Source organism: Serinus canaria, chromosome 3 (genome assembly GCF_022539315.1).
Source record: "Serinus canaria isolate serCan28SL12 chromosome 3, serCan2020, whole genome shotgun sequence".
Classification (NCBI taxonomy): Eukaryota; Metazoa; Chordata; class Aves; order Passeriformes; family Fringillidae; genus Serinus; species Serinus canaria.
This window is the reverse complement of record NC_066316.1, coordinates 44,483,461-44,731,569: the sequence shown is the minus strand read 5'-3', so window position 1 is coordinate 44,731,569 and position 248,109 is coordinate 44,483,461. Positions and strand designations below refer to the sequence as shown.

The following is a 248,109-nucleotide window of genomic DNA, read 5'->3' as shown; positions in this document are numbered from 1 at the left end:
CAATGCTTTGAGAACTGCTAGTTAGGAGATTTTAGGGGGTGCATTTCCTTTCTTGACTTTTTGACAGCTTCCAACCTTTTTGTCATGTCACATAACAGTGAAAATTTCCTCTGGCAGCAATGCAGGTTACAAAGCTCACTGTCTACACAGTTGCTTTGTGGCGACAGATCTTTGTACCACAGCTCAGCACATCCTTGCATGTGCTGATGCAGTTGTTTGTGTAACTGCTGCAAAGTAGGTCAGTGGGGAAAAAAAAAAAAAGCTGCAGATTTGAAGGTGCTTTTGAAAAGGATCGTTTCACATATCCCAGTTCCTTTGCAGTTTCGCAATCAAATTAAACCAGTTTGACTGATGCTGTGAAAGGTTAGTCCCAAATTCCACCCTGTGCCATCCTCCTGTTCCCATCCTTTCCCTTGTGTGAGTGCTAGCCCTTGAACACAGTTCTTCTGTAAAAGTCAGTTATCAGCGGTAACAGGTCTCTGATCAATTCATCTGCAGCAGAATGATCTCTAGGGCTGATGTAGGAACAGCAGCAGGAAGAGAGGGCAACAACCCTCCAGCCTCAGACTGTGTTCAATCTGCTTGAGAAACTGGAATTGTACAAACAACCGAAGGAGCACAACTGAAGCAGGATACACTTCAGAGGATGAAGGGAAGAGGAATGTTTGGATGAGTGGTAAAGGTAGCATTCATCCAACAAGAAGTAACAACACTAAACTTCAGCCTTAATGTGTTTTGCAGGGTTAGAGAATCTCAGGTCCCTTTTCTTGGTTCTGTTTCAATGCTGACAGTATTGCGCAGTGCTGGGAGTCCTGATGTGCGTTCCTATCCCAAGGCAATTACCTGGGATAGGATACATACCTGCTATTACCAAGATTTTTGAGCTGTTTCTTTGAGACACTCTAACACATGCTGTGTTTGGAGGGAACATTCAAGGATTTGCAGTGAATATGCCCTTAATCTTGAAATGTGTTTGTTTTTTTGGTTTTTTTTGTCTTACAGAACATTGCTCTTATTTTCCTGAATTAGCCTGTCAAAATACTGTTCCATTTAATTCATTCCCTTTAATACTAGGAACAGCTTAGAGTTGCAGAGCAGTGAGTAAAGCAGGGGAGAACACAAAGGTAGCATCATTCCTTTGTGAGAGAAACCTGACCTTAGCACTGTGGGGAATTAGCCCTATTTAAACATCAGGTGCAGACATGGAGTCACACATCATGGTGAGAATCCTGGTTTCTGATGGGTGGTTTAGTGAAGCTGGCATCTTCCTAATTGCAGCAAGACTAAATCCAAATTAATATCCTTAGCAAAATAAACAAAAAAAGACTCATTTAGATCGAGTTCTGGTGTTTATTCCAAGTATATTTGAGTGTGTTTTCAAACCACTGTTTCCCCACACACAGAGATAAACTCTCATGAAAAGATCTTTTAAAACCAGGCAGTGTTTGAAGCAAACAAAGCCATCCTCATATTTTGATTATTTTTCCAGTGCCAAGGATGTGTTCACCAGCTTGTTACTCTACTTGCACACCTACACATTCAAATAACACTCACCTTACATGCGTGTAAGATCAAACACAAGTATTTAGCCCACTTTTAGCTTTTGGAGTTGTGTTTTAAATACCTCCTCAATATTAATTACAAAAATACACCTCTCCCATATTATCTGCCTTTATTTCTGAGGATGCAGTTCCTAATGGGTTTTTCCCATAAGTAATCCTTATTTAAATGAGAACAGTAGAATTAGTCATGTTACTATCAAACAGTTGCATTTCAGAGAAATATATCCAAGCGAAGCATTCACAACTCCATGCAGAAGTCTGAAGGGGAAAGCAGATTAATTTGATTTCAGAGTACAGGTCTTGGCACTCTCTTCTGTGAAGTTACCATTTGTGCTGTTTTGCTGCAGCTGGATTCTAGCCCTATTTTGGATTACTAAGTTGCACTACTTGTTTCATATTTTGAGAATTTTCTCTGAACTTAAGAATTACTATTTATTTTTAATAATTTTGTAGACCCACAACTTAGAGGGTGATTTTTTTTGTGATCCAGATACAAATTATCTGTTCTGTATAAGTCAAATTATGATCTTAACATTTTTCTTCCAGGATCAAAATCTTACCTGAAGGCAAAAGAAAGCTGAGTTCTCTGAGATAAATTCTAAGCACACTCCAAATGTCAGAATTGCCTATTAAAGATATTAAACCAACAACTTTATTCTACCTATTTACCAAAGATTTTGGACTTCACTGCTTAAAAAAAAGCCCAAAGTCTTCATGACAGTAAAATCAAACACACTAGAGGGAACTGAGTATAACCTTTTGCATCACTTTAGAGAATCTTTGTGGATGAAAGAGTGTATAAATGCCTGGAAGAACTAAAATGCAGGCATGAGAGGAGAGGGAATTCATTAGGAGGTGTTGTCTTAGAGCTTATTCATGCTGCTGGCAAATTGTGTCAGCTGCTTTCAGCTAGTTACAGATTTGTGCCTGTAAATATTTTATATTTATTTCATTATAAAATTTTGCAGCATTTTTTAAACTCTAAGTATGCACCTTTCAAGCATTCACATCAAAATCATAGAAGAGAGGCTGGTGGTGTTCTCTGGGCCATACCAGTCAATAGATAAGCTCAGAGATACAGACTCCAGGAGCTGAAGGGAACTGTCAGAGCACAAGCCCTAGGCAGACTTTTGCTGCCTGTGCACTGTAAATGGGATTACACTTCTCCTGACAAGCACATCGCTTTCTGATTGATACAGCTTGAGATCTCTGAAAATGTGGTGACTGAGGAGGATTATAGAAAGGTTTGAGCAGCTTTGAATGCTGGACAATGAGAAAACAAAGCCAAGCAGCCCAACCATCTGCATCCTGGTAGTACAAGCACAGCACAATGAGGCAGAGAAAAGGGACATGCACAGGTTCCTTTTGTGTGATATTGAGTGGCACTGAAGAGTGTCCAGCAGTGCATCTGACTGACAGGCATGGTTCCATCCCTGGGAGAGAGCAGCCTCAATTCTGTCAATTTCTTTCATCAAAAAGCAAACCTTGTGAGATTTTGTTAAAAGGGCAGAGGGAATCTTTCTGTGTAAAATACCTTGAAAAACCACTTCTCTATTTGGCTTTCTCTAACTTACACAGAGAAATGGTCCAGTATGTTGTCAACAATCTCTTAAAAATCATGTTTTGTAGGCAGTTCTCTTCTCATTAAAGGACTTTGAAACCACATGGTTCATTCAGTTTGGTTTAAAGTCTAACATGTTAGGTTTCAAAACTTTGTGGAAGCTGCCTATAAGCACGGACCTAACAGTGACATATTTCCTACCCTTTCATTCTAGAAGAGAAAAAACAGAGAAGGGAGAAGGAAGCTGATGAGGTCAGGAGCAAGGAAACAGCAGCATGGATTAAAGTCCCAGACATGAAGTAGGAATCAAGTTTAAGGAACCTCTTCCAGAAATACAAACACTTCTAGAAAGTTTCTTTTGCTGGAGATACTATAACTAAAGAAAATTGGTTTTAAATCAACATATTAAATGAAAGAAAAATGCGAGTGGTTCAACAATATAGAAAATATCAGACAAAAAAAGAACCTTAATGCTGAAAGTCTTGTGTATGAATGAAGAAATGAAGAAACATGAAAAAATACTCAGAGGTGATGTTGGTTCTAAATCTTGCCTGAGCTTCAGAAATAAAATTGTGAGGGAGAAGCAGTCTCACACCAGCAACAACATGGGCAAGAGACACTGACAGGGAATGCTTCCAGGGCAGAGTCTTTCTTTAGTTATCAGTGATATACATTTACATTTTAAAAAATACCCAGAGTGTACTTTGTCATCCCAAAGGGCCAAGTATTTCCACCCTGTTGGTTACTGGTACCTGTCAGGTCTTACTCTTTGGCAAGTTCTCAACATAGAAATGGAACGGTTTTGTTGGTTTTTTTTTTTGTTAGCCTGTGGTCTACAATAATTCTGTTTGAATTTTCCTTTGGTATCTCTTTTTTTGCCTTGTCAAACTAAAGGACTTTGCTTTGGGCCTTAACACTTGTTAATCCTAAAATGTATTAAGCAATCTAAGAGCTGCTGACAAGTCCTCAGAAGTCTCTATTAGTGTTGCTACATCGTGTTAGCATTTTCATTGTATATTTTCCAGGATCAGAAAAGTGGTCTTTGTACAACCCCTCATGTAGTAGAGTCACTGCCAGTGACTTGAGCTTGGAGGCAACATAAGACAGCTGCAAGAGAAAGTAGATCCAAGTCTCCTTGTATGTTCTTGCACATGCAAATACTGTGTATTATGCTTCCCTTCTCTCCCATTTGCTCTCCCACGTGCAGATAGGACAGGTACATTGGGAGCTGGCAAAGCCTCCAGAAGGGTATGAAGAGGGTAGAGGCTGGGGTGTTGGTTAATCACACTTAAGTCTCCCGTCCCCTCTTTACTGTGTAGAGCAAAACTCACTGCAAGCACATAGATTTTGATGCCACCAGGTGCTGGTGGAATAATCTGTAGTTTATATCTTAAATTTTCAAGTGGTACACAAACATCTTTCCATATAGAGCTGATGACTGAAGAGCATACTATCATTCCTGTCTATTGGCGGGTCTGATAAATACTTCAGGAGTAGCAGGAAAAGCTAAAGATATTAAATAAAAACAAAGGGAAGAACACTAAATTGCCTTAGTACAAATCAAGAATAACTGCATTCTGATCAAGCAGAAATAAAGTGTCTCCCTTTAAAATCCAGTTCAAGGGAGCCTTGAAATCATTAAACTAGATTTGAGTCAACATCTCCAGTCAGAAACATTCAAGCTCTAAGGGACAGTTGTTAAAAGCAGGAAGAGGGCAGTGGCAGACAGAGGCTGGTGTCTGAGTTGGAAGGGAAAGTGATCTGCCAAGAGACAGTAATGCTGGCAGGAAGGGCGGTGCCTCCTCAGAAAAGGCAAATTAATGACCAGGATTGCTGAAGGCAATCCTGTCTGCAAAGCAGCACTTCAGTTTAAGGCCACCACTGCAAGAAGGGGTAATCACCCTGATCAGGATGTTGCCTCATTCCAAACACTATTCCAAAAGGCAGAATGTTCATTTCACTATAGCTGTTCCAGTTGTCCCTTGCAAATAAGGCCAGCCAGGCCATCTGGGTTCAGGGTCTGGCTTGAAGTAACAATGAGTCTTACAGAAAATCTGCTTAAGTTCCCAGAAGAGCGAGAGCATTAGGGCAGTCAGGTGGTGTCATAATTGAATGGTTTCAGTTTTTCATGCTGAAGGAAAATGAAAAAGCTAGTTATTAATTTTTGATGGATGGAAGGTGTTTGCACAACCAGAATCAAAACATTTCGTTTGTAGTGCTGTTGGGACAAGTCTTCTTAAGTTTAGGCGGCTAATATAAATGTATTGTTTGTTGAGAAAAATGAAAAATGTTTAAAAATGTATTGTCTTTTTTTATATAAAGTTTAAATTTTTCTTTTTGCTACAAGCATAATTTTCATTTCTTACAACCGCAAATGCAGCTATACTAAGATGAAAAATGGGGAAAAATTAAATGTAATTCAGTGGCTTATGAAGTGACCCACAAGTCACTTATAATGAGATAATGAGAGTTATTATTTCCAAGTGGCAAAATTGTTTGCAGGACAGTATGGGTGTTTGCCAGCTTGCTGTGGCAAATCAGGCTTTGTCATCTTCTACTGGCAAATAATGAAGGTTAAAGTTAGGGCTGCCATGGAGTGTTGTCCCAAGACACTGCACAAATCACAGCAAGACCACCCAATGTTAGATCCTGTGCCTTTGGTTTAATGACAGCAGCAATAGATAAGATGACAGGGATGTGGTGTTCGACTATATCACGTCTGCCATACATGTTCAACACACTCACCTGGGTACCCCCCAAACGTTACTGGATGTCTGATTTTCATTTAGATAGGTTTGACAAAGAGTTTGTCACAACAGTTACTGGGTTTTTTTCCTGGGAGGTAACATTTCCTCTCTCCTGGGCTGTCTGCGTTTTGCAAACATTTAGTCAGAAAGCTGGAATCATGTCCATATTAATTCTGGTAAGTTACCAGAAGATAAAGAGATAACCAGAGCAAGCAAAAAGAATTTGAGAAACAGCTTGAAAAAGATAAAGGAATTAAAAGTAAATCTTTTTTTCAAGCATATCCAGTAGGCTAGTGGAGGGTTTATAGGTGCAGTAGGTCCAACTGAAAGGACTACAGAAGGAGCTCTCAAAGCAGATATATTACTTGGGCAGAAAAACAGATTAAATTTTTAGTATCAGTGTGCAGAGTTCTACAAGTTTGTGATCCACAAATTACTGTCAGCTTGGAGACTCTTTTGGTCGCACATGACCACTTACCATCTCCTTTTCAGACTTTTCTATTATTCCTCCAGTTCATAATGGTCAGAGCTAGGATACAAGTCTGAACAAGATGTTTGATACAGCCGTTCTTTGCTTTTCTGTGGTGCCTTTTTTTTTAATTCTAAGAATTTGCTGTGCCTCTACTGACAGTTGCATTCAAATCAAGGCCAGACCTGCTGGCAACTTGTGCAAACATTTCTTCTCTTTCACTCTTATCAGCAGACCAGCTAATCCTGAAACAGGACCTTCAGTGTCTGAGCCAGAGGAGCTGTTCTATACCTGGGCTTCTGCCATAAGTATCCCTTATGCAGCTGGAAGGCTCCAGCTCAGGAGAGCACACAGGATAACCACTCCTCCCAAGGACAGCGCTCAAGGTCGTTTTTCACTCAAAGGATTAAAAGGAATCCTGAAAGGAAGAAAGTTGCCATGTGTGGAAACTTTGGGGGCCAAATAAAAGAGCCAGGTTTTGAAACAAAACAGCGAGGTGCAAGTAGGTGAGGGATGGATGGGTGTTAAAATAGCCTCAGGACATTTATTGTCTCAGGACATTCATCCAATATATTTGATTTCCAAGTAATTAAAGCAATATGCTGATAAACAAATTTGTGAAAGGCAGTAGTACAAATGCTAATGAAATTTCCCAAAACCTAGAAAATTAGCAGAGGAATTTAATTCGAGGATTAGAATTTGAAATCCTAGTCGAGGTCATATATGGAAAAGACTTGGCTTACTGTTTAATATAGTGGCCTTAATTAATGAGGGAAATGAGTGGCACTCCTAGTACTGACTCAAGGTTTGTTGTCTGCACATAAATGTTCTTTTGTTGGAAATAATAAAGGACTTTCAGTGAAAGTAGGTGGCTGGGTCCCTAATTCCACAGTTATACAATCACTTTAAGGTAATGTAAATACAGGCTGCTGCTCCAGGGGATAATCTACAGTTCTAAGCACTCTAGATATGTATTCCTAGCCAGCATGGCAACCAGACCAGGGAACTGTTCTATTTATAAATTAATGGGATCATGGAAAAAGCAGAGATAGACTTGTCCTTTGTGGTGGCAGCCCACACCTTGGGTTAAAATTAGAAAGGAATGACACATTTTAAAAAGAGACTAATGTGCAATAAAATCCAGCTTAGAATAGTCAGTTTTCTTATATAAAAATATTTGATCTAAAACAAGTAGAATCTTACCAGAACATGCTAACAACTGTCTATAGTCCAGGCTTAATGCTGCTGAAGTGGCTCCCAAATAAAATACTCTCTGAACACAAGCAGAAGGTAGACTTATGCACAAGCAAATAAGTGCACCGGTTGTTAACCACGAGACTTGGGGAAGAGTGGCACAGGTAATGAATAGGTATTATTTTCTCATTAAGTATTACTGGAACTATTTTTAGAAGCCTACCAAAAATATTGATACCATTACAGTGAGGAAAGCATGTTCATTTACTAATGATGATCAAACAATTACTTCCTTACAGAATTAGTCTCCGCCACAAACTATTTCAGTCAAGAAAAGAAACTGCTTACCATCCAAATCCAGCTGCTAACATGAACTATATTCCTCCTTCAGTGAGACCACTTGTGTCTGGGATAACTTTTACAGACACCAGGAACAACCTGAATAAAAGAACACGATCTCCAGGAATTCAGAAACTGAACAACAGGATGTTCTGATGAAAATACAAGCCTCCAGGAGTGGCTCTGACCCAAGCCTTTTGTGGTCAGTGGATAAAAAAACAGTAATGGAAACTGTACAAAGAAGTGAGGTGTGAAGGTAGCATAGAGCTGACAGCAGTTTTCTACCTGTATCAGCACCTTTTAAAATTCAGTGTCTGAAAATTATTACTATGAAATCAAAATTATCTTAACAGGAAGTTTTTCAAAGAACTGTTGTATTCATGTAAAGTCACAGAAGACATCTGTATTACAGTCATTTAAGCAAGTTAAAATCTTACCAACTTTAGTGAATTGTAATTTATTCTACAACCTTCATTCACATGATCATCAAAATAATGCTGTACCTCCAGCTACTAAACCTTGATTTGGCCCCTGTGATTGATACATTTATTACCCTTGACTCAGCTACTGTACTTTTTTCGTAGTAAAACTAGTTTGCTGCCAGAATTATGTGGACAGAAAACATTGCTGTGTTCATTCCCGGTGGGAAAAGTGATCCTGCAGAAATATACAAATACCATCTACTAAAAACAGAGCCTTAGAGGAAAAGAAAATCTCTGTAAAACCCACAGCCCCTGAATGTGATCACAGAACATTTAAAAGGACTTTGAGGATTACCCTCTCTAGGGTAAAATAACACAGTTTACTTATATTGATCCTGGGAGAAAACATTTTATGATATATCTTCATTTTACACAAAAGACATGTTAAAGTAATAATTATGGTATAACATTTTTAGGCAAGTGTGAATGGATAATTAATCCCTGCAGTTCTCAGCTACTGGTTCTGTTCATTCTGCTTTAGAAATTAGAAAACGGATAGAAGATGGGAAAAATTACTTTGCAAAAATTTTTTCTCTTGCTGCTGATAACATTACCTCTCACATGCTTTTATCAACAGAACACAGCTAAAGAAGGAGCTTAAAAGTCCCTTCCATACTATCAGAAACAAAAATAATATCACAATATAAAAATTAATGGATAGAGAACATGACCCTGACAGAGGTGTCAGATATAAACTTTGTGCCTTTTTTTTTTGCATAATCCTGCCTGTAGCACGGACATTTTGCTTTTGTGCCACATTCAGAAGTGCAATGTTTTATTCTTCCAGTTTCATTAAACCATGACAATGAGAGATACATAGGATTCAGCTTGACCAGCAGTCATTTAGCTGGAGATGGCTTTGCTTTAAGGCAGAGCTTCCTGACTTAACTTGTACAGGCACTGTGATCACAGCAGGGGATGGCACTGCACCATGTCATTACCAGCAGTGGCAGTAGCAGCTTCTGGCTGTGTGCAAGGCTCCACGTGCACTGTAGGAGATGAGATCCTAGCCCTACAAGTCCTCTGCTGGCCTTGGTACACAAGGAAGAAGGAAGAAGTATTTGGTCATTGTCTGTCTCCTCCGGGATTGTTTTAAAATGCTCCCACTCCACCCACCTTAACCTGCAGGGTGCCTGTTTTAGGATTGAAATCACACACAGATTTTTAATGCCATCCATAAATTTCCAAATAATGGCCAGCAAAAGCACCATTGCATACTTAACATCTGCTTTTTGCACATGAGGAAAAAGTGACATACAGAAAAGTTAAGGCCAATGTCCTCAAAAGCAGTAAGTGCCTAAGTGCCCCTGAAATCAATCTAAGCTTGGAGTCTTAACAAGTTATGGACATCTGTTCTCAGGTGACCTAAATGGAAACTCTCCAACTCATTCTGAGCTCCATCTCTCTTCATGAAACCAGACCTGTCCCTCCAGCACACAGAGACTGTTTTTCATGCAGACACAATGTATGTTCAATGAAATGTGTGACAGACTTTGAAATTTTTGCATCTGAAAACTCCTTAGATGTTCAGAAATGTTTCCAGTTCATAGACGGAGCCACTAGGTTAATTGCCAACGACTGAGTCTCATAAGGTTTTGAAAAGCAGACTTTATTTAATAGGCACATCATTGCTTTATTAGCACTGGGCTGCACAGCTTGCTTCACCATTTGTAAATGGTTTTGTTTGATTACATTGCATTTCCTCAGTGTCAGTAGGATTCAAGTAAAAAAGTTACTGCTTTTATTCTCTGTCATTTCTCAAGATGGAAAAAAACAGTAAACGTCTAGCACAGGAGCAGGGTACAGACAGAACTGCCTGCAACGCAGCAGAACTCAAGACAAACTGAATTTTGAGCACTGAACAGTTAAAGCTGAAAGACAACCATACTACATTTGCTCAGATGGGAGTTTGCTTTATGCAGGATAGAGATGGATGTTGCCCACTAATACATACAATAATGCATTCTTATACTGAGAAACAAAGACTGTCCATCAAAGACAAGAATGAGGGTTTCATAACAAAACAGTTCACATGAAATTAGCTTCCTTATTATTTCTGATTATAAAAGTTGTATTCCCTCAGCTGTAAAAGTTAAAGGCCTAAAAGAAAAGAACTGCTTACAGAACTCTAAAACTGCACTTTAATCGGCTTTTCCCCCTTATATTACAACTCTTTGAGACAGAAGCATAGCATTCTGGATTCTTTCTGTAATTAAGTAGTTTATGTGGTTGTTATATTTCTTCCCTGAAAATCTGCATTTTAGTATTTTATTAAATTCTACAAATAGAAGCATACAAAATCAGAAATCATGAGAGGAAAGTAATATTGCTCTGTGAAAGAAAATAGCATGACTTCTAACACAGTTTTCTGAACATCATAAAAGAAGCACATATGGCATTGAAACATCTTGAAAATGGAGAAATATTTTGCGAGTTTCAACATTTTTAGGTTTTACATTCTGTTTTCTGAATGTATATTTCCAAAATTAATATCTTTCAATTTTTAATAGATTTTCTAGCATTGCATAGGACAGACAACCTAAAACCAACAAGGCAGGTATCTAGCGTGCTGCACACTTTAATATACACTAGTTACTTCAGTTACTAGCATTTTACACTGACAGTACCTACTGTATTTGTAAAATTTGTTTTTAAATCAGCTTGTCAAAGCTTTTGAGAAGCAATCTGGGCAATAAGGTGGGTATTTTAGTGTCTACCATGAATACAGCCAATTACTGAATCAGAGGTCGCTCTCTCCATACAGTGCTGATGAAAAAGAGGTGTAATCCAGAGCCCCAGGAACAGAGCCCGGGCCGGTGTACGGAGGCATTCTCTTGATGCAGTACTGAGCCTGCTCAGGAGGCAGCTCTCGACGCAGCTCATCTGCCAGGATATAGGGCTGGAAGGGGGAAAAGAATTTTAAAATTCAGTACTGGTTCTTCAAAATCACCAAATATATTTATTTTCTGTTGCTAATAAATTTTGGCATCTTGCCCATTTTTCTAAGACCAAATATTTTCCTCTGTAAATTCTGTCACAAATTATGAGTTTAAGGGGGCAAATCCACCAACAAACTGATTAGGTCAAAATGCAGTGTCAGGATATGTGACTGTGTATGTTAGCTACCAGGACTGTGCAGCCATGGGCAGACTGCTAGAGATACAGCTGATTCCTAGATAGTCAGTATCTCTGCAGTGCACTACTGCCCCTTCTGCAGTGACAGGACAGATGCAGGTAGTTCCTGTTAGTTTCAAGGTTCCAATCTATGTGTTAAGAAAGATGCATTATTTTTCTTAATGGTTTGCATTTATGACATGAGGGATACCCTCTGTTAACAGACTTGACATTGCTTAAAATAGCAATCTAATTAAACCACTTTTTCCTGAGACCATCTTCCACATGAATTGCTACTGAGAACATGTCTGGAATTTAAAATGTGGTTCACATTAGCTGAGATCACAAAATCAATACAAGCAGCTGGAATGAGAAAATCAATAGAGTGAGCTTGGGCAAATAGACCCGTATTGCTGTGATCTCTCCTTTCTCCAAAGCACAGGATTGGTTTTGTGGCAGCACTGTTTATGGCCCTGACTCCTCCAGAAGCTCTTGTGTTGCCATTATACTCCCTTATATCTTCAAACACCACTCAGTCACAAGTGCATCTGGCAGTGGGGATGAAAGTATGCTAAATTCAGGAGCTTTCCCTACAAACCCAGTAACTACTGGAGGCCTCCTCCTGCTGTTCCTTCTAGGATATGGATACACCACATTGCATCATCCTGTTGAGTGAGCTGTCCAGTCACAGCATGGCTCACAACCAGGTGTAGCCTTGTGCACCTGACCTAGGCTATGTTCCAGAGGGCCAAACTGCATTGAAACATCCAGACAACAGCATAAAAGGCAGAATGAGTTCCCCACTAATCAAAGCTGTGGTGTGGAAATAAGCTGATGTACAGTATATCCATTATACAGATCAACCATCTAAATCTTGTCTAAGATGCCTAATTTTATGTTGGCTCTATGATATGAGGGTACACAGACCAAGCCTTGTATTCTGCACCCATTTCAGGTAAGAGCCTTGGTTCCAAATAAGAAGAAAACACAGATGCTTTCTCTGAAGTCTGACAAACTGCAAACAAAGCTTCACTATTACTAAAAGGCTTGAAACAAGAAGGGCTAAACAGGAGAGCAACTGAATCCTTGCAGCAGCAGCATGGTGACTGACCTTATCTGAAGCCAGGATTCTGAAGGAAGCTATCACTTGCTCAGCCGTGTCGGTGTCTGCCGTTTCTCTGGTCATGAAGTCAATGAAGGACTGGAAAGTGACAGTTCCTTGCCCATTGGGGTCAACCAGAGACATGATTCGAGCAAACTCAGCTTCACCCTTTCACAAAATCCAAACAAAGAAAATGGTCACCATAATACTGATCTCCAACAGCCCGAGCCTCTCATGAACCAGTAAGAAGCACTGGCTATAGAGCTTGTAAACTATCTTCCTGACTCGGGAACATCAACAATCAGAGCCAATTAGATCTGGACCTTAAATGCCCACTCCACTTCTGTAAAAAGGACTGCGCTTTTGGAAAGTGTATCCTTTGTCTTAAATACATAACATGTACCTTTCAATTAAATGTCACCATCTTCTCTCCCTCCCACCATCCCACAATACCTGTTTAGCTTGTTCGAACTTAACATTTCATTTTCCATCTCATCCTAAAACCATTGTAATTTAGGTACCATGCAGAGAAGTGAAACAATAGCCCAACAAGCAGGGTAGTCACACATAGACCCACAGAACTAAGAAGGGAAACAATTCTGAAAATTTCATGCCAAATACAGGACAGCTTAACTAAGGATAATCTCTTTCTTTTCCATAAAAAGGGTGAATTTCAGGGGAAATTTTTAGAATAAATCACTGAAGCGAGGAAAATTTAACCCCCAAGGCAAGTTTACAAAAATTAAACAGTATCAAACTCATTCTTCATCATGCAGGTAGAAAAGGAGAAATTTACAAAAACATCAGTTTAATCACTGTTAATTTCAGTTTTTAAAGTTTCATTAATTGAAAGAGCAATGCAGTGCACCACAGAATATGGGTTGTGAGTGTCTTGTTTTACTTTTAACTTCCCTTTTAACCATTTGAAAACAAAAAGCAAAGAAAGTGCTATCTCTAGTGTGAATGACATTAGTATCCTCTCTATTTAGATAAGCTTTAGTATTGCTGTGGTTAATGTTTTAGCTGCGAGCAGAATCAGTTGACATTTTTTCTTAAAGCTCGTACCAAATCATAACCCATTGAAATTAAGCAAGCTCTGAAATCATCATGGTCCATCAATCCATTCTTCCTCTATTGACCAAAACAACGTAAGGAATATAGAAGGGAGGGTTTGAAGAATCCAAGGTAATTTCCAGAGAGATGACGAGTTTGGACCATTGGCATATTGGATCCAGTGCATGAACAGTATTCATTGATGTTGCCCAGTCAGGTCACCAGAACCATCATCAGTTTTAAAAAAAGAGGAAGAAGTAACTAACATATTACACACAGGAAAGAGACATTTTCACCACAAAAAAAGTAACATCAGGAAAGGTCAGGGGAGAGATAAGGGAGGAGATGAATGGGACAAGAATACAGAGAACACAACCAGAGAAGACAAAGAGAAGAGCAAGGAGAAAAATTTGTTACTAAATTAGTCAAACTCAGTAGATGCTCCAGCTGCCTCCCTGATTACGAAATATCTTTGAAATGTTCTGTGTGGAATCTCTAGCAGCCAAAAGTAAAGTGAAAAACAATGAAATACTTCATTCCAAGGCCAAAGTAAACACATTATGAGAGCAGTCTGCTGATATATGGGAAATAAATACGGAGATTTTCCTTCTGACTGCAGGCTGTCAAGACCCTGAATACAGCAGAGATGTGCATACTGGCTTAAAGGATGAGACCTGCAAGACTTAGAAGGAGATCAGTTGAAGACCTTGTATGAAATGAGGTTGCTCATTTTCCTGGCAATAATATATCTGCAACATTCTAGACTTGAGGCTGAGTAAACACAAAATGGCATGAAAGTAAGAAGGCAAATAAATCTTTCCTTTGTGCTGAGATAGATTGCAGTGGCTTGGAGAGAACTGTGTCATCCTGTATTAGGAGAGAGTTTAAGAGAACTTGTATTGAGTCTGAGGAGAGGAAAATTGACAAAAGTCTGAGTGCAAGAAGCATAAGAGCTCTCCTAGTTATCTAGTAGTGTCCAAATAAAATATCTCAAACCAAGTAAAACAAACTGAAAAATCTTTGAAAAATGAAAAAATACAGCTCAAAGTGATGCTGACAGTCCATCTAAACCAGTTGTCCTCCCAGAGGCAGAATCTTTTCAAAGCATTATGACCAACAGACTGGAGTTTAAACATGCAATTTTTTTGGCTATTGTTACATCTGAAAATAGAATTATTTTAGTTTCCTCTACCTGCAAGTCATTTCCAACCTGTCCTAGACTGATGAGGCAGGCTTTAAATTCATCAGACTGTAGATTGTCAGATTCGTCCTAGCATCACATCACAGGCCATGCATTGGGGAAGGGGAAAGGAAAGAAAAGTCACAGATCAGGTTAGTTGGTTAGCAAAGAACCTTCCATTCACAAATTAATAATCACATTCTTCCAGATTTTCATGGAAATGTAATGTCAACATATGCAATGAATTACCAAAAAAGTGTGCAGTTTTTGCAGTTTCATACTTTAGACTTTTTCTTAGTAGAAGAGAGTCCTCACTTCAACTACAGAGTTAAAACTCTGCTTCCTTCCATCTTTTTTTTTAAATACCTTTACTGACAAGGCAGGTTTCATTCTATGAACTTCCATTTGCTTCCTTCCTTTTCTGTTGTCATACTGGAATGGCCTGCCTGGGGAGGTGGTGGAGTCACCATCCCTGGATGTGTTTAAAAAAAAACTGGATGTGGCATTTGGTGCCATGGTTTAATTGAGGTGTCAGGGAATGGGTTGGACTCAATGATACTGAAGGTCTCTTCCAACCCAGTAATTCTGTGATTCTGTGATTCAGTGTATGTGAGATGCAATGAAAATATCACTGAACCTAGGCAAAACATGTTTTCCCCTCTCAATTATTGTTACTTCATTCTTGATCTGGTAATACTACTTAATATAATATGCATATCTCAAAGAAGATAAGTACAAAATAAATTTATAATTGACAACTTTTTTTCAGTTATGTGTCTTCTTTAACAATATATATAGTCAGGTTTTGCTTTGAAAACTGACTTAAAAAGCGCCATTGAATTCTGGGTTAAATGGTTCCTAGTAAAACCACATCAAACTGGAACATGGTTTTGAACCAATATATTTTTCTATTTTGCAGGTGAAGAAAGTCACACTAACTTCTTAAAAACAGACTGGCTTGTCTTTTGCTTCTGTTCATACAAAATGCGTCCTGTCAGAGGGGTACTTTAGAGTGAGTTAACATAAATACAATTAAGGAGATATTCCAAGATGAAAAATTATTACCCTTATTGATTTTACAGACAGTTTGGAGAAGATCCAAGGTTTTCTGTCTGCGTACTTGCTTGCTAGATGAATAATTTATTTTTGAACATTTCTATATAGCTATGCATAGGTAAAATTATACAAGTTTAACAAATGCACTGGGCTTATTTAATATACTAATAGGATGAAGTGGTGCTTTAGTAAGTTAATAACACCATGCATTTTTAAAATATCATGCTGTTATTGACTCCCTCTGCATCAACATCCACCAGCCCCGTAAAAGAAAGATGAAAAATTACAGTGGGAAGTCAATGAAGAGGAAAAAAAGCAAAGTTACAAATCTGGAGCAGCATTTAGTTAAAAGCCATAATCTCAGTAGTTTCTAGCTTTTAATATTTCCATTTTATATGATTCCTATAAAGCTACGATGATGCTATAAAGCATTCAAAATGGCTTATTTTATTATTCTCACAATGTTAATCTAGGCTGGTTTGAAACTTTCAAAAGCTGTCCTGAATACAGGCTATGGCAGGTCCCACCAGGGGTGAAGTTATTCATTTTACCTCATTTCTAAAGCTGAAGATACTTCTGTGTGACTCCAAACAAAATGATACAAAAATGGGAGCTAAGAGCAAAATCCTGCCCCTCCATCTCCTCTAGGAGGAGGATCTTTAGCTACCACCCCATCCACGGGGGGTGGGTGGGCTGTGTGTGCAGGAGCTGCCCAGCCAGGCACACACAGCAGCAGGAGCTGAGGCAGTGAGGGGCTGGCACAAGCTCCAAGATCCCTTTTTCTTCAAGAGAGAAGTGCAGTGGTTGTGCTGCAGCTCAGAACAGTCATATGGTTAAGTGGGACTCCCTAGTGAAGGTCCAAGTAGTGATGCCAAATGCTATAGCAGGTTTTCACATTCTTGTAGTGAAATTTTCAAATGTTCATCATATGTTGCCTAAAAAAGCATCTTTGAAGTATATCAGAGTTTCGTGGAATTCAATGGCATTTTGCAATTAAGGCATAGATCAAGCCCATGTGAAAGCTTTCTCAGTTAGAAATGGTTCTTGACATTTACTTTTATTGTTTGCAGACCAACATTAGGAGCTGAAATTAATCTTTTAACAAATATAAATAACTTTGCCTTGTTTATCTTTTCCTTCCAATACAAAGAAAAACACTGAAATCTCCTTCATGTTTCATTATTAGTCCCCAGAAACCCTTTCCCTTCTTCTTGTGATTTATATGTGACCTTATAAAACAAGTAAACTTCTGAGTCAAACTAATCCATTCTTAAATATGTCCTTAATTTTTCTGAATGCTAATCGACCTGCATAAGCCTGAACATATGATTCCTTTAATAGAGAGCTGTTGTTTTTCTGTTAGCAAAATATAGGGTGGCATGATGCTATTTTTCTGCATGCAGAGCTCCTACTTGAAATCTGTGGTTTGCAGAAAAATCAATAGTAGAATGTATTAGCAGCCGTTAAAATAGTACAGGCAGAGCAGCTGCAGATATTTCATCACGTACTTTGCAATCTTATTTAGAATTTACTAAATATACTGAATCTGAAAAAGGAATCCCTGCATAAAGAGATGTTAAAACCAGTGACTGACAGCCTATCTGTGTGGTATCCTGAATTGGCACATACCATTATTCAGCTATGCACCATTTTGAACGCTTCTAAACTGCTTCTGTGATTCAGACATTGTGTCCCACTTTCTCTTTTTTTCTCCATGCAGTCACATTAAGAAATGAAATATAGCAGCAATGCTAAAGATTTGTATTTATAACTACAACTAGACTGTGCCTTCAGGCACAATTTCTAGCAAGGAGTGGGGCAGCAGTGGTAAGCAGGGGTAAGCATCAGCACCCTCAGGAATAACCTCTGGGGCACCAGCATATGTACATCTCTGCTGGTAACACAAGAGCCAAGAGGGCTCTCACCCCCATGAGCCAGGGGAGAGAGCCTGTTTGCCACTTGCCTTTTCAAGGATGACTTGTAAACTCTCTGTGCCAGCACATCTCTGCTGGGGATGCACTGAAAGAAGCATGACTCTTCCTGCCCTTGTAATTCTCACATGCACTGTGAGAATTTTTTTAATATATTCTTCCCAGGGAGAAAGACAGGGGTTCCTTTCTCAGATTCACAAATAAAGAGAGCTGTTTCTAGAAGCACCCTAAAAAAAGTTTTTAGATTTATGTATACCAAAATACATACTTTAAAATGGGGAAAGGAATTGCATATTAGTACTTTGCTGACATCCTCAACACACACTGTCAGACATTAAGAAATGTCTTAAATGTGAGAAACGCCACACAAGTCAGAGCTATACCATGCATAAATTATTCTGTTGTACTTAGATATTTAAAGCCTTCTTGTCAGTGACAGTATTAATTTTTGGGATCCTTTCTGGCTATTCGTCATGGTGAACAGCAATCCAATCCTTCAAGTGTGTTTTTAAACTATATCAGGCATTCAGAAATGCTGCTAAGTGGCACAAAATTTTTATATATATTGTTAATTCTATCTGACATGAAGAAGACAGTATTTTTCATGCTAATGCTTATGTTCAGATAATCCAGTTTTATCTTCATTCCTATTTAAGGAAATCAAAACACTAAAATAATCCATTACTTCTTTCTCTAGCTAAAGATGAACAAATATAAAGTCTTCATTATTTTATGTACACTGAAGTAACTCTGAAGCACCCTGAGTTGCCTTCATTCACCAACACTAAATATTCAAATGTGCAACAACACAGGAAAGAGAAAAATGGAAAACAAGCCTGTCTTTCTCCAACATGTTTGTTCAAAGTCTCCTAGCCTGTGCAGATTGAGTTGCATCTGTCCATTAAGTAACAGTGTAATTTAATCCTTATGAACTTCTCTTTTATCAGTGTTTCTACTATCTGTTCCCTGCATAAACCCTGGCTTGATGGTTGAGTCATTTTAGATCTTACCTTCTTCCTTTCTTTAAATTGCATTATGCTACAGAGAAAATAGCTCTGTCAGTGCAAAAGTCCACCTAGAGCAGTTTCCCATGTTTGATTCTGAGGGATGGGGTATGCTAAATTTGTGAAACAGTGCTTTCCTTATGTCATCCTTCCAGACCTGTCTTCTTAAGCCATTGGATTATATCTGTCATGGGGAAAGGCAGGGTCTACAGCTAAACCTGCAGACCAGGCCCAGGTTGCTGAGGCCGCAGAAACAGATGAGGATGTATGACAGATAAAATATCTGTCTCCTTCTGCTTCTGACCTGGCCATTCAAGCTTCCTGCAGCAGGAGCCAGGACAGAAGGGACGCAGCCTAAAGCCATAACCCATTATAGCCTGAGGAAGGAGACAGTCAGGGGCAGGTAAGAATCTAAGAGCTAGGAAGCAATTTTGTGTTACACATTAGTGTTGTAGCCCCTCTCCAGTGTGCTAGCAGCTGTGTGACACAACCACCTTCTTCCAGGTTATACAGCCTTTCCTAAGGCCTTGATCTGTGTTATGCTTTGGTATTTCACTGTCTTGCTGCATCTGCAAAGCCTGAAAATCCATAACAGTAGGGCTGGTTGGTATAGGATTCAGCTTCTGCCTTCAAGCAGCCTGAGGCACCAAGTGCTGACTGCGATATTTCCTCAGCTGCTGAGCCAGCCTTGCTGCAAGCGGGACAGGGAACTCACCTATGAACTACAAAGGTACAGGGATGCTAGAAATGGCCATCCAGTGTAAAACAGACTTGGAGTCAGTCACTTTGCCTCCTTATCTTTAGGGAACTGTCAAATCTTTGTGCAAAGACCTTGGTTTCCCTCAGAGAAGTTGCTCAAGTACAGGCATGTAATTTATCCAGGCCTGGTACTTTGTCTGCTTTTAATAGCTCTAATTGCCCAATTATCTGCTCCAGTGCATTGGGAAAACCATTTGGTATGCTACTTCCTTCCACCCCAGGAAAACTGTCTCTGCTTTTGTGATGTTATTTTCTGCTTCCTTAGAAAATACAAAAAGGAATTATGCTGTACTAGAATCACATTAAGATTTTTTCATAAAATCCGTTTCTAGTTCTGTGTAGCTACATTTTCCTATGCTTGTGTGTTTCTTCAGCAGGCAGAGGTTTGATTATTCTGGTCTTCTTCCTAAACAGTTTGGGGTATTATAAAGAAGTTTTAGTAAACTGACTATCAGCATCCATTCCATATCAAATGAAAGTGCACACATGGGCGACCAGTTTGAGTCGAGCTGGACAAACAGGATCCAGTGAAAAGAAAGTGGCATTTTGCTCTACCCTGAAATGATTTGAAGGACTAACTTGACAGACTGGTGCTGCATTATAAGTTTTTTTCAGTATTTGAACGTGAATTTTGTTTTAAAGGTGGGTTCGTGTGAGCACAGAGCCATCAGAACTAACTCATGTTCAGATTGTTCTCCAACTGCAAATGTCAGATCCCCATCTGCATATATTTTGCTATTGTGTATTAATAGTTATCTTGATAACACTCTGTCTGTGAATACTGCATAACTCACAGAAGTGAGTTAAGTTTCTTCACAGCACTGTTTTCCTTCCTACTTTTTTATTCATCCATATTTAGATAACTAAAAAAAGTAACAGCCTCTTATTTCCCACATACAGCCAGAAAAATAAAGGATATTCCTGGACAGCTGTAAGTGTCCCAACTATACAAATACATCTCTAGGGAGACAAGTTGTGATTCAAAGAGAAAAAAAAAAAAACCTCTGTGATATAGATTACAGCTAAATTTAATGTGATGGAAACAACATCAAGTACTTAGAACACGCTGTACAGTCTTAAAATAAAAGGGTCCTCGTATTTTCCAAAACACATGGATTTATGCAGTTCTGCTTATTATTTGAACAAATATTAAATCATATTAGCAGAGCTATAATTCTGCATTACATTTGTGGGGAGCCCTGGGCAACAGGATCTAGTGGATGGAATCCCTGCCCAAGGTGGGGAGAGTGGACCTAGATGTTCTTTGAAGTCCCTTCCAACCCAAGCCATCCTGTGACTTCATAAGGGTATAAATTCTCTCTTAACTGATCCTTTTTTCTCTTTTAAAAAGAGCCCATTGCTAGTACATTTTCAGGTTTTTTAAAAGGCTTACGTTTGGGATGCCAAGAAATTCGCTTTTGGGAAGAATAAATATTGCTAGTTGAGAAAAAGCAGGAGTACTGTACCCTGTCAAAGTGATTGAATGATGCTCTGAAGTCATTCATCTGTTCCTGGGTGATACCCTTGGCATCTCTTGTGAGGATCTGAGTCTCAACCTCATTGATAGTGCGAGCAATGGTGGTAAGCAGGAGCTCCCATCCAACACGGATGTGCTATGAGAGAGAAAATTGTGAGTTATTACAGAAGCAAATATATTCTTTTAAGAGTATAAAAAGTACAATAAGAAATAAATCACCTCTAAATATTTATGTGATACTTTTTCCATACCACTAACTCTGTATTGTGACCAAAGATAACTAAAAATAAAATGGCCTTCAGAAAAATATGAAACTGGTTTCTAAATGGATACTCCTTCACTAAAAAATGAAAAAATAAATGAAAATAAAATAAGTCTTATGAGATTATCAGAAAGCCTGCCAAATTCTGTCTGCTGTGGCAGTCCCTTTAAATCAGGGAAGGTAGTTACACAGCACAAGAAGACAGAATGAACTAATAAATACAAAAGGGAGTAAATGGCTACCTCCATGGTATAGTTGGTGTGCTTGTTGTCAAACACCAGGGCTTCTTGTATAAGCTGATGATCTCCTTCCAGTTTGTCAATATTGTGTTTATAATTAATGATATTGTGCTCATATTGCTTCAGCTGATTCATCTGGTCCTCCAAAGGCCCTGTCATTTCAATAGAACTGCGGGCAATTTCCTGTCAGGAAAAAAAAAAAGAAAAGACACCCCCCCAGTCCCACAAAATTTAAGCTTCAGATGTGCTAATTTGACCAATGTTCACATAAATATGTTTTCTTTTTATACTAAGAAGCCACAGTAATAACACCTTCATACAGCAGAGATGAGAAACTTTACTGTAGAAAACACATTTCAAAAGAAATGTGTCACATTTATATCTGGAATTAGTGTTGAGACCCAGTGAACCTGGAATCTTTTCTACAAAAAGCAGAAGCTAAACAATAATTGGTTAGTGACTGATATTTCAAAGCTGAATCTTCTGGTCCACGATCAGGGTACCACTTGTACAAAGTTCCACAAAGTTTTAAGAATAATCTTAACAGTGCTAAACAGTTTAGGCTCAAACAGCTGACAAACTGTCATTGACTTTGCTGTTGCCCTGTATATAAAGTAAAGATGAAAAAACTAAAAATCGCTTTGCTCATCAGCTTCTGCATGAGGGTCTGGCACTCACCTCCATCTTGGTCTGGATCCATGGCCCGATGACATTGGCCTGAGCAGCAAACTGGCGGCGCAGGCGCTCGTTGGCGTGCTGGCGGGCTAATTCCTCCTGCAAGGATTGATCCCTCTGAGGCACCAGCTGCTTCACCTGTTACAGTGGGAAGGCACTAAAGGTGAGTAGGCACAATTGGATAGTTTAAAAACAAATGGAACAAGTAAGTCTACAGCTACTAATTTTCATTATTGGTCTGAAGGTCGGTATCAGAAGAACAAGCCAGAATGATCACTATTTTATTTACAAATTCTGTGCTAACATGAGAAATTTGTAACATGGTCTTAGGCAGCCTGACCAGAGAGACTGACATACAGAAAGAAGAAATTTTCACCTCTGGCTGGATTCAAGTTTGAGACAATATCACTTTAACTGCTCTTAGAGCATTTACTTTGTTTTTCTTTTGAAAAATGAAGGTGATTTTTCAATCTCTAAGTAATTTTTCTAAGAAGAGTCAGTGCAAAACATTTTATTTGAGCACCTCCATTAGAATAGTATAACATGAGACATGTTCTGTCTGTCATGCACATCTGGAGGTCTCTTAATTCATTGCAAATGCTTTTGTTTGGCTTACCCATCTGAATTGCCTAGGGACAGTCTAACCTTAATCCTTACTGCTTGATTTTTTTATTACCCATTGAGGGTGTGTTCTTGTCCATGTACGTACACAATCATTTACCTGCAGCATTTTTTCTGTCTTGGCTCCTAATGAAATTAAATTGATGTGATTGCTCTCTTTAATTCCTTCCCAGTACTTTTCAGTTGCTAATGCCAATTTTAATCTAATTGGACAGAAACATTAATGGTTCCAAAGATGCTGATTTTATACAACATATTTTGAAAAGCAGCATCTGAGTAGAAGAAACACAAAAATTACTCTTTATATTAAGACAAAGAATACAATAGTTTCCTGTTCTTTTTACAGCACCTCTAGCCAGGCACCAGCTCTGCACTAGCCTCAACACATGCTTCTCTTGTCCTGGCAGAAAGCCAAAGAGGACATAGGTAATATTGCGTGACAGAAGCTAAGGATATTGTGAAGTGAGCTGGGCAAGCATAAGGGAGAACATAAGGTACTGTAGAAACTCATTCTGGCATCTGATGATCTAGAATAATTTAGAGATTTATTGTAAAGTTCTCTGAATATTCTCAGGAATTCTCAACTGGAAAAATGTGCTACAATGTCCTTTCTGTATTTAGCAATTTAGCATACATTACCTTTTCCCACTTGCTACGAATCTCTTCGACTGTAACAGTGCTGTAAGGATTGGTGGCACTTATTCTCATGCTGTAACTCTGGATGACTTTTTCAACTTCATTCTGGATTGACAGTATGGCCTGTCGTTCACCATCTGCCTCTGGCAAAGTAGCTTTAAATTGATCGTGTGCAGAGATTAAACTCTAAAATCAGAAACAGAGAGGGAAAGTATGAAAACTCTAACATTTCTTCCAGCATCTGGAAGACCTGATGTAAATAAGCACAGCACCTCTCTCAGGTTCTCAAACATTCTGACTGCTGGGTGTAGATACAGGAAATAATAGAATTACCTGAATTTCCTCTATGCTATGAACAATAAACATGTCCTGTAGGTCTTCCATAGCACCTTCCATCCAGTTGTTGAAAGGAGCAGCTCTTTTGGCAAACTCCAGGTGAAGCTGATCAATTGTTTCAAGCAGTTTCTCCGTCCTCTGTACAGGTTGGGAAAAAGTGCATTCTTTTGTTACAGGGGCAAGATCTAGCTCCACACATACCACATACCCACCCAGAAACAAAGTCATGCCTCCTTTTTTGAAATGCATTTGATTGCATTGACTGATTTCACCACCTGCTTTAAGGATTCCCACTCAAGGCAATAGGACTAATTGCAGTAGAAGTACTCTCATATTCAACACATTAAAAGGGGTGGCTGTATGCCTGTGAAGTATAATACTAATATTTTAAGTATTTTTATATACATATATGTTAAGTATTTTTGTTGTTTGGATCTATCTGCAAGTGAATTAAAATCTGCTATTTTTGATTTACTTATTTCTTTTAAGTACAAAAAGGAAGAATTACACATTTCCCACCTTGGCATTTATGTGTGTGACTTCCTCTTTTCCAAAAGAACAAGGTTTTGCAAAGTATCTCAGTGCTTTGAAATACTCACTACCAAAAATTTACCTACTGCTGGACAGAAAGGTATGCAAGACTACAAACTCAGACTGGTATGAAAAGGTAACCAACCAAGAGCTTTTTTAGCCTTGCTGGACATCAGATTCCCACAGAGGGGTGCTACAAACCACAGGCCATTTGTTGCTGCATTACAACTGTCTGTGGCAGCTCAGTTCTGTCAAGTCTACTCTGAGTAATTCAGTCCATTTGCAAGAGTAACCACACCAAAATTAAATGAAGATCTGAGGAAGGGGTTTTTTGCTATTTGGACTCCAAAGTGGATGCTCAAAGGCACCATTTCCAGATCTGAAATAAATGGTTCATTTCCCTCTCCCTTCCTCAGCTGAGCTGCTGGTCCTTATTTTAGGGTTTACCTCCAGTGCCTCTCTCCTTTTCTGAGTGAGTGTTCCCAGACTGTCCCATTGGTCACATATCTTTTGACATCTATCATTGACACTTGCAGCATCGTGGTAGTCCAGTTCACTAGGAAAGAGCAAAGGCAAAACTCTGTGTGACTTTTTGAAAGACAGGAGCAGTGTCCACACATCCACTGGCCTTCAACAGTTCTTCCCCTCTTCTTTGCAATATTTTTTCCTAAGGTAAGCAAGTGTTGCAGTACAGACATTGTGTTTAGGTATTCAGCATTTCAAGAAGCACAGCACAGGAACAGGAACAGGGTCAATCCCCTCTGTTCTGAGAAAAATCAAGGGACATGCAGGTATTAATCACAATTAAGGTGTCCAAGCATCTTTGTCACAGCTATTCCTGTGACACAAGCAATTTGATCCCCTGATGGTCAGAATGCTTCAGTCTTGGTCTTTAACAAGTTTGCAAAGATTGGTACGTTTTTAAATTAATTGGCCTGAAACATCCACTTTGTTTTAAATAATCCAAAGATCCTTTCCTTACATGCTTTGAAATTATTTAACTGAGAAACACAAATGAGGTTGCATTCAAACCATAATCTCTCACAAGCCTGGCAATACTAATAGGGGCTCCCAAGATCTGGGGAGCAGAGAACAATTTTCATCTTCCTCTCCAGGATCTCCTCACAGATCTACATCCCAGAACTGGCTGCTTCAGAGAACAGGGGTCTCCAGACCCACATATGCCACCAGGATGAATGAGTGCATTCACAAAGGACAGCAGTTACCATTGCTTTTTCACCTGCTTAATAGGCTTGTATCAACCTGAAGAAAGCAACTTACTATTCAGCCTGAGACTGGAATAAATTTTTGAGGTTATGTCCTGAGATTCTGGACTGACTCTGCTTCAAACTGAACTTTTCATCTCAGTGGCAAATGAAAATCATCCATAATACACGTGTTCAACACTTTGGAAACTCCCTTTTATTGGTGCATCACCATCCATTGAATTTAGCTCTTGGCTTTGCCTTGAGAACACTCTGCCCAGTACTAAACGTTACAGAGACTGCAAATATGTGACACATGGCAATAATGAATCTAAGGTTTACTTGAGGCTTGAACAAGACAGCAAATGCTGATAGAATTTGTTCCCTTTTTGTCTGAGCATTCTTCTCTAGGCAGTTGGCAAGAGGAATGAGCAGATCACAGTGCCAGTAATACAGAGAATCACAGAGGACAAAATGAGAACAGAGGCAGCTTTCCTCTGTGAAGCCAGAGGCCAGAAGCCAGCAGCTCTGTAGGCCAGGGGCAGTGTTTATGCTTCCTCTTCTGAGCCCAGTCAGAACAATCTGGTTTGGGAAAAACCTGACAAGTATGAGAAGCATTCTGTTTAAAAGAAGCTTCAGATGTGCTGCAATCAATTGACTGTTGAAAGTCAAGAATGGTAAAACAGGTAAAAATGATACCATAACAGAATCACAGAGTTACAAAATCACAGAGTGGGTCAGGTTGGAAGGAACCAGAGTGGGTCATCCTAGGGCATATGTTACAGGATTGAGGCCAGGCAATTCTTAAATATCTCCAGACTCCACAACCTCTCCCGACAACCTGTTCCAGTGCTTCACTCTGACAATGAAGTTCTTCCTCATATTCAGATGGAATTTCTTGTGCATCAGTTTCTGCCTGTTGCCTCTTGTCCTATTGCTCAGCTCCACTGAGAAGACCCTGGCTCCATCCTCTTGACACCTTCCCTTTAGATACTGATAGACGTGGATGAGGTCCCTTCTCAGTCATCTCTGCTCGAGGCTGAACAGGCCCAGCTCCCTCAGCCTTTCCTCATAAGAGAGATGTTCTAGTCCCTTCTTCATGTCTGTATCCCTCCACTGGCCTACTCCATGTCTGTCTTGTACTGAGAATCCCAGAACTGGACCCAGCATTCCAGATGTGGCCTCACCAGGGTTGAGTAGAGGGGCGGGATCACCTCCCTCGACCTGCTGTCAATGCTGTTCCTAATCCATCCCAGGACACCATTGGCCTTCTTGGCCACAGGGGCACTGCTGGCTCTTGGACAGCTTTTGTCCACCAGGACCCCCAGGTCCTTTTCCACAGAGCTGCTTTCCAGCAGCTCAGCCCCCACCCTGTGCTGGTGCAGGGGCTTTTCCTCCCCAGGTGCAGCACCCTGCTGGTGCCTTTGATAAATTTCAGTCAGTTCTTCTCTGCCCAGCTCCCCACCCTGCCGATGCAGCCCATCAGAGCCCATAGACTTGTAAGATGTCAAGTTTGCCTAGGTATTCTCTAATCCAATCCTCTGAACAATTTTAAAAAATAACAAAAACAATCCAGAATTGTAAAAGTAAACTCTCATATGTGAAGAGAAAACTGCCAGCAAGTCACACTGTACAAGGGCTCCTTAACTGGAAAACTCAATTCCTTCTTTGGAAGCCTTTTCATTAGCCTTCAAGGGGTACAACAAAAGCCACCTATCTGCTAAGAAATTTTAAGTCAGAAGAGTAGAGTCTTGGATAAAAACGGCTGAGATTGATTTTGCTGTCAGGAGCTTTTGGCTGAAAGTTGGGGGTTTTTTTTCATTATAGCATATTAAGTTTATTAGATTATGTTCCTGAGTGAGCAAACTTTATTTTTGCTTCAATGGATCACTTATCTCCTTTTGTCAATTAAGGGTAAGGGCAGGTGTCCTTCCGTGAAAGTGAGGGACTGATTGTACCAGCTGTGGTCAAAGGTGATACGCCACCTTCCTCCACAAGCTCTGCCAGGGAGATTCATTCAGTCATTCCCCGTAAGATCTCTACTATCCTGTTCCTTCCAGGGATATGTGCTGTGGACAAATAGGTAGGAGAATAATATCAAAACAATTTTAAAAAGGGCACCCATGGTGCTAACCAACTAAATCCTAAGTTAGTTTACCAAGTGGCATTAAGCAGTGTAGCTCCACTACCTTTCTGGGCCTGCTGTCATTTACTTCAAGTAAATATATTGTAGGTATTCAAAGAACATTTTTTCTGCTCAAAGCTCATCAGAGATTAATTCGTTGGAAATAAAATACAGGCTTACATTCCCTGTCCTATTAATTTTTGTATCTTTTTCAACGCTGAAGAGACTAGATTTACATTTTGTAAAAGTTTTTACTTTGCAGTGTGTGAAGTACTGCTTCTCATGTGTTACAGACCTTCTAAGAGAACAGTCTTTCTATTTGTCTGGCCATTTGAAACCTACAGCCTTGGGAATTTAAAAGTCATTAGTTTACCACTACTGATCTTACAAGTAACTCAATCTTATCTGTCAAAAAATAAAAATTCAGTCAAATTTTGACCTGATCCAGAGAAGCACTTAAGTGTGAGCTCACTTTGGGAACGGTGATAGTGCCACAAAAATAACCTGCTGAGCAACATGTTTTAGCAGCGCTTCAGAACAAGGCTCATGTTAACCATGCACGTAAGCACAATTTGAGCCCAGGTCTCCAGAATCAAAATGACTCCAAAATCAGTCTTACAGATAATGGTCTGCTTGGCTGAAAATCAGTCACTATACTACAAGTGATGGATATACAAGAAACTACATTCCAAAATTTTTGTCTTGATGATTGAAAACATTGAAATGAGCACATAAGATCATAAATTAATATGGCTTTTTATAGCACAGCTCACTCAAATGAGCATTTACTATGTCATAAATGGCAAATCTCATTTTAGAAATGCCTGTCCCCTTCAGCTTTGTATAAAACCCTCTCCAAGCCCTGTCATGCCTCTTTGCCAAGGAATATCTAAGTTTATATAGGCTGGGAACACAACAATCTTATAGCAGCATTCTGTCTGGAATTGCCTATTTGCATAGACACATAAATTCTCTATCCAAATAGCATTGATCAACAAGCTTTAGCAACTTTAACCTTAAGCACACAGTGGACTGAGCTGTAGCTGAAAATACCCAGACAGGAAACTGTGACTAGTAGAGTTCAAGGTCATACAGAAATAATTCTCCTTTGAATTGCAACATTAGGCACCCAAGAGATTGATTAAAACAAAACATGGAGGTGTACTGACTTGGAATTTAGACACAGACGATGATGCTTTCTGTAAGGGCCTGCTCCAGTGATGAGGAAAAAAAAACCCAACCCACCAACCAAGCAAACAAAAATCAATAAATAAATACCCACACTGACTTAACAGGCTTTATCAGATGCCAATGCACATTTCTTAGCATTCAGACATTAGCCCTTCTTGAAAAATATGGATTAAGAAAGAAATTAGCATTTTCCTCCATAATTTTATTGTGGGAGGAATTATGTATAAATAATTAAAATCACTATTTACACTGAAGCTGCCCATTTGCATGCAGCCAATGATAAAACCTGACCTTTATGACCTTTCATTCAGTGTTCCCCATGGGCATTAAGCCTAATTGAGTTACAGAGTCACAGTGAAAAATCAGGCACTGATAGCACTATTGTATGGAGAAGCAGAGGAGTCAAATTAGAGCATCTCTAAATGCAATCAGCTTTCAGCACCTTTGCAGCCCAGGCCACAAATAACTTGTTTTACTTCACGCAGCAAATTACTGAAACAACTGAGAAGAGACAATCCCAAAATAGACAGGATACAGTGCTCACTGGCGTCACCAGAGGTAAAGGACAGAGGGTTCATAACACTGGTAAGCAGATGCTGTGCTATCTATGCTACATTCCCAAAGTTTCTCATAATCCATAAAGCTGAAGCTGAATTAGCAATGATTAGGTGCTACAGAAACTTTCTTTAGTATAAAGAGAAACAAATCTCAGGGCAATCCCAAGCACAAATAGAGGCTGGGTAGAGAATGGATTGAGAGCAGCCCTGGGAGGAAGGACTTGGGGATGTTGATTGACAAGAAGCTAAATATGACCCAGCCATGGGCACTCCCAGCCCAGAAACCAAATGTGTCCTGGGCTGCATCCAAAGCAGTGTGGGCAGTAGGGCCAGAGAGGGGATTCTGCCCCTCTGCTCTGCTCTGGTGAGACCCCACCTGAAACCCTGCATCCGACTCCGGGATCCCCAGAGAAGACATGGACCTCTTGGAGCAGGTCCAGAGAAGGGACACAAAGATGATCAGAGGGGTGGAGCATCTGTCCTAAGAAGACAGGCTGAGAGAGTTGGGGCTGTCCAGCCTGTAGGCAAGGAGGTTTTGGGGATACCTTATAGCAGCCTTCCAGTGCCTAAATGGGACTTACCGGGGAGCTGGAGAGATATTTTTAACGAGGACAATGGGGAATGGTGTTAAACAGCAAGAGGGCAGGTTTGGACGGGATATTAGGAAGAAATTCTTTACTGTGAGGGTGGTGAGGCCCTGGAACAGGTTGCCTGGAGAAGCTGTGGATGTCCCATACCCAGAGGTGTTCAAGGCGAGGTTGTATGGGTCTTTGAACAACGTGATCTAGTGGCAGATGTCCCCATCCATGATAGGGGTCTTGGAACTAAATGATCATTAAGATCCCTTCCAACCCAAGCCATCCTATGAAATAACCTCACAACAGAGATCAAGGTATGCCAGAAAGTGTTTCATAATCTCACACATTCAGGGCAATCTCCATCCTCTGTGTTTTTTTCTGATTTCTTTCACATTAACCAAAGCACATACTTCGTCTGCCCACTATGCTTAATTTTTCTTCCTTTAAATAATCCTGAAGATGGGATTTTTCTTTTAAATCCATTTGAATTACACAATTACTGTAAGTGCTGCTGCTATCAGATATGAACTACATTTTTAGACAAGTATCTGATTTTTAATTGTTAATGAAGATGGAGCTGTTTGTGAGTCATGGTCCTTCAGTGAAAAAAGGGCATGTTTCTAAGATTTCATTTCTGAGTAGTAACTGTTCTGCCTGTTCAAGGTGAGAAATTGAAACTTGGAGAGCTGAAGCCAAGGGCAGGAATCTGAGAGAAAATTATTTCGTTTCCAGTGTCCCTTCTGTAAAAAATGTAAAATGGAGACAATGGCACTTCCAAATATAATACCAAGAGATTGCGAAAATAAGCATATTAGAGACAGTTAAATCTCCAGGGATGTGAAGCCTTTTGAAAGGACCAATATTCTTGTGAAGATACCTGATTTGTAATTTGTGTAAGTGAAATTATTTTCTAGGTTAAGCAACTCATAGCCTATACCACTCAGCAGACCATATGAACTGAGAAATAAACACCTCCAGGATTCACATCAACCCACAATGGACTCATGGGTAGAGCTAATCTAAAATATTACTGTGAAGTCGAGTTGAAAATGTTTCTTTTCAAATAGCTTTGTTCAGTTGAATATCTATATTTGGTAGGGGGTAAGGGGGAGATGAGGGAAAGGTCTCAGTGACCAGCTCAGATAATATACTTATGAAGCTATGCCTGGAATGCCTACGTTGGTACCTATGACACTATCAAATTCATTGGAAAGAGTTTATCGCAAAGTTAAATGTCAGCAGCTGCAAGCCTTTAAATGGAACATACTTCAGCTCCTGGGCAATGGCAGCGATCTGTTCCACCCTGTCCTGGTGAGCAGCCAAATCGCTCTCAAAAGCTTCATGTTTCCTTAACATGGCACGGACTTCTGTCAGAGAGGCAGACTCATAATCCTTCTGAAGCAAGGTCTGCTCTTTGCCTGAAAGAGGAAATGAAAATATTACTCCTTTTTTAGCAATTTATTTGTTAGGAAAATTGTACATTTAATCAACTTTTTAGTTCAGGCATGGTGAAAATCATATCTATGAAATTAAATCCCGCCCCCACTGAAATCAGCAGCAAATTGTCAGCACATGTTAATTAGAAACATATATTTTTAAAGCTCTCACAGTAATTTCCTGGTTTTTGCATAGGCTACTTATACAGGTCTAAAATAGTGAGTACTACATTGCTGGAGAGACTGGCATTAAAATGGTATATTAGCAAAAACTGTGTCTCTAAACCACTGTGATAATTTTTTATAGCATAGACTTAAATAACCAGAAATTACACTGCTATGCTCAGCTTCACTCTTACTAATGATCTGTTATTCTTTTTTATGTTCTGCCTTCAATTCATTAGTCATTTCAGCACTTAAAAAAAAAAATAAACCTGAGATGTGTGACTGCCTTTTGTGTCGAACTCTGAATTTTAAGTGGAAAATGCCAACTCATCTACAAAAGGCTAGAGAAACAAAGATTAAGTAGAAACTGAAATACTACTGCTGAGTAGCTCCTGTGTTGGACAACTGAATCCACACAGACAGGCCCTGCAGCTGCACTCACCACATGGCATTTGCAGCTCTGTGAATCCTAGAGCCAGAAGCAACTATTGTTCCACTTGCTGTGTACCAGCTTATGTGAAGTTTTCCCTACACAACAGCTATGACTTTTCACTGTGAGTAGTTTATGCTCAGAAAATCAGCTCTCAGGGCTGATCAACACTGTAGTTTCCCTTCTAGTATTTGTTTGGCAACCATTTACAGCCTTGCATGCTTCCAGCAACTGTTAGAGGATGGTCTCTGATTTATTTTCACAGTGTCAAAAGAATCTAGCTGGGAAAAGCCGGAAGCATGGCAGAAACAGGAAGACAGTCGTCAGGATGATAGAGCAGACCTATGTTTAATAGACCCCAACAATACTGAATGTTACTGCAAGGTCCTACAGGTATCATAACTACAGGTAACATTAGGTTACCATTAGAAGCCAGAACTATAGATGGCTTGTAATTCAGGGTTTGGAGCAAAGCAGACGCAAGTCCACTATCATGTAGTTTATCTGGACTATTCAGAACATCATAATGACCAAATAATAATAAACTCAGAATACTTCTGTTAAAAATTTCACACTCAGCCAGTGGTATGACTGCATTCTTGGTGAACAACTGTGTAGGAATACATTAGCAGTAATGGCCTCTATTAAAATGCAGAATATTCCCATTAAGTTTGACTCACTGCCTCAAATATGATTTTTACAGTTACATCTCATTAGCAACATGCCAACAAGTTAGGACCGTGACTATAGTCAACAAAACCTGACATTTTATCTGTTATTATTTTAGATTGTCTGAAATTGTCCAAACTACTTATGAGTGAGTTTGTAGTTGACAAATACTCAGCACTGACAGTTCAACTTCAAACATTAAAATACTAAAAATGTTAAAAGCCATCTCTCCTCACCATATGCCCACTGTTCATGAGTGGAAGCCTTCTGCCTAAATTTCTCAGCCAAGTGTTCAAGTCTCTCCAGTCGTCGTATTTCATTCAGCAGCCACTCTTCATAGCCTTTCTCAGCTTGTTCAAGTCTCTGCCAAGCGCCGGCAATATCCTGTGAAGAGAATCCATGCGAGAGATGGATAAAACAATAATCTCTTTTTATCTGACTTTACAGATTTTTGATTCATTCACAATTTGGCTTCAAAAAGAGAAGTTTTTATGTGCAGATTTTGTAAAATCACAGAATCATACAAAATGTTGTCAGGCAATCGTGTTTTAGTGCAGACACCTGCTCCTCATAGCGCGTTGTGTTTAGGTGGGTTCATGAAAAGAGCCCCTATAGGGGCTCCTATTGGACCAAGCATGGCTACAGGTCCAATATATTGCTTTTACCTCCCATTTTACAATGTGTGTGTGTTTCTGTTATAATACATCTATCTGTTATCAAAATGAAAGTGCTTTGCTTTCACAAGTGGACAATAGCATGGTAATTAGTATCAAGAGGATTTGGTGCATGTTTTACCTGGAACACAAATTCATTTCACTTTCTGTGGTACACAAAGTTTTGTGAGCTCCTTGCAAACTCAAAGACATGAGTGGGAAGCTAAAGTAACAGGGCCCTTATTTTCTGCATATGGAGGGTGGACAATAACCCTTTCCAGACAGAGCAATTTTTTTTGTTTATGAAAAACAAAACACAATGATAGAATAGACTACAGAAACAGGTTTACTGTATTCCACAGGAAATGTTTTGACCCAGTCAAGTCACAGTACTTATCAGCAGATAAGAATTCTTGGTACAGACTATTCTTATCTTCATAGACATAAAAGAAAAAGCAGAATAGAAAAAATGTAGAAGCATGTATTGAGCAATGTTCTCTTTGTTTGATGACTAAAGTGTCAGTGAAACCACTGAGTTTTGCTTAAATAAGCAATCATTTGCTCAATGATACAGGAGTATTGATAACACTGCCAAAGGAAGCTCTATATTGTCTTGCATCTCCAGATAATTTGCTTTTGGGAAGGCCTTCAAAAAGGCAGGAGCATGCTTATTAGAAAGCAAGATTCTGGGACAAAAGGGAATCTGTAAAAGGAGTGTGGTATTGAAAAAGCACAACAAACTGATCTTTCTGAGAATGACTTAGAATGGCTTTTCAGTCCTTCACATTGGGATTTTTGGGAGATCACTGATAAAACAAACAGAATATTAAAGCCTCCTTTACTTACTGAAACCATTTTCCCCTCTGATGGCATGAAAGCTGGCCGATTGCTGATTCTCAGTTTTGTCTGCAGGGTGTTGAAATTGATCTCCAGCTGACATTTCTCCTGGACTTTGGGAGGTTTGTGCTTGCGGCGGTAGTCCCGGAAGTCCTCTAATTTCTTCTGCATAGCCTGCATTGTTTTTTCTGGGGTCCTGTTTTCCAGCCAAGGAATTGTCCGGCGAATCCATTCCAAAAGCTTTCAAGCCAACAAAACAAGTCAAATAGAGGCAATGGAAAAAACAACCAAAAAAAGATTATATGGAACATACAAATCTCATTTAAGTTCGTGCCATTTTAATATTTTTGACTTCAGTTTGTACTGATGACTTAATGGTGAGTAAGGAGAAGATATTCAAAGCTAAACAATACTTTTATATTGAGTTGCTTCATACAAATAGCAAATTTGCCCAGATATTCCAGGTATTTCTAGAAATAACCTGATTTTCAGAAAGATTAACACACACCTAAAGTGTCTCTAATTACTCAAAATCTGAGTTACCCAGTATCAATTGCCACTTTCAAAACTATTGGTCTTGGTGTTTCAGGTAGTCATAGTTATGAGATCGGGACAGAAACCAGCCTCAGGTCATATAAAAATCTTCACTCAGAAGGCCATTAGTGCAAATTTAGATACAGAAAGTAGTGCTGTGATCTCAGTATGTTTTTGCAGGTTAAGCAATAAAAGATAAGAGAGCTCTCATTTGTGCACTCTACATCTGTAGTTCTGCTCAGCAGATTTGCCATTAAACAAGAAAGGACAGGAGGAGCACGTTCATCTGTACATTCATCTGCTGTCTTTGCTCACAGATTGTGAGCAACCTGACAGACCCTCTCCAGGTGTGCTCTGCCTTACACAAAGCGGAGGGGCTTGCTTGATCTGGTGTGTTCCACATGTGTTCAAGGATGGCTGTCTTTGAAGATTAGAGAAACAGGAGGCCTGGTCTTGGAGCAGATGGATGGCAATCCTCAAGACACCCTTTTGGGCATGTTAACAAGACTGACTGACTGACTTGGGCACTTTAACTCAGTGACTGACTTCCTGTGCAACCTTCAGTCACTCAGGAAGTCAGTGGCCAATGATTCACCCAAAACTCCCTATCTTGGGCAGCTGGGCTTTGTAACCTGCCACAGTGTCTCCACTTTTCTGTCTTGAAGAGAGTGCACAAATCTTTCAGCTTTCAATATTTCATGAACATTGTTGTCACCACATTACAGGCAGAGCATCCTTACCTCACTTGCTAGTCTCTCATACTCTTCCATCAACCTCTCATTTTCCTGATTCACAGCAAGCACCTTACAGATCCGGTTAGCTGCAGTCTCAGCCTGTAACACACAGCAAATAAACAGAACATATTCATAAACACATTCTGAGAAAGGTTGGAGAAAGAGAGAGAATGTGGCTGCTGCAAATAAAACATCACTTTTTTTTTTTTTATAATTGGTGATTTATGCTCCTATGGCTGCTTAGATACTCATCTTCCCTCCTTCTGCAGCCATAGATTCTAATGGCTTGAATGAGGCACAGATCTGCACAGAGGTCCCCTTGTTGTACAATGAAGCCTTATTGTATAGTTGTCCAATAAATCTTTTCGTTTTAAAAACAACTTAGGCCATTCATAAAGATATCCTATTAGGATATTTTTTAAAGTCATATCCAAAAAGTATTAGATTTGTTAGTCACACTGGATAGACAGCACATGTGATGCAGGAGTCTCAGACCACTCTATATCTGCATATCATATGTACAACCCTTGAGAAAAAGTGCAGCTCATCCACTAACAGAAAATCTTTTCATGCCTCCTAACAAATCTATATGTGAAGGCTGTGTGTAGCTCTGTCATATTTTAAATTTACTAGTTTGATACCACAAAGCAGTACTTTCATTAAAATACGACTCTGGAATATATCTAATCAAATAAATATCCATGTAGACTCCTGTGTTACAGAGTATTTGGAATTCCCCTTTTGCATGAATAGCAAAACCCTCCTACCCAGGAATGAGAGAGTGCAACAGCATAGCTGTGCTGTGTAAGGTATGGGGGACCTAGCAGATAGGATGGGAAATTCAGTCCTGAGGATGAAGGGAAAATATCAGCTACTTTAAAGGTTTGTTGCTTTTTTTGTAACATAAGCTGGATTATGCCCATTTGTAGGCTAGAAATGTATGAAAGAGAAGAGTGGGAAGTGCCACATTATAAATGAATATCCCATTAATGGTATAAATATCTGCTGCTGATGTTCATGCCTTTTATACTCGTACTTTCATCCACAAATAATTCTGTTGACTTCAGTGGGAACCAGGCACAAAAACTGTGTTGGATGTCTTCTGTGCCTTTCTGTCTCTTTGGGCATCTTTGAAAATCTAGCCCTAAATTACTACTCAGCATGAGTAAGTCTCAGTCTCCAAAAGTCAAACATTCTGTTAGGTAGTAAACACATAAGAAGTTGTAGCAGCAAGCAACAACTCCACTTAATATCTTCAAATCAGCATTTTTTGAAACAGTCCTTAAAATTATCAAATAAAGACCCAAAATTAGAAACAGAATGTCTATTTGAATTAAAGAAGTTAACTTGTTACACAACATTTAACTAAAACAAGTTGAGAGTTGGTTAAAACAAATATTAGTGCTCAAGTAATACTTGCAAATGTTAATTTATACCACATAGTAATAAATTAGTTGAGATAGGTTTTTTTTTAATAAACTAGTGGAAATGTGAAATAACCAGTCAAAACCACAGCAACCTGAAGAGACAGTTGATGAATACCTGCTCTGCTCCAGCAAAAGCATGGTAGAAGCAGGACACATATGTCATGATAGCTCTCTCATCAGGTTTGGGAGTGTTCACAATATCTACAAGAGGGGGAAGAAATTAAAATAAAACAAGAAAAAAGGAATCTAGGAGTAGAAAATAAGGATGAATAAATAAAAGCATCACTTCATGTCCTTCTTACTGTTTTCTTGTCCTTAGCTCTATATCCGAGAAATTCTACAAAGCTGTAAAAAATTTACTGTTAGATTGAGGGGTGCTGATGGAATAAAAAGTACACTAAAAATGCAGTGTAAGCTCATATAAAGAGGAGTATTTTTTTTCATTAAGCTCGATCCAGCAGTATTGTCATAGGGAGGGTGACCCTGATTTTACTAGGACTGTCTGCTTAAGAACTGGCACACATATGTCTGGTGACTTAAATTGTGGGGGTTTTGACTAAGACACAGGAAAGGCAGACTACATTTCAGTCTGGGGAGATGTTCTCTGGAAGTTGCACATTAGCATTTTTAGCATCAGTATTTTTCATATTACCAATTCCTGAAGTATACCCAACTCCAAACTCCTTACTTTTTAGAACTTTCCTTCTTTTCTTTAGGACATGATTCCAGAGCTTGTCTGAGATGTCTATACATGTTTCTGTTTTGCTTAGTAGCATCATTTGATGTTGCTGCTTGTACTTACCATTAAGCATTTAACATTTTAAAAACAATCCTGAAAGCATAAGAAAATTGTTTATTTTCTGAGCATGTTATGATGATTGTGACATCTGTAGCAGAAATAATATCCAGCAGAGAGAAGAAAGATGGAATTCTACAATTGTTTTTCCATCTGAGCTTATTTTCATCTTACATTTTTAATGGTGCATCAAAAAAATGCCCACAAAATTCATTTTAAGGGGAACATCATCCTCTCCCATTCAGTAACTAGCTGTCAAAAAACTACTGGATATTATTAGTAAATATGCAGAAAGATGAGACAGGAAAGTTTGTTTCTATGGAACAAATGGATAGACTACTACTGGCTCTACCAAAACAGCAGCTCGCAGAGAAAAGAGGCGACAGGAAATGAGCTCAGCTCTAAGATGTTGTTCTAGTAACTAGTGAGGAAAAGATCAGAAAAGGAAAAATTGCTGAAAAAAACAAGACAGAAGGTGAAGGATGAGATCTGATCCATCTACAATCTCACCTTCTGAGCACCAGCAAATGCATGGTAGTAACAGGAAACATAAGTCATAATGGCTCTTTCATCAGGTCTGGCAGTGTTTACTACATCTGTGTGGAGAGAAGAGGGTTAACTGCTCAGAAATTCTCACAAGGTACTTTCATCTGATTATGCTAATGGTGCCACCTCAGTGCTGTAAGGATACCAAATAAATACACAATTATTCAGGTTGCTGAATCTGTTTACTGATATGAGTGCAAAGCCACATAAGCTTTAGGAATCAGCAAACACAAAAGATACAACTCTCCCTGAAATGGCGAAACATCTGAAGGCTGAGACAGTACAGAAGGGTATTGCTACCTTCTGGTTTGTGGAAACTTCCAAGCAGATGGCATGGCTGGCAGATCTGCTGGGTTCAGCTTCACTGCCGCTCCAAAGCAACTTCATCTGAATCACTGCAATTACTGCAGAGCTAAACGCAGCCACTGACAGTCACAAACCAGAACTGCACTCAGTGTGTATCAGCACAGGGTCCCTGGGGCTGACAGGGTACTGGCATATACTGGGAACCTGTACAACTCCTGCAGTCCAGAAATACACTTTGTGCTAAGAAAAGTTGGACAGTAGCAGCTCTGCAATCCCTGTGCCAGCCCATCTTTTTTGTTAATAGCATAAATCACAGGAGGGTTTGGCTTGGCTGGCTAATAGCTTTGTCCCTACCATGGCAGGAGAGTGAAAATATAAAGTGGCTGCAATCAAGGTATGCATCCATGGGTAAAAATGGACCTTTTCAATACTTAACAGAGAAAGGCAGGAAAAAGTGTTTTTACAGCAGTTATGGCTGAGTAATGAATGATTCTGGTGCAAACTGCATGGATTCCTGTCAATGAAAGGAGTGGGAAGATACTGACTTGAAAAGACCCTGGAATGAGTGAAAATTTCTAATGTTAACAGTGAGATTTCCAAGTTCAGGATCAATATATTTACTGATTTTGCATCTACTTTATAGCTGTGAAATTTTGCAAAGTTTCCATGGAGAGCACAGTGGAAATAAAGATGGAAAAAAGTGACCATGAATACTTAAAGGAATATAATTTCATTACCTCCTCCCCTGTCAAGAGGAGAACAGTAAGATAAGGAATAGAAAGTGCAGAAAATTTGGTGAGGAAAATAAAAGGTTTCTTATATTGATTATGAAGAGAAGAGGAAAAAATGTAGAAAGCTGCTCAATGGCAAGAAGACAACACTTCTCTGTTTATTCCTTGCACAGTATTTCAGAACAAAATATTTAAGTGGTGTTGTTGAAAGGGGAATTGCAGTTCAAAAGATGAAAACAATTTGTTTTAAAGCATGAACGTGAAACTACTCTTCAATGAAGAGATTACAGCCTGGATTTTCCAAATCATCCTGCCTAACTTTCCAAATGAAGATTTTAAGAGGAGCAGGTGGTCAGTTTGAATGCTCTGGATGATTCCCATCCAGAGCACTCAGACTGACTACATCTTATCACTGCTTTACTGAGAAGCCACCAGAGCTCAGTCTCCATTCTTGGGGAAGAATGCTTTGAGCTAATGCAGGAATATTCCAGTAGTTTGGCAGTATTTTTTAGCCCAGAGTATGATTCTCAAGATAATTGGAGACACATGAATTATTTGTTAAAACTATCACTGCAAAAACTTTACAACTAAAACAAACAAAAAAAAAATCCTTCCCTCAACCTAGCTCTCTTTCTTAGGAGGTGAGGCATGTGTCAGTATATATTTTGAAGGCTTTGAAAGTACTTCTACTATTTCTATTTTTGGCTTTGCTTAAATGTTTAAAAAACTGAATATGCTTTAGGTTGCTAACAGTTATATTTCCCTTTATTAAATCTGAATTATTAAAAGCAAGTATTAACTTTTGATCCTGCATTTTACCTCAACACAGTGGGACCATGTGCTGAGGTTAGGGTCCAAAGCACTAGAATAAATGCAAACATTAACAAACAATAAATAATAAAGCGAAAAGTGAGTGAAATTATCCAACGCATGCCAGAAAGGAATGAAAATATTTTTTTGAAAATGAAGCAAGTTGCTACATTATGATTCATATGGAAGGAATACTGAAATCTGTTAGGAAAAAAAAAAAACCAGAAAAAGAAATTTTACTGTGTCCTGCTTTCAAACAACACAAACTTCAGTAAGGTATAACTCTCACCTTCTGCATCCAACATCTTTGGGATATCCAAATGCTTTTCAGCAATTTCCATGGCAAGGTTGATATTCCCTATGGGGTCATCCTGCATTAAAGAAAAAAATACAATGAGTCAAAGATAGAATTTTTTCTTTGAAGCAAGACTAGAGTAGGTACACTAAAACTTAGCTTCTATTTTTACAAACTGTAAACTGGAGTCACAAGTATTCTTCAAAAAACAGAGTCTAGGTATATAAACTTTTGGTCCATCTGCTGCTATGTTTTCCAAAGAAAATTTAATAAGCTCTTCTCTACAGCTAGAACTCTGCTGAAAAAGCATTCTGGAGGTGAACACAGATAACAGTGCACCCTCAGTTCTGAGGTATTTCTGAATGAAGTACAGCAGCAACACAGGCACTAAATGCCACTGGACCAGCAGGCTAAATGAGACTGTTCAACACAGAGTTAGCCCTGCCTGTTTTATACCCACAGTACCTCACAGGGATATGACTTCCACTGAGATCTCTGCTGGTTAGGTGCATGCATGAGAAGAAGCAAGCACAGGCAGAATTGTTCTCCATAAGGAGAACAAGGAAATCTGTCAGTTTGGGCTTGGAAATAAAAATCTGTAATGCCTCTATAAAAAGAATTTTAGGGCTGTGGAAATTCAAGCACTTCCTCTGGTATTGAGATTTTGGTTTTTGAAGGAAAGAGAAAGCAAGCAGCGAGCACAGCTCAGATAGAGAGCACAGATTTTGTAGAAGAAAAGTCAAAAAGACAGTTAATCTAAGTGAAACCTATTGACTAGGTTAAAGCACTTTGCCTATGAATGAGTGATGAGCACCTCCTGTTTGTGTGCTTGGTACTAAGTGCATGAGTAAATAGTGCTCCACTGGTAAAGGGTTGCTTTAAAATCATAGCAGCTTCTGAAAAATTGGAGATTCCCATCACCCATCCTTTTAAACAGAACTACAAGCCACAGTAACTAAAAATCTCTGCTACAGCTAAAGAAATACCTCATCTAACTTGGCATAGTCAAGGAGATCAGGCCTGTGTCTATGGATAATGGCGTTGAAAGCAAGGCCATCTTTCCAGCTACAAGTTCACACAAAACATATTGGTGAGAAAAGGAAAGGACAGCATGCAGGTGGTAAGAAACAAGACACCAAGACAGCTGTTAATGTAACCAAAATGAAGAGTCAATCAAACACAGCCAGGCCAGAAAAGCAAGATCTATTTTAGGATTTTTTTTTTCTGCATGTGCTTTATGTGCAACAGCTCAGCCTCAATTTGAAACCTGACCTGTTCTTATTTTGGAAACCTCTAAGAGGAAAATAGTAGCATTGAAGCAGACCTGCTTATGTTCTGTTCCCTTTTCTCAGCACTCATCTATGGGATGGTTAACTGTGATGTTCTTCAGCACCACGTACCACTTTTCAAAGCACAGATTCAATCAAACTCACTTCTGTTCATGCATAATAAGCACGTATGCACAGAGACAGGTAGCTCAGTCATTCCATTACTCTGTTTATCTGTAGGAAAGGCTGCATATAGAATTGGAGAACAAGCTGGTATTGATGGCTAATATTTTGCCCATTGGTTCAGATATGAAGGTATCTTAACAGCTGCCTAAATTAAAGTCTAATGTGTTCAGTACTAAGTTCATTTAATTTTCATCAATGCACATTTCAGGAATTCTGGCATAAATTGAACATTTAAACATATAAAGCAGACTAAGTTTTAAAATAGTTTCAGTTAATTAATTTATCTATTCTTCACCAAGGACTTTCTAATAACAGTTGATTCCTAGAAAACCAATTTGCAATGAAAGGGCATGGAATGGAAAAATACAGTTGATATTTTACCACTGTCTCTCATCAATGCAAAGTTGCACACAAGAGATTAAAACCATGACTGATGTTTCTGTTGCACTGGGGTTTACATGAAACTGGTGTTTACATTCATTCCAGAGAGGAGAAAACATCATGTATGTATTGAGAGCTAATGTGAAACAACATTCTACTTCTTTCTAGGTTTTTTTTCTCCTTCAGTAATGATACCAAGAAATTTGGACATGACTGCTCATTCCTCATTTCTCCCTCTCAAACCAAAGTATCTTTTTAGAAAACATGGATTTCGCCATAAGTAGCACACTGCAATAAAATAGTTTTTAATCCCCATGAGGTACTACTTAAGGAGGTTAGCTTATGCTTCCACTGCAGTTTTGCTTCAACTTCCACTGGAAGTTCTGGTAGAAGAGTAGATCTGAGAATCAGTGAATACTTCCTGAATATGTAAGACTAGTAATTTACTGTGTATTCCTAACTAGCAAGAGCAGTGTTTTTTCTAAGGAATTTTAGGATTAATTGTCATGTCATTGTTTACTGGTCTGCTAATTCCAGTCATTTACACCAGATAAAAACAGGATGGACAATACTATCAGTGGTAAATGGATAATTCCAATGTTATTTGATTTAACATCCATATTGAGCAGTGTAAAGACTTCATCACCTGCCAGAATCTGAGGGCCAGATTATTGGCAATTAAATGCTGAAGTCATTGTAATGGGAAGGAAAGGACACAGGACAGTCAGGAGGTCCTCTCCCTTGTGTCATTGAGGGTTTTTGGGAATGACTTTAGAAAGTCAGTCAGAATTAGTATGCACTCTTCAGCCTGTCTTTTAGAAAACATGCTAAGCAAACCAGAAGCCAGCCAAATCACTGCAGGACAGCATGCTGTACCACCCAGGCTGATGACCTTATTTAGCTTGGAGTAGTCAATAAGATCAGGTCGGTGTCTGTGGATAAGTGCACATAATCCAAGGCCATCTTTCCAGCTTTCCAGCAAAAAATAAAATGGAAAAAAAATTAGTTAATAAAGTCACGGCATTTTACAGTTTGATCCTTGCTCAAGGCTTAAATTAAAGCAGGAATTCTGTCAAATCCTGAACTTACATCCTGTCAACTCTCTCTGAGCTGCTCTGTTACTGTACTCCTTTTTCTATAGTACGTATCTTACTCTGCAGTCCATACACACTTAAGGTATACTCCATAAGCTCCACGTAGACTTCAAATACTTTCTAGGCAATGTAGATTTTGTGTGCAACAGTCCCTGATTTCAATTGCTTAATTCATGCAGTGTTCTAGGACAGCTCAAGTACACATTCATCCATGAAAGTGCATCATCTCCCATTACACTCACAGCGTATTTGTGAAAAATAAAAGGAGAGCAAACCTGCAATTACTTGAATTTGCTGAAGCAATTGGCTTTTCCTCTGTCATTTCTGAGAATTTTACTGGCACAGCCAAGTGCTTAGAGAAGTAAGAAATCATCAATCAGCTCAGTTTATTTAAAACACTTCACACATATGACAGCTTTGATCTGAGTTCTTACACTTCAGCCTGACTTCAGACCTGCTACCTTTTGTGGCAAGAACGGGAAATGAGTGGAGCTACAAATAACATATTTTTGGAAAGATTATGAGAGGTTTCTTTCAGCCAGAAGCAATTATTCTGAAAGATACTTTATGTAAAGACTTTAAGCAATCACAGGGACTGAGGGTTTGAGGTCTTGTCCTGTGCAGTAATTGTGTGAGCCTAAGCATGTTAACACTGTTAAAATCCCTACTACTGAGATGTCTGGGTAGGTCCTTCAAATAATAGAACCATCTCCAAAAAAAAAAAAAAGTAACAAAATCAAGCAGAATAGCTGAATATACCTACTTTGTATAATATAAAATCATCTAGAATGTAAAACCAAATCAAACTGAGCACCAAACAATTTCTTTTTCTTTTCCCAAAAGATGCAAAATGTAATGATCTGGATAGCCCACTGCAAAGTAGCACTGTAAGAGCCAATCCACACAAACATAAATAATCCACACAAACATAAATCAAGGTACTTCCATTCAAGATGTTTTCCCCATATCATGTATCAGACCAGTGTATGTACATAAATACACTAAGATTCTGACACTGTATCTTACAGTATACCATCAATCCATAAAAAGTTCTATTAAAATATCTTTGCATATTCTAGGAAACTAACACATAACAAATCCTCTGAAAGGCAGTACAGGGACTGTAAATCAGACAAATTTTTCTCATCTTGTAACATATGTATGCACTGTATCTTCTCTGTCACTAAATGTGCTTTAGGTACTACACATTAAGAATCAATTCAAAACACTAATATAGAGCTCTTGTTTTAAATATAGAAGGCTCTTAGGGAAGGGAAGATCACCTGGGTAAACAGTGCACATGGTAAGTCATGTACTTCAGAGAGGTAGGCCAGTGGCACAGATTCAGGAACTAGCCAAATCCCCAAACCAGGCAGACTGTGTAGGGCCTGGAATTCCCATTCTAACTCTTAATGAAAACACAGAAACACAAGGCTGAAGCTTTCACTAAATTTTCTAGCTTAGGTCATGAGCCTGATTCCGTAAACAAATGTGTTTACAGTGCTCAGTGCATTTTATGCTCCTTATAGTAATGTACACTGCAAAACAATACAGACTGATTCATCATAATCATGAGATATTCACATGCTCAACACACTGGTCTTTTTGCCAGAAGAACTTCTGTGTGGCTCTCATTTGAAAGCAGTAATTTGCCACTAAGCTACAGTATTCAGGAATTACTACATAATACAAAGGACCTCTAAAGATGTAATATGGTAATGCTAAATGTAGCAGCATCTTTTTCTTTTAAATAGTAACTCTGGAAGTCATAGTAAATAATGCTAAAGGTTAACCAAAATAACACTCTGAAGACAGAGGAGGAGATTTTGAAAAAGGTCTAGGGAAGAGAAAAATTCTCTGATCAAATATGTACCTACAAAACTGTGGGGAAAATTTGACGTAACATTTTTGAGATTGCTTCTGTCTCTCGAAATAATGGAAGATTACCTAAGATGGAAGTTCTGAATGTTCACATTTCTGTAAGGAGCAGTTTTCCTTTGACACCACAGCAGCAGCCCTTCTTTGGCAGAGGTCTCTGTAAAAGACACAAGGAAGTAAAAAAAAAAAAGAAAAATTTTAAAAGTGCTCAAGTAATGAATGTCTTGTCATCTTGAATGTGGTTGGCCATCTGAAACTGAATGGCAGAAACCAGCATTTAATCCTATAAATTGTTCATATAAATGGACTACTGGCATTTCATTAAAATGCAGAGATCAGGTAAGATTAGAGTCTCAGCCTGTACAGAATGTTCTGGGATGTCAGAAATTAGAGGAATTGTATTTTTTTGGACAGTAGACTGTACACTGGAGAAAGATATCCAATAAAAATATAATGCAAACAGACATAAAAATTGTGTTGGTGCCTGCATGAAATATGCTCATAGTCTCAGTTCATTTGCTTATGGGGAGGTTTAAGTGCCAAAAAAACACATTTATTATCTGAACCCTATGGGCATCTGAGTGCATAAGTAAAGGTCAGAAATTATTAAATAAACCATTAGGTCCACAATTAATATCCCAATTATGTGTTCAGGACAACATGCAGAGCTTGAAACAATTCTACTTTTGCTGAAAATTGAGATTAGTTTCTAGAATTCTAGACTTTCAAAGCATAGACTTGATTTAAAGAGTTCTGTAACAACATGCTTTTTGGAGCCAGTTACCAAGTGGAAGTTAAGAAAAAAAATCTGAAACAGTGAGGGGGGAAAATGATAGATAGAAAAAAGGGGGATATAATCAGATCATATTTATTTGCAAAGAATGTGACAAATGGATAGGACAAAAAAAAATCTATGTTGGAAATAGAACCAAACACAAAGGCTACAGCTCAGAAGCTCAGAAACACAGTCATGTTTCTGTCTCTGTAGCTGAGAGACATGACCATAACTTCTGCAGTTAGAAAGCTGGCTCAAGGTCTCTGTCAAGATAAGGAGTAAATAATTTTCTCTCCAGAAATTCATTTTCTCACCAGGCAGAGAACTTACAGTATCATTTTCTGTGAAAAAAATTATTTTTAAAACACAACTTATTCACAACTCATTTTAAAATCCTTTAAACACATTTCTTAATTATTTAAAATCATTTTATTACTCTTACCTTCCACTGAAATATCCTGAATAGCAAAACGAAGGATGATAGTCCAGATCATACCTAGTGTCATTTTCACATTGCCGTCCACGATTTCTAAGGTGAAAAATAGATATAGTAGTAGTATTTAAAATGTATTTTTTTAATTTCATCTTATTTAATCACACATTTCTATAAATAACACATTGTAACTAATAAATTAATTATACTTTTACTATAATTTTTTATGCACACAGAGTTCTCCTGGGTTCATTTTTTAACAAACTCAAACTCATGCTTGTGCTACTCTGTCAATAGAAATGAAGGTTACTGAGGTCAAGGTCACTTCAGTCCTTCCATGCTGAAAGGCTTCTCTCAGGGTAGCTGTAACAGTTTTAAATCTTTACCTATTAGGGTGATGTTTTAGAGAGAACATGAAGGGAAATATTGAAAGTTTGAACAGTATCAGTATTAACAGTTTTCAAATACAACAAAGCCAAAAAACATTGGGGTCTTACCCCAGTTTTTAAGAAACGACAGGACATTAACAGTATTGGTTTTTAATAAAATGCTACTCAGATTTTCCCCTGTACTATTCCCCTGTACAAACTAGATATGTTTGGGAATTTACCTCTAGTGCCAGCCCAGACAAGACATGAAGAGCAGCTCAGGAGACACAGCACCTCCTGAGCTGCACTGAGCTGCACAGCTTCCTGCCAAGTTGCTCAGAACCACGGCCACGAGGCTGTAATGCCTCACACCTCTGAAGCATACACACATTTAAGTATCTTTCATATAAATGTTGGGTTTGTTTTTTTTTTTTTTACCTCTGGGGTTTCAATTTGTTCCAAGACTGCTTGAGAATACCTATAACACAGGGAATTTGGGAATCCCTGCCACAAGCTGGCTCAGAATCACTTGTAATTAAGTGATACCACCTAATTTCTCAACACCAAAATGTACTGCCAGATCACTTCAGTGTGGTGGTAATGTTAAATCACTCTCAAAAGTGAGTCAAGAGACTCAGAAAAACATAGTGAGACTATAAGGAGAGTGCAGCCCTGGGAAGGAAGGAGATGAGACTGCAGACTGACTTTCCAGTCACCTCTCACCGAAGGAGCAATGGAGCAGGGAAGGCACCAGCTGCTCCCCTACTTAAAAGTCACCTCCAGCCTTTCTCCAAAGCAGCTGTGTCTGCCTGGGGGCCCACGGGTGTTCTAGGCAAGGAGCAGGAGGAACTTGCAGCAGGAGGAATTTCCTCAATTTAACATCAAATGCCAGTTGAGGTGCCAGCAGAAAATGGAGTCACTCTGCTACTTAAAATTGCCTGAATCCAGGGGGAACTTTTACAGAACAAGAGCAGCTGCTGTCTCTGAGACTAGAGATGCATGTTAAATTGGAGTAGGACGTGACTCAAGATGTCATTTGAACCTATAGAATTAACAAATGTGATAGGAAATATGTAACCAAACACTACCCTATACTTATTTTGTTAGTGTCATAATTCAAGTTTATATATAAGTGGCTAAATTCTCACTTTCCCCTTCAGATCTTGCACTAATTTTCCAGATTTCTTATACTACACTGCCTGCCTTCCATGCATCCTGCCTTATTGGCTCTGGAAGAATGCAAATCTCAAAACAAAACCCTTCCAGACAAAAAAAAAAAAAAAAAAAAAAAAAAACCACAAAAAAAACCAAAACAAATGGCAAGTAGAGCATGTAGCTACTTCTCTTTCTTCCCTCCTCCTGGGTGAAGCCAAGTCACTTCACTATTTTGATCAGCTGTCTGATATGTATATACAGTAAAGACAAATTTCTTCAAATGTAAAATAAATGTATATAAATACTCAGGAGGCATTGTTGATTCTCAGGCAATCAATAAATAGATTTGCATAATCACTACATCGTTGTTTAGATTTACATATCTGTATGTACACACATACAGAATGAAAAAGCAAGAGAGGGAATTTTCTGTGTTGTGCCCTGGGAGGATTTTCAAGTGATTTTCCAGCTTTGCTTTCTCACAAAACTGCTAGCATAAAACAACAACAACAAAAATGATTCCTATACAAGACAAGGAAGAAAAACAAAGTTGCTAAAATATTGAAAAGTATCAGTGACAAAAAGGCATTGATTCATTCCTATAATTTTCTTCCACAGGTCAACAGAAGACTTCAGTAATTTTTTTACACTGCCTGCTGGCTCTGGGTGGAATATAGCTTCTACCCCTCAGATGCACATAGCTACAGCTTTCTGGGGATGAGGGCAGAAAAGAAGAGAAAATGAAGCAGAAACAATAAAAACTGTCTAGTGAAAAGGTAAAGCAAAGCAATTTCTCAAAGGTTTTAGTCCAATTTTCTTTATTCTGCTTTGGTTTTATATGTTAATTTATTTTTTTATTCTAACTTTCTTGTAGCAGATTCACAGATCATATGGTCTAACATTTTTTCCATTTCCCAGAAAAGCAATACAGAAGTATTTCCCAATACTATTAACAGGAAACTTCTCTTTTGGGGTTCTCCATATCTAGTTGATTTCATTCAGGATGCAAGTACCTTCCAAATGGAGTTACTGCACTTTTTTAAAACTTAAGAGAAAAATTTCTAAGTCCTGGACTTTTAATGGTCCATAAGGGCTACTTTCACAGTTTTTAATTTTAGCTTCTTGACTCTGCAGTCTCATTTCATGACCAGTGGAGAGAGAGAGACTCTTTGACAAGACAGGTCAGAGTAAATAAATTTGGCTCCTGCTCAGCATCACAATTAAAAGTGATCAGCTCTCTCTACTCCACAGACAGCCCAGAGAAGTCAGGCTCAGAACAATAATGATGACTTCAAAGAATATGCCTGGACCCTTAAAAATACTAATTTTATTTTTGTACTGGTGTCCCACAAGAATCACTGTTTGGAGGCCCCATTTTAAATGCCAGTTGTTCCCCTTGGGCCTACGTGCTCTTCACCATTCAGTATGTTCATAATGGAACATGATCCACAGCAAATTTAGATACAAAACTTTCATGCTTTGGAAATTAAAAAGTATTCCAGGCATCCATGTAACTCAGAGAATGCCCAAACAGATGGGTGAGGGCAAGCCCACAAACCCCATGCTCACCCACAGGGGCAGAGAGTTAAGGGACTGTAGACTTTGATAAGGAAATAAACTTTAGGAGACTCTCCTCCTTTCTGGCATTCACTCCAACCTACTATAATGACTGCCCAGTCAACAATGCTGAAAAATGCAACAAAAGGGGGAAAAAAAAAGTGAAGTGTGCTTTAAAAACAGATCAGATTGCTGATCCAGTCTCCAGCAGAGCTACAGCAACAGTTGTCAGCCCAAGTGAGAGGGCAGGGCTGTGAAGTGTGGGAGCAGGAATGCAGTTCCAGGGGGCACAGGGACTCTTTAAACACCCACTGGTGCCAGAGGTCCCACAGTGTGAAACCATACCCAGTCAGATGTGTTACTGTTTTGCTGCATCAGCACAATGCTGTGCTTTAGGTAGCAAATTTAGAGAGGGGATGCAGTAAACTTAACAGGGCACTAAGCATGTCTGTGCCAGAGCTGGCTTTGTGCTCAGCCTCTTCAGAGTGGGAGGGAAGGCACGTGAATCCATCTGCTCCTGCCCCCATGGATGTAATCTAATGTGGGCACCAGGCCACCCTCGACATAGCCTGTCTTAGCATGACAGGTTCCTCTCTGCTCCTAGGCTATCACAGTGGCTGGGAATTTTTCTCCCATGCTTCCATCTAAGAATTTAGGGGTTTTTTTAATGATAATTAATTCAGTTTTGCTTTCAATACATCCATTTTACAGATTGAGAATTCCAGAAATAGGGAATAGCTAAAACCAACACCTTTATCTCTTGGGTTACTAGGTATGGCCTGCTGTTACATGCATGAATAAATACTGGATGCATGGACAAGTGCCTGAAAAGCTGAAAGGGGTTACTGCCCCTTTTCCTGCCACCTTCCAAAGGCAATTATCACAGAGCACCCCTAATCACAGAGCATTTGAACTCATGCCAGTGGCTGCTAAGGAGAACAGCAGGGTTAGTTTAGATGTTATCAATGTCTCATCTGAGCTATCCCAGATGCTTTGCCTTCAGGAAGTGCTCAAGTGCTGTTCCCCAGCCTAAGTACCCTGGCAGTAGTGACCAGCAATAAACAGGGCAAAATAAGGGAGATGGGAGTGCAGAGGGCTGGCTTGCTCTGTTCAGGAGCAGATATGAGCTGATGTATTTTGGTTTAAATACTCCAGCCTTGTGCTGTGATCAGCAAGAACAGCCACTCTGTCCCACAAGATATGCCTTTTGCTATGCTCTGGTTTTGGTTAGGAAGCCTCAGAGTCTCCTGCCTGACCTGACAGAAACTACATTTCATATGCTCCGTGCTCTGTAATCTCAGCATTTCTTCACCAGCTATCAACCATGCATCTGTATTCCTAATTTTCATTTCCACACATAAATTGTCTCTTCAGTACCCTCTGCTGTCCATTCAATGCCATGTCACTCTCAGAAGAGCCTTACTGCAGAGGTTTAAGGTAGAAGCATATTTTTCCATCCTACTTCATTTAACTGAGCAAAGGACACAGGTGCCCCAGCAGTCTGTACAAGTGATGGAGGGAGCCAGGCACCTCTGAAATGCAGAAGAGATCTGAAGTGCCTGTAAGAATTACCCCTTTCTCCTCACTGATGATATATTCCCCAAAAAATGTCTCAACTATGTGCCTAAAGACAGACAGTATGAATTTGGACATTCAGGTGACTCACCCTGTTCAGTCTCAAATAAATAAACAGGGAGTTCAAACAAACTCTCTGCCCATGGAACACATTCCTTGGGATTTTTGAGTTCTAGATCTAGAAACTGAACACACTTGGTGAACAATCCTTGAGGAACCAAGTGGGCTAGGTCAAACCATAGTAAAAACAACATATGCTGCCAGATCTCTCCATTATTTCTACAGATACCCTTATCCCACATAATGAATCTCCTGTTCCATCCACAATTACAGTAAGCTCCCTGGGATCAAGGCTTGGAAGCCAAAATAAGGATTCATATAATCCTGAAGGAATCTGGAAACAGGAAGAAGAGGCTCATAAATCAATCTAAAAAGGCCAAAAATGTCACAGAATATAGGAGTGATTATCATCATAATGTGGTTACAACCAAAATTTTGCTCTAAGGACATGTAAGAGTGGGGGAAAAAAGCACAGAAAGCACAACATTCAGGCTATGGAATCAAAAATAGTTGGATATCATGCTAGCCACATCATTCTTGGTATGGTAGTGGCTATGGAAACCAGTCTGCAAATATCTGCATGAGCAACAAGTTCTACATAACCTTTGTAATTTTTAAACAATAAATTGAATCTCCTAGGGAGGCATAGGTTCAGTCACAGTGAGAGACTGCCTTCTTTAGCTGAGTTTACATCCATCAGAATCTAGCTAGCCAACCACACATTGGTACTTAGCTACCTGAACAGCAGAACAATAAAAAAGCAATTACTTTAGTAAATAGCATCCCACTCCACTTTCTTCATATGTTCAATCTCTCCCCAGCTACCAGTTTCTTTTGATCACTCCCTTAACTCTACATCTGAATTTTAGAAACACAGCTGCAGAAAATCTCTATGCCAGACCGCATAGAGCACACCCCAGAATCCAACCTGGTTTCTAAATGAGTTCCTATTTTTAATAATCTATAGGAAACCACAATGTTCTGTAAGAAAAAAAATAAATCATTATCTGAACACCTACTGAAACACAGACAATTCAATTTAACCTTAGAGACAAGTAAGCGTAGTGTTCATTTATACCCCTATCCCTCTCTAGCAGTCCAAAAATTTCAACCTCTTGTCCTTTCACAGATAAAGTCCAGGAATCAACATTAAGGGACGTTTGAGGCACCCATATGTGGAGAACATAATGTGGCCAAGGGTCTCTACCAGACTGCTCTGTAATGTGGCTAAGTAAGGTGACTGTCAAGATCTGTCACATACCTTCTGCACCAATTGACACAAGTTTCACTCCTTTGCTGGCGATGTAATCCAGAGCTTTGTTGACATTAGCAATTTTATGGAAGCGCATCTTTCCTCTGTCTGGTTTCGGTAGCCTTTCCCCTGCAGAACAACAAATTTAATGTGATCATTCTTAAATACACCTTGCTACAGACATAAAAGCGATTAGAAATCAAGAGTGGATGTTCCCTAACACTACCTAAAAGTCAGCAATTATTTTAATAGGTATTTTTCTGAAAAAATCCCAAAGAGGTTTGAATCAAACCCTGAAAAGAAAATTCAAATGTTGAAGCATTTGATTTTGATCTCTGATATAGCAGTAAAACCACAATAAAATTTTTGTTTGTCCTAAACATTTGGAAGATATGTGTACTTTCTCCTGCTCCTCTTCTGGTTTATGGCTACTGTCTGTTACAGTAGCTGAATATTAAGAAGGCAGAATGTTCTCAGAGCTCATCATCCTTATCTGCCAGACCATAAAGAGAGGCTGGATTCTATCCAGCAGATCAGCCATAGCATCCTTGCACATCTAACCCAGAAGAATGACTTTTAACAACCTCGTCCAGCACAGCAGAGAGCTCATTTCAGGGCTGATGTGCTTGAACAAATTTATCTTTTCAAATGATCACAAAGAATAATCATTTCAAAACAGATTCTCCATTTCATGAGGAATGATCATTTCAAAAATTTCTTTCCACACTGAAATCTCCAGCAAAAATCTAAACTGTCTTGTGTATTTGTTGCTTGAGCTATTCCCTTCCCATTAAGGGGCATTCTGATCTTACCTTGAAGACTGCCCCACTAAATAATGCATAACAAAAGGGACATAGTGAGTTTACATCAGTTAGCAGAAGTTCTTGGATGCTCCACTCTTTTGAAAAATGAGACCTTTTATTTGTGACTAAATACTGATCTAGGTGTGCTTTAGGCACTCACTTTTGAAAGCGTTGGTACATCCAATAAAGCCATTAAAAGCAAAGCAAAATGTTTATGCTAAAAGCAGAATAAAATGAATTTGTAACCTATGTGTAAAGGCTTTTTAAGTGTTAGGGGCTAAGACAAGGTCCTCAATGTTTTTGGTTTGTTCAGCAATACTGTGATGTCAATGGTACCCTGATACATTGTGATATCCTGGAACACAAGCACAAACCAGAAAATTCTGGAGACAAGCAAAAAGCAGAGCTTCTTTTCTCCTCCTTTTTGCCTTTCAGTGTGTTACATCTCTCACTTTTCAGTCTACTTAGAGTTTGTGTTCACTGTTTTGAATTGTTAATAATTTTTATTCCTTTAAGAGTGTTTCAGTTAATGTAAATACACAGAAAAGTTTATTTTGGCTAACCTGAGATAACTTCCAAGAGAAGCATCAGTTTGAGGCCATTTCTGAAGTCCTCCTCAATGTTCTCAATCTGTGTGCCTGCTTTCCTGAGGTGGGAATTGCACCAGGCTGTAAACGTCTGTAATAGCAATTAAAAAAATACTTATCAACAACTTATCAATACTTATTTCCAAACAACTGCTAAGCCATCTGAGTAAATACTGCATCTGAGATTTGGATGTCCAGCTCCCATTCATTCTAAACATATTGCCAAGTACAAAATTCTTATCTCAGATGTTCTTGAATAGAAGAACTTCTTGAATATAAACAATTTTGTGCTAGATTCTGCTTGCAGATGCATCTCCAGACAGATAAAGGCAATAGACACATAAAGGCAAAACTTGGACAGAAAAGCAGATACTTAAGTTTGTGGGGGAAGAAACAACCACAAAAGCAACCAGGAATATTTTTGTGTCCACAGAGAGTAACCAAGTCTGCTTTTGCTTGCAGAGGTGAAGAGCAGAACTAATTCCATTGCAGAGATCATACACATGCTACCTTTTGTATGAATGAAGTCAAAATACAGGCTACTATAAAACTTAGTAGTTAAATTAGTCTGGTTTTAAATATCCATTAGTTCTCTCAGCCTTCTGACAAATGGTCCTTGCTTTTCAGTGTATTTTAAGATTTATAAAGGTATTTTAGAAGGTGTTTACCTCTAGTTATATTACAAAATCATTGTTATGAAACATTTTGAGTAAATTAGACTTCAGCTTGTTAAAATTGTCAGATATTTGGAATTCCTCTTCTTTTGCTACATCAAATTTCCAGTTTTAAAAACATTTAATTCAAATAATTAAAAAGAAATGAGATATATTCCAGTTATAAATAAGAAATTCCCTTTGGCCTCCTTTATTCTTGCCTGTTCTCTTTAGAATATTTAATTTCTGATCTCTCAGAAATTAATAAGGAAGGCCAGTAGATTAAGGTAAAGATCTTCCCTGGAACCAATTTCTACAAATTCTAGACAGATTTGATACCTTAATAAAACACGGACTGAACTTTGCCAAATGGTTTAATCTTATCTTAAAAAAGCAACTTTCTGTTAAAGAATAACATTGTGACTTATTGTTGGGCTTGACTCAACAAGTTTATGTGAAGAATTGATGGGCAGCTTACTGGGCTCTTTTCTCAGTGCTCCTACACTGACAAGGAACAGCTTCCTTTTATCATCTTCTCCTGTTGAATCAAAAGGAAGCAAAAAGTGCTATGGGTATGGCAGAGCTGTGCAGTGAAATCCCTAATTCTAGGTACCCAGAAAAAAGAGGAGAGAGAAGAAAATATTGGAGGTGTTCCTGGGGAAGAGGTCTGTGTTGATTTGCAGAGTATGATTTGTAGATAGGAATGTGAGTTGTTCTGTGTGCACATAAGGCTAAGTAAGCTTGCAGCCGAAGCATATCTGCAAACACATTTTAATAAAAGGATGTTAGCTCCCATTCAGGAAGGCAGAATGTTCCTCATTTTAAGGTAAATAGCTTTACAGAGTTCATGAGAGACCTGAGCATACCAGTCCTCACAGCGCAGATTGTAGGCACCTCCAGCATCAGGGCATGACATGATGGAGTGTTAGGATGGCATTTCTTTTGGATCATTATAGGGTTAGGATCCAGTTTACAAGACTAATTTTTCTGCCTCAAGCAGTATCTTGTTTTGGTGGTATGTATCTCAAAAGGCTTAGCACCACATTAAGTCATTTGCAAACATTAAAAATTATTACAAGCTTCTTGGAAGGAATAATACTATGGAAATCCAGAAAAAAAAAAAGCTGAAAGCACTCAAGGGTAAATGCACATAAACCTTGTATGGCAATTTGGCAATAAATATTAGAAATCTGAACCTTTAAATAAATGAGCCTTTCGTGAATTAGGCTTAAGTGATGGACATGTGCTTATTTGCAGATACCATTGCAGTTTGTAGAACTGTTCCAAGCAAACCATAATAAACTCAGAGACGAAGTTGGAGAAAAACCCCAGCCATTCCCATCTCTTCTTTTAGATATTTATGGTAAATTTCATCTTGTACCACTCAAGTAAATGAGTTTTCATCATTTTTCATTTAATTAAGTGTTTAATGGCAACAACCCCACTGGTTGAGAAGTCTTAAAATATGAATCTGGATGCCTACTGTGAAGAAGATTACTTCTCAGTTTCTTAAGAAGAAAAGGATCATGGCATTTCTTAGCTCATATACATGCATACGTATATTTATATATATGAATTAACTTACTCAATGCTGCACTGATAGATACTAAACAAGTTTGATCCTAAGATCACAAAGTTTTCAAATAATTTAAATAATTTCTCTTGAAAATGGACATTTTTATGGCACTGAATTTCCTGAGAGACAAATGGTTTTCTAGTGTTATTCTTTCTATGCAGACAATAATCAGCCTATGTTGCTGTGATATAGACAAGGAAAAGATGCTGCTACTGCTGAGTCAAACTGTTTTCAAGAAATAGTTTGATGACAGAGTGGTTTTTCTGATCTGCTTTTCTATATTTGTAGGTTATTTAAGATTCTTTCCAGTTGCATTGCATTTGCAGAATTTTGAAAGATAAATTTGGAATTACCACAAAGCCTCCATCAATGAGATAAGAAGTTCTGCTGAAGAACTCTACTGTGATTGGAGTCTTTATTTAGACCATCTGTATCTAGATAGTTTTGATTACCTTCTCTATCTAGAATAAGAGAGCTACATCTTTTATTTAAACTACAGTTGATCAGTTTTCTGTTTTATCAGTGACCCAAGCCATGCCTTGGTGCTGTCTGTCCACTTCCAACAATTGTCCTGTGCCTCATGGAAATGCCACTGCGCTTCACAGCAGACTCCTGTTGTGTGGCTTCTGAAGCCTGGTGCCTTCCAAACTAGCTTGTTTCTCCCAGGACTAAACATGGTTATAGAAATGATACTTAGGGAAGTGTTAGCTTTGTTTCAGTGATGGAATTCATTAATGACTGCATGAAGGCTACTGCACAATTTAACTTCCAGATTTTAACAGTTTCCTCAATCCACATTTTATTTAACCCTCATCCCTGTGATACCACTTGTTCTCACTGCTTTGGCTTTAACAAACAATTCTATTCATAGTTATTGAGAAACAATTCAAAGCACGTTCAAGTCCTAGAGATCAAGATACAGCCTGCATACAGTATCCTGGAAATTTGTAATCCATTGGGATTTAAAAGCTATTAAATGACTTAGACAAAGCAAATTCCTTTTTCTGCTGAGCTGTACAGAACATTTCAGAGTATCAGATTGCTCAGAGAAACAAAGCAGGACTTAAGGCACCAAGCTGAATACCAGGAAGAACACAAATAAATGTCTACAAAGCTAGACATTTCTTTTTCGGATTTATTTACCCTACACGACTCTACAAATTGAAAATATAAATAAATAAAATTTTCTCCAAGTTTGTTATTGCAAAAGAAAGTTTGCTAACGTTCTGTAGGAGAGACCCCAGAAAAGAGGATGCAGGGCAGGAAGCCAAAGAACTTGCAGTCCCACAGGTAAATGTTCTCTTAATGCACCATTAATTGTCTACTGCTGTCACCGGTCTATTTTGGAAACAGTAACTCCAGGAAAGAGAATGCAGTTTATGTTCTATGCCCACTTAGCCTCCTTGTGAACACTGCCAAGAGCATATTCTCCACAATTCACAGATCTGGGATGGCAAAGTGTATACCTACGGGGGAAAAAGCCCTTACCTGGTAATTTACTCGGGCCACTTAATTTCACAATTCTCTGACAAATAAAATTGCAACCCAGGAGCAGCAAAAAGAGATATCCCTAATTAATTATCAATCAATAATTAATGCCATAAAAAGAATAAGGTATGCCCAATTTGTACTAATATTTTTTACACAGACACAATGAAAGACCCACTTTGCAGGGAAAAATGGTGCCTTTGAGATCTGAGTTGTCCTACAGCTCTGGGAATGCCCACGTGTCCTTCTAATGTGAGTGTAACAATAACTTGCTTTTGATGGTGGCTCAAAGCCAGAAAACAAGATGCTATGATAACAAGTTTCACATGTGCATGTAATAATACCGATAAAGACAACTGAGAAAGCAACAGTCACCACACCCTCCAACACTGGTGAGTCAAGACAACTTGTTCCACCTCCTGCAGATGTAAAATAAATTTCTAGTTTGGTGCTGACAGTGAGTCTATAATGAAAATCGCTAAAGCAGCAGCATAACTTGTGTGCACAGGGGAGACACTTGGCACTCAGCATTGAAATTCAGAAGTGGATCCAGCCTAATGAAGCACAGGGGACCTGTATCCTATTTGGTACATATATCTCTTATCAAGACTAACTCTGCCTTTCACTCACCCCAACTCAAATCAATTTCTGTCTGCTAAAGTATTCAAAATTAATATTTATTTCAAAAGCCATGAGTCTGCTTGTCTGTACCCCTATCAGTAGCCCAAGAAAGGCTCCTTGCTCCAAGAGAATCATTTGATTTTACTTCAATTGGAAATTTAATATTTTCTGGTTTCTAGGGAAAACAGAAGCACAATTTGTTTTTCGTAGACCTTAAATTCTAATAACTAGAGCAGGAGAACTCACCTGACTAAAATTAACTTCAAATAAAAACATATAACACATTTGTTTACATACATATTATCCCAAATTATTTCAGTCTGATAGAGCTGTTTCTTTAAACTGCTTTACAGCCCTTCTTCTAAGGGGCTTTTCCTCTCTCTTTGTGTTGGCTGAGGGTCTCCATTACTTCTAGGCTAAATGGGATGCAGTGATTCACTCTGCAATTATACAGAACATTACTGGGCTCTGAGTGCATGACAAGGGTGTTACAGAAGGAGCTCTGCCAGAACATTCCCAGTAGGCCAGACTGAGGTTTCCCCTTGAAGAATTTCCCATCTGACTGTTATCCATGTTTTAAAATATAAGTTGTGAACTTGGAACATGATATCCTAGCTCCTGTGTCCACAGCATGTCCTGATGGCTGTGGAATCAGGGGTTTTCTCTGGACTTATGATACAGTCTGTGTTGGCCCTCGTTCTCTTGACTGTTTATTCTGTTCCCAAAAGAGGCTGGAAGGTGAAATGCAGCAGAAAATTTTTAAAACAGCACTTTTAAACTAGCTTGATGTAAACCAATAACTACACATGGTATCTTCAGCTGTTCCTAGAGCATCTAGAGCAGCTATACTTGCATACATGCATGAGTATATTTTTATGAATTGAAAAGAAATAAAATCTTCTATTTTAGCTGTTGACTTAAATTACTATTAACTGTTCCCTTGCTGTGCTTTTCCCTTGCAGTGGAAACCTAAATACACTGACATATGTAGAATAACAGCAGAGATGCTTCACCAGTATCATGTCAGAACATCAGGAATCAACATTAGATTTTAACACCAAATGTACCAGAGTACAGCAACAACTCAAGTGAAGCAGAGGGAAAATACTGCAAAGGATGGTGTGAAGGTTGAGGTAGGGGAAATGTTTAGCATATTCCAAAATGGTATTAAAAGAAAACCCTCAAATCACAGGCACTATGTCAAAGCCAAATTCCTGGGAATGCCAGAAAGGATAAGGGCAGAACCACCTCACAATGGAAGCAAACAGAAGCTCCATCACAAGTACCCCAAATCCAAAGCTGGGGTAAGCCCTTCCTGCTCCAGCACATCCATCCATATAGCTGAACAGATGGTGTCAGATATGATATGCTGGCACATTCTGCACTGACAGCAGATCTGCTCTACTAACTCAGGGAACTTCCTTCCAGTTCCTTAGTTTTATCACTCACAGGAGAAGTCACCAAAGGGATGCATTCATCACACAGGACTTTGCACACGTCTTATTGGCACTCTGCATTTTGCTTGCATGGAAGAGCCTGGGGAGACCTCAGTCCTTGCAAAGCAGGTGGCCTAATCCCGTGAGTCTAGGGTTTCCTGTAAAACATGCAACTCCCTCCAGTGCTGAATGACTGCACGTCTGTTTTACAGTGCTCACGATTTCCAAAAAAATACCCAGAGCATGTAAATAGCCCTTGAAGAATAATTTGGCAAGGTTGAACCCCAAGCAATGTCAAGATTATTAAGTCTTTTGTTACAAAGTGAGTGACATTAGTTCTTTCTTTCAGAGGAGAAAACAGAGAAAGTTTGTGTTTTCCCAGTGGTCTAAACTAGATAAAAAACCTCAGGTGGTAGCAAGTTGCATGGAAAATTTAGCATGGATCACTGAATGCACTATCTTCACCTCAGCCTTTTTTTCTTAAGGAAAGAACAGGAAGGAAAGGAAGAAAGCTGAGAGGTTTCACAAGGTATTTGAAGAGGCTAAAACAGTTAAAAAATTGCAAAGTTTATTAGTAGCAGGCAGATATCTTTATTGAATCACCTGAGATAGCTGGAAAAGGCAGAGAAGTTACAGGCACATAAGCCCATCTTTACATGCAAGAAAGCCTCAAGCTTGAATGGGAAAATTTAGGCAAGTGTTCAGACAACACAGAGCTTTGATGGACCATCGATATAATGCTCCAACTGCTCTGTTCTCTGAAGGAAGCCCCTTCCTTCTTCAGTACTGCTGGTGACACCCATTAAGAAAGGATCTATAAAATCCAACTATGTGACTTCTCAAAATACATGCAGTACCATAGGGTTGCCTGCTGGAGTACTTTTTCAATTTAAAATTATTCTCCCTATTCAAAAATGTATTTTCAAACAAAAAATTTGATATTTCAGAAGTGAGAACATATGCAATATTATAAATCCCATTTGAAACTAAAAGGTACTTAGGATCCACAGGAAAATGCTGATCTAAATCTACTTTCAGAATTTCAAGCATCATGCGTGTAAGAGATGTCTACTCAGAAAAATAACATAGAAATAAAAGATGTAGGGATCCTATGAAAATATTTAATAAAATCATGGGTATGGTTTTATCTTGCATTATAAAAATAGTAAGATTTTTTACTTATCTTTACAACAATAGCAAGCTATCCAATTTGTTAAGGTGAAGGAATTAGAAAGACAAAGGAACTATCAGGGGGAAAGAAACCCCACTCCTGCCTGCTTCTGATGTGTTCTCTGAATTCTGAATATTTTTTGACACACTCCTATGACCTAAGCAGACCAGAACGGTCTGTGAAAAAATTTACATATGGCAATTGGAACAAAAAAGGGAGAAACACAGTCTTACAAAAGGTCTGGCATATTTTGTTTACATGAAAGTGGGAAACTAGGTAAATAAGCATCAGCTTCTGCTAAATCCAATCTTATATTGAAAATTAAACTTCCAAGGACAAGTAAGCAAAAGCTTATATTGTACTACAGTTCTAAGCCTCCATTTCCTGAATTTATGTATACACACATCCTCTGTTCACGACTTTATCTAGAATTTAGCCATTAGTCCTAGTTGCACTGGTTAAGCCAAAGTATTTTAAAGCTCCTCCACCCAGACTCTACAGAAGCAGATCTCTTTTATTTCTTGTACCTAAGTTGGTTGCAATAGCAGCCAGCTATTTATCAGAGGGGAAAAGGAAACACAGAACCATAGTGGGGAAAAAAAAAACCTGTGTTTAGCAAGACAGAGAGTTTATTCCTACTAATGGTGAGTAGAGGCCCACTCTAAGTGGAAGAGCTTATTAAACAGACTTCTGTAGGAATCTGCCCTGAAGCATTTCCTATACTACCCTTTACTTACTCATATGGATAACAGAACAGGGTGCATGCTCATCACATTTGAGTAAGACAAGAAAACTATGTGTCTGCAAGCATGTTTCACGTCAGAGCTACAATTCAAACTAATCTCAACAAATCAGTGAAATTACTGAATCTGAAAGCCAGATTCAGATAAGCAAGAAGTCTCAATTCTTCCAATTGTACTTTCTATGATCTTCATGGAAGATTTATACCCTAACAGACATCTACACTGCAGCACTGAAAAGGGAGAGTATCAAGAAGACTGTTTTTCCTGTCAGACTGTGTCCTGCCAGATGAGTGATCCAAAGACTACAAAATAAGAAGACACTCAGCGGAAAACAACACCCTTGTAGGAATCCAAGCACTTGGCAAGCAAAAGGTAGCTGTAAATTTTGTTTCTGTCAGGTTGTACTTTAAGTGGTGATCCCCATTTCCATCCTCTATTTTCATATGACCCTCTAATTTCCCTTAGCAAAAAGAAATCTAATATTGGAGACTTGTCAGTGATATTAGAGAAAAAGAAAAGATGGTGAAAACAGAGAACATAATGAAACAAAGCTGAAGAAATGGAGGGTAGAGGGAGAGTCAAAGTCAATAGGCAGAAGAGTGTTTATGGGAAACTAAACAAACCAAAATAAAATGAAAGTGGATTCCATGATCTGTTTTATGGGGACCTTTTCCCGAGGTCTGTATTATCATCCTTGAGAAGAGACCCTGACACTTGTGTGTTCTCCCCAGCTTTGCAACAGCTTTTAAGGCACCTAAGACAGGAATTTTTAAAATGTTTTACTGTCTTAAATGCTGAGCAAATTATGACCCATGATTCCTCACAAGGACTATAATCCTTTTCACAACAATAGGAAGAAATGTTAGCCATAGCTGAGTACTTTTCAGCATCCCACTTCTGTATTCAAGGATAATAATAGACCCTCCATATTCCACAGCACTATTTTATGGGGAAATTAATCATTGTTTTTGAGATGCTCATACACTACCCTGAAAAAAAGCCCAATACAGAAAGATTAGCAAGAGAGATTAGAAAGGTGACAAAACCATAAATGTCTTGTAAATACAGAACTGTGAAAAAATGAATCAAAACTAGAACCTACTCTGAACAGACAGAAAACAATACATAACAACTACCAACATCTTCAGTATCTGTTCACTGTCATCCAACGTTAATTCTGCATTTAAAAAACAAATCGAGCTTTTTAGTATAAACCAGTTACCCACTACTGTAAATCTAGTTACATGCTAGTTATTCTTCTCTCCTTAAACTCTTTAGTGAATGTGCCAGCCCCTCCAGCATGGAGAAAGAAGTAGCTCAGGGAACTGTTAAGAATAGCAATGACTGTGAGTAACCCCACAGATGCAATCTGAGAAAGCTTTTTCACATACAGCCATTTTTTTAGCTTTCACCTCTAGGATGAAAAGTCACTGTCCCTACCTCTCACTAATAAGGTCAGTTTTGGGCACCTCCAATGAAGCTGCCATTTCTGGTGGTTTAAGTGATAGGGACACCTGTCCCTCTGAGAGCTAAACTGAGCATACAACTCACCTCATAGATATTACCAAACAGTCTGCATGTGTTAGCAACCTTGTCACTTACTCACCTGGCCTGGGTTCAAAACACTGACCTAAAAGTGAAAGGTTCCCATCAGCCACACATTCCCAACCAATAAATTAAAAGTCCATCTTCAGCACAAGGTTATCTTTCATCATGAGCTGGGGTGTGGGAGTTATCAGAATATTCCACTAGGAAGGCTTTGCAATACTGAGACTTTTAATTAATAATGTCACCACCTTGCTAAACAGTACAAGTCAGCTTTCTCTTGGATGTGAGTGACTATTTTTGCAGTGCAGTTTGTTCATTCACATCATATGCATGAATCCCTGGAAAAAGATGGTCCCAACAGCAATACTCTATGAGAATCCTTTGTCCAAATGCACAAGTCCAGTTGTATTATGTCAGCCCTGGATAACTCACAGTAGCCAGATGGAGTGGTGGGGAGCAATCCCTTGCTGTTTATAATGATCTTACCTCTTCATTTCCCCTTCTACTTCAGTAACAATATGTGTGACATCATTTACAGTTACACAAGAGTTTTTTGATGACTCTGCTCTCTTTGTCTTTTATGTAAACCAACAGGTATGTTAATACCTCATCATAACAGAATTAATACCTCTGGATTTTGGTTTACATGCCATTATTCAATGCACATTCTCAATGTGGAAGATTAGCTTTAGAGAATGGTAAATAATTGTGTAGTCCATGAAGTAAACAAAGTTCTCAAATTACCAACAAATTTCCAAGTTATAATAGCCCCCATATTAAATTGCATTCTCCAATGAGAGTGAAAAGACAGCTTGTGAGTAATGACTCAGTGTTTGAGTTCCTGCTCTTCCACAGCTTTCTGTACAAGTTCCTTCAAGTTATAAAACCGCTGCACATGTCCAAAACCTCTATCCCACAGCAGAGGTGAAATATAAATACATTCCATGGATGGAAACCTCTAAATGCAGGATGAGACAGGCTCTGGTAATCTTTACAATGGAGTGTATTTCACGGTCTCATTTATATTTTGAAAACATAAAATGCTGTAGAAAGTGAAAGAAATTGTATTTCATAATCCTCAAAAAACAAATGTTGGTGAAAAAATTATCTGTGAATCAAATATATTCAGAACACAGTTCTTAAATGGCAGTAAAGCTTTAAAACAAAACCAAACACAAACCAAAAAAAAGGAATCAACGGAACAACACAAATGAATAATCCATTTTTGGTCAATGGCTTTTTTATCTTTTCTTTTTAGATGATGATTTTGTATTTCCCTCAAAGGAAAAGTTTATGAACATGCTGTTCTCTTTAAATTTGCCGTATTATTTCTAGCATTTATTAATTCAACAATTAACAATCATGGGAGACTTTCTTTTTACATGCAGCACTGCCAAATTTTGCCCTTCAAAATGCCTCCTACTGAAATCTGCAGAAATAGAGATGCATCCCCCACAAGGACCTGTGCCTTTCTGACAGAACCAGGGCACTCCTACACGGCACAGCAGGGAGTTCACAGCATCCAGCCTGAACCTCTGAGGACTGCCAGCTATTTGTATGGCACAACAGTATTTCCCTCTAACAGGGTAAGCTAACTTTAGAGCGCCCTAACCAAATATTCTCTGCTCTGATACACTGCACTTTGCAAAGCTTGCATGTACACTCTATAAACAAGCAAGCCTGACATTAGAACCTGCAGTAGTATGGCTACTCACATCTTACACAGCACTCCCAATCAGTTTATGCCACAGAACCTCACAGTGCATGCCTAGAAATAAATTAGTTCTTGCCCAGTTTTCAGGGCATTAAAATAGATTTGCCACTACACTGCACAAAATTGAGTGTCACAAAGAAATGTACACACTTTAATAACAGTTTTAATGGACTCTGTCATCCATGCAATAAAGACTGCATCTTTGCATTTGTACAGAGGTACATATTCATATCTCATAAAGTGCTGTCCAAACACCCTTCTCCAACCAGTCAGGCAGAGCACTAGGGACCCAAGCAGAGAGCTTGCAGAGCATGAAGCATGTAGGTTCTGTCAGAAACCCCAAAGTACTGATGCACACTCCCCAATATCTCTTTTCCATGCACCCTCTCTCTTGCTCTTTACAAGACTTTTAGATATAGATCTTGGGTGAACAAAATTAAGACAACTCCTGATAATTTTGAAGGCATGCTCAGACAATGGAGCAGAGACCTATTTGCATTTTGGTGCTTTCTGGATCACTTTTGAGCTAAGTGACATTTGGGAAGTCTCACTTGAAATGCTAGTTAGACAAAGGATCTAAATATTGAAAAACTGACCAAAAAAAAGCATAGGAAAAGGTATTTCATGTGTCATGGGACCAAAATATACAACAAAAAGTTGAAATGTCATAGGGTCAAAAGACCTATTTCTACTTGGCTCAGAATGAGTTAATTTTGGAGCACCAGCTTTCCTGTATTTCTGCTTTACAAGAGTATCAGCAAACTATAAGGCCTCCTCAGGAAAAGATTTGCATTAAAAAAGCCAATAGGTTTGAAGGGAACTGTTTCAGCAATGATAAAATATTTGAGAGCAGCCATTTTACTGTTTTCTCTCTCCCTCTATATTCTTTTCCAATTGTCCACTTCTTCACTATTACAGAAGAAAAGAACAATCTCTGTTTCATTTGCCTCTCCCTGTGGGGAGTTGAAAATGAAGTACAGGTAATCCCAAAAAGGATCCTGTGGTGGATCTTCCAAGAGAGAAATCTGCAGGTGTGTTTCAAAGGGGAAGTCAATGCCCCTCATACTGTCAGGGGTTTTCTCTCAAGTGTATTAAACAAGGAGCATGCATTGTCACTACCCTGTCATTGCCAAATGAACCTTCTTAGTAAAGACATAGGATCTCCTATTGTTTCCATTCTTAGGTCCTTCTTCCACCAGCTGTACCTTACAGTGCTCCTCCTCCTGGTTTCCCAAAAGCTCATAAACTATCCCAGATAGCATGGCTAACAGTTTTGTTTCAGCAGATTCATATTTTAATGGCCAAATACTATTTAGGATGAGATGAAAGTATTCACACATTACATATAGTATGGAAGGAACTAAAGGTATGTTCTCTGGAAATAGAAGGATTAATTAAAGTAGGCTAATGCAGGATTTAGTTGACTGGATTTCTAAATGTCTTTCCTTTGCTTTCTCTGTTGATTTTCTTCATCATGCTATCTTTATCCAGTAATTATACACTACATTGCCAAGTGAGTAAGTAAATACATTATAAATTTGTCAATACAGTCAGAGAGGGATAAAACTATGTTCCTATTCAATTTAGCAGCATTCTTAAAAGCACTTCCATAATCATAAAAGCAGGTTGTGACAGATACTGAAAGTTTTTTCAATTTTACAATTACCAAAACACACATCCTTAAGTCTCTGAAACCAATAAATGATAGGAAGACGTGTCAATAGTCAGATCCCAAAACATTTACACAATAATGTTGTCTTTGCATTCTATTATGTAGCACATTTGGAGACAAGCAAATCTAGTTTCACTTGTAATCTAAACTAAGGTTTCAGTTGATACCCTTACAGAGAAAGGAAAACCTCATACATTAATTCTCAATTAGGCAACAAAAGGCTCTTCTCTAGCATATATACCATGTTACTCAATGAAATATTTCTCAATACACAAAGCACATAATCTGTCCATGTGAATTACTTCACTATTGTAACTGATTAATGAAAAAAGATTCAGCTTTTATTTCACACTTGGTTTAAGAAACTGATTTTTAAGGAATTTAGTTATTTCTGTGGTTAAAGATACCACTTAAACATACTGGGTTAATTTGTTTATGCTTTTTTTTTTTTTTTTAATGAGGCATAGTCTATAGAATACCATTTTCTAAAACATTTAAAATATCCTGTAAAACAGCAGACCTTTGGACAAATTTCAGAGTTTCTAAATAGCATTTAGTGAGGCTCCTAAATTACTTACATTTTCTTTAAACCAGAATAAATAGCAAAACATTACTTGGGATCTTTGGATGACTTGATTATATAAGAATAAGAAATTTAACTAAGTAACCAGTTCTCAAGCACTTAACTAAGAATGGATGGGTAAATAAACAATGATGACTGCAACTACAGAAGGCATAAACAACAGTTTTAGCCTGTGATAAGCAAACTGCTTTATCAATTAAATAAACAATTATTTGTTTATAGCATCTCTCTTCTCAACAGGAGCCATTCTGGGACCTGTGCTCCATCATGGAAATGAGGGCCTTAGACAAAAGAAAAGAAAACCAACTTCAGCCTCATGTCTGGTGTTTTGCTTGTCTTTTACTATAATGCCAGATGGGTGACAAGTGCATTGTACATAATATGTGCTTGCACAGATACAGCTGCTTGTGGGGCTGCGCTGCAAACCATGTTACTGAAATTATTTAGGATTAAGAGGTATTAAGAAGAGGGAGGGTTGCCTCAAATTTCTTCCATGATCTGGTATATAACAGATCATTGTACCAGCAAATGAAGGGGACTGGAAGCCTATGGATAGCAGTAGAGTCAAAGATGATCAGCTACTGTGCCAAAGAAAACTTGTAGTGGAACTACTCTCCAGAACCGAGCTGGAGATGAGCTTGGACTATAGAGGTTTTCATAACTCAAAGGAACTCCTCTAGGTGAAATAATACCCCAGAGCTACACAATCATTTATAGTTGGGTGTTTGGGATTTTTGCTTTTTTTAAATTTGAATTCAATACAGCTGTGTACCAGTTTTCTTCACATTAAAGAGTGCAATGTCTTAAGTCTTGCAGCAGTGAAAAGCTACACTGGTGCCAAGATTAAATATAAAACAGAGTTTAAAAAAAATCACTTAATGCTAGATAGTTAAGTCTTTCTGTGACTGCCAAAATAGCAGGCTGATTTTCAAAGGTGCAAAATAGACAGAAGTTCCTCCTGACGTCAGTGGAAATGCCTGGGTGTTCAACACCTATAAAAAAAATGAGTTTCCTTAGATGCTTAAGGAATAATCATGGATGCTAAATTTAGCCTGGGGTAGTCACTTTCCACAGACTCCTGCTATGGTAGTGGGGGTGAGCAAGGCTTTTCAGAGGGGCAGTTAAGATTAGAATCTGTCTGCTCTAAATTAGGTTCTTCAAGTTATCAAAAAAATGGATGGCTGGACTTCTTTAGTTTACAAGTTTTTTGAAGAGAAATAAAAACAAACATCAGATCTCAAGTTGAAGGAATTCTGGCAGTTCAGAGCAGTTGGGAAGAAGCATTTGAAGTAAATGGAAAATCTTACTCATATCAAGTACAGTAAACACTTATCACTGCCATCTGCCAAGCCAGCACATAGATATTACAACCAATCTTCTGGAGATGAAGACATGGACAAAGCAATGTGTCCTTATAACTCAAAAGTGAGTAAAACCAGGACCACACACAGGAGCAGCAGTGCCCCTTCTTGCACTTAGGACAGAAATTTAGGATTTATTTTCTCCCCTTTGTGCACATTCAAATTTTAGGTCCAATTTTAGAAACTAACTAAAAATCACCCAGACAGCTGTCACCTTCTGCTTCCCTCTGGACAGGCCTTCAAAAGTATGAAGTGTATTTCTACAAGCTACCATTTCAAGTAGAAGGCACTTTCATAAAAGGAGATCATTGCATTTCAAAGCTTTCTGCCTTGGTCTCTTCCTGCAGAACAGTAACACCTGCCCTGTAAGCCTTTCACACCAGCAGTTTGAGGATTACTGAGACCACACTGCCTTGATCTGTACTGAAGTGTTCCTTGTACTGCCAGCAGGAAGAGCTACTACAGGTTCTGTACAGAAACAGGCACAGAAGGTGATCATAACACTGTGTTTGCTGTTAAATGATGCAAAAAGAGGAACCGTCTATCTTTAAATACCTGACAAATTTTATGGTGTGGAAATAGAGCATTGTATAGGACCTGTATGGTTATGATAACATTTATGCATCAACTCTCTCAGCCTGAGGCATATTTCAAACCAAAAAATCCAGTGATCTAAAAACAAACATCACACACTCTTATCACAGCATTTCATGAAATGGTGTTCCCCAAACACCACTGAAGAGGAGAAAATTACCCCAAACAACAAGGAATGAAATTTAATTAAGGATGGAATTGAGTGTGAATACACTCTCCTTCTGGTATCAGCTGAGAGTAAAAAATGCATGGCCATAAAGGAGATACTCACTCAGAGTCAGCAACTTCTCATTGCTCACAGTGGAGAAATACCACATCAGCTACACATTGTTTATCCCAACAATTATGGCTCAGAAGAAGTTATGCTTGGCAGTAAAGCCATTGAAACCAACTCAACTTTGCCCACTGTGTAAAAACTTTAATATTTGTTTATTTGTAAGGACATAAAATAACACACAAGAGGGACACTTTTTTGACTTGGGACAAAGCAAGGCAGCACAAATTCCCATCTAATTCTCTTTCACTGATATGTTTCTTCCTGTATCACATCTACCTGCATTTCAGCTGCAAATCCAATGCATTCTTCTGTAAGCAGGGTCTGAAGTACAATTTCGAAAATACTACTAATATCTGCTTATTAATCACTATCTGCAACTAAAGAAAAGCTTAATGCTCAGTCCTTTTGAAATTAATCAGTAGAACTGTACGGTGCAATTCAGAAATCACTAGCTAAATTAAAAGTCATTAAATAGATCAGAATTTATGCAAAAGTGATCAATTCATGTGAGGCATTTGTTGGCACCTGATTTTTCCATTATAATGATGTCTTTTGTCTTGTGAGAGGAAAGACAGGTTTTAATGAAAGGTTTTGACCTGGCCTCATTGGCCAAAAGCAGTCAAAATTAATTTTGTAAAGCTGTTTTAGTTTAATTTGGAAACTGATGGTGGTATCATGATATTCTCTCACTGATATTCATTAGTTTACAGAATTCAGTGTAAAAGCCCTGCTTTTGTTTGCACAGGGCTAGAAACTGTATAAGCATGGATTCATTTTTACTGTGGTCGCAGGGCTGAAAACCCTCAGAGGTCTTCCAAGCAGACACATTCCATGCCTCTCTCTTCAGCTCTCCAGTGACCCAAACAGAGATTCAGGCAAGAAGCAGACATCCCACCCCCAAGAGATTATTGCAAAGTCCACTGCTTAACACACAGCTTTTCTCTAGCTCTTAAGCACATTGGTTGCAGCTTATGGAAACCCACTTAGAAGCATACTTTCTTCCAATCCTTATTGTTTGACTAATTGGATCAGCATATCTACAGACAGACATTTTACTATACAAATTTCAGGGGAGGTTGTGATGTGTATCTATGAGTAAGGGAAGCAGGTAGCCTTTGCTTCCCATTATAAAATGGTTCTGATAATTTCTTTTCATAATCTGTTGCTGGCAGATATTTGGGTGTCAATGGAAATTAGCAGCTAAACTGAGACTATAGGAATTACCAATTTGACAACACTTAAAAGCATACAGAGCCTGGAATGGGTCAACATTGAGAGGTTCATTTGAGGTTAAATAGAAAACATAATATTGAGTAATATATTGATTTCTCTCACTTAGTACTGGTAAGGAAAACCTTCCTATTCAAACAAAGTACTACAAAATCATTTCTAGTAAAGTGAATTTCAGAATAGTTTTCTTTGATTTTTCCTTTATATACCAGCACCACAGTATTCAGGGCTGCACACCTTATTGACAGCTTCCAAGACAAAATATGACCATTCCACTACCCTTTCAGCATGCTCCTCTCAAGCACCATTCCATGCAAGTAACATCAGCAAGAGGAATTTAACATGTTGCTATTTTAAAAAGCACTAATCTCTAAGAGGCAAATTGTACAGAACAGGCCATAAACACATTCCCTATTTCTACAGAGACTCCTGCTCTCATGGCAACTCTTCATAGGATAAAAGAAATTGCCACTTCATGGCTTTCTGTTGCATCAGTGTCTAATACTTTGGACAGTTACAGTATATGTTGAGAAATCAAGACATGCTGTTGTAGGAAAAGAATATGTTTGTCTATTGACTACAAAGTTCTCAGCAGACCTTCCATGGGGCCATCTCCCACCAAGAACACACATAAAATTTAAAAGACAACAAGAGATGTTCTTTGTGTGTTCTTAATGCTAGAGCTTTTGGCATCCACTGTTTGAAAAAAAAAAATTTATGCACCTGAAAGAGGAGCATTTGGCCTTGGAATGCTGAAACCTATGTTTCATAAGGTGCACTCTGCATTTACAGTAACATGTATCATTTGGCAAGACATTGCTATTCTAGAAAGGACAGCCAAATACTTCCTGAACACCAGGGGGAAAAAAAAGTCTAAAGAACATGGAATTGTTGGCACTTTTTAATTATTATACTAATAGAAAATCCTGCATTTCAGCCAACAGAATTCCCAATTTACCTTCATAATCCTAATTACCTGCATAAAAGGTAAGGGAGGGAAAGAACTGCAGTGTAGGACTCAGCATATGAAATAGCATATGCTACCGTGGCACATGGTTTTTTCCATTATCATTCTGCTTTTGACTCTGGATTATTTTCCTCCTGGCATATTCAATCCCCTCCTGAAAATAGTTCTAAAGCTACTCAACTCTTCATAAGAAATATGCAACTGTTAACAGGTTAGTACTAGGAATAGATAATGAGAAGTTTTCATAGTCTCTTCAAAAGGAGAGGAGCCTCTGCTTCCTCACACCTCCTGCATTCATGTCCAGACCCTGCTCAGGTTGCTCGCTTGCAGAGGGGAATCCATGCCTTCTCAACAATCCCACTGGTATTCCAAGTGGGTAAAAAGTGCCACCTCAGTAAAAACCCTCTAGTGGTAGTTTCTGTGTCTGCCATATGAGCCTAACCCCAAGGCTCATTATTCAAGGAAAGAATTTTACATGACTTCAAACAAACAAACAAAACAAAACAAAACCCAAGCCAATTTTACTTTCAGATAATCTCAGTAAAAGACGAAGACCTAGGCTGGAATGCTCTCTACACATTGAAAATGTTTTATCATTGAAAATGTATTCTTCACAACTATTTCAATCTGGAGCCTGTAAGTCCATGAGAAGTGGTTCTGTAGAACCTAATTTTCTTGGAGGCATCCAGCCTCTCCTGCCAACCCTTTTCTGCCTTACATTTATGTTTCATTTGTTCATCCTTTCTTATTTTTTTGCCCAGTGAAGAATGAAGTTGTTTCTTTTAGCTACATCTGCCTTGTCAGTCACCAGTAGAATTCTCACAGGAAGAGGTTTCTGATAAGAAAGCAACTTAAATTCCATCCATAGAAGACCAAGCAAACTGAAGAGTAAATCCGGGATACTGACTGTAACTCTATTTATAGACTCTGAAGTCAGACTGAACACAAGGTCAATTTCTCTTTCAGGCTGCAATGAATTTCTCAAACCTGCTGAACTTAATAAAGCTGCAACAAAATAAAAATAAAAACATTGTCCATAATCCACAGTTCTGATAGTTCCTGCCAAATAATTTGCCATACACATGACTTTGAAATGTTTTTTTGGGGTGGGTTATTTTTTTTTTCCTTGCAAGGACAACAGGAGTTATATTACCAGCCAAAGGAGGTAATGCAGATAAATCCTTATAGGTCACACTTGAAAAGTTATCTGATATGCACTGCTGAAGACTGAAAAGACACAGCTTTTTACCTTAAGAATCTTTTCCAAAGTCCTCACTCATGCACAACGTTCAGTGTCACCAAGTAAATTTGCATTCAGAAAGAGGGCAATATCAAAGCAAATAAATATTTTAAATCCTCTTGTTTATTTTATACCAGTATAAATAACACCATCCAAATGGTCATCATTTACATTGACATCTACATTAAAACCCTTCTGCATTAACAAAGAAGTGGTACCAGGGCTACAGAGCAAGCCATAATAAGATCATTTATCTACAATAATGGCAGTAATGCAAGGAACATGTTCCCAGTTCTTTCCTTACATGTGTTAGGGCAATAGTGTCACTCACATTTTTATGACTACAGAAGGCACATGTTAAATATGTGAGTTCAGTTTAATGCCCTACAATACAATACAACTGTCCTGAAAAAGGGATCACACTTGTTTTACAACCTTCCTTGGAAATCTAACAAACCACATTTCATGTCGAAGTTTTAAAAAGCGCACTCACTCTTATAAATACTTATAGCAAAAATTGCAAATAGGCAAGAGCCATGCTAAACACATGGCTAACCAAGCAGTGTTGGCAGATCAAAAACATTGCAAAAATACAGTGTGTGTGCATTTCAAGTAGCATTGCTGTGCTTGGTTTACTAAGCTAAGGGACACTGCATTTCCTTATGTTCCTTTTAGTTCTACTGAGACATGGGGTAGTGAAACTAAAAGGTTTGTGGAGTCTGTTGAACTTTTCTTGAAAACTTAAGAAATAAATTTACAATGAAAAAAAGAGAAATTATGTTTTAAGTCTTTCATTATAAGCTAGTATGATTGCCACTTCCACTCCAGTCCAGCAGGACAGGGACTAAAAGACAGCTGGTCTCTAGTCTGACAGACCATAGAACAAACCACTTCTATCAGCTCTGAGAAATATCACTGCTGTCCTCTTTCCACCAGTGAGAAAACTTAGGTCAAAGGTGAGTTGACCTTGTCTAGGGTTACAGAGCAGAATGAAGAAAATCCCACCCTCTCTGGCCAGGCTTTCTAATTTCTGAAACTTCTTTATTTTTGTGTGGTACTGAAGAAACAAGGGGCCACTTCCATAGATCTTTCAGCTGCTGTTTTAGCACACATGGGCATTGGAAGTGTAGTGGGTCAAGGAGCAGACTTCATAAGTCTCCTATTTCATGGTACACATCTACATACTCAAAAGACACAAAGGCCACGGTTCTGTATTTTCTACAGTAGACAGCATTTCTATCCAAAATTTTTCCTTTCTTTAAAGTTGCTGTCTGAAACACCCAACAATGTTTAAGTTTTTGCCAAGAGCATCTAATGCAAAAATTATCAAATTGTTGCATTTTTTTGATATCCTGAGTTGACACAGGCTAAATGTTACCTCAACTAAGTCACTGAAATTGTTGTTCACATTCAGAGAGACAGTGCTAAACTACAACTCAGCTTTCCTGCCTATAGTGTTCTTCATATATTTTTGGACATCTGCGACCACCAAGGAGCCTGGGTTCCAGCAGACCATAATATTCTATGAACCACGGTTATAATTAGGCATCACCTCCATTGTAATCCTATGGACGTCATCGTGGGTTACCAGCATCTGTTGACAGATTTCATACCAGGCATATCACTGAAATGGCAAGTCTGGAGAGGGCAGCCCACAATAGAAACAATGGCATTTATTTTTGGTTTGTTCCAAGACCATCTAATAGAAAATATATGCTGCCAACTGCCAGGGCTCCACCAAGATCACTTCTGAATATTGTATTACCAGTTAGAACAAAGATCTGTGTCCATTGTACTTGCAGTCCTCTCCTGATGAATAAGGAAACTGAGAAAGCCCTTTCTGCAACTGTCTTAGCACAAATTAGGAAAAGATAGAAGCCTTGACATTCCACAAAGTTTATCATGCTTCTTATCATGAGAGAACTTACTTTTCAGATAATAATAAATTCAGATTTCTTTCCAAGATGAAGAATGAGGATCCCCTCTTGTAAACTTTACTTGAATATGGTATCACATTAATATTAAAACTAAACCCTGGGAATTGGCAACATTAAGTAGAAAAACCACACTCTATGGAAGCAAAGCAGAGTCTGCTTTAATTGGACAGTGTGGAAATCTGACTTTCTGCTTGTTCAGAGGAATGGAAACATAAAATTTTCAATGCAGTTTAATTGCTCCCTGCTTTCCTGTAAAAATCAAGAGACTTATTATAAGAATATCTACCTAAACCAAACTCTCTTTACTTTTTAACATTTATCTGCATTGAAGGAAAACTGCATTAGAGTGCATTAGCATCTAGTAACCTGCCCATTTTCTTTTGAAAACAGCCTTCTCTGAAATACTGGACAATTGAATACTAATCAGATGTAACACAACCCCTTACAGCTGAGCAGTTTCGAATCACTGAAGCACTTTAGCACAAAGATAATTTTCATTCTCGTTATAAAACATAAAAGTATAGTTCACCATCTGAAGAGCAGCAAATTAAAACAAACACCAGTGCTGATAAGTGCAACTTAATTATTCGTTAGGAGTTGCAGCAGCTGGTAGATTGAGAAAAGTGAACTTCAACTTAGAACAGAACTTTTCCTCTTATCCTCACACAGCAGGATCTAAACAGGTAGGAATGTAAGAAAATGAACAAAACCAGCTACAAATAACAGAAAGAGGGAGGCTACAAACTAAATCTGAGAGGAAAATATTGATCTACAAATTTTAATGGAAAAGCAAACTGACTGGCCCCAAGTATTCTAACAGCTCTATCTTTTTTAATTACACTTTTATAGTATAGCTTTTATAGAAGCTGTAACAATGGGACAGACTGTCATTAGATCTAAATTGGCACCTTGTACTTAAGCTGCTCATCTATGCAAAAAGCATATTCTTCCTTATTGTCCAGAGTCTCTCACTGTCTCTCACTCTCTCCCTTTTTTTTCATTCTTGTAACCAGCAGATAACCTTTTAAGCCCAGATCTGTCAGCTGTGACTTCAACATCACCTTTTAAATTAGAAAGCAATAAATCCTTTCCATTATTTTGTCTTTCTTTTCCATATGCTGCTTAAAACTTAATGTCATTAAATTAGATATTGCAAATATAATAAAGTACCAAATCATTAACATGACTGCAGCTGGGATCATAATTTCTGCCTATGTTAAGAAAAAGAACACAAGCAGTACTTGGTGGCACAATAGTTTTCTTTTACCTACAAGGCAAGAAGCATTTCTTCTAAAACTGTGTATTCCAAGGAGTTTGCAGACATGTTTGTGGGGTTTTTTTCCCCAGACAATGAACTGGCATATAGGAACATAATCATGATATACAGTTTTCCAAATATAGCCTGGATATATTTCTAAGCAATATTTTCCTTGTCAGGTCATTCAGTCAGAATGGAGATAAATACTAAATTCTAAAAAGAGCTGACTTGCAAGATCACAATTTCAAAAGTGACTCTCAGTCTGCTTTCAGAAATATTGCAAACTTTTCTGCACACTAATTTTGAACCATCTCATTCATCTCTGCCTACAATTGCAATTTACTCTTTTTTAAAATCAATCAGTCACAAACATCAATTCAGAGTCTGCTTTCCAAAAGGAAGACTGAAGAAGTGAAGTTGAAAGTTACCAAAATAGTTATACATAAATCTAGAAGTACTGACAGAATATTTGCAGTGCAAGACAAAAACAAACTCCTGGCTCCCATGAATTATTTTCATCTGTTTCAGAGGTTTCACTTTAGAATTAAAAATACTGAATGCTTTAAACTAAAAAGATGGCATAGCTACTATACATTATATAAATGATTTATACAATGTAAAATATTTTATTAGAACCCCTTGTTGTACAACCCCGACAATTCCAGACACAGCATGGCAGTGAGACAGGGCATCATTCCACACAGAAGCACACAGATACACATTATTTCCAGACCTTCCTTTGCTGTTTCTCCCATGCTGGGTCCAGGAGCAGATCCCTGTCCCATTCTTCTTCTTGGGTCATGTACTCATCCTCTTCATAGTTGTAGGTGTACTGCATGTTTGTTTCTATCTGATTCATGCTGTTCATGCTACCCGGGGATCAGCTTCAGCTGCTGTGGCTTCTACTACGATTAAAGTTTAGTTTACTTGCTGGGAGGTTGTAGGTATCAGTGTCTTTTTTCCTTCTTTCCTTTTTTTTTTTTTTTTTTTTCTTTTTGCAAGGTGACAGGAAATGAATATTGACTAATCTTGCTGAGAGCAGAGGCTGAAACTGCCAGGTAGGCGCTGACCTGTGATGACCTTCCTTCCCTGCGTCCCGTCCCTGTCTGCTGCTGCTGTCGGTCCCTGTGGCTGACCCTGCGGAGGAGCCCGGCGCGGCTCCGTGCCGCCGCTTATTATCCCCGCCGGGCCGTCACGTGGCGCTCGGGCGGCGGCCCCGGCCCCGCCGCGGGCACCGGGCGGGCAGCGCTGCCGAGCGCCCCGCGGCGCCCCGGCCCGGCACGGCTGGCCGTAATGCCCGCCCGGCCGCCCTTCCAGCCTGATACCCACCTGGCCTTTGTTTTAGTTTGTTTCTCTCTTATCGACACGTATTCCTGCTGCCCAAGGCCCGCCTACGATCTGCTAATGCAGTTCGACACTGCTCAGCGTTGGTCTGAGCCCGTGTCCCTCCTTGAGCCACTTCGCACTTTCAGACTAAGGAATACCAGAGCCAGCCCAGCAGGGACACCCAAGTGATGAAACGTTTTCCAGTGGAAATAGATGTGGAGTTAACCGGATAGCCTGGAAACACAACTTTAAAAAGCAACACACGTATTTTCGCCAAAGACCACGCTGAGTAAATCCAAAAGCAGGCATCGAAGAGCACATCCAAAGCTCTGTGGAACCAGTAACTCTACAAGTGTGCGGCAGCAGCCATTTGCCCGTGCGTTCCACAGGGCCAAATCTCTAAGGATAGCGCTGAGATCAAACATCCCGGCAAGCACGTCCGGTGTCTCCCGTGCCCTCTCGTTTCAGTTGCTTTGGCAACAATGTTTCTTCTGGGAATTGGCAAGTTTACCGCGTTCTTCATAGAGCTTGACATTAATGCCTGCACCTATCATCAGCCAAGGTCATCTTCTCTAGCGGTGTCCACACTGGATACAATACCAACCTCAACTAGAAGACGAAAATGCTCACACCAAAGCTGAGCTTTTGGAAGCCGCAAGTTACAAAATCAGGGGTAAGGGAAAACTGTACTCATTAAAGGCTGAGTAGGTCTCCAAGCCAATGGGAATGAATACCCAGGAAAATTTACACCTAGACAGCATACACCCTCCATTTCATATTGCTAGCTAAAGCTGTGTTTTCTTCCAATTCACTTTTTATCCCTTAACTCCAAGCAATATAGAAAAATATGCACACTCCTCAGCTCAAAAAAACTTGGTAAATGGAGCACTGAGGTTGAAAATTGGAATTCAGAAGAGTATTGCAGCAATTCATGCAATAACAGCAGCTGAACTTCTGAAGACTGATGTACATACGGTGAGATAAACAGTCTAAAAATGAAATTCCAAATCTAAGCAGCCAGACAGAACCACATACTTTTCACCTGCTCACTGCAAATACTCTCGAGGTTGCTACACTTCTATCTACATACCAAAGCAAATGTTATCCTTAGCCCTTTTTTGCTCAAACACAAATGAGCATTCTCTTAGGATACTCTGGCACAAGATCAAATAGCAATTACAAAACAACATAATTCATGTTATAACACATTATATGTATGCTGGTGTGGTTTATTTTTATAGCTTGGTAGTCATGTTTGATTTTCAATACAAGTCTAACAGCAATCACTTAAATGGTAATTCAAGCCTTCAAAGTCACTAAAACCATTTCTTCTTATTCACTATATCAAGCACAGGAGAAGTTTCTAAAGGAAATGCAGGAAGAAGTCAGAGGAGTCCTAGAAGTACACACACAAATTGTGACGCTATGGCCTAGGCTATCCCCCATGCAAAGAGCTCTCCTGCACTGATGAAACCTGCAACCTTCCATGCACTCCCTCATTAGAGGGGAGCCATTGCAACCAGCTTTGTGCCTTTCCTTGGCACTGCGGTCTCTGGGGATCTACATGGATGGAAATGGTTCTGCACCAGTCCCCACTGTGCAGTACAGGTGAGCCTTACAGGAACTGATGGCTTCATACAGAGAGGTATTAGCTGCAACCTACATTTTATTTTTTGGTCCTCACACTCTAATAAGGGCCAGGGTACCCACCTCAGTCATGAAATAAAAAATGAATTGCTTTGGCAGAGAATTTCTTTGACAAAGAATATCCAGTCACACTGGGGATTAGGACTGGAATCAGACCCATGTCCGGATTTCTAGAAATCAAAGGACATCTTAACCAAATTTCCTAGAATTCTTAAAGAAGGTTATTAAGTTTTTCATAAAATAAGTGGATTTTCTCAAAATCCAGCTAGCCACTGCTGCTAAGGTACTGTTCATTTTTCCATGTTTACTCGGTACACAGGTAAACACCACTGGATAACAAAGCAAAAAAAAAACCATAAATGCCTTCATTGTTCCGAGGAACCAACAGCCAGAACCATAGTATCTCTCAGCTAGCCTGAGAGATTAAAAAAATCAAGTGTCTCAAGACCTACTTTAGCTATGTTACATTAGTCCATTTTGGATCAAAAAGTTTTTCAGAATAAAAAATCTTTTTAATTCTGAAAATGTCAAAATAGGAGGCTTCAACATTGTCAGTGTGCATTTTGGGAACATTGGGCTTTTCACCTATGAAACAGGAAGCTAAATGGAATAGCCCCATTTTTCAAAAAAAATCCTGCCTATCTTGATGGAATCTGACCTGCTCTAGCTTCTCTAACTAACTGCTTACTGCCTCCTAATCAGACAGCATGAGTAGGCAGGGGAGATATTTATAGATAGAGCTTTAGGAGGAGTATCTGGTATTTTGTTTACTACTTTAATTTAATTTTATAAACTAACTGTGTGGATGGTAATGAGAAGCATATGAATGGAGGTCAGTAGTGAAAAGAGAGCCAAATGTGAAGTGGAAAGGGAGCTGCCTCTTTCTGTTCAACAAGAGAATAGGAAAGCTGTACCTAGCACAGTGGTATGAATAAAGCAGTTTGCTTCACCAAGCTTCTTCCCACATCTGAGGTAAGTTAGGACTACTCCCAAATAAAGCTGGCAGAGTTGCATAGCCATGAACTATGTGTACCTAAAGAGAAAATAAAACCAAAAAAGAAATAAGCAACCTGAGCAGGAAAGAAAGGACAAAAGTCTCAAAGAGAGAAAAAGAAAGAAACACAATAAACCATATGAATAGGGAATCTAAAGCTGACATGGCAAGGTACCTTTCTGACCTGAAAGTCAGAAAGTATATTTAAGGTAGAAATTACACAGGTTGTTTAAAATGAGGCAAGACAAAAGAATACTCATGACTGCCAAACAGATTAGAAAAAACAAGGTGGCAGGGGGAGATCAGGAATAGAGATGGCAGAGCTGAATTGTCAACTACTTTTGTCTTTTATTTGACAGGGGATGTGCAGCTGTAGTTCATGCTAACATAAAAACTAGTAAGGGCCTACCCAGGAGAATGGTGCCTCGAACCCAGGAGAATGCTGTGGTAAGCAGGCATCACCTCCCATGCATGAGGAGCACCAAAAGGCCAGATCTTTCCTAGCAGCAGTTCACACAAGTACCACCCAAGTGAAAGCCTTCTGTATGCTTTTCATGAAGCTCCTTGAGAAACAAAAGGCTCTTCTACCTAAAGGACATTAATCTCCATCTTCTTCTTAATGAAATTGAAGGTTTTCACAGAGTTTATATTTAACATTCATTTACTTGTCAAAAGCCATCATATCATTCTTTCAAGAATTTTGTCCTTTACATTTCTACTGTTTCTCAGATTTTCAATCCTTCAACATGTTTCTTACACTTCCCTCTCACAGAATTGTAGAATAAACTGACTACTTTTAATAAAACTTAAAAAATGCTGAACACTGCAAGAGTGTTTCACGAGATCATCCTTCTATTTGAACTTAATGAGAGCTAGAATAAGAAATGAGCCAGATTTCTCTACTTAAATTGCCTGTGAATTTCCCTCTATACCCTAACTGCCTGTGAAACAATTAACTGACATGGAAATGGTCACCATTAGTTTTCAGCAGTAACACTTCTGTGCAGGAACACAGTAGTTCATATCTGCCAAAACTGTCTCAGAAAGGCCACAGGAAGATAAAGAATCTTAGGAGATCTCAATCAGCCATTGAGTCTTTAAGTAATCATCTTGTCCTAGTCACAGCCTGGTTTTTTTTTGTGAAAAAGAACAGTAGGATGCTTTCTCAAGAAAGAAGTCAATGAAAAGTAAAACAAAATAAATTCAAAGTGACTATTCTCCTGTGTAAACTGTTAAAGGAGTCTTAAAACAGGGATCAAAAAGCCTTTTCTTTTCAAAGCATGCCATAACTGTCACTTGTAAAAAATAAAACATATTTTTCAAATAAAATATATTTTTCCTTGTAGGAAATATCCACTAGTTTAAAGCTTAACCAACAAAAAACTGAATTATTTACAAAAATTATGCATCAATTTCCTTAACAAAGCTAAGCAGAAAGGTAAGGTATGTTATAAAATGTATTGATCATTTATTAAAAGTGTTTTGGAGTTTGGTTTTTTTTTGCAATACAATAAATATAGCCTGCCTTCTCCAATGTAAGAAACACACTATAGTGTAAGAAGAACACCAAGGAATTAAATTCATTTTGTAAAGGTAGAATGAATAAACTTTAAACTCACCTAATGTTTTTGAAACCAACACATACCTAAGAAAAATGGAAAGAGAGAAGAGAGCTATACATCTGGGAACCAAAACCCCAATTTTGTCTGAGCTAAGGAAAAGCACTGCGGGCACTGAGCATATTTAGCCCTCCCACATTTAACACCAAGAGGCAGAAACTTTGATTCTGAAAAATTTCCATGCTAGTCACATTCGTGGTGATATTAACTAGACAGTAGCTAATTACTTTTTTTAAAGTATATCATTTCCAATGACAGGTTTGGAAATAAAAATTAAGAAAGAACTGAAAAAACTCATTTGCTGGCTTCATAGTAACAACTGTCATTGTCAGAAGACCCTGAAGTGTTTCATCAGCTATATATAGAGACGACTTAACTCTGTCCCTGGAATTCAGCCACGGATGAAGTGTAACAAGAAACATTTATGGGACCAACAAATACTACCAAAGCATAACTTGGGCTTCAGGGGTATGGAGAAAATGCTGACTGCACTGACATCACCAGCTTTTGCCAACCCTTTGTGCGGAAGGAAAATCACGGGGCTGAGACGTGGTGTGACCATGCCAGCTCAAGATGCCCTTATGTGACCTTGAGCAAATCAATTTAGATGAAATTTTCTCAAAAATATGAGTGTTAGCTTGTTAGATTACTCTCATTGAGAGAAATGAGCCTATTGTGCTGCACTCTGGTCTCTCTGAAACAGTATAAGCAATGCTTCCTTTGGTCCCTAATGTCCTTCTAGGAAAGAATTATCAGGAGCAGAGGCTTTGTCTGTCTAAAAGCCCTGAGGAATCTACACAACAATTATGATTACAGTGTGCTTTACCTATCACTCATTCTTCACCTCTGTGTTCACCTCTCCTGAGGTGTGTGGCCTGCACCCAAACATGCCCAGCATTTTTCTAGGATGGCAGGGATTTAGGGTCCCTTTTACCCTGGAGGCAGTGTTCCCACTGTTTGCAGGGCCATGCTTAGAGCCCTACATCCTGCATAGCAGATGGCCCTGGTTCTCAGAGAGAACAGGGCAGTAGGAATCAATCAACATCTGGTCTCTGCCAGAGTCACTAGGCAGTACTGTGATACATAGTAACAATCACAAACTGCAAGGCGAGTGCTGAAAGGTGTAACATAGCTGGGCAAACCCTCTAGTGATGGCACTGCCAGGCAGCACAGCAAAAGACCATACCTTCCATGAATGAGAAGAGTCCTCAGACTTCCCATTCTGATGCATTTCTATTAATAAGGAACCACAACACCTGAAGTCCCATATCCCTCGAGCTGGACTCTTACGAATGTTTTTTGATTTAATGGTTTTTGTCAGGGTAGGTGCAACTCACAAAGACAGATTGGATCATGGACTACATACTATCAGAAGCTTTGACAGATGCTTTGCACAGATTACAAGTGGGCAAAGGAAAAACTGGGAAAAGTATATTGTAATTTATATACCACACTGCAGTCAGTCTCGGCACACTGAAGCTGTGGAGCAATACACACAGTAACAGGTGGGGAAACTACAAATAGGGCTGGCGTAATAGTGGAAAAAATGGTGAGACAGATCCAGGATTTTAAAAATGGTTCAGTGACGAGAATGCAAGGGGCAGGACTAGGGGTATAGCATGGCCTGTTACAAACCTTTTGAAGAAACCCTCACACATCATGTGTTCCCAGAATCCTGCCTGTGTTCCTATTTTATGCTGGCTTAGCTTTACCAGAGATACTAAGCAAGCCCTGTGTGACTAGGGCAATGAGAAAGCTGCAACTGATGATACAACTTGTAATTCATTAATACAACCAGTTTAAAAAATCCCATTGTAGGCCAGCCTGTGACCCTTAAATGATTTAACTGAGACTATCATCTAAAATGGCAGCACATCGTTCAGCAATAGTTTTGGTCACAATGAGAGAGGGGTGTGTGAGAGAGACAAGGAGTGCAAGGACAATATGCCTTTTTTTATCTAGAAACAAACACCATCAACTAAGTTAGCTTCCAGACAATTATCTGAGGGACACAGGTTTTAAGTCACTGAGCTATGAGGTCGAGATTATGGGCACAGGACCTCAGGCACTGCTGTGTTCTAAACTCAGCATTTGTACACATTGACTGACTGACCTTTGATAAGTTGCAGTCTCAATGCCCTCATTTCTTTTTCCAGATACACCAGTGTAATATCACTAACATCAATGATACTCAAGTTACACAGTCAAGAAGGCAACCTGGCTGAACAAATTGCCAGTTTGCAAAAAGGAATACTATCTATTTATTATTCATTCCACAGAAGAGATACAGAGATTAATAAGAGCAGCAAATTCATCCTTGTATACAGCAGTATTAGGGACAACCTGAAGTTGTCAAACAGGGATAATTATGTTCTTTATGGATAGCACAAATTTTCCTTTTCCAGAACTGTTTCTCCTTCCACTGGAGAAGGAGACGCTGTCCAACAACGTCTTAGTCTGACACTCAGCTGCATTAAGAACCAGCACTGAGAAAATGAGCAGTGTTCGTGCCATGTCTGATGCAAAAGCAGTAAGGCCTGAATTCTCCAATTCAGTTTCTAAAGACAATTGTTTCCTTCCAGCTATTCCCTTTCACCAACCTCAGACATATTCTTACGTCAGGAAAAATAAGTATCAGTTTTACACACTTTCCAGTATCAGCCTGCTCTTGAGATCTACCAGCCATAACCTACTCATGGCAAAGACTCTTGCCTATTTTCAATCCCTCTGAATGTTGACAAGTCCCCTGTTTCTTAACTAGCTAACCTCACTCCCTGCCTAAGTTCAGTCAAGCATAAGCAAAGGAGGACAGGAGAGCATTTAAATGTTTCTTCACTTTAAAACTAGTTCATATTTACAATAAATTGGCTAAAGGGCAGTCCAGATCTCTTTTGTGTCCTGTAGTCAAATTCAGAATAGCTGTAATCTTCCAGAATTTCACAGCTGAACCAAATTCAGCATGTGTGGGGATTTTTTTCCTAAGCCAGAAGCTGTTCTAGGTAATTTTTTAGATCATATGAACAATTACTGGAGGTGGAGTCATCCACAAAGGTGAAATTCCCCCTACAGGCTGTAAGGCTCCACATGTATTTATACAAACTCCCACATTAATTTTTCAGTGGATACAATCTGTACACATCTTCCCCGATAAAAACATTCTGCAGAAAGCTCATTTTGCAATTCAAATGAAGGGACTCAAATATATTTGAGGCTTCTCTACAGGAAATTATTTTCTCATGAATGTGCTTCTAGAACACCATGACACTTTTTCATTTGCTCCCCATGGTTCAGTGATTCCTCTTGTACTACTTTCATTGGTAACCCTGGCACACAGATGATCAGTGGAAGATCAGGCTGTTCAGACTCTAAATTTGTAGGGCCTGATTTTTTACTCTGACGGTACCAGTGGTGGGAGTCAGGAGAGAATGTTTAAAACAATGCTTGATGGAAATACCAGGAAAGTTTAGGATTCTGATGGGCCTAAAGGTTCAAATCATCAGGCTTACTCAGTGGGGAAAAGTCCAGTGTGTAACTGTACTCTGTAAAGCACATAAGGGAAAAGACAAATTCCATACTAGCAGCATTCATTATCCTAAAATTGCGCACTGTCAAGGGAAATGGAAGTATACACCGTTTGGAGCAGGTGCTTCAGTTTTCTTTCCATAGATCAGGAATAATACCAATACTGTGATGTATAAGTAACTGTGAAAATCAAATACCAGATAAATTTAGAATACTTGAAGACAAGTACAAATACTGTGATGACCAGAGCAGAAAACCATAAATAATTTATTTGGGAACACGCTCCAGCTGAGTGCAACAGACATTCACGGAACAAAGAAGAAAAATCATAATGGTGTTGAGCGCTGCTTATGCAGTACACTGAACAAAGCACAATTTCTGGGAAAAAATTTTGTGACTATACAAATAACGTCTGCATTCTGATACATACCAAACAGCTTGGAAAACTTAACTCTGGCACAGCCCACCATGAATTAAATTGTGATCTTGATTTTTTTAAAGATAATTTATACTTCAGTTATAACGCAATTAAGTAATTTTAAATGGGTTCTGAATTAGAAGACAATTCATACACAATGTCAAGAAAAGCACTAAAGAGTTCCAATGCAGCCTAGCAGCTGCATAACCCCTACAGCATCTGCTCAAGAAATAACATCATGTTTTGCATCTCAGATCTGTCTGTTACAGTTCACACAAGAGTCATTAAATGTGCTACATTGACACAGACTAGACTTTTCATTAAGTTAGTCATAAATTGTTTAAAGTGTTTTGCTGCCCCTCTGCAAATTAAAATGAGCCACATACATCACCATACCATTAAGAATCAGCAGGTAAAACAGACCAAATGGATCACACTGTAAATAAAGTGAGAAAGATTCTGAGGTGCAACCTCTCCCATGCAGAACTTGAGAGTATCAGCAAGAAGTGTTTTACTAACAGGCTTATTTAAAAGAAATATATCAGCATCAGTGCCAGAAGCACCTAATGCTCAGTTCTCCACACTCCCCTCCACTACACGTTCAAGGCCAGGCTGCCTTCCTGGCCATACACTAAGTGCCTGTCAAGCATTGTGTAGAAACAGTACCCTCATCTCTGTGTATCCAAGGAATTTCCTCTGATGTCACAGGGTCTCTAAGTTGTCTCTCAAGTAGTTTCCCTGCAGAGTCCCCAATATGGACAGTGCAGGCAGAGTGTCAGAGAGCAAGAGACACAGAGAAACCACTGACATACACTTGTCAGTAAGAGCTGTTAGCAGTTATCTAGAACATTGCCAGTTGTCAAGACTACTTCATGCAAACCTGCAAGGCACAGAAACAGCAGGGCCACTATTTTAAATCTGAAACCATGATGCCTCTAGTAATCAGCAAATCTAGAGATGTAGGCTTATTAGTAAAACTCAGATGCATACCCTCATCTAACACACTATTTCTTCTAAAAACAGGGGTTTTTTCCCCTCCAAGAATCCCCACAATACATAAGAGCATGAACAGTTTCCAATCCACAATGAAAACAAATACAAAAGCCAAACATTTTCTTAAATGGCACTGAAACACAGAAAAAATTGGGGGATTTTTGTGACTGAAGATACTCTGTGAGACTCAGTATCATCAAAATGCACTGACTCTTTAATACTTTTAAAATTTAACAGTATTAATATCTCTCATATATGTATGCATATATACATACACAAATATTAAAAATGTTGTTTTTTGCAGTGTTTACAGTGTCACTGTGCCAGGCATTACATGAACACAACTCATTCCTGCACAAAAAAAATATGTAAAATAATTAAAATTTAGAATGTGAATAAACCAAATATGTAACTCAATATAATTGAACAGCAAAACCAGCAAATATTCTTTTCTGTGCTACTGAATGCATACCATACCTGTTTTCAGGAACTGTCATATAAAGTTGTGAGCTCACTGTAGTTTAAATCATGTGTTCACCAGTTACAGAAAAGGCCCATGGACTGGCTGGGACAAATGAAGAATTGAAAGCAACACAGACTTCAGTGGTCAGCCTGGGAAAAAACAATTTGTATTTAGTGCATCCAGATAGGAACAACACTATTTCTTCTTCAGGGAAAGAGCTGTGTTTCATCTTAACATTTTTAAAAATACCCAGAAAGTGGCTGGCTGACAAGCAAATAGAGGCATGAACAACTGCAGGTCAGGAATGGGTGAGTGAGATCTGCTGCTGTTCCAACACCTGTCAGTTGCTTGATTAACAGGCAACTGAAGGAGGTGATAGCAGGACTGTACACTGCAGTAAAAAAAGTGTGTTAAGCATGTCCCCTATTGATCACTTCTTCCTCCTTCCCATCCTTCAGTTTATAAGGAGGTCTCTCCTCCTGTTTACAGCCCTGCTATGAACAATGAGACATGTCTAGCACACAACATTTTCCTTATTGTTCATTACACCCAAGTCCCCAGTGGCCACATTGCTATATTCCAATTACCAAGTTCTCCCAGTGCACTAAACAACGTGACTCACAACTAAAACACAGTAGATCTATAACACCTACTGTCTCAGCAGATTATCTTGCACAGGCACCTTTTCATAATAACAGTTCATTTATACACTCAGTATTGTACTCCCCAGGCTACGAAACATCAGAGAATGACAAAGGACTATACATTCACAGCAATCATGAGAGACATTTTCCTACTTTTCATTGCAACTATTATGTGGTCTCTGTAATCCAACTTTCTAGCTGACTTTTTATACAAGCAAAAAAGTCACTATTCATCAAGCAGCTCTGCACTGATAGGACAGCTTTTTTTCTTCCATTGTTTACCCTCTCCATTTGTCTTCCTTACTCTCCCTGATACTCCTAGGATAAACTAGACTACCTCAAATGGATACAAAAGGATTTAGAAAAATGCCTATTGCCTACTCTTTTCAAGATGATGCTTTTTCTGGATGTGTCTAGCTGAAGCTTGTAGGGGGATCCAATACAAGAAAATAAAGGTAGTATAGAAAGTAATCTTACCCCTAAGGAGTTGCAGCTGAGCCAATTATTAGAGATCAGGAACAGGCCTGACTTTACCAGGCCACAGCTTTAGCAAACAAGAAGAGTGTTTTAAAAGAGTGGGTTGGTTAGTCAAAGGCGAAGTGGAGTCATTTGGCTACTGAGAGAAGAAGGAAGAGTCAGTGCTTAGAGGAGCTGCCTACAAGAAACATCAAGGAGCTGCGAAAGAAACTCTTGCAATATGGAACCTTTGCAATATAATGATAACAGAAGCTAGTTTGCTTATTTTGGGTTTATTTCTCCTTATGTAGAATAAATATTTTAAAGCTCCCTTTACAGCAATTTCGATTCAAAAGCCTTTAGCTTATGTTACCATATCAGAAAGACTTTAATACAGCAAAAACCTCAAACCAGCTTCCACCATGCCATCTAAAGGATTTATATTTATTATCAGAACTGGAATGCAGCTAAACATGAGAATTTATGGCTGGGGAAGCTACAACAGATTTTCAAGGAAATCCAGGAAAACATGATGACACTGCCTCCCACAGCAGTCAATAAATCAATGAGGTGCTGGATGTACTGCTTAGCAAGGAAACTTCTTCCAACCCTTCAGCTCAAGAATTATTGTCCCTTCAGACTGATCCAGTAGCAAGAACTGCAACTCTCTGTAAGCTCAACCACCACTGAGTGGTGACAGTTGACAAAAAACCTCCACATGACCAAGTAATGTGCGCTCACAATCCAAAATGCCAAATGAATCCCCAAGCTGCATCCAAAGCAGCATGGCCAGCAGGGCAAGGAAGGGGATTCTGCCCCTTTAGTCTGCATTTGCGAGACCCCCACCTGGAGTGCTGCATCCAGCTCTGGTGCTCCCAACAAAAGAACATGGAACTGCTGGGACCACAAAATCCAGAAGGGCCACAAAGTTGATAACAGGACTGGAGCACCTATTGTTTGAACACAGGCTGAGAGAGCTGGGGCTGTAGAAGGTTGTGTGAAGATGTAACAGTAACTTTCCACTATCTGAGTATACAGGGAAGCAGGAGAGGGACTCCTTGTCAAGAACTGTAATGACAGGACATGGGGAATGGCTTCAAACTGAAAGAAGGTAGCTTTATATTAGATTTTGGGAAGAAATTCTTTAATGTGAGGGTGGTGAGGCACTGGAACAGGTTCCCCAGAGAAAAGTGGTAAATGCCTGAATCTTGACAGTGTTAAAGGCCCAGGTTGGATGCAGCTCTGAATAACCTGGTTTAGTGAAAGGTCTCCTTGCCCATGGTGCGGAGGTTGGAACTAGATGATCTATAAGGCCCCTTCCAACTCAAACTATTCAGTGATTCTATGAATTATGGTTGATTGTGTCTGCCTCAAGGTACCCCAGCTGTGTACTCATACAGCTTCACTGACCTCATCAAAATTACTCCTGAGTTTCACTGATGCAAGAATAAAAAGATCAAGCCCTTATGGGAGAAAGCAGACAGGGAAAAGAAATCTTAACTTCCTCATTTTAGATCTGTGCATTGCTATAGGACAAAACAGCTCCCATCTCTTTGCTTTTAGCAAAAGCCTTGCCAAAGGAATGATGGCATCAAGACCTTATCAATATGTACCCTGCAGAAAGGTACTGCCCCATGATTTCACAACACCCACTGGTGAAGGGTGACTGCTGCATTGTCATAAGGTACAGAAAGAACTGAAAATAGAGAAAAATATATTAATGCAGCCTAAAAAACACACTACAGCACTGCTCTTCCTGATAATCACAGTAACTCTATAAATTCAGAGACCACAGGTGTGTTCTTATAAATGATAATGTTCTAATAGGAAGCATATATGTACATCAGTTAAGAACAAAGGACATGGATTAGCTCAGAGTAGCAGTCTCCCAAACTACAAAACTTCACCATGTCTCCTAAAACCAACAGTGAAACACAATATATTCCTTGACAATGAGATTACCTTAGGTGAACAAGATGTCCAAACCACTGCTCTGAAACACAGACTGGTTTGAAGTTCAGTTAGCAGCCACAAACCCACATTAAAGACACAGATTTGTTAACCTACTTTTGCTTAAAACATTAAAGAACTTCACACATTCTGAAAAAGTGACAACGTTTACATATCCTAGAAAGGTTTTAATATTACTTCATTATTCTGCAATCAGATTGTATTTCAAATGCCAGAATTATAAATGGCATGGGGAAATGTCAGGGAACATACCAAGATTATTAGCAAGTGATTGGAAGCACAGGGAAGGTGGCTTTCTTCTCTCTCCTTCAGAATTGTTTATTCTGGTGGCTCACTAGATTACAGAAGGGGGTGCAAGAAGGAAAAGAGAAGCATCATATTAGTAAATTAATAACAATTTGAGAATGCTTGAGAGCATTTCATACAAGCACTGTAATTTGGTATGTAAAAAGTAAATTGCATAGGTAGCATTCAATTCCTTCACATTCATTCTGACAGATTATAATTGAACACGACTGAGCATTCCCTTTTTTTTTTAAATCAGAAGAGATTCCTTTTTCCTCTCTGCATGAAATTCCTCCCACCTCTTGCTTATAAATGAAGCCAGACCAGAAAGATGCATTCCAGGAGTGCAACTCGCAGGGGTTTGATCAGACCAAATGAGATCTGGCCTGCATAAAACCTCTGAAATGCATATAGTGTGATGAGGGCTCCTCAGCACCACTTCATTCTATAAATGTCTTCCTGCTGGGTTGCATTACTTACCAAGGGAGATGAAGCTCTGCTCAATGCACAGATGTTGAGGTGAGTTGGAAAAAAAAGGAATATAAAGACTAGCCCTCTATCTATATAAAGGCATTCATTATATTTTCTCCAGAAGTACCACAAACTTAGCGGTGGTACTTTTACAAAAGCAAAGAACATTTAAAATTTCATAGCACTTACCTTTCTCAATCAAACCTTTTCAAACACACTAATGCCTACAAGTGAATAGCTTACAGAAAATGCTTGAAACAGATCACCTTTTTCCCAATTTATGAATTGTCATATGCTAATTTTTTTCTAAGACCCTAAGAATTTGAACAGACAATATACTCTTTCAAATACAATTTAACGTCACAGTTGAGACGGCCACAATACACAGAGTATCACCACACAATTTCAGAAGGCTTTATCCATTTTCCCCAACAGAGTAACACCTTACCACATCAGAAGGCTTCAAGTAGCTACCCCTACAGAGCACCATCATAACAAGAAGAGCAGATGCCTGCACCCTTTTGTGTTGTTTAGCCCAACCTTTTACACCCCTCACGTTCATGCATGGCACCTATGTGCCCTCTGTTCCCTTTGGTGGTTGGTCAGGGCACCTGGGCACTCCAGGTCTCATTGCCTTCAGTGCTGCTCGCCTGCTTCTCACAGCTGTGGCCCACTGGGCATGAGGATCAGCCACAGCCCCACTCCCAATTACCACAAACTGTGTGCCTACAGTTTAATAGTAGCCATCAGCAGAGGTGATTTCAGCTGCAGTGTGGCTATGAGAATTTCACCTACACAGACCATCTATGTGATGAGAAAATAAAGGGACTACCTGAAACAGCTTTGGATTTCCATTCAAAAAAGCACCTCTTTAGAGTCCAGCATGGAGCAAATCTCCATGAGGCTCAGCTTCAATACTTCATTACAATGCCAACTAAGCATATTTCCTAATAGACTTTCTGAGCTAATATTTTTCCACAAAACACTTGTTTATAATCAAATCAAGAACAAATATATTTCCCTCTGTAGAAGGTGTCTCTATTCCTCCAATTTACTTCCAAGGGAAATCCCGGCCTTACTCTGGAACCAAACAAGGATGGAACAGAAAGCACAAAGGTATAAAACTTTTGTCTTGCAGCTCTCCATGTGAAAAAACAGAACCTGAACACATTCCAGCATTTACAACTTCCAGTTTATCTTTCTGACTAGAGTTTTTAAATAATGAACCACATTGCTAAACACAACAAACAAGACTAGTTTTTTTGGTTTAGAACCAACTTTCTGCACCTTGCAATATGTTTAGTATTTTTAGGCATGGAAATATGCATATTTCTGGAGGTTTTAAGTTATGCTACAAGTAAGATCACATCAAAGTTTCATAAAAGAAAAGGATACACAGAAGCCACAGGGAATATGAAGAAGCGCAATAAAACTGGGGTTTTGGTTTGCACCACTCCCAGCCAGCTCCTTTGCCAGGTGATCAGAATCTTGAGTGTTAGAACCATCAGAAAAATAGTATCAGTTCATGTGAATTCAGTTATATCCTCCAAACACTTTGACACTGTCATAACTGCAGTGGTAGCAACTCTTACCAGCTCAGCAATTGCTGTGATTACATCCAGATCATACCATGTCAGAAGGAATGTGACAGAGTTAACACACACTCTCTATCCAGGCACTGGTAAATATCATCAGGCACAGAGTTGGACATCCAGCTGCATTTCCTCCCTCTGCTGCCACACCTGCAATGCTTTAACCCAAGCAAAGAAAAATCAGAGAAGAATAACAAAATGTTGGAATCAGGGGACACTCACAATGGATAAAATTAAGCATTTAAATAAATTTCTGCAATCCCAGACTTTTATCAGCATTTCGTATTTCTACTGCATGTTAAATGATTGCCAAATACAGCAGCCTTACAAACAAATCTGTTATTTCTGTCATAGCTATGAAGCTTCTCAACAATGTGTGGAAATAGTTTTACAGAACTGGTGCTGGAATTATCTTTGGCATCATTTTGTCCATCTGCTGACATCAGTTGGGATAAATTTTATTTCTGATTTTTGTGCCAGGCTTTTCTTGGTTTGTCACAAGCCACATTCCCCATTCCCCTTATGGCTTTGTGCACCGACTTCCAGGTGCAGAACCCTGCAGCCTTGAGTGTAAACTGATGGAAGACATCAGTTTTAACATCAGAAATTTATTTTTAATCTGAGGTTAACCAAATCTTGGATGAGAGGATCAGTGAAGCCATGGAGTTTCAATCCTTGGAGATATTCCAAACACAACTGGGCAAAACCATGAGCAAAATGCTCTAAGCTGGCCCTGCTCTGGGGATGAATCAGATGGCTTTAGAAGACTCTTCCAGCCTGCATCATCCTGCGGTTCTGCAGCTAGGATCTAGCCCACACACATCACTGCAGTTTTCAGTACCTTCTGCTCATGGGAGTCCTGCACTTTCCCTAACTTCACTCACTCCAGATATGGAAAAATCCTAAAGTGGAACAACTCTAGTTGTTCTAGCTGTTCCACCTCTAGTTGCAGTTGGTTTGTTGGTTCCCGGGGGGGACCCTAAGCTGTATGTTCGCTGGTAGCAGCCAGCGGGCAAGGAGACTCCACACGGCTTCTGAGGGTGCGAATTAGATGAGGGTTCATTGGGGGTCCCACCCCGGGAGCAGCATGGTTTCTGAGGGAGAAGGAAGGGAGGGAGGGGGAGAAAGGGAGAGCCTAGGGGGAGAAGGGCCAAGAGAGGTCACGGTCTCCTTCACACGGTTTAACAGGGAGATTCAAAGTGGGCGCGGAATAAGACCTGGGCCAATGGGATTACAGATACATGATACTGCAGGGGAGGATCCCAGGCTTGGGATAAACCGTACATTTTCGAGGGGTGAGACAGAGCACACCATTTAACTAAAAGGTATCACCACGATCTCTTCTCTGTGAATCCCCACTCCCAGCGCAGGCTGTTGCCTTGCTGGGCTCAGCACAAAGCCAGCAGCAGCGCTGGCACACTGAGGCGTCTCCATCTCTCCACTGCTGCTGCCTTCCCACCCTGGCTGGTGCCGGGACTGGTCGCTGCCAGGCAGGCTGGGCCTGCCCCACACCTGGGGGATGCCTCCAAAGGGACACTGCCCTGCGAGGATGGGTGACATCCTCCTCAATGGCCACAACAGCTCCTTTCCTCACAGACACCAGCCACAGGCCGGCATGGACGCTCCTGGAGGTGGCACATACTCAGCTGAATCACGGAATCATTTGGGTTGGAAAAGACCTCTAAGATCATTGTGTCCAACCACTAAGCCAGCACGGCCAAGGCCACCACTAAACCGTGTCCCTAAATCCCACATCTACGTGTGTTCTAACTGTCCCGGGGATGTTAACTCCGTCACTTCCCTTCAGTTCCAATGCCGGACCACCCGCATGGTGAAACAATGTTTCTTAAAATCCAACCTAAACAAGCACACCTAGAGGCCATTTCCTCAGTCCCGTCACTTGTTGCTTGGAGAAGAGGCCAACTCCCACCAGGATACCGTCTAGGACAACGTCCCCCTGAGCCTCCTTTTCTCCAGGCTGAACACCTCCAGCTCCCTCAGCTGCTCCTTACAGGACTCGTGCACCAGACCCTTCACGAGCTCTGCAGCCATTCTCTGGATTCGCTCCAGCGCCTCCATGTCCTTTTTGCACTGCAGGGCACAGAGCTGGACACAGGACCTAATCCTTTCCCTGATCCTTCTGGCCGCACTATTCCTGACACAGGCCAGGGTGCCAGGGCCCGCTGGACACGCTGCTGCCTCGCGTCTCGCAGCTCTCGCCCGGCGGCTCCACCCCTTTCCCGCCGGGCCGCTCTCCGGCCGCGCCGGGGGCGGGACCGGGGCTGGGGCCGTGTCCGTGCCCGTCCCTCGCCGCCGGGGCGGGAACTTCCCGAGCCTCGGGAGCAGCCGCTTCCGGGTGAGCGGCGCGCGCAGCCCACGTGGGCCCGGCGGGGAGCGGCGGGAGCCAGGTCGGTGGCGGGGACCGGGACAGGGGCCGGGATCGGAACAGGGACAGGGACACGTGTCACCCTTCCCCGGCCGGGCCCGGCTCGGCCACACGTGCGCGCCCCGAGCGGCAGCGGGGCCGCCCCGGGGCCGGGAGAGGCGGCTGGTTGCGTGCGGCTGCTCCATCGGCGGGCCTGCTGTGGTTTTCTTCCCCTAGTTTTCTCCGGAGTCTCCTTTCCTCGAAACTCGGAGCCATGACGTCCCTGGCGGAGCAGCTGAAGCGGCTGGCGCTGCCCCAGACCGATCCCAGCCTCCTGGACCGCAGCGAGGTGGCATCACTGCTCTTCACCTGCAAGGAAGCCGCGACCATTGACAGGGACACGTTTTTTGCCATCGGTGAGTTTGGCTGCTCAGATGCCACTGGTCTTAAAAACACTCCAAAAAAGAAATGGAGGAAGATAAATAGGAATGGCAAACCCGTATTCAAAAAAGGCCAAAAGAGTAGTTGAAGAAGCTGCCAGCTAGTCAGCATCACTCCAGTGCTTGGGAATACCAGGGAGCAGTGCCTCTGCGAGCATGTTTCTGAGCAATTGAGGTTAAGGTGATGGGGATCACCAAGATGCTCAGGGACTGGAGAATTTGCCCAGTAAGGGAAAGTTGATGAGAGGAATATCTCTGGTCTCAGTCAGTCTGGAGAAGAGAAGGCTTTGGATGGGTGTCATAGGAGCCTGCCATTGCCTTGAGGAGGTTCCCAGAAGATGCACCAGGTGTGTATGGCTGGAGGACAGGAGACAGTGGGAATAAGTTGAAAGAATAGGAGTTAGAACTGGATAGAAGGAAAAGCTTTTTCTGTGTGAGGACAGTCAAGCAATTAACAAGATTGTCTGTGGAGATTGTGGTTGGGGAAAGAAAAAAAGTGATTTTTTTAAAAACTTTGGCAGGATAATGCCCTGAGCAACCTAGTCCAATTTAGGAGACCCTTTTAACCCTGCTTTGAGCAGAGCCTGGGACTGGAAATCTTCCAGTGTGCCTTCTGACATGAATTCTTGTTTCATGAAAACATGCTGCTGCCCTGCTCTTGGGTAACATTATAGTCACAAATAAAGTGAGGTGGCAGTACCCTTTGCTGTGTTGGCACGCTTCAAATTCTCCTTTCTGTTTTTATATAAATTTTTATCCAGGCATGTGATACTGAATAAGAATAAGAAAGAATAAGAAAGCTGTTTTCTAAAACCATGCAGATTGATGTCATGTATTAATTGTAAGTAACAAGATTATAGATATGTATCTTTGATGCAGTACAGTGTGTTTTTTTGGTTTCTTAAATAGTTACTCTAGAACTGTTTGGCTGAGTTGGAGGATAGAGTTTTTAGGGTCTCTTTTCCAATATTGGACCTCTGATCCAGTATTTGGTCACTCCACTGTTAGGAAAAATAAAGTCTATACATTGGGTTTGAGTTTCCTATGTTCTAGCTTGCATCTGTTGTCCTCCCATCCTTCCACTGTGCACTCTGAGAAGAGTCTGGCTCCATCTGCTTGATGACCCACACTATATCCTGTTAAGTAGCTGCAGACAGCAGGAAGATTTCCTTTTGACTCTCTCTTCTCCAGGCTGAACAGTTCCTCCTTTCCCTTTTATGTTGTTTTCCATCCCCTAGACCATCTCAGCATTCCTCTGCTGAACTCGCATCCAGAAATGTTTTTCTTCTACTGATGATCTCAAAATTGCACACAGCTGCAGCTCACAAATGGAAGGGGACAGTTCCTTCCTCCATCAGCCTGCTGGCCAAGATCTCAGGGACAGCACAACCCAGGATGCTGCTGGCCTTCACTGCTGCAAAAGTACTCTGGTGATAGTTGTTAATGTTGTTTTTCTTTGTCAGTTGAGAAATAGTTCAAGTATATCAAAGGTTTTGGTCTTAGGCCTCTTTGCTGTTTGTTTTGGTTTGCTTGGTGAGGATGACATGTACCTGTATAGCAGAAAAGTTGGATATGCCCATGAGGAAGTAGTGGGTAGAACTGGAGAACAAAAACTATCATGTTAAAAGCATTCCTCCCATTTTTTTTCCCCCACAGGGTGCACTGGCTTAGAAGAGCTGATGGGCATTGATCCTTCATTTGAAGAGTTCCAGTCCAGTTTGTTTAGTTCCACATCCAAAGGCCTTGAACGGAGTGTTCAGACTAAAGCAGTAAATCAGCAGCTGGATAAGAATATTTCATTGTTCCTTATTCACCTGTCCCCCTACTTTATGCTTAAGCCAGCCCAGAAGTGCCTTGAATGGCTGATTCAGAGGTAATCCACTGAATATCCTACATCTCAACAGATAAGGCTAGAAATGCAAGATTTATTTCTCCCCAGTGAAAAAAAATTTGAATAATTTTACTTCAGCTTTCAGAAAATAGGTTAGAATGTTAGTAATGTGCATTTAGACTTAGTCCTTATGGGGCCAGATGCTCTTCTTTGCTAATTAGATTTTTGTCTTTTGATAAATTCCTGGTTTTGGTCTGTCATAGTACTCTGTATAAAATCCATTTCACCAAAGTTGCCCAGCCTTAGGCATCTTAGAGAGCACACAGAGAGGCACTTCTGTATTGTGCTTTTAGAAGTGGGCTTTGTAAAATAGCGAAGTTTCAATATTAACACTGTACCATGAACCCTAACTGTTCTTATTTCAAGGTTTTGTAAGAAGGTGTGAAGAAAAAAAACAATGAAGTATTTTGTGGTGTTATATTTATTTATATAAATTAACCTATCCAAATGCAGAAAGTGCAGTACTTCTTATCCTGAAAGTGTGTGATTTTCTGAAACATACTTCTCTGAATCACATTTTTTCTATACATGTATTGTACTGAGAGATTCATACTAGATTATTGTAACGTCTGCTTTACTATTGTAAACCAGACGTTACAATAATCTAGTAATAATCAGGCTTAATTTCTTCAGCCTGTGCAGAAGAAATTAAGTTAATTTTTAATTGTACAGGGACCTAACATTGTTGATAGTGAGGGGAAAAATATGCTAGCACTGTGTTTTTTCTTCTAGCACATACAAGCTACCTTGAGTTACTGAACTGTAGGTGGATCATAGATCTCAGTCAGTCTGACAACCATGTCAGGTCTTGCTTAAAAGCAAGTAAACAAGGTATTCTGAGAAGAATGTGGAGGGGTCTTTTTTTCTTTTTGGCTTCCAGATACTTTTTGAATACTTATGTATGTTCTTTTTCTTAGATTTCACATTCATCTCTACAATCAAGACAGTTTGATTGGTTGTGTTCTGCCATATCATGAGACTAATCTATTTGTGAGAGTTATTCAAATTTTAGATATAAAAAGCCCAACTCATAAATGGCATTGGATGGATCCAATACGGGTAAAGTACTTAACAGATACAAGATAGAAGGACCTTGAGGGACTTTGTTTAATAATATCTTGACTCTTCTACTCTGCTTGTGAATATGGTCCACCAATTTATGTGGTTAGTTGTGGAACTGTACTCAAAGGTTTAATTATCGGAATGGAGCCTGCATGCCCACATGTGTTTCTGCTATCTTTCTTTAAAGGTGAAGTTAGTATTAAAAGGCTTTGACTGTAATTACTCTTTGTTTTGGCTAAGTTAAAGCATGCTTTTAAGGTGTAAGTATTTGCTACTGCTAGGAAGATAAATCAATTACTAGAATTTAGGTTTATTTGCATGTAGGTTAAATGTAATTCTCTTCATCACATGTCTTATTGTAGACACAAAACATTCTAAAGCAGTGTGTGGCAATCCATAACTTATTTCAGTTTCAAAGGTGTTAACTGACCAATAGGATTAATTTAGAGATTATAGTCAGTTGTTACTTTCTGTGCTTTACTTTACTCTGAGTGTTCTAACTTTACTTTTTTTTCACTGTGTAAAGAAACCTGGAGTCCCTCTGGCAAGGGGTACTGTCATTACACACTGCTACAAAGACCTGGATTTCATGGATTTCATCTGCAGGCTGGTGGCAAAATCTGTGAAGGTTGTTCATTTATTCTAGAGCATTGTTTGTTGTCACTTTGTCTTCCCCGTGTTTTTATAGTAATGTGCTATTTCTTAGTATTTTGAACTGCATATCAAAAAGTAAAATAATTTATCAGTAAACAATATGAGGATTTCTTTTATTATAATTTGCGAAGATGACAGTCTGTCAGAAGTTCTTATAAGGAAATGACTGAGAAACAATGAGCTGTGACAAAACAATTTGGCCATACTTTATTATTTATTGTGTTGCCTCAAGGTACTTAATTGTCCTAATTTCTTCCATAAAGTCATTCCTGCTATTAGTCTTTAACTGTGCTCTGAATTTCCATGTCTCTTCTGGGGCTTGTCATGGGTGTTTTAAATACACATCTTCAAATACTAATGAGAATTTGAAATTGAGAATGTTAGAAGGTGGGCAGATTTTTTTTTTTGTTTTTTCAGTTAATATCACATAGAGAGCTAGTTCTGTAGCCTCAGCAGGGTAAGATGTATGACAGATCCAGTTATTTAGAGAACTGGGATGCATCTGCTGTCAAACTAAGCAAACACAGTAACAGAGTTTATTCACAGGTGTAGAAGGAGGTGTTAAATGTAACACCATTTAGCTTCTTGGCTGTCCTGCTCTGAGTCTTGAGCAGTACACCAGGATCACAAGTGATTTTGGTTGCCTTATTCTGATTAACCACATCAGCATCCATTTCCATCTGCCCTGTCTATGAGCAGGAGCAGTAACCCCACCAGTATATCCTCACCACTAATCCGGTGAGGGGTGCTGCTGTGTGAGGAGATGACTTCAGTTGTGCCAGCAGGAGCTGCTGGAGCTTGCAGGCTGGAGTTTTAAGATTTTGGTAGTTTGTGGGAAGCCATATGTGCATTTCCACTTGCCCTGATGTCTGAACAGCTGATTTTATTTTTTTTTTCTGTGATCCAGGTCTTTTCAGAGTCTTCCAGCAACTCAGCTCAACTGAGAGTTCTCCTTGTGTTTTATGCTTCCACCATTGTGTCAGCTCTTGGAGCTACAGAGAAGATAACAGACACTATGATCTCTCTGCTGCTCCCTTATGTCCAAAAGGTAGGTGAAGCTCTGTTTCCCTCCTGTGTGATGGAGGTGCACTGTGTTCTGTAGATGTGCATCTGCAGATAACCTCCAAGAGAGATTTCCTGTGTGATACATACTGTACCACTCAGCATGATTCGAAACCTCAGGCAGACGAGGGTCTATGGGAAATAATGTTTTTTCACACCTCAGATAAGCACTTTAAGAACTGTTTTCTACTCTGCATGAGGAATGGAGCTGTGAGAAATGGATACATGGTTTGAAGAGGGTGTTTGCTTTGAGATTTATCACATTAAACCGCGAGGGAATTGTGTCAGAGTAGACAGCCTGCTTTAATATCCTCTCTTGTCCATGATTGTTGCTTTGTCAACAGACAAAGCAATAGTTAATAAATGTATCTTCTTTATATGTGGATCCTGCACAACAGCTTTTTCTTGAAAGTTGAGTTTATGGCTATGTTAAAAATTCACCTTTATCTGTTTTTCTAGGGCTTGAAATCCTCTGTACAGGATTACAGAGCTGCAACATACATGATAATCTGCCAGATGACAGTAAAAGTGACGGTGGAGACTTCCTTGGTGCATTCCTTGATGGTACAGATAAGCAAGACATTATTTAAAATGCCCTCATTAATCAGGGATGGGCTGGCTTGCTTGAACCTACTTCTGCAAACTCAGAAAGGAGATAAACTTGGGAAAAAGTAAGTCTGCATGAATCAGATTTTCCCACTTCCTAAAATTCCAAACTGCGCTTTGATAATTTGCAATTTTTATATCCTCTATACTTCCCTGTCACAGGTTTTAGTAGTTGACAAAGGGCTTGTAAGTTCCTTTGGCTTACTTTGAAAATTTGTATGCTCACTGCAGCAGAGGAGTGTCATTGGTGTGAGCTGCTCATCTCTTGGTGCCTTTGCTGCTTCTCTTAGTAAGGGGTTGATGTCAGTGTGCAAAACTGAGCCCTGTCAAGTAAGAGGTTTTCTAGAAAGTGCAAAGAAGTTCCGCCCCTTCAGTGGAAAGGCTTTGAGTTGGTGTAGTTTGCACCTGAAGCATAAGTGTTTCTGTACCACCACTTGTTTGGTCTCACTTCAGGTGAGGTGTTCTCCTGGAGGCTTGTGTGGTAGGTTCCCATCCATCTGTCTGCCCTGCTCTGGCATAGTTGGCTTCTGATGGTAACATGCATTTGAACATAGTCCCACATGCTGCAAGGAATTTGCCTGCTGGCAGAGAGGAGTACTCCAATAGGAAAAATGTTCTGAGGGATATATAGAATGATTACTTTCCAGATGCTTAAACACCGTCATAGGTTAAAAAGTGCAGGTGTGGAGTTATGGAGGTGTTTTGTAGCACCCAGCCAGGGTGTAAAAGGAGACAAGGTGTGAAGCTTTGTGTGAGCCGAAAGGGAAATGGCTTCTCCTCAGAGGATCTGTCATTACTCAATTCCTTCTCGTCCCTTTTGCTGCTTCTGGGGGATAGAAATGCTCCTTGCAGTGTGAGGATATCTTCCTGTAATTCATACGAGTCTTTTTCCTTTTACTACCAGCTTTGCAAAAAATGTAGGTAGGTTCACTGTGCCGTTGCAGCAGCTGTGCTCAACATGGCTGGCAGTACCCTCTTTTCTTCTTGATATTAAATTTGCCAGTAAACATCTGGCATTAAGTGGAGCCCTTCGAATCTTTTCAGTGTTTGTTTGTTACCTGATGCTGAAAATTGAATCTTCATGAAGTCTGCATAGTTTTGTAAGTGTTTGTAACCCAGATGAGCATACATACTTTTATTTTTTCCCCCTTTCAATTGTGCAGGCCGTTTAATTATCTGTGCAAAGCCCCAGAACTGGTGACACTTTTGCAAGGCCTATCAGCAGGCTATGATATCTCTCCTCTCCTTCGCTACCTGTTGCCTCACCTTGTTCACACCATCATGAAAAGTGATGCAGGTAAGTTAGCAAAGGTTCTTTGTGAAACTTGGATCAGCCTTAAGGATGGATAACTGTGGTAGATGTCACAGCTGTGTATTTGCTTCTTCCATTGAAACTTTGCCAGTACCTGTGAAGACCTGATGGAGCTTTTGTGTATTTGTTTCCTTTTTTTTTTTCTTCTTAGTAAAAGAAAATTTTCTAGTATTATAGTACTATGAAATCTTGGATAGATTGCATGTACTCCATATGTGGTTAATTAGGGGCCAACTGTGTTTACCCAGTTACTAAATGTGCCTTGGGCACCAAGGCTGGCTGGCATGCAGTTGTAGCCTGTGTCTGTGCTAGAGAGTCTGTATGCACTGTGGCTTTGTAATGCTGAATCACAGCTGGGAAAGCTGTTTTGTTCAAAAGGTCCAGATTCACACCAAGGAATGCCCTAGGGGAAGTTGCTGGCACAGCTTTTAGCAGCGGGTCCGGAACATGCCAAAGCATCCTTAAATTTATTGGCAGCAATCCAGGCTTTGGCCTTTTAATGACATTGGTAAAAAGCATTGCTAATGGATCACAGAGAGTTAGTGCTGGTAATCAATGAACACTGTGTGCTTGGTTCAGCAGAGGATAATGCCTGTAGAAGCTGTTTGCTTTAATCAGTAGGAGGGGCCTGTTCTCTAACTACTGTTCATCTTTTATGATTGTCCTTAGAGGAGCAAGAAGAATCCGAGGAGACAGAAAATGACATTTATATCAAGCATCTTCAAGCTATTCTTGAGAGTATACCACTGGAAAAGGATTTAGATTCCTTGTTGGCTTCGTGAGTTGACTTCAGTTCTTTTTCCTATGCAGTAATGCAGTCACTTGTGATTTAATAAGAGATAGTTCCTGACAATGGCATTAGCGTTATATGAGCATGTTTTTATGAGTTCATAAGTTAAGTCCAGATGTGGATTTTGAAATTTAAACATTCAGTAACCCGGAAGAGCCATTCATTTAGCATTTGTGGGAATGGTTTTGGGACAGAGTGAAACTTGAGGCCAGCAGCAAATCTGTACTTGAAATAAATAATGTATACTAATCTTAATCTGTTAAGCACTGTACTTTATGACAGGAATGAAAAGATGCCATGCAAAACGTGGTGGCTTTTCCTTTTGTTTGTAATTTTAGCAAGTTTCTTGAAGAGTTCATCTCCTGTGGCACAGAGATTGAATCTAATCCCACCAAAATGGCTGCACTCAATCAAAAGGTCCTTCCTCTCATCAGACTTCTTGAGAGAAAGTAAGTTCCATTTTTCTGTGACAGACCCACAGTCCGTAGAGTGGTGATATCAGCTATGATCTTGGGTTATTGGCTGTAGTAAGCACAGTAGTCTTGCTGAAATAGATACAAAAGGAATAACTGAGTCCCAATCGCTGTCCAAATTTTGTTTTACTGATTGTGCTTACATATTTTGTTTTCACTGTAATACGTGGACACAGACCCACTGGCTTTGTACAGCTCTTTACTTTGTAGCATGACCTTCTCTGCTCTTTATGTCTCCTAGTGGTCTGCATATTGTTCATCTGTGTTAAGACATAATGGTTTATTGCCTTTGCAAAACCACTTAAAATATCTGGTTTGGATGAATGCCTGCACATTGTTTCCTTGGTTTTCCCCGTATTTCTCCTGTAAATACATGTTTTTCTGTAATCCTCTGCAGAAAGTATTGATGGTTTTGCCTTTTGGCAGGTATCCTAAAGCCTTGGACTCTGTGTTGGAGAAGCACCTGGAAGATTGTGCAGATGAGGCTGACCAAAATCTTTTTCATCAATTTATTTCTCTTTCATTAAGCTGTGGCAAGTACAAGGTAGGTAGGATTATGGTCCTAGCTCTTACATGGTTATACTGTCAGAAGGCTGATTTTTAACATAGTTCTACTCCCTGTTACTCCTTATAAACAAACTATCTATCATTCCCACAAAAAAAGAAAAAAAAAGAAAAAAACCAAAACAACAACAAAAAAAAAAAAACACCAAAAGAAAAATCCAACACCAAAATAAGGGACCCTAACTTGATTAAATATTTTGGGAGGGAGTTTGGTCAAAACTGTGGTTAAACCAAAGCTAACAGGTCTTTTTAAGATTTTTTTTTTTTTTGTCATAAGAACTTGTAAGGGTGAGATTTTTCCCCTGGTTAAAATGTATGCATTTCCACCTGCTCCAATTGCTATCAATATTTTTTTTCCTTAGAAACATGGCCACTACATACACTGTAGGGGTCAATAGTGACAACACAGTGGTGCCCAGCAAGGCCTCATCTTACTTAGGGATGTTGTCAGTGGCAGAGATGTCTGTTTTGAGGAAGCTGAGAAACAACTTTATCACTGTTAAAAGAAGATGGCTTGGTCCTTTTCCTTGCACTGATTTTATGAATGTTTGCAGTCGGTAACAGGGAAGAACAGAGTGACCACAGAGTTCTTCCTGTGCCATTTCTGAAGAGCAATTGAAACTCAGCCTAACACAGAATAACCATTACTACAACAGATCTGGCCAAGGAATTTATTAGAAGAGCTGGTTAGTATTATGGCTGTTGTTTGCAATGATTGAAGGACTGAAAGCAAACATGACAAACTACATAAAGAAGCGCTTCCTGTATGTTTGTACTGATTTAACAAAGGCACAGATTCTGTGTCTGGGTAACAAGTGGATTAACAGAAACACAAGGCATGCAGAACAAAGGCATATGACTCTCTTCCAGCTTTTAAGGTTCCTGAGATAAGTGCACGCAATTGGACTAGCAGGGATGCCTTTTTAGCAGTCTCTGTCTGTGCTCTGTCACACTGATATTGTCACTAGAGCTTTCTCAGAATCCTTAGATAAGCGTAATGCTTTTCTAGGACATAGTGGTGTCTGTGGCTTACTGTACTTTTCAAGCTGTCTTCCAAAAACTGTCTCCAACAGTGAAGAAATTTAATAATTTAAAACAGCTATACCATATCATTGTGCTGTAGTTTTACTTTCTAGGTCTTGATTGTGCAGGTTTTCTTCTGATACAAAAAAATTGCCATAAGAATGTCTCCCATTATCCTTATGTATATTTAAAACATTTTTAACATGCAATGGGGTCACTGTGAAATCTGTATTTCAGTTTCTGGAAGTCTCTGATACCTCCCTTCTGCTTAGCTTGAATCATCCTCAGCCTGCCGTGCGGGTCCTGGCTCTTCAGCATTTGAAAGACGTTATTGAAACTTCAAAGGTTTGTGTCTGAACCTCTCACTTACAGAACTGATTTAACATAGAATGTCTTCAAAAAGCTGTTTGCCAGACTTAGCAGTTGAAGATGAGTGGTGTGTGAAACTGTGCCTGTGTCATCCTTACTGCTTTTCATGGTGTTTTCAGTAGGCTTCTGTCACCATTTCCCCATATTCTGGAGTCTGGATGTAGTTCTTGTTGATTAGCTGCTCGCGTTCTCATAAAATCCAAGTTAGTTAATATTTCTAGTTTTCTTTCTTTTGTTATTGAAAGTTAGTCTGCCTATGAGGTTTAATTTAGATTATATTACCACTTCTCTTACACTAGAATTCAGATATTTCATTAAAAGCCTGTAAAGTGTTCTACAGACAAATGATTTATTTTCCTTTTGACTCTGTTTTCCTTTATTTTTTCAGGAAGGCTTTGATCAGGCTTTCATAGAGGAAGCAATTTTTGGACGGCTCAAGGATGACAACAGAGATGTTGTGATGTCTGCTCTCAGTTCTTTAGAGGTGAGTGTGTGTCTTCAGGCATGTGAGATGTTACCTGGTCTTGAATGTGTGTGTGTGTGTCTGGAATGTATTCTGTGTAGTTGTCGTTCTTGTCCTTGTGTTCCTATTGCATGACTTTTATCCTTTAACAGAATAAAGCAGCACAAATACAGGAGGCTTATGTTGTTTGCCATCTCACACATTCCCCCCAAATCTCTGCTCCCTGATCCTTACCAAGGGCTGGGGCTAGGTAGTTAAAGTGAATTTATCCATTTTGTTTTTCTTTTTTTTTTTTTTTTTATGTAGCTACTGAAGCATACTTAAATCTTTATCTGAGGCACATTTCCTGCTTATTCTGTATGTTTTTCTATAAAAAGGCAAGCCACACTATCTGTCTTTTGGATGGAAAGTGGTGCAGTCACAAGACATTACTCCAGTGAGAGGTGCTCAGCTGAGTTTTTCCATATGCGAGTCATTTGGTCAGTTGATAGTGGCAAAGTCCTGAGCTCCAGCTCAGGTTTACTGGATAGGACTCTGGTATGCATTGTACTGATTGTTTCCAGCTAGAGTAACAGTCTGTCTTTATGGCTTCTGCTAGTAGTAGTGGAGAATATTAGTAGTGGAATTGGTACTGTGTGTTCATTCATTCTTGATCACCAGTAAATTGGAATAGAAGAAGCACATGAGGTGTCCTTTAAACTTTACTGTCTTTTGTTAATGTGCCTTTTATTTTTGTTATCCAGATGCAATGTAAAGTAAAACCAATTCTTGTTTAATTATAACATAGTTTGCATATCGTTTATCAATTTTACTAAACATTTCCACATTCAATAAATTCTCCATACTTTAGCATATCGAGAGGACATACTGGGCAGCCTTATTACTTCTTTTCACCTGATAGTATTTTCATTACATGAGCATCAGCAGAAATGCAGTTAGTAATATTTGATCTCTGTTCCTACTTGTTATAGCAGATGCATTTTCCATTATGATGTGGCAGACTGTTTTGTATATTGTTGTATTTTCATTTATTTTGCTTGATTATCCTTCAGATTTTCAGAGACCAAGTCAATCCAGAAGTAATAGTATCAAGTCTTTTGAACATTTTTCAGAGAGCTGATCTTTCAAAGGATGGAAAATGGTATGTTTGTGCTTTTTTTTTCAGTCTACATTCTTTCTGTACAAATTAATTTTTTCTAAAGTAACTATAAAGAGTACTTTAAAAACTGTTTCTCTGCAAATGCTTTTTGTTATGCTATGTCTATGCTGAGTTACAGGAAAGATGTCCAGTTATTTTCATACCATTTACCATTAATTCCTTATTTGTTGTTACTGCTGTTTAGATACAGAAAGTCACCATGGAAAATAGAGAACAAATCAAATAAATGGTGCTGATGTGCTTGAGTAATGTATTTTCGACATGATTTGTTCTCTTTCAGGTACAAGGTTTTGGAGCAAGCACTAAAAATTTTAGTCAAAGAGGAGATTTTGAAAGAGAAGAAAGAACTGCTAGATGCAGCAGTAATGCAGTTGTTACCTTTTATGATAATCACTAATGCAAATTCAAAATCTGCAGATTGGAAAATGGCTGTTTGTTTGTCACAGTCTGATCTCTGCTCCTTACATCCTTTACTGAAAGGCTGGCCAGAAGGTAAAGTGTTCCTTGTAATTAATTTGATAAGAGAAAACTTGTGGCAAGTTAGGACCTCATCCTTATTGAACCTAAACACATATTGAAGGAGGCAGGCTGTCACTATCAGGCTATCATGCTGTAACTGTGAATGGATTTTGAAAAAAACTCTTTGAAAAGAGGTAGAAATTGTTAAGTATGTTTCTATCTCATTCTAAATACTATTGAGCCACCAGTATGTTAATACATTAATTTTATACCTAGATTATTTGATTTTTTTTCCTCTTGAATTAGCTCTTGAAGAGGCAATTAAATCTGCTGAGTCTGCAGAGTTGGTTGGAGTGGCCAATGAGAAAATTATTCTTCTACTTTCTGGAAATTTGACATCAGGGGACCCTTCCTTACTATTGCAAATGGTGAGTATACTATGTCAGCCTAACCTTAAAGAAGTTTTACTTTTCAGGTGGTGACTGTAATAAAACAAATGTGATATTGAAGAACTTTGCATGGCTGCTCTAGGCACTACTATGCTATCATCAAGTTGCTAGGCAAATATATGTATATGTATAAAATTATATATATAGATATATGTCTGTATTTATATGCAATTTACATATATATATATATATATATATATGTAAAAAAAATGCCTAACCACAGTAGCATCCATGTAAAACCAATTTCTTCCTTAACTTAAGGAAAAGAAGTGATTACCTTTTTTGACAAATGATTATTGTAACTAAATTTGAGGAATTTTTACTTAAGTGAAAAAAAAATTCTAGAGAGTGAGCAGGTATACCTGTGGGTAGATCATAGAAGCTGATGCTTGTGCATTGCAAGGTTTCAAAGAGTACAGTTACAGCAGACAGTAACTTTTTACCTATGATAGAAACTAAACAGTATTACACCATGTCTTGGTTTAGAAAGGCAGCTGTCTGCTGAGGAAGGCAGGAGCCTCCCCTGAAATGGAAAATGTAACCCCTCTCCCTCTGAATTGTTATAAATTTGAAATTAAGGTGTTCTCAGGCAAAAAATATGGGAGCAGGTATAACAGGTCTTTCTTAGAGAAGAAAGTTTTAAAAAGATAAAATAAACAGTGCAGTAAACTAAAACAACACTGACAGAGTCAGAATACAGCCTGACACCCTGTTGGTCAGGGTACTGGTAGCAGTGCAATTGGAATTGTGGCTGCAGTGTGGTTCTGTTGGAGCAGGGATCCTGTAGAAAAGGGTGTGCTCTTCCTCTGAAGATCCAGTGGAAGAGGCAACTGTTTCCTCTGGGAAATCCAGTGGAGAAGCTCTGCTGGCGTTTCAGAATCTCAGGATTATATCCATGTAGGAATGCTTGGCTCCTCCCTCTTGGCGGAGCATCTCACAATGGGATGCTCTAGTTCTTATCAGTCATGCAGTGACTTTCAATAGCCTGTTATCAGCAGATGTGTCTCTAGAGGGAGGATTGGTTGTGGAAGAGATATGGAAAACTGCCCACTTAACAGAAGGCAGCTGCCATACAGATGGCAAATGGAATACATATTGCTTGTCAATCCAGGACACACCACTTTTCACTTATGTGTTCAGTTTAGTCGTAGGGAAGTCCCGCTGTTACACTGATTTTTGTTGTCCTCCACTTTTTTTCTAAGGTTGATGACCTGATACTTGTTGCTGAAACAGAATCTGACAGTGTGAGACAGAAAGTAACTACATATATAATTGGTGCAGTGCTTGTTCAGTGCTGCTGCAATGCACAGATGAAGGAAAATTATTTTCCAGTGGCTATCAGAGTCTTCCGCTTCTTGGATAAAAAAATTAAGAATCTCAGAACTTGTGAACCTGCAGAGGTAAGATGTAAACAGTGTGGAGAAGGCATTTTCTTTGTACTGAAAACAGTATTAAGAAGTTTTTTTTAATTGTTTTTACTGAAGACCAGGTTCAGAAACTTGAAGTGAAAAATCTCACCTTCATTTCTTCTCAGAGCAAAAACACACACTTGACAATAGAGCCATTAAGGAGTACTCTAATATTTTATGTGTGTTTCCATTGGAGTTTTCTTGACTTATTTTGTTGAGAAACAGCTCTAGGTTTTTTTTCTGTGTGTAAGAAACCCATGTGAGCAGGGTTGTGTTTCTGTGTGTACATCACCTCATATATACACGCATAGTAGCACATGGTAATTATTTATTCTGCCCTCAGGTTATTCCATTAATGATTTTTTGTGTATGCAAGTATCTGAAACATGGATTATTTTTCTGGAACAGAGCTAGATGAAAGTGTTAAACTGTCAGAAATGCTGCAATTCCCAATCCCTTTGAAGAGATATTTTAGAGAGACTGATATTTCACTCTTCTGTTACCTCATTTATATACACTGTAATTATGGTGGAAAGAGCCAGCAGAGGTTTTAAAACTGCAGATGCAAGTTTCAATGTAAAATCAGAAATGTAATTCACTCCATAAGGATACCTCTTTGGGGGTTGGAAATGAAATGTTGCTGAATTTCAATGCTAAATTTCTGGTTTCTTTTGCGTGGAATTGTGACAGAATATGTTAAAATTGATTTCCATTCACAGGAAACTCCCCTAAGCTGGTCTGTTGAAACAGTAGAGGACACTTTGGTGCCTGAGGGCTTGTTAAGTGCATATATACAAAAGCTCTATAATGATGAGACTGCTCATGCAGAGGAGTCAGCTATGGTCCTGTTCTTATTGAAAAACTTCATTAATGGCCTAAAACTCCCCCTGTCCTTTGCAAAAGGTAGGTGTTAAGATTTTGCCTGTTGCTTACACCAGTGAAAAAGGAAAGTTTTTTTTTTTTTTCCTTCAGAAGTTGTTGGAATCAAGGAGATGTTGTTTCCCTATCCTTCTCATTTGTTATCAACATCTGTAAAGATTGCTTGTGAACATGAAATTAACCAAATGTATTGTCCTCTTTTAACTTGAGATGTCTGTTTTCTCCTGGTTCCTGAGGGTGTTCCTATGCACCTGCTGTGTCTTAATTATAACCTGTATTTTTTAGAGAAATCTTGGTGGAATCCTGAGTCTCTGAAGCGAGATAGCCAAGACTACCTGCACCTCTTTTTGGGGCTGTTTGACCTGCTTGTCAGTGGAGCTAGTGAGGGAAGCAATGCTCTTCAGTACAGAGCATTGATGAATCTCTTATTCAAGGTATTATTTTTGCATTTGTTGCTCTGAATTATGAGTCAGAGTCATTCACTATTTCATGGTTGGATTACTTTTAAGGAAAACTAAGAAAAATGGTCAACAGGTCATGTAACACTGCTTGTGGCATTCAAGTACTGTGAAGAGATGGTAGTGTATTCTTCAGCTGGGTTACTTAACCCTAATTAAGTGTAATAATGGAAAACTAAAGTTGAAAAACAAAACAAAACACAAATGTACAAGTAGAGGCAAAGATGAAAACATAACATTGATTCGCAGGACAAGATCAAGAGCCTAAAGTTTGAGCAAGAAGTTTTGGTTCTCTCTGGTAGCAAGACAAAGGGTTGCTCTCTAAAATTTGGTAGTGTTTAAATACAGAAACTGGAAGGAAATCTTATAGGAAAAATTTTGTGTTTCCTTATTATATCATCTCATGGTTTTTCACATGCATATATAAATAACATCTGGCCTTGCGTATATGTGCAGCATTTACTCAATAATTTTTCTTCCCAAAAGAGTCTTTTTCTGAGACACAGTTCTCTTTTGGTGTACTCATTTGAAGTGGGTGGGGTGGTTTATCAAATATTTTCAGTAGTAGTTTGCCAAATAAACTAAACAAGTACTTTTTTTTTTTTTTCCTTTCCATTGTGTTAAATTTAAGGAGCATCTAGAAGATTCAGAGATTCTCTTCAAATTCCTTTCCATTTTATGGACTTACAGTTATAACCTTTCAAATCAACTGAACTATGAAGTCAGTGCAATGCTACAGACTCAGGCTCTGTATATTGGCTATGCACTGCTTGAATCACAAACAAACCAGAAAAAGAAACAACTGCTATCACCATCATCTCCAGGTAAAGTAAAACAGTACCTATCTGTCTGTCTGTCTCTCATCTTAAAACTCAATCAGTGCACTTTTTCATTTTGTGCAATTTTACAATATTTTATACCATGAAGGGTATCTCGAGTTATTTATGTTCAGCTGCACTGGGCTGAGACAGTTCTCTTGTTGATTCACTGGTGCAGTTAAAAGTTCAAGCTTGAACTAAGTGAAGCCACTTTTCAAAAATTTTATAAGTGTTTAAGGAGCACAGGGCTGTGCTGAAGGAGTCAGTTACAGGCCATTGCTGTCTGTGCAGTCTCAGGGTGTGGCAGTAGCAATATATGACCTCTGGGATAAAACATGAATATAAGGACTGTGATGAAGTTCAGAGTCATGAATCCTTGAGACTCCTATTGGTTTTGTGTACCTTAGAGGTTTACAGTGAAAAGAGACAACTTCTTAATTCCAAAGTAATGTTGATGCCTCTTCAGGGCCAGCTACAGTGAAATTTTCACCGCTCACTTTCCTCTGTTCTTTTGCTCCTTCCCTCATTGTTCTTGCAGTGGTGATATCTCTGCTAGTTAACTTGGCTAGTCCTGTGAGTGAAGTTCGAAGGGCTGCTCTCAACTGCCTCCATTCCTTGAGAGGAATAAAGGAGTCTCTGTTTTATCCTCTCCTTCAGCATTTGGAGCAAAAGACAGAAGAGATTGTATCTGACCCTACATACATAGCACAGGTAATTTTTTAATTAAGGTGTACATTAATACAAGTTTTGTCTGCTGCTGTGAGCTTCTATCTCACAGAAAAGAAATCATGTTAACCAGGAAAGTTGTTTGTCTTTGTATCATATAGTGGACTGATTTATATATTTTTCTAGGAACAATAAAAACATTCAGTTGATTTATTACATGCAGAGAGCTGAGAACTTAAGAGGCATTTACAGTGGTTTATTTCCAGATGAAGAACTCTGCTTATATATAGATGACAGTGTTATGAAAGCATCAAATAATTGTTCTTTTAAGGCATTTTTATTGCAAGAAAATAACTTAATTTTCTCTTTGCTAATGAACTAGCTTATGGGAACTCTATTTGAGGATCTTGAGACAGAGACAAAACAGAAATCCCAGAAAAAAAAATTGTTGGAAGCTTTGGAAAACATACTTGATTGTGTACAGAGCCGTGTTTTCCCATCATATATTGCAAGAAACTTAATGAAAATTCTTCATGAAATCCATGGTGAAGTAAGTGCTGCCTTTTGAGGTTTTTATGGATTCTGCACTTGAGTGAAATGCTGAAATCACATATCATTTAGTAACAATGCTGCTAAATAATTCCATAATGTACTAGATTATTAGGTATTAAGTTGACACCTCCAATAATATGCAGTAAAGCTGCAAAGTATGATTTAATGAAACATAGAACCTTTCCATGCTCCTTCTGGAATGTAATGGCTACAGAATTTGGAATGTAATGGCTACTAAAAAATACTGTTTCAGAAGAGATTGTTACAGAAGAAATGTATTACTTTGGTTAGTGAACATAGAGTTTTCTGTACCGAGGTATTGAGTAGTGAATGTCAATTTCTTTTATATATATTAACCTAGTCTTATCTAGCTGAATATTCAGAGTTCTCAAAATGCTGGAAAATATGACTTCAAAGTTCAAAAAATGAATTAAATTTGAATTTTTATGTTCTGTTCAGTTGTATGTGTCTTGAAAAGATTATGAACTGCATAGAGGGGGTTAGTTGTTTTGCTTCACATTTGGGTTTTGTGGAAAACAGCAGTCATAAATGGGTGGAAAAATTACCTTGTTTCTGTACTTTGAAATTTTGAAATGCTGTTCTGCAAATGAAAATAGCTAAGGAGCAGATGAGCATGTACTTGGGGTACCCATCTCATATTATGCCTTGTATTTTTCCAATTGAACAGCTGCTGCCTAAAATACTGTGTGCAGTGTGGTCCAAGAGATGGGATGCTGCAGTAAAATGAAGCTGTGCTACTGGAAAGTTGTTAAACTGGGAATGGATAAAAACTTCTGTTATGCATTTTCTCTGTTTGCAGATGGTTCTCTCTCACCTCTTGCCTGCACTAGACCGTCTGCTAGAGAAGGTCTTTAACAGACCTGAGGCAATGCTAAAAGATGAAGTCATTCTCCTGCATCTAATCCTTGGAAAGTTTAATGAATATTCAGCAACCCTCCTGTGCAAGAATCAGAAGAGTCTGGATTTATTTATCAAAAGTCTGCATGCTGCCAAGAAAATATATGAAGAAATTCCACCATTTCAGATCACAGCACTTGGGCAGGTATGGCTTTATGAAATACCCTTTGTTTATATTTATGCTTAAAGCAGCCAGCAATGTTTGAGATTGGATTTACAAGGGCTCTTTCCGTGTGGAGGAGTCCATAGCTTTCAACCTGTCTTTTTTTTTTTTTTTTTACTACAAGATTTCTGTGTCTCCATACTGTCTTCAAAACATCTAAACAGGCTGTAAAACTTGAACTCTCAAAATTATCAGAAGGAGATACTGCTGCTTGATCTATTTTTTGCATTTTGACAAGCACAAAATATCAATACTGTATTTGCTCACAGATGAGTTCCTGTATCATTACAGATACTGCTGTTCCACAGGTTTTAGGTTTTTGTCAGTCAGGCAAGAGCTTTACTTAATGTTTTTCATCTGAGGAAAAATTGTCAACAAAATACAGTAGGTGAGAAATAGTTCAATTTGAAGGAAGCTACAGATTTGGGCCTATATTGGCCAGGTGTTGGCTTGTCTTTCCCGAAGGCTGGCAAGAGCAAGTTTGTCCCCCACACCAGTCAGTTGTGTGAAAAACTTCAGAAAGCAGTTTGTCTGTTGGATATTTCATGTGTCTGTGATCAACATCTTTTTGTATATATCCATTCCTGGATATATACAAATATGTAGTTAATATGCATTTTTGCAGTACTGTATGAATGGGGTATGTCATACAGAATCCAACATATAATAATTCAACACCTTGTGGGTTTCTTACCCTCTTAAAGTAAACCTCTCTGCATACTTTTTTTTTTTTTTCCCCTTTTGTAGATCACTAAGCCGTTCTTTGCAGCTGTGTCAGACGGGATGGTGCAACAGAAGCTACTAAAAGTATTGTTTGACTTACTCTTAAACTGTAAGAACCCACTTTGTGCCCAGACAATCAGCAGTGTGTTTAAAGGGGTAAGTGGCAACCTCCAGAAATATGTTTAAAGCCATTGCAGTGTGATTTTGTGCTCGTACATTCAGTAACATTTGTTGTTTATATCATTTATAGTGGGAAAGGAATGGGAAGCTTTTTGTCAAAGAATGGTGTTAATAGCATGAAAATTTTGGTAAATAACTGCTTTTAAAAGATGTTTCTTTAATAACCACCTGTCAGTTGCTTACTACACTAAGTGAAGGAATGCAGCAGAAGTCGCTTCTTTTCTGCTGCATTGATTTTAATTTTCTGGGAATAGGACAGGAATATATGGATTATATGTGCATGAAAGGGATGTGTTTTAAAAAAGATATGTGATGGGACAAATTGTTCATCTGTGCTTGCATTGTTATTGTTTTGTTTCAGATTATAGTGTGTGCTGAGCAGATTGTCAAAGAACTGGAGCCTCCTGAGAAAACCAAAAGTCTGGCCACTGTTCAACAGACTAGAAGGCAGAAAATACAGCAACAGAGGTAAAATAACTAGAAACCCACAAGTATTATCTGTGCAGTTTGAAAACACCACTTGTCTTAATACATTGCATAGGTTGTACTGAAAACCCAAGAAACCTTTTCTTCTTTTCACAGTAAAATAAATCCAAGCTACTTTTGACATAGAAAAACCAACTCATGTCACTGTCTGAGAGCTCATGGAAATACAGTCAAAATATATTCAAAAATCCAGTGTATTTAATCTTGAGAGTTGCTGTTACAGAATCATGACACAGTTGAACAAGATTCATTTTTGTTAATGGTAGGGTTAGTTTAAAATATAGATGCATGGACAAATTACATACACTTGGCTGAAAACTAACAGATGTTCATCAAAATATTCGTTAGTTGACTGAAAAACAGTATTTTGTTTCCAATAAGGTGGTAATATAATTTTTAAATCTTTGTCCTGTTTCTTCTCTTCATTCTCATGAGGATGTGTTTTGTTCACTGTACTTACTCTCTTTAAATATTCTTTCAGCTATATTGAAACAGGATATTGAGTTATTTTTCCTGATTTGACTTGCAATAGCTTTTCTAATTTTCCTTCGCTTGACCATTTTGAATAATTACCACCTACTAGATTGACCCCTGTGTAAACTGTACCTGTCACAGTTTACAAACAGACGTACTCATACACCCCCCCATTGCCTGCATAGTCAGTGTGTTAACCACTAGTAGTCCAGAGAAGCAAGTTTCCTGGATGGCAAGCAGATCATTATTTGGAGAGTTACCTGGCAACAGATTTTTTTTTTCCTCCCCACTTCCAGAAGTGTTTCCAAGAAGCACTTTTTTTTTCAAGTAAGGTCTGAATTTTTTTGTTGCTTGTTTAAAATGTGTTGCTGCTGCCCACACACTGCCACCCCTCCAGGGAGCAGCAGTGAAGGACATACAATACTATGTGAAAGAAAAATTGTCTTTTTTTAGTTGGGTGTGTGTGTGTGTGTGTGTGTGTGTGTGTGTGTTTCCTGAAGCACTGTAGCATTTGCTTTGAAAATCCATGATTGTTTGTCCTGTCTTTTTAGAAAGCCTCAAGGTGCAGAATTGGCACCAGAAACAAAACATTCTAGCTGGCAGAGGGTGATGCTTATTCTGGAGTTACTGCAGCACAAGAAGAAGCTTCGGCATCCACAGGCATTGGTACCTGCACTTTTCAACCTTCTGAGCAGGTAAAACAGAGCCTGGACCCCTCTCTGCTGCAGCAGACACCCTAAGCATAGAAATATGGGCTACTGGGTCTCTGCTTTGTTGCCATGTCTTGTAGCTTAGCTTGCCTTTTTCAACTGAACTTCTTTTAGGCCAATCAGGAGGAGGAGGGGAATGGGAAGTTATTATTTTTTTCCCTTTGAAACAGTAAGATTTTTACCTGATGCACAGCTTTTCTAGTGTGAAATCTTCATTGGGCAGAGGGTTTGGGGTTACCAAGAAAGATGACACCTGTCCTAAAACTGGGATAATTGGTAGAACTTGTGTCTTTGGCAGAGCTATTATAATTCTCCAAGCTTTAAAATTCCTCCCAATACCTTGTGGAACAGTCTTAGTCCAGTGTAACCTAAGGAAATTATTGTTTTTCCTGCCAGCCTTATATCCAGGCACTTAGGATAAATTTATATAGGTTGGGTGTTTGTCTTTCTTTCCTGATGTCTTGCTTGTACATAGCCTAGCAATTGTAGTCCAGATTGTACTTAAGTTTTTGGCAGTGCTTTGATAAGTGTCTTTTATTAGACCAGTCGATGCATTTAAAAACAAAAAAAAAAGAAACTTTTGGCAAAGAAACTTTGCCAAAACTTTTGGCATAGACTTTTTGGAAGCCTCCATTTAGAATTTATGTGAAATTAAAATTGCAGTTTCTTATTTGTGTCTTCATATGCAGTTTGGTTACTTATTTTTGAGTCTCTTTGTTTTCATGAATGTGTAGGTGTCTGGAACGCGCGGCATCAAAAGAAGAAAATATGGAATATACAAAGCAGCTGATCCTCAGCTGCCTGCTGAACATCTGTCAGAAATTGTCATCAGATGGTAGCAAGGTCCCAGCAGGTAAAAATCACCAGACTCATGTCATGGTAGTTCTCTCACCAGCTCAGCATTAATACAATGGTCTCAGCTTGGTTTTTTTCCTCAGTCTACACTGTTTTCTTGAGGAGAGAGGGATTTCTCTATGAGGGTATACAAGTTTGCCTTCCTAATTGTTTTTTGTAGATGCATTAGGTATGGTTTGCACACTGAAGACAGTGCTTGAGTGTACTGTTTACTCCTACATGGCTGACTATTAATGTGTTAATCAGTTAGTATTTTTATCTGCAGATATCCTGGACAAAGAAAAATTCAATGTGGAACTGATAGTTCAGTGCATCAGGATTTCTAAAATGCCTCAGACACACCACCATGCTCTGCTGCTCCTTGGTGCTGTTGCTGGAATATTTCCTGTAAGTAAGACCTGGAATTTAGGCGTCGGCTCTTCTCTTTGGTTTCCAAGTATTGGGTGGAGTGAAGAACACACAGATCTCTTCTGCAGAGAAAAACTTCCTGAAAAGGAGCCAGAGGCAAAATGGACAGGTTCCCTGCTCTTTTAGGGCTTTCTATTCCATTTCAGTTGAAAACAAACCTCTGTCTTGATGCTTTGGTCACCAGCCATTTGTGGCTTGCAGTGGAGTGCAGTAGAAATGGGAGCAGCTTTCTGACACCAGCCCTGCCTGACCTTTCCACACTGGTCAGAGTTCTCATGCCTGGTTTCTTCTTTCTCCTGCTTTTTTATATAAAAAGGGAAAACACCTGGCCTGTTAGCACATGCGTTCTTACAAGTTCCTATCTTGTACAACACTGAAAAATGAAATTGTAGTTGATAATAGACCTGGGTTGTTCTGATTTTGATTGTCCAAGAAACAGGCCTTTTCTTGTATGGACTGAAATTTGACTGTACACTGTTCTAAGATTCTTTTGCTTTGAATCAGCAAAATGTATCCAGGTGTATCAAACTCAGTCCGCATCTTTAGATTCACCTCAGTATTTTCTCCACATGTTTGGAAAGGTAGCATGTTTTCCTAAAGATAAAGCTGTGATATTTCTGGTAAATTTTTGGAGAATTTTGTTGTTTTATTGTTTGGGGTTTTTGTTTCCATCTTACTGCCATCAACTGCTAGAGAACCACGCATTTCTTTTACATTAATATTGGCTCTTAACAAATTTTCAAGGTCAGAATAGAAAGAAGCATTTTGTATTCATTTCATCTCACTTTTAAAATCTAAAACACTTCTTCCAGTCACTAAAACTAAATTAAAAATATGCCCATAATTTATTGCTCTGAGTCCTGGCAAAATCTAGGAAACTAACTTTTGAGCTAGGTGACACTTCTAATCCAGCCTTCTTAAAATTGGTTACTATGATTACAGTCCAGGCTCCAAAAAGCCAACAATTGAAATGAGTATGGTTACGTTACACTGTATGATTGTGGATATTGCAGATGTTTTACAGATACAGAAAAAGGTGGGTGGGAAAATCACTGGAATCTGTGCCACAACCACATTTGTGCTTCTGCAGATCTTCTCATAGCTGGTTTTACTTGTGTTCACCTGGCACTGAGTGGAAGGATACAAGGTGTTTTATCACACTAAACTCTCAATTTCCACTCTCTAATTACTTGCTTAGATGTGTGTCTTGGTTTCTAAATAATGTGTAGTACTCCACCAGTCACACAGTAAGTAGCATTTAGGAACATTATGCATTTAAAATTCATTTAGGGAGATTTTGAAAGATAATCACGATTCTCTTTTGATTTTGGGGGGTTTTTTAATAGGAGTCTAGTGTCATTTGTGGGAATCAGAAACGCCTCAAGGTACAATATGCACAGCAGCATGAACTAATTTCATCTGTTCTTTTCCAGGATAAAGTTCTTCACAACATTATGCCCATTTTTACGTTCATGGGAGCAAATGTCCTGCGTCTGGATGATACCTACACTTTCCAAGTAATTAACAAGACCGTGCAGATGGTTATTCCTGCTCTTATACAGGTACATTTGTCTACTTAATGGAAAGATTAATAATTAAGTAACTTTATTTAGAATATTGGTGGTAGAATAAGTTTTCACCTACTCTAGGATTATTTTGATAGACATTAAATTGTATGTAATATAATGTAATTCAGACTCCTCTGTCTCTGACCAAGTTCATCAGACTGCTGCTTCTTTTCAGTCTTGAGTTTCTGCACTTTATAAATGGTTTAGCCAAAATTACCACAAATATACATGGAGAGGAGCTGAAACATACTTTTAGGTTCCAGCTTTTTGTCATAAAAATAGCAAGCAAGTTCAGTGGAGGAACCATGGGAAGGAAGAATCTGCTTATTAGTCCTATAATATGTCATGTTCATAGGAAGAGTAGATGTGGTCTGAAAGAAATGGAAGTGTTTTTATTCTTCCTGCTGGTGATTGTGGGGCTTTTCTTGATTTTTGCCTGCATCTCTTAGATAAATGGCTATAAACCAAAACAAAAATAGATCCTTGTTTTTCAAATCAACATTTTCTTCAGTCAGATTTCACTTGCACCTAAGAAATCTTGGTTCTGGATCATAATTAGATTTAAACATGAAACACAATGTATAATGTCATGTAAAAATGAATTGAGGAAAGAAATGTTTTCAATAATGGGCTGAGGATTTCCCAGACTATATTTAATTGTATGTGTACACATTTTTCTTCCTTTTATAGGTCTTTGTTCTATAAAAAGAGAGAGAAGTTGATTTCTTTAATTTTTTTCTTTAAAACCTTACGTAGCAGCCCACACAAGTTTCTGTGATAAATTATTTGTTCTCTTCCCACATGAAATAATCAATAATTTGATTATTTCATGTGGGAAGAGACTAATGTTACTTGAGACCACATAGCCCATGTATATTTTTTTTCCTAGGCCCTTGAATCTAAGACCCTATCTCAAAGTTTTCTGAAGGATGTGGCTTTGCTTTCTCTTGATAATGTCTTGTTTGTTTCAGCTGGTGCCAAGTAGTTTTTCTCATTTTTGTTCTTTTTGTTTTTCTTCCTTTTTTAAATTTGATTTGAAGAACCTTCCTTTAACACTGCATAGGAGCTGTATGATTACAAACTTTACTTGGGAACACTTAGGGTTTTCTTGAGGTTATGCATTTGGCAATGCTGTTGTCTGGCACTTGGTGCTTTCTCTTATTTTCTGAAGTTGCAAGAAAGGCCTTGTACCCACCTGCAGTAAGATGTCTGAGCTGCTGTGTTTGTGCCCAGGCTGAAGACAGTGACTTGTCAGAGTCCTCAGGAAGCGTGGAGGAGGTGGTGGTCAAGATCATTCGTGTGTTTGTGGATGCCCTGCCCCACGTGCCCGAGCACCGGCGCCTGCCCATCCTGTCCCAGCTGATCACCACGGTGGGAGGAGACAAATTCCTCTGGGTTCTCCTGGTGCTGCTCTTTGAGCAGTACGTGACCAAAACTGTGACAGCAACACCAAGCACAGACAAGGTTAGAAGGCTGAAGAGTCAGTTTTTCCTTGAGAGCCTGATCTCTTTTCTTCATGGTCTTGCCTTTAGGAAGGTTCCTCATAAGCCCCAGGTCATGCTGGAAAAGGTCGTGAGCTCTGGATTTGAGTGAGCTACAGCAGAACCTGATGGTGATGTTTGCCATGACTTGTTCTGCACATTCATAGTGTTATGTCCTGGGGCCTGAACAATGGATCAGATCATACTGTACAGCAGTCCTTGATCTGAAGAGCTGATGATCTAATTATGTAATGCTTCAATAGTAATGAAGTTGGGTTTTTTTCCTTCAATTGTGTTTGTGAAACATGATTCTGGTCTTTCTTTACAGACCAAGATGAAAGCCCTATTAAGTTTTTGTGTAGGCAGGCCCTGAGATTACGTGAAAGCATAGTTTATGGGGGAAATAGAAAGAATTATTAAATGAATGTTGGTGAGAAGATAGTCTTTGCTGCAGCAGTTTAATCTCTCTCTTTACCCTCTGGAGCTATGTTCTCTCCAAGGGCTTGCTGCTTTTACCACTGCTGTTAATCCTGGAAGTGTCCAGCTCAGCATGGCATTTTCACAAGCTCACTGAGGTGTTTTTGAGTATTTTTATTAGTATTGATAGAAATAGTCTTTCCTAATCCTTGAAATATTTCTTTTTTTTCTTTCTGAACCATTAACAGGATGCTGTTCTGGAAGCAGACACTGAATTCTGGATTTCCATCTGCTGCGAATTTAATGTACGTTCTCAGTTCCAGAGCGTGATGAAGATAATCCAGTATCTGACAGAGCTGCCAGAGAATAAAGAAGGTAACAGAGACAGCAAATGCATAATATAAGAGGCAGGGGGTAGTGGTTTTAAACTAAAAGGGGATTGATTCAGATTAGATATAAGGAAGAAACTTTTTACTCTGAGAGTGGTGAAGCACTGGAACAAGTGTCTCAGGGAGGTGGTGGGTGCCCCATCCCCATCAGTGTTCAAAGCCAGGCTGGATAGGGCTTTGAACAACTGTAATTTGACTTCGTTTCTGTGATCAGAAATGAAATGTCTTTCATTTTTGGATGCAAATTTGTTTTGTCAATGTCTTCAACAGATGATCCTGGGACAAAAAAGTTAAGAACGTGTAAGACAAAGCCAAAAAATCAGGAGGGGCAGCTCTTTAATGTGGAGTCTCACTCCGACAAACAACTCCGACATTTCAAATTCTTGTCAGTCTCATTCATGTCACAGCTTCTGTCCTCTCAGAGCTTTGTGAAAAAGGTAATAATGGCAGTTTGCTTCTAGAATGATCACAGTAAGTGATTGTGCCATATTGTAATAGCTGAGGTGTAATTTACTTTTTAGTATGACTTTATTTTCAAGGGGGGGGGCACTTTTTAGTATGACTTTAAATTCAAGGGTCCAGTGTATCTTGGTGACACCTTTATTGGCACAGTTTTGAAACCTCTCAGTAACGTTATTTATTTTTAATAAGGCTTTTCCAGACAGTCTCCATTTATGTAACTGTTGCATAGGTAACCAAGTGAAATTCTGGTCCCAGTGTATTCCCACTGGCTTTATGGAGCTTGGGATTTCACTCACAGCCTGTGTAACTCCAAATTCAGTGTGAGATTCATGTTGTTAATTGAAAAGACAAAATGTTATGAATTTCAGGCTCTGACTATAGCAAATAGTCCCAGTTTTTCAGCTGAACATCATCCACCAGCATGAAATGCATTTGCTAATGTGACTGCATTGCCCAAGGTTATCAGATTTCCTTCTAGAATGATGGCTTAAGTACAAATGTAGGGACTCATAATTACCATGTTAGTGGACATTTGATTCAAAAAAACAAATTTGTGTATTCTGGCATTTCAGTTTAATGAGGGGAGGAAAGTTTCATATCTTCATTCTTGCTTTTTAAACCAGATAGTTGAATATGAAGAACCAGAAGAGCTGCAGGAGTTGGAACAGAGGTATGCTTTAAATATGCCCTACTCCTATTTTGAGCTTTTACTGCAAGCCAGGAATATCTTTAAGTGAAGTACCATTAGAATATATTTTACTCTAATTATACTTTTTAAATGTCCATTGCAATAAGCAGGATTTATTGTGTGCAAGTTACTTGGTTTTGGTTTGGTTTTTTTTTTTTCTTTTAATGGAATGTGAAACTTTATATTTCTGAAAGATTGCTCTACCCAATATCCACTCTTTTCCTGTATTTTTGATAGAGGTTATGTACATGCTTGGCCATAACTGTTATGCTGTTAATGTCTGAATCACTAAAGGAATTCGAGATTTTTAGCAAAATATATTGGTTCATTGGTAGAAAAAAAATAATCATTGTTCACAGGTAGCTCTGTATTGGTGTAATCAAAGATCACAGATGTAGCCAATGTGCTGTAAAAGCCAGTGATAGGGAAATTGAGAGTTTCTTTTGCAGAGGCCTAACTTATATGTTTGTTCCAAGAGAAAAAGGGTGTAAGATTTATTTAAATGCTGTGTTCCATGAATGCTTATTTTTAAATTTTTCTCTTTCGTTTCCTTGTATTTTTGTTGCCTTCTAAGATTTTGTGCTTTCCAGTATTAACAATCGACTTCTTTAGTCTCCTTGTTACTTGCTGAAAGGTACTTCCTTTCTCTCTAGGCTGTTAGAAGAAGTTCTTCACTACATAAACACTGTGGCATCTTCAGTGGAAGGAAATGTGGACAAGCCAACAGCCAAGTTTTGGAGGGTTCTGCTTAGCAAGTGCTATGATATGCTGGATAAAGTAAGTCTCACTATCCCCCATATTAGCACTGGGACATTGCTGCTTTTGCTTGTTAATATGATTATAAACTTTGTAGGGTTTCTTGTTGCATTAGTACTATATTTCATTGGATGGTCTGCAGCCTGGTACATCAATGTTTAAACTCAGCTAACAGCCTAAATAACTACAGCCAACGGCTTCTTAGGACAAGCAGAACAAATCCCAGGAATGTTTGTTTCCTTTCATTTAATATTCTACTGGCTGTAAGCAGTCATTTCACTATGTCTGGTGGAGAAAAATGGCTCTTGGCAACATTTCTCACTGTTAACTCATAAAATGACTAATCTAATGCTGTTGCGTATTTCTAAATGAAATTAAATCCTTACACTCTCCATCTCACTATTTTTTCTGATTAGAAATGTATTTCTAGAATTTGAATGGCTATCTTGTTGGAATTTTTTTTTACCTGTAAAGCATATTCCCGTTTTCATGATGTACATGGAGAGAGGGCATTAGCAGAATTATTTTGGGTAAAGAGGAATAGAGCTCACGAGGGCAGACGAAAGGACTTGCTGAGGAAATCTCAGAGCTAGTGATAATGGCTGCTTAGCAGCCAGTGAACACAGACTAGCTGGAACCTGCTTTATTGTTTTGCATGCCTCAGATACAGCATTGCTGGCTTGTCCTCTCTTCTTTGCTCTTGAAACCCATGAGGGAAGTTGAACAGAGTCTTATCAGGAGGCTGCCATGTTACAGTGCATGCAAAAGCATTGATGGTATTGTTTTGTTTGTTTTCTTGTAGGTCAATGCCTTACTGCCAACAGAAACCTTCATCCCTGTAATCGGGGGACTGATGATGAACCAGCTGCCGTCGGTGAGACGCAAGGCCATGGACCTCCTGAACAACAAGGTGCAGCAGCGCACCAAGTGGCAGAAGAGCCAGGTGAGGCAGAGGGGTTAAACCCAGTTCCTTAAGCAAAAGTACCCAGACAGAGATTCATGTGCAAGTGCTTGACTCTGTGTAAAGATGGCAAGTATCAGTGCCAAGCCTGGCAAGGGCTCTTGAGCAGTGACACGAAGGCTGCCTGCCCACAGCTACCTTGCAGGTCCTGAGTTTCTAACTGAATGTCTGATGTGTGTGTTCTCCTGTCCTCTCAGATCCTGCAGCTCTTAGAGCTGGTTCCTGAGCTCATTGCCATTGTCAAGTGCAGAAGAAAGGAGGAAGAGGAGGAGCAAGCCATCAACAGGCAGACTGCTTTGTTCAGCCTCAAGCTGCTCTGCAAAGGTTTTGGCACAGAAAATCCAGCGCCATTTGTGCCTGTTCTGAAAACAGCCATTGATCTCATTTCTTCAGAGAAGGAGGAAAAAAATGTGATGGGAAGTGCTTTGCTCTGTATAGCTGAGGTCACCTGTACGCTGAAAGCCCAAGCAATACCTCAGCTTCCAAGGTACTGTTGGGGTCTTCTTAACAGAACCAAGTGCAGCAGGAGTTAGTTACAGCAAAGTGCATTACTGAGGGAATGCTAAATGAAAGCAGTCTGCCCCTGAGTGTGTTTTGCGCTGACAAGATTAAAAGTATTGCTAGTGCTTGAAGGTGCTTTGTGGTCACAGAACTAAGAAACTGGTGGGGAACATTGCAAGACTTTTATAATGCACAGTAGAGTTCCTTATGGAGTGTGCTGCTGTCATTAGAGAGGCAGCCTTTATGGCTTTAGGAAAATCACTCCATAGTCAGTATTTTTTTCTGTAGAGCAGATTGCATCTAAAAACATGAGAACGAGTACAGTTGAAAACTATTCTCCCTATCCAAGTGTCTAACTTGTTCCTTGTAAAACTGTTTCATTTCTTTACAAGTCTCTTATTGTCATTAAATCTTTAAACTGAAGACAGGGCTTTGAGTAACCTGACAGAGTGAAAGGTGTCGATCTAGATGATCTCTAAAGATTTCTTTTGACCAAACCATTCTGTGATTATAAATCTAATATCCTTCATTAGCTTCAAAATAAAATATGACAGTGAGCCCAGAATACTGAGCTTTCTCAAATACACATGTAACAATTATTGTGAAAACTGTCCCTGCAGGCTTAACAGATGGATTTATTTGATTGGAAACATACCTCCAAATGGTCAGGTATTTCACATTTCTCTGTTTATGTGTGTTTATTCACAGGCTGATGCCGGCACTCTTGAAGACTTTAAAAAGTAAGAAGGAGCTGGTCTCCAATGAGATTTACCTGCTGAGTGCCATCACTGCTCTGCTAAAGGTTGCAGAAACACTGCCACACTTCCTTAGTCCTTACCTTTTGGAGTGCTTGTTGCAGGTGAGCTCTATGACTTCTACAGGTGTGTAAAGGGGGGACAGGACCTGCCCAGATCCCGGAAGAAGCTGTAGAGATTATTACTTTTTTTTCTCTGAAACTGAAGTAGGAGTGTGTGCCACCTTTGTGAAAGCTCATAACCACTCTTCTACTCATTTTCTTATGCAGGTAACTCAGATACAGAACCTAAAAGCATCTCCTTCGCCTCCCTCAGGTTATATTTTTCCTCTTTGAAAAGGGAGATGAATCACAATAAATCATTCTGTAATATTCAGTCTCCTCAAATGTGTATCTGACACTCTTGTGGGAGTCATTCTAACCCTCTGCTGCTGACATGGGCATTTTTCAGTGTTTGTCTTCTGAAGACAGTATGGCTTTGTACACAGACAGTTTAACATAAGGTGTTCCAAGTGGTGCAAACAGCAAAATTCCTGTCTGACATTTGAAGCAGACAACTACTATAAAATAAGTCCTTGAGTTGCTAAGTAGGTCTAACTTTTGTTGGAATTCCTCACAGGTTGTCCGCTTGGAAAAGATTGTGGCCGAGTTCGGTCCCACTTCCCAGCTAAGTATCCGTGTAGCAGCACTGAAAACCATCCTAGCGACGAGGCTGGCCCCCCGAATTCTCCTGCCTGCAGTTACCAAGTGTTACAGTGAAGTGCTGCATACCCGCAAGGTAAGGGCTTTTTTCATCCTTCAGTACTGGGATAAAGGAGAAGAAACAAAGAAACAAGCAGGCCCAAATTTGGTTCAGCTGTGTCCCCTCCCAGCACTTTGGCCACCACCAGCCTGCTCGCTGTGGCTGAAGAGTGAGAAGCAAAGGAAGTCTCACAAGCACTGTTCAGCAGTAGCTAAAACACTGCTGTGTAATCAGCATTGTTTTGGTCACAGATCTAAAGCACAGCGCCATGTGAGCTGCTCTGAAGAGAATTAAATCCATCCCAGCCAAATCTGCCATAGTCTTTATATTATGATCTCTGGAGGTTTTTTGTACTGCTGCAGTAATTCAGGAAATGTAGATCTGGAAGAGATCCAGCAGTTTAATGTCCTTTGCATGTTAGATGATGAATGCTTAGGAGATCATCCCATTCATAAAGGACTTCATTTATGCACTAGGAACATGAGTGAGTTGGAATTTTCTCCAGTATGGCAGAGGGTAGACAAAATGCTTTTCAGGAATCCTACTAACTTAAGTCCCCAAAAGTACAGGGAAAAGGTTATTTATTTTATTGACAGTATTTATTTGAGTAAATGCATGAAGTACATAAATCCAATTCCCTAGTTGTGTTTTGTAGTTACTGTCAATATCACAGTTGCCTTTGCATTGCTTTGCTTTTGTTTTGGCAGAACTGCCTAGGTCCCCTTATGAACATTTTGAAGGAGCACATTGTTGGTATGGAGAAGGAGCACCTGATCTCCCATCAGCCTGAACTGACAGCATTTTTCATGAAAGTCTTGGACTTCCGAACAGAGCATGCAGAGGTAGCTTGATTGAGAGTATGAGCAGCAGCTGCACCTCTCTACATGCCAATTGCATCACTTGTTTAAGAAAAGATTAGTAGATGCCATTGTACACCTGCCCTGAAATTCTGGGTATCAGATATTCTGTTCCACATTGGTTTTATGGTGGAAAACATGGTAGTTAAGTATTTAGTCTGAAACAGACAAAATTAAAATGTGCTTTGAAAGCTCAAAGTCTTGCATTTCAAACTTATAATTATGTTTTCTGATTTTTTTAGGATGATTTAGAGGAAGTTGGTAAGATAGAGGCTTACATTATTGACTGTCTAATCAGTATGGTTATGAAACTTTCCGAGGCTTCTTTCAGGCCCCTCTTCTTCAAGGTAAGTCTAAGTGTAATTAATCTGCATCAGCATGTTTGTGTTTTCCAGTGCACAGACACAGGAAACAGCTAATCTGCCTTTCACTTTCAGCTCTTTGATTGGTCCAAAACAGAGGCTACCCTAAGAGACAGGCTGCTGACATTCCACCGAATAGCAGACTGCATTGCAGACAAGCTCAAGGGACTCTTCACCCTCTTTGCTGGTCATTTAGTGAAGCCGTTTGCTGAGACACTGAACCAGGTCAACATTTCTAAAACTGGTAAGTTGTCAATTACTGGCTACAGAGAGGCTTAGTCTTGATTGCTGAGAGGCTAATTTTGATTGCAGAAATTTTAGTCTTACAGGATTTATTTCACAGCACACATAATTCATTTTGCTCTTTTTTCTCCCTCTGGTAAATGAGAAATCTTTATCTGATGGAACCAAAGGATGTTTTTCATCCATGGGCATGGGGCTGCTATTACAATGTTGTGACCAAATGAAAATTCTCTGTGTCAGCCCCAGTGAGTTCCCTGAGTATGAAATTGTGTAGAAAGAGGGTTTCTCTTTTTACTTTTTCATTCATTGACTTTTCTTATATGCTGCCTGGTGTATCTAGACTCCTCTGCTTTCTTGTTATTTTCTGTGGGAAATTTTGCCCATCCCAATTGTGACCTGAAGAAATTGTCCATATTCACAGGTATGGCCAAGCACTTCTGTAGCCAGTGGCTCTTCTCTTTTATTTCCATCAGTAGCAGACCTGCTGGGGCAGTAGCTCAAAGCCAGATAATGTATCACATCCATTTGATTGTTCTGAGTGATGAGTACATAATTGCTATGTAGTACATCCCTTAGCCACATTGACAGACTAGCAGTATTTCTGTCCTGCAGTTTTGTGGGAAGTTTTGTGTTTTCATTCTGTTTATGATGTTTTTTTATTTCTCCTTGGCTGGTGTGTAGATGAAGCTTTCTTTGACTCAGACAGTAACACAGAAAAGAGCTGTCTACTGTTGCAGTTCACCATGGACTGTCTGCACAAGCTCTTCCTGTTTGACACCCAGAAGTTCTTGAGTAAAGAGAGAGCAGAAACCTTGATGCAGCCTCTGGTGGATCAGGTATTGACAAATCCATAGAAACAATTCATAGCTGATTTTTTTTTTCCAAGTTAACAAAAAAATCAGGTGACAGTCCTCTCTCTTAACAAAAAAGGGGACATTAATTCATCATTTTTGGGCCACAGACAGTATTGATTTCTTTGCTTAAGGCTCTGAATTACTGACTTTTTTATCCTTTTTTTTTAAATGTCTTCATTCTATAAGGCTCATGCATGTTTATTGAGCTCTTGCAGACCAGTGCACTCCCACTGATGAGCTTTGACTTAATTCTTGAGTACCTAAAAGCCAAAGCTAGAAGTGTTTTTGGCTGGGTTTATCTGAGCCTGGATTTGTTTTACTTCCACAGCTAGAAAATGTGCTTGGAGGAGATGAGAAGTTCCAGGAAAGAGTGACAGCACACCTGATACCCTGCATAGCTCAGTTTTCAGTGGCAATGGCAGATGATTCTCTGTGGAAACCACTGAACTACCAGATCCTGCTGAAGACAAGGCACAGTTCTCCTAAGGTTGGGAGCCATCAGAATATGAACTGGTTTTCTTTCTTGTGCTAGAAAATGGGAACAGTGCTACCAAAATCAGAACCAAGTCATTGCTGAAATAGTAGCCTAAGTTAAAATACTGGTGCTGTACCACAGTACTCCAAAGTTGTAGAGATGGGTGTAACGTGCTCTTCTGCTCTAGCTGTAAGCAGTTAATATTCCAGGTCTTTCATGCTGTGGGGTTTGGGCTTTTTGAAGATTTGGTATCTGTAGGAATAAGAGAGAATTGTTTGTGTACGAAGACAGGGGCACTTCAGAGGGTAATGGGAAGACAGTTATCAGCTTTCAGACCTGTTCATAGAGTTATTGACAGGTTACAGAAATCAAGGGAGTGTACTTGGTTTTTCACAGTGCTGAGCTAAGCCCTGATAGAGTGGAAATGGCATTGTGACAGGAAGTTAAAGTCCACAATATCAAATAACTTCCAGCAGCATTACCTGCTTCTTAAAACTTGTTTTTTATTTGCCATTATGTTAACCCAGATGTTAGTATTTAAATTAGCTTAAAGCTAGTTCCCTTCAGTAATGAAAGATTATAACCTTACAATGAATGGAAGGAAGGTAGGGGTGGGGGAGAACAGGGAACTATACTGTAATGTTTGTTTCCTTGTGTAAATGTTTTGGTTTAGGTCCGATTTGCCGCCCTGCTTGCTTTGATAGAAGTTGCACAAAAACTGAAGGAGAACTACCTGGTCCTGCTACCAGAATCTATTCCATTCTTAGCTGAGCTTATGGAAGGTAATGCTCTAAACTAGCATTAGTGAAAAGTGACTCATTTCAAAGAGTCAGACAGGCTCATTGTTATAACTGCTATAAATCTTATGAATTTGTATATGGTAGCTTATACTGTGCAAAATGCAAACTAAAATAGATTCTGTCAAACACTCATGAAGTTCAGTTAAATTATGGTGGCTTCTTCAGTGTTGTAGCCTGTGCACATCTCCCCATGTGCAAGTTTTAGATAACTGTTAGTAGAAAGAGTTTGCCTAGTTCAGTGACAAAATATTTCTGAATAATAATTTCATATATGGTGTTTGAGGATGGTTCTAACCTTGATGGTGAACCTTTCCTTGGGTAGCCTTGTAATCACTGCTCTACTTAATTCCTGCTCAATTTCTTTTTCTAGATGAATGTGAAGAAGTTGAACAGCAATGTCAGAAGACAATTCAACAGCTGGAAGTCATTTTGGGAGAACCACTCCAAAGCTACTTCTAATTTTATGCCCTTCATTTTCAAATTTTGTCTGAATTGTGTTAGCTTTACACATTCAGGTGTTACAGGCAAACTGTCATAACAGTTTTTATCAGAGACAAGATATTAACTTTTTAATAAAATATTTTAAGAATATGGCTTTATAATTTCTGGATGGACTGGGGACTTTTCTTATGACTTTTCCTTAACTGCTCTTTTCTTAACAGTGGGAAACTGGCACAGGCTATAAACAAATCCTGAATGATAACCTGTGAGCCTTCCTGAATTCTACTGTGCTTGGGCCATACAGTTACTGTCCCAGTGAAGGGGCTGTCATGCTCCAAGCATGGTCCTCACTGGACCAATGCACTGCAGTCCTGAAAATCTGTTTTTTTCTGTCATCTGTAGGGAAGTAAAAAGTATACTCACTGAAGATACTGAAAAAGAAGCTGCAAGAAACTATGATTCATGTAGAAACTAAATCTGTTTTACAGTCTTTAAAGATTGCTGATTAGCTGAAGTTCAAGAATAAATTGCTTGCTGTGATAATGGATTTACCCAAAAAAATTATGACTTGTTTTGCACCATGAGGTGCTGGTTCATAAAACTGATACTAAGGCACTCAGACTCTCTAAATAGGGTTTAAAAGGCAACAGGGTAGAACTGACACTACACAGAGGATAATGTTACATCCCACTGGGTGCTGAGAATGAGCCTCTGTCCAGGGTGCAGCATTGACATGTAGATCCCATATGTGGAAAGATTACATCAAGCTCTTACAGGATTTTCTTAAAACTGTTAATTGTGTCTGCTGTCAAACAAAAAGGACATTCCCATGAGAGCATCTGCTGATCTCTCAGCTAAAGGCAAGGACACACAAGTGGTGTTACTGCTGTAAGGAGCTGCCTACCAGCTCCCCTGTTCCATTGAGTTTATCCTGCAGCCAAGGGGTCTGTACAGCACAGCACAGCACCACATTGTCCTGAAGGCCACCCCACCCAGCCCCAGTGCCTGCCCAGGTTAACTGCTCTATGCATTACTAATTCCTTGATGTGGAAATGGTTCTCCAGTCAGGGGCACTTTGCCAACTTAGAGATACTGGTAAGACAATAACAAAACAATGATAACAGACCAAAAAGGGATCATAGCTACTTAGCTACACTTGGAGAAAAGCAGAGTTCACATATGTTTTTATTGATGCTTTTTATACATTAAATTTGCTCAATTAAAGTCTTTTAGTGTCCATCTTATTCCTGAAATTGCTTCAGTATTAACAGTCTTAAGACATACAGGGACATCCTTCGGGCATGTAGTGACAACCAATAGTAACTTATTTTTTAAAAGGATATAGAAAGACTGAGATTTGTATGGAAAACTGATTAGGAACAGTTTATTTCACACAGACAGTATTTTAATACAAGACTGAAAAAGGATTCCTTCTCTAGTCCACGGCTTAGTAGTCGGAGTGCCATCTCAGCTGAAACTCTACCTGGACTACTTGGATTCTGACATATTCTAAAAATGAAACCCACAAACATCTACTTCAGACCCCCAAGGGCTCTTAACCCAGTTAGGAGCCACTTCAGATCAAACAAGCTTTGTGAACTTCATGTAACTGAAACCAGCTAAATCCCTTTCCTGTGTTTCACTTCGGAAAACTAAAAGCTAGAAACCTTGGGCCCTTGTAAGCAGGAGGTGACATAACCACAGATGTCAGAGAAGGTGCTATTGCAGGCTGAGGAAAGATCAAACTTCTTGCTTTTTGCCAGAAGTAAGGGGTCAACTTGTTTGCTTATCCAGCCTCACTGTAAAGGTTATTGGTCTAACATAAATTAAGACATAGGGAATTAGAATCTGTAGTTCTATATTAAATAAATTATAAACATCCCTTTTGAGGTGGATAACTAACTTTGGATTCTATTTCAGTCTCATTTCTACTTCACAATATTGAATGTATGGTGTCAAGGAATGCTAAATGGTAATTAAACATAACATACAGAGTGCAATTGTGGGACGCAGTATGATGCAGCATTTTCATATTGCTAGGTTCAGTAATGCAGGAGATTTATCTGAGCAAACACTAACAGCTTGCCAGGAAACTGAAGACTAGAGAAGGATTTAAATTTGCAGTTAGCATTTCTGGTACTTGCCTAACTCACAGAGGCAAATGCAAAGCCTAGATAGGTTAAAGGCAGGCTCAGCATGAGTCAGCACCTGTTTGTACTTGACAAGGAGGCACTGTCATTAGAAGAGGCTAAATTATTTCAGTACTGATTGAAAAGAACTACCAGCTCCTCACATCCAACAAGTGAACATCTCCTGTGACTTCCACTATGTTGATCTTTTCAAGTTGTTTAAAACGATGCTTGTACTCCAGAGTGTGAACACCATTAACAGCAACTTTGAACTGGTAGGCATCACAGAAAATAATCAGCTGGAAAGCAAGAAGAGAAACAGTTAAGATTTAAGCTCAGGTAAGATGTGAAAAACAATCTGATGACCTAGCATAGACTTGGGCTTGACATGTTTCTGTTACAAAGAATGTTTCACGCAAAAGCAACATTTAAAAAAAATAGGGCATCAATAAAAAGCTAAGAATCATAGAATAATTTAAACTGCAATGGACCCATAAGGATCATCAAGTCCAACTCACTTTAATTTAAATTTACTCTTAGCACAGGTTGAATTTTTGCAAATACTTAAAACTGTTACTAAATAAAGACAAATCTCTGCTCTCTATGGTCCTATTTACTTCAAAGTATTTTCAAGACATGAAATACAGGAATAGCAATTTTATTTAAATCCGTATTAGTAACAGGACATTTAAGCACCAATGTTAATCTGTTTGGCAGATTTTTGCAGTTTTGCAGGTTTTTTGGCAGTTTGATGTTCTTTCAGTTAATCTTACCTCAAAATACATCCCCGGACTGAAAGGAAAGTTAGCAACTTCCTTTTCTTCTTCTCCCCAGCTGTCATGAATGTAGGAATTTCTTACAAAAACTTTATTTTTCATTCGGGGATTCAGATGTAAAGCAATGTCCTTTGAATCACTTGTTCTCAGATTGACTGCAAAGCTGTAAGATATTTTTTTAAAGTTTACTGCACCAAGGGTTTACAGACATGACAAGAGCAGTCAATACCATTTACTAAGTCCTTAGCCAATACTCAGGCAGTTTGGGAGCCAGGGCTGTGATTCACCTGAAGAACCAAGCAGGCAGCCAGCCAGCATGCACTCGTCTCCTTTGCACAGAAACCTTTGCTGGAGGCAGCAAATGCAGGACATGACCCTGCTAGATCCCCTTCATCATTCACAGCTCTCTGTACACATCTCAGCAAGAAGCTATTTGAGCCAAGAGCGGGCTCCCCTACTGCACTAGGAAGCAGCATTCTCACAGGAACACACGGAGCTGCCTCCTTCCCCACCTCTCACTCAGGCAATGGAGAGTGGGAGCCTTTCTTTGACCTGAAGATATCACATCCTTTCTGCCAACAAACTGGTTGGACACTAAGAAAAAGTTTAAAGATTGTCTCCATACATTTAAGACTGCTGGGATGCCATGCATACAGAACATTATTTTGTAGGCAGCAAAGCTCTGCCCAGGCTGAGTGAATACTCTGCCATCTCAGACATGCCCACCAAACAGGGTTCCTAAAAGGGAGCTCTGGAGAAGGGTGACCAGAGGAAACAGTTATTCAAATTCAAATGAATGCTTCAACCTATGGCAAAGACCTTACCGCATTTGAAAAAAAAAAATATTTCCTCCCCACCCAAATTAGCTCCAGCTGTCAGATTTTTGCCCTCTTTTGAGAATTATTCAGTCCAGATAGGAATTATTGCAACACTTCCAAGCTGTGAAGTTCTCTTTTTCACCAAGAAAAAGAAACATCTAAAGCTGTGTGAACTGATCTAAAGACACTGAATAACTTATAAACTCAATATAAATATATAGGTAGAAAAGCATAAACATAAAAAGCAGACAACCGGCATGCTTTAACAGCCAAAAGCATCTTCATGCTTACATGCATCTGAGCACATTCAGCACTTGAAAAGTGCTAATAAAATTTTCAAACTAAAAGAAGGGAAAGAAATACTCTCTAAGTATTAATTATCCTATTCAATCTGAAGTACATCCAAACTTTGTGGATGAGGATTCCAGACCCTGGATTCCAGTATGAACTCTGAATGCTGTTGAACTGCAGGTAAGAAACACGCCCTGAGGAAGCGGGAGTGCAATACATACACACAATGTGAAAACATGCTTCTCATCATTTTCATTTTTCATTAATTGCTTCATTTTTAGGCATGTTTTTGCAGAAGTCAAATCTATCCCTCAGGTAAAGGGCATGCTGAAGCACAGACATTTGCTCAGCTCCATTTTGACTGCGTAACACTCCCCTACTCCCTGAGCTTTATTACATGTTTGGAAAATGTGTTCTTTGCAACCCTTTGTTCCTAGTTTGCTATCAAAATTATGTTCATACTCCCCTGTCAGCTTTCATGGAGTCACAGAATGCCCTGAGTTGAGAGGGACCTTAAAGCTCATCTCGTTCCAACCCCCCTGCCATGAGCAGGGACACTTTTCACCGGACCTGGTTTCTCAGTGCCACATCCAACCTGGCCTTGAACACTGCCAGACATGGGACATTCACAATTTCTCTGGAAACGCTGTTCCAATGTCTCACTATCCTCACAGTACTGAATTTCTTCCTCATATCTAACCTAAACCTACTCTCTTTCAGTTGGAAGCCATTCCCCCTCTTCTGTCACTACATGCTCTTCTAAAAAGTCTCTCTCCATGTTTCTTATAGGCACCCTTCATGTAACAGAAAGCCACAATTAGGTCTTCTTGAAGCACTTTTTTTCCCAGGCTGAACAATCCCAATTCTCTTAGCCTTTCCTTTTTGGAGAGGTGCTCCATCCTTCTAAATCACTCAGTTAATCACTTTCATCACTCAGTTTTTGTCTATTAGGCCCCTTCATGCTTATCCCAAGGAGGTTTGTCAGAGAAATATTGTAACATGCAGCATTTGAGCACACCGCAACTTGCCTCACTTATGTTTCACCTATTTCTGCCAGATCCTTACTCTTGGATCTCTTTAGAAGAAAAGCTGTCTCTGTACAGTACACCTGCTCACACTTCCTGAACAATGGAAAGCCGTGAACAAACACACAAATTTGTGAATGACACAGATTTAGTAGGTAAGACACTCAGGTTTTACCTTCACTTTTCATAATGGAGCTGCTCATTCAAGTCCTCTCTAAAGCGGTAATCCTGCTGGCTCCTGAGGAAACTGCACTGTAGTTTCAGGTGATTCCAGATGCTAAGTTGCAAGTAAGGATATACAGAGGCAATGGAAAGGCCTACTCATTCTCAAGAGCACCTCAGTTAAATAACAGCAAAAAAGCCCATCAGTAACACATACCTCTTTGGGTTTTTATTCACTTCTCCTTTAATGGCAATTGTGCATCCTGGACGAAGTGCAGTATCGAGTTTCCCAACATAAGGAACACCCTGGAAGTACAACCCCAGTAAAAATCTTGGCTGTGACTTACTTTTTTTGATTTTTTTAATACAAGCTGAGCTTTACTATGGTATGATGAAATTTTGACCTACAATAGCAAATCTGCACTTACAGCTAAAGTTATTCCTACAGCATATTGCAGGATCCTAATAGTACAGTGGAAAACTTACACTGAGATAAATACATCAATGTACTGGGTTTTAATTTAGACTACTACTTTGGGTTCAAAAGAAACATTATTTACAACTACTTCTGCCACTACTAATGGTGGAAGGAGGGGAAGAAGAGGAAAGAAAAAAAAAAGGAAAAAAGTAAGCATGAAACTCCTTGTAAGAGTTTAAATTCATATCACATAATTATTCAGACATACAACTATCTTCTCATCTCTAGAAGTAACAGTTTTGCTTTAAAGAAAAAGACTCCTGTTAAGGTGTGTTTTTGTTCCATGGTCACATAAGTACTAGAAGTAGAGTCACTAAGTGTTCTGTCCTCCTGGCAGCAGTTCATAATGATAGACAGTGCAAGTATTTTCTTAATTTTTACTTTTCATTGTGTTAGCAGTTATTTTTACCAGGGAAAAGAAGGGAATGGAGAAGCACTCCACTTCTATGTTTCTGCTGAAGGTCACCACTTGCAAATTACAATATTGTGTGTTACTTGGTTTAGAAAAAAAGACTGGAGAAGGCAGGCTGTCAAGTGACAAAGCATCTAAAATTATGCAACTTCACTGCAACTTTACTTTCTCCACAAATTCTATGTGTATAAATTCCTGGCTTCAGCCCCTTTTCAGTTTGAGTGCGGTCCTTGCTCCAGTGAGGATACAGTTCACCTGCACAGGTTTTTGCAAAAAGATGAGCACTCACTCCATGTTAGCTGGGTACAAGTTCCACCCCTGAGGTGCAACGCTTGCATCCAGCTACCTAAAGTACATACAGAGATTTGTCAGCAAGAGGAAGATGTGGCAGACAGGTTCCACACTACTTTTGCTTTGCAGGTATTCCCAAAAGCAGAAAAAAAAAAGTATGCCTATTTGAAAAAAACAGTGACTAGGTCCTTTAAAACTTCAAATATTTCACTTTAATTTGTTTGTGGTTGTGGATGCTGTGTTTATCTTTCAGGTTTTCTAAATGATTTAACAATAGTCTCATTTGTACTAGCAGCAGAGGATTACCCTCTACAAAACCTCAGTGATGATCTTTCTCCAGCTGACTGTCAATTCCTTTCTTCTTGTCTTTTGTGCATGTCTTTTTTTTTTATAAATAACTGAAGTATTTTTGATTGTTTTTTATTCTACATTTGCCACAAATCTACAGGAAACACTTACCAACTGTGAATCATTTGGCATTTCCCCCTACAAGAGAAGAAAAGAACATTATCTAGCTTATGAGACAACAGGGAGATTCATTCAACTTTTTACAAACATACGTACATTTTCTGTGCTTATCTTTGTTACTCCTAGAGACGATGGCTGAGAGCCTTGTAAAGACTGCAGAAAGAGAGATATTTAGGTGTCATTGCTAATGTCATAAAACTTCAGCATAAAGTTGGTTTAGAACAATGTAAGGATCATCATGCTTTGATGGTGAACTGTTAAGATGGAAATCTATGGCTATGTTAATGAAAAAGATAGCAAAACCCCTACAAACCACAGAAAATTCTGAAGATTTCTGAAGATCACTTCATTACAATTTGAATCTTTATTTAACAGTCAGAGCACTCTCAAACCATCAAAGGGTACCCATAGACTTTTCCTCACAGTGGGGCAAGTCCATACAGCAGGGTTCTTGGGATTCTAAGCAGCCCTCTACATCACTGTCTCTTCTCACGGGAAGGACAGACGAGCAACATGGCCATGGCAGAGACAGTTCCAGCTTAGCCCTAGCAGATTGTGTGTTCAGGTTGTTTATTTCAATACAAACTTACAACTTCCTCCTCAGAAAAGTGTATTAGAAGCAAAGATTAAAAGGAAAGAATCGCCTTTCTCCATTCCTTTCTTCCACAAAGCATACAGCGTCAGCAGGCACAGATTAAACTAAATGTATGTTTTGTGCTTGGGTCAGAAACCAACCTACAGCACCTGCTTGCCCTCAAGCTCTTCTTGGAGTCAGGTCTTCCAAGATTAGGATGGAGACAGCTTCTGCAGGAATATCATTCTGGCAACATGCCCAAGGCCAAGGTATGGGACCCATGAAGATCTGTTTACCGTCTCTGCAAGTCATCCTTAAACACAGCAGACCTATGTTTAAAGCTTAGACTTCATTATGCTCAGCTTTGCCTTCTACCAAAACAATTATTAGTCTGCTGACCTGAGTTAGACCTGTATTTGGCAGCAAGAGTCAAAAGCTTCACCCACAATGTAGTGAAGATTGTGCTGAAGAGAACCAGAGTATCTCACAGGAGTAAACAGACTACCTTAGTGAGTGGCAGAAAAGGGAAAAGACATTCACCTTCTCTATCTCCCTGGAATTTATCACCTCCAGTTTCTGTTCTAAAAACCTAACTCTTTCAGAACAAAAGGAGCTCTCCTTCTGCACAGGAAAAAACTACCTGTTAGTTTACTATCAGCAGCAGAGCTGGCAGCTGAGAGGAGGCACAGCACAGCCTTCACTTCGAATTCAATGCAGTTTGGTCCACTACAAAGTCTGAGAAAGAATACTTCTTCTCATCCCCATAAATGTACACTTCTGACTTCAACCAACAAATCAGTCAGTTAAGCAGAAAAGACAGGGCTATGTGCACAAGGAACTCCAGCTGTGGCTGACCTTGGCATTTCAAAGCCAAGCAACAAGTAATAGCCATGGCTACACTTGTCCCTCAGAAGCACTGAATACTCAAGAGTTCATTCTGAAGCTCCTGCAATATTTGGAAAGTCTAATCCACTTGTAGACTAAGTATCCAATCAATTATTATACCATTTGTCCAGTTAACTTAGTAAGCTGTAAACTTTTGTCACATTCTTGCCCCTAACTGCAATACTGAAACAGGAAGACACAAATCCTCATGAAAGTCACATGCTGAAATGTGGGGAAACCAAAATCTCCTTACTAATGTTGGACTGTGTAGCTGCTTCTCCTTCCTTTTCACCAGAAATCCCACTATGCAGCTTAGCAGGACAGAGGAAATGAATCAAACAAGTTAGCTATCTATACATCTTACCTTAGAAACAAACTCTATGGTTTTGATCTGCACTTTGCCATATATTCCAAGAGTATCTATTTTTTCAAGGCTAATTCTGTGGTTGTAGAGCAGCAAGTGCTTTTTGTTTACAGTCACCTACAGAGACGGGAAACCAAACAGAAGAACTGTATTAAATATACATTACACCAGCCATGTATCAAACTGTATGCACACATCTCTGGTTTACACTGGTTTGGTAAAGAAACAATTTGGTACAAAACACTCCTAGGAGTGTCCTAGAAATATCAGATCAACTAAGTTCAGCTCATCCATGATTCAGTCTCTCCATCACTAGGAGGGAGATTCATTTACCTACACTAAAATTTGCATTTCACACCTTTGTTTCTAACACCTTATCATTTACCAATGTGGTATTATCAATATAATAGAATATATTATTGCAGTCTAACAGAGCAAGACAAACACACCTCAGATGTCTCCTCCAAGAGGACTGTCCTATACTAGCCACTTAACAGGTTTATTCCAAGATTAGCCCTTTGCACGTACAGAGGGAAGGGTGGAGTAGCCATTAGCTATGGCAGGAAGTTCCTGGCCTACTCATCCAATTTAGAGGGAAGCAATACAAAATTAAAGGTCTGATTTAATTAGCACCTCTTTAAAGAAAAGTTCTAAACTTTTCTGTAGTTAGACTATACCTAGGTAACAGAGACACCTAGGCCTCCAATATTTATTTCAATTATACAAAATACTTTATTGGCCTGAAAATGGCTGCAGATGAAGAATCAATCCAGACTCACCTGGAATTTATCCTTTAAAATCATGATGACAATCTCAAATGACTTTCCTTTTCCAAAGGGCATCTCATAAGTGATCTCCTCCCAGCCCCACTTCTCCCTCTCCAGTGTGTTGCAAACAATGCAGCCAGACCTTTTGAAGCGGGGGTTGAAATGGAATGCCACATCAGCTCGAGGCTTTATGCTGCTGCCACACTGTAAATCCACCTGGAATCTAATCACAAAAATAAGACAAACCACATTCAGCTCAGTCTCTCAAGAACTCACCTAAAGGTTCAGTACATTTATGTTTTACTGTGGAGAATCAACAGGCAGACACAATGAATGTCATAGGATAAGAAAAAGAAGACACTTGTCTTCCTCTCTTCCTACACTGATGTGAAAGGTTCTCCCATGATCTACTTGCAGTGAATATAAATGTTTAAATTTATTTAATGGTCATCATTCATATCATGTAAACTCCTCACTTACTGTGTTCATCACCTTCCCTTCCATCACCTTCAGCAGAACATATCAAATGAACCTTGGATAAGGTCAGGGAATGTCCTTACTGGGCACAAGGACTAGTCCATAGCTCTTTATCCCAGTTTAACTTAATTCCAACCCACAACACATTCAGTTACCAACTTTGTTAGTGTCAGATTACCCTTTCAGCCTGCATTCAATCTAATGCTATCAAAAGGATTTAGATCGAGCCTTTGTGTGCCATCCTGAGAAGGACCCTGGAAACATTTCACCCTTTACAGTCTTGCTCACATGGTTACACTGCAAAACATGACAACACAGCCTCTACCTGTCTGCATCATCAGGAACAGTCCCATGTATCACAATCAGCTCTCCAGGAACAAGGCCACCATGTATTGTCCCAACATATGGAATGATCTAGAAGAGGGAAGAAGAAAAAAAGAAGAAAAAATATTGCAATACCATTTTTTGATGGAGGCAAGAAACCCCAAAACAGTTTAAAAATTAGTATTCTAATTCTTAATTATATGATGCTCTAGAACATTAGAAGAAACACAAGTAGTTTTAATATAAAAGAATACACAACAGGAAGGGAAAACCTGGCATATTTTCCCCTATGAAAACCAAGATTTTCAGATAAAACTAAAATTTCCTTCCTCCATTCTTAGCTCTCAAATGAAGAGTTATAATATTTTATTGCCTCACTATTCTTAGAGCATAAAGAGGATTCACTTCAAATTAGGCCATTCCCAAGGGCTGACTATTAGTGTAGTATTGCCTTTTGGTACCAGTCCCTTGCTGGTACCAGAAGGCAACTTCCAAAACTCCTCTGACACCAGAATACAGGAGCTGCTTTTTTCTTGTTTTTGCTCCATTAGGGAAAACAATGATAGGAAGAGACTATGTCACAGAGTGTCTTCTTAGTAAAACCTATAAACACAACAAAATACCTCATCCTAATGAGCTAAGAACTGCAAAGTGCACGAAAACAGCCCTGTCCAGGAGTCTTGGATTTTATGGTGCCTACAGTATGCAGTCTGGCTCAAAGCCTCACTATCTTTTCTTCCTTATCAATAGCTGGAGAAGGTAACATATGGATGTTACACTGAACTGAAATGGCAGCACGGCGAGAATTGTTAAGCCATAGGGAGGGATGTGTCATTTAGGATAAAAGCCCCAAACACCCTGGCACAGCTCACTGGCAAAGACTCAGACATGCTCACAGAAGCCCTACCCTGATCATCCAGCATTTCAGGAAGGGATGGGAAGCACCTTAACATTCAACTGTGGAAGTTCCCAGGTGCCTGGCCCAAAAGCAAAGCTTACTTTGCCTGGCACCAAAAGTAAGTCTACATCTCATCACACATGCGACGTGCTCCAGATTGAAAAAGGAAGTAAATGGTAGAAAATGTTGCATTTGCTCTGGTTAACCAAAAGGAAATTTTGCCAAGGTTGATTTTGGTAGTTTATAAGATTTTAAGATACTCCTGAAATGAAACACCAATTGCAAACAAGAGTTGTAATTTAACAAAAAAATAACAAACACATTGGAATTACTACTCTTGAATGGAATATTGGACCATAAAACAAGTTAAGATTTTTAATTCTTTAAATACATAGATCATTGCATGAAACAGTAAGATATGATAAGGATATGTGTTTGCTGACACATATTTTTGTTAATCTGTGAGGAAAAAGGAACAACAGAAATTGTCTAAATCCAGAGTGTTGATCATTTCTGCCAGTAGATACACATCCTCTTCTGCCTGTTCTCCACTTTCCTTCTCAGATACCCACCCACTGCATAAAACCTAACTTGAAGTCATCTTCTGCATCAGGAAAAAAAAAATAGTACTTGCTTCTCAAGCAAATTGGCAGGTTGTTTTAAGTTTCATCACATTTATTGGCTTTAGCAGGTGTAGTAAAGGAGGACCAAAATGTGAAACTAAGTGTTAAAAGTGAAAGAAAAGTGAAATCCCTTTGCTTATTAGTAGTGGCTTGGTTCCTTAAAAGATAAGCTGTATACCAGAAGACAATTTTCATTCAAACAATAATAAACAAAAAATAAAAGTGTATCTTGATTGTTCTCAGTTTTACACTCTGCTCCTGAGGTGCAATATTGCAATAAAGTAGTAAGTTACTGGTTTAGTCTCCAAAGACAAACCAAAGAAGCACACACAGGTCAGGGATACTGAGACTTGACCACTTTAGTGAAGCAAAGTTCTGTACTCCTGAAAAGGAACTGTGGCAAAAGCACTTCTTTATATTCAAAAGGATGCATTTATTTAAAAGAAAAGGTGGCTCATCAACTTTTCAGAAGCTCAGATGTGGAACCCACAAGATCATAATAGAGAATTTTCTGGGTGCAATTCTACAGACTTAATGGGATTTTGTCATCACAGAATGTGCCTGTAATTTCCTCATGTCTCAAGATGCTCTTCTACTACTTTTTCCTTATTTATTAAGAACAGTGCTTGTCACATGATCTACCATCATCCTGACTTTCTGCTAGACTTCTAAAACTTTGCTCTAAAGCTAACTGGTCAATGTCAACTAAGTTTGAGAAGCCTCAAAGATGATGTTCTTCCTAAAAGAAAATGCCAGTTTTCATAAAACAAGAGGAGAATAATGGTCTTATAGAGGAAAGGACTGCAACAAAAGCTTTTATCCAGCATGCTGGATATCAGACAGCTGCCCCACCAGATGGGACATGACATCATTTCTTGTCAGATGGGTGGAGTAAAGGGCATAAAGGAGCAAAGCAGATTTTCTGCATGCTTGAGAACAGTACAGTAATGAAGAAATACATCTCAGACTCAAACCTATAATAAAGTTATGAAGTTTTGCTGCTAATGGAACCGTGTACTGAAACAATGACATTTTTGTAGCCTGCCCTGCTACAGAAGGGCTGAGGCTGGAAGACACCTTTGGTCTCTAATGAAATGCCTTGCTCAAAGCATGGTCAGACAGAGCAGGTTGCTCACTGCCTTGTCTGGAGGCTGCCCCAAAGTCATCGGCACAATCTTTCCCAACTCTGCCTCCATATTCCAATCCCAAATACTATTTTTTTTTTCCCCACAATAGACTCTTGACCCCTAAGCTCTAGTTGAATTCTCCTGCTAGGTCTTTTCAGCCATCATACTGGTCAGTCCCCTTGCTGGCACCCAATTTCACTGGACTCTTAATCTCTCGCTGACAGTACTCATTTGTCCTAAACATCTCTTAATCCTTCTCTTCACACCTCCTCTCCTATCTCCATCTACCAACTTTCATCCTCCCTCTCCTTTTGCACTTCAGACCTTCCACCTTCTAGTTAATCATACAGCTTTCCTTCCTCTTCCAGCTGGGTTCTTGTGAAGGAGGTTGAAATTATTCCCCCATCATTCCTAAATCTATTCACTTTGCAAGCAGTGACCATACACTGGGAATAAACAACCAGATTCACTGAGGGCCCAAGAGTGTGACAGTGCAAAGCTGCAACAGATAAGGAAGTGTGCAGGTCTGTGCTACTGCACATTCCCCATAAATAATATACACATTTTAGTATTTTTAAAGGGGTCTAGCACAGAATTTCCTATCTATTTCCTGTTGTAAAGAAGGTTGTTCAAATGAACAACCTTCTTCACAACACAACAGAAAACACAGCTTCAGCTTCAGGTCACCCCTTCATGGTAAGCCAGAGTCAGGCTGCTGTCACAGACCACGAGAATGACAGAACTTTTCAGAGAAAGTTTTCAGACTCTGAGCTAGGCAAACAAAATTCTGTCAAATCCAGTCTTTGCAATTGCTGAATCATGTCAGCTCAAGTCTTCCGTAGAAAATAGGATTTATTATGAATTAAGATATGAACTATGAAAAAAAAATTCCAAATTTAGTTGTTCAGACTGAAGTACAGGCACCACAAAAAAAAACATTTCATGAGAGCTGCCAAGCACCACCCGTATTTACAGAGAATTAGGAGTGAAAACACATCTTATCATACTTTCACTTTCCAGCATATTCTGCAAAAATGCCAGACATCTATGTAAGCTGTAGATGAAACAGGATTATCCTCCAAGGCTGATAGAACATCTGTCCTCTTTTGGAAGCCCTGTCCATATGTTTACAGCACAATTTCTAAACACCATCAGCTCTTCGTGTCACCTGTGACATTCTCCCTCAAAAACCTGAGTGATGCAGAGCTCTCAGAAGCATCCCTCACTGTACAGAACAGCACTGTTGATATAAAACAGCAAAGTCCCCTCTCCCATGGGACACATAGTTGAAATGACAGAGGAGTTACCGGGTTACTGATTGTCTGCTGTGATGTATCCAAGGGTAGTTCATGTATTTCTTTCTGTGGTGTATCCAAGGTCAGTTTACGCATCTCCTCCTGTGGTGCACCTAAGGATGTCATCTTCCCTCCTCCAGCTGAAGTTTGTCAGTTCTGTGTGGCCACTGCTGGAGCGTATGTAACGAACTCACTGACCAGGCAACACCAAAGGAGTGATCCCTTGGAAAAAAAAACCCAAAAACTTTAATTAAAGAGAAAAAAGGTGACACAACATGAAGTGAAACCCTCCAAGGTACAACCATAAAGAGCATGAGAATGATGCAAACATTTTTCCAGTCAATCTGCTGGAGTTTTGAAATGTGAAATTAAAAGGCTTGCTTAAAGCACTGAGATGCCCCACTGGTAAACAATGTCAGCAGCAGTGTGCTATCCCCAGATCTGCTATGGCAGACAAGCCTTAGCGCGTGATCTTGCCTTTTCTAATTTATCTTACATAAAGTTAAGAAATACTAGGCAAAAACAAAGAAGAGAAACAGAGGATCTTTTATATTTCTTCTTCCAACACATACAATCCCAGAACTCCACAGTTCAGGAGTCTATAAAACTATAATTAAATGCACAACATTAATACAAAATAAAGTTTGTGAGTATACTCAGCTACACTGCAACTTCTTTAGCAAATCCTTTAACAAAGTGTCCAAAATTCAGGGCCCAACTGAAACTCCTAAGTATTATTTCTGGCATATTCTGGAGAAATAAGGTAGCATGTAAGCTGTGTGGTGATGATAAGCAGACAGGGAAAAAGTTAGGCCACATTACTGTGCGACATCAGAAGGCAATGTTATGAAGAAGGAAAAAAAACCCAACCAACCACCCAAAAAAACCCCCCAAAAATAAAACCGCAGAAAAAAACTCCAAAACATCACAAAAATAAAACTCCAAGGTCTGAGGCTTGTTCCACAGGGGTTAATCTTCTGCAATGATTAAACAATAGAGCAGTTCATTTTGCAACACCTGACTTATCTTGTTGGAGATTTGGACCAAATGGATATTAACTCACCACTTAAGACAGTATCTAGAATACAATTCAGGGAGCATAAGGTACCAACACTGCACAACTATTTTGTCCTTTGGCCTTCTCAAGGGATACTACCATAAATTCACTTTTGCCTGTATAGGCAAATTTTATCGATTTCATTTTTAAAAGGAGAAAATAAAGACCAAATCAAACAATAATTTTGCCTTTATGGTCGTACAGTCCAACAGCAGACGCCATGAAAATGAAGCCTACAACCCAGCAGCCTGCTATGTGAACTTCCTGTGCCTGCAACAGCAACCTAGATCCTGCTAGGAGAGGATCCTGGCACAGCATCTTGGCAGGACAGGTGGCACTGTGACAAAGTGATGAGTTAGGGGTTTTCTTGTTTGCCTATTACTATTTTATTGACAAGGTCACAATAACGAAGGGAAAGCTGGAATTCAGGCTCTGTTTGTCAAACGCAGGACATGCAACTGCAAAGCTCTCCGGTATCCTTCTGCCAGAGGAACCACTACCAGGGGACGTGTTACACCAAATCTGCAACGCGGCAAGTTAAGGTTCCCTGGCTGCCCTGTTATCTCACACATTCCAAGGGGCTGGAAATATCTCCCACAGACAAACAGGAAACCATAGAGACCAAAAATAATAAGCAGTTATTATGTTTCCCACTGTGACACAGAGAAAATGAGTCCTTCGTGAGTTACCTTCGTGACGGTAACTCTAACTCCGGCCAGTCTTTACAATTAACCGAGATTTTGTACCAGCGCGAACAAGCCTTCTGCAAAGAGAATTACCGAGACGCCTTCTGGATATCTGCAAGCAATTAAAGTACAAAACACTGGCGGTGTCCCCTCGTCCCCTGCTAAAAACCCAAGACTCCCGAACACTGGAAGGACACAGGACCAAGCAACCGCGGCCACTTCAGCTTTACAGCGAACCGAGGCAGTCCCGGCTCCCCATAGCCCCGACGGTAGCAGTCCCTCTCCCCGACACGCACAGGGGCAGGCAGGGGGCGTGTCCCTGCATGCTCCGCTCCGTCTCTTACCTGCAGGACGCACCGCGGCGATCAGCAGCGCCGGGACCCCCACGGGACGCGCCCGCCCGGCGCTGCCGCCATCGCCGCCGCCATCGCCGCCGCTCCCGGCTCCGCGCCCGCCCCGGCCCTCACCGCGGTGACGTCACCGCGGCACCGCCCGCGCGGGGGCTGCGGCGCGTGCCCGGCGCGGCCAGCTGGCCCCGGCGCGCGCAGGCGCCTCCCCCTGCGGCCGGCGGGGTTGGGCTGAGGCGGGGGCTATGGCGGCCGGGCTTGCTCCTTTTGAGTTACATTGCGCTCCCTGCCCTGCGAACCGTTCGCTTCCTATGTGTGTTGTGCTTCCTCTGAACTCCCCGTGTTACAACGCAGCCCCATCTCCTCAGGAGGCACATCTCACTCAGAACTGTTAGGTCCTTTCCAACCCTCTGGTCATCAAGTCCAGCCCACCTGTGAAGGCACGGTGACCTCGAGCGGGTCACACAAGAATGCGTCCAGATGGGTTTTGAAGGTCTCCAGACAGGGAGGCTCCATGACCTCCCTGTGCAGCCTGTTCCCAGTGCTCTGCTACCCTCTACCTAACGTAGTTCTCCCTTATATTCCTGGGTTTTAGTTTATGGCCATTGCTCCTCACCCTCTCACTGGGCATCACTGACAAGAGTTTGGCGCCTTCCTCTTGAACTCACCTTTGAGATATTTCTATGCATTAATGAGATTCCCCTCTCAGCCGTCCCTTCTCCGGTCTAAGCAGGCCCAGCTCTTACAGTCTTGCCTCATAAGAGATACTCCAGCCCCCAAATCATCTTTGTGGCTTCCACTGGACCCTCTCCAGGAGCTCCTTGGCTTGTACTGAGGAGCCCAGAACTGGACACAGCACTCCAGATGTGGCCTCTGTAGGGTGCAGTAGAGGGGCAGGATCACATTCCTCAGCCTGCTGGCCACACGCTTCCCAAGGCATCCCAGGATACCATTGGCCCTCTTGGCTGCAAGAGGTGGTCAGCTGGCTCGTGGTCAGCTTTCACCCACCAACACTGCCAGGTCCTTCTCTGCCAAGCTGCTCTCAAGTAGATCAGCCCTCAGCCTGCAGTGGTACTTGGGATTATTCTTCCCAGGTGCAGGACCCTGCACTGGCCCTTGTTGAACCTCATTAGGTTTTTCTCTACCCAATTCTCCAGGCTCTCCAGTGGCTCATGATGACTGTGGTCATTTCTGTGACCATCTTCATGTGACCAGACCCAAACACAGTTTCAAATCTCACACTGGGTCATTCACTACCGCAGAACCTTTGTGTTTCTGAAAACCTGGAAATCTTATACCCAACCCAATCTTTAAAACCACCGCCCCAAGGCTGTACTCCCATCCTCCTGTTCCCTTGCAGGCCCCACTAAGAGGGATTTTGGCAGTATTGGTGAGGTAAGCAGGAAGGCCAATGAAGTCCCTTGCAGTTTTACAGCTCATGATGTATAACAACAGTCTGCTCAGAGAAGCACTCTTCAGGTTCCCCCTGTTAATATGCTGGATGGGGAAAAGATGAGCACAAAAATAAAGAGTGCAATATAAAAGGCTCACAAGTTAAAATCACCATCTCCTATTCGATTAAAGGCATTCAGTATTTCTTTGCCTTGCAAAAAAAGCAGTGTATGTGGCTATAGAGAATTTAGAATGGCATTCAGCCACTTGTCACAAAGACCACTAGAGTATCTTAGCTAGATAATATCCAGTCTTTTATTCCACAATTAACCAACACAAAAGCCCCATCTCAAATCATCTATCTACTTGCTAGAGTTCTGCTGATAGCTGTAGGACTGCTGCTTTAATGGGTACCTCAGCTTAGCTATATAAGATGGGAAGGATTCACTCACAAAAAGGTATGATAACACTTCTTTTGAGGAGAACTGCAGAAAGGAGGTACGCAGAGCAGCAGAGCAGATTGCCTGGGGAAAGGTACCTTAGAATCATGCATGGTTGTGAGAGGACTGGCAGCTATTGTCTGTAGTCAGGTGCTAGCAAAAAGCCTGCTATTCAACTGTTCTACATAATTCCACAGCATTACTTAAAAAGAGAACAAATAAAAGGTCCTGAGCCTGCACTACCACTTAGTTTTTCTTTGAAGCTATTTTTCCAGGCACTCTAGTTGAAAGAGTAGATCACTTTAATAAAACCAGACTGACATAAATACATGAAATACACTCAGTTGTCAGTATGAGACTGCAACCTCAAAGCAGGTTTGAAAGTTCAGGCCAAAAAGCAAAGACAGAAAATATGCTGAAAGGTTGGAATAAAAAAATATGATGCTGAAAGGAAGAGCAATAGGTGGAAGTGTTTCTAGAACCACAGAAAATAAAGTTGTACTACTTTACTACTTCTTGCTCAGGGCTCTTCTACTTTTGGGAAGAAGCAAACCAGAGGAAACACAGTGATTTGAATTATGCACCAGTTCCTTACTGAAGCAGAACAGCTGTTAGATTAATGTGGCTGTAGGCTGAGATATAGGCAGTTTATGAAATTTTCAGGGAAGCCCCTATTTCAGCTCCCAAACCTGATGCAGCATTGACAATGAGTCAGTTGGGTTACAGCTTCAGCAGCTTTGTGCTAGAGTGCTGTTGTTTTGTTCACAGACTGTCTTCTGATCCTGCTGATTTCTTGTGACTGCTATTTTTAGCACCATTTACTAATGGCAGTCCTGACAGCAAATAACAAAGTGTTCCCTTATTTCCACAGTCCAAGTCCTTATTCAGGCTTTTTCTTCTAAATTTGATGTGCACTCAACCATTGCTGGGACTGTGTGTAATCCTGTCAGCAGAGACTTCTCATGTTCCAGCAGAATTTTGCTTGCTGGAAAAAACAGAAATGCTTTGTCAAAACAGATGCAGCCAATTTCAGCTGAAGTAAATATAGCGGCTATTCTTGCTCATAAGGCCTTTCATCGAGGACCCTGTTACCCCTAAGAAATTTTACCTGCCTCTCCTGTTCTTGATTTCAAGCCTGTAACCTGTGTCTCTCAGGATAGCGAGCCATGGTCCAAAGTCAAGGTGAAAACAACATAGTCACACTTACTTGGCCTGGTATTTTATGCACATTTCCAATTATAAAATTTCCATCAATAATGGAATTCCCTAGACTTAACACAAATAAACACTAATCTCCATTAAGAAATCTGCCCATGGAAGTTACTCTTGGCTAATTTTTTTTATATTGTTGTTGTACCAGAATAACTAATTTTCCCTAGTTTATACAGTACTACAGGCCACAGGGGTAAAGCCTCTAGCACATAGGACCATTCAACAGACATTTTGTGCTTAAGGACTTCATATTATCTCAAAAGATTGTTGTGTCTTCTGTAGTTTTAGTGGAGCTGTTTGTGCATTACAGCATTTTCTGATGGAAATAATTCCCCTAGCTTCTTTGAAAAGCTTTAGACTCAAGGAGGACATAAGTCACCACACTTAAAGTTGGTACACCAACATTAAAATTTCAGTTGACAGCCCAGCTGGCTCAGCTTTTACTTATCTACGAGTTAATCAGTGGCCTTCCATAACTCTTCCTTGACATGTCACTATTTAGCTTCAGTGATCATTCAGATCTTCCAGTTTTCAGTTTAATGTTGCAAATCACAGGAAACAAAAACTAATGTTTTTAAATGGGCTTACAGATTCAAAAGCTTAAAATGCTACAGCTGCTTCAGGAACTAACAAGTATTCTATTTTTTTGTTGCAATGCCTGATTTTTAAAGGAAAATGCTGTAGAGAAGCATAAGAGCAAACAAGATACAGAATAGATATGAGGGCTAAAGGACAAAGAAGACACCAAGAAGCCACTAGACCTTTTGAAAATCAATTATAGGCCATATAACCCTTAAAACATACTCACCCCTTCTTTCTTAAATCTGTGACACGACACTCCAGGTTTCCTGTAATAGTCAGGATCACTCCTTTATTTGCGTTGCAATATCTAGGAGAGCAAACCTGTGCCTGTTCTTGCCCTGTCTGCACACCCGCCACACCCCCACCCCCAGGCGGTTGTGCCACGATCCGCACATAGTGATTCAATCCCTGCCTACCTAGGGACACAAAACCCAGGAAATACCACGATCTGTGCCGTGGGAAAGACTGTGTGATGTCCTCCAAACTGGGGACTGTGACCAAACCCAAGATCCCTAGAACTTCACCTTCACACCTTCATCAACACCTCCTTGCAGTTGCTTCTGGATATCCCTGGTGGGTCTCTGCAGTTACAGACGAGCTCACCTACCCTCAGTCTCTGCTGCATTTTCAAGGGAGACGTACGAGGGCTGTAGTATCACCTCTCACCACGAGATGGTAGGTGTTTCCTGATGTTTAGAGAGGATCAGGCTTTTAATAGACCTTTGAGATTGTGAACTTCTCTGCCTCAGAGAAAACAGAGGCAAAAGTAAATAAGGACCAAACAAACCACCCACTGTTTGCAGGATTGTGAATGACGTAGGGGAAGCTCACATATATTGGGTGCAAAGGCAAAAATAAATCCTCAGCTTAGACTCAAGATATTTTTACTACTGTAAGGATTTGTGTGCCCCATTCTTATCCTAGCTCTTTCCATTAAAGAACTTTTTAGTTATGTAATTTTTTTTTTATGTCATCAACAACATGAAACTTCAGAGGGGTTTTTTTTGACACAAAAAAACATTCCCAAATTAAATATTGCGTTCATTTTGAAGCCAATTCATAAGCAAAAAAGAATAAGCAATTTCACATGAATGTGTAAAGTTGTGTATCCATCCCTTGCTGTACCTAGATAAACAGAACACATTTATTATCCAAATTACTTGTGCTGATCTTTCAGTGCAATTTAAGAATCTTGGGCAACTCTCATTACCACAATAACAAATATACATTTCCTCAAATGACCTGCTTTTGAAATCATGAATCACTGTTTTACAGAGGCAAAATACAGAGATCAAGCTAGTAAGTATGCCCAGCTGTTCATTACCCCTCTGCCCCTAACAGAGGGTACAGCAACCCTTTCCCAAAGCTGTCTATTTCTATTTGCCATCAGTTTCTTGTAAGATGGAATCATTCCCAGTCCTTGGCCAAAATACAGACAAATACTACTGACTGCACTTCTCAAAGGAAGTTCTTTTAGTGCTGCTGATATTCAGTCTGTTCGACCAGTAGATCCATACCTTCCCTATCCACTTAAGGCCAACTGACCATAGTCATGGAATCAAGACTAGCTGAATTCAGGGACTAGGAAAAGCATTTTTCTATCAGAAAAAAAGAGGCAACAAGCTCACATCCTCATTTAATGCTGCTCTGCCCTTCTGTCCAAAACTAAGCCAAAATCTAAAATTTACAAGATACCTTGAAAGTATTTATGAATAACTAATTGCTTTGCCTTCATGGACAGAAGAACATGACCTGCTGCAAAAATTACACAAGTAGGCTGCTCTTTAAGTTATTGCAAATGCCATGCACTTTCTTTGACCTTGTTTAAACAATTCTTCTGTCTGACAAATAATTTCCAGCTATGTCTGGCCACAAGTCAAGAGTGCTACCCTAGTTTAAAGAACCATAAGGCAGAATTTACATTTCTTTCCTCTTACTAACAGCTTGACTTCAAACTGTGGGAGGCCTTTTGAGACAGTGAAAAATATGTAGTCTGTTGCACAAAGCACTGCCAGGCCAAGCTGCAGCTCTCCATTTTTCAGTACTGGTTCAGGAATAACCTTTGGTTTACAGTTTCTGTACAAGTTATTTTGAAGCAAGCATCTGGGACCATGCTGACTATGCCTATCCTTTATTGTAGGTTCCAAAGGACAGTCCCAAACCCATCCTGCATTCCTCTCCATAGATCCAAGGGAAGTGCATGCAGAGTGTAAGGCAACGGGACACTGTCACCATTTGGGTCTACCCATAGTTGTCCTCACAGGAAAATTGGGCTCTCCTGGAGCACAGCACCACAATTTTGTCATTGAAGAACAGTAATTAAGGTCATTTTATCTTAGATAAACTTGCAGGAATGAAATAATACAGTGGTTTGACCAGCTTCCTAGAAGCCAAAATGGGTGGCAAAGGCCATTGATCATCCTGCAGGCACAGAGACAGCAGGCAATAAACTGGAAATCCCTGAAGGGAGAGCAGGTCTTATACAGGAATAGGAGAAGGATATAATGGAACAAAACTGATAGCCTAGTAGGCCCTTTTTAGTATCCAGTATCAGACTGGTTATTAATTGAGGAAAAGTTCACCCCATACAGGTTTCATATCTATTAAGTCAATAACTCAGCTAAAGTTTCTGTTCATCATCTTATCAAAATTAACTAATTTTTCATATGGAAAAGATTTTAAAAATACATGTTCCTTTCTTCAGCAGCAGTATGTGCTGCAAACATAAGTGTTTTAAGGCACCATGAATTTCATCTATAAGGTGTTTTTTACACAGAACAACTAATTGATAGTTCAATAATCCCAAGGTGACTGGTAAGAAGGAAAACAGTGGTTTTCCTAGCTTTAATAAAAACAAATACAATAAAGTCAAACATTTACAACTATATTTCTTCTAAAAATAGTACACATTATAACAGAAGACATAATAAATTGAACACTCAGAACCAACATCTTGTAAACAGATATAAAACTAAAAAAAGAGTGTGTAGATCTCCATTTATGCCATACAAGGAGGAAAAAACAAGTATTTCAAGTATAGTTATGAGTAATCCAGTGTACGGTGAAGTTTAAGGCTAGCATTTTCAACCTTCAGAGCTGAATTTATACAGAATCCACCTATGAACTCTCAGAAGCAGCTTTATTTCCATCCGACATGAACTCTTGCATCTGACATTGACTTCTGAAGAGCTTCAAGGGATCAAACTCATCTTCACAAGACAGTGTTTCCTCAAAATTTTACAGGTTTTACCCAGAAATCAGGAAAATGGGTAGATTTCAGTTGAACACCTTGATTCAGGAATGCTACTGCATCTTTCCATTTTCCCATTCTGATTCTTAGATGAGGATTCCAGCTCCTAGCTGGTCTGGATCTACCAAAGCACAGCATATTTTAATACCACACAGATATACCTGTGGTATGTTTTGGAAGGAAAAGCTGTGTGAATACATGCCAGCACTCATCACTCAGAAGAACAACTTAACACACAGACATATGAACCTAGACCCTGCATGCAGTCAGCCCAAGGTATGGGAATTATGTTGGACAAGCTGCATTATGAGCTATTTGCACATCAGCAGTGGATACCTCTGCAGGACCTGAAAGCAGCAGGCAGCAATAGTCCCCAAAGCTGAATCTAGAGCATCCAACTCAAGAAGATTATTTGCAAAAGTTGTGAGCTGACAGACATCTGTTGGGAAACACCCACTCTTAGAAGAGAGCCATTAAACACTTAAACTCCAGTCCCAAAAATTTTCTCCTTAAAATACAGCTAGAAAACTAGAGTTCTAAAGAGTAGCAGCTTTTTTTTTTTTTTTTTTTTTTTTAGGAACGGTTAAAAAAATTCATCACAAATTCTAGTCTTTTCTAAAAAAAAATTAAAAATTCAAACCTCAAATTTAGGTCCACTTCTTTACCCTGAAACAAGACTTTTAGCTTCTTGAAGTCACTAAAATAAAGCTAATTTCAAAGCTAATTCAGTTCAGAACAAGTGCCTGACTTAAAAATGTTAGTCTTTACTTCTGGCTCCTCTGTAACCCTATCACTCAGTATCTATAGTAAAGTCTTACTAGAGGTCCCTTTTTAAACTCTTATAGTAAGAAACTCAGCATACAGCATTAGACTTCCCTCAGCTTTGCTACTAATTCTTATTATGTCTACTAGAGAAAAGTAAACAGTGTATCAACCTGCACCCCATTCTAGCTTTGCCCCACATCTTGACCAGTGCTTGGGTATATACACCTATGTACATACTACATTGTCTGAGATGTCAGAAGAATGGTAGGAAAAAGGCCAATTCTGAATAATTTAAAATATAAGTGGTGTAATTCAGACAATCAAAATCATTTTAAAAAATCAGTCTAAACCACTGTAAGTGCTTTAATAACCATCCACCTGGGCTGTAGGTGAATTCAGCTGTTCATTTTCCATTAGAGTGGCTTTAATTATTGTGCTAGTTTCACACAAGACTGCAACTGCCTTGGTGTGGGACAGAGAGTAGGCCAACCCACAGACCTGTTAAGAAAACCACCGCCTGTGAAAAGGGAAGTTACAGTCAATACTACCAATACCCTGTGGTGCCATCATCTCACACTGCAAAGTGAGAGGGATTTGATACCTGCACTCACAGTGTACACTGTCTTTAAATCTTTGGAAAGTAATTTTAAGCATAGAGCCTTTTAATTGTTTTTTTTGGCCCGCAAAGGTTATGGGTTGAAAAGTCTCTCTGAATTGCATATTCCTCTTAGAGTAAATATATAGCCTATGATGTAGTAGCATGTAAGTAATTATTTTGTTTAACATCTGTTATTGTTTAATGTCTACTCTTGTTCATAAAAGAGACTTAATTTGCTCAAATGTGATGTTGAATATTCAGTTAATTGAAACATTCAGATCCAAATTGCTGCCTGGAACACTGAGTTGTTCCTCTACCAAAAAACAGTGCCACAAAGCTTAAAAAGCAACTAAAAAGGAAGAAAAAGATTCCACCTCATCTTCTACTAAGTAGAACATACAAAATTATGGAAGGGCTACCAGTAAGGCCGAGACTTGCCTTCTAACTGTGGCTTTCCCAATAACAACAGCACACAACCGATATGGTTCACAACTGCTGCAGTAAAACAAGCCGTCTGGCCTTTCCATTCCTTTTATATTTAGGAAGGCTGTGAACAGGAGCAAAGAAACTGAAGGTATTTGCAGACTCAGGAACACAACCTGGATGATCCCATCCACTTTTGGAAGGTTATCTTTGCAACCCTGAGGGCATAAAGCTTACACAGTATACAAACCCTCAGTACAGGCTTTCTCTCTCTTGCAAGGGAAACTTCCAATGTATCAGTGGTAGCTAGCATTTAACACATACAGACTAACAACTTTCTTTGACCTAGAAGTCATTCTGGTAAGTTCTGTTCCCTCTCTTGGGCCATTCCTCCTCCACCCATTTCAGTAGCACTTTCACAACATCAATTCTCTTATAAAATTTACAGAGATCAATCAGCTGATCCACAGTCCGGTCACTGTTCCGTAGCAAGAATTCCAAGGTGGGACTTTGGGGCTTTTGTTCAAGGAAACACAATTCATCGTAAGTCATCCCCCATTTGCTTGCTAAATTTCTCCAGTTTTTCACTGTTGGATGGCAGGGATCCAGCTTTAGCCTCACTGTGTACAACAAGTCCTCATCATTAAGCATGTCGCTGATGGTTGGTGCACGGAATAAGCACAAGGAGCAGGTGACATTTTCCTTGCAGGTTTTCTTGAGATCTGCAGTGAAAACCATTACACGGAAAGAAATTAGGATCTATTGCTGTAGTATCACCAGGAAGAAAAAGTTAAAAGCATATAGGGTTGAGGAGCATTATGTTTCTTTGAATTGCTTCTGAAAAAGTCAGAATACTGATATGCAATGCCTCTTCTCATGAAGAGCTCATTAAATTAACTTTCTAAAACTTCTCTCTTCACTACACTCTAATCAAAAGGGGCTTTAATCAAAAAGACAGTAATTTTTAAAGACAGTACATTACTTTGAAAAGTAATTTATACTTTTACAGAAAAGACTCAGGATTCAATGCAGTGTATAAGCTAGGATAGTCTACTTTTTGTTTTTGGAACAGTGTCTCTTCCTTGACTCTACCATAATACCCACTTACATCACCAACAGGATTAACTGTGCATTCTGTGCATCTTGTGTACCTCTGTCATAGAATGAAGGAAAAGATTTTGCATTTATGAGCTGCTACCTTCATAACAACATTAAATAAGTGCACCAGGAGAATCTCTGGTGACAGATCCAAATAAAACTAACATCTAGTACTTTAACACAATGAAAAAGTAGATATGTTCCTTTGCTTTGTAAGGGCTCTTGATAACAACTGTCCCTGTTTTACCAACAAAGCCTATTTTAAATGTACATCATGAAAAGGAATAAAGTGCATACTCCTCCACATGCAAGAAAAACAAAAATACCAAGCTGGTGGAAAGAGGTGGTGATATGTTCTAAAATCTGCATCAAATACTGAAAATTGCCATTTAGGTATCTCCTACACACCATAGTCAGCATCTCCCCCAAAACTGGGAACAATGTGGTGCTATCAGTATATATTATATATTAATACCTCTTAAACCACATAGAAACCAGTTAGAGTCATACCTCTAGTCAAACTCTTTAACACTGCAACAGTTCAGGACATGGTCTGAGCATTTTGGCTGGAGATATGACCTTAACTCTCCCTGCTCCTTTTTGAAAGCAGGGAGAATCTGGTATCTCCAAATAGTATATAATGGACACAGCCTAGAAGCTTTTCATAAAGTTTTTGTGCTCCAGCCTCATTGCACATCTTGAAATAGAGAAGTAGCTAGTCCTACTTTAGATTAATCTCTGAAAAAGGGGCTGATAGTAATCAAAAGATTTATTAAAAACAACAGAAAACTGACACACAATTTACAAATGCTGTATCAGAGGCCTGAACTGTATCTCTGGCAAAGGATAAATCTGGTAGTTAGTGCCACCTACTCATAAGGACAACAGCATCTGTTTAGGCTGTTTGTTTGTGGGATTTTGTGGCTCTTTTTTTTAACATCAATTATTTATTTTCAGTAATTACTGTCAGATTGTGTGAAAATTCCAGAATATAATGTGTGCATGCATGTTCTATTTTATTTTTAAAGGCTATTGTTAGTTTTGTAACATTGCTCATCAGATTGTTTTTTAGCAGGCCAAGGACAACTTCTGAAGTTTTCAACAAGTTAGGACGTGCAGCAACAATACTGCTGCAGACACATAACTTCATACAAATTCCCTGTTAAAGGGAAACATGTTCTGGTGACATCTTAGCTCACAGGTATTCCACAAGCCTTGCAGCTGATCTCTACAGGAATTTGCATGTTAACTCTTCTGTTCTTCTTGTGCACCCTAAACTTGCTGAAATGAGACAAAACTTTCTTACTTCATTCATGCCAACCTTTACTTATAAAAACAAGGCAAAATGAATATAATAGAATCCAACCAAATTTCTGGCTGAGCTTACAGAGCAGGAGAGAACCCTATCTGAATTTCATCTTATTTACTCTGGCAGGGTTGCCAGGGTAAGTTTTGTCCTCCAATAGAAACAGGAAAGAAGGAGTAAAGAAAACACCTCTGTAAAAGGGCACAGATATAAGTAAACAAAACTAAACCAACCTGCTTCTTGTGCTATACCATCTGAAAGACTATCAAAAGCATCATAAAAAATCCTGCTTTTCTAAGGTGGTCCTGTGCTAGACACTGACAAGCACTACCCAGCTATTGCATGATCCTAATGCTATCTGATAGGACAAGATGCTTTACTAATAGGAAACTCTCAGTTTCTTACTTTTAGACTAAGAGAACTGTGTATCATACACACACACCCCTCCCCAGCAGAACTCATACAAATGATGGGATAAGCACACACAGCCTACTGCCTGCTTCTGCTCTCTCCTGACAGCTATTTACACGTCACTTCCAAAGGCAGAGGTACTAAATGTATTTGGAAAGCCCAAGTTGTATATTTTGTATGGTCTGCATTATTGATCACCATCCTCTTAGAACAAAGAGGAAGCTGTAAATGACACCGGTAAGGAAATGAGCTCCATAAGCACTAATTCTCCAGGCAGTTATTTGTTATGACAAATAGCAGTTTTTAAAAAAGCACTTTCAAATAAAACCTAGGAATAAAATATGGAGAACAATAAAGTTGACATATTACCTGAAAGCGATTCATCAGTATGGTTTTGTGTGTCTTTGTCTTCTGGCTACAAAGCAGAAAACAAATATAAAATAAAAATTAAACAATGTAATTAACACCAGAATAAGTATTTGACTAATTTACACCTGGCAGGAGATTATTTAGAAGAATCCCCAGCTTATAATCCTTGACTTATAAAGTCAGACAGGGAATATACATATAGTTTTGAGGAATTGCTAACAATCTGGAGTCTTTTCAGGCAGCATTTCCATGCTTTGGCTCATAAAACTGTCCTGTTGGTTGTATGCACTGAACAACAGCATTTTTATTATTGATGTGCTATAGAGCATTGCATCTTTTGACTAACTCTCTCTTAAACACCCAAAAGTTATTTAACAATTCATGTGGTTTGATTTAAAAGATTTTTAAAATGTTTCACAATGTAAAAACCAAGAATTTTGCAACAAGCAGCAGTAAGGGATTGTTTTGTTGATCTAGGCAAAGGGCAGAAATTTTTTTCTACAAACTTATTTACATAGAGAGGAAGATTTTATAGACAACAGGTGGACATGAATATTTTTGCAGCTCACATCTAACCCTCCCCCTATTTGAAGTTAACATTCCCTCAATGATATTTCGCCTGCTAATTAAACAAAATGAAATTCTTAGCAGCCTGAGACTGTAACACACGTTGTAACATTTAAATTCTACTAGTTAGCAACCTCTAAAAACTGGAAGGACAGCCCCTTGATTGTAGAACTGTGGGGAAACTGCAGCTGCCCTTACTTTAACTATGCAGGTGCGGAGCCAGGTGAAATAGCTTTCTTCTGTTGAGGATTTAAAGATGAAAGTAGAAGGGGATTTTCCCTTTAGATAGCTGCAATGAAGTATTGTTGATCTTTTTATATTGTGTCATTCTTCTGAAACAGCAGGCTTCTTAATTTTGCAGGTTGTGCATACAAACAAAAGTCAATATATGGGTAACAATATAGTGTAATAAGATACTCTAGTCCAACCTGCTACACCTTCTCTACTAAGAAATCCACTAAAAATAGAACACAGGCAATTTCAGTTGCTGTGTTGAACTTGCATGCATTCATGATCTAATTATAAAGAAGGTGAACTCTCTCCAAAATATGTACAGACTTTGTTAAGAAAGGAAAAATTTGCATACTGTTTTCAGTATTCCTTCACTCCCTGAAAACTGCAAGACCGCACATGCAACATCAAAATGTCTGCTGTCTGCTCAAGAGAGATCTAACACTGCACATGCCGACTGCAACTAAATAAGCCCTGCCATTATCTTCTAACAGTTTACTTTCCTACCACTACAGCTTTATCTGGACAACGCTTTTTAAACACAAAGTTGCCCTTCATGGCAAGATGGGAGCACACAAAATTTTAAAAAAATTAAATCTGAAGTTCCTGGTTATAGTAATTGTCTCCACTCCCACAAATGCCTTAAAAAGGCAGAATGTTATTACTGAGCCTCAAGGAGCAAATTCTCAGAAGAGTAACTCATTGGGGAGAATGAAGAACTTCCCAGGACAGCTCAGCCTCCCCAGAGATGCACTTCAAAAGAAACAAATAAGCAAATTTAAAAAAACAAACTAAACAAAACAAAAAATTCACACAAAAAACCAAACAAAAAACAAAAGGAAAAGCAGATACTGTTCACTCAACTGCTGTACTGAACCTCATTTCCCAGACTTTATCAATTCATTGAAGTTCAAACCTTACTGTGAAAGTTAATGCCTAAGTGCCCCTATGTCATTATACATGCTTTATAAGGCATAAAAAATAAGAGTGGGTAGTAGTACAAAAAGTAGAAAGAAAAGCAGCAATACTTACCTGTGCAATACATCTGTTTTCAAAATTCATATTTTTATTGATCAAGCATTATCCAATTTATCAAGTCAGATGCACTCAGGTTTATTCAAGATCATTTTCTTGTAATGTAATTGCAATAAGACAATGTAGTGTTACTGCCAGGGAAATGAAGGCATTAAGCAAGAATATTTTTTGCCCACAGTAAAGATCCAATCATCCTCTACAGGACTAATCAAAGCCGTAAACTTAAGTGCAGTCTGAAGGTAAGCAGAAAGTTTTCCAGCTCTGTGGGACCATTACCACCCTAATACACTGAATTATCTTTAAAGTGATTCTAAGCTGCCAAAAATGCTTTCTTCTTGATGATGGGAAGGAACAGTTACCTCCATCATCTGTGAAATGCATACCAAACCCATGTTTGTTTCTGATGGAATTCAGCTGTGTCTCTGGCATTAGGAACTCCTTTTAATTCTTCATCTTGCTGGAAAATGCTCATTCATTTCTCTTCTCCAAGTTTTCTGCTCAACCCAAAGAGAATCAACTTGAAATTCAGCAAAAAACAGTCACTTGAAAGATGATAACCATGGAGCATGGGAATCACTCAGCATTGCCCTTCCTATGGCAATGAAAGATGTCACAAAAAGTGGACAATGTTTCAACTATGGGAAGAGCAGTGTCCCAAAATCAAAGCAAAAGCCATCTAATGCCTCCCTAAAGACAAAATGTAGGTTTCCTTACTTCTTCACTTCATCTCTGCCTGGCTTTATTTTAACCAGGAAATATTTTGATCAGAGGGACAGCATGCATAACAAAGCTTTAACACTTTGCCGGCTCTTCTTCAGAACATCTATACATCGATCAAAACCTATTTAAACTAAAAAGTACATGTTAATGATAAAATAATCTCTTTTTTTGCTCTTCTCCACAAAAGCCCCCTTCATTGAAATCTTTAAAAGAAAGCAAATTTCTGGTCTGTTTTACTGAATAATTTTGTGGTCTCCAGATATAGTCTGAAAATATACTTAGTTGTTAACATACTTACTGAATTAACAGCAGTAACTTAGTTCACATTCATGTATCATTTTTCTTACCTGTTGTATTAGGCCAGAATCTGATGTAAGGGTCTTGATGTTCACAGATGCAATTTCCAAAGTAACTTGATCTGTCAGGTATTCCTCATCTAAGGCAAAGAGTGTGAAACACTGGTCTTCCACTCACACACAGATTTAAATAGTAAGACCATCAAACATAAATTATAGTATAGTTGTCTAACATAAAAAAATTTAACTCCATATCATGATCAAACACTGGGAATTGCTAGATTAAAAGCCCAAAATGTTAAATCAGCAGAGTCTGTAACAGTCATGCAGAGCATGACTGTGAGAAGAAATATAATCCTTGCAGAGATTAGAGTAGCAGTTGTTTTCTATATAAACATCACACTATTTTTAAAGCAAGAGTCATGTTGTTCTTTAAGAAAGCTAACTACAGAATATTAACTGAACCAATAGAACAAAGTAGGCTGAAGATGTCACAAGTCACTCTAATTTTTGTTTTGCTTTCCTCATCACACTTAAAATGGCAGTTAAAATAAATACTGCATAAATATTTATATTTTATTCTGCTCCATTGTGAACTGGACTCATCCTAGTTATTACTACTACACAGGAATTTGCTGAAGCACTGAAATAATCCATTTCAAAGTGTGTTTATCAGAAGCCCTGGGAGTCCACTGAAAAGCACAGTATTCTGTACAGCACAAACTCTACTAACTTTTCAAGCATCACTTCAGCCCTCAAAATGGGATACAAAGGACACATAAACCTTTTGTGGACCTTGTGCACTCTGTATGATTAGTAAAGTCCTCCTCATCAAACTATTTGCATAATTCCCCTGAGTCAGGTGCTGACCAACCATTAACACAAGCTTAGAAAGGGTAATATTCTACGTGTTTTTACACACAAGAACACTGCATGGAGGTGACTACATTTGTAGCACTGGTATGTTTCCATTTGTTGTTTGTTTAATGGCAAGATCTCATTGAAGAACCTCTATTACCTTTATGAATCATTTTCTTAACTCACTCAAGAAATTGATCTGAACCAAAGAATTCATCCTGACACTTGCAAGGAAAAGAAAACCAAAAATCACTGTTCTCCTCTTTTTTAGTTTTATAAGACTGACGGAAGATATTTCATCCCCAGTGATGTCAATGTTTGGTAGAGGAGCATCATTATTCCTTATGACTGCAGATCCAGAGACAATAACAACAAAAAACAAAACCAACCTCCTCAAAACCCACAAACAAACAAACAAAAACCAAACAGAAACTTCAAAAACCAAAACAAAATAAAGTAAACAAAACAAAGAAAAAAAATAAAGTCTGTCTGAAAATGCAAAGCATGGACATCAAACCTGTGAAAATAATACATGTGAAATTTGTTCTGTATTTGAGTAGAAATAGAATTATTATCATATCATGATAAACACTAAGGTGACCTCTGCAAGATAAGAAGCTCCCTCAACTCCATTTTATCTCACAATCAGTAAAGGGTGCCAAGAATTTTAATAAGTTATGGCTCCAAAACTCCCCATTAATTAATTGACCAATAAAAGATACAGACAGCCCCTCTCACCAATGTACTGTCTGTTCAAACATTAAATCTGAAACAAACATAATTGTTTCCTATACAGAATCAGACCAGCATATCTGTTACATATCTGTTTTTAGTTGACAGACTCATAATTCTAAGTTTGTATTTTTTATAGAAATAACTATAAAAAGCCATTCTCAGAGAAATAATGAAATTTACAGAAATGAACAGAATACTAACAGGTATTTGTATCACATCCAACTTCAAAGGGGGGATGTCAAGCTATATTAGCAATTACATCTTCTTGCACTTAGTACGAGGAAGCAAAAATGAAAATTAAATATAAACCAAGTGCACTTCCTTTTTGCAGAAAGTGCTGACCTTTCTACTTATGTCTTAGCTTTCCTTTTTGAATCAGGTGCATTTAATTTTGGACTTTAAACAGTCCTGGCAAATTTTAAATTTATGAATTTATCTAATTAATTTTGAGGAAGATCTAATGTCACAGATGAAATAAAAAACAACACAGAAAAGAATGCTCTACTGTGTAATTGCTTTGATGCTAATAAACAATTTTGAAGGACCAAACCACCTGCCTGCAAATAAACAGAAACTAGTTTATGACTTCAAATAGTCTTCATCCCACATGATCCCTCCCTCTGAGAAGCACTTCTGAAGAGTGTTCATTTCCTCTCCCTGGCTTTCTCAAGCTCCAGAATCATCTCCAACTTTTCTTTAACCCCACTGGTATACTGCTCCCACTCCTCAGCACGAACTTCCATTGTGATAAGCCTGGTTTCCTGTGGCTGTCCCACTGCAAACCTGCTATGCAATACAGGATGGAGAACACACTACCTGCAGAGTGCTCCTCAAGCAAGCCCCTGCTAGGGAATTCCCTGCACAAAAGTCAATTGTGAAGCCTGGGATGACAACAAAAAAGCCCACCCCACAGGTCAAGGAAACATAAGGAGCATATTCATTCTGTGTAATCCATGTGTTTTTCTTCAGAACCTGCACTCCCTCACTCCATTTTCAGCAAGGAGAGGCGGGAACTTGTGCAGAGTAGACCTAATAGTGGGTTCCCCAGTAGATGGTATTACCACCGGCTGAAGGTAAAGACGGCACGAAGAGTTGACTGGTTATAAGGCTGGGAATGCAGTCAGAGGCAAAAGACCTGCAAGGTATTTCTTGATTTTATTTCTAACAACATGAAGGCACTGGTAGTCCCTTCAAAGTCACCATCCAATATTATGATGTCTCTACCATCTGTGGTCTGAACCCTGTTTTTCAATGGCACCACTGTATTTTCCTTTCAGATCAAGAACCCATGTCTTCTGATGATATTTTTAGAGTGACTTTAAGATCAAAACTAAACTTGGGAAAGAAATTTCAAAAGTTAGATATACATACCAAACTGACCTCAAAAATAAAGACAGCATTACATTTAAAGGAGAAATATGTAGAAAAAGCATGAGTATTTTAATCTGTGGGGTAACACCACTAGTTTTATTGCAGATAGCATCAGATCAATGATTTCTGAATAGACAGAATTCAGAATACTTACCTTTAGGTACTCCTGTGTCTTGGACAGGATATTTTTCTGTCTGTCACATAAAGGCAAGAAACACAGAGGGTTGTTATTTTGAGTGTAATTGTGCTGGGGAAAGAGTAGTTATATACTCTTTCTTAATGTAATTTCGTAAGTGCTCAATTATAGTTGTATTTCTCAAGTTGCTACTGGTTGATCTGTTCACCATCAGATATAGCAACACTCTTCTGTGGGAAACTGAGATGTTAATAACCCTACTGATTAGCACTTGAAGAAGTAATAGAGATTGCAGCTTTGCTACAGTATTTTTAAAGCTATTTTTAGTGAAAAAGCAGATTTTAGGAAAGACATTTTGTACTGAAGTAGCAAGATAATCTTGAAAAAGTCATGCATGCCACGAGGAACAGACATGACTTCAAATTCTCTTTTAGCAGATTAAGCTTTTAATAAAATAATACTGCATTGAAAGAAAAAGAAATATTTCCCCCTTCTGCTCTAAACTTACATAGCTGATTAAGAGGGAATAGGAAGCTGTTATTACTGAGTTTAAGGAGACAGCTACTGATTCCCGGGCATGACATAACTTATCATTATATCTGACATTTACCTCCTTCCCTATGGCTCTCGCCCTTACATGAAAGTAGGTGTGGTTTGTACAGAAACCCACATTTTAAAATGTTTTCACAGAATTTCGTATTACTCCCACCTGGGCAGGAGCCTGGATGTTTGAGATCCCGACGCAAGCGGAGCTCGTGGGCCAGCCCTCCCGAGGCTCAGCCCGGCCTGACTAAGGCACCGCTCTCAGATCCTACCTTTCCAGGACTTCAAATCAGCTCCAGGAAGTAATAATAGCTTAGTAGTGTTGAAATTCTAAGCCCTAGGTGGGTTATATTTTATCCGTTCAAACTGTGTAAACAGAAGAATGTCAGCACTAATTTTTCTCAGTTGCTGGGACTTTTTTAAATTAAAGAGATGTCACTGTCACAGCCTTTGGAGGTTATTCCATGGGCAGCTTCACTGATAATACCATCCAAGTCAGCTGATATACATGTTGGTATTTTTATTTACACTTTGACTGCACAGGTAAATTTATTAAGTTTTTTTGTGCAGTCATACAGATAAGCAAAATCTTCTGTATACACTGACAGTGTGAGTTAGCATCCTTGAATGTTTTTCTCACTGTGGCATCACATAACCATAGAGAGCTGTAATGATTTTAACTGCACTAGACCAGAAACACATACCATTGTTAAGGAAAGGGTGCTTGGATCCGTATCCTCCACTGGCTCTTTTGCTGCATGATCTGCTGGAAAAATGAAAATTTTATCACTGCATAATCATCAAAGTACTTTTGCCAGTTCATATTTTGCTTCTTTGTCTGACCAAGGTGAAACACTACTATACAGTCATTACATGCATTATGTCATATTTCCACAAGAAAAGACGACAAACTGGAAAATGTCGAAACTACTAGCAGTCATTAGAAACTACATGTAGTAAGGACAACCAACTCTAACCTAACAAAAGATAGACTTCAACTAAAATCTCAAACTATCTTTAGTGAAAAAAAAATCACAAAACATGTCAGCAATAAATACTACAATTCAGTAAATTTTCTAAAAGCTAAGTTCTCCTATTGACAGCATTGAAATTTCTCCTCAAAGAAATAATTCAAACAGCAAACGAACATACCCACTACAGAAAAAATTAATATTATAATGAATACCAGATTACAATAGAAAATTGAAAACACTAATTAAAAATATTTGAGCAGAATGTTAATTATTTGTATACAATAGAACAGTAAAAATCAACTACATTAATATCAAGAGAATCAAAACATAACTCTTCAAAGTACCTGCAGGTGAATCATGAAATGTTAACCTCTCTGCATCAATGGCTAAATTGACAAATACTAGTTGGACACTGACCAAAAGTGCACAGAGAATCTGAAACAAATCTCATACAGAAGACAGGATTCACAAAATTACTCCTGTAATTTAACATCACCCTGCCATATTTTTCAGAAATCTCTTCTGTTGATAAGAATAAATGTTTTAAAAAAATTTAAAAACATTTTAAATTATGTGGTAAGATCTTCATTCTTGTCACTCTTACTCTAAAAGTCACTTATTGCAAGAACACATTAAGTTTTCAGCTGCAACAAGTAAGACATGACTGTAATCAGTATTTGGTGATTACCTTCTTTGGAATATAAAAACTAGTAGATTTAGAATAGAGTCACAGAAATTAACCACAAAGCACACATTATAAACACTGAGCCCCAAAACAGAACAGAAGTTACACAGACACTATTCAAACCAGCTCAAATTTAGCATAGCTGCTTATTTGGGGACCCACTCCTACAAATCTACTCAATACAACAGAACAAGCTGAAGCAATATCCAGTTCAAGACAGCACAATAAACTGAAAATAAAAAAAGTGGCAGCAGTAGGACAGAGTTGCTCTCCCTCCTGTGAGGCAGCCCCACCAGCAGCAGTTCCTGGGTGTCCCTCAGATTGCATGTAAAGCCTTTCTCAGTGTTTGAGCCTGCAGGAAATCCACAGGCGTTGTCCAGGCAGGTGGCAAATGATCAGAGGGGTAAATGACAAGGGCTGAGCACAGTCTTTGCACACTGAATGTAAACATTCAAAGGTGCAAAAAAGGCAGGGGCCTATGAAAATGCCATTGATCATCATTCACACTGCAACTTGGGAAGCCATATGCAGAAGAGGAAAACAAGCTAACTAACTAATTAAACCCCATGTTCTTCTCACGTGTCTTTTTCGGTATATATTAAATCCCTGCTCCAGAAACATGGTATTAACAAAATAGTCTGGATAAAGCCTGCCCTGATAGCAACAGTCAGCACAAACTCTCAAATGCAGAGAAGCTGAGAGTGGCTGGGACATGGGAAAATACAATAAGCTGGCACAAGACATTGCTTGAGGCTAGGGCCAAAAATAGAGGCTCCTAGTGGGAATTGCAGTGGAAAGTTGCAGAGGAGCTGGGCAAATAGAAACCCACCCAGTAAAGGAAAGCTGAAAAACAAGGAGGCACTGGGAGCCAAAGAAAAGCTCTAGGGAAGGCGGCCAGCCCAGGTATCCCTAGTCTCACTGTTCTTCCCCTCCAAACCAGTGGCAAAGCATGCACCTCATAGTTGGTTTTTTCTGGAGGCCTCCTTACACAGGCTTCTCCTTACAGATTCTTGGATGAATTAAAAAAAAAAAAAAAAAAAAAAAAAGCAACCAGCCAAACCAACAAAACAACCCCCAGAACTTTCCCATGCAAGATGAGCCTTGAGGCAGGTGAAGGAAGACCGCATAAAATATCCAAGCCTTGGTGAACCTCACTGGCTACTGTAGCTATATAAGGGCTCTGTTCCCTATTCTCTGTTACATCTTCATGACACCACCAAGGTACATTTTGACACTGGTAACTTACTTTCCACAACCAGCGGGAAGACTGAAAAACCTGGAGAAGCTCAGAGAATACAGGCATATGTAATAAGGACTTGATAGACCCAAGGGTATCTTTACAAAAGGCGATGGGGTACAAGGTCTCCTGCTTCCTAGGTCTCACATATAAACACAGTCATGAGAATCTGCATCTTTCTTGCTTAGCATCCAACCTGAAAAAATATTTTAAAATGGAATTTCATTTCCTATACCTCAATTGCATCCCTTTATTTAATGGTTCTTTACGAAGAATAGTAATTTCCATTGTTTTCTTTAGGTTGTAGACTACTACCAAGTCCCCAGTATTCTTCTAAGTGGCATGTATGTGTATGAATATTTGCATCTAAGATTAACGACTCCACATATTGGGCTGCAGATGAATCACCAGGGTCTTGTTGACCACTCATAGTAGGCAGATAATCTGAAAACAACAGATATTTTATTGTGAATAAGGCAATTTGAATGTTCTTTCTCTCTTTTCCACATGCATCTGCCCCAACATTCCACAGCTCATGTGACAGAGCTGGATACAGGTGCACAAAGCAGTAGAGAGGAAAGTTCTGTGTTTATCTCAGATGTAAACCATCCACAGTTTTGCATGCTAAAAGGCCAACAGGAACTGAGGGTATCATCTGACTGACAGTGTGATTTCATGGATACTTTGACAGACAGTTTCATAACAACATTACCTGGGATCCCTCAAAAATCACTACCACCTTACTCACCCCAACAGGATACAGACACTGGACCACATTTACTTCCCCACCCTTCTGCAGGGAGCCATAAGTGAGTTGACTCAGATGGACATAAATCAACATGCGCATATTGACTCAGACAGACACACATCAGGTTCAGTGTTTGCTCCTGATGTTAATTTCTGCCATGCAGCACCTGCATGCTGCTCAGCAGCTGCCACAGCTCTGCCAGGGCCCACCCAGTGTAACCAGTCTGCAAGAGGAGCAGTACTCGTACCAATGCCCACCTTTTCATTCTGTCCAATACTGCTGCTATAATGGGAACGCAATGCTCTGCACTTACCAGTGCAAACAGTTTTTCGGCTTTTCACCCTTGCATTGGAGGGAAGTCTGAAAGTGAGTTTTAGAGACCTCCGGATTTTGACCTTAAAGCAGGAGGGGGTTCACTAGCAGTGACAGTATTCCCCTCTGTTACAGTTTTCCTCTGCAACACAGTCTTGACACCACCAGTAGTGAGTGAAGCACCTAAGATCAGCTGTAGTTATATACCATGCACATAAGACCTTTTCCACACCAAGGCTGGGCATACACATTAATCGTTTAATGTAGCACAACTTAAACAAGTAATCACTCTAATACTAATGTTGCTCATAGAGATGAGCTCTTTGACCCAAATAAAAAAATGTTGCTTTGACTAGAGGCACATGAATTTTAGATTTGAATAGGAGGAGAAGATATGGCAAATTATACTAGAATATTCAGTACCCTGAAAAGCCCAAGTCCATCAACACTTGTGCATTTTTGTTTACTGTCAATTACTCAAAACTTTGTCCCTGTCCGAGCAGATAGCCCTGGAAAAATCTGTGATGCCGGAACACCACAGGTGAGGTGCTTAAAAGTCACTTGCACCATTACCATTACTATGTAAGTTAATGCACGTAGACTTCGTAGCCGCAGGAGCTCTGGACTTCTAAGAAAACGCCTTTTAAAAAGGTATTTTGAACATGCTGTTAACTAGCGCAAACTAACTTACACGCTAAATACTAGAGCAGGCTTTACAAGACAAGTTACACTAAATCACATCAGCAGAGCACATGATAAATTATTACCGTACTTAACTGGAGTGTGCGGAGGGGGAAGGGAGCAACTTAAAAACTCTTTTCAACTCGACCGAGTCTCCGCTCCTCACCTGGCTCCCAGGAGTCGCGGCCCCGGGTCTGCCCGGCCCGGGATGGGCGCCGCGGGCCGCACCCCGCGCATCGCCCGTCCCGGACTCCCGCGGGCCCCGGCAGCGGCCGCCGCCCCTCGGGGCATCCCCGCCCTCCCACCTGGCTCCCCGGGGCGCCGGCCTCACCTGGGGGTAGCGGGTCCTGCGGAGCGGCCATGGGGCGCGGCGGGTCCCGCGGCGAGGAACGCGACGTGCCCGGAACCGCCGCCCCACCGCGCCGCCCCCTTCCTGCGCCGCCCCGCCGCAGGTAGGGCGCTCCCGGCAGGGACGGAGGCAGGCAGGTCGGTCCCACCCATGGCCAGTCCGGGCGCGACGGCCGCCGGGGTAGAAAGCGCGTCTGCCAGGAGCCCGCATTTCCTAGGGAGATACACCGCGGACACGTCGGGTTAAATCCTCCCTCACTCAGAGGTGCTCCCCTGAGTGAAAACGCCGTGTTTCGCTGAGACCACAGAGACGGAGCGCACGTACCGCTCGTCAAGTAGGGCTAGCTCGGATTTAAAAGTGAGCTACTTCAGCAATATGAAATCAAGTGCTCGCTGTCCTGTTCTCGCGGACATTTACGAGCCTAAATCACAGCCTTCCGACAGAGAAAGGCGATCTCCATTAGGGCTTAAGGTGCATTTGCAGGTGGCTCAACGTGTACAGAGAGAGTTTACAAAAGCAAATACTGCAGAGCAACAATCATAAACTGCACTGGTTTCTCACAGATATTTAAAATTTGTCCTCTTATGCTACAGGCACATCCAATACTATGACGAAGTCAAATCTTTGGATGTAATTGCTTTGGAAGCTCACTGTCATCTCTAGCAAATTCTCTCACTTATGGTTTCAATGTAAAGTAATACAGGTTTCTTAAATGGGGTCTGTGCATGAAACCAAGCTCTAAATATGAGATGCTATGTATTGCTATTTAGTGTACAATACAAGCAAAAGAAGCCGGCACAATGAATTTGCCATTATAAAGATCACTTTTGTGAGACACCTGGCTCATTTATTAAAGAGGTAAATTTACAGACAGATTCTGTTCTGTTACACGGAGAGAGCTCCAGTTCAGCCAACTGGCTTACACTGGCACAACTAAAAGTAGCCTTTGGTCCATTAAGCATTAAAATTGAGTAAGAAAATTCCATGGATTATTTTTCATCTCCTGTGCATGTTTGCAAATAATAATTTTTTTTAAGTGATAAAGATTAAATTGCTCTTATTTCCACAACTTAAATTTAAATTTATGACAGTAGCTGTCATCCTGTTGTCATGAACAAGTATTTCTCAACATGCAGCCTGGAAAGGTGGGAATGTGGAATGCACCACCACACCTGTTATTTGTTTTTTAGCTTAACATCAATAATATTGATGTTTTTCAATTATTTTCTTACTGAATTTCATCTGAGATAAATGGAGGCTCCACCACTGGGTTATACACACAAACATACATATATCTCTATATATCTTAATCTCCGAGGTACAGCTAACAGATCACTAAGATTTCTGCAACTCATGATATGCAAAAAACAAATAATTTTTTTTTTAGGTCTATCATTGAAGTCCAACTGTTCAAGGGGTCAGTTGCCTCTCATTTCTTCCACATTCATATTAAAACTCATTCTAAAAGAATAAGGGCTTACTTCAAAAAAGTAACATCAAATCAAAATAGAACTAAAACTGCTGCTTCCCTGTGTTTCCCTAGATTTCTTTAGCAGCACAAGGGTTTTGGTGATGGATAATTAGGCTGAGAGCAAAAGAAGTGTATTCTTATCTACACAGATCTGCACCAATGCTATACTATCTATCGGAGTCTCCTTTATAATTGTGAGGAATGACACAGCCACAGTAGAGCTAAGATGTTCTAGACTCAAACCTGTCAAATTTATGCTTCAATCAAATGAATGCCATGTCTATCCTGAGAACCTCCATGTATGTATTGCCTCTGTGTGCTGTTCAAAAACTACTCGACACAGTGACTGCAAAAACTTTAGGAAAATAAACTTATAACCTACATAAAAATTTATCCCTAGTTTTCCTTCAAAAATCCCAACTATTGTTGCACAGATGGCTGTAAACAACAGAAGGCTACAAAACACTGGTGCTGGGGGCTAAGTCAGGTTTTACAATCATTTACACTTCTCCTAACTTACAGCCTGATATCTTCCTACATGAGGATTAAAAAATTACTTCAGTAAACAGTAACAGAGTTTTTTTAGTGGAACAACACTTGTGCCAGCAGCCAAACCTGGTTAATGTTGCTCAAAATAATGTATTTTAAGAATATAAATATTTATACCTATAAATTGGATTGGCTTTTCAATTTGAAGCAGATTTAAAAAAATATTTACAGAGAATTCTTTAAAATAATGAAATGTAATAATAGAAATGAATAGTCTAGATAATATTAGTGCTTTAAAACTTAGGTTAGTAATCGTAATTTAACAGTTTTTCTATAGTACTGAAGGAGGAGACTGCAATTACTTATAAGTATTTCTAGAGTACTGATAACAGTGCAGATTAAATTGGCTGTTGTGTGCCTGTTCTTGTATCATTCTTAATGAGTGTTGTCATTAAGAAGTCTTTGTTGCTTAGACAACTGACCAGTGCAGAAAGCCAGCAATTATTTTGGCAAAACTAAACACAACCATATCATAAAAGCCAAGTCCAGAATGAGATAACTTTAAGCAATGGCATTCCATAGAATGCTGGATTAATTTTCTCATCAAATTTCTAAACCTAAGTACTCTCTATACGTTATCTTGATATAACCCTATAAGCTACTAAATAATTAGCATAGCTAATTATAATGGGAAGAGTTCAGAATTTTCTACATTTCCCCTCAAACGGAGAATTAGTAATTTCAAATAGTTTTCACAAATCAAGTCTATGCAAATCTCTCACTTCTTTCCTCTTGGCCCCATCAAAAAACCCAGCCATATTTGATGACAGAGGCGTTTCTCAAAGATCTGCAAATGATCTGGTAATACAGAGCTTGAGAATTTAGTGTTTGAAATAGCAATTAACACAGTCTCAAGGGGCTTCCCACCTCCTGAGCACAAGACTGCAGATAAAACCAGGGACAATATATTCTTCTCCAGAAAAATATAACTTATACATCCCTCAACAAATAAAAATAAAACCACACACACACAACCCCCCACTCAAAACAAACAAATAAACAAAAACAACACAAACACCAAAAACAAAATCAAAAAAACACCAAAACATTTTTTCCAGTTGATCCTCTGTAGCTTTTCCATGTGGAAATAGAGAGGTTTTGTTCCAGATCACAAATGCTTCTGTAACACAGGGGATCAGTAGTATTCCCCATGCCTCGACACAGGTTGCCAATAGTCATGGTAACTGTGGGCCTGCCAAAATCCCATGGCAATCTTGTTTATTCTTTCACATCTGTTTGCTTTCTATATTTCAAATATCTTCTCTTAAGGCATTGAGTAAAATACCTCTATGTCAACATAAACTCTTCACCCCTCCTGTATTTCAGGAGATTTAGGAAGAAACCTCCCTGCATTTTCTCTCCCCGTACCTTATGGATAGTTTTTAATTTTCAGCAGCTTCAGACTGTTGCTAGAAAAGTTCTTGAAAATTCTGAGACTGCTTTGGAGAAGGGATAATTAACCAGCAGCCAAAAAGTCACAACTTCTTTCTTTGTCAATAATGATATTGGTCTGCTCTTTTATAGTTCTTTTACAGGAACATCACGATTTTGACATTTAATTGACAGTAACAACACTATATGGAGAAAACACAAGAAATGACACATACCTAGACCGTCTTATGTAACCCTGTGGGAAATTTGTTTGCCTGACAGGACTGCATGATATGGAAATGTTCCCACCACTACAGGAGCTGTGCTGTGTGCAAGTCAAACACATGCCACAGAAACAGTGAAACCTTGCTTCCTCTAGATTGACATGTTGAAACTGAGCCTAACACGATTGATTCCAGGCTGCAGCTTATGCCTCTGCAGGGACATTAGCCCAGTCCCCCTGCCTGGCTGCTTGTTTCCATAAATGTACAATTTAGATGAGATCTATACAAATGTACAATTTAGATGAGATCTATACCTCATGGTCAGATTTGCTGACAGATAAGCATGCACACTGAAAGAGCAAGTGCACAAATCTTCGGTGTTTTTTTAAACAATATTATGTATTTTCCCACTCACTATATTCAGAAGTTTGACAGAGCTATTAGACTCGTTCCTGTGTTGGCACTCCTTAAAAAAAGTATAGGTACTACCGGAATGACAATAAAACTCTACAGATTACTTCTACTCTTCACTCAGATAATGCTGTTATAGACCACACAAAGCACTTTGTTAACATCCATCTGTAACACACACACACATGAAACATGGAAATGAGAATACAGGTGTACAGCTAAGATTTGTAGTTAGTTTTTCACCACATACAAAAACTTCCTAAAAATGCACTTCCTCCCTGTAGTTTGCTATTCTTTATTTTTTACTGCATTCTATCTTTCTTGCTTTTTTCCTCATAGTCACTGTGGAAGTATTGCTGTACTTTCTTATTAAAACTTTACCTTTTTTACCACTATACTGAATTTGACATATTGTTTTGCTATTTGCAGGCCATGCTCCTGAGATAACCCTAGCATCCCTACGTCCTTTTCAAAAGATATTTGCACCCATTGCTGCAGACATGAGCACAGGTTGTGGTTTTAAGGCAGTCATCAGTAGGTGGGGAACAAGATGTCAGTGAGGCATGACTTGCAAGGAAACATAACCTGTATCAGGCCTAAAGACAGCAGGACAGAACAGGGTGTACAAGCTCTTCACAGTAGAAGGCCTGACAGACCACAAAACTCGTGCCCTGGCACTTGGCTGCTTTCTGTACTTGTGTCAGGTGGTTACTGAAAGTTCTCACCCACAGCTGCGCCTTGCTGTATCATTTAAATCTAGACTACCACAAGATGTTCCACTGCTCAACAGGCACTGCCCTCCCACTGCTGCTGTTTGCCAGACTTAAACAGAAGTTTGTGACATATTGATTCCTCTGGTTTACTCTCCAAAGTTTAGGAAGGACTCATTCAAAAGTTAATTTGGAAAAATCAATAAAGGCAAAAAATAAATAAAGAAAAATAAATAAAGGCAAATGTTTCAAGGGCAAAAACTTTCAAAATAAAAATCCACATTTCAGATTACTGAAATCTACCTCATGAACTTGAAAAAGCAGCTGGGATTTGTCAAGTTTCTCCTAATTGGAAATGTGAAGCCACCCGTTTTTACCATGTTTGCCCACACCATCACAAAAAAACTTCATTTCCTCTTAAACCATGACATATGTTCACTTAAATCAGTCCATAATAATCTCTAAGATGCATTTTTGGATTCCCCAGTTGATGCCCATAGATCATTATTTCTGTCTTCAACCAGAGTCCATAAGCTCAACTCTGGCAAATAAGAGCTGGCTAAAAAGCATCACTGGAGGTAATACAATACAACTTGCAGGACTTGATCAGTTTCAGGCCAAAGGCAAGTTTGGTAATTGCAGATTGCTGCATCCACCAAAAGACTATCTCTCTCTCGTGCTCCCATATCTGTGCCTACGCTATAGAACATCACAGAGACATAAAGAAGAAGTGACTCTGATGTTTTTTACTTAATTTTTATTTAAGAATAAAGAATAATGTTTTTAGTTCCTGCATTCAAGGCTTTCTTTGCTTGCACACACAAAGAAAACATTAGTGCTTGTAAATGAAACTGTCAACATGTGTAACAGCAGTGCATATTATGAAATCACAGATGTTTGTTCCTATGACAACCACACTGAAAAATTAAATATATAGGCCAGACTCTTCATGACCCTAGCAACCTGTAAACTGTGATTGTGCCTTTCCCCAGTAAGAGCTTGTCCTCAGCCCTTGCTAAAATGTTATAACATCATGACAAATTTCTTTAAAAGAAAGAGGCTTACTAGACACTCACAGCTTTGTAATATGCTGTTGGGTTTTGGTTGCAATTGTTACACTGCTTCTTCTGCAGATCTTTCCTGAAACTGATTTCACACAGAAATCCTATATTAGGATTTTTATGTTTGGGGTTTTTTAGACATTTTTATACCACTAGCAAAGTAGCATTCACAGATTTAAATCTACACTAAAACATAAAATAAGATTGAAAATACCCTAGAATTTAGAAAACTGTGTTAAGCTACATTCAGCTCTGCTGTCTTAGATAATACTTACATATAAAAGCAATTTTTTTTTTTACTGCCTCTTAAAATGATCCATTATATATTTTTACAGCCAATTCCTTATCCTTCTAATATGGCAATAAAAAGCTAAACCATGACGGCCTTCTGGTACAAGCATTTCAGCAGTGAAGAAACAAAGTACCCCGTGTAACTAACCTAAACTGTTCTGAACTGAAAACATCAGTGAACACTATGACTTAAAAATATGATTGTTTGGTTCCAAATTTTAGGGTCCTTTATGTAGCCCAAGTGTGCGACAGTGCTTGATTCTTCCAAGGTTTTAGGGTTTTTTAAAATACTCGCGATGGAAACGTTTTTCCAGAATCAAAGGTACAAAATGTAAACAGATACAATGAATTCACCTTAATCTGCTGAACAGAAACAGTTTCTTTGTGAGAAGTACAAACCACTTGTGATAAAGTATGGAGTATTGATACTGAGAGCAAACTATGGCAATGTAAACATTAACATTAGCTGTTCTGCTAATTTCTTCTCAGGCAGCTAGCTAATGTATTGCTCCACTGATGCTGAAAGTAGGAATAGGTTCTCATTGAGTCGTCTGTTCCCAAATTATAGTTGTACTGCCCGTACTTCAAGGTGGAAAGAAAGGAGCACTTACATCATCTCTCTGGAACCAGACTAACTACTGCCTACTTCATCTTATGGTCTCTGTAATTCTTAGGCAGCATCTCTTTGAGACATTTTCAGCAATGCAAAAATCCGTGACACACTGGCCCCTTAAGGACAAATGTAATGGAAAATTTGAATTATTTGAATTAATTTGTAAGTAAATAACAAAGGTCAATCTAAAAACTTTAAGCCTTCTGACATAGTTACTCTTGGCTTAAAGTTGTCTCCACACTCCAGTAAAGGGGTATTCTCCACATGAAAGGTGTAAGAACCTGAGTTAGCATCTGAATAGAAAATAAAATCCTAATTTCAGCAACCCTGCACATTAAACCAGAGCAACACTCAAGTTTTTCACAGAAATATGCCTTTTGCAATTCTGAAAATAAACATTTAACAGATAAACATTTAACTGTTGGGAGCAAAAGATTGATTCTGGGCTGCCCCAACAGTGGGGCAGGGGGTCCTGTGGCCCTGACCAACTCACCTGTGTAGCACTGGCCCCAGCCTGCTGGGTTATTCTGGAGTGCACTGGGATACAGTGAGCCAAACTGCTTTGTACATGTCTGGACTGGGCTGTAGATTGGACCAGGCTTAGACTGGGCTTATAGGGAGTTATGCTGGGACACACTTGGTTTGTTTCATCTAGAGGAGAGTGAGGGAGACCTCATCGTGGTCTTCAACATTATTACAAAGGGAAGCAGAGGGACAGATATCGATCTCTTCATTCAAGACCAGTGAGAGGACTCATGGAAATGCCCTGAAGCTGAGTCAGGGGAGGTTTAGGTTGGATATCAAGACAAGATTCTTCACCCAGAGGGTGCTTGGGGGTTGGAACAGGCTCCCCAGGGAAGTGGTCACAGCACCAAGCCTGACTTGAGTTCCAGAAGTGTTTGGGCAACACTCTTTTGAGCACGTGGTGCTTCCCAACACTCTGGGGAATGGTGCTTGCAGACCTGGGAGCTGGACTTGATCCTTGTGGATCCCTTTCAACTCAGGGTATTCTGTGGTACCCGGCTAAACTGGTTGATACTGGCCTGGACTGGGTTATACTGGGATGGACAGCGATATACTGGCCTGGACTCAGTTTAGGCTGGGATGATCAGGCAACTTCTGGGACCTACTGGGCGCAACTGGCTCATGCGGGTCCGGCCGGGCCACACCGCTCCCACAGCCCCGCTCCCACAGCCCCGCTCCCACAGCCCCGCTCCCACAGCCCCGCTCCCACAGCCCCGCTCCCACAGCCCCGCTCCCACAGCCCCGCTCCCACAGCCCCGCTCCGCCGCCGCCCCTCGCGCGCCCCTCCTCACGCGGCCCTCCCGCGCCCGCGCGCGCGCGCACGCGCCCAGCCGGCCCCCCGCACGCCGCCGCCACTTGTTTTGGAGGCGCGCGTGGTCCTCTCCGATTGGGCGCCGCCGCCCCGCCCCGGCCCGGCCCGGCCCCGGGACCGCAAGGGGAACTACATCTCCCGGCGTGCCGCGCGCCTCTGGCCCGGGAGCGGCGGGCGCTGGAGCGGGGCGGCGGCGGCGGCGGCGGCGGCGGTGGTGGTGGTGGTGCCGGTGCCGGTGCCGGTGCCGGTGCCGGTGCCGCGGCTTCGCAAGAGGATCCCGGGCGCGCGCCGCGGTGCCGCGGAGAGGTCGCGGTGAGCGCGGCGCCCCCGCCCGGCGGGTCCCGCCGCCCGCAGTGAGCGGCCGCGCCGGGAGGAGACGCTGCCGCCGCCGACCCGCGGCGCGTCCCTCTCCTTCCTGTGCCGGCGGCGGCGGGGCGAGGGCTGCCCCCTCCTCCGTCAGTCGCGGCGGCGGCAGCAGCAGCAGCAGCATGAGTGGCGGCGGTGGCGGCGGCCGGAACGCGGCGGCGAGGGCACGGCTGGCAGCGCGGCTGCTGGCGGTGCTCGGCTGCGTGCTGACAGCGGAGGCCCAGGTAGGAACCGGCGGCTGGCGGGACGGTGCGGTGGGGTGGCACGGCAGGGAGCGTGGCCGGGCAGGGATGCCCGCCGGTTGTGGGTAGGTGGGGCTGCGGAGCCCTCCCGGAGAAGCAGAGGGGTAGAGGCGGGAGGTGAGGTCACTTCGGGAGGTCGTAGGGGAGGGGGCAGCTCTGGGCCGTGCCATGGGTCTGCTCCCCGTGGAGAAGTCGGGGAATGTCTTATTGGAGTCTGTAGCCCACGTCCTTCCCCTTCCATACCCTGCGGCTGGTGCTTTTGTCGGGATCCAGCCCGGGGCCGGTGCCGCCGGTCTGCGGGGAGAAGTTGGTTGACCTGGGAACCACAGGTAGCATCAGTCAGCGGGATATGTTGGGAAGCTCCCGATTGGATCATGCCCGTGGCTTCAGGGAGAAAGTCTGTGAGAAGCCATATGTTCCAATGGTGATGCCAATGCCCGGGCTTGGCTTGTGCTTAGGTCGTGTCTGTTTGCCCACGTTACCGGCAAGGATGAGAACACCCAGTCCTTCCTTCTGTAAGCTGCCTTCACAGCTTTAGGAGGACATGTGTCTGTAGTTAGGAGCTCGCTGTTCGTTCACCGTGTGACCATGACTGAAATGATGGCTGGTGTCAAGTAGGAGAGACTTCAGCTGGGCCAAAGATGTTGGAGAGAGTTTTTTGAGGAACACACCGTCCACGTGGAGCTAAGCTTGCCCTCTGGATTATTATTCTCTTATATTTTCTAAATTTCTGTGTTGCATAATGTGCTGTACTGTAAGTGGCCACCCAAAGTGGTGATGACAGTAGCATAGATAGCTTTTTATTGCAGCTTTTTTTGTTGTAAGATGAGGTAGTCTCTGATTGACATTATTTAAGTAACTAGTTTAGCATAGCTAAATGCTAATTGAAATGGAGTTCTTAAAGAAGCACTTAATAAAGTGGCATGGGGTTTTATGTGATGTTTGGCAGAGAGACTGGTTGTTGCTGTTTCATAAAATTGTTAGCATATTGAGTTCAGAGTTTGGCTTGTGCAGGGAACGATAAGCTAACCAATAGTTCTTGGAGTTGTGTTATCTAAGGCTGTTCTCTCATTCTGCAGCCATGGCAAAGTGAAATGTCTGAGGAACAAAACAAGGTGTCCCAAGTGGCCTTCTAAATGTCAGAGCAATTAAAGTACAGCAGCCTGATAACACTAATACGGTTGTTTATATGAATAGATTGCTTATTATTATATGCATTTATTCAGCTTTTTTTCCCCTTACTATTAAGTGCTGACTGTGTTTTTCTTTCTAGATTTTATAAGGAGGAATTGATGCAGGTTGGACATTGACCTTTTCTTCTGAAAGGTTGATTTATCTTGGAGAAGATAAGTTAAAAGTTTCACTTCTCCAGTATAGCTCTGGTACCTGTTCAAGAACTAAATTAGGTTTGACAACACCTGAAAGTACTTTGATAAGCGTATTGGAAAAAAAAAAAAAAAAAAGAAAGAAACTATTTTCTGCATGTTTTTGGAGTGTTGCACCATGAATGAGAGCTGCACTTAGACTAATTAAAAAAACCTTTGACTGGGGTACTCGAAGCCAGTGTTGCTGTTGCATCACTGTGCTGTGAACTGACTCCACTGCTGTGCAGTATTAGTGTTTCATGCATGCTCTTAAAGAATTATAATTTGTGGTTTGGTACAGATACAGCTTAGTTTAATTTTAGAGCATGCTTTCCAAAGAAACATTGATTTGCTATTTTATGTATACAGGGAGCTAACTGTTCCAGTTCTGAAAAGTTGTGAGGGAAAAAAAAAAACGGAGAAGTTAGTTTGCTTGCTCTAGTACTAGATCAGTTCTAGTTTTTGAGGATTCATTTCTGAAACTTCATTGATCTAGGTTAACAGTACTGCATTTTCCAAGTTGTTCTTAGAATTGGGGTCTTAGTTAAATAAAATGGCTGCAGCTTTTTATTTTTCCATGAGGGTTAGACACTGAGTGTAACTATTGCATTTACCTGGGACATTTTTCCCCTGAAAAAAACATTTTCCCTTTTGCATAGATGGTAAAATTATTTTTGTAAGCAGTGCATAGCCTTATGAGCTGGTCATCAAAATAGTTTCCTACTCTTTATCTTCTCAGTCCAAAAAAACTTCCGTGTATTATCCTATTTATACAGTTCAGTAATATTTGAGCAAAATGTTCAGTTATCTCTTTGCCTTTTTTATATTATAATGAAATGTTATGCTGTTTGCTTTGTGGTACACTGTTACCTGCAAGGGCTGCACCTTTACAGATTTCTGCCTGTGTGTGATCAATAAGAAAATTTCAAGTTTTAAATGAAATGAATATAGGCTAAAGTGCATGGGGGTTTTCTTCCTGTAAGCATCATTAATAACAAGCTTTTTCTTCTGACTTTGAAGTTGGCAGTCATGTGGACTGTGAAAAACCTGTAATTACACATTGGCTCTTTGACAGTTGTTTGCCCAGGTTTGATTAACAAGGCAAGCATAACAGCAGGAAAAAAAATTTGTTTAAAGTATCTTTCCTTAAATTAGCTTTACTTCATTGCCGTATCTGCTCTACAGAATTGTGACAGCCTATTTATTGCCTCAGGAAAAGTAGGATCTACATAAGGTGAATTTTCCACTCAACTGCTTTATTGCCATATCCTCACCTCTTTATTCTCAGAGAGAGTTGGGGGAAATCCATTTTTCAGGCCTCCTTTATGCTTTATAAAGGAGCATAAGCCTACAATTTGTTTTGTAGTGGCTCTTTTACATCAAGCTTGGTTATATAAGGGTATCTGTTCTGTAAAGTACAGGAGTGATTTATCATGCATAAAACAGATTAGATGATTTCATAATCTCATCTGTGTGAAATCTGTGGAAGGAAAAAAAGGCATAAAATGTTTTTTGTCTTCTTTTCCACACGGTGTTTCAATAGTTAGAAGTTCTTCTAATCCCATGCAAGATATAAGATGTGTGGGCATTTCTATTTTAAATAATTTCTAGGCCATAATGGATGTCAATGAAGAACAGAAGCAGTAACCACCAGTGCTTGGTTACATTCCCTTTTAAACTTGTCTGAAGCCTTCAGACATGTTTGTAGTAGTTTAAGAAGCTATGTCTAAGAGAGTTAGTTTAGATTTATTGAAATTTATTATATAACTGTTCATAGAATCACACTTTCAGTATTTTCACCTTTCAATAAGGTGATAATTGCCAGGGTCTCAGCAAGAGTGTTTCCGTAGCCTGGTCTGCAACGTTAGTTGGAGCTGCCCTGTCTGCTACATGCACAGTCCTGCCTTCCCTTTCTGTGTTGGCAGTCGAACTTCTGCACTTTTAGCGTGTGCTGCTTTTCTTAGAGGTGGTCCTAACCTAGTGCAGTAGCAGTACAGCTTGCTGTCCTGGCACAAGAAAAGGGATGAGGCCAAGCCTGGAAAAGTCATACTCAGTTTCATGACAGATTCACAGCATTGACATATAGATCCTTGTGCTGGTTTTCCTTGTATTTATTTGTTGAATTTATTTGTGAAATTGCAAACTTCTTTGGCGCAGAAGAACCTACAGTCCTTTCCCCATGCCTCTAAGGAAACTAGATGGTGTGTTCTCACACTTTGAGAAGAAATATGAAAATAAGATGACAGTGTGTGATTGTAGGATTTTTTTAGGCAATTTGACTTGTGAGCATTTGGTACGAGAACAGTTGATATGCAACTTTGCTAATATACCATGTATTTGTAATTTGGAAAATCTTGTTGCTCATTCTTCAAAAAGTTCTATATGCTGAAAGTGTCAACAAATTTCAGGGATGAAATTGTTAACCTTGTTAACATTGATTTAGCAATGCATTTGGAAGTGGGCTTAAGCTCAAAGTGCTTCAGTTTTACTTTTTGAGGTGTGTTACAGAGTATTTTGTGATGAGAAATATTTGCTGTGGACCTGCATTTCACTAGTATTTCTTTCAATTACCATATTTTTCTCTTTAAAAGATTTTTCTGCACTTAATATTCTATTTCTATATTAAAATAAATGTTTATGTATTTTTTTCAATAGCTCTCAGGAGTCCTAGATGATTGTTTATGTGACATTGAAAGCATTGATGACTTCAATACTTTCAAGATCTTTCCCAAAATACAGAAACTGCAAGAACGTGACTACTTCAGATATTACAAGGTACATTTTGAATGGTATTTTCCTGAATAATTTGAATAAAATGCAGAAAATATAGGAAGGATTGCATATCAAGTCAACCTGCCAGTGTTATGCTGCCTATTAGAAGCCCAAAGCGCTTTAATTTGGTTGAAGCAGGTTTTCAGCCCCTGACACTTGGTATTATGTTGGTAATGAGTCTTGTTTGCGATGCTGATCCTGGAGTCAGTGACAGTAAATCATGATTGCTTTCATTCTGTCGATAAGTGGTAATTTTAAAGATAGTGTCTTTGCAAAAGGCACTGGAAAAGGATCATATTTTAGCAATTTTATGACAGCATGAAGTGCTTATCTTCTAAGAAATGTGTGTAATATGAAATGGAAATATTGGTGTGATTTACTTTTCTGATAAGTTACTGTTTTATTTCTGATTTTAGTGTTTGTTATTCTTTTGAAAAATAGGTAAAACTGTTCCTTTTTCAAGTAGTATGTAAAACGACTTTTTATTACTTGAAGCATTTTTTTGTCTATATTACTATCTAATGTGCAAATGAAGATTTGAAGCCTGATACTTCTGTTTTCAGATATGCTTAACCTGAAAGTGAAGTTGCATTTTGACTGAGCTAATCAGGTGGCTGCCTGCCCCTGGAAAAAGGAGCTCACACTCCTCTAGGGCAGCGTCCTGCTACTTTTAAGCCTCAGTTAGACCAATGCATCTCTTTAACCTGGTAGATATTTAGTTTGGGTATTTCCATTTGTCATTTGGTTTGGGGTTTTGTTGGTAAGGTTTTGTTGATTTTGTTGGGGTTTTTTATTTGTTGGTTTTGGGGTTTTTTCTCCTCAGGATGTAAGAAGTCATCTAGTCGATCTGGAATCGGACAAATATTAATCTCAGGCAAGATGGGGTTATGAGTGAGCAGAAGGAGAAGAAAGCACTAGACTCTAACCTTTCTACCTTGGGCAAGCAGTGTAATGTACATTCAACTGCACCTTGAATCTCCTGCTGCATAATATAGTTCTAAATTCACTTTTCAGGAGAAACAGAATATGTGCGACTTTAGTACTAATACATCATGTAGTAGTGGTAATGAGATTCTCTAGAGACAACAGAAAGATAGAAAACAAAGTACGAAGATGAGGAGCAACAGGTATATGAGACTTCATAGTACAGTAACTTCATCTTGCAGATTTAGAGCTAATGTTCATTTCAACAGCAGTTCTGCAGATCATACTCTAAGGGTGTGCTGCAATCCTGCCTCATCTTTTATACTGATCTTCCTAACAGATAGCAATTCCAAGGGCCTGCATGCAGTCCGCCCAGCACCACAGTTCACTTAGTACTTCCAGTGGTGGCAGGGAAGAATTTGTGTTGAGCAAACAAACAGAGTAAGTCAGTCAGAGCATTCTTCACCCTTTCCTGTTTCAGTAAGCAACGGCTCATTTGATATCCCTGTGCAGAATGATGGAAGTGCTTTTAAGCACATAAATGGATGTGGAAATTGTGAAGGTAGACGTTGTGGTTTAGGGATGGTACTCCCTACTAAACCACACTCCACTCACTCTCCTTCCCCAGTTTTCCTCTCCCTCTCCATGCTAGGTCATGATGGAGGTGAGAATTGGAGGCACAAAAGGTAAAGATCATGGGTTGAGATAAGAACAGTTTTCTGGAAACAGCAGTGAGATAAAAAAATGAACAGTAATAGCAACAGTACTAATGACAGAGGGCATAAGAAAAGAAGTGATTCACACAGAGGTGAAAACAATAATAGACAATATCAGACGACTCCTTCTGCCACATTTTCTCCACTGGAAAGAACCCCTTCTCCCTGGAAGAAAGTAGTTTTCCCTGCCCCTGGCAATGATGTGTGGTGATATAGAATAACTCATACCTGAATACTGAATGGATGAGGTAGTTTTTATTCAAAGGCCAGAGAAAGCTTCCTGGGGTCTTGCAGAAATTGTGCTAGGTGGTTTCTAAATAGTAGAACACTTCCTAATGAAAGAAATAAGCATTTGTGTCTCTAGTTTTATACATCAAAACACACCAACTGTGGAAACCTCACAATCAAGAATGTCTTTTAATTTGTGAAAGGACTGAATATTACTCTGAATAATAATGAAATCCAATACCTCATACCCTGAAGATGATCGGATGTTCTATGTAGACAGCACATGACTGGTTTGATAAAAGTACAAGTGCTATACAACCTCAGTTTGTGTGTGTACTAGTTTTCAGTGCTCTTCAGTCATTCTTGGACTAGTACATCTTGATTGCCATGTGTTCTTTCTGAATTAATCTGCAGTTTAGGCTGCAGATTATTTTTAAATTTTATTTACAGCATTCCTCTGTGCAAAAACAGTGGCTGCCTAGTTACTTATATCTTCCTCAGTGTGTAAGCATTTTCTGTTATGAGAGTTTGCTTTGAAGAAGGCTGTAATTTAACTATTTTAGCTGATCCTTTTTGATAGAAATTGGTGGGAGGTGAAAGTTTTATATGATAGGCCTTACTGTGAAAGTGATGAAAAATGTAAAACTATTTTGTGCTTTATTTGAAAAGATATGAGTGAACAAGTACAAAAAATAATTTTGCATTATTTTTTTCTAGGAATGGTGTTTGTGCATTGAGTAGAGGAAATGGGGGGAGGCAACCTAAAATCTCTGCTTTTATTGTATCTGTGCTTGCAAGGTTTGAGCTGTAATGAGAAGATATTTGTCATCACTTTTAAGAAGTCGTACCATCTGCTAAATGTCTTGTTGGGGGTTTTTTTGACTGAGGAATATCTTTAACATTTTAAAATAATAACCTGTTTTTAGTTTGATTTTTGAAATCCAAAATCATCCAAGCACTTATTTAAATTAGTAAATTTCAATTTGATAGTGAGAGATTTAATTTCTGCTCTAATATGTTTTGTGTTAGTGTTCATTCACTAGAGACCATTATCATTAACAGTTTTACTGCACAAAGCTTCATCTTAAGTAGTTAGAGGGTCTAATTAAAAGAATTTAAAGGATTTCCTGATACTGAGAGCTTTTTTCCTACAGTTGCTTTATGTCAGTGTGGATTGTAAACTTCTGGTTTTGTATGTTTAGGTCAACCTCAAGAGACCATGCCCATTTTGGGCTGACGATGGCCATTGTTCTATCAAAGACTGTCATGTAGAACCTTGTCCTGAGGTATGGATCGAATAATATATAATAGAAAAAGGGGTTTTGGCTAAAAATTTGCTAATTTGTAGTGGCCAGTACTATAGTACTAGCTAATGATACAGGCACTACTAGCAATACTTTCAAGTGAGAACTTAAATTTAAGTAAAAGTGACAAATTTATTTTCTATTTCAAAAGTAGAAATACAACCAAAATATTTTAAGGTCTTTGTCATTTTATGGAGAGTGCAGATAGCTTCAAGAGTAAATCTCTTCTAAGCTCTAGCACTGTTTTGCATATAACATGTGGATAAGGTAAAGGAGCAAGTTAATTTTTCAAAAAACAAGTTTGCTTTGACCTCTATAGGAATGATACCTAATTTGTAGATTTTAATCAAGCATTACTATGAGCAGTGTAAAAGCTGTGATTTATTTTTTGTTTCTAGAGCAAAATACCTGTCGGAATTAAGGCTGGGAGCTCTAATAAAGTAAGTACTCCTTCATTTTCGAAGCTCTTTCTGGTTTTTTTTTTTTGTTTTTTTTTTTTTAAATCTTAAATTTATAACTGCTATGTGAGTTTTTAGTATAAACCTTCAGGGTTCTCATACTGATGAAATAGTTAACTGATAAATTCCTGTATGTGGCTTTACCTTTTTGCCTTTATGTATAGTAGTGTTTCTGACATAGCTGGTACTGTTGTGTCATTTTGAGTCTGTAATTTCTGGAGAGCTGTTGCAGACTGAATCAGTGAATGACAAGGGACAGCAGTGCATGGCCACAGAATGCCTGATGCAGAATTGTTGCTTCATTTCTGAGTACAGGGCACCTTTTAAAAAGCTATAGGCTAAAATGCACAGAGGCAGTAGCAGCGCAATCTTTTTTAACAATCGTAAGTAATCACAGCATCTAATATTAAAAGAACCCAAATGAGTGCATGAAGTTCTGTTATGCTATATTTTCAAGAGGTCATTAGTCCAGAGATTATTTGGTCATTAGTCTAAAGACAGTTTAGGCCAAAGTGGCCAGTGCAAACTTAAGCAGTCAGTCTGTGCTGTTGTCTTTTGCTTGCATCTCTCCAAGCCATCCTTTCTAGGTCACCAAGTGATCTTAGCAAAGCTAAAAGTTGAGAGGCTATATATGCCCAGGAAAAGAGATCAGAGCAGAACTACCCACAAATCGCTGACACCTGAAACATGGTGCCCAAGAATGAGGATTTTAGCAGTTGATGGGTTAATGGTGCCTAAATGAGAGATCTTCCCATTGAGTGCCTTGACTGTGCTGTAGACACTTACCTCTTGATTAACTGTCATATCTCCATCCTCCCCAGTGCTTTGTGCCTCTCAGGGCAGACTGGGTGTAGTTCACCATATCGTAAAGGACTTATGAACAGGACTGTTGGCATTAGGTTTAGATCTCATGTCAAGAAACATTACCAGAGATAGCTGAGATGAATACTTCATTGTGAATTGATGACTGGTGTGCTGCTGTCTGGAAAAGAACAGGCAAATCTGTCCAAGCTTTAGCTCGAGAGGAAGAAGTCTTGTTTCTTTTACACATACATTAACTCACTCTGAAGTAAAGACTGCCTCTTCATTTAAAGGTTCATGGTAATCAGTGAAGAAAAATCTTTCTTGCTGACAGGACCTAAATGTCAGTTGTTTGCCATTCCAGCACAAGAAGCGGTAGTTTTTCTGAAAAGCTGACACTATCTCTGGGCAGCAGAGCTTGTGTTTTAGCTGAATAATGTGTTGCCAGTTCTCTTTTTCATTGACTCTTTTATCTTCCAAGCTTGATTGTAGAGAAAATGACTCCTGGAATGCCATAATGCCTCCTAAAGAGAGGGACTGTAAGACTTTAAAAACTGTTTCAGAAAGGGTTCTTTCTGAATTTGAGCTTCCTGATTGATTAATCTTGAGAGCCATAAATAAGTTGTTAAATAGTAACCAAAGAGTATGCTGTTCTTTGGATACTTCACATGACCATATCAAATTGGATTTAGGAAGTGAAAAAATGGATGCCTTTTGCTTTCACCACAATAAAGAAAGTTGGATAGATTCTTTGGGAAGCTGTCATTTGCTGTATGTTTGCTACAGTGGTTTCCTTTGAGTTGCCTTGCAGGTTGCTGAAACCAGCTACAGTACTTAAAGTTAGGCAATTCTGTGCCTTTAATCTGTAGTAGAATACACTAATACGTGCTGTTTTTCTGGGTGAATTTGTTATCAGAATGGACATGAATCTTACCTATGCCATTTTCTTACTTCTTATGGTTCAGTTAAATGATCTTTTGTAGAGGCAATTAAAAATTGACAATCTCATTTAATATCCCTTTTAAAGAAATATCAAATTCATTTTTGTATGAATGTTTTGTTTCAAGGACTGTGCAAGTACTGTGCTATTAGTCTCTCCTAATTTCCCATTTGGGGAAGTCTTACACCTTATGGCTTATCTGTAAAGTACTGAATTTAAAAAAAGGGTGTTTTTATTTTTCCTGAGAATGCATGCATGTCCAGTTTCTCTCTTTCATCCTGATAGTGTCGGTCTTGGAAAGCTGAAAATAATCAAAGGCATCCTTTTAATACTGACAGTTACAATCTCTTGAATAGATACACTCACAGTAGAATCCTGTGGAGAGGTTTTCTGTGGCTTCTGTCCAGTTTTCTATTGCCTTTCTCTCCTAATGTAGAGGAGCTTGTAAACTTATAGCTCTATTTAGGTTTTTGAGGGGGATTTTTTTTGTTTGCTGAACAAGGAAGAAAACAGTTCTTTTGAAGGCTCATCTAACTGCCAAGACCAAGGTTACACTTGTACAGCTTCCCCATAGGAGTGCATTTAGCAATAGAGGATGGGATGTCTTTTTAATTCTTGCCACCACCATAAGCCTTTTGAAATAGTGCTGTAGAGGCACACAGTAATTTCCTATTCTATAGTTCTGTTGCATTGGAGTGGTGAATGCGTATTTCGTGGCTAGACATTAAAGCTGTATTAATCTTTAAAGCAAGGGACAGGATACAGTAACTCCAGGTTACAACATTCAATTTTGTAATTTACTTCCTGCACTTCTTTTCTGGTTGGGTTTTTTTGGTGGGTTTTTTTTTTTCAGTAACTGGTCTTGGGAGATCCTGGTTGGCAAGAACAGCTATTCTGTCCTGATCTTGTCAGGGGTCACAGAGCACTGATCCAACAACTGTTGCTATTAAACACTGGAGAATAGGAAAGGTTGGAAATATGTTTTGAGACCTGAATGTTCATTTCTTTAGAAAGTTTAAATTTAGCATTCTAATCTTGGCAGTAACCTTTTTTCACTTCAGGGTAGGGATTGGTTTGCAACTCTAGACATGCTGAATGTTTGCTTCAGCATCTCCGTATGTTATTTCATCAGCGGTATCTGTTTCAGTCTAGGTTAAGGCCATTCCTTGTTCCCATTTTTCCTTTTATCATCCATGCAATGCTAAAGAATGAGGCTCCATGCCTGCCAAATCCAAGAAAATTGAGTGAGAAATTATTTCTAGAGTAAATATTTATGGGCAAGGCCCCTAACAAGATTTAAATTAATAGTTTTTTTCTAATATCCTTTGTGTCTTAGGTCTTCTGCTGTTTTTCCTCATGTTGGTCCAGCCAAATGCATTTTTAAAAAGCAAATAGTTTTGGTTACTCATCTGAACAGTTTTAATTAAATTTCTTTATTTAGTGATACATATTGTGGTGGTACTTTGTCTCTGACATCTTGACCACAAAGCTGTCCACAGAAATAAATTACTCTTTCTTTTAAAATTTATCGTTTATTTGTTTTATTAATTGACCTAAGGTTTAGTCTAGAAAAAACACACATACCCCCCCACCAATCCAAAAACCCACAAAAGGAGGAAATTGAGTTTATCTTTTAAGACAGTGTTGTTACTACCTTTTATGTTCCTAAACGTAGAAAACTTTCTAGCTTTAAGCTGACAGACTTAAATTCCCTCCTTACATAACCATGTTATTATAGAATAGTGGAATATAATCTTTAATTCTTCAAATGTTTTCCTTAGACGTGTTCCAAAAGTAAGTATTTTAGTGGATTACTTTTTAAAAAATACTTCAGAATCAAAGTTCAGCTTATATATTGCCATTTTGTCTTTAAAATAAGCAAAATTTGAGTTCAGCTGAAAAAGCTTGTCTTCCAGACCCATGCACATCTGAAGCAGGCTGATGAATTGGATTAAAGGAAACATGAAGGGAAAATGGCCAAAAATAATAAATATACCTGCTAAAATGAAATGAAACTTGGCATATGATTATACTTGAAAAAAAAAAGATGGTAAATAAGTATCTGAAACACTCCATGTAAGGGTGTTTCATAACAAAAGAACTCAATTTAAAGAAAAGGCAAAACAAAATTTTGCTGTCTTTAGCTGAAATCCCTGCAGCAGTTAAATTCAGAGTGAAATCAGCTTGATGAACTTAAGGGAAAAAAAATCAAAGTAAGAAATGTTCCAGAACCATATACTGCTTCTAAAATTAGAGGTTTTTCCCTAATAGGGACCTCACTGCTAAACTTAGAAAGACCTTTCACAACACCTGTTCTTGAGGATTTCAGTAATTCATTTGCATATTAAATATGACTTTTTTTTACAGTATTCAAAAGCAGCAAATAATTCCAAAGAATTGGAAGACTGTGAGCAAGCTAACAAGCTGGGAGCAGTTAACAGTACCTTAAGGTATGCTGTGATTTACATCAACAGTACATAGTAAGAATGGAACATTTTTTTTTTCTCTGTCTTATGTGGTGGTTTTTGTTCTTCATTCTTCCCATTAGAAAAGTAAATGGGAAGTGGTGCAAGAACATCTGAAGGTAAAGGTATTAAATTATAAGTAGACTTTTTTTGTTGTTTAAAGTATGCATTGTTACTACTTAAAAGAGGTATCTTACAGCACCAAGAGTCAGAAGAAACTTGCAAATAAAACCACCTTTTCTCTATTCTTTGTTCTCAACAATTGTGCTGGATTAAGGGGTTTGGTCCTGTTTTGTCCCACTGTTGCACTGATGTGCCTATTTCTGATCATTCAATGAACCAGATCAGGGAACTGAGTTACTTTTGTTGTTGGTAAAGTTATTTTTAACTTGGATCACTTCTGTGATCTTGCTTATTGCGTGGCACTGTCAAGGTTGGGTGGGAGGAATTCTTCAGGATGGTGCTGGCCCTAGGTACAAAAGTCTGTGGAACAGCATCTAGAAAACATAGCACTCTACTAGATTCCTCACTTTTGAAAAACAGAAATAGAGAAATCAATTTTTCACTGTTAATGGAGGGATATGGTGTCTTTGCCCACAAATTTCAGCAGTTCTCCTGGTAAAGATTTTGAAACCCTTCCTTGTGCCATGGAAAAATGACCGTTTCTGCCTGGTGTGTGGTGTTTTAGGGGAAGTAAGAATTTATTAATTCTGTTCCATTTCTGTAAGGCAAAAGAATGTGACTCTGTAAATGGAGAGCTAGAGAAAATGCCTTTATGAGAGTAGGATAGATAATTAAAGTTGGAAGAGGGCAGGTAATGGATCGTGCAAGTGGAGGACAAGTTTGTGCTTTGCAGGAAAACCTCCATGTTCTCTATCTAGCAGTGCATTATCCTCTTGGTTTTGAGTTGTTTTCCTTTATAAGTTGTATTTCTTGTGGTTATCAAATCTTGTCTGTTGGTAATTACCAGAGAATTTCCTCTCCAAGTATAATGTCTCTTAGTCTGATTTGGTGAAAGGTTAAAAGTTTATCTTGTAGAATTGCCTGTTTGTAGTGTTGAGCTGGTGCTAATTTGATCAAATGGAATAGGTTGTTTTTGTTATTTCAAGGCACTTCCCTGTACCCTGGAGCAGAGTTCCCAATCTCAACTTTGCTTACATTTTGCTGTCAGTATTGTGGCATCAGTAGTTCTGTGCTGCACACAGTCACAGAAGGAAGGTTTTGGCATTATTTGTGTTTCATAGTGTGGGAGCTTCAAACTACTTGTCTCTCTAGTACAGTGCATCTTTGAAAATGCTAGAGTGAGCAGAATGCCATTATTATTAAAATGGCTTAGGACAAATCATATTCATAGAGTACTTTAGCTTAGAAGAGGGATTTAGACATCTATTCTCTCAGTAAAAAGTAAGGCACTAACAATTGTAGCTTTCATTGAAAGTACAGGTTATGAAAATAGGGTGATTCCTTCCTCCCCCAACCTCAAAGTGACAGCTGCTAAAGCAGTACTTTGAAATGTGTTAAAAATGTACTATGAACATATTTTACCAAGCTCTTCCTGAAGAAGAGAAGCCACTGCAGTTTGTTCAAATAAGGTGAAATCTTTGTCTCAACATCAAGTTGCCTTTTGAAAGTATTGCAGTTGATGCCTGCTTGAATCTCATTGCAGTAAAGCAAGGATTAGCTACATATATTCTCAAGTTTCAGATATACTGACTAAGAATCCACTTCCAAGCTATATATGGGTTATATTTCTTTCAGAAGCTCTTATTTACCTTGTTTAATTAAAAATTTTGTTTTAAATTTTCTTTTTCTCCCTCAGTAACCAAAGTAAGGAGGCTTTCATTGACTGGGCAAGATACGATGATTCACAGGATCATTTTTGTGAACTTGATGGTAAAATGTTTAAGCTTTTTCAGAATGTTTGTTTTATTTGCTGTCTCATAAAAAATGCAAAAGATTGTGTTTTCTGTACAAATAGCCATTTTTAAGAAGTTTTAATTTTGTCCCAAGTGACAGAAATGTGATAGCTCATATCATACACACAAAGAGCAAAATTTTACAAGGAGTGTTTGGTAGCCTACCCAGTGCACATTTACTGTTACCTCCTTTTAGTATATTGAACAGGAGATATTTATGTAAATAAAAAAGATGGTGAATGGGAGGGGACTAACACTTTTGAAAAAAGCTTCTTACAAAAAAATTGCGTCTAGCACAAATATAAGACAAATGGCTTGCAGCTGGTTGTTTCTTACTACTATATTGTTTTGTTGCTATTTTACTATGCTTGGATCGAGTTTGTTCCTCTTCCAGCCCTGCTATTTCCAAATGATTTCTGCATCCTTATTTGAAAGGACTTTCTTATTGTTAAAACATTAGGATACTAAATTGGTTTTCCTCTCCTTCCCATGTGTGAGTCTTTATTTGCTTGTAACATTCAAAGTTCAAAGGAGTGTCTTTCAGATAGTGTGAGAATTGCCAACTTCAGGATTGACTACTGAAGTCCTTCTTAATAAATACCTTAGAAAGCTTCCTATGCTAGGAATATTTAAGGCATAATGCTAGACGTTTTCATCTACCTTTAGGCTTGTGTTTGGTGTCACCTGAGAAAGTAGCAGCTGTAGTGGACTTCTCTTCCAGCACTTCTGTGTCTCATCTGAACACTTTCTATATGAGCTGTTTCTGTAACAGCTGATGAGCGTTACTGTAGATCTGAACTGTTATGTGGAATTATCTACTGTTGTCTCTACTATCTTCAAGTTGTCTACAAAGATGTTTAAGTAATACTGAGCTGTGAAAGGTATAGAGGAGGAGCATTTCTTTTAGAAATAATACTAACTTAAGTAGTTCTTGATTCTACCTCTATCTCTCCTTATATCATGCCCCACTGAAGGAGGCTTTCCCCAGCTGTGTCCTTCCAGTGTGTTTTGTTTTATTTGTTTGTTTGGTTTTTTTTGCACTGGCTCTGGTGTGCATCTTTCTGCATGGTAAGCTGATTAGGCTTACCTCAATAGCGGGAAAGTAAGTTGCCATCTCCCTGCCACCTCCCACGCTGTTGTGATGAACTGGCTTGTCGGGTGAGTTTGTCATCTGGAGCAGGGAAGAAGGAGAGAGAATAACTACTGGGAGTCATGGGGAGGAAGCAGAAACCCTTGCTCTCTTCTCCTCTCTTCCTGTTGGGTTTAATCATAAACTAGATAAAGGAATTAATCTAGCTGTCAAAACTTAGTAACCCGGGTCACCTTTCCATCTTTCTGTTGCATGGCTCAGCGGAGAACATAAACTCGGTTGTGTGTGGATAACAAGAAGAAAAATGGACCCCGAAGTGATCAGGGAGTGTAGGAACTGCTTAGGTTAGCCACACTGTCAAATAAATAAGTAAAGCTGTAATTTGACTTTCTCTCATTTGGCACTCATTGTTGTGTGTCTTGTATCAGTGTCCTTTCTTTGTTTTTGCTGCTACTGCTGAAGCAATGCTTAACTGCTCATGCAGAATCATCTTTTTTAGAGCAGTTTCACTCTCTGTTTCTGTGGTGTTTTTTGGTATCTGAGGAAGTACTACGTGGCACTTCTTGGCCTATTCCTATGAATAAGTCTCTGGGCTTCCGGCTTGTGTTGTATGTGGGGTTTGTTTAAGTATGAGTTGGTCTTGACCTAGAATTTCAAAGAGTGGTGAATTCCTCCTGCTTTTTACTGGTTGTAGCTTGAAACAATTTCTGTTTCTACAGTGTTTTTAAGCAGAGGGAGTCCTATTTCACAATTTTCTTCAGATAAATTACCTGAAATTTGTAGTGAACTTCTGAGATGAAGTGAACTTCTGAGATGAGGGTATAGCTTGTTGAAAGGCTGCTTAAGTAACATGCTTCTTGTAACCAAGAGATATGTTCTGCAATAGTCTGAGAGTTTTGTACAGTTAAGCAATGTGATTCAGACTTTTCTGCCAGTATATGAGAGTATTTGGAGGAAAAATGGATTTGGCTAATAAATTTACAGTATGTACCAGCTACAAGATGTATTACTTTGATCTTGTCTTTATTAAGAACCTACTGTATGCAGTATACCCATTTCATAAAAGCAACCCCTTCAACCAAATACTGCTAGACAAACCCTGAATTTGGAGGCCATTTAAAACAAATTGTTTGTCTTAGCCTAGGGTCAGGGAATACAGTGCATGTCAAATGTTTATGGTAGATTTAAAGAAGCCACATAGATGATCATCAGACATTATATAAATTAGACCCACAGAGGAGACTTTGGAATAGATTATGTGCTTTTGAGCTTTGTATTTAGTGTGTATATTGCTGCATTTTTGCATACATGGCACTTAAAATCCAGCTGGAAGACAGAATAGTATTATATGAGGCTTCTTATATATATTTAGTTCTGTGAGACTGGTTAAATCTTTTTCAATTGATCCTTTAGCATATGTAACAAATTTTTTTTTATTTAGATGAGAGATCTCCAGATGCACAGTATGTGGATTTGCTGCTGAATCCAGAACGTTACACTGGATACAAGGGGCCTTCTGCTTGGAGAGTATGGAACAGCATTTATGAAGAAAACTGCTTCAAGTAATTGGGAGGGAGAGGAAGCCTATTTTTTTACTTGTACCTCAGTTTAGCTACAAACTGATCTTTGTGTTTTCTAACTTATTTTTTAGGCCTCGATCTGTCTATCGTCCTTTAAATCCACTGGCGCCTAGTAGGGGTGGGTCTTGCTTGTTTTATTTTCCAATGCACTTCTTGTAACATAGTGACTGTTGCAGTTTAAGGAACACAGATAGCAATCTTCAGTCTGTAGGTGTGCTTTCTGCTTTTTTAATTTCCTCTGTAGAGATAGCTGTACATTTATAATATTTAGACTAAAGCTTGTGATGCTTTATTACATACATGCCTAACCTTATCCCGATTATTAGGCTCATTAATGTCAAGTAAGCTGATATGAAAACTAAATTGTAAGTCTCAAACTGTTTATGAAGTGTCACACTAGTTTTCCAATTTGAATGCACTTTTGTATTCTTGTTTCTTTTTTCAAAAAGCATTTAATTTAGTCACTTCAGTTCATACTTATTCTGGTGTAATGTAGTTGAACATTTTTCATCCATAATGTGCAATATATTGCAAGTGTACAAATAATTACATTATTTGAAGGACTGGACACTTAGGAAGAATCAGTTGTGTGCAAAATTGTTTAAAAAAAGTATTCTAATAATTTGGGATTTGTTTTCAAATTTAAGTTGAAAACTATAACTTGGTGTTTCAAATGAATCAGCTTTCCTCTGTCAGTGTGTTCCATTTCCCTTAAAAATTAACTATTAGACAATAGATTCAGTTAAAAAATCACCATCCGCTAGAAAATCAAGATATATCAATATTTATAATTACTGAAAGCTCATACAAATAAACAGAATTGTGAGAATTGTTTAATGCAGAGATCAGAATTTCAGGAAGGAACACTGTTGAACAATGCAAACTAAAAGACTATGGCTTCTAAACCATTTTTCTGAAGCTAAAGTACAGCTTTCAAGAATATGTGAATCAGCTGCTATTAAGATGTGAATTTCTTAGTGACTTTCATTATTACAATGTGTCAAGTCTTGTGTAGTCTTGAGGAGCAAGAATGGAATGAAGGAAACTACCCTATTTTTTATAAACTAAATAAGGTTTCTTGCACTTTTTGAGTGTTTATATTAAAGTCTGTGTTTCATTACTGCTTTGCTGTAAAAATTATCTTTTTAATACTTATGCATTTCTTTTTTTTTTTTTCCCTCTAAGGAGGAGATGATGGTAAGTCATCTTATTTTCCTTGACCTGCAGAAATGAAGTAACCATTAGAGAGTTTTGGATTTAGGATTTATTCACTTTACTGTTACTGAATTAGAGAGCAGGAAAGTTATAATTTTATGCAGGTTATTGATCAAAAAATGTTTTTAATGGACTCATACTTTCTTTAGGAGTAAGGGAAGGAGTGGATAAGAACAAAACACAATTCTCTTCTTGGTTCTTATTCTTGTAACAAAATATGTATTGTAATAATGTTATTAGTTCTTCCAGAACCCCATTCATACTGATGTCAGATCCCTTAAAAGAAGAGGGACAATTTCTTGTGTGTTTTCTTGAATGCCCTTGATTTTGGGAAGACTGGGAGAGAGTGGGGAGAAAGTATTTGATCTGCCTTCAGTGAGGCAGACTTTAAAGATTTTTCAGCCAACTAAAAACTCTTGGGCAAAAGATCTAAGTCTGAAGGAAACCTTTAGGCAGATTAAGGTGAAGGCTGTCAGAATTGCACTCTGCCATCATGTCTTTCACCAGCAATGCAAATAATCAAACTTGTGCTTCCATACACTGCTGAATGCCCTGACCAGTAGCTTAGGCATGCTCATTCTTGTATTTCTCCTATTCTGTCCCCAACAGATTTAAACCAACCTCCAAGTTTGCTGTTTCAGTGCCTATTCTCATTTTAATAGCTAAATTATTTAACTTTGTGGTAAATTAGATGGCAGCTGATGTTGTGTGCATAGTAATATAAAGATGCTGCAGTGTTGAAAATGAATATTCTTCATTTAACTATGTACTTTGTATTTACAGGAGAATCGTTCTACACATGGCTAGAAGGTAAAAGCTCTTGGATGAGTTACTGTAGTGTTATATTCACTAGAAGGAACACTGTAACACTTTTTTCATCTCCTCAAATATTTTTCATAGTGTCGGCTTTTTCATAAATTGTGCAGAGCTTTCAAATCTTGTTCAAATACCTCTTACCTTGAGGGTCTATAAAAATCTTCTCATTTATTTAGACAGCATACTCCTTAAATATTTAAGTGTTTTATCTTTCATAAAGAGGGAATTCACTTCAATGCCAGTTACTTTGGATTTTCTGGTTATTTTAGGCATTTAAGCAGAGGCATTATTAGTAGTAATATTAGTAAGCATCATTATTTGGAAACAGCTTTAAAGAACATTAAAGATTTTGGTGGCTGTGTTCCTAGTTTATAATCTAAGTGTGTGTGTTCAGAAGGCAAAGCAGTTTTCTTTTTATTCCTGTTGAAATGGAAATTATTATTGCAGTAGTAGCAATCAAAATCCCATTTTGGAGGTGTGCAGAAAATTAAGTGAGTCAAATGTACTTAATTTTAAAATTAGTTCATTCTGCCTTTCCTAAGCCTTTACTTGTCTGGTGGTATTGTAGGAAAGCATATAAATGTATGTGGCTTTAAAATGCAATGTCTAAGTGAGGACACATGTCAGCCTCACAGGTAGCCCTCACCATCAGCTCTTCCTGCTTCCATTGTGGAGACTGGAATGGTAGGAAAATTGCCCAAACATATTTTTGAGAGGAACCAACTCTTAAATTTCAAGTGTAGTCTCTAACTTTGGTTCTAATTGGAATTATAAGTAATTTCTGCATACAAATTGTATTCTGACATCTCAATGCCACTGTATTTATATTTATGCTGTTGAAGTCTATATTCATCAAGTCATATTTTTCAAGGTTTTGTCCTGTGCATTTAAATCTTTTGTGACTTGGCAGTGCAGCTATAAAGAGGTATTTTTTGCTGTTTTCCAGTGCTGTAAGGTTTTCTGGGCCTTTTGGTGTTTTTCTTTAGGGCCACTCCTCTAATTCAGTGGTTGCTGTAATCGTAATTAAGATGGGTTACAGCATATTTCTGATTTCCAGACTGTCAAAATTCAATATCAATTCAAATTTATTGCTCAAACGGTGTGGCATCTCATTTTTGTGTAGCAATTTATCTGTGCCAATTGAACAGATCCTTATTTGACTGTGTTTACTAGAACACTAAAATAGCAAGCAAGAAATGTCAAATGTCATTAATAGTATTACTTATATAAAAAATAGGAGGTAAGCTTTTCCTATGATGGCTATAAGAGCTTATTAACAATACTCAAGTGCTGTAATTGATATTCTTGAAAGTCAGCAATGCAGACTTGCATCACTAAAATTTTAGGGCATATTCATTTTAATGAATTATTTCCAGTATTTAGTTTGGTGTCTGTTTGCCATTTTTCCTGGACAGGTCTGTGCCTTGAGAAAAGAGTGTTTTATAAACTCATTTCTGGACTCCATGCGAGCATCAACTTGCATCTGTGTGCAAATTATCTTCTTGAAGGTATGTCTTGGTAAAATTGCTGAATGGAATTCTACAATATCTGTAGTATGTATTTTGTTTTTGTTGGGGTACACTTAGTTGATTTTATGCTCTAAATGTGTCTCTTTTACGACCTCTGGCCCTCATTTTCTTTCCCTGTGTAGAAACGTGGGGGAAGCCCCGCTGGGGACCAAATGTGAAAGAGTTCACTCGCCGCTTTGACCCTGCTGAAACGAAAGGAGAAGGACCAAGGAGGCTCAAGAACTTGTATTTCTTGTATCTGATAGAGCTGCGTGCCTTGTCAAAGGTGGCTCCGTACTTTGAGCGTGCTGTTGTTGACCTTTACACCGGCAATGGCCACGAAGATGCTGAATCTAAAGCTCTCCTACTAGATATCTTCAGGGACACCAAGTAAGGCATGAGGGGTTTTTATCAGCAGTTTGAAATTTTCAGTTATATTTGGAAGTGAAAATAGGTGACCCTTGATAGAATGGGACAGGAAGGAGAGTGGAATGAAGAAATAAAATTGAAGTAATGGGAGAGATCAAGGGGAATTTCTACATTTGATAGGACAGATTAATAGTTTTGAGGTTTGAGTATACCAATCTTTAAAAACAAACAAAAAGCACTCAAGAAATCCCAAACAACTCAACACCCTGGGCTACTTCCTGTGTGTTGCCTTTTCTGATTCTTCTGTATAAGATGCACATGATTTATTTTGAAAAGGAAAGTAGTACATACAGTCTTTTAATGGTCCACTGAGTAATTCAGCTTTTATCACAGACTTAACCTCTGGTAGTTTGGCCATCTCCTCTTCTTTCTATTTATTCCAAAATGTTCTTAAGTTCAGTTTCTTTGCTCTCGTTTTTGCTAGTTTTTGTGATTGGTAACATGTTGTGGGGTTTCATTGCTGTCCCTAATCGTGGTCTTGCTAGGTAATTGAGATGTAGCCAGGCAATGATCAGTTGTAAGCCAAACATTAAGCCAGCTTCAGTATTAATTTGAACAAAACTCTGAACAATAGATTTCAAGTTACAGTGCACAGTAAAACCAATACCACTGAGTATTTTTTTAAGGCCTAATCTGCAAGGACTAGGAACTCTGAAAAATATCTTACACTGATGGCATCAGCTACTTACCAAGGTTAATTGAACACTGTAGTTCATGCCAGCATTTGTTTTGATTGCATTTTGTCTTTATTAGGTCCTTCCATATGCACTTTGATGAAAAGTCCATGTTTGCTGGAGATAAAAAAGGAGCCAAGTCACTAAAGGTAAAGCTAGTTTTCTGAATGACATCCAAAGTACTTATTTTGGAGTTAGGCTGTGTTACTTTGGAAAGCCCTTCTGCCTGTCACACACACACTGCTGAGAGTAAGGTTATATCCCTGCCTTTTCTAGAGCTGTATATGAGGCCTTTTAATCAACTTTATGGTAAGATGCTGTCCTGATCCAAGACCAAAATCTCTGGCTTTGTGCCTTGAGTCTGGCATCAGGACTGTGGTGGGGCACATGAGTATTACCAGTAAATGCAGGGGTGCTTATTTTTAAGTAGAGTAACTGTTTCATAGTTTTCTGGAGAAAAAGAACCCACCCAGTCATGTTTGCTTTACAAAATGATGACTTATATAATAGAAAACAATATACAGTATAGTCTCATAAATATGATACTTAACATTAGAAAACATAATTCCTAGATATGGGAACCTAATGGGAATGCTGTACCTACCCATCAGCTTCCAGTGTTAACATGCCACTGGTGTAAATTGCAATAGTTGGTAATGAAGTTCTGTTTCAATATTTATTAACACTTACAACACTTATTTCAGTAGTGGTTTGGAGTGTCATCAGCATTACAAAAAAATGCTATTAGAAAAGTGGCAGTGTTTTATCAGCCCAGCCAGTGTTTTTTGGACCTTAAAAAATTGAGATCAGCTTATTTAGTTCTGCACTGTGCTTGCTCCTGCTCTATCTGAAGTTGCACAGCAACAATCTACCCATAGTTTTGAACAGGAAATATCTTTTGTGAATTGTATCTCATTTGTCAAAAAGGTTGTTTGTTCAAAACGGATTTGAATAATGGAAGAAAAATGGTCAGGGGCACAGATAGAGTACTTATAACTCAGAAAATTTGGAGAAAATTGGTAGGAAAACAGTGTATAGAATCCAGGCATTACCCTGCATGTTCTGTATTTTTGGGGGATTTTTTAAAGAATTAACTGTTAGAAGTGGCTTGGAAACCAGACTCTGGGTTTACATGGATGTTTGTTATGGCCTGACTACATAAAGCAATGGTTTTGTTCAGTTTTGGTTAGAGAATTGATTTTCTAATGGTACTACATTCATTAATGTTCTGTTTTTACAAAGTTAAGATGTACATTAGCTTAAGCTTTTTTATTTTGTTTTTAACTGATAGGAAGAATTCAGATTGCATTTCAAGAATATCTCCCGCATAATGGACTGTGTTGGATGTGACAAATGCAGGCTGTGGGGCAAGCTGCAGGTACAGTTCCTTTGTGCAGGTCTGTGTGTTCTGGCAGGGGCAGGTCCCAAGATAAGCATCTATTCCATTTTGGCAGGATACCTCTTACCTTAGCATTCAGGCTTTCTGCACATGGCTGGTCCTTGGTATCCTTACCTATATATTAAAAATAGATAGGTGTTTAGTTTACCATTAAACATTTTAATTTTTTTCCAATTTGTTTATTTTGTTTAGTCAACAGCTGTGTAGTTTACTCAAAGGTAGAGTTTGTGTTCTAGAAGAGTTACTTTTAAAGCAGATGCTTCATGGTGAGATTTTACTAACAGTCAATATCTTACCTGTATTCAGTGATCAGAAGAGCCTTGTAGAATCACTTATGGGAAACCTTCCTTTAAACACAGCACTTGCTTGTTAGAGAATCCAGTGTGATATTTAACTCCAGAAATTGAGGTGTAAGAGAAAGAAGTAATTCAGATTTTCACAGTTTATGCAGAGGGAAGCAAATGAATGCAAAGTTGCACAGTAAAGCTGAAAGTCGAAAGCCAGTTTCATTTTCTTGGCTCCTACTATTTTTATTTTACTGACAATAGTATTTTAAACCTCAAGACTAATGTTAAGTCCAGACTGAGAAAAGCTATTTTGGAGTGCCTGTTGTACTATACCACTGTATTACATTAAACTTATCAGAGTGCAGTTTTCATAGAATTTGTAGCATCAAAAATTTCTTGGTCTCTGCTGAATTTCTGGTGTTCTGCTTATCCTGTCCTAGTTGATGCTTCTCATCTATTGCTGTTGTTCCTCCTCACTAAAAACTAAAGAAGGCCAGCTTTCCTGACCTATAAAATTCTTGCAGCCAGCTTCAACCACTTCTTGTCAAAATCCAGTGGTTGCTTATGTAGCCCAACTAAAAGTGAAAACAAGAAAAGCTACTTCTGTTCTACTCCTGCATAGAAATTAGGGGTTGAAATTGAAACTGCAGTTTGCCACTAGAATTGAAGATGGAAAAAGCACATGTGTTGTGAAATGTTATAAAAAAAAAAACTTTGACATCAAAGGGAAAGGGGAGATGTGCTCCTGCAGGAGTTGGGGCATCTATAAGTGAGAGGCAGGAGGGAGCTAGAAGTGTTGTAATGGACATATTTTCATATGCATAACCAAGAAGAAAAGAGATGGGAAAAGAAGAGATTAAAAAGACAAGGGTGAAGAACAAGTATACTTGAGGAAACAAATGCTCCTAAATGAGTGACTGAACCTGGTACACAATTGCTGACATGCATTTGCATTAGTGCCCTGGATTTTTTTACAGGTATTTGGGTTGAGGGTCAGTATATAAGAATTGGTACTAAAGTTTGCCTAGATTAGCATGTTTTTGTCTTTTTTTTTTTATGGTTTTATGAGTAATTGAAGGAATGATTTTACTGATGTTAAAATGTTGAACTTTTCTTACAGACTCAAGGCTTAGGAACTGCTCTGAAGATCTTGTTTTCTGAGAAAGAAATACAGAGCCTTCCTGAGAATAGCCCATCAAAAGGTTTTCAGCTCACACGGCAAGAAATAGTAGCTCTTGTAAATGCCTTTGGAAGGTAAAATGTTGTAAATTTAATAGTAGAAAAATATAAAACTTCAGTGTCAATACTCAGTTTCTGTGGAAAGAAATATTGTATGCATAACTGTAGGTTTTGAAAGGCTGAATTACTACCAGTAATATTGATAAACTTAATGCCTTCAAACTGAGTATTAGTCAGTTTGGATCTAATTCATCCTCTCTGTCTCAAGTCTCATAAATCTGCCTTCTGCAAGATGAAACTTAAGTCTCTTACAATTAAAAAAAATTAATCAAATTTATCTCCTTCAAATGATGAAACATTTTAACAGCTTTAAAAGAAGTTTACATAGAGCATGCTTTGCTCATTATGTTAGTTCTTCAGATCTTGAATATAACAATCTGTTCCTGTTTAAACAATCTATTTAAACAATCTGATAAAAGAATGTAATAAAATTTACTACGTGTGGTTAGGGATTTTTAGAAGTTTAATGAAGCTGGGATGAATAAACATATGTATAAACTTAAATCCCTGTCATATATTATGTTAATGTAAAATGGAGAGTCAGTAGACCTTTTGAGAACAGAATTGTGTCTGAGGAAAAATCTAAAGGAAAATAAATGTAATAATTTGTACTTCTGAATTGGTAACACTTTGATGTTTTTTATTTTACAGGCTTTCCACAAGTATAAAAGAGTTGCAAAATTTTAAAGTTTTATTACAACAAACTAGGTAATGAAGGTCCTTGCACAGCCCAATAGTGAAGATCATTTACATGACTGCATTGAGCAGAAGGAACTGATCCTTACAGGACTCACATGAACTGATAAAAAGTAAAATCAAATCCCAACTTGAATATTTATGTTTAAACTAGGAATGGTTATTAATTAGAAAATATATTTATGAATGAAATATATAGTTTTTAAATGTGTAAATTATGCTGATCTGTTTATTTTGTAAGTTTTCTGCTCACAGTTCTGTTGTACTGAAACTTCATAAATTTTCTTATTTCCTTGTCTTTCTGAGACAGCTGTTTTATATGAAAACATATGTACCTCCACCCTGACTTGGCCTGTCTGGAAAGGGGGGAATCACTCCTTGTGTCTCCCCATTTACTGAACTTCAGTGTATTCTGATGATTTGGTATGTTAGTTCTGGCTGTCAAAAGGAAGGGGGGAACCTCCAAACAAACAAATAAAAAAATAACAACAAAAAAACTAACCACAAAAAGGAAATAGGACTCTTGCTGAGTTTTAGCTTCTTACTGGAATAATGAAATTTATTTAAAAATAGCAAATTTACTGAGCAGAATTTTTTTTTCATGCTGGGCTTCTTTGCATCATGATGATACCAATTTTTTTGTCTTGTGCTTTTCAGCACTTTTTTTTTTTTTTTATTACTACCCTGTCTCTGATGCAGCAGAGTTGAAAGTGACTTTTCTGTAGCCCCTTGCTGCAGCCCCTTGCCTGCATTTACTTGGAGGTAGATGTTAGGACAGGGGGAGATGGTTAGTGGAGTGCTGCTAGCTGAAAAACCTCAGTCAATCAAATTTCTGTTTACTCCATATTATTCTTCGAGATTGTAATCACCAGTACAGTTTCCAAAAGTTGTCTTTTTAGTGTCTTACTTGTTAAAATAGCACACTTGGTCTTTGAGCCATGGAAATAAATTTGCTCTTTGAGTTATGTTTGAGTGCTATGTTAAAAGGTCAGTGTAAAAATAACTTGCTTTTTTAGTCACTTTTAAAAAGATGCTTTTTAAACTTCATAATCATACTGACATTTAATGCCACTTACTCTTATCTATGCAAACCCATACTGTATCTTCTTTAAAAGGATATTCAGCATAAAAAACGGGTATGTTAATAACATTACTTTCATAAAATAAGAAATTACTCATGTATCATTGTCCACAAGTGTCAGTGATAACTTACCAGTGTCAAAACAGAATTCAGAAACAGCATTACCATTAGTAGCAACCAAATATTGGTTTAAATTTAAAATGAAGTAATAATTTATTTTAAACCAGCATGTTTAAAAATGAAGTTAGGTGTTATGAATGTAGGAAGTTCTGGTGCAGTGTAGATACATCTCTTGTTTTTAAAAACAATTCTTCACAAAATCAAGTGCTCTTAAACATTTTTCACCCTATTAGATACTGAGTGACCTATTTATAGAATTGATTGTGATTGAAATTTTATTGGCTTCCATACTGTGTTCCTTTACAGCTGAAATTTTCTGAAGGCTGGAATACACTTTGTCCTTTGTTTCCAGACTAGCCTCAAATTTCTACCTGACTGGAGATGAAATAGACTATTCTGCTGATACTTGGCTTTTATAAAAAATGCTGTTGCTTAAGAAAGTTAACCCCTTTGTGTCAATCTGGGATATGCTAAATGAAATTTTAAAAAATAGAAAGGGAATTAAAAAAAACAAAGAAAAAGAATCCAAACCACCCTTAAGAAGTTTTGGCGATAGTTGCACAAGTTGGCAGTGAACTGGTATCCCAGTTTCTGTTTAACCTTGTAGGTAATTGGACATGGTGTTAGGGGAAGCTGATGCCAGTTTGGGGATGTTATGTTTTTTCCTAGTAGCCTCTCTGGCCTGTGAGCACATGTGTCTGAGCAAGTCATTGCAGGCTTTTGTTTTCTAGTTAGGCAGAGGAGCAGGAGGTTTCTAGGTGGATTCATCTGGCCTCTTCCAAGCTCTGCATTTGCACCCTCAGAGTTTATTTTTCTCTATTAAATTGAAGTGGGAATCTAGGTAAGTAGCTCAGATGTGAACAGCTGTGTTTGGTAGATGAGTTACACAGAGTATCCAAATCTTCTGAGTAATTGTATATATTAAAAGAGTGTAATTTTTAATTGGCTGTTAATTCTTTGCCTTTTGGATAGACGTGCAAGGGCTAGAACTGTAGGCTCACTTCTGTGAGGAGTGCCCTATAACTTGGATTTATCTGTTTTGTTATATATTATAGTGCCTAAAGCTTTAGGCAGGATTTTCTAGTTAAGATAAAATAAGAAAACTGTATGACTGCGCTGCCCCAGGAAGGACCTAAGTCTCAGAAACGTTTCTTCCTTTTTTCCCCTTGCTGTGTGGGGAAAGTGAATTACTTCCAGCCTCCTCCTGGGGATGCAACTTGCTATTCTTTTTCTTTTTCCACCTGTGCCTGGCTAAAATCAACAGACACTGAAGCAGAATCATGCACTTGCTCATGGGATAGGTGAGAGATTCAGGCGTGCAGATCCTGGACACCTGGTCCTTGCAGCCCTCGTTGGCACAAGGTAAATACTGCTGGGTAAGGACATAAAGGGATGTTGAAGCTTTTCTTCTTTTCCTTTGTGTCATGGGAACACAGGAATGCAACTGAACAGCAAATTGTGTGTGTAAGTTCTGTTGCACCTGAAGGTACATATCTCTTGATGATCAAATATGGAAGGCATTTCACTTCACTGTCACTGTAGAGATAGGACATAAGATTTTTCCTGTAACAAATCTAGTTGAAACAATTTTCCTGTTACCATTTTTTTTACTGTATTTGATGTACATTCTGTGACTATGCTGCCTATGAAGTTTTGCTGTGAGTTGGATGACTTAGTTCTTTATATGTTAAATTAAATTTTAAAAATTTGCAGCTCATTTTTTATACTAAGAATAAGGTTAGTTACACCGTCCATGACCTGTAAACTATTTTAAATTCCAGCTCCCTGCTGGAGATCAGCTTGTCAACACTGTCTACCATTCATTTCAGAGTAGCAGTACATTTTCTTGTACAAATGACACAATGATTGTAATCCCAGAGGTAGTGACAAGACAAAGATAAAAGTGTTTAATTGTTCCCGGGTCATGAAGACTTGTGTGAAATGGTGAAAAAAGACTTGGTGCAAACTACATAGGTAAGAAGTAGGGCACTGTTACTGAATAACTTGTTATTCAGTGCCTGAAAAGGTAGGTCAGAATGTAAATTTAAAACAATGAAATATAGAGACTTGTGTAAGCTGGAATAATAAGTGTTTTCCTAGTTTTCAGCTGATGATCTGTGTTGTCATTGTATGTGCATGAAATACACTGTGCCACATTTTCTTGAGTTGTGTTTGATGGTTGGGTTGCCTTTATCTGACCTTGCTTTGTGCTTTTCTGGGAAATGACCTGTAATATGTTGTAAATAATCTTGATGCTCATGTTTATAAAGTAGCAATCAGCAATTCATCACTTTACAATTTCTCCATATAGCTATCCTATTAAAATGTAATATTTATTAAAATCAGAATCAATGTTGGAACTGCTTATTGAGATCTAAACACTTCTGAATCTTTGCTATGTTTGAATCTACAAAATGCAAATTAAAGTATTTTCTGCTACACCTTCTTTTTGTGGATGTAATTTTTTGGTGTTTCATTTGAAAATATATTTTTTCATTTTCATTTACCTTTCAGTGATGCTTGGTAGCTATTACATAAATTCCTTTTGTAATAGTCATGTAAGATTAAAATTATGAGCAGATTTTCACTCACTAAAATTTCATTCAAAAGATGAAGGTAACCTGTATATTTCTTGCTGTTGACATTGCACTGTGGTGTGTCTGCAGATCAGGAATCCATTGCAGAATTACAATATGTTTCTGTATAGATACTGCCAAATATAGCCCCTGCTTAAGTCCAATTGTTTTAAGATACAAAAAAACGTATTTAGAAATTAAGTCTGTTCTGTCCCTTTCTCAGAATAGCTTATAAAATCAATTTTGTTAATTTTTTTTGGTTTGTTCATCCAGTGGTGGTCTTCATGTTGAAATTATTTCCCTGAAAGGAAAATAATTCTCTTTTTCCTTCCATGTATGCATTTTAACGAATTATTTTACTGAAAATTTGATAGACATATTTCATCCCCAGCTTAGGTTAGTAAGTGCCTGTTACACAGGTGATGACAAATTAAAGATCGTACCTCTCACATTGTTGTTCAAATCTGTGTTTCTGAGTATTTAGTTCATTACTGTGATTGGATACAGTCACTTGTCATTCCACTTTTTTTTGTGTGCATACTGGGCATAGGGCTGAAGTTTGTTCTAAGTGCAGAATTCTCTTTCATTTTGTTCACAGCAGTTAGAGCTGCACAGAAAAAATGTAATTCCTGCAGACTTCTCTTGCACTGGGTCTTCAGGCAGTTTTGTACAAACATGATTGTAGAACTCCAAAGGGTTTAATAAAATTTCAGTTCTTCTCCCAACCCTGGGTTACTTTTAATCTGACTGATAGTTTAATTGGCTTTTTTCTTCACTGAATATATGTGAAGAATGCAATGTAAGCTTTGGGAGGGCAAATAGTTTACTTCTGCTGTAAGCAAGGCTCATGCTTTGGCTTTCCTACAAATACCCCAAAACCCAAAGATGCTGTGGGAGTCTTGATGTGGGAGTATGGCACTGCTCTGCCTTTGGCTTTCAAGCAGATCTGATCAGATCTCCTCCCCATCCCTTCTTTTTTTACCCTGTATATCCTCTGTGAAATGTGCACAAGAATTGTGCACAACTACTTGTACTTCCTGAAGTCAAGCATGAGGAAAACGTGAGGCCTGTCCACCATTTGTGGATGCTCTAGTACACCTGAAAATGGAATACTTTTATTGAAGTAAATATTACTGGAAGTAGTATATTTGTCTCCTGGAAAAATGTGGATTGAGTTACAGTATTTGTTCCACACAGATAAGGACAAAGAGATGCTGGGGATGCAGAGTTCTTCACTGCTGAGATCTGGGCATAATAAAAAGACCTGAAGCAGAGTCATGGTTCCTGTTTGCCTTAGATTAGTAATAATTACTTTTAGGCTTACTCTCTACAATGTCACATCCTGGAATAGTATTTATCCACCATTCCCCCCTCAGAGCTCACTACATTTATCCCTGAAGATAAAAGGCTGAAGCACAGCTTTCCTGGCTTGTTTGTTATGCAGAAAGGCACTTTTAAGGTTCTACTGCTTTATGTACTCCCGACTTTTGTTCTATTCCCACACTGCAATTCCCAGGTTCTTAATAAATAAACAAGTCTGTTTATTTATACTGTTCTACCTATCCCTTTCCCTGGTGAGGTACTTGACTTACTCTTCCATGTAATACATATATAGATCTGATTGATGGACATGATTGCATAGCTTTACTTTTTCAAGCATGCAAATTTTCAGCTTGTTTTGCAGTTCACAGTGCTCCAGTTAGAGCAGATGCCCCTCTCCACTCTTATGAGACTGTCCCTAAAGCTGCTGAGAAGATACAATTTTCTTACTTTCTTAGAAGAATACAGGGTACAGATAACTTCTAGCCCCCAACTATCACACCACACTGAGTAAGCAGTGACATCCAGAGTAAACTGTGCTCTGAGAACATAGCAGTAACTTGAAAAGACAGTATTTAATTGGGTTGATATTGTTTTCTTACAGGCTTTTATGTGCACATAAAAATTGCAACAGTCATGCATTTGAAAAATCTATTCATGTGTTTACAGTATATTGATCATAATCATGTATTTCTAACTATACACAGTGTAAAAATAAAAATACTTAGAAAATAATTATGCCATTTCACTTCATGAAATTTGCTCTTTTAAAATGAGCATAAAAGTGATTAAATTATACCTTCTAACAACTCTATTCAAAGCCAAAATACTATGGCTTAGAACAAGGTATTAATTGGAACAGTCTTCAAAGTTTAAATCATTAGCTTATACTTCTCCTTGAACTATGAAAAGCTCATGGCAAGGTTCTTCATTTATGTGTGCATAGGAAAATTTCTTAAAACCAAAAGGTGAAGAAAAGTTGCTAAGCTTTGTTTTTCGGAACATTGGTTTTAATATTGGAATGTCCTAGAATGCTGTAGTTGATTGAAGTTAAATAGGGCTTGGCCGGTCTGTGTCCAGTGCTGGATCTTGTTGGAGGGATCCTATGTAAGCCATGAAGCTGTTGTTCTGATGGCTCCAGTCATAGTAGTCTGGAGAGAAACTTAGAAAGAAAATAGAAGAATTAGTGACTGGCACATTGGTTCTTAAAGCACCTAGTTAGAATACATGGGGAAAATAGAATTATGTAGAGATAGTTCTCATGCTGAAGTGCAAAAATAAAACTCCCAACCAGGGGTACAGGCAGCTATTTATTTTTCTGATCTGTCAGTTATTTTGGCCCAAGTGTTTATTTTCTATTTCCTGATTCTCTCAATTCACTAAAGACTGCCCCCCCCCCCTTTTTTTTTTTTGAATTGCTGTTCCAGAAGGTGTTGGAAAATCCCAGAAATGGTGCTGCTCATCCCTGACACGTCCTGGCACTGCAGGGCCTGTCAGAGATCTAAACCTCCTGTGTCTGTGTCCCAGAGCCCAGGACATGGTTTGCAGCTCTGCCACGCTGTCTTTTCTCCCTTGAGCATCATGACACAGTGCATGTGGCTGGTTTGGCTTCCTCTGGGAGCTGTGCATGTGTTACCAGTGTGGTGGTTCCCTGATGGCTCAGTATGAAAGACAGGATCCCTCTGGCTCTAGGATGGGATACCAGGCTGGCTTAAAACCACCTCTAGCATCCTCCATAGGTTTAGTTACTATGTGAAAAACAAATTAATGCAGGAATAGGATGATTGATAAGTGTAAATAGTGAGTGTGCAACTTTACTGAGCCATGGTCTGGGCTCACTGTCAGTGACTACACTGTCTCACCTGAATGAGAGACAAGAACGAGATCTGGGTAACATTAACCTATTCATATCATAGTGTAGCTACAGCAACAGCAAAGGGATAACATGACCAAGACTCCTTTCAGGGCAGGATAGAGTCCTGTCAGTGCCCTTCCTTCTCTGAATTGGGTGCTACCATTTTTCTTATGAACTGCTCCTTCCTGGACTGGAATCCTTTCCCAAACCTCACACCTGTGCAGAGAAGACAGAATTTTGTGCCAGTTCTAGGTTGTGTGGGATTTCAGCAGTTTGATGGATTTTTCTAAGCTTTCACCATGTGGGAATGCTCCCTTCATTTCAAGTCACCCTTGAGATATTTAGCCATGTCACAAGGCAACCTAGGCTAAAAGGCCTCTTGCTACAACCATCACAAGCTGCTGCCTGTGCTGTCCAGCTTTTCCTTGCTCTGCCTGAGCAGGGAGACAGCTGTTTTTCTAGGCAGTCTTGCTCTCACACTTGAATGAGTAAATGGAATTTCTGAAGCCACTCTGGGAAGAAACAGAGGATGAAACAAAGTTCTGACCTGAGTTTTTCAATGAGCAGGACATTGGTACAATTCTTAAATTATGTAACGATTTTCATTCTTGTGTCTTTATAGTGTCTGCGAAGCCCTTGGATCCCCACAGTCACTCGGTGCTGCCTGTCCACTCCAGCTTCCCCTCACCCTGCTGGGATTTACACAGCAATTGCAGCTAGACAATTCACATCCGTCTTCTGTGGTGTGTCACAGTTCCTCCTCCTCCAGTTTCTGTTTTGGGCAGCAAGTGGTTCACTCTTGTATCTCACCTGCCCTGTGCCCCCTGTGGTGCAATATTCCAGGCCAGATCATCATCACTGTCGTATCTGCGGGGATTGTCAAAGAAGTAAGACCTGGGACTGAAGCCGTGGCTTGGGACCATTCCTGCATTGGCCTGGGGAATGGGAAACCTCAGTCAGTATTTGCAACATGTATCAAATAGCTGTTCATGAATTGCCTGGTGCCTGACTTCCAGAAGAAGTTGCTGCCAACTTGCCTCATGGTTTCCAAAATAAAACACGCAGTTTTGCATTTGCTGAAGACAACAGAAATAATTCTGCATTTACTGTTCATCTCTACCAGCATAGTGATATTGATCTCAACAGCTTTTATTTATCCTTATTTCTTAGCTAACACCTGACCTTCTTCTGAAGCCGCCGGTCTGCATTCAGCCTTTCTGCTGAATTCCTGTCCATCCAGGACACTTCATGCTTTTAGGCAGCTGACTTGAAGTGAGCAGTAGGAAGCAGCTGAGGAGCTGAAGGAAGCGTATGAAATATCTAAAGAGATTTGATTTTTTCCTCCCACATTACTAACACTCTCTCCTGGTGCCTTACCTCCCTTACCATAGGAACTGGTCCTGTTGAAGCTTGGTGTCCTGCTCAGTAAACCCCCACGTGAAAAGTCCCTTAGGCCCTCTCCAACCAATTTCAGTATCTAATCTACAGTGAGGGTCAAATGTGCTGTGAGGGTCAAACCTGGAGGTCAGGTCCTTTGACAAAACAGGGAAAGGAGTGTACATATAACTCTTTCATTTACAAAGCATTTTCACATTATTTCCCTGTGAATCAGAACAGAAAACAGAAAATACAAGATGCAAGAAATCAGTTTGATTTCAGAAACAGCACAGAGGGACATCTAAGACCCTGCTGAGCCTCAACCACTGACTCACTGCTTCTATCCCCAAGGAAGAGGGGTTTGCTGTGCCTGTGGATAAGCCAGGGTGATATCTTCTCCATGGCCTTAAAAAGGAGAGCAGTTTGATCTCCCCCTTTATTTTATGTGTTAAATAACTTTGACAAAGATGGAAAGAGGATTAAGTGCACCTCTGTCATGCCCCCGTTTTCAACATTTGTCTGGTTAAAGAAATGGCAAGGCATAGGGCCACATGCTGCTGTAACCCTGTGTCAGCACCAGAGCCAACAGACAGCTCTTTCAAGGCTGATTATTTCAGTGAATTATTTAATATTCACTGAATTATTTCATATTTGAGTAATGCTGAATGCAGAATGCCTCTACTTGAACTTTTTGTTACTGAAGTCCCAAATGAACCACGAAACCAAAGAACTATTTCTCAGGATTGTTTATTAAAAATAAAGAATATTTCTGATTTTTACCTAATCAGACTCGTTGTTATGATTTTTCTAACAAAAGGAGGGTTAGCTTTAATTCTAACCCCATGCTTTCTGGCAAACAGCCTACTGAAAGCATTAGCCTAAAATCCTGTGGCCCTTGGTCTCCCTCTTGTGGCAACCTAGTTCAGTTTTCTTTTGCTACAATCTTCATTTTTTGTTCAGTTCTACTTATTTCTGGTCTTCCACTAAATATTTGTCCTATGTTAAAAAAAAAATCTATATATGACCTAACCCATGTGACAAATAATGTCTACCCTAAAAAAGTTATCCATAAAAGAAGTGATACTGATTGCAGGATACAATTGCAGATACTGAGGCAATATCACTGATTGCCTCTTCTGAACTGTGTCTTTATGGAGATTTAAGGCTTTCTGCAAATTACAATGCAAAAATATGTTATACGTGTTACTGCCATGCTCTTGTGGGAGAACAATGCCTGCTTGACTCCATTTGAGCTCTTGTTTGATTAGGATTCCAAGCCCTCATTGGATCAGCTTTTCAAAATGAGTGATTAGATCACTTCCATTATTTTCATTCTCTCTGAATCTCCCCCACACTATCCAAACTTGGCCGCCAGGTCTAGCCTTAATAAGACCACTTTAAATGAAATGAGATCTCTCTGTGGTTACTTTTTAAAAGAGCAGGACCTCTGGCCTATACTTAAAAACATTTCTTCTCTGTGCAGTTGTCCTGGTTAACTCCTAAGCAGGAGTGAGGCTGAGATGTTTTTGGTCACAGACAATGAGATCCATGGGGTTTCTTAGTGCAATGTCAGGTATTACTTCCTTGTCCATCTTGGCTTTAGCATTGTCTCTGAAATGTGCATATGAGGATAAAACCCATCACCTTGCCTAGAAAATTATTCTGTTATTTGTTTCTCTTACTTTGTATTTACCTTTCACATCCCTTTTGAGTAATATTAGCTTTGGTTTTATTTGGCCTACAGAAACAGAGACATTGCCTCAGTTATCCTAGTGAGGGCTGGTATTGCCTGTGTGCCTGTCAACCAGCTAACCTGGAGACATTGCCTGCAGCTACAAAAAAATGCTTGTCCATCTATTAACTACTTAGATATTAAAGACATTTACTGGGAATTATCCTTACAACTCTCACCTTAATCTCTGGTCTTCTGAAATAGCCAACAAATCAGCAGGTGCTTATTATGGCCACTGGTCTTTGACTTGGAAAAAATTAAATCTATTATTTCATAACCTGTTGAACTGTTAGCACACAACCATTTTCACTGCTATGTGATGAAAGATGCCAAGTTTGGATAACAAACTCCTTTTCCACTGATTCCAATAACGTGCTGCATTATCTCAAAGGGAAGTTGTCCCCGCCCTTAAGAAAGTTCCTGATTTTTTAGATAAACTTTTTAGATAAACACATGGCCTTTCTTTCTGAATAACCTGATCAGTTTCTTTCAAGAGGAGTTAGCATAAAGAAGTGGGAAGTTTTGGTTGCTCTTTTTCTGCCGAGGACACATTGAAAAAGAGAAGTCAGAATGTAAAGAAGCAAAAGATCCCTCAGCAGCTGAGCCCCTCAGATCTGCCTGGACATTACACTAGCAAATACACTAAAAAATTTCACTTACTAGATCTTTTGTAGGGTTTCGGACACGGAAGAAATACACAACCAAGGAAGTAGGCAGGAGCTCCCAGATGAAAAGGATCACTCCAAACACTATGTAACCTGCATCTCCCAGCTGACATTTCAGATCTGCCTGTTGAAAAGTAAAAGAGTAAAGTGTTTAAAAATAAAGATGGCAGCTCATTTGAAGGTGCAGGGGGCAATGCCAGAAATTCCATTCTGCAGAGCCAGATCAACCTGGCTAATGATTAAAAGCATACTAAAAAAAAAAAAATCAATATGCTATCTTGGGTATCTGATTTCCCTTTCCTCCTCCTGCTATCTTGCCTTCAGAAATATCTGTTTAATGCAGGGGTCTTCCCAGCTTAAAAGCCTGGCAAGCAATCACTTGATGAAGTGATCAAATTCAGGTAATGAGAAACTAGTTTGCCAGTCCCTTTCCTGCTGGAGATAATTGTAAAGGAACAATCAACGGTCAAGGGCATCGCTTTTAAAAATGAAAGGCTTGGATCTGTTCAAATTGGTGCACATTCTAAGGCTGAATAACCCTGCTGGCACTGCAGCACTAGCTGTGATCTTCTCTCTAGATCTCCACCATTGCCCATAGCTACAGAGGGCAAATCCTGTTTTTTCATGTGTTTTGTACAGAAGAGAAAAGGGTGTTTCTCACCGGTGACCTGAGGCAATACCACAGTACATTTGTTGGGCTGTAATTTTAAAAGTGTCTTTTGAGTCTGGTACCAAAATGAGTACCCACTCTTTCATTCCAGGCCCTTTACATATAGTTCAAATAACTTACCCAAAAATCCATACAACCTTAATGTCACAAGCCAGAAGAGATGTTCAAAAAATGTAGTAGTAACTCAAGGGCTAAAAAGCATTCCAGTGAGCCCCCAGTGAACAACCTTGGCCTCCAGAGGGCAAACAGGACCAAGTAAATCTGGCCATACCAGCCCCTGTTACTCCAGACTGTAGGAGTCAGAGAACAAGTTGTCCCCTGCAAGGGGTCAGCAGGAGCAGCAGCAACTCCTCAGGGCCTAACAAGAGGGAAATTGTTTGATTCAGGAGAAAGTCAGAGCCTAATGCATTTCTGCCTAAACCTCTGTGCTCCAATTCCATTGGCAACACCTGCAGTCCTCTTCTCTGCACTGCAGCAGGGTTGATTAAAGGTCCCTTGACAGACCCTACTCAACTTACTCCTAACAAGGTCCTCAGGACAATCCTAACCTACTCTTTACCTACTTCTTAATTAGAGTTTTACCTATTGTTCAACAGAAATTTGTTAATGGCTGCAGGTTTGCTTGGCCACCTGGGTAATACAAGGTCCTTGCATGGCTGGGAACACTGCTTAGGGTCTGCAGGTGCTTGCTGATTGCAGGGAAGACATGGGATTTTGAGGCCAAACAAAAGATACTCATCATCCAGACCTGGCCCAGAGCTGGAAAAATACTGGGACCTAAATACATTCTTCAAAGCAAAGAAAGGAGCTAGATGCTGAAATTTATTAGAATTCAACAAAGAATCCCCTGCTATTTCCTTTAGAGTTTTTATTACTGTTGGTTTTTAGTTTGAATTGTCACTTGCAATAAAAGTTGGGAAAAGTCATAGCCTTATCCTCAAACAACAGAAATTATCATGCTAATTCCAGAATTAAAGTAAATAACCCCACAGCTCTGGATGGCAGTGGGAGATGTTATGATATCTTAGAACTGAGCATTTCAGTGGAATCAAGTATTGTTTTTCTGCTTCTCTAAGTATAATACAGTCTTTACAGTGGAAAAAATACATGTTTTAAGAAAAGGTGCTCTTTCTTTTGACAACAAAATCAAGGTAAATAAAAGATTGATTTTTAAAAATTATTTGTCTTGTGGTTACTTTTTTCTTTTAGCACAGAACTGAAGTTTTTATCTTTATGCCAAAATTATCAGATATTTCTATTCCAGGAGCAAAACAAGTGCCTTGAATAAAAGAAATAAAATAGGGTTTGAATAAATTTATTCCTCTTGTTTAGGAATATATTTATTCCTCTTGTTTAGGAATGTATTTATTCCTCTTGTTTAGCATTTAGGAAGTCAATCATCAGCTAGAGAATTAGGTTTTCTCATTAGCAAATATTTTCATACTTGCCTGATCTGACACGTTGTACCAATCATAATCAAAAGAGTTGACTTTCTTGGTTTGGGAAAACGATAAGATGAACAAGTTGTAGCAGGCTCGTGAGGTATAAAGTAGTATTACAGTCACTCCTATGCTTGTCACCTGACAGACAGATGAGCCCTGGAAGAGATTTAAGCACAGGTTATTATTCATAAGGGAAGTTGAGAACAATTTTGCTTTGCATGGACTTCAAGAGTTGTCATGCTAGTCTGTCTCATGCAATTGACTTTTTGTCTTTCCTTCTTTGGCTAATATATCCTATTTTATGTATATTCTTGCATTTTATCAGCACAGTGGTTTCCAGGCAATGGTAGCAGTTCCAGCCCTTACCAAGATGGGCTGTGACTAATTTTTACATTTCATTGAACAAGTGCTATTTTCAGAGCAGTGAAAACACAGAAGACCCACACTTGGCATGAAGTGGAGTGACAGAATTCAGCCTTCAGCTCTGCACTAGCTATAGAGCATCCTGTATCAGATGCTGGCTAGCATGATGCAACCTTGCATCTTTTTACAACTGCTTGCTTTGCACCAATTTCACAAGTACAGAGCAGGTCATATCAGTCAGCACTTAAACACAGCACAGACAGGAACAGAACATCCTGCCTCAGCTAATGTCAACACAGAGGAGACAAAGTGGAAGCACAGCCTATGAGCAGAGTGGCCATGGCAGGGCAGTCAGTGGCAGCTTGAGTACAAGGGGAGGAATGAGACTGCAGGTGTGAAATTGGAACAGTTTCTAAGCCCTAGAGAAAAAACTGGACAATGCAGGGGAGAGACCTTGATCCAGTGAGAGGAGTAGGTGCCTGACTTGCCACTATGTCAAGTGGACAGGGTCACTGTCAGGGGCTGAGACATCAGCACAGGAGTTGTAGCAGGAAGAAAGCAAGGAAGGAAGGAATCCAGGAGCCATGGCTGCAGGGATCTGTGTGAGTCTGATCAGAGAGGCAGGCAGAGGTACAAAAATGGGACTGGCTTTGAAAGAAGCTTCAAGTAAATTCTTTGTAGCTGGCTCTGGAATAGTGCTTTGCACAGCTAAAGGAAGAAAGATGGGTTAATGTGCTGTGTGCATTTAGAGGTAAGTTGCCTTGCAGTCATTTGCTTCCCTAGCCCTGCCCTCTCCCTCTCTTGGCAGAGACCCACACCAGGAGGATGGGCTCCTTTCATCTATGTGAGAGAGACAGGCCAAGAGAGAAGCTGCTTTTCCCTGCCACAGGACCTTTTAAACCAGTGCAGAAGACTGGAAAGTCTGCATCTTATTCCCTCTGCTCACACACTGCTTCCAGGTTTGCAACTGAGGGTCAGAGATTCAAAGCACTGTGGTTGGCAGAGCAGACACAGCAGAAGGGCTAAAGAAGTATCAGGGGAGGTCATCAAAACACCATGTCCTGAATTCCTGGGCTTCAGGAGACTACCAGGGCTCCAGTGCTGCTCACCCATGCTGGTGACTATTAGCCCTGCAGCTTTATTGACCCAGCTCCTCAATCTGCTCCCCCCCCACTGTGAGTATACACAAAATAGCAAAATAACATTGGTTCAGTAAACAGCCGGGCTCTGAAAATACCCAGCGCAGTCAATGTCTCTGAATTCCAGCTGATAACAGCCTGGAAACACCACCATTCACCAAGCCATAACCTGCAGCCATGTCAGGAGTGAGCCAAGAGACTGCAGCTACTCAGAAACTAAAGCCAGATCCATAGCAAGAAGTGGTGAAAGCTGTGGCAATACCAGCAGGCAGGAAATGCTTTAAAGAGGAAATGTTTGCTAGGCACTTCTCTGTTCTCCTTAGATACTAACAAGTCAGTGGTGCTGTCATGGAAACCGAGGGAGAGAGAGCAAAGAGAAGCTGCTGACTGGCACATACCATACTCCAGCTCAGTGGCATTTACAGATTGCAGATAGCAGAAGCAAAGAGCAGAACAGGGCTGGTATTTCCCTGTATAGATTTCCCTACATAGCTGTCATTCTTTAACAGTTAATAGTTAAATGTGTAGAGATTTAACAAACTTCCGTCCCACCAAATACAAAAAAGCAGATAAAAGTGTCCTGGCTTTGTTTCCATACACTTCAAATGCTTAAACACACTTAGTGGCTTATTGAAGGGAGAAGGAAGCAGTGAAAATAAATCCAGAGGAATTGCTTTTCTGTCTCAGGCCCCTGCAGAAAAGAAGGGGAGCCTCAAACTGGTAGTGTGTCCCACCAGAGAACTAGCCCAAGTCAGCACCTAAGGGCAGGGCTGTGCACCTCCTTGGTGCTGGCACAGCCCTGGCACAGAACACCACGATGGTTCCCCATGCCAGGTGATGGAGAGGAAGGTGTTTTCACATGTGGTTGGAAGATATATGCCAGCAAATGGGAAATGCAAATAAAAGGCTGCCAGTACTGGTGCCTACCTACATGGAGCACAGAGCATGCATTATCTCCAACAGTATTTCTGTCATATCACTGCAGAGAATGAATTTTTCTTCACTAGATAGTTTTTTGGCATAACAGTAGCAGATAAAACCAGGATGTTTTATTCACAGCTAGTTTCAGTCATCTGTATCCCTAAAGTATGTGCAGTCAAACCCTCAGAGGAACTCCCATCTGAGGTCAGCAGAAAGGAGGAGCAAATCGCTCTTTAACTCCCATTTCCACATTCAAACTTTCACCAGCTGAGTGTTCTGTCCTTTCCTGTCTGCAGTAACATCAGAGATCCTTTAGGTTTTGTGAAATAGTTTGGAGTAAAGAAGGTTGGGTTTCCTGCAGAAGGAGAAAACACAACAAAACCAAAACCAAACTAAAACAGAACCAAAGCCTCCTTTAGGTTAACACTGCTTTGTTACAGAGATTTATGCTTCTCTGATTGGCAGCACAAGAAAAACTTTTCTTACTAATAAAAATAATCCATTGCCAGTGCCCTTTGGTCAGCAAATGACAGGCTTGAAAGAAACAAAACTGAGCTGTGTTTTTAAATCTTCTATTCATCCCTGAACTTTTAGTTGTTGTGCAGCATGGCCGGATTTGATTAAACAGGAAATGTACTTATTTCATCTGATTAGGTAAATGTAGAGAGGAATTCTGTGATAAGGTTTTATAAATAGCAGTTGAACCTTAAATTTTTAAAGGATTTGTTGTGGTAACAGCAATATATTATTGGTTAAACTGATAATTCAAGATTTAACTGTCTTCTGCAAGTGCAAGGGCTTTTGAAAACCTTGTTTCATTATTTATAGATACAAAACATCTCCACTGATTTTATAATAAACACTGCATGTCTATGTGATGCCACCCAGCTCCTTGACCACTGAATGTGTCCAAAGTTATAAACCTAACAATATTTCTTTAAAGAACGTCCTGTAGTGTAATAGGAGACACCTTTTAAGCCTTTTCCCCAGCTGGCTGAGTTATAACATATTAAGTCTTTTAAAACACATTCTCATCATCTATAAGAATATGCAAGTGTATAAAGGGAGATTCATATTTTTCTGTCTGACTTATCTTCAGCATGCTGCTACCCCAAACAGTTAACTTAGTCAATGATTTGACAAGCTGAAGCATTTTGAAGTAAGGCCATTTCTATGTTGCAATACTGAAATGAAGTGGTCTTCAGACAAGGGACCCAGAAAAAGCAGTGTCTGCTTGAAAAAGAGCTGTGAAAATCCAGCCTAAAAGTTATGCAAAATCTGCCTCAAAACCATATATTTGGGATCCCTGGTTTTAACCGAAAGCTCTCTTGCTACCATTTAATATTTAATTCATGTACTGAACACAATGGCCAGCCTGTGAAGTTTAAGGCCTCCAGCTCTCAGGCTTTGTGGCTTTGCCTTGCACTGCCCTTGTATCTCAGAAGGTACTTGAAAAGAACTGAAAATGTACCTTACCTTGGACTCCAAGTAAATGTTGGCTAAAGACATCTTGGAGATCTTATACAGGCAGATGGAGAGTGAAACAGCGCACAGCACAAACAATGTGTCATTAATTGCCACCCGGACAGAGACAATGATTTTTCTCTCTGAATTCTGTGTCCTCACCAATACTGCACATGTTAAATTCACCAAGAGGAAGAGGAGACTTATGAAAAGAGAAGCCAGGTAGAGGGGCAACCTGGGAGAGTGAGAAGAAAACAGTTTTAGCAACATTGTTCAGCAAGTGTCAATCATGAGATGGAAGTTGCACTCTGGGAAATTAAATCTGCCTGTGTTGGGCTGCCACAGCTGACAGAGTAACCAGCTGCCTGAGCCAAAATCAAAGTGCTCCAGATTGCTGGAGAGATTAACCTAGCCCATTTCAAACCTGTTTTTACAGTTACACAACAAGCTGTAACTAAAGCAACTAATATCAAGCAGCAAAACACGGAAGACTGCAGCAGGAATTGAACATCACAGTTCTCAAAAACTAGTTCAAAAATACAGGAACCTTCTGAGACCGTGCACTTCCTACACAGCACAAACCCTCTGCCTAATCACTCCCAGAAAAAACCTCTGCCTGGAATGGTCTGGTTTTGACCCTGGTTTTTCTATACTACCACTGCCATGTAAAGCATCACTGACTGTTAATGTTTGTTATCAGATATCCAATTAGGGAAGTGTCTAACAGCAGGAAAAATCTCCAAGTTCCTGGTTCCCTAGCTTCCATCTCTGTCTCTTTTCCTAAGCAATTTGGTCATGGTCAACCTCTTGAAAGAAACATCAAGAAATTTAACTATGCATATTGATTCTGGGTTGCCATCTAGGCCAAGAAAAATGTGTGTTTACACCACCACAGAAGCAGACCTGGAACCAAAATGTGACAGACAGAAGCCCAGGAGTTGGATTCTTTTTATCCATCTGGTTCTTTTCCAACCTACCTAGCACTGATACTTACAATGTAAGCACACCATGTAATCAAGGTATTAAATGGTATGTAATTTTTTTATTTATTACTGCTTGCAATTCCTCATTATGCCTACACAAACCTGTGGGGCTTTCCATTAGGAAAAAAAAAAAAGCGCATGCTTCCATTTAAAGTATTTGCTTAGTTCATTATCATTGCTGACCAAGGAAATTACTGATAAAATGCATAATCTGCAGTCACTGAACAAGAGGTTTTGGCCCCAGCTTTTCATGCCTGTTGGGAACTTTGAATTTGGCTGACAACAAACATGCAGACTGTCCCTGAGGAATCTGGTTCCAATTGTTTAACAATACTTTACCCAGTGGGGATCTTTTCCTTTCACACATTCATATTCTTTTGGGTTAGCATCAATGCTAACCCAAAAGAATATGCTACAAAGCTGAATCAAGCATAGCTGGCTTCTTTTCAGAGGGCAGGAAAGGAGGTATTTGAGCTATTTTAACTGTCTTACAGGGAGAACTGAAAGCCCAAAAGCTTGTGAATCAATGCCTTTCTTTCCAGCTATATCTGGCAGTGAGCAAGGATGCTGTTTTTTCCTTGCCAGCCACGGAAATTCCCTCTCAGCAGGAAGATTGTGCTCATTCTTAACTTCCAGGGCAGGGCTCTGTTTTTTGGGATAAGCAGCTGGAGGTAGTTCCTTTAAACCTCATAGTCTAATGCAGGAAGCACTGCACTCCTGAAGCTCCTCTCTCACACGGTTTCCTCTGTAATGGTGGTACATTTACAGCTTTTATTAGTAGCTCAGAAGTCTTTAAATGGTGATCACATGTCTTCCTTTCCTTCCCCTCCTAAAGTCCCATCTCTAGTCCCCTTGTGGGGGCTTGTGAGGAAGGGCACACTCTTACATCTGCCTTGCTTGTGGGACTGTAAGTACATGCCCTCCTCTTGCTCACCTCAGCCAGAAGGACCTTCTGCTGCAGCACAGCCTGCATGCTGGCAGGCAGCATCAAACCGGCTTGCAACCAGCAAGGCTGAGAGGCTTCCAGGCCAGGCTCCTCCTCTGCAGACTTCGGGAAAAAAACCACCCCAAAACCAAAAAAAAAAAAAAAAAAAAAGACAGCAAAAAAAATCCTGGTGCTTTCACACTCTCATGCCCACACACTCCCATATGTGCCAGGGTGAGCTGTCATGGCCAGTCAGTTGTGCAGCTCTTCACATGAGGATCCTCCAGCCCCCTTATTAACATGATGTGGCTGGGCAAATGGCTGCCTGATTTGCAATGCAATAGAAGCATTGTTGCCAAATTTATGGAAAAGCACTGATAGAGATGCACTGTCTCTCTAGGGGAAGGGCTTTAGGGTCTCAGCAGATTAAAGACAGAAAGAATCTTTACAATTCAACTACAAGAGCACCTACAAGGCATGAAGAAGCATATGGAGTTTTATAGAAAACAGAAAAGCAGGGCAGGAGAGGTGTTTCCAGATTGCACCAGTGAAAGTGCAAGTGAAAGTTCAAAGGCCTATTGTGCCTAATCCCCACTTTGGGACTGATCTTTAAAGGAGCCTTGTGTAATCTGGTTTGGCTGGGGAAGACACATGCCAGGCTCTTCTGTTCCTTCTGTGTCAGGCTGAATGCACCCATAAGTTTTTCTTTGAGTAGAAAACAAAACCTCAAAAAAATGCAGTGAGATTTTCCTCGTTTAACAAGAAAACCTGTTTGAAATGACTGTATTTTGTATGGTGTTTGAGGCTTGTGTGTAACAAGACATGCAGGCACAGCACAGTAAACCTCATCCAAAAACCTGGTGATGGTAAGAAATCCCCAAATCCAGGGAGACAGGCAGAAGGACTGTTTAAAGATTTTGTTTACTTTTACTAATATTGTAAAGGGTCTTTTGAATAAAGTTTGCTTAAGATTCCGGATCCCAATAGGATTTATAAGATTTTATTTGGTTTTTTTTTGGGTTTTTTTGGTATCTGAAATGATTCTGATTTCTGAGACCCATGTCAGTACACAGACAGAAGTCCTGCCTCTCAGTTGCCCCATTTATGTTGCCATCATCTGTTGCAAAAATGGCAATACCAGGCAATAGGGTCTTACACTTATTAAAGAAAATGGAGGGAAAAAATGAAAAAGTGGACATTCAGTAATGAAGAAAAATCAGATTCAGTAAGTGCAGATTCCAGACCTGAGTGTAGGCCTTGCATCTTTCCATCAGTTATCTCTCCCTCAGTATCTCAGCAACCTGATCTAATGAAAGATGTCCCTGCCCATGGGACTTGGGTTGGACTAGATGGTCTTTAAACCTTTCCAACACAAGCCACTGTGTAAGTCTGTGTTCTTTCACTAGCTTGTTACAATTAATTCATCTGTGGTTGTGCACATATTACATAATTTCAATTGCCCTGTGTAAGATAGGAAATGAGGTCAGCTTTATTAATATAGCTCTTTTAGACAAACTAACCACACTCATGCTGAGACTGAGATGTTAAAACAAAATACAACTGAAATCCCTTACTGACAGAGCTGAACAAGAAAGAAAAAACTAGGCCAGATCCTAGAGTGATTTGTATTAGAAATCCAGTGGGGAAGAGTGAGGGTGAACATGGAGCTCTCGTGAGGAGGGTAATCTGTGCATGAGTAATTCTAGCCACAGTACATTTGTATTTAGGAACAAAATGCTCCAAAAGCTACGTGCAAGTTGCTAATGGAGTCACTTCATAGGCATTGACTAAATATCACAAGCTCCCTGTGCTTCAAGAAAGACATTTTCAAGCAGTGTTCAGAAATAAAGCCTTGCCACAAGCATCAGGAACAGATGAGGTTCAAAGCTTCTAGCTCTCACCTCTAAAGCCATGCAGGAACCTGTCCACAGACAGCCCTCCACCACCCTGAGCTGGCTCTGTGCACAGCCATCCTCTTTGTTTCTCTTGCCTGTGTGCCCCATCAGGGGCAGCGACATCTGCTCTGGGGGACCTGCCTGGGGTGTGCTCTGCTTGTCTGCCCACCCATACTCCTGGATTTTCTTCTCACAGGAACCAGAGTGCAAAAGGGGGGTTCAAAGCTGCAGTTCAGCCTGGAGTCCACATTCCTGAGTCAGCCATCACACTCTGCATTTCCCATGCCCTCCCCAGCCCACCTCAAGTCTGCTCTCACTGTACTGCCCTTATACCAAACATGATTCCCAAAGCACTTGGAACAGATGATTGACTCACAAGCTGTATGAAAAACCAGTAGGATAACAAATTTCAAGAGAAGGGCAGTGATATTTGCTCTGTTGATACAGACTCCTAACAGTCAGCAAGTAACAAGTCAGATTGCAGTTTAAATTATTGTTTTCCTATCCTGAATTCATATTGTAAATTCTTTCTTTAGAATGGAGACAACCTCTCTCTCTCACCTCCTTCTAAACAGCATTGCCCAACTGAGGCTTTTAAGCATTGGCACAACAAACATTAATTTATTGAGCTCTTCCTGAGCTTTCTGGACATTACTGCCCTTTGGGGTTCTTTCAAATACATCCTGACAGCTTCTCCTCCACAACAAGATGGCAAATGAATCTCTCCACCTAAATGTAAATTTACCATAACCTCAGCTCTATGGAGTCAGGGGCGGTTATCTGTAAGCTCCCAAACACATCACGAAATTGAATCCATTCTCCCAGGCTCTTTCTCTTCACAATTTGTCCGCCATCTTCCCAAAATTTTTAAGACTTCTATTACATGGACCTCACAGGTTAAAACATACCCACTCCCACTTATTCCTGTCAAAAAACCCAAAACATCCCTTTGCTTCTTCAGCACTGGATCTGAATTTACCTAGTTATACAAATGTTAAGAACCAATAAACAAATCCTCAGGGTGGGTGTTTTCCACTTGCATTTGAAATATTTGCTTTTGAAATATGTGATTGTCTAAAAATGATCCCTGTGTTGAGGAAGGACACAGTCCCCTAAAGGTCATAGGAAGAAGGTGGCTTCAGAATCATCATCATCAAACATCGGCATACAAGTATGAATAGCTGAAATATGAGCATCACAAATTAGAAAATACATCATGGCTGCTCTTCCCTCCCACACTGAATGTTTGCAAAGTTCTTACCTGTATTTCAGTAGCTCTGGGGAATATTTTGACTTAGCTTTGAAAATCACCTGCAAAACAAAAACAATATTGCATCAAACATAGCATACACGTCAGCAAAGAAAGACAGCGTGAGTCACAGCAATTCTGTCTCACAGGCCACAAGATATGTCATGGCAGGTTCCATTACATAACGGATTTGCATGGGTTGCTTACCCATGGCAGGCAAGCTCTAAGCAATGTACTACAACTCAGCAGGTGATCAGATGCACTTGTATACAAACTATCTACACTATTATTTTCACTTACTCTGGTTTAGGAATAAGGTCCTTTATACCAGTATTAACAAAAGGATCAATGCCAGCATAACCATAGAGGGAAGTTATTGTAGGCTCTTACATGACCTGACAGGACATGTCTCTCAAACAGACCAGCTCACACCAGGCCAAATGCTCCCATGAAGAGCCTGTCATAGTAGCCTGGCCTGAAATTAGATATATACTTTCACATTCATGTTGCATTGCCAAAAAGATGCCATTGAGAGCCAAACTCATTATTTTACTCTGAGGTATTATTTGGCTTCTGCTGACTGTCTCTTCACTGTACAGCAATACGTGCTTTTACAGAGGGATAGCTCAGGCCCAGCAGTTGGCTCGCTGTACCAGAAAAGATGAAATACTAACAAGTTTTCTGCAATGTAGCTAGGTGCAATCAGTCATAGTTGTTTAACCATCATCAGAAATTATACAAAAATATATTACCATGTTTTGTATCTTATTTATTAAAAAAATCACTTGAAAGTATCACTGCTTTTTTATAAGCTAACATGGTTTCCAAACAAAAACTTGGTTTACAAATGTTCCAAAACAAAAACTTAATTTACAAATGTTCATTTAAACCAACAACAATGCACACTGGTTACAAGTATTATAAAATCCTCATGATGTATGACTTATTCTGGGTTTCCCAATCATTTTCTCCTCAAGTTATGCTATCTTATCCATTTACCTTGGTTTTGCATGCCCTTTAGTTATGTTTGCATAATATTTGGTATGATTATTATGCTTTCCCAACAAAACAGGACTTAAATGATCACAATGTGACTGTAGACATGTGTCTGCCTGTCAGCCTCTTTATCTGGCCTCTACTAATCTTAAAATACTTCAGAAAACTGATGGGAAAATGCTTGAAGTATCAAATACATGGTCCTTTACCATCCTTCTAAAAATCAATGACTTAATGGAAAAAAGGAGTTCTATAAATGTATCTAATATATGTCCTCTGTGAGAAGAAGCCTACATAATGATTCTACACATCACCCAATAGGAGATAGTCTTCATAGCAAAGTATTGTAAAAAATTCTCCAGTTATGGGAACAACTGAGAGTCAATCATGAGACATAGATCTGGAGAAAATCAGGCTCAACTTGTTCCAGATCTCCTGGAACAACTTGTCATTTAACTCCTATTCACTATAAACAGCTGCCTTGACATGGAAATTATTTTTGTGATGCATCAGCTTGCTTAGCACTAGCTGAAGCAGCAGAGTTTTTCAGCAAACTGAGAATTAAATTGAAAACTTGGGGGAAAAAAAATCTGTAAAAATATTCTGCAACCATTGATACTGTTTTCAAATAGATAACATCTCTGATAGTATCCCTTATTGAGGAGTTTTGTGATTCATTCTCCAAATTTCTGGATCATGAAATCTCACAGGAGTTCAGGCAGAAGTTTTAGGTTGTTTTATTTACTTACTTTTAAAAACAAAAGGTACAAGGGGCTTGCAAATGTTCTGCACTTCTGCTGTGCATAAAGAATAGCTGTCACTTTCAGAGAAGGGATTAGGTTCAAAATACTTCTCAGATACATTTTGTACAAGATTTGTTGCCTACCCTGCTTATTCTGGAAGGGAGGGAGGAAGCAGATTCCTGACCTCAGTGAAACTAAATGAGTAATCCTCATCTCTAGGGTCACTCCACAATCTTCACCTATTGTGAGTATCACTTCTGCACATTGTACCATTAATTATGACACCTTTCAGGAGTTGCACTGAGCCTCTGCAAAGAACTTCAGAGTTCAGAGCCTCTGCAAAGAACTTCACAAGACAAGCAATTTCCAGTGGGCAATGAGTTTTTCTGGTTTCACAAAACCTAACAAATATTAAGTTCCTAAATACCACCTCCAGTGGTTCCCCAAAAATTATCTACTCATCCCTCTTAAGTCACAAAATATTGTCACATAAACCAATCCAAGACCACTGCCCAGCAAAATCTCCATGGATAACTTCGGTAAAACCAAATGTGATGCTCCTGCTGCAGATCCAATGGGATATCAAGATTCAAGATCATCAAAGCAGCTGTTACTGTGGTTCTGCATTTGGTGAACCTGTCCCAGGTGATACATGTTCTAAAATTTTCAGAGCAAAATGACCATTAAGAAAGAAAACAAGTACTGTACCAAAAAATAAAACCAAAACAAAAACCAACCAATCAAACAAACAAAAAACAACAAAAAACTAACAAAAAAACCAAACTAAGTCAAAACAAAAAAGAAAAACAAACAAACAAAAAACCCAACCAAACTGAAAGGATGCCATATTGAATGGAAGCTACACTTTAAGGCATGGAGAATTCTTACCAATTCACTGCTAGGCAGGAGCACAGGCAGCCAGATTCTGCCACCTTTGCTTAAAAACTGATGGGGCCTTAGTTCATGAGTAGCCCTGCTGTAAGCAATGGGATTGTCACAGAATAAAGGGTTGTTCAGTGGGAGTAAGGATGGCAGGAGCTGATCTCAATATACCTCACATGTGTGGGTGCAGCTTTTTGCTTTTAGCATTTAGCTCAAGAGACTGGTTGCTCAATGGCCCCTCCTCGCAGCAATGTTGAGAAAACTTCCAGTCAATATCTGAGTCATCTAAGTAAGTCTTCCAGCAAACCAGACTATTCCTAAGAATAGACTAAACAGCAAACAGAGAGTAGGCTGTTTTAAAAAGATCTTTCAGGGAGGCTCAAGATGAACATGGAAAATGCAGTGAAAGTCCTTGCTAATTTTCTTATGTCTAAAGGGTTACTTTTTAGACTTAAAAGTATTTCCCCTTCTGCTTGTCCTTTGAAGGAGAAATATCCTGTTTTGACTCTCTGTTTCTGCTAAAGGGTTGGAAACCTCAAATGAGATTCTCACACCCCCTCCTCCACTCCCCTGAGGTATATGTCTGGCATATAAAACTGCAGCAGTTCAAAAGGACTCCAAAAATCTCTTCATACAGCCAGAGAAAATTCCCATTGCAGGAACTGATGTAAACAGCTGACCTTAGAGACATTTTACCAGGCCCCAGGAGTGGGGATGGCATGGGATTCATCAGCAGCTTGGCTGCAGACAGCTCTGGAGAGCTGATGGGCAGCAGAGCAGACAGACAGGGCCAGACTGTTGTAGCTGATGGGGATTCCAGCTAATCAGGAGCCACTTTGGCTCTATAAGTATCAGTGAAACAGCTGTCAAAGCCAAGACAGATATTCCCAAAGTAAAAGAAAAATAAAATCTCCCTGGAGCAATTTTCGTGTCCATGCTCTGATTTAGCTGAACTGATGTGATGACTGGCACAAACCTCTGCTGTACCTCCTGTGCTAGCTGATCAATTCACTTTTACAGGAGCTACAGCTCAGCTTACCAAAAAGCCTCAGATATGTGGTAAATGCTCGCATACGTCTCAAGCTGGCCCTCTGCACTGGAATGAAGTTCAGCTTTATTTACCACTTCTCACTTCAAAAACCCTATAAGAACCATAGCATGCATTTTTCCTTCCCAGTTCCTTTCATCACAGTCTCTCTCTTCCTCTGTCACACTCCATGCAAACTTCCCTTTGAAACCTGAAAATAATGCCACAGTCTCATCATCAGCACATGTACCTTTCTTTGGCTGCTTATCTTTCAGTCCCAGGCCCACCTTCCCCATTCTCTCTTTCTTCCATGTTCATTCTTTTATTTGGATCAGATTTCCCAAAACAGGCAAGTTTTCCCTCTACTCTCTAAATTCTACACAGCTTGTAATGCCTACAGACATGGGCAATGTGACTCACTACCATCCTCAGTCTTCCACAAATTGGTAAAAATAGTCCTAAAAGGACAGGGATGATTGTGGGGGCTGACAGCCACAGTAAACTTTCAAGAGCAGCTTTCCTATCAAATTATTTTCTAAGTCAAATGACCTCATCCTTCATGTCAGATGCTGACAGCCAGCCAATCTGCAACTGCAATTGTCTTCTGTAGATACAATAGTAAGGGCAGCATTTTACAGAACATATTTGCTGATGCTTTACCATATGCAGATAGACTCCTGTGTAATTCTATATACATAGAAATATTGTTTTAAATTAATAATAAGCTTTATAATATATGATTTATTACTTTCTGCTAAAAAAGTTCTCCAAAATAAAAAGCCCTCTCTGTTCTCTCACTGGTAAAAACTTTTGAAATGCTATCCTCAATAATTAGAGAATGAGAAGTTTTCTTAATTCTCCTCCCAGAGCTACCATTTACTCTGGTTCCACTGAAAACTTTCTGAAAGCCTTGTGCTGTTTTTACCTCACCCTGCCAGGCATGGCCAGCTCCCCTCAGAACTGTCTTGCTCTGTACAACTTCTCTTCATTTGAAAGTCCCTGATTTTATCAGCACTGCCTGGGAGGCAGGGTAAGTTTCTCAATCCAGATGCCAAAGAAAAGGGAAGATGGTTAGGGAGGAGGAAGGAGAGGTAAAATCTGCCTACCAGCCTTCTCCACCCATACTGTCTCACAGCTCTTTAGCTCAGCACTACTTTCCCTCCATCCTGGAGAAGTTCCCAACCTGATGACAAAACCTAGAGCCCACCCAACTGTTTTCTGTGCCTGGCCACAAGGGAGGCCTGGGATTTTAAGGGAAATTTATAGCTCATGGTCTTTGGCCCTGACCTTGTTCTTTGAGCCTGTAACCCTCCATCCTAGCCTCTCTCCTGCTTCATTTGTTTTCTGTTCCCCAGGGAAGTGCAAAGCCTGAACAAACAGGACAAAGTGAACCAAGTCCTTCTCTACCCACCCCTCACATGCATCAGAAAAGGCAATTTATTTTTTTTCCCAGAGCCTCTTTACTCTTTTACTCACAGCACTAACTGTAAAGCCTGAGGACTCATCTCAGTGTCCCCTTGTCAGGGACAGGGAAGATCTGAGGACATAAATAAAGGAGTATCCAAGTCCTGAAATCCTCACATTTTTCATTAGCCTGGGATGCCTCACTGTGGAATCCTCCACTTCTTTCCCTTTAAAGTGGAAAATATGTTATTTATCAGAAAATAAAACATTGGAAGCTGCATGTTTGAGGCAAATATCTCTATGAAATTTTTGGTCTCTGGAGGTGGAAATGCACCTTGGCTCCCTATGTGGTAGATCAGGATCAGGGGGCTGCTCTGTCTTGTTACTGTTAAGTGCTGTTACTTGCTGGTGTTGTGCTACTGTTTTACAAAAGTGCCACAGGATCTCATCTTCATTTGAGATTTATTTTAATGATTTCCAAGTAGGCAGAGGGCCTCCCCTCCTGAGAGGGTAGATCACACTATTATTTTTCTTTAGAAGGAAATTAATACAGACATGGAATTAATAAATTCTAACACATTTACTTATTCAATTAAAAATCATATTCATTCTCTCCAGTATGGGATCTCTGAGAGTAACCAATATTCTATAAGCTTTATCTGCAGCATCCTTTCTACATACGCTAAGTAGGGCATTACAACTGCATCAAAGGACCCTGAGCTTGGCTCTTAATGCAAAGATCCCATTTTGAGTCAAAACTATTTTGATTCTAACTTCTCTTTTGTGCATAGCTCCCCTGCTTTAGCAACCTGCTCCAACACACTAGAGGTTCTTCTGCTGCAGCTGCTGATGCTCAAGTCTGGGGACAAAACTCTGCTGTGCTGATGTCATCAGGCCTCATCTGTCCTGCTACACATAAAACACATCTGAAATTCCCTATGGCTTTGGGATACCTATTAAAAAAGAGAATGGTTGTGGCCAACTTTCTGTCAAGTTCAAAGGTGCTTGTTATTCCAAAAATGCCCTCAAGCACTTGCCAAATGAGTTTTTTGTTTGGCCAGGAGGATTTGCAGTATTTTTTTAACCACTTTTTTTCCTCTCACATCTACATGTATAGGTTTTCCTTGAAGTGCCACATTGAGGAATGGTGAGTGCTGCACAGCAGATAAAATAATTACAACCTACGAATTCCAGAAACCCACGGAATCTCTTCCAGTGCTCTGTACCTATACTAGACACAGATCACTTCTTTCCCTCTAGCTAAGTACTAGTGAAATAGAAGGGGTTTCATGCAGTGAGACCCATCTGCAGACCCTTCTTGCCTGTCTTCTAGAGAATAAAAGGATAAAAGCTGTTTCTAAACAGGTCTGTGAAGTTTTAAGCCATTACTGAAAACAAAATTTTCTCTCTCCACCCCTTTCACACTAGTTCTTGCTTGTCTACTGTGGAAAGCTAGATGAACATTATATAGAAGATGCTGAATTTCAAGCCAAACCACCTTTTAATGGTTAGAAGTAAAGAATTAATAACAGTGAATTAAAAATATATGCACTTATTCTGTCATGCATTTGTAGAATGGCTGTGCTTGTATTTCTTAAACCTTTGTTTCAGCTGGGGAGACATTTGAGATTAAATTTCACTGACTGCAACTAGCTCTAGAGCAAACAACAATACTATTCTTAAGTCTGTCTACAGTGGCCCAAGGTATTTAAAGATTATGACGCACATCACAAACTCTGAAAGTCCCTTGCAAATATTGTTTCAAAAGCCTCACAGCAGCTCTTTAAGATGGGTAACTATTCCACTCTTTCTCAGAGGGTCTCAGAGGAAGATCAGGAGAACTCAGGATGACAAAGCAGGAATTCTGTCTCAAAGGCAGAATCAACAGCCTTAGCTTTTTTTCCGTTTCCAACCACTGACTTGTACTTCCTGTATGCTATCAGACAACAATGCTAAAAATAAGTGAAAAGGACATATGTGTGCATTCTGTGTGCTGTCTTTTCAGATCTTCCTCAGGCAAAAGGAATGTTACTTGCAGCACTAAGCCTCCTGAGTGCTGACACTACTGCTGTGGCCCCCTGTGCTCGCTCCAGCCAGGCTTCTCTTGGCCAAGAGCCAGGATGCTGCATTCTGCCTCCAGGCTTCCACAGCAGCCCCACATGCGTGTCTGAGGGAAGAGTGTGACCCCAGTCTGTGACTTAGCCCCAGCACTGTGATGTGCTGATGGACATTTGACCCTGGGAAGCTGCACGGTTATCAAATGGTTCTCACAACAGCTATGGGATAAAGCATAGGTAACCACATGCCTGAGCTGGATTTGAGTAGTATGCAGATGAAAGGTTCCTGTAATCCCTTAATATATCTCAAGCACCAGGGAGTGGAGCAGGGTGAGTTAGCAGGTGTTTCAGACACTGAATCCATGAGAGCAAACCTAAGCACAAAACTGGGTATGTGGTTCTAAGTATTTAATACCCTCTATAACTCAAGTGATCTTCTTACAGCTGTCATGCTTACCATTGCTGCTTTTCCAGCTCTGGGACAGCAGCCCTTGCATGCAGCCTGATGTCTCAGTCAGGCTGTTCAGAATTGATAAGGCCTGTCATCACTACAGAGCACTGTTAAACACCATGGGGACTACACTAGCACCAGCCCCAGGCACCAAGCTGGTTCCGAGTGGGGCACACAGCAACACCCAAAGCACCCTGAGCACTGCCTGGTGTGCTCCAGGCCTGGCTGATACTCTCCTGACCTCCTCCTGATACTCTCCTGCACTGGGAAAATGGACTTTGATCAAGGCTGTATGAGTGCAGGCTTGGTATCCTGCTCCAGGCACTGCAGTGGGATTGAGGAGGTAAAGAATCCAGACTCTGCCCTCCTGCAAGTTTCCTGTGAGATCTTAGGCAAGCCCAGCAGCCTTTCTTTGTCTCAGCATGCCAATATCCCGTCCTTCAGCCAAGTGCAAGATCACCATGCTCACCATAAATATTTCCAAGCAATTCTAGCTGCAGCAACCTGGAGCCCCGTGCAGCTTAACTCATCTGACTTCTCAGATGTCCGTGGCACAGATACACTCTAAAGACCTCTTCCTGAAATGGAGATACTATTTCCTTCACTCCAATATACAGTGAATTTACCTTTACATCAGAGAGTCCTTGGCAGAGAGGGTGCATCTGTGCACCACACTTACCACTTATTGAACAGTGTCAAAGCTGTTTGTAATACAGATCCTTAAAGGAATTTGGGCCCACAGTAGGATTTCATCAGCAGTTTTGATTGTTATACACAAAATAGAAACCTCACTGTGAAACGTCAGCCAACTTATTAAGAAACGGGGACTGGGGGTTTGTTGATGGCAAAATCAGACTTTACAATTCTGACTGCACACAGAAATTAAGCCTGGTAAGACAGGAGGCTTTTAAAGTCTAATAACAATAATAGGGCATAATAATAAAATGACATTTTGGGTGTCCAAATTCCAAGCTCTCCTATACATTTTTTCTCCAATCTCTGAATTATTTTTATAGATAGTACACATGTTAATTGATATTCTTGCAGTGATCACTTCAGGCTCCGGTTTCATTGTAACACTGATCACTGGCATATAGACCAGAAGTTAAAGTACCAAAATAAACAACTGAAATTTGCTTTTTGCATTGCCAAGGTACATTTGTAAATTACATTTTTCTCATGATGTTCACATAATAAGGCTTTACCATTCAGCTAGATTTAATCAACTAAATATCTGTTGCTTACCTGTGTGAAGTAAAGATTCATCAGGGTCAGGGTGAAAAACTGGAGGCAGACTGGGAAGCAATAAAGAAGCCAGAAGATGAAGGGGCTGAGAGAATTTGCTGTGACAAAGTCTTTGAAGTAAAATGAAAAGAGCACTGTCCTAAGAGAGGCCCAAAACAGGCACAGAAACAGAAAGACAGTTTGGTAACTGAACCTCTTGTGCCTGTAGTGAAGGACCAGCCAGAGCTGGACGTAGATGAACACAAAAAGCAGTGAATAAAAAACAGTATATACAATGGTCAGGCCCAGCTTCACATACGGAGGGACAGCTGGCGTCAGGGTCGGCGGAAGGGTGTCATTTTTCAGTGGGTCCCACTCAGGGGCCTCCATTTGATATCGGGAATCGTCAGAATTATTTAAGTTTGGCTGCCGCTGTTGCCTCCTCCTTCTCCTTTCATCTTCCTACAGCATAGGAATCAAGAAAATGAAAGAAAACAAGCTGCACTTCCTCTTTGGCAGCTCACTGTGGGCTGGTAGCACATGATCACAATTCAGAATGATTCATTAGGACTGCCTTTGTCAGCAATTGGCAGGGAACAGCTCAGAAAGCTGCTCTTGGCTGATGTCTCCGCACAAATCTTTACCATCCTTAAGAAACAAAGAAATCCACCAGCCCCTAAACGGTTTGCTGCTAATTTTTTTCCCAAGGAAAATTATCTGGATTTTAAATTAGTTAAGTAATGTTCTATTTTTAACAAGAAGCAAGTACCTGACATTTTCCCAGTGGCAGATACATAATATCTTTGTAGGATTCTTTTTCTTGTTTCCTGTTTAACAAGTACTTCATTAAACTGCATTTTGTTAGAAATCATTTTAAACACCTTCAAGTACTCCTGAAACTCAAACTGCTGTATTAAGCTGCAACAGCTCAGCTTGCCTTTGCAGAAAGCTTTGTGTTTGTAAAGAGTTACACAATTGGCACAGCAAATCTAATATAGTCAGTTTCTTCTTTTTCTTATAAGATGCTTCTAGAACAGGAGAAAAGGTACATCAGGACTTCCAAACCTAGCATATACAGGAACAAAATAAAACCTCCTAAAGATCTAAATTCACCAAAGCATACATGCAGCTACAGGTTCTTTTCTTCTTGGTTGCTTTTGTGCCATCACTCTGGAAACAGCTGACTGGACACACCTTCTCACAAATGTGCAGATATGCCCTTGGGATGAAATTATAAATTAATAGGTGCTATGGCAGGCTGATGGGTTTGACTCATGGGGGTGAGAACTGAGAACTGAAACTGAGTGGTTTAGACATTTGTAATGTGGTCGAAATGCTTCATATATCTCTAGGTCATGTATAGCGTCATGTACCGTACAACAACAGGATTTTAAAAGCTACTTTGGTTATGGCTGGAGCACTGACACATTTTTCTCTATCATTTATAGTAAGCTGATTGCAAGAAGTGCTTATTACCTGGACCAATCCCCAGGGAAGACCCCATATGTCTGGTGAGTAATGAAAAAAGATTCCTGAAGTGGAAGGGTCTGTGTAATGAACTAACGCAGTGTACATGATATGCAGAAATTGACACTATCAATGAAAATAGTGATTTCCATTATTAATGCCTTGCACTAAGAGGAGTTCAAAACTACTATTTTGTTGAAAAAGACAATTATCGTAATTGTGCTTATTAATATAAATAAAATATATTAAAATTTGGGTATCTATTTAAAAAAATCTCAAAGTGAACCCTATTCTGCCCCAGAAATATGCACCCTGAACCCTTAAAGCTCTATTCCAAAATTCAAGGTTAGGGACTGAAACTTCAGCAGTTTGATTTTCAAGGTGCTGAGTAAACCCAGGTCCCATTGACTGCAAAAAGATTTGTAGGTTCTCAGTGCTTATGTAAATCTGGTCATTGACAGAAGTTTCTAGATATGATTTTAAGACTCTTACCAGGAGCAGGCAGCCTTGAAAATCCCAGATAAACAGCTTACAGAAGCAGGGTGATACACAGTGCTGGGTGATGGTCGATTTGAGTACATACAGAAATGTACAGAACACAGAGTGAATATGGGAGAGATGAGAGAGGACAAGAAATGCCTAAGCACTAAAAGTCATGTGCATGTACAGAGGTATATTAGAGTTTGCAGAAAAATAATTATATGGCTTCAGTGCAAATAAACTTGGACTTAGTTTTGAACTAGCACATGCTCCTAGATCCTGCATAATTCCTGGAACAAAAAAAAAAAAAAAAAGAAAAAGAAAAAAAAAAAAGAAAAGGAGAGAAAAAAAAGAGTAAAATTGTAAAATTTACTCGATACCAGGGTAGGACACGGAAAACCAAGCAGTTGCTGAAGCAAGTTTTTCAGAGAAGCTGTCTGTATTCAGGCTGTAATGCTCATTAGGAATAGATGGCGGAGGTAAAGGGCCTGAACAGGAGTTTAGAAAATATGTAAAATATGTACAACAAATAGGATACAATAAATTATATTTCAATACATACTACAGAATGCTCCATCTCCCAGATGAGGAAAACATCTCCCATATATTGAAACAGACTTCCTCCTAGCAGATAAGGAAAACAATTTCCTAGCCTTCCTCAGTTCCACTAATAGGCCAGCCTTGTATGTCTGTCAGTCTTCATAACCCCAGTGCACACATACACTATTGAGAGGCCAGAGTACAGCAATAACAAATTAAGTGGGTTACACACCACCTCTCTGCTCTCAACACAAACTTTCTGATTGTGCTTGTGGCCATCATTAACCCACAGTGGCCATAAGCACTCTACTGCTTTTTATCAGTGACCTATAACAGCTCCTCACAGCTTGTGCTGTAGAACTTTAACCTGCTACATTGGGTAAAGGCTTCCATTGCATTCCTTCAGCAAGAGACACCAGGATTTTAACACTGTCACATGCCTGAAATATTCTAGAAAATGTACAGAGGAGTAGGAATCCATTTCCACTCAACAATCTGCTGGTTTAGTGCCCTCTGGATGTGATTGCCAGCTCATGCTTTGTGTGTTATAAACAGCTAAAGAAGAAGCTGCTGCCTCAGTCAGGTGTCATCGAGGGACAGCAAAAACAGTGGTCACACAGATTGTGCACCAGACAAGTGTCCTTGACATAGGTGAGCAAAGGTTGGTTGTGCAACTCTGCATTACAGCATTATAAGAAACTTCTCAATAGACCCATCTTCCCATGCTGCTCTTCAGTGCTTAGGAAGTTCTGCCACTTCTTGGTCTTCAGCAGCCCTGCTGCTGTCTGTGGATGTTGGGCAATTCCAAATTATTTGTTTGTGTTATTATTTTCTTTCTAAGAGCCATTGGTCAAAGAAAAAAACTTCACTGAACCGCCAGTGTTCAAAAAGTTGCTTATCTAGGCTGTCCCACTGCTATTTGACGTGAAATGAACAAAAGTAATTAACATAAAGTGTCAGGGTTCTGCAAGTTGAACTACTGCCCCTGCTCCTGTGCAAAGAGGTCTGAGTTCTCACCTTTGATGTCACTCGCAGTTAATGAATTTGCTGGCAAGACTGTTAGCACTCTGCAACTATGCACTCTCATTAGTGTGTAGTTCTAAAAATCTTTTAGAAAGGGTTTTGCAGAAAAATGCACTTCTGAGAAGGGAAGAAAATAAAGTAATTTTAGATTTTGTTAGATATGGAACCATCTTAATATTTGATTTTATGCTATGGTAGTCCAGAAAACTTGTCCTTAGTTATATGGGCAAGTTTTTAAATTCTTTTGAGGCTTCATGACTTCTTGGAAGGATTGTGTTTCATATAACGACCAGGCTTTCACGGTTCAAACCTGAAGTACTAAAGAAAGTATCATGGCTGGATCTTAAAGTCTGTCCTTCTTCAAAAGTTGATTTCTCCCAAAGTTATCTGCAAAATTGTGGGGACTTTCTATTCAGTTCCCCCCCAGTTGAGACATACCAGTAGAGGTTGTCAGATAGACAGGCCTCTTGCCAAACCAAACAAAAATAAACTGGTATTCTGGTTCAACATTTTCTTTCGCTCTGCACCCCATGAGGCCCATGATTACAAAACTCAACAACAACATTTTGAAGTAAATAATTATTCATATTTCTACACAAAAAAAAACCCTAAGCGGGACAGAAATCTGATGCTGAACAAGATCTGCCAAGTATCTGGTGGGAAGTGGGAGTATTAACACTCTGAATTAGGCAAAGGGTAGAGATATCATGGAATTCATGATTATTTAATTTTCCCAAGTTTGTCACAACGCTTACACCTCCTCCTTTTTCATTTTGTGTCCCACAAAAGTATGAGCTCAATTCCGTGCACTCCGCTCATTTCACTTGAAATAATCTCTTGAATAGACAAATTCCTCTGATACCTTGTGTAATATGACCATTAGAATAGAGAAATTTAACTATGTGGTGTAAGCACACACCTTCTGCATCTAATACTTAGGCCAATGCAATGTGGTGCATTACATGACAAGATGTCACATTTCTTGATGAGAAATGTCACATTTTTTTCAGCATCCTGGTCCTCTTCTTGAGGTGGCCAGGATGCTGAAAAAAATGGCCATTTTCTTTGAACGGGTTCAGCAATCTGATTTAACTACAGGGCAAGCACCTAAACCAGTGCCTGCTCAACAAGACAGATGAATTAGCTAATAAACCCTGAACTTGTAATTTCTCGTTTGTCTTTGGTTTATGAGAACCTAGTTGGAAGCTTTTTGAACGCTACTGCGTTGCAGAGCACAGGCAGTTAGGCTTGCAAAATACTGCTGATGGGATACTTCTGTCCTTCATTTGGAATGGGCTCATCTCCAAGTCATGGTCTACGTCACCATCTTTGGGATCCAGCGTCTCTCTGCCATTCAATATTTAGCAACTCTGTCAAAAGCCAAACAGAGGGCTGGGAACAAGTTTTCTCAAGGGAAAAAAATGTCCTTTCATTGCTGGGCTTTCTCTGTGCCTGGGCATGTTATATTTCACTATTAATCCTGACACAGACCTCATACTCAAAACATGTCTAAATAAAACCCTCATAAAAAATCAGGATTTATTATTCTAATCTCATTTAGGTCATACAGTGGCGTAAAACACTACAAATTCAGGGCCTTAACCCATAATCCTTAAGGCAGCCAAAGCTTCCATTGGCTTCGCATAAAGTAATACTTACGCTTTGTGGGCAGGAGCTCACCACACAAACTAATCAAAGTAATGCAAATAGCTTTAAAGCAAGAAAAGTGTGGTTTCATAATTTCAGCCCATACTTGACCAGAAGAAAATTTTCCAAAACATGTAACTCAGTGAATAAAAGATTGAAAGAGACAAATTCTTGAAACAGAATCTGAACACGAGTGCCTTTGTTTCATTTTTGAGCTTTGTCTCTATTAGGCTGATTGAATGTTGATTTCAGGCTGTCCTGCTGACTTCTCCACTGTGCAATATGCAATAGGAGCAGTAGGAAGCTTGGAGTTGTAGTTTGGATTCTAGACTGGTAAGAAAGTCCTGAAATTTCTGTCTGTGTTGCATGTTCCTTGGGATTTAAAGCAAGACTCAGCAAACTGAGATCTAAGATTAAAAAGAATCAAAAGTGATTTGTTGCTTTTCACTGTTTAAATCATTCTTCGCAGCTTTGTGTTTCCTGGATGTCTCCATAACCCAGAAAGACACTTTGAATCCTTGCTACTTCAAGCAGAATATATCCTCTCCTTTGCTAGCCTTCTTTGCTTTCTTTGACTCACATTTTGCACTGTACTTACTCCTTTGCACCCATCCCCAGCCTCCACTGGAAAAACCCATCAAAAGGGAACTCAAGCAGTTGGGCATTTCCCTTCAGTGGGGATTCCCTTAGATCTGTCAGCTGTGTATGAGCTGGCTGGAAAAAAAGATGTGGATTAGATGTGTACTGATAACAGAGGAAGGGGGATTTGAGTGCTAAAGGTTACTTGTCCCAGAGTCTGGGCATTTCATACCACCTGTGACATTTCCTAGCAGGGAACATGTCTTCTTTTCACAAGAATCTTGACAGGTAAATAACAAAAGTCCATTTGAAATGGGATTATTTTAGCCACAACCAGGAAAGTGAGGTAACTAATTTTCTTCCCTTGGCTTCCGATACTTAGTATGAAGTACGCAGCCTCTGGCTCACAGCTAACAAACCCCTCCATGTTAGAAATCACCTGATTCAGCTCTGATTATCTGTTCATTCAAGCAGCTGAGAATTCAGCTGTGGAAGCAAAAATCCGGAATCTTGATTAAGCCTTCTCAGGGTAATGTCTCAAGAGAGTTTTTAACTCCAGTGTCCTAAATCTATGCCAGTTAGTGCCGACACCCAGGCTAGCTCAGAGGAAGATGAGGGTTGTGTTGGGAAGTGTGCTCACAGACAGGTCTGAGCAGCTGGTGCTCCTTCAGTTTCTGAAACTGCGTTGCCACGGCTGTGCTCTGAATGTGGCCACTGCAGAGACTTGTCAGCTGTCCTTGGAGTACTGATGAAGACAGTTTTGTTGGTGAAGGACTCCAGTCTAACCTTTCTGGGATATAAAAACGGGGTGGAGAGGGATAGCTACTGTAGCTGGAAGCAAAAGATCTCAGTTACATCATCTTGCAAGGTGATGCAACTGAGCAGAAGAATACAATTCCTGAGATACGTGTCCAGTTCACAGCTCAGAGATGCATTCCTACAAGATGAGCTTTCTTTGATCATTAGTGAATCTGTATTTAAGCATATCTGAAAGACCTGATGTACATTTTTATTTCCTGAGCTAAAACCAAGTAGTTAACAAACCTTTTGCAAGCAATTTTGCATTCAACTTTTGACAAGTCAGATTGAGCCAACATGGCAGGGGACTTGTCCAAGCTGTCAGAGCACACCTGAGGGCAGAGCACTCCGGTAGCACCTCCAGCTCCCATTAGAGGAACGAGACAGAGCCGGCACCTAATCTGCCACAGGCTGCCATCTGCTGCCCCCCAGATCATGCTGCGTCCCCACCCGCTCCGAGGGGCATGTCTGTCAGCGGAGAGGAGGTGAGGACATTATGAGGAATCTCTCGCCTCAAGCCTCCCTCCCTCTCTCCCCGTCTGCCAACAGGAAGGGACAGGGAGGGCTGGCTCAGAGCCCCGCACCCTGGGAGCCGCCCCGTGTGGTCCGGGGCCGCGGGGACAGGGGCAGAGGTGGCGGCAGGAGGGCAGTCCCTGCGCCAGGAGCAGGACAAGGATTGCGGACAGCGGCGGGGGGGCTCCTGCGCACCCCTTCCCTCACGGCGGGGCGGGTCAGCCACCGCCGCCCGGGGCCCTCCCGAGGCCCTCCCGGGCCTTCCCGGCCAGGACGGGGCCACCGCGCCCCCTCGTGGGCAAGGAGAGACGGGAACAGCTTCATCGGCTGCTCGGTGATGGGCTTGAATTCCGGCTTTGTTAGGGTGGGGCTTTTTGGTTTGGGTTTTTGTTTAGTTTGTTTGTTTATTTCTTTTTCCTTCTGCTTCTTTTTCTTCTGTCCACCTGAGATGGACACAGAGGTTGCAGCGGCCTGCTTTCCCCTCCAGCTCAGTGTGTGCTGAGGGCATCTGCTTTTCCGCAGGGCCCGCCTGTTTTCTCCATAAAGCTGCCCTGGAAGAGGAACAGAGGTTGTTACACAGGTTCATATCCCCCAGCCAGCTGCGCTGAGCCAGGCGGTTTCCTGTCCCGGCCGGCAGCTCCTCCGTATTTACCCCTGCTGCAAAGCAGTAACCAGCATTGTCCTGATTTATTCTGCAGGGTTTTACTTGCTTGTGAACTGTGCCTCAGTGGCAAAAATCGACTGAGCTTTATCTCCTCTTCCTTAACATCATTAAAATACATTTATGTGAAAAACAATAGCAGCTGGCTTAACAAAATGTTGGTTTTATTGGGGGAAAAGTGCCAAGGTTGTATTGTATGTCCAGAAACGGAACTGCATTTGTTTCAAACACAGTAAAATAAAAGATGATCTTTTCATGAGTGCAATAATCATGCCAGCAATTTATGCTTGTTTTATCGTGCAGAACATTAGGTGTGTTTGACTTCAAATGGCCCAGCTGAAAAAATTGCCTTAGTGGGTGGAGCAGAGCGGTAAAAGTGTAAAAAAGAGAAAATAATGAAAAGTAAAAAAAAAAAAAAAAAAAAAAGAAAAGAGAAAGGAGAATGTTTGAAGAAACAGAGTTGCAGATGTTTTTACAGGAATGACATTAAAGAGAAAATCTGCTTGGACACAGTAAGTGACATTTTGTAATCTTTGGGGCTTTTTGTAAAATTTTCACAAGCAAGTTGTTTGGTGATACCATCATGTGGATAGCAAAAACTCCGTCTATTTCATTTCTTTTCATAAAACTGTGTCTATGTAATTTTATTATAATAAATAAGCATCTTGGCCATTATTGTGTCTTAACCCCAGCAAACAACTAATCAGCATTATTGTACTAAATCCAAAACACAGCAGTCTATCAGCTGAGAAGAAAATTTACTCCATCCCAGCCAAAACCAGCACAACAACAATTATAATTTCTTAATAATAACATTTGACAATACATTTACAATAAATCCTAACTATAAAAGAAAAACACATTATATAGCTATATTAATATTATCTTTCATATATTGCTAAGTATATTTAATTATAATTGGGTAATAATTTATAATGTCTTAGCATTAAGTTACAAGATATTAACTATTTAAATATTAGGGCATGATGGAATTAAGGTTGTTGTTGTGAGTTTTTGGACACCATTGCAAGTATTTTGCAGTTTTACCTTTGTGAAAGCTTTTCCTGCGGGGTCCTTACTTAGGAGGACAAAATGGTAATACAACGAATGTTTTAGGAGGACCCAGAGTTGTTAAAATGTGGTATGGTTGGTTGTAAGGTTTAACAAATATGTGAGCTGAGGTTTGGTAAAATGAGGGTTTGCATCAAGTCATATCAGCTCTTTGTAAGTACAGGGAGAGCTGAGGAATTCTGCAGAGAGGAGATGTTAGAAACTATCCAGTGGTACATGCTGTGAAAGGAAAAGGAATAGAAAGATTTAACAGCTGGGATGGAGAGCAGGGAAGTATTTGGCCTGGACATACTTCTATCACCTCCAGCTGTGCTGACTGTAGTTTATTTTTGAGTAAAATACAGAATAGCCCAATGGCAGGTTTCCAGTCCTTTTATAGAATGGACAACTTTGCAGTAAAATGACTTCAATCATGTTTGCCATTAAAATGTTCTAAGAGTTGTGTTCCTGTGTGCAGCTGTATTTGCTTCATCTTAACTCTGTCATTGCAGAGAATGGTTCATCAGAAACTGCTGGGGTTTGGGGTATTTTTCACATTTTGTTACCCCATATTTTTTTAAGAAGTGATGACTCTCTCAGTCTCAGCTAAGGAAAGGTGGTACAGCCATGTGAGTAATGAATAGAAAAAATATAGGGAATTTCAATCTACATTAATGAAAGAAACTGAGCAGCTGAATTTGAGTTTTACTAACTGGTATGAAATGTCTTTAGATTTGCATAACCTAATTTATAGGTTTAAATGCAAGAGATGTACTAAAGAGGCCTCAGCCAATAGCATCAATGACAGCTAAAATCAAAAGCAGTTTTAAGTAATTGGCAGTTCTTCTTGGGACTGCTTGTCCCAGCATATATCCTGCTAAGTACTGGGAACTACAGGTATAAAATTGTATTCCTTCAAGGTATATGGCACTTGGCCATTTATTTTACATTGCTGTGTGTCCTATTGTCCTGTGCTAAAAAAATTTTACAGACATAAAGGAGAGAAAAAGAGAAAGAAAGAAAGGAAGGTTGGTTCATTTCCAGGACTGCATCTTCAAAGGTAGGCTGTGCAAGCCTGTGTCTCTCAGCAGGCAGCTTTTGTTATAATTTGGTTAGAATCTTATCAAATCTGTTCTAATGGCTACTCTGTTTTATTATGTTTATCAATAATTTTTAATCAAGGGTAGCAAAAAAGCAATGTCAGAGAATGTTTGCATTAAAAAAGAGTGTAATTTGGTAGTCAGAAGACTAGGGAGGATGCATGGTCAGTTTCCTCCACAGAGCTCTGTAAGTGAGTAACACAAGAAAAATTCAGTCTTCCAAGTTTTTTCAGAAGACAGACTAAATTGTTTTTATTTATTAAGGTTACAGAACTTTAAAAAAAAGTCATTTCTATTAAAAGCAAAATGAAAACATGGAGCTAGTTTGCACACTGCATCATCTTTATAAAAGCCTTATAGCAGTATATCAAAAATTATTTTAATGGCAGAAAGCATGATATATATTTTGGGAAAAAAATCAAAATGTGCTTTCTGTGCTTTCTCCTGCAAGACAGAGAACATGGAAAAATATCGGCCATTTTAAATTCACCATAAAACCTGATATAAGGTTAAGGATAAGATAAAACCTGAGGCTAAGGACATATGAAATTTTGAGATAGATAGCTATATATGCAAAGTAATTGAAAATCCTGAACACTCAGTAGTAACAAATTCTAACCTTTCAGAGAGATTTCACTGATATAAACTTAGCAGTCTGTTTTAGCTTTCATTATATATTCTTTGCTCCTATTACCATCAACCTAATGTTTAACATTTTTTACATTTAAACAATTTAATGAGGATTTTTTAAAAAATTTGCCTTGCTAATTCTAGATCAGTGCATTTTTAAACTCCTAGGGACCCACACACTAAAAATTTGTTTAAAAAAAAGCTTGAACATTACCAGAATTGGAGTAAGTAATTTACTAACAGTGCCACCACTTGTCGTTTTGGGCAGAGACACTTAATGTTGCTTTTATCCCCCCACTTAGGGACATACTTTTGTCTTGGAAAATATGACTCCTTTCTTTGTTGAAGTCACTTTATGTACTCATCTCACTCATGTTTCTATGATATACTGGCTAAAGATCTACTCCAATGAGAATTCTTACACATGGTTAGGGTGTCCAGGAATTTGTGCTAAGAATTACTCCAGTCACTGAAGATATGTTCAGTACCTAGCGACTCACATGAACTTGGAGAGGGTATTTCAAATGCTGTCTATCTATTTAAATTCCATATAAATATCCACAGCCATGTAGTTACAGTAAGGAAATATTAATGACCTTTCCCAGTTTCAGTCTAGGTGGTTTTGGTTACACAATTGTGTAAGAGTAATAAGAATCAAATATCCTTATCAGCCAGCCCTTGGAACCACTGCTACTCTGCATGAATGCACATATGCTAAATAGAAAGCAAACATTCCTCCCACCCCCTCAAATAATTCTGTCACCAGATTATGAACTGATTTAGGTAGACCATTATTTTCAACATGGACCTTTATGGTTTTATTATTGGACACCTGATATAAGTAAAGAGTTTCTGTAACTACACAGAATAAAAGTTTTTAAATCACTGATGTGATTACACAGGTGATCTTCAAAGAAAAAGAAAACAAGTTAAAATATGTTGGATGTGCTTAATCAGTCACTACTTTAAAAGACATTTTTGCAAGCTGCCATGCACACAGACACCAGGCCTTCCTCAGGTGCACTGGCATAGGTTGTGCCTTTTTTTTTTTTTTTTTGATTGAAATTTGCACATATCCAATGTCCAGCAATCTTGGAGGAAAATATATGGTAATAATTTATAATAGTTTTAATAATTAAATAATAACAAATAAAATTTAAAAATATTAACTTTTAATAACAAGCTCCAAAATAAGATTGGTAATTTAACTAAAGTTCTAATGAAGACTAGTCTGTTTGGGGAATACATATTTTCATATATTATAACATTGCTTATGAGTCTTGTAATTAACACTAAAATTAAGAGCTTTTTCTGTGCATAAGGTTTACTGACCTTGCTTTTACATCGTGTGTGTGCCTAGTGACTGGAGGCAGCTGGGGGCCGCTTACAGAGGGCATGACCTATTATTAAGTGTAGTAAAAAGGTGTGTTTCTCTAGATTGACCATAACAGGTCTAGCAGCAGCTCCGATCAGCCCCTTCCCTGCGGGTGCCTTCATGGCAGGGGCCAGCGGAGGGTGCTGCTGTTACTATGCTGCATCCGAGCACGATGGAAAAAGAATACAAGCCCGAGGGCAGCATTGTGCTGGGAGTACCGTGTGCCAGCGTGGGGTCCTGTGGCTCCCTCCCAGCACAGCCCGTGCGAGCTGCCACCCGTCACAGCCCCGAAAATCTGTGAAATGGTTAATGATGAGTGATAGTGAGCACCGTCTCTGACCGAAGGAGGTGGGGAGCGTGAGGGAAACAGCTTCCTTAGAGAAGGAGCCTGCAGCAGAGTGCTCCAAAAGGCTGGGGGGATGGCTGTGGATTGTGTCACTTTCAAAGTGTAAGGCATGACACGCTGGCGAACACAGACACTGCACTCAGTCTGTCATGGCAGGGGGTTCAGTTTGCCTGTTTCTATTTTGAAATATCTTTGTGGAACTGCACAACAGAGGTTTACATCCTTTAGCATAGAGTCATGGAACATTCTGAGTTGAAAGGGACTATCAGGATCATCAAGTCCAACTCCTGGCCCTGCACAGGAAATCCCAATAATCACATCATGTTCCCGAGAGTGGTGCTCAAATGCTTCTTGGACTGTTTCAGGCTGGTGCTGTGACCACTTCCCTTGGGAGCCTTTTCCAGTGCCCAAACACCCTTTGGGTGAAAAAGTTTTGCCTGACATGTAACCTAACCTAACTCAGCTTCATCCTGTTTCCGTGGGTGCTGTCACTGATCACCGGAGTGAAGAGATTGGTCCCTGCCCCTCCTCTTTCCCTCAAGAGAATATTGAAGACCACAATGAGATTTCCACTCAGTCTCCTCCAGGCTTTGGCGGCACAGTGCATCCTTTGTGGTGAATTTTCACTTCCCCTGTGATACTGTAGATTCTTGGCTATTCACAAGCAATCCTGATGCCAACTTTGAAAAGTCACCTTTTAGAGGTTGCAAAGTATGCAGTAATAAAAGTGTCCTGTACTGTATCCCACTTGTGTTGAATAGCATATGCTTGAATCTTTACTGGTTGGCTTTACAGGTAGGAGACCTCTGCCAGGGAAAAAGCTGCTGGAGTCCTCGGCTTCCGCTTTGCTATAGCTGCAGTTTACCAGCTATGAAACCTGCAACACCAAGTCTTTAACCCCCACTGAACAGAATCTGAAGACAAAAATAAATTACCAGATATAGGAAGCAGGAGTCAAGCTCAACAAGGGATAACTTCTAAACACAGTGTTTAATCCTCTTAACATCTCTTGTGTGCTGTTCTTTTTTTGGTTGGAACTAACTTCATCCAGTTTTTGCTCCTTGCACCAGTAGCAGTGCCCTTCTTGTGCTTAGCAAGACAGGCTTGCATATTCCTATTATCTCTTCAAGCATCCTTCCTTATTACTGAGTGGCAGCATTTCTCTTTTAGTTAAAACCAGCAGATGCTCATTTAGAGAATTCACTTGTCTTAGCCGAGCACTGCTGGAGGTAAGAGAGATCTTTGATCAAAGAGGAGATCCATTTTATGCTGCAGGGTGCCAGGACCAGCAGGATCAGCAGACCCTGGGTTTCATTTGGCATGGCTGGGAACGCACAGGCATGGTTAGGCAGCAGTCCACCTCTTTCTTCTTTGCCTGCAGGACTGGATAGCTCAAGTTGTGCTTTTCTTCATTACCAGCCCTCTTCTTCAAGTCATCGGGGCAATTTGCAGAAACAAATGCTGGTTGTGACAGGTCTAATATTTGTATTCTCTGACTTAAAAGACTAAAATTCTCTTTTGCTTTCCCATCATGCTTCTCTCATTTGACTCCTTTCTGAAATCCAGGTTTTCTTCTCCCTGGTTGTTCCTTCTTAATTGAAAAAAAGGTACCCTGAAAGTATGGACTGAGATTACTGAGTCCAACAGGCTTCCTCTTAGTCCTGCGTCTGGCTCTGCCTCAGCAGGAGCAGCTGAGAGCAGCTGGTTCAGATACTGGGACAGTAACTGAGTTGTTACTCAGCTGAAGCAGCACATGCAACAAATATTTATGTCTGGTACCAAGAGGGGAAAAGCATGTTCAGAGAAGATCAGCTATTTGGAAATGACCAATGTCCTGACCTCAGGCAAGGCTGAGCAGTCTGGGGGGATTGCTGTTTAAGTCAGTCTGAAAAGTGTAGTACACTGTAGGGAATGTTCAGAAATCTTAGAAAGCAGAAAAGTTATTACCATTAGTGAAATAATAAGGATAATATACTTGTAAGTTCTTCTGTACATGTAACTTATATGCAGTTGAATATAAGCCCCAAGGTTGCAAATAGTCAAACAGAAATGGTCCCAGGTTTTGGAGAACACTTAGATGCATAAAACATGCAGGGCATGCTGATGAATATCTGGAAAGAAGCATCAGCAAGCAAGAAAACTAATTTAGTCTTGGCCAGAGTTTGCCAATCAAAATGGACATGATGCTCTGGGAACTTCAAAGGTAAGGTTTTATTCAGACAAAAATCATACTAAACAGAATTTCCTCTCTAATTGTCCTACCTTTGTATTTTGCTGTCCTTGAATAAGAGGGTTGTTGAACAATACTGTGCTGTCATGGGTGGCTTTATGCTGTTGTATTAATCTGTTTGTTTTATTTTACTCTGAAGCATACATCCTGTTTTCAAAGTAATGGCACAACTTACAGGGAACAGAAACAGCTTGAAGATAATTCCTCCACCACACAGAATGAAAATTCTTGCATAAGTGTTTGTATCTTTCCCTGCT

At 39.4% G+C, this 248,109-nt stretch overlaps 6 protein-coding genes across 15 annotated transcripts; 2 read left to right on the top strand and 4 right to left on the bottom strand.

Moving 5' to 3' along the window:
• Window positions 1–9,944: 9,944 nt before the first annotated feature.
• On the bottom strand, window positions 9,945–76,952 carry ACTN2 (actinin alpha 2). 5 transcript variants are annotated; one of them, XM_050973172.1, is made up of 22 exons: window positions 76,530–76,952; window positions 53,704–53,818; window positions 52,347–52,466; window positions 46,380–46,466; window positions 45,232–45,319; window positions 43,083–43,161; window positions 40,350–40,431; window positions 38,178–38,263; window positions 35,451–35,543; window positions 34,186–34,416; window positions 32,923–33,070; window positions 31,254–31,404; window positions 24,778–24,886; window positions 23,797–23,937; window positions 23,467–23,649; window positions 22,210–22,344; window positions 21,535–21,714; window positions 21,020–21,166; window positions 14,816–14,893; window positions 13,636–13,701; window positions 12,580–12,738; window positions 9,945–11,253 (listed from the first exon to the last, which is right to left on the bottom strand). In XM_050973172.1, exons 1-22 carry the CDS (start codon window positions 76,662–76,664, stop codon window positions 11,095–11,097), a joined length of 2,772 nt encoding a protein of 923 aa, XP_050829129.1. In that variant the 5' UTR covers window positions 76,665–76,952; the 3' UTR covers window positions 9,945–11,094. The 5 variants fall into 5 exon arrangements, with proteins under 5 accessions (XP_050829129.1, XP_050829126.1, XP_050829125.1 ...); XM_050973169.1 differs by lacking the exon at window positions 14,816–14,893; XM_050973168.1 differs by lacking the exons at window positions 14,816–14,893; window positions 38,178–38,263 and adding an exon at window positions 36,987–37,072.
• A 17,569-nt stretch (window positions 76,953–94,521) lies between these two features.
• HEATR1 (HEAT repeat containing 1) lies at window positions 94,522–129,938 on the top strand. Its single transcript, XM_018917077.3, has 45 exons — window positions 94,522–94,605; window positions 94,800–94,978; window positions 96,659–96,875; window positions 97,811–97,952; window positions 98,482–98,583; window positions 99,517–99,657; window positions 100,131–100,342; window positions 101,441–101,574; window positions 102,259–102,367; window positions 102,718–102,828; window positions 103,279–103,396; window positions 104,677–104,784; window positions 105,197–105,292; window positions 106,324–106,412; window positions 106,711–106,922; window positions 107,196–107,317; window positions 108,541–108,738; window positions 109,467–109,650; window positions 109,912–110,060; window positions 110,716–110,908; window positions 111,441–111,613; window positions 111,951–112,118; window positions 112,941–113,183; window positions 113,949–114,080; window positions 114,466–114,572; window positions 115,616–115,759; window positions 116,509–116,627; window positions 116,895–117,016; window positions 118,471–118,599; window positions 119,839–120,069; window positions 120,752–120,878; window positions 121,163–121,329; window positions 121,978–122,024; window positions 122,696–122,819; window positions 123,601–123,741; window positions 123,957–124,246; window positions 124,969–125,119; window positions 125,634–125,792; window positions 126,464–126,598; window positions 126,856–126,960; window positions 127,051–127,219; window positions 127,900–128,054; window positions 128,401–128,559; window positions 129,221–129,329; window positions 129,718–129,938. Exons 2-45 carry the CDS (start codon window positions 94,837–94,839, stop codon window positions 129,804–129,806), a joined length of 6,474 nt encoding a protein of 2,157 aa, XP_018772622.3. The 5' UTR covers window positions 94,522–94,605; window positions 94,800–94,836; the 3' UTR covers window positions 129,807–129,938.
• A 1,017-nt stretch (window positions 129,939–130,955) lies between these two features.
• Window positions 130,956–146,227, bottom strand: LGALS8 (galectin 8). 3 transcript variants are annotated; one of them, XM_050973173.1, is made up of 11 exons: window positions 146,060–146,177; window positions 145,719–145,792; window positions 143,985–144,194; window positions 140,031–140,119; window positions 139,241–139,451; window positions 138,462–138,578; window positions 136,735–136,791; window positions 136,630–136,656; window positions 135,207–135,295; window positions 132,691–132,856; window positions 130,956–132,216 (listed from the first exon to the last, which is right to left on the bottom strand). In XM_050973173.1, exons 3-11 carry the CDS (start codon window positions 144,096–144,098, stop codon window positions 132,067–132,069), a joined length of 1,020 nt encoding a protein of 339 aa, XP_050829130.1. In that variant the 5' UTR covers window positions 144,099–144,194; window positions 145,719–145,792; window positions 146,060–146,177; the 3' UTR covers window positions 130,956–132,066. The 3 variants fall into 3 exon arrangements, with proteins under 3 accessions (XP_050829130.1, XP_030091263.1, XP_030091264.1); XM_030235403.2 differs by lacking the exon at window positions 145,719–145,792 and having other exon boundaries at window positions 146,060–146,227; XM_030235404.2 differs by lacking the exons at window positions 136,735–136,791; window positions 145,719–145,792 and having other exon boundaries at window positions 146,060–146,227.
• Window positions 146,228–152,496: 6,269 nt separating this feature from the next.
• On the bottom strand, window positions 152,497–169,459 carry EDARADD (EDAR associated via death domain). 4 transcript variants are annotated; one of them, XM_009092862.4, is made up of 6 exons: window positions 169,369–169,459; window positions 165,105–165,163; window positions 163,876–163,915; window positions 160,809–160,897; window positions 157,909–157,954; window positions 152,497–155,446 (listed from the first exon to the last, which is right to left on the bottom strand). In XM_009092862.4, exons 1-6 carry the CDS (start codon window positions 169,397–169,399, stop codon window positions 155,070–155,072), a joined length of 642 nt encoding a protein of 213 aa, XP_009091110.1. In that variant the 5' UTR covers window positions 169,400–169,459; the 3' UTR covers window positions 152,497–155,069. The 4 variants fall into 4 exon arrangements, with proteins under 4 accessions (XP_009091110.1, XP_018772620.1, XP_050828396.1 ...); XM_018917075.3 differs by having other exon boundaries at window positions 165,105–165,166; window positions 169,369–169,455; XM_050972439.1 differs by lacking the exon at window positions 169,369–169,459 and adding an exon at window positions 167,306–167,492 and having other exon boundaries at window positions 165,105–165,166.
• An 8,274-nt stretch (window positions 169,460–177,733) lies between these two features.
• Window positions 177,734–206,494, top strand: ERO1B (endoplasmic reticulum oxidoreductase 1 beta). The gene is made up of 16 exons (XM_050972510.1): window positions 177,734–178,013; window positions 182,051–182,170; window positions 185,238–185,321; window positions 185,738–185,779; window positions 189,906–189,988; window positions 191,823–191,896; window positions 194,451–194,571; window positions 194,661–194,707; window positions 195,775–195,786; window positions 196,588–196,614; window positions 198,036–198,128; window positions 198,272–198,518; window positions 199,311–199,380; window positions 200,523–200,609; window positions 202,038–202,171; window positions 202,808–206,494. The coding sequence occupies exons 1-16, from the start codon at window positions 177,912–177,914 to the stop codon at window positions 202,866–202,868; spliced, it is 1,404 nt and encodes a 467-aa protein (XP_050828467.1). The 5' UTR covers window positions 177,734–177,911; the 3' UTR covers window positions 202,869–206,494.
• Window positions 206,495–208,504: 2,010 nt separating this feature from the next.
• Window positions 208,505–233,965, bottom strand: GPR137B (G protein-coupled receptor 137B). The gene is made up of 7 exons (XM_050972682.1): window positions 233,435–233,965; window positions 224,642–224,691; window positions 219,590–219,812; window positions 215,693–215,846; window positions 213,574–213,698; window positions 210,615–210,739; window positions 208,505–209,111 (listed from the first exon to the last, which is right to left on the bottom strand). The coding sequence occupies exons 1-7, from the start codon at window positions 233,801–233,803 to the stop codon at window positions 209,000–209,002; spliced, it is 1,158 nt and encodes a 385-aa protein (XP_050828639.1). The 5' UTR covers window positions 233,804–233,965; the 3' UTR covers window positions 208,505–208,999.
• Between the last annotated feature and the right edge of the window lie 14,144 nt (window positions 233,966–248,109).

Coding starts and splice junctions, on each gene's coding strand:
- ACTN2 (XM_050973172.1), bottom strand. CDS start 76,664: ATGAACAGCATGAATCAGATAGAAACAAACATGCAGTACACCTACAAC. Junction 35,544..38,177: donor CATTTGCTGGTGCTCAGAAG/GTGAGATTGTAG, acceptor TGTGTGTTACAG/GCTGAGACTGCAGCTAACCG. Junction 11,254..12,579: donor GAATCCTGGCTTCAGATAAG/GTCAGTCACCAT, acceptor TCCCCCTTCCAG/CCCTATATCCTGGCAGATGA.
- HEATR1 (XM_018917077.3), top strand. CDS start 94,837: ATGACGTCCCTGGCGGAGCAGCTGAAGCGGCTGGCGCTGCCCCAGACC. Junction 120,879..121,162: donor GCTGCCAGAGAATAAAGAAG/GTAACAGAGACA, acceptor TGTCTTCAACAG/ATGATCCTGGGACAAAAAAG. Junction 127,220..127,899: donor GGTCAACATTTCTAAAACTG/GTAAGTTGTCAA, acceptor GCTGGTGTGTAG/ATGAAGCTTTCTTTGACTCA.
- LGALS8 (XM_030235403.2), bottom strand. CDS start 144,098: ATGACATCCTTAGGTGCACCACAGGAGGAGATGCGTAAACTGACCTTG. Junction 140,120..143,984: donor AGCAGACAATCAGTAACCCG/GTAACTCCTCTG, acceptor TCCCTCTTCTAG/ATCATTCCATATGTTGGGAC. Junction 132,857..135,206: donor GTGAATAAAAACCCAAAGAG/GTATGTGTTACT, acceptor AATATCTTACAG/CTTTGCAGTCAATCTGAGAA.
- EDARADD (XM_018917075.3), bottom strand. CDS start 169,399: ATGGCCGCTCCGCAGGACCCGCTACCCCCAG. Junction 165,167..169,368: donor GCAGGACCCGCTACCCCCAG/GTGAGGCCGGCG, acceptor TCATTTTTCCAG/CAGATCATGCAGCAAAAGAG. Junction 160,898..163,875: donor AGACACAGGAGTACCTAAAG/GTAAGTATTCTG, acceptor TCTTTGCCTTAG/ATGAGGAATACCTGACAGAT.
- ERO1B (XM_050972510.1), top strand. CDS start 177,912: ATGAGTGGCGGCGGTGGCGGCGGCCGGAACGCGGCGGCGAGGGCACGG. Junction 191,897..194,450: donor TCATTTTTGTGAACTTGATG/GTAAAATGTTTA, acceptor TTTTTTATTTAG/ATGAGAGATCTCCAGATGCA. Junction 199,381..200,522: donor AAGGAGCCAAGTCACTAAAG/GTAAAGCTAGTT, acceptor TTTAACTGATAG/GAAGAATTCAGATTGCATTT.
- GPR137B (XM_050972682.1), bottom strand. CDS start 233,803: ATGGAGGCCCCTGAGTGGGACCCACTGAAAAATGACACCCTTCCGCCG. Junction 213,699..215,692: donor CAACGTGTCAGATCAGGCAA/GTATGAAAATAT, acceptor TTCAACAGGCAG/ATCTGAAATGTCAGCTGGGA. Junction 210,740..213,573: donor GAAACCCTACAAAAGATCTA/GTAAGTGAAATT, acceptor CCCATTCCCCAG/GCCAATGCAGGAATGGTCCC.